The sequence below is a fragment of the Mchenga conophoros genome, linkage group LG8 (genome assembly GCF_057382185.1).
Source record: "Mchenga conophoros isolate Kocher_MC1m ecotype Shallow Benthic linkage group LG8, M_conophoros_male_GT1.1, whole genome shotgun sequence".
Classification (NCBI taxonomy): Eukaryota; Metazoa; Chordata; class Actinopteri; order Cichliformes; family Cichlidae; genus Mchenga; species Mchenga conophoros.
Window position 1 is genome coordinate 23166917 of NC_140533.1, and position 288358 is coordinate 23455274.

General features: G+C 40.0%; 5 protein-coding genes and 3 long non-coding RNA genes across 16 annotated transcripts; 1 reads left to right on the forward strand and 7 right to left on the reverse strand.

The window, feature by feature from the left end:
• Positions 1-2737: 2737 nt before the first annotated feature.
• LOC146568795 (rap1 GTPase-GDP dissociation stimulator 1-A) lies at positions 2738-8624 on the reverse strand. Of its 3 annotated transcripts, XM_085285094.1 has the most exons (6): positions 8220-8624; positions 5777-5884; positions 5431-5517; positions 5175-5297; positions 4836-4961; positions 2738-4528 (listed from the first exon to the last, which is right to left on the reverse strand). In XM_085285094.1, exons 1-6 carry the CDS (start codon positions 8329-8331, stop codon positions 4056-4058), a joined length of 1029 nt encoding a protein of 342 aa, XP_085141220.1. In that variant the 5' UTR covers positions 8332-8624; the 3' UTR covers positions 2738-4055. The 3 variants fall into 3 exon arrangements, with proteins under 3 accessions (XP_085141220.1, XP_085141222.1, XP_085141221.1); XM_085285095.1 differs by lacking the exon at positions 5431-5517 and having other exon boundaries at positions 2739-4528; positions 8220-8622; XM_085285096.1 differs by lacking the exons at positions 5431-5517; positions 5777-5884 and having other exon boundaries at positions 8220-8622.
• A 1012-nt stretch (positions 8625-9636) lies between these two features.
• On the reverse strand, positions 9637-17198 carry LOC146568796 (uncharacterized). Of its 4 annotated transcripts, XM_085285101.1 has the most exons (6): positions 17057-17198; positions 15521-15655; positions 14991-15411; positions 11567-11767; positions 11331-11460; positions 9637-11219 (listed from the first exon to the last, which is right to left on the reverse strand). In XM_085285101.1, exons 3-6 carry the CDS (start codon positions 15382-15384, stop codon positions 10748-10750), a joined length of 1197 nt encoding a protein of 398 aa, XP_085141227.1. In that variant the 5' UTR covers positions 15385-15411; positions 15521-15655; positions 17057-17198; the 3' UTR covers positions 9637-10747. The 4 variants fall into 4 exon arrangements, with proteins under 4 accessions (XP_085141227.1, XP_085141224.1, XP_085141226.1 ...); XM_085285098.1 differs by having other exon boundaries at positions 14991-15655; XM_085285100.1 differs by lacking the exon at positions 17057-17198 and adding an exon at positions 16472-17015 and having other exon boundaries at positions 14991-15655.
• Positions 17199-17363: 165 nt separating this feature from the next.
• kif19 (kinesin family member 19) lies at positions 17364-67383 on the reverse strand. 3 transcript variants are annotated; one of them, XM_085285103.1, is made up of 21 exons: positions 67291-67383; positions 66823-66951; positions 65105-65185; positions 40695-40805; positions 40498-40585; positions 39757-39893; positions 32776-32901; positions 32478-32672; positions 30733-30879; positions 30511-30633; positions 30187-30343; positions 29921-30095; positions 29302-29500; positions 28884-29154; positions 28521-28645; positions 28255-28418; positions 28043-28148; positions 27447-27570; positions 26646-27034; positions 26176-26344; positions 18689-25878 (listed from the first exon to the last, which is right to left on the reverse strand). In XM_085285103.1, the coding sequence occupies exons 2-21, from the start codon at positions 66859-66861 to the stop codon at positions 25751-25753; spliced, it is 3054 nt and encodes a 1017-aa protein (XP_085141229.1). In that variant the 5' UTR covers positions 66862-66951; positions 67291-67383; the 3' UTR covers positions 18689-25750. The 3 variants fall into 3 exon arrangements, with proteins under 3 accessions (XP_085141230.1, XP_085141229.1, XP_085141228.1); XM_085285104.1 differs by having other exon boundaries at positions 17364-25878; positions 29921-30092; positions 66823-67340; XM_085285102.1 differs by having other exon boundaries at positions 66823-67340.
• Positions 67384-70933: 3550 nt separating this feature from the next.
• Positions 70934-142908, reverse strand: ttyh2 (tweety family member 2). 2 transcript variants are annotated; one of them, XM_085285105.1, is made up of 15 exons: positions 142434-142908; positions 126452-126624; positions 112570-112681; positions 99378-99598; positions 96429-96524; positions 83803-83875; positions 79393-79462; positions 79187-79242; positions 75710-75802; positions 75527-75619; positions 74998-75140; positions 74592-74777; positions 74418-74496; positions 73387-73413; positions 70934-72167 (listed from the first exon to the last, which is right to left on the reverse strand). In XM_085285105.1, the coding sequence occupies exons 1-15, from the start codon at positions 142560-142562 to the stop codon at positions 72087-72089; spliced, it is 1632 nt and encodes a 543-aa protein (XP_085141231.1). In that variant the 5' UTR covers positions 142563-142908; the 3' UTR covers positions 70934-72086. The 2 variants fall into 2 exon arrangements, with proteins under 2 accessions (XP_085141231.1, XP_085141232.1); XM_085285106.1 differs by lacking the exon at positions 73387-73413 and having other exon boundaries at positions 142434-142906.
• Positions 142909-143710: 802 nt separating this feature from the next.
• rpl38 (ribosomal protein L38) lies at positions 143711-146898 on the reverse strand. Its single transcript, XM_085285108.1, has 5 exons — positions 146829-146898; positions 146610-146636; positions 145928-145988; positions 145194-145316; positions 143711-143784 (listed from the first exon to the last, which is right to left on the reverse strand). Exons 2-5 carry the CDS (start codon positions 146610-146612, stop codon positions 143759-143761), a joined length of 213 nt encoding a protein of 70 aa, XP_085141234.1. The 5' UTR covers positions 146613-146636; positions 146829-146898; the 3' UTR covers positions 143711-143758.
• An 813-nt stretch (positions 146899-147711) lies between these two features.
• LOC146568800 (uncharacterized) lies at positions 147712-160095 on the forward strand. The gene is made up of 3 exons (XR_014893649.1): positions 147712-156168; positions 156253-156345; positions 158002-160095. It is a non-coding gene; the product is annotated as an uncharacterized LOC146568800 (long non-coding RNA).
• A 40047-nt stretch (positions 160096-200142) lies between these two features.
• LOC146568801 (uncharacterized) lies at positions 200143-200572 on the reverse strand. Its single transcript, XR_014893651.1, has 2 exons — positions 200399-200572; positions 200143-200315 (listed from the first exon to the last, which is right to left on the reverse strand). It is a non-coding gene; the product is annotated as an uncharacterized LOC146568801 (long non-coding RNA).
• Positions 200573-267776: 67204 nt separating this feature from the next.
• LOC146568802 (uncharacterized) lies at positions 267777-271581 on the reverse strand. The gene is made up of 3 exons (XR_014893650.1): positions 271441-271581; positions 270153-270444; positions 267777-269843 (listed from the first exon to the last, which is right to left on the reverse strand). It is a non-coding gene; the product is annotated as an uncharacterized LOC146568802 (long non-coding RNA).
• Positions 271582-288358: the final 16777 nt, after the last annotated feature.

Below are 288358 nucleotides of genomic sequence, written 5' to 3' on the forward strand. Positions count from 1 at the left end.
TAAACGGCGAAAAGTGTACGGAAACACCCGGAATAATAATAATAATAAAGAATAAAGAGAAACAGGAACTCAATAGTGTGGATGCTTAAAGCATCCACACAATAATAAAGATTAGAAGAACAATACTGTGAATGCTTTTCAAGCATTCACACTAATTACATGGAGTTCTTTCTGCAGAAAACAACAGGATTAAAGTTTAAATGACTTATTTGCAAAGACAAGCAATATAACAGTCTTCAGCCATGTTAACGGGGTTTGAGGGCACAGAATGCAAAATTCATCATGCATTATTAATAAGTTTTATATTAAAAATAATATATGCACGCTTCTAGCATCTCCCATTACAGAGAGGAATTGGAGCTATTGATTAAACATTTCATGTGTGCAGCTCATCATATGTTTGTTCAAAGACAAAAACAAGAACTAGGAAAACAGATCTTGACAATAGTGTGGCAGATAGTCAGTTTTTACTGTTGTTATCCTGTGGCATATGGAAGACTAAAGTGCTAAAAATTACACAAATACAAACACCTTTTCAGAGATATTTTTTATCTTCTGCCACTTGCCTGGCAGAAGATGGATCTGGTCTCTCTGTGACCTGCAGGGACAGCAGTCTAAGCAGAGAAGCCCAAACCTCCCTCTACCCGGACTACCTCTTTGTCCTCTCCCGAGGAGACAACAAGGCATTTCTAGCCAGCTGAGACATATAATCATCTCTCCAGTGTGTCCTGGGTCTGCCCCATGGCCTCCTCCCAGTAGAACATGCTCAAAACACCTCAGTTAGGAGGTGTCCCAGGAGGCATCCTAGCCATACCTAAACCACCTCAACTGCCTGCCAGTTTTTTGTAAGCACACAGGTTTGTCTGCTAGACACTGACTGCAAAGCACCAGCTACGCATTTAAGGCGAACTTTAAACACACTCAAAAAAAGAACAAGAAGAATGAGCAGGCTCCTGCTGGTATCTGTTTCTTTCTTCGTTCACGTATAATCCAAAGAATTCAAAGGACCAGGGCTCTCTCTGACAACTGCCAGTATTCCCAGCTATAGCTTGTTACAGTTGGTCAAAAAGACCACAAAAAAAGGAAATGTGTCTCTTTCTGAGGCCATCTTTCTAAACTAGCTAATAAAGCATATGGAAACAGAGTAACTAACCACTAAAGACATACTGTATGCTAACTAAGCAGGGCTGTCCATGAACCTTTCACTGTAGCTAACAGCTAGAATTACCACAGATGTTTCACTGGGTCCTGCATTTTTCTTAGGAGATCTTTTTACAGAGATGAATTAACTTGCAATCCACAGCTTATGTTGGGCCCTTACTTTGATGCTGGTTGCTAATTAACCCCAAATCTTTACATCTAATCTAATTTTTAAAAAAATATATAGCCTGCTCAGCGAGCTTTAAAAAAAGCTAGAGGGTTGTTTACAAAACCTTCTACTGTTTGAAAGTTTTTACAAGTGTCCTCTAGCCAAAAATATTGCCATTATTATTATTTTTAACCAATTTGTTGTGTTGCAGTGTGCAGAATGCTTTTGGCTGAAAGCCACAAACAACACGCTGACAGATTTCACCAAGTAAAGAAGGTAGTCTGCTGCTTTAAATGAAATCCTTTTAACCTAGTTAAAACTTCTCAACCTTGAGGCCCTGATTCATCAGACATAACTTGACCAAGTGTCTTTAGATTTAGACAGGCAATCATGAGGTAATTATCCTAAGTAATGAGAATTCATAAATGGTAGCCTGTCTGTTATCCTGTGTTTTTACGTAAATATCCATTTCATTCCCCTAAACAAGACGTCAGCTAAGCGTTTTTCACCAGAGGGCGATCAAGACAGTCGTTAGTAACAGGTATGTGCAACTCTTGTCTACCTGTAAATAATTCCAAGGCTCATCTCATCTCACATCAAATATTTAAGTGGTTCCCAGAGTAATAAAGTTAGGATTGATTAGAGGACGTGCCCCTGCGTTAGAACGCCTCAGGCGGGATGAAACCAATAAGAGAGGTAATTATAAGAAGAGAAATGGGAGAAAGATCGAGAAGCAAGATACACTTGACTACACTTGTGTCTATCCTTGTGTTGGCATTTCTAGTTAACAAATGTGCAGGCAAGGGATAAGCATTTAGTTTAACTTAGGTACTGTCCCAAACTGCTTTCATATCTGCAAAGCAAGGCAGACTAATTGAATCTATGTAAATATCTTTGCATACCTGGTGAGGTGTGCAGTCAAGCGGCTTGTCATTATTAAATTCAATCCATGTGTGAAGGCTTATGTTCAAAGTCATAAACTGCCTTTAAATTTATTCTATATTTAGACTATATGAATACTATACAGGTAACTCCAAAGCACATGTCTGCCATCTAGTGTTAAGCTCTAGTAATCACACTGTTTCTGAGAGGCTGCTCATGGCTGTTTCAGTGTGGTAGTGGCTTTCCCAGACATTTCCCCTGAACTTTAAAAGCTGCTTAAAATATATTAATAGTCCAGGAGCAGATATAGTGTCCCTGTAGTTTGAGCTAAAAGGGTGAAAATACAGGGTAGGTGATATGGTTCAGGAAATCCTGAATAACGTTGAAACAATGAACACATGGCAGAGTGGGTGAGGGAAAAAGAAGAAAGCATAAATATGCAGGTGTTAGACATATCATCGTACTTACAAGAAACATGACCAGGACGCACGAATGGGGAAGAAAGTGTATTTAAGTGACTTTGAACATGGTGTGGTTGTTGGCACAAGACACACTCTCCCACATACTTCAGAAACTGCAGGTCTACTGGGATTTTCTGGCGCTAGGGTTTACAGAGAGTTTATAGTCTGAAAAGATGAAACATCAAGTGAGCACCAATTCTCTTGCTGATAAGAGGTCAGAAGAGTGCGAGATTGTGGCCAGCTTATAGAAGCTGATAGAAGGGCGATATTAACTCAAATAACCACTCATTGCAACCAATTTGTGCAGAAGAGTATGACTGAAAGCACAGCTCTGAAGCAGATGGGCTTGAGCAGCAGAAGACCAAATCAGGTGTCACAGCTAACATGAAACTGAGACTATAAACTCACCAAAATTAAAGAGTAGGAATGAGGACTCAATTTGTGCTACGACATTTAATCGTAAGGTCAGAATGTGTCAGTAACATAAAAGCACGGATCCATCTTACCCTGCTTTGGCAGTTCAGATGTTATAATGGTGTGGTAAATATTTTCACTGCATGTATTTGGAACCAACTGAGTATTGTTGTACACAATGGATGTGAAGCTGACAAATCTGCAGGAAGCGCATGATCGTGTTGATACGGACCCAGCACCTTGTTGAATCTGTGCCATGAAGAATTAAAGCATTTGTGAAGGCAACAAGAGGTCCAACCCAGTAATAGCAAGCTATAAATAATAAAAGGGCCAGTGAGTGTACATTTGTAAGAAAAAAAGAGAAAGAAACCCAGTTTATATATTTAAATAAAAAATGGTCTGTTATTATCTCAATTTGCACAATCTTAAAAATTTGCTAACAATGTTTCTGAACGTTCGTTATTCATGCTTGAAAATTACTTTAACAAAACTAATTGTGAAGTTTGACTTCAGTACAGACACTTACACACATAATTTGAAATTATTTTATTATTTAAAGCTTCCCAAAGATATCCAAACGTTCAAAGATTTAGCACAAAGTTGAATTAGCGATAACACATAGGAAAACAACATTCTCAGTATTGCTGCCTTTGAATAGGAATTCACAATTATTTCAAGCACTTGTGAAATGATTCAACATGAAGAGCATCACTATAGAAAGTTTTAGATGTAACGTGATTTATTTATTCTAATCCTTGATTCACTTATTGCCCAAATTTAAACAGCACAGTGTGACACTAAAACAGCAGAATTGCCTAATCCGTGTCGTGACGCATGTAGTTGCAAAAGTTAGCATTTCTGAAAATACACATAAATAAATAGTTCCTTGATTGAACCTTACAAAGTAGATGCAAACAAGAAGAAGAAATCAAAAAATTCTGATTAAAGTAAACGGGAAGAGCCCAGAGACATTTGTGTATTTCCAGATTTCAGAGGAAAGTGTGGAACACACGGGTTTTCAGACTTTTTGTCCGTGGAATATTCCTTGTAGAGAACTTGAGCAGCTTGTACAAATTTGAGCAGCTTCCAAAGCTGGAAAAGGGGGACCAGTGAGCAGTCCGTTTGTTCCCATGAAGGTTCCAGAAAGAGGACGAGCAGCGCTGGAAAACCTCGATGCTGACTGCGTACTGACCCGGCCCCCACTGAGACACACGCACCAGAGTCACAGAAGAGTCAAAACCACAGGTGTGAGGAGAAACGCCGTGAAACACAGACTCCCCCGGCCTCACAGACGCTCCTCTCTCCCACACCCTTCCGGCCTCCTCTGCTAATCCCATTCCACTGATGTTACAGAGGGCCTGAAGGCACACATCCCCCAGGGCCTCCTTATCAGGAAACTGGAGCAGGATGGCAACAAGACGAGGCACCGCACCTTGGCGTAGTAATAGTTGCTGCAGCTTAGCTGAAGGGGAAAGTGAGCACTGAATATTAAATCAATTTATTGAGCCAACTTTATTTATTTACTTTTACATGGGACTTGTTTTAAACAAATTTCCTCACATTGACAGATTTTTTGTAAGTCAAACATTTAGCAGAAACCCTGTTGGCTGCTTTCTATTTTCCATAAAGAGAATGAATAAGATTGTATTTTCTATTTCAGTACTGTTTAACTAAAAAATAAATAAATCCAGGACATTTGATATATAGCATAAAGCAAATGTAAAATGCAGTGTTGAATTTGATAGAAGCTTCAGACTGTGTTAACTTACCGCTATCATAAGACATGCGTGAGACGGCCCTCGCTGCGTGGAAAAGCAATTCTTGGTCTGAACTGGTCAGGACCGACAACAAAGCCGCAACCAAGCCCGTGTCACCAAAACCTTTACGAATCACAGCTGATGGGAAGAAGAAGAAACCTTGATAAAGTGTATTGATAAATAATGTACAGTAAAGAAAGAAGACTTTGTACTAGACTAATAACACTTGAAGCAACAGAGAGAGAAAGCTTTCGGGTTCACCAGCAAACCTATAGATTAACATTATACTTTATTTGTATTAAATAATAAACTGTACATAGATAAAGAACAATATAAGCATTGATTACTTACATTCCCTGGCAAGTTCAGCCACTAGTTTTGCAGTCAGCACACTCAGAGGCCCTCTGCTTCTCAGGCTCAGAGCAAGGATTGGCAAGATCCCACTGATCACCACCTGCTCAGCAGCACCTTTCTCTGGACACAAGTGGAATTGCATATTTAAAAATAATTAATATTTTTGACACTACCAACACTTGTTGGATTCCCTTTATATAGCCTTAGAAGAGTTTGTCTCTTAAGAGACTGCATAGACTATATGTCAAGTTACCTGAACTGAATCTTGTAATCTGTTTTTTTGCGTGACCTCTCTGACGCTTAATTCCCTCTGCCGCCTTCTTATCCTGCTGTTGACTTGCTGGGAGACACAAATATAGCTTAGCCTCTTCTTAGTGCTTACAACTGCCTTGCACATCTCGCTTCATGGGGCCATTTCTTATCAGTGTGGTTTTGCGGCCTATGATATAGGTGCTGTTAAATATTCCTACATGTTCGTATACATTGCATGCACCTGTGACATTAACCCCTCATTAGATTTACATCACACACAAAAAACAAACAAAAGGCATCAAATATTTTATATTGCTTTGCATAGTGTTATACCTAAAGGAACTTACTCTTCTCCTTAATGCTGGCCATCACTGTGTTCAAATGGGGTTTAAGCTCATCTTCAATGAGCTCCACACCAAGGACTCTGATAGCGCCTAAGGCATTGTTTAAGTTGTCTGCAGGGGCAATCAGGAAAATGGAAATATTAAGAATTATAAAAGGATGGCATAAGAAATATGAATGTTACAAAGAGCTGGGCAGGGCATGAAACAAAGCACGAGAGAAATAATGTTTTACTGCACTTTGAACAGTAAATATAAGAACATGAAAAAGGTGCTCCTCGTGTAAAACCTCCACACACGAAATCTAGATGTCAGCTTCTTTCTTGTTTACATTCAACTGATCAGCATTTTTTTAAGTACATGCTGAACCATGTCATCCTATGAGAAAAGCTCTTTGAAGCTAAACTTGTGCCCGGTGCTGCTTTGAGTCACATGTTTAGCAGTTATACTGTTTACTGTTTATTAGCATTCTGTTTGTTAATGCTGTTACACAGAAAGAGAAAGCCAAGGATTAGCTTAAAGCAGGAGCGTCAAACTCATTTTACATCAAGGGGCAGACCAGTGAAACCACTGCCTACAGTAATGACCTAAAGAATTCCTCCAATTGCTTCTGTCTTTCTTTACTTAGAAGTCTATAGACAAAAAAAGGACAATTTAACAATATGTCTCAGCTTTTCTGCGTTATAAAGAAATGCTGCTGTAGTAAATGTTTTTTAAATCCATCAACAAGACTCACTGGGCGAGTAGTAATAATAAAAAAGCTTTTATTTTTCTAAAGTAATGGTTTATCTGTTACTTACTCTTACTTACGGTCTTTGTCAGTTAGAAGACAAAATAAATGTAAAATAAAAAGTAAAATAAATGAAAATACAGTTTATGCTCTTCTTCTTTAAAATTTCTATATTTTTACAGAGTTATCCAATAGGCCAGACTGGACCATTTGGTGGGCCCTAAGTTTGATATCCCAGACTTAAATAAATCAAACACAATGATTAACTCTGAACAAGCAGTGTCTGCATGGTGATATTTGATAGCAAGCAATACACGTAGGTGAGATTTTGGATGCTAAACTACAAAGATGGACAATTTAAAAGTTAGAGCTAGATGGAAAGTTGTGGGACTGTGATTGGAGAAGGTTAGGGTCAGGTTTGTACCAGATGTACAGGATTCTAGTTAGACCAACAAAGACAGTGCAAAGTTAAAAAAGCATAAAACATTTTCCCTAGATACAAAAAAGACATAAAAATGATGTTTAAAAAAAAAGGTAAGCCAAGTATTAATAAGTAGGATGTATTATATATAAAATTCAGAGAATTAGGGTCAGTTTTGTAAGCTCTCATATATACAATGTCAAAAGTGTTACTGTGTTTTTGTAAAACTGTATGTAAAAGGATGTCTGGACAACTACTGAGGATCAGCATCAAAGCTTACTAATCACAAGAAGATATTCAATAATATAATATAAATCTTTCATAAGAAGAGGTCTGCCATCCTTACCGGTTATAGCCAAACAATTTGGATTTGAAGTTAGTTGAATTTACTAGACAACAGTCAAATTTGTAGAATACTAATATCCAACTGCACGACCTGCTGAACTTGCATTAAAGGTTTTGTTGTGTGTATATATACACTAGTATCGGTATATAGCCTGCATATACTTGTGCAAAGCAGAAAAAACAGAGTTAACGAAACAGTGCTGCAGTAGAAGCTTGGCACACCTCACTGCTAACTAATCAAATCTGATTTACACTCTCTTCTGCTGTGGCCATCAGTTCATGTTTGGATACAAAAAACATTGTTTGTACAGAAAAGATGATCATTCACCAAGTATAAAGCTTCGGTTAGAGTGTTGCTCTTGTAACATAACTGTGATCAGACACATTTCAGCTTTGTTCTCACCGTGAAATCCATTTAAGTGAAGACGTAATGGAGTGAAGTTATCATGCATATAAACTGTATTACCACACAGCAGTGATGTAAATGGAAACAAATCGATGCCATTGTTGTTCATGGTTGTGCACTATGAAGCTCAGACTTGAGGGTTGTGCAACTGTCACATTGCACAGGAATTAACAACAAAGACTGGTTGGACTGATGAAAACACATGTTGAAGAACAGGCTGAACATAGCATTGCCAGTTAAAAATTGTTTTATGAAAATTGGAATGGCCCTTTACAAATTCATAGAAACTACAGGAGAGCTTGTTGGTTTGAATCTTATCTTAGTTATAAATACAAAAAAATTTATTTCAAACAAGACAGCTAACATCTACCTAAGTGCAGACAGTTTTATGTGAAGCACAAAAACAACAACCACCACCATGCAGGTGCTATTCCCTATTGTTAGTGTTGCAATCACAACAACATCAAAAGCCAATATCTACGATCTGTGACTTCTAACAATTTTCTTTACAGTGTAACATATTCAGTCATGCCACTCTTCTACTCACCATTTGGTGTGTAAGGTTGCAGTCGACTGGATCTGTTTTTGTCCCTCTGGGAATGCATGTGTTTGTGTGAGAGGGGCACATTGGGGTGCCCCATTGTGCTCCGTGCTGCCATCTCTGGACCAGTCGTACCTATCTTAGATCGACATGTTTCAAAATGCACAGCACTTTTTAAAAGCTGTCGTCTTTTTTCTTTTAGTGCCGTATTTTCGAGTCATTAGCTGCTGCTTGGAGGACCCCCTATTTCAACTTACACATCCTTTTGACGACAGTGTATTTCATACCTCCCTGCACTGTTGCTTTTTTCCCTCTATTTTCCTACAGGTCTATCTACTCTGGCTTCCTTGTGCTCCAGCTGACTCTGTGTTCCCTGTCAGGGTTAATACAGAGCAAATCCTCACTAAAGCTGTTCTCTCTTCCACTCACCACTTGTGGATGTGTGTGCGTGTGCACTGTTAAGGTATTAGCACTTGGCTGACTCTGCTGAGTGTATTTCTATACTCCCGTAATGCCTTTCACCTTCTATAAAAATCCAAGTCAAAACAGCACAGACATATGGACATCTGTTCTTGTATACAACCTTATTATTAGGCGTAATTTTTCCCCATTGTGTCAGTTTGGATTAGAATTGAATCTGATGAGTTTATTACAACAACAGGTGAAACGCACTGAAAAGCAGTTATTCATCTGCTTATAAAACAAGATTCTTTTGAGAGGTTTGAGTATTTATGTGGGTTTGACTTTGGCTAGTACAGCTTTTCTAAATGTTGCTGCAGACAGTGCACTCTGCCAATTTGCAAAAACTGCTTTTCTAGATTTCAAGGAACAGGGTGAAGAGTACAACAAACTGCATCTATGCAGGGTGAACCCTCCCCTGCCCTCCGGTGCCAGACACCACTGGATGGGACACGAAATAGGTCAGAGTTGAAATAGCCTCAAAATGGGGACCTACAAAAATGTTAAGCTGGTGGTTATAATTTTGTTTTCAATCTTTAATCCAACTCTGGCACTCCAATTCTTCTCTATTAACTGATTATTTTAAACTAGATTTATATCCTCCCATGTACAACCAAATCAGCTCAAGCAGTGGGGTCTCCATTAGTGTCTGGCACCATTGGTTGCAGGTATTTTGGGATGTAGGGTGGTGCCACCCCAATCTGAGTTGGTTGCTTTGGCTCTTTGATATTTTCCTGAGCAGTTTTTTCAGCAGTGGTGGGCATTAACCCGCTTACCCATCATCAAATGCAACTGCCATAGCAGTGAGGGGGTGGGTTCAGACAGCAAGGCTGTTTAAACAGGTAGGGTGACAACACTCTAGGTTTCCCAGATGAACTTTAATATTGCAGCTGATAGGGGTATTTAAAGCCTCTGTCAGCTCCTGCTCCATTTATGAGATAACAAAAAGAACAACAGAAGACAATTCTTAAAACTAGATCATCCTGTTTTACTCAACTCAAGTAAAAACCTCTATTTCCAGTATTCTAGTACAGACGTGAAAATCTAAGGAATAAATACAACATTAAAACAGGAGACAATGTACCACAAGCCAAAAAAATATAATCTACATTTGATATTATCCATGTACCAGATGTTCTGTTGACTGAAAAAATAATGTATGATTGGATTCTAACTGATACCAAGAAACAAAACCTGTTACTGAAGCAGCAAATGATCAATTTAAAAAGATATCTGGAGATTTTGGAAAATGCACTTATTGGCTTTCTTGCAAAGGCTGAGATGACATGACTGACACCACAGCTGTATCAGGTACACAGTAAACATGCAGCAGTTTCACCAGATTGCCTAACTTAGCACAGAAAGTGGAAACTGTTTTTAAAAAGTCCATCCAAATGAAACAAAACATAAGGTTAAAGCCATATTTCATTTACTTTGCTTTAATAAAAAACAAAACAAAAAAAACAACAAAAACAAACTATTGCACAGAGTGCCATGAAAACTTTGTCTTGTCACACTTGTTTTTGTGCATGGATTGAACAAATAATAGAGGGGGTTGTTAAATCCTATTGTGCCCATTTTCAGCTACAGTATTTCTTATTTCATGACTACTACAACAGCCTTAAAGAATTCACAGCTATCCTACCTTTGTCTTGAGTTTCTGCTCTTTGCAAACAAGGTTTTAACAGAAGGTGGGCGCAAAATATTCAGTGCTTTAGAGTGGCTGAAGCCTGAGCTTTACTTGTAAATATGCTGACCTCTTTATTTTAAACTTTGGGCATGTTAAATATGCACCTTTGAAAAGAAATACATATTAAAAAAAGCCATCAAGCCTGTGTGTATTTCCAGCCTTACTGATAAGGTAGGTTAACCAGCTGTGGCTCTGACTACATATTACAACTTTCTAGAAGAAAGTGAATAGCTCCTTAAAGCTTGACACCAATATGTAACATGTTGTGATGATTTTGCGCTCATTACAGTGGGGAGCTTAATTTACCCCGACCTCTGTCCGATCGCTGAGAATCAGTTTGAACAGCACTATGACTGGGTCTTTATACTTATCATGTGAGCAAGTATCAAACGGGTCCAACTGAACCGAGGCCGCTGGATACAGTCTCGTAACCTACAGACACCAGAGTGAGGACATTACTCTCCACACCATCTGGCTTGCACGGCTCTGCCTGGGTCTCCACAGGTCCAGAAGCTACAGTTTCCTGTCTGATCTTCTTCTTGGCTCTGATTCGACCTTTGGCTTTTGAAATGAGCTTTCCTTGTTCTTTTTCCCCTCCAGACACCTTATGAAGCTTCTCATTGTCCATCGAGCGAGTTTTGCGGTGGCGTCTGCGGACACGGCGCATTTGTGGACCTGAGTCGGCCGGGTCAGATGCTGCGACACCAGACAGGATGCGAATCTGCTGTTCAATTACCATAATAATCATGTCCAGTGCAACATCAAGCATTCCAAGACCGAGGCCATGAGTGACGTTGTCGAATGCACCACTGTTGACTGGGTCCCTAAAACACTTTCTCATATCCTCAAGATGGTTCCTAGGAGAAAAAGGGAAAGTGTTAATGTAAACTGGTCGCTTAATTATGATGTTTTATTTTCACAAGCACAGTAACCATGTTATACAGGACCCACAGTAATGAAAGACATACTTTGTTTCAATAATTTTGGACCAGTGTTGAACTGTATTTGTCTCTGGGATAAGCTGCTTTGCCATGTTGCCATAGTCAATGTAGTCATGGGCAAAATCCTTCATATCGTCACACAGAGCTCTGGTGTCACCTAAAAAATAAATTAACCAAATAAGCAGCCGAGTCTTTCAAACTCATTATCAATTCCAAACATGGCTTTACACACACACGCCACCCCACACACACACACCTCTAACCTTCAGTGAGTTTGGAGAAGGACGAGGATACAGAGGTAGTTGTGCTTGGCGTGAGGCCGAGTACATTAAGTGACTCCAGGAGTGTTTTCTTGCTGGCTGGTCCTCTGCTGACCCGAGTGTACGCTGCCAAAGACCGCAGGGACATCTTTTCTGGAGCCTGCAGACGCCTTTTAATTTCATCATATGAGATGAGATATTTCCCTGAAATTAGAGCAAAACAGAGGGACATAAATCAGCACAGCAGGATTAGAATGAAACAGCATCTGATCAAATCTGAACAGGGAAATTGTTTTTTAAAATCTAACATTTTAAACTGTAAGGGCTAGAATCAAGGAAACATTATACATTTGCTGAATAAATGACTTCAGGGAGTTGTGGCAAATAGAAAGCACAGCCTCTTTGATCTCTAAAGTTTTACATATCAGGATATAGGAAAAATGCTCTGATCCTTAGAGTGTCTTAAAAAATAAGCAAACTCTTAGTTTTTTTCTGGGAATTAACAGTATAAATATTATTAAACCTGACCATTATTAAGTGTGAGCACCTGTATAAAAGCAGATGTTTTGGGAGTTTGATGGTCTGGAGCATTCAGGTGCACGGTAACACAATGCTAAGAAGGAAAGACCTCAGCAACGGTCTTAGAGAAGCAATTGTTAATGTCCATGGAAAGGGTTACAAGGCCATTTTTAAACTGAGCAATCACAGAGTCAACCATAAAGTCAGAGGCGAGGTTATCTGCAAAGCAGCCAAGGCCCAAGCACAGGGGCGAATCTATAGAATGGCCCAAAGTCCTTAGACCTTAACCAAACTAAAATGGTGTGAACCTTAAGAGAGCTGTGCATAAACAATGACCTGCAGACTTTAGTCAACTAAGCAAAGTTGTAAAGAAGGATAGGTCAGAAGTAGGGCTGGGCGATATGGCTTAAAATCCATATCGCGGTATAATTTGAAGCATGTGCGGTAACGATATATATCGTGATATATTCTTTTCTTCTGTATAACGTATTTTACACACTATAAGGCACACTTAAAATCCTTTAATTTTCTCAAAAATTGACATTGTGCCTTATGTATGAATTCTGGTTGTGCTTACTGACCTCGAACCAATTTTATGTTGTACGCGGCGTGCAGAAATCTGTCAAAAATGTTTTAGTACGACTTTGGTAAGCTATGAAGGCGTACCGCTTGATGGATTGCCAGAGCATTACGGCTGCCGAAGTCAGGAGCATTGCGGAGTAATCTGGGTCCAAAATAGGCAAACGAAAACTGCGGCATCACTGAGAGTTAAAAACTGTCTAAATTCTTTCATCTTTAATAAAATGATCAGCGTTGCTGCTTTATCAGGTGTAACAATTAAGTTTAACATCCAGGCATCCATGAAAACAGAATGTTTTAAATTCAACGGAGTGAGAAGTTAGCAGGAAGTTAGCTCGCTAGTTTCCACCTAAACATGATATAGCATGTTCTGACTGAGAGATTAATGAAAAAATTAAAACATATAGCTCTGCTATCACTTCCAACATAAATGAAGACAAAAAAGTAAACAGCAGTGACTTTTGTAGGGTTACTGAAATCAGACTAGCTGATATATAATGATGTCCTACGTGATCGCTAGCAAAACAGCTACGTTAGCATTAGGGCTGCCACAAACTATTATTTTGATAGTCGACTATTCAGATTATTTTTGCGATTAGTCGACTAATCAGATCATGCATCCATTGGACGTAGAGCGTACAGCTTATTGCACCAGCAGTATCTGCTTTTATATAACTATCATTAGCTTACAGCTTTAAGTGTTTAAGGTCTGTGCTAACTAAAAATAAAGACAAGATGATAGTTTATTAAATTTTAATGAAATTTACAGATTGTTTCAGTGAAGTTTAATAACTTCTTGCTATCTAAAATATAACAGGACACCGGAGTATATTCTCGAGCATCTCACACTTCTGATAATCAGCTGTCTGCTTGATGTTTATTCAGCTGTGTAAAAACTATAACTTTAATTTCAGCCAAACCGATTTACTCAGGAACAAATAAAATACTAAAAAAAGCCAAACAATAACATTTTTAAATTATCTAAGTGACTTATTCATGTTAAACCTGAGTAGCGAAAGACGGCGGTGGGTTTGAAAACGATTTGCCAGGAGTCCAGTGTTCTCACCGGCTCCAGTGAGCCTTGCCCCCAGCTAGCTATCGAGCTAGTGGGTAACAGACGTCTCCGAAAACGTCGGAGCGCTTTTGAAAATATGTGGTGTCTTGATAAACTGAGCAGATATTTGAGGTTTACGCAGTTACATTCTCACCTGAAAATGTTAAACGTTTATTTTGTGACCCAGAAAGAATAATAAGAGTAATATTAAAACTAGCTGCCGCCATTGTTGGAAACTGAGCGGGGCCGCGCTATGAATTCTGGGACAGAGCTACTTCTTCTTCGGGGTTTAACGGCAGCTGGCATCCTTGTACATGCAGTGCTGCCATCTTCTGTTTCAGTCCGTTATTGCACTCTTAAATCCTACTACCTGCGTCTTTTGGGATCTTACAAAGCTTCAAACGACGCGTCGACTATTAAATCAGTCGTCAACGATTTTAATAGTCGACGTAATCGTGACTAGTCGACTAATCGTGGCAGCCCTAGTTAACATAACATTAGCACAGTAAAGCTGAAGAATGAACGCTAACCTTTTTCCACTCGATAAAAGTTAACGTGAGGGTGGTTGGGGACAAATGCAATTGCATAGCAGGATGCTATAAACAGACCAAACTTCAGTCAGGAGAACAACTGAGATAATCCATCCACAATACGAGGTTAGTTATTAATATACTGCAACAACATGGGAATAGAGCAGCTGCGAGAGAATTCAGCATTAATGAATCAATGGTAGGGAAGTGGAGGAAGCGCAGTAATTTGCAGATGATGTTGTTTGCAGTCGCTGCAATGCTTTCGACCAAAACAGGCGCAGCTCAATGACACCATCAACATGCGCTATCACGGTAGAGGGGTATAGTCAAAATCTCTACCGTTGGCCAAATTTATATCGTTTCTACCTTTTCTGCTGCCCACCCCTAGTCAGAAGTCCTCCATAATGATACCAGAGGCTGAAAGTCACACAGTAAACAACTATTTCAAATTATTGCTGCTAAATGTAGCTCTATAAGCTACTGAATCATAGGGTATACTTAGTTTTTCACTGCTTCAGTATTTTGTTTTAGTTTTTGTTAACACTTAACACAATCTTTCATTTGTATTATTTACATTGTTTTAAGAACTGGTAAGGACTTAATGTTCTGATATGCAAAACCTAAAACTGACAGTGTACTTTCTTTTTACGTTACTTTGCAAAATTTTCACTTCATTGTATTTTACTTGGAGCCATAAGATTGAAAAACATTCAGATAGTGTGATTTCAAACAACTGGCTACTTACGAGCTTTTGATCCTTTCATGTTGGGATCCAGGAGTGATGAAACCTCAGCAAATGCGATCTGGCTAGCGGACTCTGTATTTTCGCTTGAGCTTTGTGGGAGATCCTGATTCGCAGGTAAATTCTCAGTCTGGACTGGGGCAGAAACCTGCATCAGAGGCTGAATATGAGGCTGTATGGTGTTCATTTCCATCTGGTTCTGGTCTAGTGGAGGCTGACCTTGTGCCTGAGGGAGGACTAATGTGCTTTCAGCTAAACCCTGTAGACCCATGCTCCCTTGTGGAGCACTGCCATTTTGCTCTGAAGACACCTGAAATATGCCCATAACTGGCTTTACAACTGTGAAAACCATGTTCCCCTGGTTATCCAGGCTCACCATTCGGGCAGATGGGTCCATGTCTTTGTTGAAATATTACCTTGCTAACTGCAGCAGAAGGAGAAGAGGCTTTAATTATCAGTTCAGATTGCCCTAGAGGCCCATGTAGTGTTACAGTATACTCTTATGGGCTTAAATGGTTATAGTTAAAGCTGACCTCACAAAACAGGAACATATGCCAGCTGACTCCCTTATCGTTCAGGTAAAACCTAAACTTTTACTTTTCCCTTGTTTTGTCCTGCTGTGTGACACTTTTATTCACTCATGGCAACAATACAGCAGAAATGCCATTCTGTAGACAAGAAGAAAAAGATAAATTAGGACATATTAGTCTGTCAGTAAATAGGATAACGTACATTTGCTGCAGTCCACAGAGTTAAATGTACAGGTGAGATGTATTCAAATGACATTTGAATTATTCAAAAAGCAGGAAATGTTCATAATAAACGAAGACTTCTATTGTCATAAAACAAACAAAAACCAACTCAATGAACTGCATTTTTACATGTTTCCAATTTTTTTCTGATTCACAGAAACAGTTTCATTTGTCAGTGTATTTTAGGAAAGTGTTGGAAATAACCTGGTTATATCAAAACTATCAAGCCAAATAATTGTTCAAGACATGTATTAGAAAATTGATTAATGATTGAAATATTCTGAGTGCGGGAGATACAAATGACCTCCAAATTTCCTGGTTTTAGTTTCTTACATGTGATACTGATTATGTTATTTTTGAATGTGATAAAAATATCAGATTTTTAGAGCCCCTGGAAAAATCACAATACCACTTCCAAAGTGCTATAGATGCACATACAGTCACCAGCCACTACATTAGGTACACCTGAGCAACTGCTTGAAGTATAAAGGCAGCTCTGAAGAGAAAAGGGGCTCCAACCCGGTACTAGACCTAATAATACAGAGGCTAATGAGTATATATGTCAATCTAGAGATCTGGGACACAAGGAGACGATTCAGAGAAAAAAGACAATAAGAGAAAAAACAATGCTCTCCTACGTCCAACCATCAACTTGAGTGTGGAAGATGTGGAAAATAAATTATTAAAGGATAAACAAAATGTAAAAAATCTCAGACCTGTGGCTTCACGTACAGTTTAGCAACTGAAAGGACTGCATCATCAGCACGTGCTACACCTTACAACGTCACCTTACAGCAGCCAAGTGATGGTGCAAGTTAGAGGTCACAGCTCGGCTGCTTTGTGAGAGGAGTCAAATTAAAACATCCGTATTTTAGCTCAAAGAGCTAATATGTTTCTGTCCAAGATTACGTAAAACAATTAAACTCATAAGAGCTTTGAAAGGCAGGAACAATCGAGATGAATAAGTTTGAGTCTCGCGCCCACTCGCACGGATGGCCAGCGTTGATGTGCAAACAAGTTTTTTTTTAAGTAACATAAAGTTTAGAAGAAGTTAAAAACAACTGATACTTGATGTAGCAACCGCGCCTGACTTTTAAAGCTACCAGCTAAAGACGCCAATTTCATCAACGCGTCCGCATTTAAAGTGTCTAACATTCATCATGGCTGCCTTGCTCCCACTGTGTTTCTCTGTGGGGCGAGCCTGAAACGTTACACAAAGCTGGCGAAACTGAGGCGGACCTTTGCGTTTCTGGACGGGACACACCAAATTCACAAGCCCTAACCTTGGGTGCAACTAGTGACGGCAGTCCCACTCACCGAAATGCCTTCTAGTTTTTCCTAAAAGGACACTGATCCTAGAACGGTCCGCGTCGAAGCCAGCGACATTTTCCCTTCTTCTCTGCAGTTTCTTCAGCGGGTTGCAAATCAGCTGTGTCCACTACCGCCCAGGAGCCGTAATCCCCTCTCTCATTGGTCAACTCACACATCAATCACACAACAAGCGAGTTATTATTGGGCAAGAATGTAGTCAGTAGCCCACAGGGGGCGGTATTTCCGACTCGCTTTTTTTCTTTGATCAAATACACATGTATGAAGATGTATTTGTTTTCTTCTTTTAACCCTCTGATGCATAGTGGTCACTGGAGTGGACAGCTACTAAAACGTACATATCTCTTTAATGCATTGGTTTCTATGGTGGAACTGCATATTAGCCTCTAGAGTGCTCTCTGCTGCCATGCTCCATTGAGGTCAATTCAGTGTTCAGTTAGTGCATCTGCAAGTAAATTTCCTCTGAATCAAAGATGGCAGGCAAACTGTCACCCCTGCCGACCACTGCTGGCATATCCTGTCAATCCTTCTATGCTAAAAGAGCCCAACAGGTAAAAAAAATATGATGATATGCAGTAACATCTAGGGAAGGATATTATCTGTTTGGAATAAGAAATTGTTATGTCTAATATGTAGAAAACTACGATTAACCATGTGTCCACTGTAGTGGACATCATGCATTACCCACTATATTTTTTTAACATAAGTCATAAATTGTCTCACTGTTTTTTGGGACTGTTTTGGTTATAAGTAAGCATATAATTGTTACATTTATAAGCTACTCATTTAAAATGTATATTTCTGTGCAGATCAGCTGTAGTTTGAGTTACTATAATAATTATTTTATCATATTTTGTAGACTTCAAATGCAGCAAAGAATAAGGCAGCGTACAGAATAGTCCAGGAAATTCCATCCAGCTCCAGTGATGATGATTTCATTGATGAGTGCAGTGATGATGAGTTCAGTGATAAGTCCAGTGATGATGAGAGTGGCTGCCAGAGCAGAACAGAGACATAGGAACTACGGACAGCCTAGGTGTGATGAACACAGAAGTGTTTGGAGATGCAGAGACTAAGATGTCAGTTTGTGTTTTCTTCCAGCATGCTACTAAGGGCTTGGTAATACTGTCCTGCATCGTTATAGAACTGTGTAGACTCAAAAATGTTGCTCTTGTTGGAGATAGTTTGCCATATTCAGGTGTAGGATTCACAGCTAGGACTGTTGATTGGTTTTGTTATTTACGTCTAAACATTGGGGCCTTATGAGTTGAAAGTTCCAAAAAAATTGCTGAGATGTTTTTCAAAGGATACAAGCAAACAAGTGTTTGTATATTTACAATAGAACACAAGGTAATTAATTTTTATAGTAAATTCACAGTATTTCATGCTAAGTGCTCAGGCGCATGTAGTCCACTGGAGTGGACAAGTTTATAACTTTATAAAAAAACATATTTTTGGGGAAAAAAGAGTTGAACATTTTTTTTCATGTCCTGAGAAGAATAAAAGCACTTAAGAAAAAAATCTTGACCAAGGCTTTCATAATTCATGCATCAGAGGGTTAAAATGTAATTCTACCACAAAACTATTTAGTAAAATATAGAAGACCAGGAGTTTTTATAATAATCTACTTTCTTTTAATCTGGACGATATATTCAGTTCTCTGCTTTTAGCTGGAAGCAGAAGTTTTGACAGTATAATAGGTTAGTTAGCGGATTTTCCCCCAGTTTTATTACAGGTTGAACCATAGATGAATATATGATGGTTAAATAATGTCCAAATATAGAGACACATCCTTCAGCATAGTGTTGGTTGGTCATGACTCAGTGAAAAACATATTCTCCAGTTGTTACACTGTGTGTGTGTGTGTGTGTGTGTGTGTGTGTGTGTGTAATGGCTACAGTTTTAGGGTATGGCGAAATTATAAGGTACACATAAGCATCTGAGAAAAAAAACAATAAAAAAAGTAAAGTATACATAATATTACCAATTTAAAAAGATTATAATACTTTTTTTAAAAAAAACGGAATTATAAATACAAAATCAATTAAAGTCGCCCGCATTTTCCAGGGGATACATGCAAAGACTGGATTAACACTGGAGTATAAAAATAAAACGTGATTACACAAGAAAAAAAATACCTTACTGCAATTTAAATGGTCAACCATGGCCTTCGCGCCCCCCCTACTGGATATATGTGAATATTACACAAGATAGACGAGTGTTACAGATGTTACAGACTTTGCAGGCAAAGTAAACGCACAACAAAAACACATGCTTTGTTTTTTGGATACTTCGGTTAAATTTATTTAGGTAGTTTGAAGAGCACAATGATCAAGAGGATTAAGTTTTCTTTTTTCTTAAATTTCAGTGTGTCAGGTTGAAACAAACTCACTACGAAAAACATTGATGTTGAAACCTTTTTACTGCAGGCCATTACTCTTTTTTTTGTTTTTAAACATCGGCATTGGTTTAATATTGTCTCCTAATCTTTTGTCCCATATCCATAATTTCCCTTGGATTCTTATGTATCTTCTGTGAGGCTCGTTAACACCAACCGTTCACTGTTCATAATAAGCACAGAACATTACAGAGCCATTGCACTGATAACAAAGCAATATAAGCACAGTCTTGCATTTATGAGCTTGATATGTTCCTGACACGACGATACCACAAGTGATTAAGCACAACAGCGAGCTAAAGAGGAAACACTTGACCCTCAGCACCATCACAGTGAGACCTCTTTAAATATTTTTATTGTGAAGCACAAATAACAATCACAAATTGTCCCATAGACTGACATTGCTTCCTTTTTACAGTTTTGGCATCAAAAAAAAAAAAAAGGAAAAACAAAGCGAACAACAACAATAGCAACAAAAAACAAAACAAACCCAAACAACAAAAACAGGAAAAAACAAAACGTACCGAAAAGGGTGGTCAAAAAAACAAAAAAAAAAACCCCAAACCCCTCCTCCCTACCCTTATCCCAGAGTGCTATCAGCTTATTTTAAGCAATGGTGAAGTCCACATAATAACTCTCATTTGTTCATAATTTCCAGGTGCTCAATGAGCGGCCTCCAAATCTGATCGAAGTCCTCCAGTTTGTCATTTATAATGTAGCGGATCCTTTCCAGATGAAGAGTATCTGTCAATACGGAAATCCAGGCTTTCAAGGAGGGCAATTCTTTTCCCTTCCATAGGAGGAGAATCAGTCTGTTTGCACACATCAGGCCATAGACCAGGAGGGGGATCTGTGTGCTCTTAAGTTTTTTAGATTGTCCCGATAGTCCAATAAGAATCAAAATGGGGTCAGGGTCTAACTGCACATCAAAAAGTTTGGGGGAAAAAAAGAAAAAAACTGAAGCCCAAAAACTGTGAAGCAGATCAGCTTCTGCACATTGACATTTATCACAGATGGGTGACGTTTCAGGAAATATTCGATGTAATCTGGTCTTCGAGTAGTGCAATCTGTGCAAAATTTTAAACTGAATTAACCTATGTCGGGCGTTGATAGAGCAGGAATTAACATTACCCTTTAGTCCAGATATCATTATGAATTTCTGACCCTAATTTCTTTTCCCAAGCTGATTTTATTTTACCTGTATCCTTCTGCCGGAGTGACTGTAATATCTCATATATAGAAGCAACCGCATGCTTTTCTGTTATACAATCCGCCAGGCATTGGTCAAGCTTACCTGGAGTTGCAAACTCAAATTGTTGTAGTTGGGACCTTACATAGCTCCTTATTTGAAGGTATCTAAAAAAAAAATCACAGGCTAGTAAATTGTACTTCTCCTTAAGCTGTTGAAATGAAGCAAAAGAGCCCTGAAAATACAGGTGTCCCACATTTCGCAACCCCATTTCCTTCCAGCGATCAAATGTCCCATCTAAAACTGAGGGTCTGAATGCAGGACTAGCTGTAATAGGTGTCAAAAGCGAGAAGGCTCTGAGTCTATACTCTTTCACGATCTGTCTCCAGATTTGAATTGTATTGTGAATAACTGGATTACAGTTGTAGTATGTATTTTTAAAACGAACAGGAGACAATGCAATTGCACCAAGAGAATGAGGCATACAGTCCTCTCGCTCCATGTCCAACCAACTTCCCATTATAACTGTATCATGTAGCCAATAAGCTATGTATTGCATATTAGCTGCGAAGTAGTAATTTTTAAAATCTGGTAAGGCTAGGCCACCATGTATTTTCTCTTTACAAAGGTGGGCCTTTTTTATCCTGTGGCTCTTGTAGTTCCAGATAAAAGGGAGAAGGACTGAATCCAATTTTTGAAAAAAATGTAGCATTTAGATACACAGGGATATTTTAAAACAGATATAGGAGTTGGGGGAGACAAATCATTTTGATCGCATTCACCCTACCTATCATGGAAAGTGGGAGTGATTTCCAAAATTCAACCTCGTTTTTAAATGTATCCAGAATTCTCACAAAATTGGCTTCATATAATGACTTGTATGACTTAGTAACTTCAATTCCAAGATATGAAAATTTCTCCGACGTTATTCTAAAGGGAAGACGATTTAGTAAATCAAGATTACTGCATTTAATTGGCATCAGTTGGCTCTTCCCCCAATTTACTTTGTAACCTGAAAAAGAGCTAAATAAATCTATTGTTACGAGCACCTTAGGGATTGAGTCTAATGGTCTGGTTACAAACAGCAGAATATCGTCAGCATACAGTGAGATCTTATTAGAGGTGTATCCTGTATTATAGCCATGTATTTCTTTATGTTTCCGAATTGTTTCTGCCAACGGCTCTAATGCGAGGTCAAACAATAAAGGGCTCAGCGCATATCCTTGTCTTGTGCCACGAAATAGCTTAATTGGTTCGGAAAGGGTATTGTTTGTGAGTATTCTGGCACACGGATTACTATATAACAATTGAATCCAGGAAACAAATTTAGGTCCAACTCCGAACTTACTTAATACTGCATATAGATATGACCATTCGACACAGTCAAAGGCCTTTTCTGCATCAAGGCTCAGTATCACTAGGTCTTTATCTGGATCCCTAGAGGAATAAATAATGTCAAAAAGACGCCTCAGGTTATAAGATGCATGTCTTGCTGGGATAAACCCTGTTTGATCTGGGTGAACCAGTTTACCTATGTGAGAACTAAGTCTCCTGGCTAAAGACTTGGCCAGTATTTTCTGATCTGTGTTCAATAAAGAGATTGGTCGGTAAGAACTCACCAATTCTGGGTCCTTTCCGTTCTTTGGAATGAGAGTCACAGTTGCTTCATTCAGAGTCTGCGGGAGTGCACCATCTTTCAAGGCCATATTAAACATTTTCAGCAAATATGGGGTTAGTAAACTGCTAAACTTTTTATAAAACTCATTACATAGACCATCAGGTCCTGGGCTCTTCCCGTTTTTCAGGGAGCGTATGATATTAATCAATTCTGGACATGTTAAATCTGCATCTAGAAGTGTCCTGTCCTTTTGTGCCAATGTGGGCAAGTTACATTTGCTTAGAAAATCCTGCATAATTTCAGGAAGTGCATTACACTGAGATGTATATAACTGTTCATAAAACTGTCTAAAAGCAGTGTTAATATCCTTACAAGAATTAATCAACAACCCTGAGTCTGACCTGATTGCATGAATAGCCCTATCACTTTCTCTCTTCCTTAGAAGCCTGGCCAGTAATTTATGTGGCTTATCGCCAAATTCAAAATAGGTCTGCTTAACATACATGAAAGCCCTGGAAATTTTAACTGAGAGTAAGTTATTGAGTTTATATTTCAGAGCTGATATTTTACTATGTAGCTGTACAGATGGTTGTCTGGCATTCACAGAGTCCAATTTTTGTATTTGAACCTCCAACTGTATGCGTTCCATGTTATTACGTTTTTTCTCAGACGACTGAAAAGAAATTACACAGCCTCTAGCATATGCTTTAAACGTCTCCCACAATAACAGAGGTGATACATCATCTTTGTCATTCATCTCAAAAAACAACTTGATCTGTTCTTCCAGATAATTGCAGAATGTTTTCCTCGTAAGAAGTTGAGGGTCTAATTGCCAGTGTTTATAATTACCACCTGATTCCAGTAAATTTAGTGAAATAGACACTAGGCTATGAGCTGATATAAGGATATTATGATATTTACTACTCTGGACTCCATGTAACAGTTTACTATCTAATAGAAAGTAGTCTATACGGGAGTACGTATTATGAACCCCAGAGTGAAAGGAATATTCCCTTCCGGTTGCATTCAACGTTCTCCAAACATCCACAAGACCCAAATTATCAATAAACGATTTCAGAAACCTAGAAGCATTCGATGGCGCAATTCTTTGAGCTGACGACCTGTCTAGATAGGTATCTAAAACTAAATTAAAGTCTCCCCCAAGTATCAAGTTTGTAGTTGAAATATCCGGGATCAAGCTAAACATTTTTCTAAAAAACTCTGGGTCATCCCTGTTCGGGCCATAGACATTTAGCAATGTGATTGGTATAGACTGAATTTCTCCTACCACCATGATATATCTCCCCTCCTTATCTGCCAGGGTCGATTTATGTATGAATGGCACATTTTTACGAATAATTATTGCTGTACACCTTGCCTTTGCGGAAAACCTTGAGTGATAAACCTGCCCTATCCACTTAGCTGTAATCCTGCAATGTGCATCATTTTTAAGATGGGTCTCCTGCAAGAAAATAACATCTGATCTCAATGACTTTCGGTATGCCAACACCTTACCACGTTTTATTGGTTCATTGATGCCATTCACATTCCAAGAGCAAAAGGTTACAAGCCCTCTCCTGTTCACCCCATCATTTCCATCACCATCTATTGAGGCCATATTGTTAGTGATTTATGTGTATTGTCCCATATTGACTAGAACATTTTCTACCATAGCACCTTCCTACCCAACAACCCCACCCACGAAAATACAAAATAAACACAGCAGAAATAATAAAAAAGAAAAACAAACAAACAAACAACAAAAAAACCCACATACACCTAGGTCATAGCAGGAAGGGGAGCCTGCCATCCTCCCAACAAGACCACGTGTACTTCCAACCATCCTCTGTCGCAACCACCGACATAACAAGTGCCCTGTGTAGCTCCATAAAGACATTAAGCATAGACCAGGTATCACAAAAAGAAGGATCAGAAGGTACATTATCGTCACTATTAAACAAAACAATACAGTTATTCAAAAACAAGTTAAAGGGTGTCTAACTAGCAGCCCTTAAAACCAAGTATGAGACCGCAACATGTAACATCATTAACAAGTATAACGTTACTAACATATGCCTTTAACCACAGGCTTCCCGGATTATTGACTCTTAGGTACACAAAGGAAAAAAGACCCAAAAAAACAACCTGTCTGTAGTAAAGTGCTAGATGTCACCTGCGTAGAGGTTCTTTGCATTCTGGGTGGTGTATTGTGGCATTATCTGCCCTTATCTCACGTGGGATAGGATCCAGTGATCCTCCGTTATCCACGTCTCCAATGAGGCGTTCTGCATACTGTCGTGCTTTTTCCGGGTCAGTAAAAAAATTCTCAACACCGTCGTGAGACACTCGTAGTTTGGCTGGGTAAAGAAGTCCGTATTTGACTCCCGGTTTGTCGCGTAGCATCACAGCGGTGAACGTAGCTCGGCGCTTTGCCACCTCAGGTGGCAGGTCCCGGAAAATCTGAAACCGCCAGCCACAAAATGTTATATCCCGGGTGCCCATGACTTTCTTCATGATGTCCTCATAGGTGTTACAATAAGATGTCGAGGTGGTTCGTTATCTCCGGGCTTCTTTCTCAAAGCTCTGTGGGCTCTGTCAATCACAGGTGTCTCGTCCAGTCCAAGCGCTTCTTTTAACAGCCTCCCTGCAAACTCCATGGCATTCTGCCCGTCCTCTTTGCCTTCTTTCACCCCTACCACTCTTAGGTTCTGACGCGTCGAGGCATTTTTCAGAAAGCGATGTCACTTGCCCACGGAGCGTCTCAACTTTGTTCTCCAACTCCCGTATTGCATCGGATGAGCCGCTAGCCGTGTTGGCTAGCTCTTGCAGCGTATGGCCATGTGACTCTATCTCGTTCCTTAGCGTTGTTATGGCTTTGTCATTCTCGGCTTTCAAGCTGGCTATCTCCCCTCTTAATACAGCTGTGACTTCTGAGATCTTATTTTCAATTTTGTCACAAATTTCAACCTTAACACCTGCCAGTTCAGAGCGGAGTGCCGCAATAGCCCCCAACACTATATTGTCTGTGCTCGTGACGGTTCCGCTGGCGTCTTTACTGTGGCCAGAGGCTTCACTCGGGCCTTCCCCGTCCGGCGTGTCCAACTTTGGCAAAACTTTTTTGGGCATTTTCAACTGGTGTGTAGACACCCAGCCACTTTATCAGACAGTAGTTTAAGTTACCTTCGGTTACTGCCTATAATTACGGTCTATTTGGAGTTTTAGGATCGAAATTAAGCGGAGCTACTGCCGTGTCAACCTCACCCACTCATCGCCAAAACCGCATCACAGTGAGACCTGTGTGAAATTATCCAGCTCAATGTTGTTACAAATTTTGCGTAGTGACAGTCACTGAAGGATTAATTCTTTTTTTTATTGAGGCTGCATGCTCTCAGATCTCTGATAACAAGATGGTTCGGCCTCCAGGCTCAGCTGGGTTTGGTGTTAATGCTGGTGTTGGGAGTCGCGGCCAGTGTAAGCTCAGTGTCTGCGTATACGCTGGGCGCCCGCGCCTGTGTTTGTTATGTAGAGGAGGGGCTGGGGCTGCCGTAGTTGGGGTGCTCGCTTCAGGTTATTCATATTGGTTGTAGAGGACTCAGCATTTGAGCCTATGGAAAGAGAGGGAATAACAGAATGAATGCTCAGTACAGTGATGACGAAAGGTGAAAGAGGAATGATACTTGAAGATTGGAGACACATGAACATGAGTTATTTAAAGGCTATGTGTATGTATAATGTCATGTATATACCTGAGGGGTGTAATCATGTGAAGCTGAGCAGTAGAAAATACACTTTACATGTTTTGCATATTATAAAATGTACATCAGGAGGTTTCTCAGATTGTGCTCGGCAGTGTAACAACTTTAAGGAAGACTATCTCCTCACAGGCAGTGAAATTGGTTTACCTGTTTGCTGGCTGCTGTGGGGAGGCCTGACTTTGGCGAGAGGAGGGACCCCTCGGTACTGGGGGCGTAGCATAGGGGCCTGGGGTTGAACATTAATGTGGAGATGAGGGTCTGATGTGCTGTCCAGAGGGCGAAACCTCTGAGCTGTGCTCGTCTTGGTTTGAGGTACCTGGAAGTTAGATGAAGAACACTAATAGACTCATCTTCCAAGACACACGGCATACGCCCATACCAGTGACATATATGTAGTGACATAGTACACAGAGGGAATAACTCTAATATACAGTCTATAGTACCAAGCGGCTGGCTTAAATCCTTATAAGACAAATGATTACCACAAAAGAAGCCACCCCAGACCAGTCATATTAGTCCTCTTGTTAACACAGACTACTGATAATCTACAGACATCAACATTATGTGACACCTTTCACGTGTCTTGTGGCAGTTTGAAAAGAAAGCCAAATACTAACCGCTTGACCTGTGACCTCGAAAGAGCGTGAGCGTCTCTTTTTGCGACGGCCTTCTAAGTCTGCCTCGCGAGGCGTTTGGTTCTTGTTGAGCACCTGTCTGTTACGTGGGCGTGTCCAGGTCACATGCAAACCAGGTCCCTCCCCGGTGCTGCTGGACAGGTTATCGTCTGAAGTGGCGTGTCTCAGCTCGGGGCTGGGCTGCCTGACGCGCCTCATTGGCAAACCTCTAGGGGGAGCTTCGCTTAAAGAAAGGCTGCTCTTCTGCTTCTTGGGGTCCAGGGGAGATGGTGCAGAAGGTAACCGCAAGACATCCACCTCGAGCGCTTTGGAGCGCCGACGTGCTGCTTTTACTGCAATGTTCTGGACCCCCTTTAAAATCTGCTGCCGTTCTGTGGAGACACAGGTAATTTCTTTTCACTGTCATTTTTAATCTCCATTCACACAACAGAAAGAAAGCTAGTTAACAGAGAAACACTACTTTTCCCCATTAGCACTGATTTAATTGTTATAACTGAAAATCAATCGCTCATATTAAACATGAAGAAGATCTGCAGAATATTTCTTGTGTCCTGCTTCAAAAAATACACTTCTAGGTCACCGTGAAATCTGAAGGCTTCATCCTGAGCACTGATGCAAAGTGCTTTAAAAAAATCTTACATCATGGAAACAAACAATCATCAAACTCAAGGGTTTATTGATTTTCTGTTACCTGCATTTAAATACTCCCCCTGTATTTAAACTGTAGATAAAAACTCTGTTAAAATTCCCCAAAGTTCATATGTCCTCATTTGAATATCGTACCATTTATTGAGAGGGGGATATCGGCCCCTGCCTCGCTGCTCTCAGGTGATGAGTCCAGGTGGCTGCTGACACTGTGGCTGAGATGGCTGTAACTCAGAAAGCTCTCAGGAGCCAGAGGCTGCAGCTGCAGACGTGAGATGCAGAGTGCCACATTACGATATGACATTCACTGTGGTACTTTGCTTTCAGTCGGTCTGTCTGAGTGTCAGTGAGGATTAATCAATTCTATGGCTCTCCAAAATGAAATTTTAATTCTGAATGGGGCTCTGGTGGACTCTGGTGAACATAACTTTATCTTGCCAATGAATCACATCTCTCAGATGCATTTACACAGGAAAAAATAATGAGCTGGAGGTGATGAAACAAAGATGTAATTCTTTGGTAAGCTTAGCAAAAAAAAAGCCTGAACACAGGAGTCAATAGTGAACATTTTATTATGGACAGGCGAATGTTGAAAAACAAAGGGATTAATAGAGTGAAGTATCTCTGAGAGTGAAATTCAAATATGAAGCCATGTGAAGAGAAGCTCTTCTGCATTTTCTCACAGCTAATAAAGCAAAATGAACAAAACCAGATGGTGTTATAGTTGTGCTTACCTCTCTGTTGCCCTTTCCATTTATGTGGATAGGAGGTGGGGTCATTACTGCTGAATTTTTCATTTGCCTGGCATGAGGGCTGCTCTTGAAAACTCTGTTATTGTCCCTAAAGCCGGGAATAAGAGAACAAAACTGAGAACCTACAGTATGTATCCAGACAGTGTAACGAGTTAAAAAGCTTTAAGGCACACATGAAAAAGATGTCCTCTTACAGATCAGGTTCAGGCAGAATGGGAGGCAGGGTATGTCTGCGTATTTTGGCTTGACCTCGCCTGTTATCTGAGCACATGTTACGTATGCTCTCCTGGTCTGAATCTATGTCCTGCATGTTGTCACGACCGCGAGAAGGCAAGGCGATTTTAGGAAGCGAGACCTCCTGGAAGTAAGCACATAGGAGTTAGTTGTACCTTGTGTTCTTCTAAGCTTAATACTACTATAGTATCACTTAGTTTAGACTTTACGTGTCAGCTGTGGTTACCTTGATGGTCTGCCTGATTGTCACCTTTTCTAGGCCAATTGCTTTCTCCAGTTTCCTATCATCTAGTTCCTTCATGTACATATCATACAGCTCCTGAAGGTGTGGAGGTACGGGCAGACTGTGGTCTGTAACACGGAGGATAATTCATGTCAGGAAATAATTTCATAAAAAAAACAAATCAAAAACAACTGATGAGCTCCTTCATGATTATTCAATTGTCTAACTGTCTGGTTCAAAGTAACCTCATTTCACTTCATTGATATTAAACTGTAAAGGGCCTAATAACCCAGTTAGCAGTGCTATATGTATTTAGATGATCTTTGTTTTTAACAAACTTCGGAGTCATAATGCTCACATACTCACCATCAATGAACTGTCTCTGCTGCTGAATAATTTCGTCACACAGGTGTCTGTGCTGTTCAAAACGCTGCACCACAAAGTTTTTCTGTCGGATCACGTTGTCTTTGAGCAGAGCGTGGGACTGCATCTCTGCGTTCTCAATCTCCAGCTCATGGACCTTACAGAGAAGTCCTAGGACCTCGCGTTGCTCCTCTGAGCTAACCCGCCGCGGCAGCAGCTCCTCCAAGCGCCGGGCCTGATCCCGAAGCTCCAGAAACCTACGCTCAAGCAACGCCTTTAAACAGAAGGTATAAAGGCACATTTTAAAAAGCAGACTGTATTTCAGACACTAAAAATATTATGTATGCACTACAGTCAAAGGTTTTATGAGAACGATTCTGTTTTCTGCTATTTTTTTCTAGTTGTAGACAGATATTCCCACCTTCTCCTTGTGAATCTTTTTCTGTTCAGCCATGAGTGCAACCAGATTTTCTCGAGCTATTGCCACCTCCTGAGTCTCCGTGGTGTCTGGAGGAGACTCTGAGGAATCAGAGTCCTTCTCGCTTTCATCCTTATTGACACTTTCCTTCCTCCTCTCCGCACGCCACTTTCTCCTGCGCCTGCTGCGCTCCTGTTCCCAGCTAAGAGAAGAAAATTACACATGGTCACTGACAGAGACAATAATATCTGGTTAATGAAGGCACATTTGAAAGTACATAGTTGAAAAAGTCTTCTGTTTAAAAAAAAAGAAAAAAAAAGAAATGCGGCCAATAAAATTCATTATTACATTTGATTTATGTTGTTTTTTTGTTTTTTTGATCAGACTTATTGTCAGGGGTTTGACATTAGTTCAAACACATCACTGGGTCATAACACTTACAATAATTTATATAATCCACAAACACTGACACTTTCAGGCAACTTTAAGCACGACAAAGACATGCTGTGAGTTTTCAACATATTATCAAATAGCTGGATTTAATAATGTTACAAAGAGAAATACAGGATAAATAGTGTTGGTTAAAGAAGGGAGAAACATGACAAAAAGGCTTGAAACTGACTCTGTAATAGTTAAAAGATTGTTAGAGGTGGCAATCTGGATCTCCATGTTGTTGTTTTCCAGCTCCATCAGGCTCTTCCTGATCTGCATCTGTTGGCGGAAGGCATCCAGAAGCTGCTCCCTCAACAGATCCATCTCCTCTCGACTCTGCTGGCTGGAGTGGGCCTGGACCTCTGCTACAAGGGAAGGGATGGAGATTAGACTCAAAGAGCTCAAAAAGCAGGTATTTTTCAAATATTAAAGTCAGCTGTGAGTGCGAGATCTTACCCTGAACATTGCGGATGTCAGCTCGGTCAGAATTGAGCTGTCGACTCGCCTGTTCGGCAATCTTCTTTTTCAACCTCTCGATCTCGCAGCGCAGGTCTGAGATGATATTGGTGTACTGAGCAATGTGGTATGACACATTTATCATGTTCTTCTTCACCTAAAGGACAAAGATGACAAAGAATACTTGAGATATACTTTGGATATATGAATTATACAATAGAAGTTGGATTTCTAACTGCAGAAAGTTGAGTTGAAGCTACATTAATTTATTTAACTTCTGCTAGAGTGAAGCAACACTGAGACATAAAATATTACTCAGCTCACCCGTGTTCGAATACTTTTGGCACGGTCTGCATATGTCAGCGTGTTACGAGACTCCTCAAAAGCTACAGAGGCAGGGCTAATATGGGCTATCATGACCGTTCGGCTGTTTCCGCCCAAGGAGTCCTTTTGTTTAAAAAAAGAATGATAAATATAAATACACACACAAAAAACATCTAAATCATCAACACAGATGGTCCCATATAAACCTTTAGAGGACTGTACCTTCAGGAGACGAGTCAACTTGCTGTCTCGATAGTTGACATACTTGTTACCATTTTTGTCACTCAGGGCGTTAATGCAGTTGCCCAAAGCCAGGAGGGAGCGGTTGATGTGGGCCCCTTCCTTCAAACGCTGACCTCTATTTTGAGTCTGATAAAATAAAATAAAAATGGATGAGTAATGAGAAAACTTCAAATATGCTTTTAAAAAAGGAAAATATTCCCCCGTTTCTTTTACTGCTCTGAAGGTGATTTAAGTAATATAATAATAATAATAATAATACTAATAATAATAATAATAATAATAATAATAATAATAATAATAATAATAATAATAATAATAATAATATAATAATAACAGTAATATTATGATAACACTTACTTTTGGGTGGCACTGACAAAAAAACTGAATAAGTATCAACAGATTAACACAGTTTAAACCTTTTAAATTAATAAGTTATACTAAATAGAGGATTCATTAATGATGGTGATATTTGAGCTATGTTTTCACAGGCTTTACAGCAGGGGAGTGTCAACATTAGTAAGCTATTGTTGGCTGTTTCTTTCGGTGGTGTAGTTGACATGTTTCCACTCCTGACCAATAGATGGCATTAGCTCCAATGCTTGGTCCATCTAGTACTAAAATAACACAACCTCACCTTTTGCTAACTACATGGATGCCTCTTGTTTACAGGGAGAGAAAATGTTCTTTGCAGCTTCATGTGACTAACACCTGTGAGGTATGCTCAGCCTTGTAATGCGCAACTCATCAATATTATGCCTTTGAATCATTCAAATAGTCTCCATGACAAATAAGTGCTCTCACAGCCTGACCGCATGATTATCTCATGGTGAAGAACAACAAGCCTGTGGTAAAATGAGCATCAGTGACAAGCTATTCAAATGAAGGAATAACGCAGTCTCAACCTGAACAACTGCCAAAAAGAAAAAAACAACTGAACAAATACTTGAGTTTTTCTCACTTAACCGCTTGCAAAGAAAAGGTCAAGGCGATAATAGAACCCAGAAAATGAACTGGCTCGCAGATTCTCTTCATCGCTGTACTGATAAATATCAGTGTGACAATACTAAAAAGAAATTCCATGTACTGCTCTTCGCTTTTATATCTGTCATTCTTATTTTCTCTGTGAAGAATGTGCTTTAATATGTCATCTTCCAAGTCTTTATTTTGTGTTAGTTTTCTGTAGAAATATCTAGAACACTTTTCATAAATTCCTGGAAAACAAAACAGTGTTGTCTAAAAAAAGAAAAAAAGTGCAGACATCAGATTTCATTTATGAAAAGAAATGAGTTGTGATACCATTAACACAGTTACGGGATTCATGTTTCTGACCACCTGTCAAATTTAAGTCCACTATGAACTGTTTTTGACTCTACTTAGGTAGAGGTTGCAGGTATCATGTCACAAATATATGTTAAAATGAAAAAACAAAAGCTGGTGGCCACTGGTGGACATATCCTACTGGATCAAGGGACTCTGATTATATAATATTTTTTATAAGTCTCCTAAGATTTATGATAACGTCTATCCTCTGAAGAAATCATTCATTGTTCCCCATGGAGACACGATTCATGGAGCAAACCCTTGTACTGTATACAGACACATCACATTAGCCACAGCCTTGAATCTTGACTTCGGTGGGTAAGCACTTGATAAAAGTAGCTTCACCCACACTCACTCCCTCTGAATAAATATATACATATATAAATATATATATGTACACACACCTGTGCTGCTCGTTCGGAGCCGGCGAGGTCAATCATGAAGAGGCGTGCAAAGCGGACCTCCTGCAGAACGTCACGACAGCGGCTCTGCTGTTTGACAGCTACTTGTAGCACAGCGTGGGAGCGAGATGACGTCTGATTGGCGGCTGTTGGCTCCTGGGTGCGCTGTTTGTTGCCCTTCATGAGGAGCTCCATGATCTAGAAAAACACAGGTGTGAGTTATTTCTGGTCTTTGTAATTTCTGAGTGTTTTGATTGAAATAAATGGGTCATGTAGTGCTTGGAAAGGTAAACTGACTCACCTCTTGAGCATTGATGGTGGACACCTCTGTAATTCCAGCAACCTGAATAACTCCCTTAGAATCTTCTCTTAGGTCTAAGAAGCCTGAGGATGGATTCAGCAGGTCACGGATCATCTCATTGTAGATCTAATAACAAACAGAATATATGTATAAATATATATGAACGGACCTGTAATAAAGATCAGAAAGCTAGGTTACAGACACACATTAACTGCGAAAATGCTTACATCCATGGAAAAGGCTTCATTCAGCCTTTCAGACCTCCTGCATAGACTGAAACCTGGTACAAAAACATCAAGTGCTACATTTTCAGCAACTTGTCATTAAATAACCTCTACTTGTTGGGTGGCAAGCTGTCATCAAATTAACGTCAGTGCGCTTTTTCATGAAAGCAGAATTGAAGTGACTTCTCTGAACTGACAGTAATGGCGTGAGCGTGAAGGCCCACAGCCACATAAAAACCCAGTGTAGGAAGTTACATCCTGGAAAGTGACCACTGGACGACAATCTGCCAGTGGGTTGGAAATGTTAAAGATGCTTTTTATTTGTCGAGCAGATAAACCCACAAACGCTAACAAGAGGATGCTTTTACTGCCACTGACAGCTGGGTGGTTGTTCCGTTATTTTTTCCATTGGTACACTATGATTGCTGGTGATGTTTAAACAAGCCCGAGTGTACAGCAGCTCTGAGAGGTTCTACTGAATCATAGTGGTACTTTGAGCTAAAGGTTAAAATACACTCATGGTAAACGTGCTAGAATCACTGTTAGCACAAGACACAGCTAAGATATACGTTCACAATACAAAGTGTTGAATAAATTTAACACTTGACAAGATGATGGCTTTAAAAGAAAATAATGGAATGATTAAAGATTGCTGGATAGTCAGAAATATTACAGTGTAACACATCAAAGCTAGCAAAGAGGATACAAAAACAACTGTCAGTGCAAACTATCGCAAAATCTACTTAAATAAATACCAACAATCAGCCTAATGCTGTCATGATATTAGAAATGTAATTGCTAGTGAGACTACCAGCTGAATTAATGATTCTTGATACGCAATTTAACACCAAAACAAAGTGATTATTACATGTACTTCAACACAAACGTCTTGATTAAAACGTTACGCTGTTGCCAGTTACTTTAGGATAACAGCACAAAGTACTTCCATGTCCAACAGTGTCCACCTGTCTTCATCAAAGGTATCCTAAATATTAGTTCTGGTGACCTCTGGTGATCTACAACAGCTTTCAATCCGAGTAAGTAACATGTCTGGAAAAGTCTAATACTAACATGGTGCCAAGTAAACTGAAAAGGCTTTTGGAAATCAGACATCATTCAGAAAGAAACCCATTTCGTAAGAGAACTGGCTTTATATTCTGAACCTTCAGATGGACAAAATAGTAGTTAGTTATTTGGACAAAAGCAGCTGCCAGAAACCAGCTTGCAGAGTTTGCCATCCTTAGAGGCTCACTAATGTAGCTAAAAAGGTTTCTCTTTCCATTAAGGTTTCTAAATCTGCCAAAACCCACAAACCAGAATAAACATGAACAAAAAAGGAGGACGGCTGTGTGCATGTGAATGGTACAGAATGGCTGAAGGTGTCCTTTTATCAGTACAGGCTATATTTATGTGCTCTGTGCACATGTTTAAGAGATTGCACATGTGAAAGAGATTGTGATCGGAACAAGGAAAGGAACAGATGTGTGCACTTCGCCCAGTAAGGCTATAAAATGGCGTTTAAACTCTTTGTGGTGAGGCAGCAGCGGTAACAGATTGCTCCCTGGAAACAGCAAACACACATGTCACGCACACACTTGTTTCAGGATTCATCCCGATGAGTTCAATACAGGTCAGAGAGCATCCAGACTCAGCGACTAGGCTTCCTAATAGGAACATTTTAACTTCCACCCACCCAGAGCGCTACTAAAAGCTAGGCTTCAATAACATTGTCAGTCACTGAACATAATGATAGAGTCTGGCACTGAAAACACAAAATGTCATTTTGATGTCAGATGCAAAGCCCACTCTGAGAGGTTAGATTTGTATCCAACAAGTACGTCTATTGTGCTCTTTTCATTTTTCATCTCTCTGTTTGTATTCCTCATTTTGTTTTCTTTTGCCTGGAGCTTTTCCTTTTTGTTTTCTTCTCCAAATTTCTTTTGTTTCCTGACAGCCTGAACATTTCTGAATAAATCTGACACATTTATTTGTATTTTTGTACTGCCATCTTTTGCAGATCTTGTTGCAAAACTATAACAGATAAATTGTTCACTTAAAATCATAAAAATAACCTGAATGACACAGTTACTTTACACAGTTACTTTCAAAGATTCTTTTCATGTTTAATTAAAACAGAAAAAACCCAAACCAACAAAAACATTCAAATATCTTGCTAAATGACGTGGTGAAAATTGTAATTAGATCTCTTGAATGATCACCTTGTTGTTGAATTGTGCTATACAAATAAACTTGCCTTGCCTTGCCTTGCCTTACTGTAAGGCTATATTGTTTTTGTATTTTCAAAGTGAGGAAAAGCCTAAACGACCTCTTGAAGCCTGTAGCTATACTAATTCACACCAGCCAGGATAAGTTTCTTCTGTCAGAGTCAAGTGAACCAGCTCTATTGTACCCAGGGCTATTAAGGCTTTTGTTGCTGAACACACAGAGTGAGCTGTACCTGCTTGTCAATAATGAGGTGTGGAACACAGCCAACAGTGAAACCGCCATCCTCAGCCTGTGGTTTTATCTGTGGTTCATCATCCACTGAGAAAAGCAAAGGTAAGAAACACCTAAAAGTACTGAACCTTTCTATATAAAGGCACATGTAAATCCAGTACCCAAGAATAGTTTCCAGTTACTGTTGTCAATTTATAGCAATGTGCTGAAGTAATGATGACAAGAGACAAGGATGGCATGGACTGAGCAATGGTCTCTTCAATCGACCCCCGCCTATTCGCAGTTCAGTATTCGCAGATTTTCTTCGTAGGGCATTTCTAAAATATTTGCTAATCATTTTAATTTTATTTTTGTGACTAAGTAAATTTTTATGATAGAAAAATGATTTACTAATTTTCAAATATTCATATTAATGTAAACACAGCAAAATATCAATAAAATGTCGAAATTCCAAACACAAAGCTCCCGGGAAAGAAAATGCAGCTTGGGAAGCTGAAATATATCAGCATTTTAAGAGGGGGTCCCAAGTATTTGAGCATTTCAGCTATTCACGGGAGCTTGTGGTCCCTACCCCCTGTAAATACCGGGGGTCGACTGTACTATAATTCCCTTGTAATGTATTCAAATCACAATTCAGTCTAACTTAAAAAACAAACTTGAACTAATAGCCCCAACACAGGAAAATCACTTAAAAAACTTCATTCCAAAGTTCAAATAAATTATTTAATTGTTTGCATCAGTACTTCACCTAAATGTAGTTAAACTCAAAAGCTAATTAGGAGGTAATCAGCATCACAAAAGCACATTTTGTATGTTTGGTATTGCCACAGGATAAATAATTAGTCAGACGTCGACACTGTTATTAAAATATAATCGCTCAGTAACTTTCGTTCACTCAGAAGCAAACGCATATTTGTTTTTTAATAACATTTAATTGAATTTTAATAGAATATCTACATAGGCATACCCAAGCCCATTTTCAGGAAACCATCAAACCTGCGCTCTAGTGCAAAACTGTTCAAAACTAATGCGAGTTTATGAGGTTAAAAAATAATTTTTTATGAATCAAATAAGTTAGCACAGCTGAAAACTAAACAACCTCTAAACATTGTACTAGTTGAGTGACTCAGGCTTCAGCATTTGTATGTTATTACAGTCTAAAATTGTCCCCCAAAAAACAGTAAAACTCAAACTTTTAAGAAATAGAGACAAATTTATGTGGAAAAACTGCCACAAAAACTAAATGCAATGGTGGGTATTACTCCAGTGAGATAACAACACAGACTAAATCTAACCAACACAGAAAGAGAGCTGGGAGTTTCCAGTTTTTAGTTTGACAAACAGGCGCCTCACAGGTCCTCAATCAGCAGATTCATTAAAAGATGCCCACAAAACACGCTAACAGTGAAGAGGCGACTCCTGGAAGAAATATCTGAGTCTTAAAAATGATGCTGCATATCTGAGACTAGGCAATATGAAAATAAAATAAAATGAAAAATAAAACCTAGACACTGAGCATAAGAAGATTAAAAAACCCTGCAGAGACAGGCTGATCAAAATGAGCTCTCTTTGGGTGAAAAAACAAACTAACCCCAAAACAATTTGTGAACAGAAGAATAAATAAAAAGACCCAAACTACAACTTCCTCTGCAAAAACTATTTAGAAAAGAAACAGTTTGCTTTTATTTTCTCTGCACGTTCGGTGAACAGAACAGCCACCACATCCCTTTTTAAGTGCCCATCAACCAAGTCAGTTCATGTGTCCAGATGACCTAAACTGAATGCCAATTATAATTTCTATTCACACTGCAAATCATGTGATTAAGTTTGAGTTTTCATGAACATTTTCTGGATGATCCTAAACTTTATAAATAAAGAAAGATAACACAGTAAATGGGAGAAAATAGTTTTTGAACATTTCAGAGATTTCTCAGCCCTTCAATGCATTTGATGTTGTTACAAAAAGCCACATTTCCAACAATAAGAATCATTTGAAGATGCAAAACATACAGGCCAGTAACATATACTAGTCGAAACCCCCCCAAACAAAACACAAAAACAAATAGGCAATGCAAGCTTTAAGTCATGACTGCATTTTCTGTTAGTACAACATTTTAATCTTTTAGATACCCAACTGCCAGGGTTCTGGGTCTCCTGACCCAGCATGTTTAGTTCTTTGCGATTTTTGTATTATTGTACTTGTGTGAGGTATTCTATGGTTTCTAAGTTCGATCCCTTGCCCTTCATGTTTCTCTGTGTCCCCTCTGTTCTGTGTAAGTCTGTGTCTGCATGTTTGAGTTTCCCTCTGTGTCTTTCGGGTCTTAAGAGTCCTCTGCCTTATGGTTTATGTCTCTGCGTTTCTTAGTTGCTGTCTCCACCGTGTCAAGTTCGCGTCTCTGTGTCATACTTCCTGTTTTACTTTGAAGGTCCATGTCTTATGTGAATGCATCCTGCTTTGCTTGTCTCGTCAGTCCTGATTATTCTCCCAGTTGTGCCCACCTTCTGTGTCTCATTCCCCTCGTTACTTCCCAGTGTATTTAAACCCTGTGTTTCTCGTTGCTGGACCGTTGCCGACCCTCGTCAGTGTAACCCCAGCGCAGTTACCTCGAGAGTGTTTTCTCAGCGATTTGCCTTTATAATCACTTCGTGTCTCTGTGTACAGATTCCCTGGACCAACCCCTGTGTTACCTGAGTGATTGGAGTGTGAAGAGGTATGTGAGGAGTGGACGGAGTGTGTGTGTGTGACTTTCAGCGTCTTTCCCGTTCGTGTGTGGACCCCCGGAGCCCGGCTTTCCCCTCACCTTTGTAAATAGATCACCTGGTGTATTGTAATAAAGACTCCTGTGCTTTCAAGACCTAGAGCCTGCGCGTGAGTCCGTTCAGTCCCGTTGTGACACAAACATATTCTGTCAGTAGTTTTCAGTTGTGATCAACTGGTTTCAGTCAGTGGCAGGATTGATGTGTTTACTGAACACAAATGAACTCTCTTGTACAGTCCAGAATCAATCAGTTTATTGTATTTTCAAGCCAATGCTCTCCAAACACAAAAGAACAGTGTACACACAACACTGTCATCAGTGCCACCATGCCGTGACTGACTGAAATTGGCTAAGGCTGAGCTACTGGCATGCTGGATGCTGACATGAGTGTCCAAAGCTGTTCCTGCAGCCTCGCATATCCATGAGAGTACTATCACAGATCTGATTCCTCTTGACGAAAATCGGAGTGGTGAGCGGTACCAAGCTGAGGTGTTAGATAGAGCTTGACCATTATAATGGTGGGACTCATATCCCTGGGGCTGATACGTTTACATTTACTGAAATATCAGAATCAGCTTTTATAACAACAGATAAATGAAAATGTTAAAAAGTCAAAACACTCTTCAATCCTGAGTGTTCACGCTGTATAATTTGTCGAGCAAAGGGTACTTTGAAACTTCCCTGTAGGCGACACCTTTCGCCAGAAACACAACAATTAATTGATCTGAAGAGAGTCGGCCAGAACTTAAATAAGTTATTCCCAAGCTGTTGTGACAAAAAAAACAAAAAAACAAGATAATATGACAATGCAGTTCACAAACTATCTTAGCAAGGATTCATAAATTTCTATGCACATCACAGGTTCAGGAAATTCATTTAAGTTTCATGTGTTTGACAGAAACAAAAAAATATCAGCTCATACATTGAAGTTTTAAATCTTCAAATATTGCTATCAGTCTTAAAAATCCTACATCAGGTGGATCTGGAAACTTGCTTAGTCCAGGTGCTGATGGGTGACTGCTTGTATCACTTCCAGAGGTCACCTCATTTGAAATGTTTTGTATATCTATACTGCATATATGTGCATATATTATAAGTTCCATTGCATAATATAAAAATGTATCTAACAATCTTATTCTCTCTCTCTCTCTCTCTCTACTGGGCTGCAGATAAGGATGCCCAGCTCACTTCAGATGTGACATGGATGCCAGAAAAAAGTAAAGCGATAGCTGTATCTGCCTACTACGGGCATTAATTAACAACATCAAATGTTACAAGAACAGTGTGAAGTCCCCCCCCTCCCCCAAATAAAAAAGACAAAACCAAAAAACAAAATCCCATTTGAACAGTAGACAGAACCAGCGATGGATATCTAATGTTCATACCTCAAGAAATTAGTGGTAATTACTGAGTGAGCAATCAGAGTAATGGATCTAACATTTAGGGTCTCACTGCAGAGCAATTAGATGTGTCATTACTTGAGAGTTCGTGATAAGAATACAGGTCTAGAGAGAAATTCTTTTAAAAATGAAAATCCTTACTTCCAGATAGGACATGGACACACTGTACAGCATGTCATCACTGGTCTCCTCAATGGCACGGAACAGGTCATTCAGAGTTCGAACATAGATGCCTGGCTCCTTGTCAGTTCCTAACATGGTGTATGTCTTTCCACAACCTGAAAACAAAATATAATGCCTCTCATAGACCCAGTCTTAACCACGTAGTGAGCACCCAGTGACGGACAAAATTAGCTACAGAGGTGAATTTGTGAAAAAACATTTTAAAGTATAAATAAATGCCAATCATTTGCTCCTAACCTGTTAACTTTGTAGTTTCAAGGAGGAAACAACATGCATACACATGAGTGGCTACAACCTCTGTGCTTACTTTCCACAAGAGGAGGCCAAGAGTAGAGCTTGTGTGCGAGAAATGGCCAGGCAGAAGGCAAAAAATGAAAGCAAGAGAAAGGTGGGAAACTTGATGGAGCAATGGCTCTCTACTAGTCTTTGACAGCCTGTGACTACCCGCTGGAAATGTGGGATGCAGAGCATGACTCATTTTCTAATCAGGCCTTTGCTAAAATCAAAAGTGAAACAGGTGTTAATAAGATGTCTACCTTTTCCCAAGAGCTTGCTGAATAGCTCTCTGGCTCAGGCTGACAACAGGTCAGGAGGGTTGCACATGTAATTAGTGTATGATACACCTATGAGCACTGAGACTGAGTACTAAGAAATATATTTGGTTCTTGTTCAATGCACATACACTCGCACAAAACAAACCTGTGGGTCCATAGGCAAACACAGTGGCATTGTAGCCTGATATAAGGCCCTCAATTAGGCCTTTTGTTGTTGCCCGGTACACTTCCTCCTGTATAGGGAGAAGAAAGGGTTCAGGCCATACATAAACAGCTACACATCAATATGAATACAGTGCGAGATTTGCATTATTTTCGTTTTTTCTTTAACTCCTGACAAACCTGACTAGCGGAGAAGTCAAATGCTACATCAAACATGTAAGTCTTCTCCCTCGAGCGATTGGCACGCAAGATGTCGTCTGGGTCCTCCATGGGGTCCATCAGAACCACCATCTAATGATGAAGAAAATGGTTAAGATACAGGAAAATAAGACAGGCCTTTGCAGGCAAGGGGCTAAACACTATTGACATCAGCGAGGCCATTGAACTTAGTAATGTGTTTGTTGTGTAGACAGTATGGTTTACTTTTAATAACAGTGGAAAGATGTGCTAATGAGCAAATGGGCTCTCTATTCAGTGACATTAGGTCCAGCTTGAAAGTGTGGCAAAGATAAATGACAAGAAGGTCAGCTGAAAGGCTACTGAAGCGTATTTCTGCTGGGATTAGATGGATGACTGTTCACTAATCATTACAATATCTCATAAGTGCAGGAAAACAAATATAAACGACCGCTCAGTTTCCAGGACTAGCTAACACAAAATAAAGATATGTCTCTTTGTGGCAGATCACTGCAGATGCAAGTTTCTGTTGAGCCCCTTACTGTGCTGTACATCTGGAAAAACGAGATAGCCATTTGCTTGATGTCCCCCTTCAGGCCAATGAGATGAGCTCCAGTACCTACTTAATGATCATAAAACACCATGCTCCAAGTGTGTCCATTTGGATTTATTTTACTACATTTATGTCTTCTAGTAGGTTTTAGCATTCAATTACCTTTTGTGACTATTTTAAAGGTTCCAGTTCACCATCTCGCCAACCTTTATAGTTTCCACATTTGCTAAAACAGCTGTTTGTGTTAAATGACTGAATTGACTGTTTGTGACAGTGAAGAGGAATGTTCTGTGTAGTAGTATCAACTTACACCAATTTGTAACAGCATTTCTGTATTTTCTTGAATTAAAGGTGCATGTAATTAGCACTAAATTATATGTGTATAGACATATAGGGGAGAGCGGGGTAAGTTGTCACACTTTTCACACTGACTAACTTTTACTGAGCACCATACATCACAACGTAATAAATGTTTCACCAAATGAAAGAAGGAAGTCTCGGGCACATATGATGTATTCATTACATTTTCATATCTTATCTCATTACGGAGTTGTAGACTGTTGAATGGAGAATGTGCACTTGTGACAATTTGCCCCATCGGCAGGTAAGTTGTCACACTAGATTATCTTAAAATAAGAACACAAATACTTAATTGTGATTATTGATTTTAATTGTTAAATTCAAACCAAAACTGGAAATTTAAACAATTATGCCAAGAGAATTTGGAAAAAAACAATTATTTCAATCCAATACACATTTTAATCAAAACATTAAGTAGAAAGAAAACTTTAGTTTGAACTTTAAACTCAAATGTTCTCTGGCTTGCACATAAATCCATCATAACTGAATGGAATGCTGCAAATAACTTGCTTTACTTAACATGTTAATCCTCTGAACAAAACAGATGCCCTATTTCTGATTAATCAGACTCAACTTCAGAGTCACAATTCTGGCACACATAAATTGCCTGGCCTGAGGTGCAAGCATCATGGGCCCATTAGTTGCATTTTACGCATTTTACCCAGGTCTCTTTTGGACGACTGTTTGAAAATGGCTCCACACAGACAAGGCAGAAGCACTCTTCATCATCTGATGATGACTCTTGAATTATTTTTCTTCTTTTAGCTGCGTTGTTCTTCATAGGTCCAGATGTTTTCCCCCCTCGCGTCCCTCTCTTTTGAAACAGCTTTTTGCTAGATTCAGCCTTATTCTTTTCTTTTTCTAGTTGCTGCTTCACTGGCGTGTCGGTTAGAATTGCTGATTTGCGTCGTTTTCTTCCTTTGCTGTTTGGTTTTCGGCGGCCAGCTTTTGGATATGGCCGGATGTTCTCTGGAGTTGGTAGTCTGCTGTCAGTAATTGCAGTGCTGGGTAAGGGTGAGCTCGTGATAGAGATGGTGCTGGAGCTTGGCAGTTCAGAGTTGGTGCTGGGGCCTAGCAGTGCAGAGTTGGTGCTGGGGCCTGGCAGTGCAGAGGTAGTGCTGGGGCCTGGCAGGGCAGGGTCCGGAATAGGGCGATCTGTGACGTAGGATGGTGCAAACTCTGCTTCCAGAAATACATTTCTGTTGTAAGGTTGAATCCCAGCCACCCTAAAACCAGCCTGAATGTTCAATGGGGTTGCAGCCAGAGGATATGCAATTGCCACAATCCCAGGAATGTCATAAATGGACATTGTCTTCCCAGGGTTGTTCCTCATCCAGGCATCACACGTGCTGTTGATGTGCCTCTTTAGTGGCCCGTAGACAGACCTGTCTAATGGTTGGAGCCGATGTGAGCAGTGGGGTGGGAATGACAGCATGATTATGCCATTTTCTTTGGCATAATTGAGTCCATCAATGGACAGATGAGACTCGTGGTTGTCCAAAAGGAGTAAACAGGGCTTCTCCTTTGAACACTTTGTATGTTCATTGAAATGTTGCAGGAAGTCAACAAAGTGTGTGTCTTTCATCCATCCAGAGGAATTTGCCCCTCCTTTGCTGCCGGGTGGCCCGTTGATCAGGAAATGGTTACGGAAGTGGACACGCGGGAAAATAAAGTATGGAGGTAAACTATTCCCTATGGCTGAGACAGCACAGGCCAGTGTGACAAGGGTTCCCCTTTCAGCAGAGGTCAATGACCCTACTTGTTTGAATCCACGTCTGGCCAACACTTTGTCTGGTTTATGTACAGTGGTGACCCCAGTTTCATCAACATTCCAAATGTCTCCTGGTCCAAACTCATATTTGCATAACACTTTCTCCAAGTTGTCAAAGAAAGCATTGACATTCTCTCTGTTGAAGCTACTTGCCCTGGCAAGGCTAGTTGCTTCTGGCTTTCTCAGTGACAATGTTGTATGCCGCTTTAAAAAGCCTGTAAACCACTCTTTGCTGGCCTTTTCTTTTTCTGCCCACAAAGGCACAAACTTCAGTTCGTGTGCCACAGCAAACTGGTAGGCAAGCTTTCTGACCTCACTTGGTGACAGACCAAAATAAATGTCAGCTGACCTAGTAATATACTCAACAAGCTGCTTTTCCAAATCAGGGGAAAAAATCTTCCTTGGCGTTGTATAACCAACCATTGTTGTTGGCATGGCTGTCTGACTTTCAATTTCTTCTCTGGTAATCTTTTGACAATACCGAGTTAGAGTACGGTAATTTATGTCAAAATCCTTTGCTGTACTTCTGATTGATTTGTTCTGCATCTTTACCTGCCTGACTGCCTTTAACATAATGTCAGGTGGTGTTCTGCCACGCTCTGTCTTTCGTTGATAATTTCGAACCATCTTACTTTCTTCCTTCCTTCCTTCATTCCTGCCTCTCCTTCCTTTCTTCAAAAACCTTATTGCAAATACAAATGAATTACAATATCACAATTTTTTGGAGCATTTATTTGTATTGGGGCAAGTTGTCACATGTGACGACTTGCCCCAAAGTTAATGAGACAACTTGCCCCAAACTGACATTTATGCTAATTTTGGCTAAATGTCAGGGTTAGCTCAACATAGCACATCAGCTGAAGTATCAAAAGACACGTTAATGTCTCCTCTATTTTGTGTAAAATAATAATTTGTAACATCTATACCTAACAAAGTTGTACTGAAGAAAATTTAAAGTGATTTATTTTTCCTTTTAGGTCAAAAAAATAAAAAAGATGTGCTCACCTCAGATTAGAGCAGTCTTGACCACATGTGAACAGGAGGTTGACTATAGAAGAAGAAGTCACACAAAGTGGCTATTTCATTTTTGAGATAGAGCCTCTAGTGTTGGAGTTATGAACAGTGTGACAACTTACCCGTGTGACAACTTACCCCGCTCTCCCCTACACATACATACGCACACACTAATTACTGGGGATTCTCCATAATCTGTTAATGTGGTCACAGGGGCAAACATACTACGGTTTTACCACAGATGGTATTTTAATATATTCAGATCCAAATTAAAGATGTACAAAAAAAGCAATTGTGCAACTTCACTTTTGTGCACCTTTGAGCCTAAATGTTAAAAGTAAAAACTTTAGTTAGTATAACTTCTTCCACCTATATATTATTAAAGTTAATGGTAAGAAATTGCATGTGAAAAATGACAATGCCGGCGGAAGCTATTTCCTCCAGGAAATGAAAGCCACTTCTTGTGACAAATACAGTCCCCTCTACACTCATTTCACAGCTTGTATGTAGAATATGCATTTATGGAAATGGGAATCCACTCAGGCCATCTGTCTGAATCATGGTCATAGAACAAAAAGCAGCTCACATGGCAAAGACAGTCATGCAGTAAAGAGACAAACTTCAGTTTTTTTAGGGAGAAAATTGGAAACATTGGTGTTAAAAATATGCTTTTGTACATGTGACAGCCACGGTGGCAGATATTACACTGAATGTGAATAAGCACTGAAATGTCACATTCTTCTAATTGTTCGGTTTCACAAAACTAGTCCATTATCACTAGTAAATCACATCTCTGAAAAAGAATATTTCAGAAACAATGCAGAAACAGAACATCACGACATCAGGAAAAATATATTACAATAAGGATGACAAATCTCGGGCTCAGAGTGGTTCCAACTGACTTGGTGTGATTGTACACAGCTGAAGGAAAATTAGTTTTCTCACAGTATTGTAGGTTTGAATCTCGTGCAACTGACCTGGGAGAAAAATTAATAAAAACAGAGAGCACTTAAGTTTATCTTAGATATGACTATGGGGGGGCTAGGGGTTTGTCAGCTGACCAGCTCCTTTCAGCAGTGGGCCTTGAGAGTCCTCTGAGGCCTGAAGCACCCGGCATGTTTGATGACCCCCCCCCACTCTTCCAACCCCACCAACCACTGAACCGCTCACTTTGAAGCCTCTCAATTGAAATTCAAGAGAGCGTGGGGGGGGGGTTTCCACTTTTAATAAACTGGGAACAACAGATGAAGGCGGGGAGCATGGCAGGCGTACGCAGGTTGCAATCAGAAAAGAGGGGGGACAAAGAGAAGAGTAAAGTATTAAGAAAAAGAGAGTAAACATCGAAGGCATACAACTATTTGTTCTTTGAATTTATATCGTTACTTTTTCAGTTAGTATTTTTTCTATGGCATACACGTGAATGCCCCAATGTCCTGTCGACACAAAGATAACATGTCCAACAACTGATGCCCATTCTTCCTCTTTCCCTAACTTCCTCCGTCTCCTGTAGCACCCAGATACCATGACGTACAAGCTCTGATCGCATTTCATAGAAAAGATACTGTGAACAACGTAGTACTTCTCTTGGGTGCTCTTAAGCCACTTAGTCTCAGTCAATGTGATGACCTTCACAGACAATGTGAGTGTAGTCAGAAGAATTATTCTGGCAAAGAGCAGCAAAGACACAAAAAGTGTGTAATTGAACATCTAATAATAAAATAAATGTATCAAAGTGGTCAGGAGCAAAAGAGGCCATGCCAGTTGTAGTTACACCCAAGTGAGGGAGTGTTTTTGCCCACCTCTTAAGAGAAACCGCTAGTCCCAGCGGTGACAAGAGGTGTAGGCAGGAAGGCCCGGGATAGACAGTCAGGCAAACAATAGTGACCCTTTCTGGCATTAACCTATTGTGACCATGGTAAAATGTAACTTTAACTCTAGATAGATGTTGTCAACCACAATTCCTCTTTCAGTCATCTTTCTATGATCTGAACTACACCTGCCACAACAGAGAAGGGAGTGAGGGAAAATAAAAAATTTAGTTCAATTCAGTTTTATTTATTTATCATCATCTGAAAACACTTATTCTTGTAAGAAAAAGAGCACAACATTAAACAGATTTGCAACAGTAAAGTGATCCTTTATGAGTGAGCATTTGGCAACACTGAGGAGAAAAACAATCTTTAAAAGAAGCAGCAGAAATGATCACTTTGCTATAAATAGTTTTTGTTGTTCTTGTACACAACAAATGCATAAAACGAGTGTTTTCACATTTTCTGCACCCCTGGAAAGACTTTTTGGAGGTGGGGGCTAAAAAGTACCAGTTCAAATGTAAACAAAAACTATAATGGAGTAAAATGTTTCCTTTTTGAAGTTAGTTGGTTTTATGTTGAAAAGCGACATAGCTTGTTTATATATGCAAGGCATATATTAACTTGTATATATGCTTGTGTAATTTTGTTGCTTGAAAAAGCTGATGAGCACACAGCAGTGCTGTTACATAATAGCAAGTATCAAATGCATGCTTTCATGCACAGTTCTGTTTCTGTGTATGCGCTTGGGAAATCATTAGGGACCAAGGGTGTTGATAACATATATAGTCCCATCTGTCATCTGTGTTTCTTGAGTTACAGTACAGGCTACCTTCCCACAGCTCCACCCATGAACATCCACACACGGCATCTGCTGCTTGGAAAGATTCTATACTATTAATTTTCTTAAGTCTCCTGATAAGACTTTAAGGTGCTGGCTCTAGTGTCAGTACACTGTGTGGCAACATAAGACAGGATGTCTGGACATGTGCCTAACCTTCCTGGGTTTAGAAGTTCTCGACACAGACGGCCTTTACCGTAGGTTGTTCTCTGTATTTAATTAAGAGGCTTCTGAGAAGTGTCTGAGGTTAGGTACAGGTCAGTATTAGCCCTTGAGCACTGACGTCTAGCGTACAGAACAGGTTAAGAAACGCTTAGAAACGTAGTGTTCTTGACATTAGCTTTATACACATCCTCCCTCTTTCCGGTTTTTGCTCACAGTTACATGGAAACGTACTCAAACACTCAAAGCGAAAGAAGCATGTTGATGTGTATAAGATGAAAAAGACAGAGTTTTAACGCACTTATGAAACACAGTATGTTTGAGCACAAAGAAATTCACCTATACAAAAGGTACGTAATTTATTTCCCCACAAGAACCGATTAATCACATTTTGCCACCATGAGCACATTTGGCAAATGTTAAGATGAATTGATGAAACTGTTAAAATGGCAAAATGAGCCTTAAAATAGTTAATCAAACTCATCTCTCTTGAGTTGAGCTTACTTGAGGCGAAGCTGTGAGTCAGTGAACAGCTGCACAGCAACCATTCTCCAAACACAACTGCTACAATACAGCGAGCACATAGATCATTATAAGGGCCTATGTGTTTGCTGTTAACGATCAAAGTAAAGGACAGGCCAAAACTGTGATAGTATAGTAACAGTCAATTTGCCATCACGTCCATTAATGGCTTAGCACTCTGATGATAACAACCAATTGCAGCAGCCAGTGTGTGATTTCTAAACCTCTACCAAAATGGTTAAACTTATGGGTAGTGGTCAAACCATGATCTTTCAAAGATCCGGAAAGACACAATTTTAGATGTTTGACGTCAAAACAAGACTTTCCACTCAGTTCTAAATTGGCTCTTGTTGTTATTTCTACCAGGACCAATCGCCCCTTTTCACTGGCTGCTGACTTATTCATGGGCACCTCTGAAGGAGACATCAATTTTGACACAAGTGGGCTAGAAGCCCGATGCGCCTGAGAAAAGCACAAAGTGAAAAGGAAAGCAATTTCCTGGTTGACAGCCTCTACAAGCATGGTGTCATTTTTAGCAGTTTTAATCATGGTGTCACAATGGAGATCGCATGCTACAGCCACTTTTCATTTGGATGCAGCGCGTGACTCATTTTAACTTGACCTCGGAGGCTGGCAAAAAGAAAATGGTCAGAGCGTGAATTTATACACGGTGGCTAAGAAAAAAAGAGGCTATAAAATATTTATAGTATCTCAAGGATCAGCCAAAGTCCGACAACAGCTTGCTTATGAGGCGACATGAACCCAATTAGCATGATGGCATTATCTATACACCTGCAATAAACAGTGTGGTGAGATGGAGCAGTGCTGCCTGGTGCTTTTCTTGGCTGATGTGATTGATGATCCACAAGACTTGCTGTTGGGGTCATTACACCAGCAGGATTGACTTGGTTGGCCATCCTGCTGACTATAGCACAGCTAGCCCCCACCGTAGATCTATAATTCAAAGCCTGGATGTGGTGCGGTTTCACTAGCGAGCCAGCCCTGGTTGCTTCTCCCTATCATGTGCCAAATGGAAAATGCTGCCAAGACGGGAAACAAAAGTCAGAAGTCTAGAGATCAACCAGTTTTCTAAGCACTATTTCATTACACCTAGATAATGGTTAGGGTCACTAAGAAAATAACAAAGCAAAATCTGAAAACACTACACTAGAAGCAAAACCCTTTTCCTGTCTTGTACTAATCGTATAATTATTTTCAGGCTTTGGTGTAGTGCATTGCTAGCAGGTAAAATTAAGGAAAACCTGATGAAATGTTGTGAGATATTTTAAGGTTAATTAACAAAAACCTTATACATCAATGAAGCAGCAACAACTGACGCAATAACCAAAGATAGCACAGATGAGAAATCTAAAGAACTGACACCAAAAATGTTAAGATGCTGTCTGAATTAGAGTGAATTGGCTTCAGTGTTGATGAGGTAACATCCCTTAATCAGAATCAGAATCTTTTATTAATCCCTAAGGAAATTATGTGAACAGTTCGTAATGCATGCTTTGAAAAGATGTATTTGTGATAAATTGTGGTCACCCTGAAAGAACTTTCCCACTATGACAAGAAGCACAGCACCGACAGAAGTTACAGTTACAGAATATTATATATATATATATATATATACACACACACACACACACACACACACACACACACATATACACACACATATATAAATACAGAGACAAATATAAATAAAATATACGAAGGGGATAAATAGAATAAATAGGAATAAAAATAAAAATACAAGTGAATTGCACATTTCAAGTATTGAGGTCTATTGCACCATTGACTATTTACAAAAAGTATTGCACAAGGTATTGTACGGTGAGGTGAAGAGGCACTACAGCTTAGTTGTTCCCCCCTCCTTTGTCCTTCAGTTTCCCCTCCCTCTCCCCTCCAGAGAGGAGACAGATAAATTAAAAGTGCAGTTGAAATGTCTGCTAAAATAGAGCTGCTAATATGTTTAAAGACTCTCCCTGCTGACTTCAACTGAGCCACTGGCAGAAAAAGGAAATGCCAGCCACATTAGGTCTACAATGCAGTCCTTTTATTGTCATGCAGGTATTCATCTCTTTATTTATTAAAGGACAGGTACCCGTCAGAATATGAAATAAATGTATTAATCTCTGTGTGACGACTCTGCTCTCTGTGTGTATTTCAGTAGTCCCTGCTAATATCTTCTGGCTGCACAATCACATAACAGTAGATTTGCTTAACAATGCCATCTACATGCTGTGTCAAGAATACTGAAGAAGAATAAAAGGACTGAGATCAGAAAAAGAATGCAAGCGGGTCTAAGCTGTGACCTTTACAAGGCAACCTTTCAAGCTGCTCTGTCAGCAACGCAACCAAAGCTTTGGAAAATCCAACGGGCACAATTGCAGCTGGTTATCTGATAGAAACCCTCGGCACTGCCCTCTGCACCCCAACAATGCTACTGTATATCCCGTTTCAGAGGCTCTCTATGATTGGAGGTGTGTGCTGGATCACAGTATACCTGATACAGTGTGCCTGATAGCAAGGTCTGCTCTTCTATTTGATGTTATGTAAGATGTCTGGCCGTGGCTAACGAAGGCCAAATCATTACAGTCAGATGTAATTCCGACTGAGATGTTCAATAATACACGCAATAGTACTTTCAGCCTCTTGCACAATGCAGCAAGACGTCTTTTAAGCTGAAGAATTGGGTGAGAGAAATTACTTCATTTTGTCCCTTTTAAACTTCCAATTTTCCTCGCTTCACTCATCACTCCCATCATTTCTTTTTTATATAGCACAGATGCATTATTAAACAGCACAGGCACGGATTGTTAAAAAGGACTGAAAGAACAATGCAGCAATCTGTCATCCAAAAAAGCAATTCACTAAACATCCAGATCACAATTCAGTGTGAAGATGTCAAGTATCTTCACACTGTCATAAATTATACTCTAAAATAAAACAATCAACCCATTAACCACTTTTATTTTGTTTCTTGTGTTAAAAATGTCATGTTTGGGAGATAACATGCAAGCCAACAGAAGACAATGACAAAAGAGTAAACTCAACGCCAAGAGGTAATTAGGCTGATTATTACATGACAACGTGGTACCATCACAAACAAACATCCAGGAGTACACCAGCTGGCAGAAACCCATAGTAGCGCTGTGCCAGAGGCTGGTGGCTTTTTAAAGGCCAGAAGTAAACTCAAGGCCAAGGGCCGGAGGTCTGGCATAACACACAAACTAGGGCAATCACCAGTTATCCAGGCAATAACACACAGACGCAGACTCAAACACATACTACACAGAAACAAGCTACAATTCCGAGGTTGATATGGGTTAACATCTAGCTTCACATTTATCATGTGTCGGAGAACTTAAAGAGTCAACTTTAAGATTATTTCTTTAGGATAAAAAGGAAACATTTGAATGAAAATCAATTCCAATTGAAATCAGAAAAATTAAACTGACCTGTACACAGATTTCTCCATTCCTTTCTTTATATATATATATATATATATATATATATATATATATATATATATATATATATATATATATAAAAAAACACCCAGCACGCCCCTGCGGGCGGTTTATCCTTCAAGCTCGGGTCCTCTACCAGAGGCCTGGGAGCTTGAGGGTCCTGCGCAGTATCTTAGCTGTTCCCAGGACTGCGCTCTTCTGGACAGAGATTTCCGATGTTGTTCCCGGGATCTGCTGGAGCCACTCGCCTAGCTTGGGAGTCACCGCACCTAGTGCTCCGATTACCACGGGGACCACCGTTACCTTCACCCTCCACATCCTCTCGAGCTCTTCTCTGAGCCCTTGGTATTTCTCCAGCTTCTCGTGTTCCTTCTTCCTGATATTGCTGTCATTCGGAACCGCTACATCGATCACTACGGCCGCCTTCTTCTGTTTGTCTACCACCACTATGTCCGGTTGGTTAGCCACCACCATTTTGTCCGTCTGTATCTGGAAGTCCCACAGGATCTTAGCTCGGTCATTCTCCACCACCCTTGGGGGCATCTCCCATTTTGACCTCGGGACTTCCAGGTTGTACTCAGCACAGATGTTCCTGTACACTATGCCGGCTACTTGGTTATGGCGTTCCATGTATGCCTTGCCTGCTAGCATCTTGCACCCTGCTGTTATGTGCTGGATTGTCTCTGGGGCATCTTTACACAGCCTGCACCTGGGGTCTTGCCTGGTGTGATAGACCCCAGCCTCTATGGATCTTGTGCTCAGAGCTTGTTCTTGTGCTGCCATGATTAGTGCCTCTGTGCTGTCTTTCAGTCCAGCTTTGTCCAGCCACTGGTAGGATTTCTGGATATCAGCCACCTCCTCTATCTGCCGGTGGTACATACCGTGCAGGGGCCTGTCCTTCCATGATGGTTCCTCGTCTCCATCCTCTTTCTTGGGTTTCTGCTGCCTGAGGTATTCACTGAGCACTCGGTCAGTTGGGGCCATCTTCCCAATGTATTCTTGGATGTTCCTTGTCTCATCCTGGACTGTGGTGCTGACACTCACCAGTCCCCGGCCCCCTTCCTTCCGCTTAGCGTACAGCCTCAGGGTGCTGGACTTGGGGTGAAACCCTCCATGCATGGTAAGGAGCTTTCTTGTCTTTATGTCAGTGGCTTCTATCTCCTCCTTTGGCCAGCCTATTACCCCAGCAGGGTACCTGATCACGGGCAGGGCGTATGTGTTGATGGCCCGGATCTTGTTCTTACCATTCAGCTGACTCCTCAGGACTTGCCTGACCCTCTGCAGGTACTTGGTGGTTGCAGCCTTTCTAGCGGCCTCTTCATGGTTCCCATTTGCCTGCGGGATCCCCAGGTACTTGTAACTGTCCTCTATGTCTGCAATGTTGCCTTCTGGTAGTTCAATCCCCTCAGTTCTGACTACCTTGCCTCTCTTTGATACCATCCGACTACACTTCTCCAGTCCGAACGACATTCCAATGTCATTGCTGTATAGCCTGGTAGTGTGGATCAGTGAATCGATGTCTCGTTCACTCTTGGCATACAGCTTGATGTCATCCATGTACAGGAGGTGGCTGACAACTGCTCCGTTCCGTAGTCGGTATCCGTAGCCAGTCTTGTTAATGATCTCACTGAGGGGGTTCAGGCCTATGCAGAACAGCAGTGGGGACAGAGCATCTCCTTGGTAGATCCCGCACTTGATGGTAACTTGTGCTATGGGCTTGGAGTTGGCCTCTAGTGTTGTACGCCACATCCCCATTGAGTTCCTGATGAAGGCTCTTAGGGTCCCATTGATCTTGTACAATTCTAGGCATTCCAGTATCCAGCTGTGGGGCATTGAGTCATAGGCCTTCTTGTAATCAATCCAGGCAGTGCACAGGTTGGTCAGTCTGGTCTTGCAGTCTCGGCTGACTGTTCTGTCTACCAGTAGCTGGTGTTTTGCACCTCTGGTATTCTTGCCAATTCCTTTCTGTGTCCCACTCATGTATTGACCCATGTGCCTGTTCATCTTAGCCGATATGATACCTGACAGGAGCTTCCATGTAGTACTGAGGCAGGTTATTGGTCGGTAGTTGGAGGGGACCGGTCCCTTCTTGGGGTCCTTGGGGATCAGGACCGTCCGGCCTTCAGTTAGCCATTCCGGGTGTCTTTCGTTAACTAGCAGCTGGTTCATTTGTGCTGCCAGACGCTCGTGGAGTGCAGTCAGCTTCTTCAGCCAGTAGGTGTGAACCATGTCGGGCCCTGGTGCTGTCCAACTCTCTTCATACTGGAGACCCTTTCTTGGATATCTGCCACTGTGATGGTTACTGGACCCTGTTCAGGGAGGTCGCTGTGGTCTGCCCTCAGATCCTCTAGCCACTGAGCATTGCCGTTATGGGTTGCATCCTTCTCCCATATGCTCTTCCAGTATTGCTCCGTCTCCAGCCTTGGTGGTGCTGTTCTCTTATTGTTCCCTTGCCACTGAGAGTACACCTTTGCTGGTTCTGTGGAGAACAGCTGGTTTATTCTCCTGCCTTCTATCTCTCTGGTGTACCTCCTCAAGCGGCTGGCCAAGGCTGTGAGTCTTTGCTTGGCAGTTTCCAAGGCCTCGGGTATGGACAGCTTGCTGTATTTCTTATGCACCTTCTTTGTCGCACCTTTCTGCAACTCCGTTAGTTGGCTAACCTCCCTCCGTGCTACTTTGATCTTGCCCTCTAGCCTCCTTCTCCATGGAGGGTACTGCCCCTTGTGGCTGTTCAACTTGTAGCCAAGCATCTCACTGATCACTGCTGCCGTATTGTAGATCAGCTTGTTAGTGTCGGTAACCGTGGTTGTAGGTATTGTCCGTAGTGCTGCATTAACATCATCTAGCAGACCTTCTGAGGGTACTTCACGTAATCTTGGTAACCGGCTACGGGGGATCCAGGTTTCAAGCTTGGCCATGATCCTATTTTTCAGGTCAGTTCCTCTCGCACTCAACGATCCTTCTCCTATCGCACTTGGGGCTATGTACCCAATCTCGGGTGGGGGTGATGATATCTCCCCCCTGACCTGGCGTCCTATATATATATATATATATATATATATATATATATATATACATATATATATATACATATATTATAAATGGTAAAAGTCTTCTGTGTGCCAGGATTTCAGATATAAATATGCCAGCATTTTTCCATTTACACCTTTGATGTTCTGCTTTTTGACAAAGATGATGTGGATCATCCATAGCAGATTAACCTCTAATAATAAACAGACCGGACAAACAAACAGTGTAAAATAACTTCATTTTTTTTAAGTGTGTATATTTGCTTTGTTATTTGTTCCTCATTTGTTTCATTGTAATGACTGTTACAATTATCAAAAGGAATTATCACAGGAGTAAGATGACTCTCCTTCTTTCTAGTATAATAGAATAAAAGCTGAAAAAACATGTTGGTGAGTAATGACCTTTGGAGGATCCTTCCAGATGAAGGCAGCAGCAAGCTGTGCAAGGGTCCATTTAGTACAGAGCTGAGTTAACTTCACACCCATGTTCACACATAATGACAGTAATAGCAAAATGGTGCTCGACAGCATGCTATTTTCAGCCTTTCAGTGAATTTTGCTACCATCATGACATGACAGAAGGAGATGTTGTCCGTGTAAAACACAAAAGAAACCATTACTTCTTCCAAGTCCTTTTTGGAGGCATGGCAGACAATCAACTTTCTCCAAGGTTTCAAAAATACACTCCACTCTCTTTTTTGAAGTTAACTGAAAGCTTGAATGTACTAAAGAGGTATAGGCAAAAGAAAAACTGTAAGCAGCCCCATGAAAGTGTTGAGTTCATTAAACAAACAAACAAAAAAAAAAACTAAAGTGGAGTTTGGAATTGACAAACTGTCTAAATTGAACATCCTTTAAAAATGTCAGTATGCAAATTAGATTGTTAAAAGCTTCTGGGTGAGCTCAGGAAGCACAACTGTACTAAATCAACCAGAGTTTTTTAGCTTACTCTATATTGGATTTTCAGTTGAGTTCCTAGGTAATACTTAATAATTTAACAATGCAAATGAAAGGGTTTTTAAAAAATCCATTGTATTTGAATTAAAAGGAAAAAATACCGGTCGTTATCAGTGGTCATCATCCACCCAGTAGATTCTATGGTATCAATTTGAAAATCCTACGTCAGCTCCCTCTCAATTAATCAAGTTCGCAAAGTTGGGTGACGACTATACCCCTTCAGGCTTTTATGGTTTAGGGGTGATAAAAATGATGTTTTCATCATATATAATTAGGGATGGGTACCAGCACCGGTCCAGACATAAACGGTAGTAACTAGGGGTGGGTTTTTATAATCGATTCATCGATTAAAATCGATTCTGGCTTGGATAACGTAAAATCGATTCATTTAAATCCTGAATCGATTTTTTTAATATAAATTTATTTTGCTTGAAATGCCAGAATCTTTGGTGACATCTCACAAAATTTCAAGAACCACCAAACAGTTAAGACAGTAAATGAGAGCAGGTACACGGATTCTGCACATAGACTTAAACACACAGTGCGACCCGCGGATCAGAATCAGTTAGATGTCGCCTTTCTCACGGTTGGGGCTGAAAGCCGACAGCTCGCTGATCCTGATGTTTCGGCGGGTCCGCGCTTTGTGTTTACGCCCTTTTTGCGCCGATTCTAAAGCTGTTAGTTTGATCTCTCTCCAAACAATATTGACCGAACCAGCAGCAAAAGAAGATCCAAACGATTCACATAAAATCGTCATGAATTCACTCTGACTTTTACTGTTTTGCTTCCACCGCGATGCACAGCTCTCTCTCTCTCTCTCTCTCTCTCCCTCCCCCCCCCCCCCCCCTCTCTCTCTCTGTACTTCAAGAACAGTTTCCCTTTCTTCATTATTCGCTTGCTTGTTACGCACCAGTCTACCGTAGTTTACAGCGCTGTCAGCCGCTGTTTTTTTCCCTTTTACATTCTTCCGAAAAGAAAACCTCATTTCTGCTGTTCAATACTGAACAAATTTAAACTTTTTAAAATTATTCAAAATGCAAAACGCTTAACCGTGTCTCTAATAAAACCGCTGTAACTTCAGAGGTAATGTTCATATGTTGATTAATGGTTTTCTTTCGTTTTTGATGTACTGCAGAATATTTTTATAAAATCCCAGGCCAGGAAAATCACCTTCATGTTTTTCTGTGTTTTATCTTCAGCTACTTTGACACAAAGGCATCTGCTGTGATGCTCACACCTTTGATAAAGTCTTGCGTGTGTCAGCTTCCTTTTTATTGATACAAAAATATGTAAATGTACTGATTTGAATTATAATATTTCTGACTGTCAAAATTTCCCAGATTTAAATCGAATCGAATCGAATTAAATCGAATCGTGGATCGAATCGATTCGGGACCTTGTGAATCGGAATTGAATCGATTCTAGAAATCAGTGACGATACCCAGCCCTAGTAGTAACCAGACCAAAAAGCAGTGCACATTTTGGTGCTTTTTGGTCTGGAATATTTTATTATATTAATAATAAAATATTATTAATATTTTTAAAATGATAGCGGCACACACGAAAAATTTTGAAGCACAAACCAGCACAAATGTAGCACAAACGTTTAACATCAATTTTGTTTGATTTGGGTAATGTGTGGGGGCTGGTTGACCTTAGACCTTTACATTTTCATTAATATATTTAAAACAGAAGCAGCACAAATTACAATTTTAGCAGCACAAACATAGCACAACTGATTGACACCAATTTTGTTTGATTCCATTAATATGGGGGGGCTGGTTGACCTCCGGTGACCTCTAGAAATTTTTATTAATATCTTTAAAATGATAGCGGCACAAAAGAACATTTTTGCAGCACAAACGTAGCACAAACGTTTGATACCACTTTTGTTGGATTTGAATAAGGTGGGGGGGGGGGGGCAACTCAACTTCACTCACATTGCAACAAGTGCTTTAAGGTGATACTGTGCAAAGGAGGTAACACCTCAAATCTGACGACGAACCTGGTGACGCATAGTGTTTTTTTAAAAGCCGAGAAATGCACCGTATTTGATAGCTTGCTGCGAGACCTCACACCGAGCACATCTTCTGCGGGTGTGGTGCCTGTTATCGGTCCCGGAGTTAGCAACATCCCCCAAGAACCCGAAGAGGAGACTCCTGGTCCCTAGCCCTGCCAGTGTAGCAGAAATGATGACGGATGATGATGATGGCAGCAGCAGCGGCCATTCTTCTCTGCGTGAGTAGCTTAATGTTGTTCGTGTGTAATTTACGTTAAGTAGGCTAACCACGTTATTACATTAATGCATGTAAGGTGAACTAGCAAACATCATCATAGCTACATGCAGCTGTCCTCTTGTTTGATGGCAGATACTCCCTTCACCCTGGCCAAAAAGGCTAAAATGACCAAAGAAAAAGTGGAAAACAGCTAAACATGAGAGGTTTTTGGACAAAGTTTGTGTTTTTTCCATTATTTAAAAAACACAAACACAAAAGAGTGATACCATATATGCCCCATAGCTGCAGAAAAGGCTAACATTGTTATCTTTTTACAAAAAAAAAAAACAGCTGAACATAAGAGGTTTTTGGACCAAGTTTGTGTTCTCCAGTCTTTAAGCACTGGTTCGAGCACCGTTTAAGCACCGGCACCATTTCAAAAGTACCGGTTTGGCACCGGTATTGGATAAAACCTAAACGATACCCATCCTTATATATAATACATTTATTGTGCAGCTCTTAAAGCTACACAATAAATGGAGACATGACTCACCTACATCACCTTTTCATAATTACCATCCTTGCAGAAAAGGTAAGTTTTCTATTCTCTGACTCAGTGCTATGATTGAACATTTTCCTCTGATTCTTGTTTTAATTGTCCAATGTAGGCAATTTTCGGGAAAGGCAGTCTCATGAATGAGCCCCACCAGAGAGACAACATGTTGTTATGACTGTAGTAATACGGTAAAAGCCCCCATAGAGACTGGTTCCCACTAGATCATTAATACCCAAGGCATGCAATTCTTTGTAAACACCCTGTAATGGTTAGCTGAAAATCTGTCCATCTCAAATACAATCTCTTTTCTTCCTATTTTTATTTCCCTCAGTCTTTTTTGGCATACTTGTTTCTCTTCCCACTCAAAAATTTGACTCTTCCACAACTGATATTTTAAATTTATTGCTTTTTCAGCTCTGGCTAGAGTTATCTCAGCCATTGTGTAAAAGCTTTTTTACCTAATAGTTTTGCTACAATGGACAAATTCTTGCCTGTCACCTATTAAAGCGAGCACATCTATGGCCCTGCCTTTAGAGAGCGCATGATGAGAGGGCACTGAGAGGGATCACTCACAGCACACGCAAACATGCACGATCCAAAGGAGGGTGTAGTGAGAAAGCTAACTCGAGGTCAGGTGTGAGAATAAGGAAAGCAAAGATTATCCACTTTTCTGGAACAGGCTGTCTATTTGGATTGACACATTAACCCACATTTGAAGAAAAACAAAAAAGTAGGTCTACTTTCCACGTCTGGCCCAAACTGCTTCCTCTGCTCTCTGTGGTGCCACTGTTGCCATTTTAAGTTCAGTTCCTGTGCCTAGCACTTTCGCTGTATGCTATTTGCAGCTGTGAAGCTATTCAAACAGTCTGCCTCATAAAAACACTCCACCTAGACAAAGTGTGCCATTTTTTCCCATTTTTGTTAGAAATAGGCTAGCAAATGTGCTGTTGGAGAGAACATTTCCATTAACAGAGGGTGGAGAAACAATAAGGGAGCAAGTTAATTAGGCATATTTATTGAGTATATCTTCTGCATGGCACTGAGACTTGTAAGCATGCTACATATAGAATGACATTTTCCACATTTTTAATTAATCCTGCAGTCTTACTAGTTTCCTATTGTGTGTTTGTGTTTTAAATACTGTTTGTTTTCAGCTAAGAGCTACTGCACAGAAGCTTGTTATGTGACTGCATAGTGACAATAAAGAATCTTGAATTAATGTCAGGATGGCTACCTGACCAATTTTATCAGTCACTGAGTGTCCTATGTAGCATTCTGTTTGCTGGCACTTTTGTATTCTGCAGTGCAAATCTTTTCTAATCTACACTACACTGTTTTCTTAGGGTGCTGCTTTTTTAAACCGGGCTAATTACAGTACAGTCTCTAATGCGAAGGCAATTTGAATCTTCTTTCACTGACAGGCCAGCGTAGAGGATGTCGGAAACTCTATACTGAGCACTTGAGGTTACGTGCTTCGTAGTTCACAAAGGCAGAAAATTTGCCAGTTAATGGGCATACTGTAATGACGTTGACCTGTGCTTGGACCAAGCTGAATGCTGCTGATTGTCTCAAAGGACGTGATCTTTACAAAGGAAGCAGGAGGTAAAAGGTTACATTTTTGTTTGCCTTCTGGCTGACATTCTCTCTCTTCAGGATAAAGATGAACATGAGAGACAAAACCTGTCCCTGAGAATTTTCTTTAGAACACCCGATATATAAGTACATGGGAATCCCTGCACATACCCATGAAATGCAGTGCAGAAAGCACAGACAAGCTAAGCTGTACAGATGTTCCACTAATGAATGCAAGAACGTATTTGATGCAGACAATTCACCTGCTGACTGAAAAGCAACAAGGAAAAATCCACAGTTTTTGTAAACTTCTTCCAAAACGTTTCCTTTATTCTCACAAATGTTGGACTGTAATTTTGAGGAACAGAAATGAAAAAAACAAAAACAGAAAACAAAAACAAACAATGGCCGTGACCTTGTCTACGTGTCTCTATGGAGATGAGGCCTCAACATAAAGCATTCCCCTCTGTGTGCTGACAGACCAGCCTGGCCAAAAACTTGCCTTACAACTCCAAAGGCTAAGACACATGGTGCGTGACGCAAACACTCAACTCTACTAAAAGATATTTTTACATACATGTACATGAATTTATGTACTAATGTTCCTGATATTCCTTTTCTGGCTCTGCCTTTGAAAATGGATTCAGTTTTTATATAAACTGCACATTTATAAGGGATCTGTGCAAAAGGTTTTTCTTAATTTACTCTGTAAAAATAATCAGCTTGTAAAGTGGAATTGCTGAAGAGAGCCACAGGGTGATGCCTCCTTTGCAGTGCTTGAATTCGGACACAGGCACAGAAATAAGGCTTTGACTGAGATTCCCATGTTCAATGAAATGTAGTGCTGAGGACACCTAGTATGGTATGGTCACTTTTAGGTTGTATTGAACAAAGCACCAGAGCGAATGTCTCCACTCCTGTGTCTGACAAATGTCTAAACTATTATAGGCAAGCTAGCTAAGTGCTACGTATTACTCTCTCTTCTCGGACAAGGACACATCATAGGTGGTGATCCCTGATCACTTAACAGCATGTGTTATCCCACCTGTTTATTTAGAGGCTGCAAGACACCCTTCATCTCAACTTCAACTGAAATGGGTTCCTCAGCTTGCTGATTTTCGTTGTTTCTTTTTTTTTTTGATGATGACGGATGATGATGGCAGCAGCAGCCGTTCTTCTCTGCGTGAGTAGCTTAATGTTGTTCGTGTGTAATTTACGCTGAGTAGGCTAACCACGTTATTAAATTAATGCATGTAAGGTGAACTAGCAAACACCGTCGTAGTTACATGCAGCTGTCTTCTTGTTTGATGGCAGATACTCCCTTCACCTTGGCCAAAAAGACTAAAATGACCAAAGAAAAAGTGGAAAACAGCTAAACATGAGAGGTTTTTGGACAAAGTTTGTGTTTTTTCCATTGTTTAAGCACTGCTTCCAGCCAAGAGTGATACCATATATGCCCTATAGCTGCAGAAAAGGCTAACATTGTTATCTTTTTACAAAAAAAAACAGCTGAACATGAGAGGTTTTAGGACCAATTTTGTGTTCTCCATTCTTTAAGCACTGGTTTGAGCACCGGTTTGAGCACCGTTTAAGCACCGGCACCGTTTCAAAAGTACCGGTTTGGCACCGATATCGGATAAAACCTAAACGATACCCATCCCTAATTAAATGTATTTTCAATGACTCTACCTACCACTTTAGTTTAACCATTAAAATGTCACATCAGACTTTGTTAAGTGAAAATGTCCTAAGTAATTATGTTCACAAGGCTGAGTGACCATCTTTAGACCTGATGGGGTAAACATGGCCTTAGTGCTAGCCTCTTAAGGACTGACCTCTCACCTCTGTTTGTATATTACATTAAGATGGTAATGGAAATACTGTCTGCTGCAGGTTCAGTTTCTTCTTAGTGATGTTCAGTATGTGAATGTCAATAACTATTGATTAGAAATCTGAAGCACAAATATTTTTTTAAAAATAGAGAGCACATGGCACTCTAAAAGCTGGTTTCCAACAGCATTTAAAAGTTGATGTGTTACATTATTTTTTGCTACTCACCAGAACCTGTCTGAAAAAACAAAATATTTGCAGACCATAGGAATTATATTATCATCTGTGGCAAGAGCTGTTATCTTTTTTGTGTTATATCATCATTAGCAAAGACGAATACACCTAGGCTTGTTTGTTAGGTTAGTTTTTTGAAATTGTTTCTCATTCTCTTTAGAAGTAACAATTATGTCCAATTGTCAGATATGCCGAATAGTCTCTTTAGAAGTAAAAATTATGCCAAATTATTGTTTTTAAGTTGAATTAGGCTATTTAGTTTTTCCCTCAACAGTTCAACGTTTCTTTGATTCTCAATGTCCATAGTGTTAGAGGCTACACCGGTTGCATTAGTTCAGTGGTCCCATAATGTAGTGGTTTACACATTTACCTAACAAACGAAAGCTATCTGGAACAGTCCCGGGAGCAGACATAAATCCTCCCAGAGGAGGCTGCATCAGGAAGGTAAAGTTAAAGTTCAAGATCAAATGTGTGGAGAAGCCTGCTATACTGATCCCTTGTGAAAGAGCTGAAAGTAGCCAGTCTTAATAATTCAAGGTTTCTTTGTTTCCCAATGACCATTGTGTCAGGCAGTGATGGTGTGATGGTACAGTACAGTCAGATAAATTACCACTACTTTTCTGAAGATCCATGAAGATCCCTACAGGCTGTCTCTGGGGGAAGAGTAAGCCTGAGAGAGAAAAAGAGCAGGTGGCACAAGGCTTAACCTGAGCTAAAACGCATCCAATGAGCTCATCTCCACAGGCTTAGCCAGCTTCCAAGTTGTCTGCTTTCTGCCAGGACAGCCAGATCTGGGTACTCTGGTCCAGTCCGTCGAGTCAGCCACCAGCCCTCTGCTAATCTGTCTGAGCACTACCGTTGGGCCATATGTTTACCATCTTACCAACAAAGTAACATATGCACTGTCTTGTTTGCTTGCAAAAATATGCTGTCTATAAAGGATTTAAGATGTAGTGTAGACATCACTCTTTATTTCTCTGTATGTGATGACTACCACAGGAGTGACAGCTACAGGTAAACAGATTCAGCCCTGTCGTGCAATATAATCCCACCACATCCACTGTGAGGATGTGACCTTATCTCACAATATCCCCTCCATTCATGTCAAGGCAGCCCAGGTAAGCCCACAGGTAAAAAAACAGATCCCAACAATCCCACTGTCTCGATAACAAGTGTGTAGCGTAAGCTCCACTAATCCTTTGTTGTGAACGTGTACAAGTGAACCTGACATAACCTCAAAGACGCCACACATCAGCACTTTCAGATATAATAAACTATGTACTGTGGTATTCAGGAGTGAAATCAACACACTGAGTCAAGCTGAAGAGGAAACATTTTTTTCTAGCTGAGGTTTGGTTGAGCCTTATTATAGTGGCTGTGTCAGCACCATATCTACCTTCCTGGTGTTATGCACTAATCCCCTGAGTCCAAGCCAATTTTAATGATGTCATGCCAGACTGGTGCTGATGTTGTCCTTAAGCTGTGATTAAATTACTTACGTTAAGAAAAACAAGTGATATACCAGCGTCGTGGATAATGAGTTTATAGCAAATTCCCTCAACAGCATGAAAAAACACTAATCATACCCTTTATTGAATATAACATTCTCCACAAACACTTCTCACTGTTTTACTGTGGTGAGTCATCTGTTGCTACTGTTAATTTCCTTGTCTTGGTTAAGAGAAGCTTCCCACCACCAGCAGGCCTACAAATGCCTCAATCAGCCTACACTACGTGAGGAGACACCTCAGCAGGTTCCCAGTCACGATGTTCATTATCGTTTGCACTACCGTCATCACCACTGCACAATCTACTAAATGATCTCGAAGAGGGACCTGCTCAAATGTGAGGCGTAATGGTGAAAATGGTCCTCAAGGGACTTGCACACGCAATGTGTCCTTCTCATATGAAAGGTCACATGGTAGCAACCTCATTAAATACTATGCTCATTGGGAAAAAGGCCACCTGGTCTATGACGGCAAACCAAGTCCAGTTTCTTTTTCTATTCCACTGCCAGAATAAATGAATAGAAAAATCAAGTTTTGGTTGTAGTTTATGAAATATGCCTAAAACTCATTGCTATGGGGAACAGCTATGGCCATGATAGCCAATCTACATTCTGTTCATTCTGAGTCATTCTCGTCATGGTTTACTCTAATGGAAAACACAATTAGTGTAATAGCTCCATTCAAAGCTGCTTATTTGTCAAATAAGTTGGAAAGTAATGTCAAACAAGTTGGTGGAAAACTGAAACAAGACCACAGTGGAAACAAATAGAACCAAGCATGAGGCTGCCGGTACTGGCTGTTTTCATATTAAAGCCAGATGTGTTGTTTTGTCAGACCAACAGTAAAAGCCAAAGAAATTCAAATTATAGAAACAGCAAAACAGAAAAAGACTTTCCAATTAAACTGTTTGTCAAATTGCATCATGGTTAATGTAGGCGCTAAGTTAGCAAGATAAAAGTATTAGTGGAATAAAAATAGGCATAAGCATTTGTCCATTGTCCATTTGTCTGACACTACAGAAGAAGTGCACTGCTAATTGGTGAACTACTCATTTCCAATGACTAGGTGGCTGAAAAATACTTCATAAGCATCAGACAGATTCAGAAATAGAAATAATTACTACTTGCTGCCCTAGGCGTCTCTCTGTTGCCATTCACGTCACAAAGTTCTTGCACCATTATGAAAATCAAAATCAATGCTTTTTATGACCTTTTCAAGACCTCAGTAATTGGAGCGGCACAGTCTTTATGTTACAACTGTGTGGGTACTACTGGACTTCAGAGATACTTTTTTCTGGACTTAAAAGATACCAGAGGGAAACTGCACCACACTTCTGTTAAAACATGTGTACCTGATTTAATTTGTACAACAAAAAGCAGAACAATACACCAACTATTTTTTTTTAAATCTACAAGACGACTTGGTGTGGTGCGTATACATGACTTAGTGCAAAGCACACACTCACAGTTACCATTAACCTTTGTATGCATTACTTTCTAAAACTAACCCGTTTCTCTTTCCGACAAGCATATGTCAGTATTTACAATGTATGACTTGATGAAGCTACTTTGAAGTTGCTGACAGACCAGTACAAGTTGATTTTAATTATGTTATTGGGTTAGTGCTTGTTAGTGTCACAGTCCTTATAACTACAGCAAGTGACATTAAAACCGCACGTGTAATGTTTTTTTTAAATAAATCTTAAAGGTGAAAATTTTAAAATATATGAAGCACATAGTCTAAGACCTTTAAGGAGCTTTTTATTACTTGAGTCTGAATCTTGCAGCATTCATATACATATGCATTATGATGTATGCTTTATAAATTAGGTTGTTTTTTTGTTTTTTTTAAAGAGATGCTGATGTTGCAAAGGTCCCTGTAGGCACCTTATTTGTGCAGTCTCATGACAAGCAGGAAGGAACACAGTATCCCTCTTTCACACAAAGCCACCCCATCACTCACTCACATGCAGAATGAAAAATTAAAAGACCAATGTCTCACCTGGTCGTCCACTCTGTGGGCCACGATTGTAGCCCCCTCCTCCTGCTCAGCATCGCTGAGGGGTCGGATTCTCAAGGCAACCTGCAGCAAACAGAGCAAACTCTGAATGTAATCAACTTGGATATGTTCGGTTTCATGACATCATATCTAAGAAAATGACACTGACAGCACATAAGACAACATGTCTAAGGTTTTATCTGTAGTTTCAACTGAATTTTTACAAATGCTTTAATGTCACTTGTTAGAGTGCTTCAACAGAAAAGCATTTTATAAGAAAAAACACTGGCTCATATATCAGATGCAGCGCACGCTGTGCTGATTTTGAACATTACAATGGTTTTGGGAATGAAGAAAGCAGGTGAGTAATGTTCAATACGGCTCAGGATTGGCTTTGTGCAGGATAAAAAAAAGAATCCCTCAAGATGAAATGTGACTTAGAATAATAAAGATGTGCGAATATAAGTAGGAAGGGGAACTATGATACACTGCTATATTGCATTAAGGGAGTTGTAAAAGATGTATCCTAGTAATAACCCAAATTCATGAAAATGAAACACATAAATTGCATGAGTAATCTTTCAAATGTCAAACACATTTTTTTCACCATTTAACTTAATAATTAGGAAAAATGCAGGATCTTCTAACTTTTAAGTCTTTTCTCTCTCACAACCCCAATTCAACCAGGGTAGGTAAACTGGAAACTCAAAATATCACTTTAAATGCAGAGCTGTCGTTTTAGAGTCTAAATTATGAATACTGGATGGCACTTGGCAGACACATAACAGCTTAATGAGTGGAGCATTGTAATACGACAGCATTATGCACATTCAGACTCCTACTGTTAGTCTAAATCTGTCTGCATGATTTAGAGATCAGCAGAAAAGCTCTGACTGAATTAAAACAGGATGAAAACAGAGTGTAGCAATACCAGCAGTGTGTTAGATCCACAGGGGTGGCACATGAGCTGCATTCATATGCATTCAAACAAATGTGCTATGACGTTCATGTATATAAGGGCTTTTATAGTGGATGTGGATCCACCTTGGATTCACCTAGGCAACAAATAGAAATAAGAAGGTCCTCTCTCTATCAGCACCATGTAGAAGGTGTATTACATGGGGGACAAGAGAGGCCGGGCAACTGAAACAGCCACTTCAATAATTCAGGTAAGGGCTGCAATGCAGGTGGTATAAAAGAAAATTGAACATTCACTATAAACGCCAGCAGCTTAAATGGTTAGGAATTCAAGAAGAAACCACTAGAAAGAAGAACAAGAACCTAAAAATAAACTATGCTTAGGCTAACTCCATGATGCCGCTAATATATTTTAGTTTAATTAAATTATATGTTTTAATGCCGAGCTCACTTAGGGGTGAATAGGATGGGTTTTTTTTTTTGTTTGTTTGTTTGCTTTTTTTATATATAAAAGGTGGTATTTGGTATCCAGTGTGAAGCCACCTTTTAGTGCATATGCCATTCAACAAAAAATACAGGCATTTTTTAGGCAAACTTCACAGAACTGCAGCCTACAGGTGTACTCTAATGAAGTGATCACCGAGTGTTCAGTTAACTGGCAGAAAATTTATGAGCTTGTTTGTATTAAATGGTGATGGTTTTCTACTACTCACCAACAGAGCGAACTCATTTGACAAAGTTAATAAAGGTGTTAGAGCTCAATAAAAAAAATATCATTAAAAAAAGCATAGGTTGAAACTCACAGTTAGCTGGTGGTCCTTTGACTCTCCGGTGTCCTTCATGTTCACTTTCGGTCAGCCTGAAGGATAGCGAGCATCAACAGAAAACGGGGCACTGGACCATCCCGCTCCCCGTCGCTACCTGCATGCCACCTACTCTTTAAGAAAAAAAAAGCACCTGCAGCACACCGCACACACCTAACATCTACTAATATACCCGGGTTCTGCCTTTAATGCTCACTGGCTGTAGCTTGTCCGTAGTAACAAGCGCGACTGGCGAGCTAACAATCTCTTCGAGTCGTTTTTACTCAACGACATTAGCTTTCCTACAACTACCGACCGACTCTACTCTCTCACTCGCTTCCTCTTTGTGTCCTCGAGAGCGCGTCGGTGGGTATCTTCCACGCAGCGGGTCGGGAAACACGGGAATAATTTAGCCAGACAAAGAGTTAAAGGTAGCGGCAGGTAACAGCAGCACCAGCAACAGCTCACCTGCTACTCGCACTTCTCTGTGTCTGTCCTCGCTCCTCTCCGCTCCGTGTCCTGTGTTTACGCGCGCGCGCGTCTGCGTTCGCGCGTGCTGTGTTGTCCCTGGAGATTCGCGGAACACCGGCAATATCAAATCAGCTACTGTAAACACCAGTACATCCGATTATAAAATAAAACCCTCTAGTCCGGGTTTTCATTGCTTTGGGTGAATAAATAAATAAATAAATAATATGGCATGGCATGTGTACTCCCAGTTTTCCTATCCTAGGCTACACAATGATTGTAAAGGAAATACAAACATAACCCTCTGTACCTTGTAAAAGTGCTTCATAGCAACCTGGGTCATATTAACATTTTATAACGCTTCTGAATTTCAAAAGGACAATAAAGTAGACAAAAAGTCACATTTAAACGAGCATTTATCAGTTATTGGACTGGATGTGCCTTTATTATTAAGTATTTTTAAAATAAATCTTTTGGAGAGTTTCTAAAACACCTTTAAAACAATGGTGAATATTTTTAAATGGCTGTATGCGTTTATCCAAACCAGTTATTGTGCATTCAGATAGATCTGTGATCCTAATATCACACATTTTACGGACGCGAATAGTTGGAAAATGGTAACCTTTTTTAAATGTCTTTTTCTGTATGAAATACCCTTTCTGTGTCACTTTGCTGACATCTGGTGGAAATGTTATGCAATTACCGTTTCAAGACATACCGTTTCACCTGTATGGAGAAAAAAAACAGAAGAGAAAGCAAACAACGAAGAGCAACATAATAAAAAAAAACCCAGCACCATCACAATAAACTAGCTAGTAGTAGATAACAGTAGATACTAAATAATAAACGATATTGTGCAGCACGCAAGATAGACAGCGCACAATGTGCTTTGAGGCAACAGCCAAGAAAGGTGTAGTCCGCGTCTGTGAACACCCGTGTGTACACCTGTGTGCATACCTGTGTGGATCAGCATGCTTGTATTCCAAAGGTTTCTCCATGTAACGATCTGCTAGGGAGTGTGGGGAGCCATAGCCCCGTCCACCAGGGTATGAAGCAGGTATGGAGGAGATCCAGGCCCCAGATATCCAGAGGCCCCAGAGTACAAGGACCCGAGGAGGACCACCAAAGGGGGGGAACCGTGCCACCCTCCTGGGAAGAGCTGAGTAGAGCCCCAAACGAGAGGTCACCCCGCAGCTACGGAGCAGAGGCCAGAGGGGGTTGCAGTGGCGTGCCCGCGGGCTCTGCCGGCAGCCAGCTGTGCCAGAGGACCGAGCTTCAGGCCCAGAGGCCAGAGGCCTGAGGGCATCCCACCCCCCGGAAGGAGCCCAGCCGGGCCACAGGCGCCCGGCCCTGCCAATCAGCCACCAGGAGTGAGCCGGTACATACATGAGCGCCCAGCCCCAGACAACAAGGACCACCAACACACCAACATCTGAGGGTATCAAACACTGGCAGGGAGTGTGGTGAGGGGAGATAGGCCTCCGTACTTTAGAGGGCCTGAGATGTACCCAGAGAGGTTGAGTCTAAGACCCCACCTGACATATAGACACAGACGAACAGGCACACGCGGACACAAACGTGCATTCCCACCCCATATGCACAACCAAATACTCGGCACTCACCCAACGTGTAGACAGACACAAATAGACACTGCACAGACAGTCGCACTCCCCAAACATACTCTATATCCCAGGTCCAGGTACCCCCGCCCTCAGAGGGGCAAGCCGCACCTAGGCCCAGGAGATGTAACCCTTCTCTCTGGGGTGGAGGCAAGCAGACCACCTCCTTATCTGCAGTAGCAGGGAGGCCCCGCATCCCAGACCCCAGTTTTTTTTTTGTTTGTTTTTTTCTTTCTTCCCCCCCTTCTCACCGTCTCTTCTCCCCTCTGTTTTTCTTTCTCTCCCTCTCTTTCTTTCATTCTTTCTCCCTGTCCTATCCCCCAGTCATGTCTGTCCCGTTTGTAGCAACCGAGAATAAAATTAATTCATAATTATAATAAAGATCAATCAAATGGACCAATATGGCAAGGCCATGATGATCCACTTGGTAAAATAAATCCGCTTGGCATCTTTCTTGGCCTTAAGACAACAATTCTGATGGCTAAAGATCCAAACGGGACACAAAAAAAACAACAACAAAAAAAACCCATACCGTTTCAAGACCGTTTCAAGACAACAAATACATAAAAGGGGGAAAGGGAAAAGGCAGTTTAAAAATATAATAACATAAGCTGTTTTTACGACCACAGAGCGTATTTAGAAAATGATCGGTAGTGAAAAAAACTTTAGATCTTTAAAACACTAAACTTCTATAATATTTACTGAGATACCGTGTCCGCTGCACTCTCCTGACATCTGCTGTAGAAATTGTGCAATTACTATTTTAGACAATCAATTTCAAGCGGCTTAATGCTGGGGGGGAAAAGCCGGAAAATGAGCAGAAAGGGGAACATAAAATAAGTTGTTTTTACTTTCATAATTTTTACTTTTCTAAACAACCTAAGTAACCTATAGTCTTTAAAAACAAACAAATAAACCAAACCAAAAGAAGGTAACAGGGATATTTTAAACTAGAATTACCCTTTAGATCCCATTGTATAGTTCCACCAAGCAGTTAGGACTTCTCTAGACCTGATCTTTGGGATATAAAATGTCATTGTTTCGTCATTTCCATCGTCATTTTATCCTCTCTGATATTTGTGTGATATTTCCTCCTAAATCTGAATTCTAGGTTATTGGGTAAAAATATCTTCAGTCTTGCAGTGCTGTGAAAAAGTATCCTGTCCCTTATGTTTCAAATCATAAAACTAATTTTAATATTGGATAAAGACAACATGAGTAAATACAAAATGTATTTTTAAATGATTATTTGATTCATTAACAGAAAAATGCTATCTAAACCTACCTGTGAGAAAAAGTGATTTCGCCCTGACCCTTATAACTGGTTGAGCCACCTTTGCCAACAAGAATCCGATTTGTTAAATGACAAATTAAGTGTGTTTTATCACACTTTTTCTAAAGCTGATTTCAATTTCATGAGCTACACTCAGCCCTGATTACTGCCAGACCTGCTAAACAACAGTAAAATAAAATAAAAAAGGACCTGTTTGACAGAATGAAGTAGGCTAAAAGATCTTAAAAAGCAACGAATCAGGCCGTGATCGAAAGAAACTCAAGAAAAGATGAGAAATAAAGTCACAGGGTTACAAAGACCTTTTTAAGGCTTTGGGGCTCAAGCGAACCCCGGCAACAGCCACAAACTGGTGTAAATCTAACAGGATTTCATAAATAAATTCATAATGTTGATGATATGAAACATTTAGATTTGTGACAAATATGTAAAACTAAATATATAGAGCTCACTAAAAATGGGATAGCCATGTGCTCATAGAAACCTTCACATCTGACCTCAAAAAACCAAAATCGAATAATTTCATCACTGAGTACAAATGAACCCTGGTCCCTGCCTCTTCATCCTTTACTTGGGAAGAATTGTACATATTTTCAGCAGTCTTTAAAAATACTCTAGGAATCACTAGTTCATGATACACTAATTGCATGTGGATATGTTTCAGTTAAATGCACAGGGAGATCTTAATGATCTCAGGCACGAACACTCAAAAACAAAATTAAGACTCATCGCGTTGTACTCAAAGCTGGTTTATTCAATTTACGATTAGACCCTGAAGTTTGCGTACACATACACATACACACACGCACGCACACACACACACACACACACAAACAAAATTAAGCACCACTCTCTGTGCCTGTACAGTGCAACATGCTGAAACAAACACACAAAACGTATTAATGACACGGCATATATCCAATCCACACAGAAAGTCATCGTTAGTCGGTACAAACATGTATTGTTTGGATTGTTTGCTATGGTGAAAGTAATTACCTGGATTCATTAATCAGAGAGCAGCACAGCTTCCCGAATCACAATAGGAATGACGACTTTATTGGATTAGTTGGATTAGATATACAGGGAGTATGAATTAATGGCCCATTAGAAAATACAAAAAAATAGTGGTCCTATGTATTGCTGGACAGAACTAGAAAAAGTATATAAAAATGGCGCACAGTTTAAACATAAAACAGAATAAGACAACAATCTGTTATTTTACAACTTATTTACAGAAGCCATGGTCTCAAGGTAGTCTCGTCTCTGTAGACTCCTAAAGCTTCACTAGCAGGCGTGTTTGTGTGTGTGTGTGAGACTGCAAATAAATTATACTGCTCCACAAACTCCTGCTGTGTGCTGCCAGTGCTGGCTCTGTGCTTCACGAATATCACGCATGGAGCACACTACATAGAAAATAACGATGCATGAGCTATCGCGTTCACATCTTTTATCTTTGGAGACTCAAATATAAGATGTCAAAATTAGTACACATCTCCATTTCAAAGGCAGAGAGAGAGATCTCAACTGAATTTAAACTTTCTTTTTTACATTATTGGGAAACAACTTTTTTTGTGTGGTTTTTTTATATGTTTAAAAGAGCGTGTGAGGGTATCAAAGGACAAAACAGATTAAGAGCTTGTTAAGTTTGACAGCACTTCTTGGAAACGTCTAGCACGTTCTCCAAGAAAGGATAGAAATGTCATGAATGAGCTAAAAGAACAGAGAGAAGATTACAGATATTGTTCCATTATCATTAGACTCCACACGCTGGAGTCCTGACTGACGTGAAGCCACACAGTTTCCTCTGTGAGTCTTCTATCAGCTGCATGTTGCTGTCTTGTAGATGGTATGCGATGCTGCTTCTCTCCTTGGGCAAACAGGGAAGTCTATGCTTGGAAGTCATTTCCAAAGTGTCTCCTCTGTTCTTCGGTCATGGACAGGTAGGTGGCCCTCATAGTGGGAGAGTACTATAGACAAAACACCAACACAGAGACATATATAGAGAATATTACAAGTCTGTTGTATTAGATTGTGGTGATGTAAACATGTAAAACTCATTTGTAATGGAAGAAAGTAGGGAAAATGGGCTTAAAGGAACAGTCCACTGAATATCTATCTTAATGTATCAAATTCACTCTACTGTGGCACTGACATGAGAAATGTTTGAGGCTCTCGACTCCCCTAGTGGGACTTAAAGCAGGGAAAGCATGGATGATCAGGTTAAAAAAACAGGTGAAGTGAAACTACAGAAGAATGAATATATAGTACATGTTTATAGTATAGCTACACGCTAGACAGTTTATTAGTTACACCTATCTAGTTCTGGGTTGGAGCACCTTTTGCTTTCAGACCGGCTGTAATTTTTGCTTTAATAGGAGGGTTCATAATTTTTTCAAATCACATTTAAAGTCAATTAAATCACCTTTCTTCCCCATTCTGATGGATGCTCAGTTTGAACTTCAGCAGGTCATCTTGACTATTTTTACATGCCTAAATATCTTGGGTTGCTGCCATGTGATTGGATGACTAGGTATTTGTGTTAGCAGTGGAATAGGTGAGCGTATGGCTGGCGAACGTATGCGTATATAAAGACTACTGGCTAGTATATCAACAAAAATTCTGTGTTGGAGAGTATGCAAACTTTTAAATGCCAGATTTCATTCCTACAGTGGTTGAATATTAGTTTCTAAGACAAAGTTTCAGTGGAGTATTCATTTAAATCATAACAGACCATGGCAGGGTAAAATATTTTAGATATCACCTATAGTTTGTTTTAAAAGGCCAATCCTTTATTCATTAAATACACACATAGCATAAAGTATGAAACACTTTCCAGGTAAAATCCATTTTATTGCAGTGCACAGAATCCCTACTGCTAACACTTTTGTGTCAGTGCTAGGTGTAAAACGAAATGACCGGAGAAAGACTGCATGCACATAGGAGCTGACTGTGAAAGTACCCAGAGACGCAACTACCGTACCACCCTGTGAACACCAGGGGCTGAAATACCCTTGCTAAGTGAACCTATCTGCGACGGGGACAATAGGTTGCAGATTAAAAGTCATGCTAAACAGGAGAACTGCACAGGAGACGAGATAATGTGAGGTGAAGGAGAAATGATAGGAGATGGAACAGAGGGACAAGTGAGGGACTTTATTCCTGACAGAGAGAGAAGAAAAGACTTACTCGATTTCTATACTGCTGAGAGTATATCTCCAAAAGTTGATTAAAAAAAGAGGGAATATAGAAATGAAAGATACAAACAAACATACACATGACAAACAAACAAACAAACAAAAAATATATAAAAGAAGCTGTTAGCCGAAGATGACTGCATGATTCTGTACAGTTATAGCCATGAGGAAGAAATTAACATGCATATTATTTGGTTGTATTAAAGAGTCAAAAGACAGAGCATATCACATGTTTAGTTGGTACTTTAGCTGGAATTAAAGGTTGAAGGTTAATGATAATGATGGCTAACTTAAAAAGAATTACATACATTAAAACTGCAGTAACACATGTATAAATTTGGTTCAATTTAGATTCTAAACATATAAGCAATCTTTAATAAAACATCTGAGCAGGAAAAAGGATAAAAACTTATTTCTTTCCTATAACTGTAAGCAAAATCCAGATTAGAGATCTGTAAAATGGTGTACAGCATGCTATTAGGAGCGTGTGCTGAATGAAAACTTCATTTAAAATGTTTCTATTTTTATCTCTGTGATATAACAGGAGACTAGAGGCCCAGCAGGGTGCTGAGTTAATTCAGTGAGGAAGAAAAACTTGTGTGTTGACAGTGAAAGAGTTTATGGGTTACGGCCTGTGTCACCTTATCCCGAGAGAGAGGCCTGAGAGAGGCTAAATGATGTTCTGTTCATATTAAATATTAACTAAATTACTTCTCCTCTCCTTGCTTTGGCACTGTAAGCCAGCCTCCTGTATGTTGTTCACAGCAGAAAATAAAAGCCACAGTGTAAAACACATGAGTATCTGGTTAAATACTATAAAGAACCTTTAAAAAGAGTGGATTTAATCGGAACTAAAATGTAAGTGACGTGAATGTAAAATGTAACAAAGGAGGTTAGCTGAGTCACCAAGTTAAAAAAATGAAAGAAATAATAAGCTGTTATTTCTAAGAAAACCACTTCCTGAGTTTAACTGAGAAAGAAATGACATCATAGGAAGGACTTGGCCTCTGGGACCCAACGCACCGATGGGGGTGGAGAGCCTCGTCCTATCAGAGGCACATTCTCATACCGTGGATTTCCCCCGAAAAGAGCTGTGTGGTTCCTGCAGAAAAAAATGAGACAAGTGACTCGGATATGGCTCAAATTTCTGATGTCACTTTCCGCCCCCCCCCCCAAGTTGTTTTTTTTTTGACTCACATGTACTCAGACATTGGGGCATTGGAGACAGCCGGGGCGGGCGGGTGCAGGCTGGTCTGGCTGCCCATGCTGCTGCTGTAGCTGCAGAAGCTGTGCATGTTGGTGTGGTCAGGGTTCTGAGACCCTAATCTCCTTGCCCGTGGGTTGAACGGGTCCTCCTCATCCATGTCATCGTAATCTTGTTCCCTTCAGTGAAAAATTAGGAAAGGAGCATCAGAGGAAAGGTTTACGATATTGCATTTCTTGGGTACGGTGTGAATGACGCCTGATGGAAACAAAACTTCAAATTACAGTATTCTTTGGTATGTGCTGGCTTAGACGGTACACCGGGATGTACATAGAGAATGGTGCAGAATGAGAAAATGAGGGCGCTCAAGCAGGCAGACAAGCCTGAAAATGTACTGACCTGCAGGCAATTTGTCTCCATGCCCTGGGAATGGCACACAGCATGACAGTGAAGGCACAGGCTGCCAGAATGGAGAACAGGCAGAGGTACAGTACACCCTCCACTCCATCATAGCACACCCCCACCATTGCATCCAGGTAGTCCTAAAGAGGTCAAATGCAGAACACAGATATGTGGCCAAACTGTTTGCTCATTATCTGTACTCTCGCTGCCATGTTTGACTACACAGCGGAACAAAATGAGCCAAAGATGAAAAAGCACTTAGTGCACCGGTGTGCGTCATCATTTTCTTCATTTATGTCTTGCACATTCGGTGGGACTTCAACATCATTCACGTAAACCGCATTGCAGTCATGAACCGCACTGTGCAAACAAACTTGCAAACAACACAAGAGGTTTTTAAAATTACTTTTATCTTCTCTGCTCTCAGTTCCACTTTCAGTTTTACTCTGAAATCCTGAATGGCCACTTACTCTCAAGTTGACCTAGTTGTGCTTCTCTAATGCCAATTAGGATGCAGTGAACAAACCTTGTTGAGCCCCCTGCAGTCCAGCAGGGCGGTCAGCTGGTGCAGACTGGCCTCCGAGGAGTTGAGCAAATGTTGTATACCCAGGAGATCTCTCTGTGGAGAGGTCAGCGTATCATTGAAAAACACTTCAGCCCTTATTTTTTTTCTCAAACTACAGCATAAAAGTGTTTCTGTGTGCCATACCTCAGCCGTAGGAAACAGTGGTACAGCAAACTGCAACAGACCCTGGATCTGGATCTGCATGGTGGTCAGAGACCTCTGGAAGATGGCCAGAGGCTGCAAACAAAAGTACAGAAGCAAATGAACAGCAAGCAAATAACACATATGAATGCAGCAAGCCTTGGGCTGAGTAATAGAGGTACTGTAATATGTACAGTAATTTAAAAAAAGCCTCAAAAACTATAGGTAAAAACATTAATGCCATAATAATTGGCTTTGATTTTATGTCACTGATCTGGTTTGGATTTATTGAAATGGAAAATCCAGGTTAATGGTCAAAAAGACTGGCCTAAGCTAAATCTAATTTTCATTGGAGGTATTGGGTGTTATCACAGTTTGTGTTTCCCCCTGTTTTATACAGCGATTTCAGATTTTACAACTTTATTAAAAACCCAACTTTTTCTTATGATAATATAAATACAAATAAAATTTTTATATGTCAAAACGTCAGATTCTTCACTTCATTTTAACATGCTTTGATTTTGGTTACTTGAGACACAATATCCCATCTCAACAACAGATCTATGTTCCCACCAGCAGGGGGCAAAATAAGCATCCAAATTCAGCCCAGAGTAATGGGATAGTCTGTTCTACCTGAAACACAATCGTTCCTGCCTTTTTTTTTTAATTAACATTCAAGTATGATCATATATCAATTAATCTGCCATATCTTCAAAGTAAATCTGTATCTTCACAGTCATCCAGCCTAACAAGACGAGCCTGGAAACCCCCACGCCTGGGGCACAGTGTTAAATTGAAACAAGATGTGGTCAATTACCTCAACTATACATAAATGTAATTGCTTTCCTCTGATCTGACATTTTTTCTCGATCTACACGATCGTCCATGGCCCAGTAGCTCTCTGCTACACAGTCGACTGGCTTCAATTGATTTTTTTCCCCCAACTTTAGCTTGAGTGAGTTTGTTCTAAGCCAAATAAAGTGAAAAAATAGGACAAAGACAGTGCATGGAGGAGGACAGTAAAAAAAAAAGAGAAGCGATGATAAAAATAGATAAAGAGTTGGCACAGGAGTGATGCCAAAGGCAGTGTTACGCTGGGGCAGGAAGGTAGACCCGCAGGGCACTGCGGAGAGACAAACACCTAAGAGAGTAAGATAAACAGGGGGGAGAAGCTTGTTTGCTTGCCAGTCAGTGTGAATTCCTGTATCTGCCAGCTTGCTTGTGAACTTTGCACCTGTTGGCTATCTGTGTGACAGTGAAAAGAGCGCTGACTTTGTTTACCAGGCAAGGTGACGCTTGTCTGCCCTCTGCCGCTGTGCTCTTGTGGTGTGCTCCTCGGGGCATGTCTACAAGAGCCAGATAATAAGATCTGAGGTCTGGTGAACCAGAACTTACAGAAATTGACTTAACTGCTGACTGATGTCAGCTGGGAAGTCAGTGAAGTGACCCACAAACTGCTTCCCTGAAGAGTAACTCCACAGATCCTCAGAAGAGTGGGAGGAGAAGAGATTCTCCAGGTTGTTTCATCTAACGTGCAATTTCATAGCCTTTGTCTCGGCAGTTTTGTAACACTAAGGTATGCTTTGTCATGCATCAAGGAAGCAAGAACAGAAAGAGAGAAAAAAAATGGCGACAGTCTTTGATCCTTGGTGGTTTTATAACTCCTCTGCTAGAAGTTAGGATGTAACTCAGACAGACAGGGCTGGACGAAGGGAAAGCCTGACAAAGATGAAGCCTGAGGGGCAAAGAAATGAGCAAAGACTGAGCATCGCAAATTACAGTTCAAAAGACATGAAGGCATTTTGCTGTTAAAACGGAGCGACATTTGTTTTTTGTAGCTATTAATATCGATTAGTATCGCCACAACAACAGCTGTCTTAAGTCTGTTTAAATGAGTCAGGAATGACCTTGCTCGTATTTAAATGGTCTTTTAAATGCTGTTTACACAATTCACATTTCTGAGATAAAAAAAAAAAAATTCAGATAAGTTTCTTTTTAATAAATAAAAAAAAGAATAAGTAACAGTTTCTTCTTTAAACTTCTAAGATGGAGTTTTGAGGAGAAATTTGGAGTCTTTTAAGGGCTGATTATAAAAAAGAATATAATATTAATCCTGCCATAATTAAACTAATATTAGGCTTAATCATGAATCTGTTTGATATTTCCTCATTAATACCTTTAAAAAAGTAAAAAAAAAAAAATCAGGACAAAGCGTCTATTTGAATGTTGATGCAGTGGGTAGTTTGAACAGATTTGTTAAATTCAAAATAAACATACACTCACGGGACACTTTATTAGGTACACCTTACTAGTCTTCGAACTTCTTTAATTCTTCATGGCACACATTCAGTAAGGTGCAGGAAACTGCTCAGAGGTTTTGCTCCATACTAACATGATAGCGTCACACAGTTGCTGCACATTTGTTGAGTGCACATCCATGATGCAAATCTCCTGTTCCACCAAGGTGCTCTACTGGATTGAGGTATGGTGTCTGGTGATGTTCAATCTCAGTTTGAGATTTTTTGAGCTCTGCGACACGATGTGTTATCTTGCTGGAAACAGTATCCACACTGCTACACCACCAGTAGGAACTTATGTAATGATATAAGGCAGGACAGATGCTTTCATGTCGCTTTTGTCAAATTCTGTTCTCGCCATTCAAATGTCACAGCAAAAATAGAGACTAAGCAACATTATAATCTTCTATACTCCAGTTTTGGTGAACCTGTGTGAACTGTACTCTTGTTATCAGCTGACAAGAGAGACAGCCTGTGTGGTCTTCTGCTGCTGTAGCCCATCTGCTTCAATATGTTGTACACTCAGAGACGCTCTTCTGCATACCTTCTGCTATGTTCCTGTCCTATAAGCTTGAAACAGTCTGGCCATTCTACTCTGACCTCTGGCATCAACAAGCCATTTTCACCCAGAGAGCTGCTGCTCACATGATATTTTTTCCTTTTTGGGCCATTCTCTGCAAACCCCTGAGATGACTGTCTGGGGAAATCCCAGAAGATCGGCAGTCTTTGAAACAATCAGAGCAGCCCATCTGGCACCAACAACCAACCACAACACAGTTCAAAGTCACTTAAATCGCCTTTTTTGTCCCATTCTGATGCTTGGTTTGAATTTCACCAGCCCATTTTGAGCATGTCTTCATGCCTAAAAGCAGTGAGTTGTCACCCTGTGACTCTTACATTTCTGTTAACTAGCAGCTGAACATGTGTACCTAATAATGTTGATGGCAAGTGCATAGCCACCAAAATAACAACATTTAACAACGTTAAATTGTATCTGTAAAATACCCAGCAAGTGTCCAGTTTTACCTGCACATCATAAATCCTCATTTATGGATAAAGATTTAATTTCAAATGTCTACAGAACATTTCTTTGTGTTAATCAAAACTCTTTTGGCTTAGATGTGTGGACATTTTATGACCTGCAATTTTTGCGAGGAGCTCTGCAACACATCCCGTTTCCTACCTGCTGGAAGGGGTTGGAGAGAGTCTGGTTGCAGTACAGATAGTAATGAACAATATCTGAGAAAACACAAACACAAAAGCAGGCAGAAAATGTTTTTTCATCATCATTGTCCTCACCTTGCTAAATATCAATTATCGCCATGGCCACAAATTTAATGTCACATAATGAATCCATTAAACGATCATTATTATTCACACCACACTTACCAGCACTGATGACATCCTTTGTTTTACTCATGATGTATTTGTCAGGGGAAATGCAGAAATCACTCGTGCCCTAAAATAAAACAGGAGATGTGAGAGGAGTGGAAAGAGAGTGGAAAACAAGGACATATCAGAAAAAAAGATTGAATGGTTCACATTTCATGACTCACAAAAAAATTCATGACTCACATTTCAAAGAAGGAATGATGTGGTGTGTCAAATGAAAGTAATCAGCTTGACAATTATTTATACATATTTTGTACTAAAACATTTTTCCAGAAACATGAATAGTGATTGCTATCATTTTTAGCGCCTTTTGACACAGAGGGAATACGGCTGTTTTTGTACCCCTTTAACACATCTTAACAGGAATGCTTTTCAATTCAATGCAAAGTGCTAACAAGAAACCTGCCTTGGCAAAAATAACAAAAGACAAGTGGCAGTCTCCGCTGAACTGTGCCGTCTGAATGCTAAATGTCCCCGGGGCTCAGGACAAACACTGCGTGTAGCTTAACCTTCTCTGGGGGGTACGCTAATGAGCCCCACACAGAAGAGATAAAGCAAACTGTGTTTCCCAGCAAACCTGAGCTAGTTTGTTAGAGACGAGCTCTGCAATTCAGGAGCAAGTCTGTTAGAATTCCTGAAGGGACGACAGTGAATCTCAGAAAATGCAAAGTTCTAATTACCCACTGTTGGTAATTAGGAGTTCTGCCAATGGGGTGTATTCATTATGCATTTATTTACTAAGGATTCAGCCATTAATTTAAGTGCAGTCTGCACACAGACAGGATGTGAAGATTATCTTGCAGGTCTGTCAGTCACACCTGTAAATGCAGTCACACATGAAGCTGATCAGAAACTCAGATAAATCCAGATTCTATGTACTAAACAGTTGTTAGTTCCTGTGGTTGTGGTGGGTGTTTTCGCGTCATTAGAGCAGGGCAATGAAATGCATTCTTATTTAAAGTGGGACACAGCTGCGCGACTGCAGTGGCAAATCGATTTTCACAAGTTCAGCTCTCAGTCGGGGTGGAGGAGGTCGAAGATTTTCAGACATTTTCAGATGGCAGTGGTACGTGGAAGTTAAAGAGGTCACCATGTGTGTGGCGTTCCTGCACATACGCACAAATTCTCCATAGGTGCTAGCTGGCTCGCTGAGCTGAAAAATTGTGTAGAACAATTACATCTAAACAGGAATGTTGGCCTGTCCTGTGTTCAGTCTGTAGTGCCTGAAAATGCTGTCAGTGATTTTATTATAAATGAGGTTTTTGCATAAATTCAATCGAATAGTAAATTCAAAAGAGACCTTTCAATTAATGAGTACTTTCACATCTTTCTCTATGTTAAATTTTGTTTTTTGGAATTAGGGCTGAAAAGATCAAAAAATGCAAACAAATAAACACATTCTAACTGCTTTTGCCGCTTTTCTCTATTTGATATAAATTCTAAAAGAATTTGTTTAAAGAAGACACCTGATTAAAGCATAAAGAATGAATCAACATTTATTAAAGATGAAATGCCTTCATACGATGATGTCTACAAGTCTGTTATTAGAAACTGAAAACTGTGAAGTCCACACTGACTCACAAGCACCAACTGTCTGCCTAACATTTATGCAAGCAGTTTGCATATAACCATCACATTTATATAAAGGAACACACACACATGAAATCTGGGCCTTTCACATAAACATCTCCTTTAAGAAGTAACACCTGCATCGACATAAGCACAAGCTCCTATTTACACATATAAATGATGTCTGAGGAGCCAGTGCAGATTCTTCATGTAATTGCTTTTACGAAGCCTTTATGATGTTTACTCCCAGGCAAAGAAAAGGCCCAGGTGGACTTTATCTATAAATTCTCAGAAACAGAGGTACAGTAAAAGCCAATTTCTATCCCGACTATCTACACAAATGTATCATCTAGGGTTATACACTGGATCCTTAATGAATTTATTAGACTACCTGTCATAAAAAAAGGAAAACATTTCAGAAATTTGTCAAAATAATATTTTTCATTGTTAGTTATTTTGTTATTTATTTTGGTATTAATTAATAGCAAACTGATTTCACATATTTACACCCAAATTTGAGCACATGGACTTCTCAGAAAAAAAACTCTGCAATGAATTGAGCATAAAATTAAACAGCTAAAAGTAATTTTTCTGTCAAGGACTGCAAGTAAATAACTAATTTGGCATTCTAATCAAAAAAACATGTTTTCTGATTTTTAAACATTTTTTTGCAAAACAGTACATCAGAAAATTCAGGGTTAACTATAATTATATACTGGTATTAAAAATATCATTTTTAAAGATCTTGCGTATAGCAGTTAATTAACCATTACAGAAACATAAAGAAATATTATCAGTCCTACTAATTTCATGTCAAACTCATTTTACAGTTTGATGTTAAGTGGAATAAATGAGTGGACCTCCACTGTCTGTCAATCTAAAGAAGTTTAACTACACATTTAAACCCTGAGATATTTAAATATCAGAAAAACCTGATCAGTAATGCTGTTCTAGAAAGTTTAAAGAAATCTGTCAGCATGGCCCCTAAATTATGACAAATTAATGTCTAAAATTACAGAAAACGTTACTGTAGCTCACTGAGTTTTTGTTAATTCACATAAAATGCCAATTTTTTTTATTGAATTTATGTATAAATCTTTTTAACTCTGGACCCCCACCCCCCACCCCCCCGAGAAAAGTTTCACTTTGTATCTGTCTTGTATACAGTGTACTGTCAGCACAGTGGTTCAGTAGTTAGTGCTGTTATCTACTAGCAAAATGTTTCGGGGTTCAAACCTGACCAAAATCATTTCCAAGTGTATGAATGAATAATAAAATATATTGATGGTTTTCTAATAGAGCTACTCTTACACTCTTTTAACAGATCTGTGTATGTGCTGTTTTAATAAAGTACAAAATTGTCACCAGAGTTTCAAGACTGGGCTCTACAAGGTTCGGCCCACAAGAATAAGAATAAGAACAAGCTGTTGTACCGCTAAAGACAGGTTCTTTATTTTTTAAGGGTGTACAAATCACTCATTCAGCCTCAGCCTCAGTGACACCCAGCAGACACGTTACATAAAAGTGAGACGTAATGATTTTGTAACACACACAAAATCATTACGTCTGAGAGGACAAGATGTACCCGTGACTCTTCTGAAGCAATTTATGAAAAGTTATATTATTCATTTATCAAGGGGAGATGTAGAACAAGAAGACCTTTTAGTTAGATTACCATGTAATTTACTGGATGCTTTCAAGTTCCTTAAAGGGAAAGTACTGTCTTTCCGTTGAGATAAGCCTTACACACCATAGATGGACCTGAACGCAGCATGTGTCATGGTGCAGGAGACTAAATGGACAGGATGAATCATCTACTGAGAAATTCTGTATTTGTCTGCATTTGCAATGTCTTGACCGGTGGATGCAGATGGGGGTTTTGGTGTTTTAGTCATACATGTGTGCCGTAGCATTGCTATAAAAGGAAACCATTAGTGTCATTGTGTCAGGAAATGAAGACCACACCGAGTGAAGCCTCGCAAAGAAGACTTGAACATGCAGATAAAAAGGAAGATAAACCCAGACACCACTGTGCAACAGATCAAACTTCTCGCTGTTACTTACTCCTGATTACTTGACGCTCATTATCTCCAAATTTAATTCAAACGTGTAAACAATCCTCTGCTGCCCTGAGTAAAAAAAAAAAAGCAACATCCAGCAACAAAACTGAGAAAAATAGCACAGACGCCCGAGGCAGCTTAGTCAAACACCAGTGCTCAGCCACCTGATATTCATCGTGTCTCATGTTTCTCTCTATTTTCACGGTGAGTTCTCACCTCCACATCGATCAAACACTTGCGCGGCTTTTTTAAGCCTTGGGACGATGAGAGAGGAAAAACACTGAAATTAATCACCTACTCAGTGTGAATACGGCAATTGGATTCGTGTTGTCATAATCCTTGAATTGGAATCGGGTTATTGAGCTCTGTATAATGCTGCTGAGAAGGTGTGGGTTTGCAATTTTGTTCTTTTGTCAGTCTATTTTTAGTGCCGTGTGTTTTGACAGCAGAGATCAAAAGCTCATGACGTGGTAGACGGATAGCTGTGATCAGAAGAATTTGAGATTGGGCAGTTTTAGAACCTGTTTAGATGACTCTGTGCATCTGTGAGGGATCTCTGTCACTTAGACTGATTTCATAAATATTTTTGTAACCTTAACATCCTGATAAAGCTTAAATACTTGGCTTTTAAGCTTAGAACCACTAATTAGCAGCTAATACCTTAAATAGATAGATAGTTTCTGCAAACTATCAAGTATCATAAGAGAGGTGACCAGTTTAGGGTATTTTATATCAAAGTAAGTCAGTCACTCAGGGGTAAGAAAGCGAGGGAGCTTACCACAGCGGTTGCCAGGTCAGCTCCCAGTGAAGTCCAGCTCAGGACTAGCGTCAGCACTCCAAACACCATCATCCTGCAGAAATACAAAGAAACAACAGGGTCAGGTTGAAACTCAGTGCAGTGATCTGTTTATTTGCTAAATTAAACTAAGATTAACTGAAGGCTCAGTGAACCAGGACACAATGGCTCATTAAAGCTTGGTATTTATCCAAGTGAATGAGTCAGTGATTTAAATACTTGACCCGGTTTGCATTAGGTTCATTCCAATTACTTGCAGTGATTACAGGTAAACACTATTGTAATCACACTGCTAGAAAACCAAGAAGTACTCTGGGTTTGTCATACGAATCTGCACTTATTATATCAGTGGTATATCAGCACCTTCAATTTGATATGGTTCCTACATCAACATTCTTTTGAAGCTGTGTTTTTGAGCCACTAATATTAAGTCTAATCACTCCATTTAATCTGTGTCTTTGCACTGATAGAAAAATCACAAAGATGAATGCCATGAATGCTAAGAGATGCTTCAAAGTAGAGTTGAGTCATTATCTTTGCAAGCAACTGCTTTTCCAAACTAGTAATAAAGCGACCCCTTTGGAATAGTTGCATGTTTTAAGCATGTCTTATAACTACTGTATATAACAAAATAACAATCAAAATGGAGAAACAAAAAGAGCTATTGTAGAGTCCGTGTCATAACAGCTTCTGCTACTCATAAGAAATGGCTCGCGACCCAAGAGGAAGAAATGCTGATGTCACTGGGCTGTCATCACCAGAAAAAGTCACAGCAGTCATGTTTACTTCCATGGAGTTGATTCTGCTGCTTCAACATACAGCTGCAGAAGAACAGCTAATCTTCAACAGTGCTCATCCGCTCTGTTTGCCGACATCTGATTATAGCGAACTCAGTGGATGGATGTTCCTGCACCCATGTGTTTGTTTTACAGTGAATCCATACCCTGATGATGTCAACTTATTAGATGATAAGATGATGACATCAAATGATTTACACGGAGGCTGAGAGATTGCAGGCCCTGGCTGTCCATTTTGGCATGCAGGAAAGTGTTGATGTACTAAAATAGGAGATCAATACCTATTAAAGACAATCATAGATCAGCTCTGGTTAAGTGAAAAGAATTTCCAGAAAATCCAATAAGCTCCTGATTCATGTCACCACAGTTTAAATCGGATTTTTTTTCTATGCATGTCCAGGCTCATCGCCAGCCTATTCATCTTTCAGCACCCCACAGATCCCAGGCTAATCCATTTCTCAATGCACTGAATTGATACTGAGCTCCCAATATTGAACTTACAATCCGCTACTTCTGTCCTTTTCTCTTTATCTCTACTTCTCTATATATTCCCTTTGCCCTCTCTACAGTGTATTTTCAACGCCCTCTGCCTTCAAATCAGATCCTCATACTTAAAGTCTGTCTCCTTCCTTCTGTCTGATACAGACCTCTCACTAGGCCCAGACAATTTGCGAGATAGGAAAGAGAGTGAGGCTTCACAGATTCCTTATCTTATTTTAGACTCGACAAGCAGAACTAATGCAAACGTTCTTCACCGTCTTACTCGTTCACTGCGATAACTTGCATTAATATGTGATTATATCTGCATATGGCTATATAAGGGGTACTGTATAGAACACTTTACACCAGTATCACATCTGGTTCTTGGTGGTAACTACAACAACTATAAAGGGATAAGAAGAAAATTCTGATTCCTTTTCTGACACTTTTGTAATTCCTCCTCGCAGACAAGAGCCTCACAGGGTTACATTTGCTGTGCCAATTGTCTCTCTTTCTGTCAGCAAAATTACACAAAAGCTACATGGCCAAATTTCATCAAACCTGCTGCAGAGATATAGCAGCAGAAAAGAATGAACCTTTTGTATTTTGGTGCAAATTCTCACTTTCTCTAAAATTGATAGCTAGGACACTGGCCTTAGAAGACTGTGCTCTTCCTGTATTTTTCCCATGAAATACTAATGCTGCATCTCAAATCACATATTTCCTCTTTTGTTTGCCTAGAGTAGCCACACTAAAAAGAACAGCTACACCCGGTACACTCCAAGTAACTTGGTGGTATGCTTAAAACAGACAAAACCCTGAGTGTAAAATTCTGTACACTTTTCATTTTCACTAGCCACCATCTTGGTGATGCACCAATAATTTGTTTGACAGTAACAGGAATACATTGTCAGCATAGATGGAAACGCTACCGTTAGCTATCTATATCTATATTGATATCTATATCTATAGTTATAACAACAAATTAGAAAATTCTTTCATAACAACTATAATTATATTTTAGCATTAAAAATGCTGTTTTGATAAAGAGCTTGTGCATACTGGTGGATTAACTATTATACATACATTAACATAGAAAATGATTTTGGCAATTTAGGCTAATTTAGGCTTGTTAGCCCTGCAATAGACCGGCAGCCTGTCCAGAGTGTACACCGGCTCTCACCCCATGGCTGCTGGGATGGGTACTGAATTGGATGGATGTTAATTTAGGGTCATAAGAGTTTGAACAATGAAGAAAACTGGACTTCTTTATGTTTTCATTGTTCACCTAAGATGCTTCTTCAGTTCACTTGTTTTCTCAAGCTCTTAAGACAACCATAAGTTGAATGATAACCTACACACTGCAGCTGTGTCTTGGCGTATATTTTATTTTCTTCGGTGTAAAAGAATTTAGCTTTGGATATGTGGACAAAGGTTTGACAAGTTGTAAATGTAAGAAAAGTTGGCAGCTTGTACAGCAATGGTCAAATGCTCCAACCGTTATTTCCAATGAGTGAATAGCTCTTTCTTCTTTTTTTTTTTGTCTTGGGTCAATTTGCTGGTCTGGAACATTCAGGTCTGTGTTATCACAATGCCAAAGAAGAAAGGCGAAAGGAACAGCCTGAGAGAAGCAACCGTTGCTGTCCACAGGGAAGCCTATCATACTACAGTGAGAAAGATTATTCACAACTGGAAAACAAGTCAGTTGCCAATCTTCCCAGCAAATTCACCCTAAAGCCAGACTTTGCAATGCTCAGAGAAACTGCACAAAAAAATATAAAAACAGTTAAGCTACATCTCAAACTCTACAGGACACAGTTAGCTGGTTAATGTTAAAGTTCATGACAGTAGAGTTAGAAAAATACTAAACAAGTATGGCTTGTTTGGAAGAGTTAACGGGAGAAAAGCAAACATCTGTAACAAAAAAGAAAAAGGCAGTACAGCTTAATTTTGCAAAGTTGCATCTGAACAAACCACAAGATCTCTGGAACAACGTTCTTTAGACATATGGGACCATGTTTGGCAAAAAAAAACGAAACCAAAAAACACAGCATGTCAGTATAAACACCTCATATTAACTGTCAAGCGCGGTGGTAGAAGGATGATAATTAGCAATTTGAAACAGTAATCCATGCCTTTGTAGCCGTTCGGCTGGATTACTGTAATTCTCTTTATTATGGGGTGAGTCAATCTTCTGTTTTTCAACTGCAGCTAGTTCAGAATGCTGCAGCACGTCTTTTGACTGGCACTCGTAGATGCAAGCATATCACCCCAGTTTTATATTCACTTCATTGGCTGCCCGTGCATTTTAGGATCCATTTTAAGCTACTTTTATTTGGTTTTTAAATGTTTGTCCAATGCTGCCACTCTGTACCTCTCTGAGCTTCTTCATCCATGCATACCTTCCCGGTCCCTCAGGTTGACAGACCAGTTCCTCCTAAGCGTGCCCAGGACTAATCGTAAACTCAGAGGGGATCGGGCGTTTGCTATGGCAGCACCAAAATTGTTGAATGAGTTGCCTTTACATGTTAGACAGGCGCCTTCCTTATCTGTTTTTAAATCACGTCTTAAAACATATCTATTCACCTTGGCTTTCAGCACAGCAGGACTTGTTGATGTTTCTTAATATGTTTCTTATTAATTATATTATTTTTAATTTTAAGATATTCTATATGTAAACTGTTTTCTCTTTGTTTTATATTTGTAGCACTTTGGCTAACATTGTCGGATGTAAAGTGCATTATAAATAAAGATGCTATGCTATGCTAATTAGGCTCGTTTCACAGTCACAGAACCTGGGTAGTCTGGAGACATCAAGTCAACCTCTCTGTATGCCAAAGTCAACCTGATTGAAATATTGTGGTGGGATCTAAAGAGACCAGTGCACAGATGAATACCTGCAAATCAGTGAACTGAAGCAAATTTGTAAAGAAGAGTGGGCCACATTGCTCCACAAGAATGCGATGATGATGTTGGTTTATGACAAAGTTATACAGCAAAAGAAATTGTGGAAAAAAATCATGGGTTCCAGTTGGTTTTTCACAGCACTGGATAGAGTCCTGTGAAAAATGTTCAGATGACTTAAGCGTGTGTAGTGGTATGTAGAATTTTTCATACTGAGACCCAATGTAAATGGGAAGCGGGGCACATGAACTGCAAACTGCTCTGTGTTGAAAGGAGTTTTCTCTTTCATTCACCGTGCATTTCTCTGTCTTTGTTTTTCCAGTCTTTCCTCGTTTTGGCTCTGTAGCTACATGTTTCTGATCTACGGTAACTGAGCCCATCAGTTGATGAGTGTTTATTGTTTGATGTCTTCTCAACACTACATAGAGAAAAGGTAATTACTCTTCTTTGTAAAGTGCCCTGTGATGACTGTTGTTGCAAACTAGAGCTTTATTCCTAAAACTAAAGTGAAATTAAAATAAATTATTCAGTTTTGTGCTCTGTGAGACGAATGGGAATCAATGGGATACAAGGAAAATAGGGTTTAAAGTTGAGTCAAGTGCAAAAGTTACAGAGTTCAATGAGCAGGTCAGATGATGCTAGTAAATGCATTCAAGGATGAGGTCAAGTGACTGAATTAAATCAGAGTGGGAAGGGGATTTTCTTCTCTACTAAAAAATATTTTGCTGTAAACTTCTGTTATAGCTAGTTTATACAGGGAGTGCAGCATTATTAGGCAAGTTGTATTTTTGAGGAATAATTTTATTATTGAACAACAACCATGTTCTCAATGAACCCAAAAAACTCATTAATATCAAAGCTGAATGTTTGTGGAAGTAGTTTTTAGTTTGTTTTTAGTTTTAGTTATTTTAGGGGGATATCTGTGTGTGCAGGTGACTATTACTGTGCATAATTATTAGGCAACTTAACAAAAAACAAATATATACTCATTTCAATTATTTATTTTTACCAGTGAAACCAATATAACATCTCCACATTCACAAATATACGTTTCTGACATTCAAAAACAAAACAAAAACAAATCAGCGACCAATATAGCCACCTTTCTTTGCAAGGACACTCAAAAGCCTGCCATCCATGGATTCTGTCAGTGTTTTGATCTGTTCACCATCAACATTGCGTGCGGCAGCAACCACAGCCTCCCAGACACTGTTCAGAGAGGTGTACTGTTTTCCCTCCTTGTAAATCTCACATTTGATGATGGACCACAGGTTCTCAATGGGGTCCAGATCATGTGAACAAGGAGGCCATGTCATTAGTTTTTCTTCTTTTATACCCTTTCTTGCCAGCCACGCTGTGGAGTACTTGGACGCGTGTGATGGAGCATTGTCCTGCATGAAAATCACGTTTTTCTTGAAGGATGCAGACTTCTTCCTGTACCACTGCTTGAAGAAGGTGTCTTCCAGAAACTGGCAGTAGGACTGGGAGTTGAGCTTGACTCCATCCTCAACCCGAAAAGGCCCCACAAGCTCATCTTTGATGATACCAGCCCAAACCAGTACTCCACCTCCACCTTGCTGGCGTCTGAGTCGGACTGGAGCTCTCTGCCCTTTACCAATCCAGCCACGGGCCCATCCATCTGGCCCATCAAGACTCACTCTCATTTCATCAGTCCATAAAACCTTAGAAAAACCAGTCTTGAGATATTTCTTGGCCCAGTCTTGACATTTCAGCTTGTGTGTCTTGTTCAGTGGTGGTCGTCTTTCAGCCTTTCTTACCTTGGCCATGTCTCTGAGTATTGCACACCTTGTGCTTTTGGGCACTCCAGTGATGTTGCAGCTCTGAAATATGGCCAAACTGGTGGCAAGTGGCATCTTGGCAGCTGCACGCTTGACTTTTCTCAGTTCATGGGCAGTTATTTTGCGCCTTGGTTTTTCCACACGCTTCTTGCGACCCTGTTGACTATTTTGAATGAAACGCTTGATTGTTCGATGATCACGCTTCAGAAGCTTTGCAATTTTGAGACTGCTGCATCCCTCTGCAAGATATCTCACTATTTTTGACTTTTCTGAGCCTGTCAAGTCCTTCTTTTGACCCATTTTGCCAAAGGAAAGGACGTTGCCTAATAATTATGCACACCCGATATAGGGTGTTGATGTCATTAGACCACACCCCTTCTCATTACAGAGATGCACATCACCTATAATATGCTTAATTGGTAGTAGGCTTTCGAGCCTATACAGCTTGGAGTAAGACAACATGCATGAAGAGGATGATGTGGACAAAATACTCATTTGCCTAATAATTCTGCACTCCCTGTATAAATGTATAGAAAGTGAAAGCTTTGTCATCCTTACACAAGCCCCCATTAAATGTTCTAATTAAAACTGAGCAAAATGATAGAGATGTGACCTCAGAGCAGATATGCATGGGTACTGAGACCTCACTGCCAGTGCTAATTAGCTTGACATAGTAATCACATATTTCTCTCAGTTTCTAATTTTGGCTTCCACCTTGTGATTGCCATCTTACAAACCATCACAGACTAACTTGGACTGCAACTCATTAAATTGTGTTTATTTCCTCCGAGCAAATTTAGGAGATTGACCTTATTGTCTAAAATGTCTTAATTATGAAGACAGTTGTGGTAATATGGATTTACTTAGTCAGTGTGTACAATTAAGGTAAAGTATAATTATGATGATTATACTTAGTATAGTATAATTATTATGTGAATATAAATTGTTTCTACAAAAAGTAACTAAATGTATCCCTGTCTTCCTTCCTTCGGGCAAGTGCCTTAAACTTTTAAGAAATTTATCTTAATAAACTCTATATTATCTTTGGAAAAACACAAAGGCTCCGGCACACTTCCTTATGGGACACCTTTGACACAAGGGGCTAGTTTGGACAGGGTAGTTTGAACCGAAAATGATGCGTCTTTCTTGAAGACTTCATTTGGTCCACCTTGCTTGTACTTGGTTGGACCCACTTTTTCTTTTAGAACTGCTTTAATTCTTCCTGGCATAGATTCAACAACATGTCAGAAACATTGCGTTGATTGAGGCTACGTCCACATTAGCCTGGATAAATTAGAAAACGGCGTTTTCATCGGAAAACACTCCGTGTCCACACTATCATTTTCAGTCGTTTTCACAGAGTTGTGCATCCACATTGAAACGGCAGAAAACGCCTAAGTTCCAGTATTGCGCATGCGTGAAACGCAAGACGTTTCGACCTGCGTCAATTCTGTCTGCCGTTTAGTTACTTTCTGGCTCTTTGAAACGTCGCAGCAAAATGTCGAGGAAAAGCACCGAGTTTTTTAAGTGGACTAACAATGAGGTGTAGTTGTCGCTGCGAGTAACACAAAAGTACGAAGTTGCAAAAGCGATTGAGTTAAAGAATTTGAAGAAAAGCTATCTGGTCATGTACAAACTGATATTAATGTCTAATAGGGCTGTCAAAATTGAGCGCAAACAAAAGAACTGCTGTATAATGCCCTCCGCTATCTTAGCTTAATTGGTCACATGACTGCATCACATGATGCATGTGTCATCGTTTTCGAAAAGGCTCCGGGTTTGCCGTACACACTGCCACGCGTATCCGCTTTGGAGAGCGTTTTCCTTGACCGTCTCAGTGTGGACGGAAGGCCAAAACGGAGACAAAAAGATGCGTTTTCAAACGAAAACACATTAGTGTGGACATGGCCTGAGATCTAGTGACTGTGGCGGCCATGTGAGTATAGTGCACTCACTGTCATGTTCAACAGTGAGTGCACTGTTGCCCATTTAATACTAGCTGAACATTAAGCAGTGTTCAGCTGGTATTAAATGGCCCAAAGTATCTCAAGAAAATATCCACATATGATTACACCACCATCAGCAGCCTGAGCCTGACCAGACCTTTCCAGTCTTCTATTGTCCAATTTTGGTGAGCTGTGAGAACTACAGCTTCAGTTTCTTGTTCTTAACTGACAAAAATGGCAACCTGACTTCTGGCATCAACAAGACATTTTTGCTGTTCACTGGACATTGACTTGTTTTCAAACCACTTTCTGGAAATCTCAGAGATGATCTACTGGGATTTGTTGGGAAAATCCCAGTACATCAGCAGTTTCTGGAATTGTCAGACTAGCCAGTCTGGCACCAACAACCTCAAAGTCGCTTAGGTCACCTTTTTCCCCCATTCTGATGCTCAGTTTGAACATCAGCAGTTTGTCTTGGCCATATCTATATGCCTAAATGCACTGAGTTGCTGCCATATGACTAGCTGATTAGATATTTGCATTAACGAGCAGTTGAACAGGTTTATCTGTGCAATTACCTCCTTCAATGTTTACCCCAGCACTAATGGGTAAACTGCCAACATATGCTAAAGGTTTTCCACTACAGCAGGAACATTATCTCTCCCTGGCTCATTTATTTTTCACTTCCTTGTTTATTTTTTCCAAATATGAAGTGAAGTGAGGGACCCTTCAGGATACCCAACTCAAGACCCTCACGGCCCCCCTTCTGGACCCCCTGCAGTTTGCATACAGAGCCAACAGGTCTGTAGACGACGCCATCAACATGGCCCTACACTTCATCCTGCAGCATCTGGACTCCCCAGGAACCTACGCCAGGATCCTGTTTGTGGACTTCAGCTCTGCCTTCAACACCATCCTTCCAGACCATCTCCGAGACAAGCTTTCCCAGATGAATGTGCCTGATCCCATCTGCCGGTGGATCACTGACTTCCTGACGGACAGGAAGCAGCATGTGAGGCTGGGAAGGAATGTCTCGGACTCCCGGACCATCAGCACCGGCTCCCCTCAGGGCTGTGTTCTTTCTCCTCTGCTCTTCTCCCTGTACACCAACTGCTGCACCTCCACCCACCAGTCTGTCAAGCTAATCAAGTTTGCAGATGACACCACCGTTATCGGACTCATCTCGGACGGGGATGAGTCTGCCTACAGGAGGGAGGTTGAACGTCTGGTGTCCTGGTGCAGCCACAACAACCTGGTGCTAAATGCCCAGAAGACAGTGGAGATTATTGTGGACTTCAGGAAGCACACAGCTCCACTCCCCCCCCATCATCCTGACTGACACCCCCATCACCTCTGTGGACTCGTTCCGCTTCCTGGGTACCACCATCACCCAGGACCTGAAGTGGGAGCCCACCATCACCTCCGTCATCAAGAAAGCCCAGCAGAGGATGTACTTCCTGAGGCAGCTGAAGAAATTCAACCTGCCAACACGGACGATGATGCAGTTCTACACTGCAATCATCGAGTCCATCCTCACCTCCTCCATCACCGTGTGGTACGCTGGAGCCACTATCAGGGACAAACAGAGACTGCAGCGTGTTGTGCGCTCTGCTGAGAAGGTGATTGGCTGCAGACTCCCATCTTTGCAGGACCTGTACACCTCCAGGACATTGCGGCGTGCAGCTCGGATCTCAGCTGACCCTTCTCACCCTGGACACAGTCTGTTTGACGTGCTCCCCTCAGGCAGGAGGCTCCGGTCCATTCGCACCAGAACCTCTCGCCATAAGAACAGTTTCTTCCCCTCTGCTGTTGGACACATGAACAATAACCGTATGACTGTCCCCGCCACTAACACATGACCCTACGCTGTGTTCACTGCATCATTCCATGTTTGCACTGATCACCACCTGCACTCATGTATATATCTTTCTACGTAGCACTTTTAATTCTTATTCTTATGTATATATCTCATGTATATCTCATGCACATATCTTTCTACATAGCACTTTTAATTCTTATTCCTACTTTTATTTTTTTTTCATGTCTATTTAATCGCAATTATGACAGTATGTTTGCACTGAAGCACCGCAGCAATTTCCTAATGTTGTAAACCTGCACAACATTTGGCAATAAACCCCTTTCTGATTCTGATTCTGATTCAAGCTTGCTGCTGCACTTACATGGCACCCCCCCAGTGACAGACTTACAATGCAAGCTTTTGATCACAGAGGTGTAGTTAGACCATCAATTCAACGCAGTGCAAACACACTAACCTGAGAGACATACCAACGCTTGTTTAGACTACTGCTGTCAGCATTTCAGAAGCCCCACGCCCACCACAGCACCTAACCGTGGGCTCTGAATCTAGATTTCCCTTGAGGGGAAAATTAGTATTGTCACTTCCCACTTCCTGCTGAGATGAGCTTGATGTTTTATGCTTGATGAGCAATTAGCTAAGAAGATAAAAGCCAAACATTAATGCTGCACATATTCTAAATTTATATAACTATTTAGTAAGAGATGGTTGACTGATATGTTTTTTAGGACAACATAATCGAACGCTCAATTATACTAACAGGCATTATATGGCAAAAAGCGCTGTATTTTTTCCCAACTCATAGTATTATTCTGTCATTTTTAGTGTCTTTCCAAGACTTTAAGAGATATTACTCATGCCATGTTATGTAAGATGAATGAAATATCTTGCCATTGAACATCTGTCAGATATGTTAATTAAAAGCACTTCTTTGTTGTGCCCGTGAAAGTGCAATTCAGATATTGCTTTACATTTCTCTAAATGCAAATCAGCAGTATACAAGCACAATAATGAGGCTTAATTACAGCTCCATGATTAAAAGGGTGAGCTGGAAATGTTCTACAGTGAGTCATGTGAGCGTTGAAGCAGACTCGGCTGCCTGAACTAAAGCCTGCTCTTTATTTGCTTCGGGCTTGTTAAGTGTTCTTGAGTTCGTAATCTGGATATTCAAGGTTACTTAAGAAATTCAGGCCTCCCCTGAAAAACCGTTTATTACTTTTAACGCAACTTGCGCTGCGAATCCTTGCTCATCACAGTCCTAATGATCTCCGCCATCCAGGGAAATTAAATTTCCTCTGTCCTTTACTTTAGGAATACACATGCACTTGAAGCTTTTTATACTTTACAGCACTTTCAGACCGAATATGCATAATAGTTTCTGTGTATCCTTGTTTGAGATGACAGTTTTTATTCACCAAACCGAAATGTCCTTGCCACGTTAAAGGCGTATAAAAAGAATCACGGCTGAAAAACTCGACCGCAACAAATGCCTCTTCACAAAAACAAGCAGTTGTAAAAGATCCATAAATAAACATCTCTCTGACAGTGAGCTTTATAAATCTCTAACGTGTAGGTGTAAGCTGTTACTGTATGTCACAGTAACACCCAGCCAGACGGCATGTACCAGAAAGAGTTGGTAGGCCTCCAGAGTGTAATTTGCCCCCAACCACTTCCACTCTAGTGGAAGACTGCATCTCTTGGGAAGGCAGACACTCTTCACACTGACTCATCTTATGTGTGTGTGTGTTTGTGCGTGTGTGTGTGTGTGTGTGTGTATAGGGTTAGTCTTCGAGTGCATTTGTGGTTAGTAGGGCAAGTTTAGCAGAACTCACACCCTGAAATGACTGATTGCAAGAGACAGGATGCCTCATGAAGGAATGAAGGCAGGACAGATTTCATGTTCTTTCTGTGAAAGCTCCGTTTCAGCAAAACATGCACTACAGTGTGTGGGAGAGTGATTGTTAGGTTCATTAACACCAACATGCTGCACATTCTGGCCGCCTGTTAAAAGGCAGACGAACCAACACCTGTTAATGTATTACTGTGTTTTTTTTCTTTTACTGCTTATGTTTTAGTATAGCTGGCATGTGCTGTCACATATTTATCTTTCATTCTGGATGTTTGTCACTCCTAAAGAGTAGCATTAGTGTGATACAACTAAAAACCACAACAAAAAAGGTATAAATTACATGCTATATAATCTGGAGATACAATAAAATTGTACCTACTGTTGTTTAATGTAATTCATGCCCAGCCTATTTAGAACAGGTCAAGTGTTAAAGAGGGAAAATAATCTTCAGGAAGTTGTATTGCTGATAACATCTCATCTCTCCCCTGCTTTCCAAACCTCTTTGCAAAGCAGAGCCACTGAGACAGTAACGCTGAACAAGTTCAACCCACTGCTGGCAATGCTAAAAAGAAAAGGGAATACGGAAATGGCTAGAAGAGGAGTGTTTGAGCAAGGATGTAATTCAGTGCTTTGCTGCTTTGTTCACAGACATTTACCACGCCTCAAGCTTCCTTCATCTACACCAACTCATACTAATTCGCTCAACTCATCTCTATTTTTTGTTTAAAAAAAATAGAAAAATTGAATATTTTCAGAAAAGAAAAATGAATATATTTTATTTCCATAATAGCACACAGTTAGTTAAGGCTTAGCCTACTAATCTCCCAACTGACTTTTTCTTTTATATATCCTGCCTTTGCTTTTCACCCACTGTCTCTCCCTCCTGCTGTGCAAGGAAAGAGAAGAAAAATATCACATATAAGAATTGGGGGGAAGGAACAGATTACCACTTTTCATGTGAACAAAAAGATAGCTTGTTGCTGTAAAATAGCCCAATGTTACAGGGTATATACTCACGTTGTGAGCAGCCAGCGGGACTGCTTGGCCAGTCCCAGACAGGCCAGCAGGCAGATGATCAGGTCCAGGATGAGGAGCAGCAGGTATGTGAGCCACCTGCAGACACAGAAAGACCACAAAATTAAACTGCTGCTGGTGAATGCCTTTTATTTATGGGAGGTGATGGAACATGGGAGGTTAAAAAGAAATTCAGTTTCTGAAATGTAGCTTTTATTTTTGTAGTTTTGCCTTTATTTCTACCCGTAGTAATACCTTTGTTGTCAATAGCTGGAGATGGGTTTCTCTTGAAAGCAACCAACAACATTCTTTCACAGCAGGCATCACTACCAATTTATTTTAAATTACACATACAGAAATATGAATTCTGAGAGGTAAATCTGCCACATAATTGTTTAAAATTGCACCTCACTCCTCTGTGCTAGCTAGTGGTTTAGCAACTGTTAAAAAACAGGGTTTACAAGCATTTATTCTGCAGAGAATCATTCTTATTATAATTAATCAAAACATACAGAAAAATTCGATCGATGTTGGAACCTAGTGAAATAAAAAATGACTCGTAAAGACAAGCAGGAAAAGAAAGAAAGGGTAAAGTATTGCACCTCATTTCACATCATCGGATACGTGCATTAGAGGCGTGTGTGAAAGTGTGTTCGTGCTCGCGGGTATAACGTGGTAGAGTTGTCCACCTCACTGTAACCATCTGTTATTCGAACAGTTTGTGGCTGGACATAGTAAACCTGTCCAGATGGCTTATAATGAATGGATTCAAATCCATGTGGCTGAATGTTTCATGGTATGAAAAATACAAACTGTGGGGAATCGTTTCAGTTTAATTTCCTGTCTATTTCCATCGTTGTTCATCTTCCACCCTGCATACATAACTCTGACATCACTTTGTATATTCTTATTGTGTATTTAATCATTTCTTTCTACTTCTCACCAGCCAGAGTTTCTACCCCTCTGAGAGAATCCATCTCACATCTTTTCTCCATCTTTTTCCTTTTCCTCCCCCTCTTCGTCAGTCTCTTTAATCTCTCTCCCCTCTCTCTCTTTCCCTTTTAGCCCCTTTTCTCTCCCTCGCCGCCATCTCCTTCCTCGTTTTATCTTCCCCCCCTCGGCAGGGGACAGTACAAAAAGCTGGGGCATCAGCATGGGAGGTACTTCAGTAACGCTGCCACCTTGTTGTCTATGTTATCCTAATCTAATTAGAGTCTGAGCAAAGCATGAATACATGCAGGAGGTTGAACGGGCGGCATGTATGTATAATAAAAAGCAAGACCTCTTTTCCTCAAGAAACAAAATACACACTGAGATTTGTCAGTCTTTCCTGATGTTTTGCTCAAGTTCTACCTGTTTACCCTCACAGACAGGTCAAAGGTGACTGGATCCTGCATCTAAGCGTCAGGTCATTTCATGAGAAAAAAATCTGGCTTTTGAAAGTGTTTATGTACACAAATATTTAACTGTCTGCAATGTATCTGACTTCAAAACACAGGAATAACAATGAAAAATCGCTCTTCCATTTTTAATCGCTTATCCTTGTGAAGGGCACGTTGCCAGTCCATCACAGGGATAACACCCAGAGACAGACAGTCATTCACACTCAGATTAATACCTACGGCCAATTTAGAATCACCAGTTAATCATTAATTAATCTAAGAGGCATGTCTGTGGACCGTGGGAGGAAGCTGCAGCCCCTGGTGAGGACCCACACAAGCACAGAGAGAACAGGTAAACTCTGCTGGGCAGTTCTTTCCACTTAGAAACCATGTAGATAAAGAAAAAAGGTACTGATGTTGTCAATATCTTAACCTGATGTGGTAAAAACAGATCAATAGAGAGAGAATAAAACTGCATGGTAAACTAAGAATGGTTAGGAACAGTAGTTTTGCATTGGGCCACAGTTAAAAGAAATACTGAGCAATTCCTGGAAGTAATAATGTTACTTTTTGTGACTAAGTAAGAAAACAACACTGGAAGAGTGAACAACACACAGGCTTTTATAAGTTCAACATGAAAAAGAAAAGAAGAAAAAAGAAAAACAGGAAGCACACACAGCCAACCGCACAGAAACTATTTGTTGGAGTGCAGCAGTGATAATGAGTCCATTAACAGCTTACAATGTCTGGCTGTCTGCTTGCAGTCTGCCTACACTTCTAGCATGGAGCTATGCGGGGCATTTTTTTCCTCTAAGACGATGAGAGTAACAACAGTGAGACAAAGCCTCGGAAAATAGTTCCGCTAACACGTTGCAGTAGTTTTTGCAGTAATAGCTGCTGTTTTCATTTATGCAATGATTGCTAATTATTCAATAGGATGCTTTTTTTGAACATCCTAAAGAACTGTCTGGAAGATAATTCACATGCAGTATGTAGGTACACACACAAACACAGCTGCATTATTATTTAAACCCACCCAATAAATATTATGTGAGATATTCAGGTCATAGCATGTAGAAAGTAATCTATTCTACCGTGTTTAAATTGCTCATTGCAGCTATAAAATGAATGTGAATGACTATATGCAAGTTTGTTTTATTTGGATTATTTTTTTTAACATAACACTGATGAATTAGCTTTTTAGGTGCACCGATGCTTAGATGTCTTCTAGATAAACTTTTGCCATATAAACTGATTAAAGACTGCATGTATGTATGAAAAGTAAACTTGTTCCAAAGTTATTAATAATTATATTCCTTAAACACTTTTCTACTGATTTTCATTGTATAAATAAATTTGAAAATTTCACCTCCCACGTGTCTGGGAAGCTTTAAACCGTTAAAAATGTTCAGGGCAACGGAAACGTGCACCAACAGAAATAACCTTCCTGAATCCTGTCCTCGAGCTCTGGGTGTTTTTCTCCTCCTGTTTAACTAGACACTTTTATAGCATCGAGTAAACAGATTCGCACACAGTACAACCTTGACACATGTACTCTTCTGTTCCCCACCTGTAGTACTCTATGGTTGCTGACTGATCGGCAATGGATGCCAGGTCCACTTTAGCTTTTTCCCAGTCAGACAGTCCGAGCAGCTGTTTGATCACATTGTCAGCCATCTGCTGCATGAACTGCAGGGTCTGCACGTAGTCGCCCCGTGTTGCAAAGATCTCATCAAGCCTCGCAAGGTGCTGGTGCAGCCCACTCCTCATGTTGCCCATGGTGCCTGAAACCTGGAGCGCACAAGAAGAAAGAGTGGGGTAAGATTAACTGACACAGCAAATACAGTTAGAGGGTATGAGTCAATGGTATTATAATACATTAATAGATCTATCTAAAGTACTGCATAGAAGTCCTGAGAAACTAAATTTCTTTCTGTGTTTTTTAGGAAAATTAGGTGGTGATTTATTGAAAAACATGCAAATGTACACAGAAATAAAAAATACAACCTGTAAGGCAAAAAAGAGCGTTTGTTCACTTTCAAAAAGCTTAAAAGTCAGTATTTGGTATGACCACCTTTATTCTTCAACACAGCCTGAACTCTCTTAGGCAAGTGTTCTTCTAACTTTTATAAGTAGTCTTCAGGAATAGTTTTCTAAACTTCTTGAAGGACATTCCACAGCTCCTTTGGCAGTCTTTTATCCCCTTCTCTGTCAAGATGAACCGCTTTAATAATGTGTGCTTGCTTTTTTATTCATTTATGTTTTTACTGTTGTTGTTGAAGCAATCAGACAGTTTCCAGACGGTACAGCATGGTTGATCAAAAGCTGATGGCTCAAACACAGCCTAAAACAATCACAGAGCCTCCACTGTGTTTTACAAAGGGCTAAAAACAGACAGTTTTAACCCGTTTCTGACCTCTTCTGACTCTCAGATAGTATTCGTCTGCAACCTTGACAGTTCTTTTGCACTTAACATGCCAAAGTCCATGTTTTTTGTTTTTTTTTTAAGGACACATTGCAAAGATATGCCAATAGCTCTATCAGAATCACCTTGCTGGTGCAAAAATACTATTTCATGCCTGACAAGTTCACAAATTATGTGTTTTTGCAAAAGCAGCTAGTAACAAAGTCCTTAAAGCTATCTTATCAGGTACAAGGACTGGATTGCAGAAGGATGTAAAAACAGTTCATCTATCTATCTGTCTGAAACAATGTACTTAACAGCAGTGAATTGTAGCAATGGACTACATATACTAAGTATAATATGCTTCTAATAATATTCTAAATATAGAAATTTTCTGTTGCTTAAAGTGAGGCACTCAACCGGTCAGTCAACAGCTGCTCTTATTCAGCTTTTCACTGAACAATGAACAGAAAAGTCCATATGAAACAGCTGTGTGTGTGTGTGTGTGTGTGTGTGTGTGTGTGTGTGTGTGTGTGTGTGTGTGTGTGTGTGTGTGTGTGTGTAGGAAATCAACATTGAAGTAATTCATCTTCATGTGTTAAATGCTTAGGCAGTGAGAAGTCTTCTTCAACATGTATGAACTTCCATTAGTTTACAACATCTCCAACAAAAGCAGACGAAGCAGGAAACGCAATCAATCTGAGGCCACTCCCTGACCTTTAGCCATGCGCTTAGCGTGGTTAAAGGTCAGGGAATAGCCTGACCTTTATGGGGATGGCAACATCTCTCTGTTGGTCAGTAAGTCTCTCCACCGCTTTGTTAAAACATCTTTAAAATTATCTAAAAAAAATCAACTGTTAAAAAAAATGGTTTTCATAGTTTCCACATCGTAGATTATGAATCAAAGCACTCAAATCCTTGGAAGAGAAATGACTTGAAAGTCAAATGACTACTTAGTGTGTTCTCATCCAGTTTTGCACTATAGATTTTTTTTTTTAACATGCAGGTTAGATTTAAGCACCTGGAAAGATACTAACACAGACCTTTACAACAGTAACCCCACATCATGCAAAAGCTGATGCCATAACTCAGTGTTGCACACCACTGCTGAAGACAACTTGTACTTGTTAGTGTAAGATGACGAACATGTCAAGACTTGCACACTCATTAGCATTTAGCTTATAGCCCTGAGTAATAAAGCGTTTTCATAAACCTGTCAGACAACTAGCATTAACCACAACATTTTTGCTTTTCTTCATGGCAATAAGAAACCGAAGCTCCTGGAGAAAACTCAAGCAAGCACAGGAACAACATGCAGGCTCCACACACAAGGACTCTGTCTGGGTTCAAATCAAGTATCCTATGAGGCACTGACCCACCGTGCTGCCATAGAGTCAACCCACCAGCCTTTAACGCTTGAAGTCTTATTCACAGAAAACTCATCAATACAACTGATGCTTTAATGAGTTGTCAGCAAAACATACAAGTTTGAACACAGCATAATGTTTTCTATGCCAGACTTTTCTGCTAAAATAATAATGTACTGACAGTGTTTTTTTTATTACTGAGGTCATGTGTTTGCCTGAAAGAAGTTCCCAGAATTATGGACAAAGGTGAGATTTTTCGTAAACATGGAGGTTGGTCTGTGCTGCCACTCAGCAGCAGAGCTCAGACAGAGGACCGTGTGGGAGAGCTGGGCTACTGTGCATGTTGATGCAGTTTTAGTTTAAGTAAACAGATCCGCTTGGAAAACAGCCAAAACTAGAAATCGCAGAGGCAAAACAGCAGGTTTGCTAGTGCTGCTGTTGGTGGTTAGATATTTTTTTCAAACCAACACCTCACTATGAGACTTATAGTTTATTTACCTGTTTAAGCCCGAAAGGAAGAGTGATCCCCTAAGCCAAACAACAAACAGATAAACAGCAAACAGACACATTTATTGTGACAAATCACATTTTTATTTATGGCCAAGACAACATTATACAGTATTTATGTAACAAATATCGAACCATCTTCTTGGGTTTAATTACTGTGTACTTTGCTTGAAGGGAGAAGTTGTTTACAGGGAAATGGTGTTCGTGGAGACAACCTGCTATAAGATAATTAAAAAGGGAAATAAGCGCTCTTATTCAGCTCTGGGTACTTGGCATTCACAAGCAAGACTACTCATATTGTTGATGGCTTTGTCAGGGACAAGGCTTGCTGAAGCTAAAAGGAAAGTTTGGATAGCAGTAATTAGTTGGTTTTGCATGTAATGTGTGGGCCACATTATACAGCTTACGGAAGAGCTGAGAATAAATACATAATGAGAAAAAAGGAAGAGAAAGGTTAAGTGCAGCTGATTGAGAATTGTTTGCTAAACTTTCATAAATATGTCTTCATAAACGAATCATTGGACTGCCCACAATTAAAACTATATTTTTCTTTCAAAAAGTGAACGATATTAGACATAATGCGTTATAACATGAATAATGTTTACTAGAATGTCTCAAATCGAGTTTTTTTGCTATTAATGCAGATTCATTTCCTTTTCGTGTGATCTGACTACCCAGGTCAAAATTCCAAACATAAGAGAAACCAGATGAAGTTTGATTTAGTTTATCTTCCTTTGTATTTAACTTTGATAAAGTTGTGCATGTTGTTAATCCTTTTGATGAACGATGCTATTCCATAAGGTCGCTCCTTACAAAATTAGTCATTAGATGTCGATTACCTTAATGAAAAAATCTAACCTGACATACTTGTATAAAAGCAGAGCAACTACTGAAAATCACAGGTTTAAAGAACTCGTCCATTCTTATAGTGAGACAGAAAAGGGAGTTAGATGTGATGTGATTAAAGTAGAGTTAGGTGGATCCAAGTGTAGACACTTGTAAGCCATCTGGGCATTGGGGGGAAAATCCAATGCACAGCAGCAGATCTACAACAGAAAGGCTGAAAAAGAAAAGAATTACAATGTTGCAATGAGCCAGTAAAATTCAACTTGGTTGAAATGCTGTGTTGGGACCTTAAGAGAGCTGTGGATAAAACAAATTCCCACAAAATCCAATTAACTAAAGCAATGTTTTAGAGAAGGATCATTCTGTGGATCAGAATTCCTCCTCAACGATGTGAGAGACTGATAAAGCCATACAGAAAATAATCACTACAAGTTATTGCTGCTGAAAGTGCTCCTATGAGCTGCTGAATAATGGGGTGCACACAGTGCTGTGAAAACATCACATTTCCTTACATCATTCATACTGGTGCGCCTCCTGATTTATGGGTGAATGTTTTCAGAGGACGTTAATATAGTATTCTCAAAGAAATTGATCACTTTAATCGCAGCAAACCTTTTTAATTTTCATTTAAAGTTATCACTTTGATTGATTGCCATAAGAATAATCAGACAGAAATCCAGCACACAGTGGCTTCTGGGTTTTACAAAAAGAAACAGATCGCATGCACAGGCATGTAGCACTCTGTACTTTGTTATCTGATCACTCATCAATACATCTTCTTCTTCAAACTGAGAAGATGAAATTGCAGATGAAAAATGAAAGCACATATCTGATCCTCGCCTCCTGTGTAAAAATCTTATCTAAAATGCCCAGGGAGACAGACAATCCAGCTAATCTCTCCTTCATCTTGGTCTGATACTCACTGTGTGGGTTGATCCGCACCGATCAAGAAGATATAATTCCCCTTTTCCAGTCATCTCAGCCTTTATCTCAGACTGATGTTTTAAGGGCACGGAGAAGTACTTTCCGCCTCACATCTTTTCTAAACAAACAATTTACAGTAGATTGTACTCAGTGCCTAGCTATTTTCTTGTGGGATATTCATTTCTACATGCCAGAGGGTAAACAACAAACAATGAAAAAAGTCTAAAGAACCATTATACGTGACATTATTCGGATAAAATATGCGTAACCTTAAGCAGAGAAAAATGACAATGGGGTGTGACGTTTCAAATGTAGATTCTCGCTTCAGGAAATGGAAAAAAATACAGATCAATGGGAATCATGTTCAGACTCTTGTTTACACATTTTAAAGCCCCTGAGCATCATTTGAAGGGGAGAAACAGTTATGTAGTCTCAGATCCTACTTACAGAAAACCTTGCCATTTGCCATGTCCATCTTTCAAAACGCCATCATTTTTTCCAATGACGTATTGTAATGCCCACGGGTAACTTAATCCATCCTGTCTCCTAAGGCCTGTACACATTTCAGGCAAGAAATGTTTCCTTTGTTTAGCCCTCAGGGAGACCTACGGCCATTTTTTCGTCCTCAGCGTTTTTTAATATTAGGCCATTTTCACTGTGTTGAATAGAATATAGCCAAACCTTCCAACCCTTTTTTTTTTCCTTTTTTCTTTAGAATTGCAGTCTCCGTTTATTCGATTAGCTTAAAGTGGCTAAGCTACAAACCGCCATCCACTTGAGGTCCTAGAGCCATAAATCGCCCCATTGACTTCCATTATAAACGCTATTTTTCACTGCAGAATTATTACCGTTAACATCTGGGTGATGGCTTAGGTTTCATTTTTGTTTTGGACAAGAGGCCTTAGAATTGTAATTTTTTTATTTGTCCACCGGGTGGCGCCCTTGCTCCACATTTGACCCGGGGCTGGAAAACAGCGGGCTGCTTGGACAGACCTGCGGGGAATGAAGCCTCATTTCCGGCGTGCAGCAGCGGCTTCGCTCGCTGATCGGACGGGACCATTTTCGGCCCCTAGGACCGTATGAGGGTGCTTTTTTTTTGTAGTCAACAGGAAATGACGTATTTGTTGTCACGTGGTATCGGATGTGTGTGCTGCAAAAATGAGTCCCCGGTGATCGTGCCCCGGTAATCGTCGCGACTTACCCCGGCAAGAATGCACTTATTTCGGCCTAGAGGAGGAGCATTTGCCGCCTGGAGACCATTTTCTGGTCCTGAAAAAAAAAATAAAAGGCGATCGAAATGACTGTTGGTGCCAATCTTTAGTCCATCTAAAGGCCTAATTATAATAACAATTGAATATTACCTCAAATGTTTTTTTTGGAAAATATTCAAGTTTTATGTTTTTGGGGCAAAAAAAGCAGTGCGCTCATGTGACGAAACCGGGATATAAAGGGTTAAAATCCGCGAAATGTAATTAAAACTTGACATGAATATTTCAAGGAGAAGTAGGTCTAAAAGATTGGCTAATTTAAAGTGGAATAAAATATTAATGTATAAATTTTTTATAGCACTTTTTTGGGCGTGGTCGATTGGGACCGATAGTGTGTGCATTTTATGAAATGCGCTCCTGCAAAAAAAATAAAAGGCGATCGAAATGACTGTTGGTGCCAATCTTTGGTCCATCCAAAGGCCTAATTAAAAGTACAATAAAATATAACTTTCAAATGTATTTTATGGAAAATTTTTCATTTTTTCATTTTTTTCGCCAAAAACGGCCGTGCGCTCATGTGACAAAACCGGGATATAAAGGGTTAAAATCCGCGAAATATAATTAAAACTTTATATGAATATTTCAAGGAGAAGTAGGTCTAAAATATTGGCTAATTTAAAGTGGAAAAAAATATTAATGTATAATCTTTTTATAGCACTTTTTATGGCAAGGTCGATTTTTGGCTCTAGGACCTCATAAGGGGTACTTTTTTTAGGACCCCCCCCCCAAGGGTTAAGCCCTGGTCTGAGATTCTACAGAATATAAATGCCACTTCCTTCACTAGAATTCGATCTCTATCTTTAAGCCTGTTCGGGCTGGTATGTCTCTGTGGAAGTGATGCCTCAGAGAGATGAGGGATCACAAAACAGAGAGTGAATGTAAAAGAACAGTTCTAATTTGAGGCACAAACCTCCCAGAAAGTGTTCGTCTCTGAGATGAACCATGTAAAAAGAAAAGAAAAAAAAGGAGTAATTTCTAATTCTTTGTAGTGTTTTCCTTTTTAAAAATTCAGTGCTGCTGAGCAGGCATCACAGAATCACTTACAATCGTCTCGTAATTGCTTGATAAATGAGAACCGTTTGACTGTATTTTTGAAATTTAAAAAAAGGATAAGATATGGAATCAGATCTTTTTTCTGCAATCCATTGTGTCTGTATGATAGAAGAAGAGAAAAGTTTCTTCAATTAAAATTGAATGTGGGAGCTAGAGCGTGAAATGGAACATGGGTCTGAAGTGCCTTGGCAGCTCGGTCACAGTTAAAGATAGAGACCATCTTCACCACTGGGTACCGAAGCTCTGAAAACATCTCTTTAAAAATAAATTCCTTTTTTAAGTTTGATACTGAATGATCACGAAGCTTCTAGGAGGTCATCCTTCAGAGTGGATTAGTGGTGTTTATGAGTTTGTTGATGAAAGACTGAACAAGTTTTCAAAGATGATGTTTCTCCTTAAGTTTTTGCAAAACTGTTACTTCTTCTACACATTTTGAGGTAAAGCATCAGTTGCTCTGATAAAGATAAGTCTCACATCGCTGGTTTTCTCCAATTTAGATATTTACACACAGAGTGATGCAGTCCACTGCCTCAGCAAACACCTTGGTTGTCTCCTTACTGTGGAAGAGCAGTTTTGCTTTCAGGCTCTTTCCTGTTATCCAAAATCCTCTCCCATTCCCTATACATGAGCAAAACCATCCACAGTCCAACTGTTTGTTCTAAATTAACTTGTAAATTTTGGTGCTGGACTTTCAATTCCCCTTTGACTGCAACAGTTTATTACAATCCTTTTTGCTTGAGAAAATTTATGCTAAACACATGCGCATAGGCCTATAAAAACAAGCCATGCTTCTATTCTACTCATTTCCAGTTACACTGAATGAAACAACTACATTTGCAGAAAACCAACGAATAGTCGTAAATTTAGCAAAACTGGCATGTACCACAGACTCCATGAAAATCTGTAGTTTGTGGCACAGTTTAGTCAACTGGTGTTGTGGTAGTCACATCAATGGCAGTAATATGCTGTCATGTTGAACTACAAACTTCTAGGTAAAAGAACTACAGCAGTGAACACAAATTCACCTTTTCCTATAAACCTGTATGTAAGTAGAGATGGATGTGATCACCACGAAATTGCCAAAAGCTGTAGTTCTTCCAATAACAATGTGAAGCTGTTTAGATATTTTGCATGGGACAAAAACAGTCTGGTGCCTTTAGACATGTTCATGTGGACTGACTTGATTTTTGAACCAGCTTTACATCGTTATTAGAAGAACTACATCTTTTGGTGATGTCATGGTGATTACATCTGTACAGACTGTTTTTGCCCCATATAAATATGCATTTACATATTTTACATGGGACAAAAACAGTCTGAGGGCTTACCGACATGGGTTTTGGAACCATCGTCAAGTTGCTGTCAGTTGAGGAACATTTGACACTTGTTCATCAATTTAAATTTTAATCCCCAGATGTTGATGCTTATGTCTAGGCCACACACATGTCAATCGCCAGCTCTACTTTACCCCTAACAATACCTCAAGATACTTAAATTTCTTTGAGAAATGTCATTTCTAAGAGACAGAAGAAAAACCATGGTCAGGCTGTAAATATGGGCATACAAGGTGCTCATAAAATACCAGAAGCTTGGCCGGAAACACTCTTTCCCTACAACCATAATAAATTCACCTGGACAGAATAGGGCTCTATGTGACCTTGAATATGTTCTTTATGTTCCGTTGAGGTTTTTTGACACTTAATATAAGCGAGTTAAACATCAGGTTCTTACACTAGGAGTATTTACAAAAATAACTATAATAAATAAATAATTGTGTTTCAATATTAGCTTGTATAACGAAAAGCTTACCGTTTTGTGTTATTACAGAAGCTTCTAGTGAGAATGGTGTAAAATGGTGTCAGGCCAGCATCCAAACCTTAGTTGAGCTCCGGCCAATTGTTCAGTTACTGACCCAGACACTGACCTAGTCCACTGGATGATTGCTTTCCAAAAGCTCTAATAACATCCTTCACCCGCAGAGTTATTATTGGTGAAACACTCCAAATATGAGATCAGTCCCATTACCACTAAAAGGCATCCAAGCAGGCCAGTTTCCAGAGCTAACATTACTGTTCGAAAGCAATGCTGCTGAAATGCAAGTGTTTTTTTTTTAAACTCACTTTCCCAATAGGTTTATTTCGTGGTCTGCCTCAGAGGGAATTGAGTTTGTTAAATTTTTATAACAAACTGAACTAAACTTGTAAAGTAGGGCTGAACGATATATCGCATTTGCGATAATATCGCGACATGATCAAGTGCAATTTTCTAACCGCAAAGGCTGCGATTATACTCTGGACATGTCCAAATTCATGGGCTGCATCCTCCTGAGGCCGCATTTGTAGACCGATTACGTCACAGCGACGCGCCGAAGGCTGTCCAAATTACTACCATATCCCAGAATTCATAGCGCGGCCCAGCCAAACTCCAGTTTCCAACAATGGCGGCCGCTACTAAGTTTTAAAATTACTCATACTAATCTTTCTGGGTCACAAAATAAACTTTTAAAATATTTTCAGGCGAGAAAGTAGTTGTGTAAACATCAAATATCTGCTCGGTTTATCAAGATATCCCATATTTGCAAAAGTGCTTCGACGTTTTCAGAGGCGTCTGCTACCCACCAGCTCGACAGCTAGCCGGGAGCTCGAGGGTTACTGATGCGGCCGAGAACGGCACAACTCCCGGCACATCATTTTCAGATCACCGCGGAGTTTCGCTGCTCAGGTTAAACGTGATATATAAGTCACTTAGACAACCTAAAAATGTTATTGTTGGGCTTTTTTCAGTGTTTTGTTTGTTCGTGAGTAAATCGGTTTGGCTGAGATTAAAGTTATTAGATTAGATAAAATAAAACTTTATTAATCCCCCGGGTGGGTTCCTCCTTGGTTTTCACACAGCTGACTAAACGTCAAACAGAAAAATTATTAAACAGAAGTATGAGACAGTCGAGAATTTACACCAGTGTCTGGTTATATTTTAGATAGCAAGAAGCAGACGGCCGAGTTTATTAAACTCCACCGAGACAGCGGTGACGCTAATCAGAACTAGACCGTCCAATTTCACGCCTTTAAATTTTAAAGGCGTGTTTGTGTGTGTGTTTATACAATTGCTATTATGTTTGCACTTTATGTGTAATGTTACTGACTGCAGAGATCAGTAAGATGTGTGTATTTTTTATTTATTAGTTTTATTTATTTAATATTATTTTTTAATTGAATGACTGTCTAGTAGTTCACAGATGTCGAAAAACTGAGTGTGGTAAAGCCACTGATTTTGTTTATGTATATTTCTGCAATCTGCACATTGTACTGACTTTCATTTTAATGTTTACACCAGGGTTCCTTGTCAGCACTTTATGCTCAGATGTTTGTAAGCTAAAAATAAACTATTGTGTATGTTCAAATATACTGTTGTGATTGAAGAAGTTAAATAAAAATGTCAGTCATCAATTCATGCATCACCTCATGTCATCATAACAGAGGTCTGTCTTCCAGGAAAGAACAGTTTAAAATTAATGTAATATAGTATTGGCCATACTATATGATGTATTGCTTGTCTTTGTTTAATAATACAGAAGACAAAGACCTTAAAAAATAATCGCATATCGCATCGCAATCGCAATATTGGGGCAAAAAATCGCAATTAGATTATTTTCCATAATCGTTCAGCCCTATTGTAAAGTGTGCATCTTTTTTTATTGTTTTGAGCTTAAGAGTGGAGAGTTGTTCACAGATTCTCACTATGTATGACTAGTGTATATAGTATGTTGCATGGTTGATGTTATGTACTGTAGACCAAAGCACCACTTAGGAAGTCTGCATAAAAATGATTGGTCCTAGCTAACAAGTTGTGTGCATGCAAGGCAGGTAAGCTGTGTGTATCAACTGCAATTGTTATAGTTTCAGCATCACCACCAGTTGTAATTGGCTATGCAGCATTAATTGTTTAATAACCTGTTTGTTATTTAGACGCTGTGGTGCATCCTTCATCTGCGTATTTGGCTCTCTATTTTTTTCCAATTTAAAACCAGAGTAATATTCTATATTCTCGCTATTCCTCCGTATTCATTTGCTCGAGCCACCTTCTTCATCTTTTTCCAGGTTTCCGTGTGAGTCTGTGTCCATAACACATCATAAGCATATATTCCAGACCGTTACTAATGAAACTCTCAATAGCAGCAGAGGAAAAAAAGCATCTGATGACAAAGAACCTAACTTTCCTCCTTTTCTCACTTATATTCTGAGCTTACCCCTTTTCTAAACTTTCTAGGAGCTGGGCTAAAAGGCATTTGCGTGGTCAAAAGGGCAGAGAGGCCTTCATTGTCAATGATTTCAATGCCGATTTTAACCCCGACTCTGCCAATCAGACGGGCTTGCACTGCTCCTTGTTCTACCCATCAAAGGGCTTTGTCTCCTGGGCTCATGGTTGATTAGGTGGGGGGAGACTAGGAACTGTGTGTGGCACACTGGGCTCTTTGTCCAACTCAAGAATTAGACTCCTTAAGAGTCTATAGCAGCGTGCAATGAACTCACTCATGCACATGCACACACAGGCATGCACATTCACACACATAAGATGCCCAAATAAAGGCCACTATGTCCAATTAAGTGCTTGCACAAGTTCACACACCCTAGAGGAACATACTGATAAGTGCTCCAATATGCAATATATTATTGATTTCTCTCCACTTATTATTAGGATTCTGATAAACTAATGTGTTTGTCCACTTTCCAAAATTATTGGCAGAGAATCAGAGAACAATAAATAAAATCTAGAAATGCCAAGAGATGCATCTTTGCCTCTTTATTATAGTAATACAAGCTTAATATGCGATTATATTGATCAAATGGAATAAATCAAAAATGCTAACTTGTGTGTTGTACAGTATGGTAATCCCAGATGACCAAATAGAGTAGCCCAAGTGATATCTCAACCTCAGCAGTCACAGAGATCTTACATGCTTCCAGTTTAAAATATTGATGAAGTCCCACAGCTTAGAACCACTCTCCTTTTAAATCTGTGATTATTTTCCCTAATCATCAGCATCAGATGTCCTAACATGCCACAGAACACTGCTGCAGAAAGCGCGCTGCAGGCTCTCTCGAGACGTGTTTATTACCGAGGCCAAGTCGAGTCGCCACGCTGAGTGTCTCACACACCACTACATTAATCTCCATTAATACAAATGGAGACTTAATCCCTACTCTTTGACAGCGAGTTATCCTGGGTCTGCTCCTGCATCGACACTGGTCAAACGCCTGATGAGAACACACAGTGAAGGCTTTAAAACCTCAACAATTAATAGCTACACGATGTTCTATTACTGCTGGCAAATATAACTAGAAGATAACAGTTTTAAGAATGGGTTAAGTGCAGATACCAGTGTTAAAAAGAAGTCTGACAAGTGATGCCAGTACTAATATTATTTTGTTTGTTTGTTTTTGCTATATAGTGTGTATATAGTGTGTTACTATTTAAATTTTATTCCTGCACAGTTAGCGTGGAGCACCTATAATTTTATTCTACATCTACAATGACAATAAAAGGCTGTTCTAGTCTATATTTATGCCCTCTTTAGTGCCAAGAATACACAAAAAATCATTAAAAAAGTCTTTCCAGTTTGAATCATGCTCACGTTCACACCTATGGGCAATTTAGAATCACCAGTTAATCTAACACCATGCATTTCTTTGGACTGGGGGAGAAGCAATAAAGCAAACTCCACTGAGACAATGCCCCAGACTGGAAGGCTAACCACCACACCACTTTTAAATATCAGTAGATATCAGTGTAAAATTCCACATTTTGGAATTTAGTCTTAGTCTTTACTGGAGTCCTAATCAAGTGTCAAATGATGGCGTTTCTTATGGAAAACTGCATCTGGACAAAATTAAAGAATCCTCAAAAAACACAGTGAACTTAACTGAGCATAAAAGACAGGACGGCTCTGTGTTTGCTGAAGCCACAGAGGCTAGGAGAAGGCGGAGCAGGCAGAGGGAGTGTGTGTCTCTCTCAGAGGACGAGGTTTGTGTGTGGAGAGGCTGTCAATTTGTGTGTAGCCGTAAATAGCTATAAAAAAAACCCATAAAAACATTTAAAGGCATACTAAATTGAGTCCTGTGGGCTTTCCTTCTCTTTGGAGCCTGTGTGGTTGTGCGCCTGTGTGTGGGAATACATCACATCCAGCCTTTCCGAAGTCTTCACCCAGAGTTGTTTGAGTCGTGCTTCATTGGTCACTCATTTATAAACCATGCATGTTATGAAATGGCGGGAATTTAATCAAATGCTTTCAATTTATTTTTGCAAACTAATACATGATGTAATCTCATCCGTCCAGAGATATGTGAAGCGTTAATTGTGTGACACTAATATGTTTGTAAATGATGCTTTACATACCAGACTGTCCACTCCACCCAGCGTGTGATTGGCGTTGTACAAGGAGTAGGTCATCTGGTATACACCGTCATTGGTCTCGCTGTTGCCATAGAAACCCACACCCACTGCGACGCTGCAGAGAAAAGATGCATAAAGGCGCAGGTGAACCTTTGATAAAGAAGGAGCAGAATATAAAAGCAGTCTCTTGGATTTTAAATCATCTACATCCAAAGTGCTGCCATTTTCGGTCCTTAAATTAAAAGTTTGCCAGCTTCAAAGCCATTATCACAACCTGGCTGAGATTAAACATTAATGCGAAACGACCCGTAAACAACAATTTTCTGTCTACTTGAAAACATCTTTGCCAACCTGCAGTGGAAATATGCAACTTACAAGGTAGTATAGCATGGCACACTGGAAAAGAGCACAACGTTTTATGAATATTTGATGCCTTTTTTTTTAAAGATAAAAAAAAAAAGAATTTGGCTATTATCATAAAGCAGTATCATCAATTTCTGCATCAGGCTTGAGTTTTGGAAAAATTTTAAATGTATGAGGTTAATGAGGCACTTTGGGACAGAAATTTTGTTTTAGCTATTCAGTAATTATTTCCCACTGTAAACAGCTGTGAAGCAGTATGAATGGTATTACAGTGCGAAGGCTGAGTTGCTGAGTGTGTCGGTGAATTCAGGGAGTAAAAGCCAGCTCGCCCAAAGGGTCTGATCTAGCTTACAGAATGATTTTAGAAAGGTGTGAAAAATGAAGAAAAGTAGGGTATTGTATTTCTGGAGCTTTTAATGTATTTTACATCAGGAAGCGCTGCTGTTGTTAAGGCGTTAAGAATTGATCTCTCCATCGCTCCATCCATTTGTTAGACTGCTCATTTTATCCTAACCAGTGGTCTGAGTTGTCAGTTTAACAGCCTTGTCACTAACAGACATTAGCTGTCTGTCTCATCACACCGTAGTGTGTCCGATGTGTTATTTTTTGATAAATATCGCCAACTTTTTATGTAAATACAACAAACAGGATGAGGAAAAACTAAGACGCCTTAATGAATAACAATAAATTGCTGATTTATAGAAAATAAATACCTGTAATTTGTGTATGTGGGTGTTTGATGCACATATATCTCACAGCGCAATGAAGCAGCAAATGAAGCAGCAAAAGCTTTTTGGATTTCTGCGTTAATTTTTGTAAACAACATTCTTTGAATCAGAAATTATACAATACAGGCCTCTGGAATGCGTGTGCATAAATTGAAACCACTTTTGCATATTCAGCCATCCAAGGATTTAATTTGTTGAGCTGGAGCATCAGCACAAACAGAATAATAACCGGCGCATTCTAAACACACACACTTAAGTAGTCTCTCTGAGCTCCACTTTTTCCCTAAGTGCCGTCATATTGTGCTGCCATATGATGGGATTTCAAAGTAGCCGCACAGTTGTTAACTACAAGAAGATTTAATGCTGCAACACAATGTCTCACAATATACTCCAAAGACCCTGCACAAGAATCCTCTGCAAAGACAAGGATGTCCAAGTCTTGCACTACAGACACTGAAGGCCGTAGATCAGAGCAGTGAGCAAGTGTTTTATACCCTTTCTTTTCAATAACTACGCAGGACAAAAAAGGAATACAGATCCCGTATATGACCATGATCTGTGAGAAACAGGACATGACAGAGCTTAGTACACCTCCCAAGGGAAACTTTATATACACTGCTTGCACTCAAATACAACAGTGCAACAGTAACTTCAAAGATTATGGGCATCTGAGAAGCTTACATAGTTTCAATTCTCCTTGGATCAGGAGAACTGAACTCAACTGAAAACAAGGATGTAAGAATCTGAAAGTCAACTCTCACATTACAAATTGCACTCATATCTCTCCTCTCCAAAGTGTGATAAAAATAGACACTTTTTTATGCCTTTTTATGCCTGTTTTCTTTTTTTATTCAAGTTCATATTGTCATTGCAATGCTAAAATTACCTGCAGACCACTTTAATAGGTAGACCTGTTCTAATGCTGTCAGGCATACAGAGTAGGTCAGAACGACCTGCTGAAGTTCAAACTGAGCTTCAGAAAGGAGAACAGAAGAAGGACTTCAAACCTTGATGCAGATGTGTTACAGCTGCAGGAGAACACATTGGGTTCACCAGCTCACTAAAACAGCAGAAAATTCTACAGCAGAAAACTTGAAGAACAGTGCCAGGTCTGCTGATTTCCGCTACACCATTGGACACCAGGGTCAGAATTTAGCCTAAACAACATGCAAGCATTGTCACGATCCTGGGTCATTTTGTTGTTTATGGTTTATGTTTAAGTTCATTAGCTTATCTAATTTCATTTCTATTTTGCCTATGTTGCCCTGTTATAGTTCATTGTTTATTAGATTCCACTTGTGTCTTCACCCCTGTGTTTAAGTCTCCCTTGTCCTTCATGTGTGTCAGGTCTGCGTGTGTTATGTTGTCAAGCTCGTGTTGTCATGTTTCCTGTTCTGTTTTGAAGAGGTCTGGTGTCCCACGTTCATTGTGTTTAGTTTCACTTCCCCTGTGGCGTCATTATGTTATTTCTAATCAGCTCCTTTCCCATGCGTTTCCACTTTCCCTGTTCACCTCCCGTGTGATTTAGTCTGTGTGTTTTCATTCATTCCTTGTCAGGTTGTCTGTTGAGTTTTCATCATGTTTCCATGCCTCCATGTTTCCAGGTTCTTCCATGTTCAGGTATTTTTGACACACTTTGGGATCCTTAGTACCAGCTGAGGTTAGTTTAAACAGCTACATGAGCATTGTTACTGTAGCATAGCCATCCCTTTCTGATCACAGTGTACCCATCTTTTGATGGCTGCTTCCAGCAGGATAATGTGCCATGTCACAAAGCTTAGATCATCTCAAACTGATTTCGTGAACATGTCATTGAGTTCACTGTCCTCAAATGGCCTCCACAGTCACCAGATCTCAATCCAGTGGAGCACTTTAGGAATGTGGTGAAACAGTAAATTTGCATCATGGATAAGCAGCTGACAAATCCGCAGCCACTCTGTGATGTTATCATGTCGTTATGGAGCAAAAACTGATCTAAGCCATGAAGAACTAAGGCAGTTCTCAAAGCAAAAGCGGGTCCAAATCAATACTAACAAGGTGCACCTATAGCGCTCTGCCCACTAATAAATAAATACTGACCATCATTTACTGAACAAGGTTAAATGTTTAGAAGGTCTTTTGTGTGTGATTTTTTTATTGCACACAATAGTAATGCAACACACTGAAGACACTATTTGTAGGTCAGCACTACTTCGCGTGGCAGGTCAGGACTAAAAGAAAACTAAGCAGGACTCAACCTGACTGAGCTTTAGATTAAGGCTGTGGTTCCTACAGACTTATCCCTGATGTTCCGGATAAATTTTAAGCTGAAAACAGAGACTATAAGTCTGCAGCCATCAGCGCTTCCTCTAACATTCACTTGGAATGGCTAAAATCCTGCAGAGCTGTTATGATCGTTGTGGTCGAAGCAAAGTACAGGTGGAGCTAAACAACAGGGGCAATTTTCCTAATTAGTACAGCAGAGATGGCCTCATTAAATGACCCCCTGCAGATAAACATCCCACTTGGCAGGTTACAGACTTACCCTCAGGGAGAGCAGTTAAGAAAGTGGGGACAGGCATTACAGACAAGAATAAAATCATCATTTTAGAGGAAGACAGGAAGCGATATAGACAGTCAGCACTAAAAAAAAAAAGACAAATACAGGTGACGAAAGAAGTCACAAAAGCAGAGAGCAAGACCCTGGGATACAAAAAGCAAGACTGGGCGGGGGCGGGTTGGGTTCCTCACCAAAAATACATAACATCTTATTTGTTCTTTGTATATCTGTGTTTGTGTGCTATTAGCCCCTTTAACAGCACAGATGCAGGGAATGTATTAAAGCAGTCACAGCTTGGAGAAACACAGACTTACTTCTAAAAAAGGCAACTATTTTAGGCAGAATTCAGATTAAAAGAACTGAGAGGACAAATAGAAAGTCTCTTCTTTGCCTTCTCTATGTACTCCCTCGGTCCTGCCAGTTCTCTTAGTGCTGCTACTTGAAATATCCATCGTCTAATTCAAAGAGAAAGAACACCATAGATTTGAGTAGGCATGTACTGAGCAAGAGTCCAAACTGTCACATTGATAAATGAATAAGTACATAACAGACAGTGATGGGAATTAATAATAAAATAAAATAAAATAACCTAAAAAAAAAATTCAGCCTGAAGCAAAAAAAAAAGCTATGCTAAATTGACTCTGACAGGTCTGAATATTGGAAATTTTGCCCCAGAATGGCAGCAATGAATCTCTTGGGATGATAAGTATAGACGGGTGAGCTTATATTTTTTACGCTGCCCTACTGAACCCTCAGCAGGGGAAAATCCCCTTTGATATAAACTACGAAACACAAATAGTTACTTTTCATCTTTTTTTTTAGAGCTACAAAAAGTCCAGCATAGCTCATTTAAGTTCGGAGAAGCAGTAAAAACAAACGTACATGCTGCCAATTACTTGGTTGGTACATTTATATTGCTGATAGATTTTGTGTTACGGCTGCTCGTTCCAAAAGCTTTCCTCGAATGGATTCAGTGGATACACAGACATCCTCTCTCACTTGTGCCCTCTGTTATAATTTCTACTTTGTGACTGTCAAGAGAGATGTTCCACAAAAAGAAATTTAAAAAATGTATATTTAAAATCGACAGGAAAAGAGAATAATTTTTAATGATCTTTTACTTTTTTTATAGGCAGTAGAAGCAAAAAAAAAAAAAATCCCCTTTATTCAGTTTCTAAAGTCGGACTGATCATTTCAATGGTAACCACTGTCCCTGGAATCCACTGGATTGCTGTGTGCAGTTTGCATGTTCTCATTGTGCCCATGTGAATGCTCTCCATGTACTCTGGCTCTCTACCACAATCCAAAGACAGGCATGTTAAGTCTGTTTGTGTTAGCCGTGTGATAGACTGGCGACCTGTCAGTGTTGCACCCCACGTTTCCATACAGCAACTTAAATGAGCAGCCGTCCAACACCCCAGATCTGGAAATGAACGGGTATCTTCAGTGTTGCTGTGCTTGGGCATGACTGTCAACCTTTGCCTGTTATTCTCTCTTTTATGCAATACGCACTCTTCAACAGCACTTTTGCGGAGCATAGTGAGGGTCAAGATTTTACACATTGTGTGGCTTAAATAGGGTATTTTCTGGAATGGCTGATTTACTTTCTTCTCACATGCCCTGTATTTGTTATTTACATAATGCGTGTTCTCACGAGGTATCACTGAGGAACTGGAGATCCATGCTCTTGCACGGACAGTGGTCACAGTCCATGAATGCCGTGCTTAAATCCAACTGATTGCTCAGGTGCATTTGTTTAAGTGTGCCGGCGTATGGTTCTCCTAACCCTGCCAGTGCACAGCACACAGTGATCAGACAGAATTGAACAGTTTACCTTTTGCATACACCGATAGTTAATAAACTCACCCTCTTTGGCATAATGTGCCTTGTTGGCATTCAAATAACCCCTCTGTAATTCACCTTGCAGTGACTGTGTGGGAATGAACTGTTTGGTTTTTGTAAATCACACCCTTCTTTAATCAAACTGTTCTTCTGGGAAGACTAAAGCAATATCAAATTAATTGAAATTCTTTTTAAAAACCCAAATGCTCATTGTGTGCCAAACTATCACGGTAATATACCTCAAGTAATATTCTAAACTGCAAACTATCATAGTTATAGTAAAAAAAAATCAGTCCAGATGTCCTCAGCATGAGCAGCCTGATCAGTTATGATACACCATAATTACAGAGTTAATGTGCTACACCATGGGCAGGGCTGCAGCTACAGCTGAGTGACATCTGCTCTGGCTTCACCAGTGTTAATTATAACGGACATCACAGCATATCAGACCTAGCCACTGTCAAACATAATTAGAGTGGAGGAAGTCAAGAGAAAAGGGGGAGACCGATCAGGATTATAGAGGGAAGGGAGGCAAAATCAGGGCAAAAAATAGAATTAGGGTGTAGGGAAAGGGTGAAAAGGACGGATGGGATTAATATGAAGCCAGTTTTCAACTTCAGTACAAATCCGGTGTGAAATCCACTAGGCAAACACATCCATGTTCTATTTCATCCAGTAGATGGACAAAATCAAAGTCAGGAATCAGATGAAAGAGAGTCTGTTTCCCACAGGATGTTTCCTCCAACTTCACTGATCTCATATTTTATCCTGTCTTAGCTTACCAAGTCAGGCAACATAAACCTTTTAAGTGCAGTCCTCCCCATTAGAGGGAGCTTTTTTGTTATGGACTGCAAATGATAATGAACTGGTCTGAACAACAATGCAACACACTTTATAATACTTTAAAGTAGCTAACGCTGATGGAGAGCTTAACTTAAAGCTTGTGGTATAATTTACAGCAGCACAGAAGTGTAGACCAGACAGATGGACATGATTTTGTTTAAAGGGTATAAATATAATCAGAGGAGGAAGGACTTAGACTTTATTCCACTATACTCTAAACATGTGTAAAATAAAAGGTCAAACTTTATCACAAAATGCAATAAAATAAAGCACTCTTATATTCACCAAAGTGATTTCTGTCCAAAAGAGAACCCAGTTCACTAGAACAAAAACAAGAATGTAAATTAAACAAGGTTTAAACCAAAGTTCACAATCGAAACTGAGCAAATACAGAGAAGAGTGAAGCAGAAGCAGATGACGGGTGAGAAACTCAGGCTGAGAATTCAGACAAACTGACAACTAGAGGGTGAGACAAGACTATAAATACACAGGAACTAATTGGGAAACAGGACACAAGGGAAACCGATGAGGTTTGGGCTGACACCCAACAAGCCAATAACACACACAGGAAGGGTGAACGAACACTGAGCACACAAAGTAAACAACTTAACAAAGAAACAAACAAAAAACACACAGAAAAAAAAGAAGAAGGAGATCTTAAACGATACCAGGTCACATGAACCAAGACTCACTGATCCTGGTTCATTTGTCCTTTGAAGGCTCAAGAATATTTGATTAGAACAGCAAGATTCACTCATAACTGAACCCTGGTCAGTGACAATGAAAGATCCGAGCTTTGTGACATGACATGTTATCAGGGAACCTCTTCTCCATGCCTTGGTTCTAACAAGTGGTTATTTGAGGCACTGTTGCCTTCTTTTTACCTCAGCTAGTCTGGCCATTCTGCTTTGACCTCAGAGAACTGCTACTAGATATTTTTTCTTTTTTAAGGCAATCTCTATAAACCATGGGGATGGCTGTGTGGTGCAATCTTTGTAGATGAGTAGTTTCTTGAATTGTCAGACCAGCCAGTCCGCCGTCAGCAACCATGCCCATTCTGATGCTCGATGTGAACCTTAACAGCCCAAACATGTCTATATGCCTAAATGCCCTGATTTGCAGCGATGTGATTGGTTGATTATATATTGTGTTAATGAGAAGTTGAACAAAATGCACGGGCTTAATAAAGTCACATAACAAAATAGCATCATATTACATATCCTAACCTACAAATACGATCAATGAGTAAGATCTTTATTTATTATTTATCAGGATTCTAATCTAAGCCCGACAACAACAAAAAAAAGTAAAACACCACGATATCTTTTCAAACCGAAACACCCAATTTTCTCTGTCTCTTTTAAAGTTAATAGGTAGGAAGCAGAAAAAAGGTGTGAGAGGACCAGCTGAGCCCAGCTTGACCTCTGTTCAAGAGCTGGCTATCATCAATCAAATTCAGATGATACAGGAGAGGGGCTCTTCCTCTAAGGACTGGCAGGATGCAGCAGCGCTGACTTCAATTTGGTAAAGCAATCTTATTGTTTGTGTCATATCATCGCTCACTGATCTCCATTTCCTTTATGTCACTTTTTCTTTTAATATGGTGTGCATTATTTTTTTCCATCCAGATTGAAGTGATGGGGCTCTAAAATTATGGACTCAGTGTACACTAAAGGACTGAGCTGGTGATTATTTTTATCAGTGCAATGAACACAGCTAGTTTCTTCCATTGGAATAAATTACGCATGGTAAAGTTTCCCTCCATCATCTACTTAATAATCCTGCTCCTGAGTTGGTTTGACCTTACGGATATGTTGCTGTGACAACAAATCCTGCAGATGCTTTTAAGAACTAAGAAATCCAGGATCAAGGCAAATGGTCACCAATTTAATCCAGCTAAAACGGTAATCCACGTATGGCGATCCAGCCCAGGGAAACAAAGGAGACATGGGACAGCAGAAGGGAGGAGAAACAAAAACTTCATTAAATGCAGTATGTCTCCTTGTCCCTGTGGGAGTGGAAGAGTTCCACTCCCTAATCACGCATAATCTGATTTATAAATTAGAGAGCAACACCCTTAAATCAGATAAATGAGTCATTACACTCTAATGCTATTAAGTCTGTTTTAAAACCATCAACTTCAATTCTACCAAATTGGATTTAATAAAAATGAAGCACAACAGTGCTACATCTAGTTTAAACATATTGCTAATAAGCTTTCTCGCTGTTTTAGCAATTTGGAGAGCTATTGAATTCAAAGATAAGCACAGCTCACCAAAAAACACGATGATAAACTTTGCATATGTCAGATCAACCTATTAATCTGGACTAAAAAATAAAAAGACACAAAAAAAAACACTAATTATACAACAATTAGCCGATGTCGCCCATTTTTTTCAGCGGTTTCTTTATGTCATCAGTAGAAAATGACTTCTGTTCCCATCAAGTGAAACAGTGCTCATTAAAGTTTCTTAAAATATAGAGCGTCTCAAATGAGCAGTACTCTCTACATTAAAAATGTATGATGCAAAAGAGTGAAAATACAGTGGAGAGCACTAACTAGCAGAGGACCAGGACTATAGGAACTCTAGGCTATTCCATCTAATGACATACTGAACATGCCGCTATGTTTTTTTGGCATCGTGACGACAGATTGGCTCATGTTGTCAGATGTTCTTGAGAGCCCTTTAAAACTGACGTCCTAGATACCAGACAAAGTTTCAAACCATGTGTCATGACCTTGGGGCTTCTGGGTTTGTAAGCACCAGATATTTTTTTGTGAATAGGAGGGAAAAAAAATCAATTTTCTGAATCTATTGCTCTTCATACTTCACTGCTTATCGGCTGTGTCCCCTTTATTTGCTGTTCTACCTGTTAAACTTTCTCTCGCACTCAGCACATGAGGGGTTTATATTAACAAAGTTACCATATGAACTGAAGGTGAAAAATTTTCATCACTACCAATAACTTTCTTATATTTTGTATAAAGGTTCACTACATATTTAATCTTTGCACAGTTGTTAAAACAATTGCTAATCTATTTCACTAAATCCACTGTGGGTTTAAGACTTAATAATTTTTTTCCCCACTTGTGCTCCTTTTCAGATTTTACAATGCCACTCACTGACTGTTAATCATTAATCTTAGGGCTGCCCAGTAAGTCATATCATAAGCTTAACCATGATTCTGGCTTCCCACAGTTAAATTAATATGATCAGGCGATCGTGAAAATGAATTCTTCACCGATAAAACACAAGGTAAATCAAGCACTCCCTACACATGCCAGCTGTTTCTGCACCATGCAGCTTTAAGTTTCCTTGACTATTCTGGGTGACATTGTAACACAGTGACATTACATTTAAAGATATGATATGATAAAATCCAAGTGTCTGGCACAGCAGCAGACACTTGGATTCCCAGAAATGAATCATCATCCTTTCCCTGGAAATAATTCCAATTTAAGGCAAGTGTTAACCAAGAAAAGATCTTAGTCAAAGAGTGCTGTGGAGTTGTGTCTGCTCAACACAACACAACTTAACTTATTCAGCCATCTGAAAACATAACCACAAACTGTAGTTTGTTTGTTTGTTTGTTTTTGTTTTTCATATCCATCCTTCCATCTCTCCATCTTTTTCCACTTATCCGGGGCCGGGTTGCGGGTGTAGCATCCTAAGCAAGGACGCTCAGACCTCTGTCTCCCCAGCCAGCTTCTCCAGCTTATCCATCCAGCTCATAAAAACACAGTGAAATCACCAACATAGTTCCATTCTGCTCGACCAAAGATGCACATTCTTTGCTACAGAGCTGCTGAGCACATGCAGGTATTACGAGCAGTGAAATACTTTATATTTGTCTTCTGGGAGATGCATTTAGGTAAGCTAAATAAACACTAAATTGTCGGCAAAGATGTTCTAATTAACTGGAACGTAAGAGCAAAATAAGTAGACTGTTTATTGAATTTTGTTTTACATTTTGGGCCACTTTTTATTTTTCTTCTAAGACGTCCACTGAAATTAGGTGAATAAAGAGAACCAATTAAAATTTACTGTAACACAGGAATTTAACATAATATGAATGTGAGTGAAAGTGCATTAACAAAAGATTTCATCACTAAAATCAACAAATAATCAGGACAAATAATCACGGTTGCAATATTAATCAAAATGATCATAATAATCGTTTTGGACATAGTCGTGCAGCAGTAATTAATCACATGACACTGGCAGTAGATAACCAACCAGGCGAGTGAGTTGTCACCTTATTCAGTACTGCTGGTTGGAGCCACCATAATTTGTGTTGATCTCTGTTTATTAGAATGATTATAATGGTTAATAACAAACTACTGGGCCACACTGAAAGTAGAGGACTCCACTCATTGGGGATCTGTGTGTGAGACTGATAAAAGCTGATGGGTTGGTAACATCTGAATCAGGTAGTTACTAAGCATGGTTGTCACATGGTTGACTGTCCCCTCCTTTGTGGATAGTCGAGTAATTCAATTATCCACTTTGCGAGGACAGCGGAGCTCATTGAGGGATTTGATGGGTTCTATGTGGCGATGTAAGTGCTGACTGTGTTACCTAAGTTCACGTGTTCGAGTCTGTCGCAAAAGCCGAAACTTTAATGAATGAAAAGTTGGATCTTGCCAAAAATAATTAGCTGCTTTAGGCTTCCTATACCAGCTAAAGGCTATAACACTAATGCCATTAATCTATTGTATATATCACAGCTAATGTCACTTCACATCAGGGAAGTTTTCAGTTCACCACAGACTTGATGAGATGCAGCAGCCTCCAGCCAAAACAAATCACATTAACTGCAACGCTGCTCCATTATAAAATCTGAGGGGAAATACTGCGTCTGATATCATCTTAACGATAACAAAAAAGAAAACATTTATCCTTAAAATAGTATCGTTTTCACATTTTAAGTGGTTTATTTAATACGTGATTTTTGCATAAAATGCCATACTTAGGGTTGGCGCTCACACAATGTGAGGGTGACACAAAATTTGTGCTAATGAAAAATACAAATTCATTGCACTGGGTTGCATTATTCTTCCAGTGACATAAACAAAAAGTTTTTAAACAAGCAAAACAAGTAGGCTACGTCTGCAGCAGTACAGTTTGATACTTGGGCCTGTACAAGCGAGAGGAAACGCTGTTCAGTCATTCAGCAAGCCAGGAAAACTAGGAAGTCATTAAAACTGCACTGACTGGTGTAATTTTCAAGGCCTCTACAGTATGATATTCCTGCCATATTCCCAGTGAGACACAGAAGGGATTTTGATAGGTAGAATGACCTTCATGTGCGTCATTTTTTTTCCAATAAATAATTTAACAATACAACTGAAATAAAATTTTAAAATACTATAGTCATCTTTTGTCCCTCTATATTTCTACATTCTTTTGGCCTGCATGTGCAGTGTATATCATGAAGTATTGTGTCTTGATCCTCCCTCATTTCTTTATATTTTGCTTCCACGCTGGTCTCGAGCTGTAGTTCTCTGGGCTTTCTCTGAGTTTTTCTTTGGGCATTGGCTGCTTTTGCGTTCATTTTAATTCCACTGCTTGTACCTGTTTTTTTGTTTGTTTTTAAAGCCTAAAACTTGGCATTTCTCAGTATGGAAATTGGGCAAGTGAAAAACACAAATAAGAATTAGCAGCTCTAAAAAAAATTATCCACAGCAGAGGATCTGTATGTGAAACTCTAAGATGACCTTTCTGACCTCAGGAAATGGGAAAATATCCACCAAAGACCTGACAGAGGAAGTGACAGATGCATGTAGGCCTACAGTTGATCCAACTACTTGTTTGCTAGAGGATCAGTAATGGTCTCAGTGGAAGAATGGCTGCCAAGAAGCCATCCTTACGGGAAACGGGGAGAAAGGGCTGTGGTATGCCAAAAGAATTGCACTGAAAATCAGTTGCAAAAAGTCTTAGGGAAAGATGAATCCAAAATCACCAGTATGGCCAGGACAGATGTACAACACTGACTGTGTGCAGCAATCTGTAAAGGATGGTGGAAGCTCTCTCATAGTTTGGAGTTGCATTTGAGACAGTGGTGTTGAGGATTTTGTCAAAATTGATTAAATTAAGAAAACAGAAAAGTACGGTCAGATTTTGATCCACCATGCAATACGATCTGGAAAGTCTCAACGTCATTTTTTCCACATGACAATGATCCCAAACACACTACTTGGACAGAAAATCCTAGAGTTGAATACTATCAGTCATAGATTGGCCTCAGCAGAACGTGGATGTCAACATTACTGAAGCATCATCTTGAGAGAGAATATAACAAAAGACAGGCTGCATTCAAAGAAGATCTTTGAAAGGTCTGAAACATGGAGAACTATTCCTGAAGACTGCTTAAAGAAAGCTTCCCTAACAGAGTTCAGGCTGTGCTGAAGAATAAATGGTAAATGGCCTGTATTTATATAGCACTTTACTAGTCCCTAAGGACCCCAAAGCGCTTTACACACCCAGTCATCCACCCATTCACACACAGGTGATGGCAGCTACATAGTAGCCACAGCCACCCTGGGGCGCACTGACAGAGGCGAGGCTGCCGGACACTGACGCCACCGGGCCCTCTGACCACCACCAGTAGGCAACAGGTGAAGTGTCTTGCCCAAGGACACAACGACCGAGACTGTCCAAGCCGGGGCTCGAACCGGCAACCTTCCAATTACAAGGCGAACTACCAACTCTTGAGCCACGATCGCCCCAATCGCCCCGAAGGCAGACATACAAACTATTATAGACTTTATTTCCATGTTTGCATACATTTCAGTGAATCAATGCACCTATCCCCTATTTTCCTACCAAAATATAAATGAAAGATGTGCAGCTCATTGTTCTGCTTATTGTACAGTAACCGATCCACCTACATTTTGATTTTTGGTTGGGGTTTTTTTGCTTTTTAATTATAATTTGCATAATAGAAAAGCTCTGTCTCCCAGCTGGCTGCCCTAGCCAGCAATGCACAATTGCACTTCCACATTGTTAGCAGAACATTGACAATACGCCCACATCAGGATAGCTTCCATCAACCACTGGTATAGTGCTTGAGAGCCACAAATGCCAGTGGGATATTTTGTTAATACCAGAGTGAACTCAGCGTTGGATGAATTTTTATTGTGCCTCAAAATATAGTGACCATAGTTTCCTAAAGAGCCATTTTCAACAAAACAAATTCAAATCCTGTGGAACATTTTCAAAACTAGAAATCACTAGAAATGAACAAATGGTAGAGACGCATGAACCTACAGTGTTTACGAAGACCAAAAGGAGAGGCTCCGAACACACGGAGAATACAAATGGGAAGACAAAAAGACAAACAGAGTGGACAAATACACAGAGAGTCTACGTGCTACAGACTAATAAGTTAGTGTGGGAATAGAGAATGTGCAGTGAAAACATCACAGCACTTACAGCTCTGTATGAGGAATACAGAACAACAAATAAAGAAAATGGGAAAACACAGAACTGCAGACAGCAGTGGAGAGCGTGTGCGAACTGTAATCACGGTTATGCATAACACGCTGTCTGAGTCGTGATTCTCTCACCATGTGATGAGGCCGGCGGCGACTGCCGACCAGGTGACGCAGCAGGAATTAGGTTTCTTGCTTTCCTCCTCCTCCTCTTTACGGCAGCAGCACAAGCAGCTCAGGTAGATGGCCAGACACAGAAGGTTGAGGCCAAGCCCCGCCGCCGCCACACAGCCCAGGAATATGAGTGACTGCAGAGGGTGAGAACAGGAGGAAATAAATCAAACGCCTTGGGTCATTGCAAGGAAACTTATTATTTTATAAGCACCGTGCTGTAACATCCACACGGCAGTAAGAAAAACCAGAGGTCTATACCATTTTACTACAAAGTACTAAAATGCAAAGTAATTTACAGTCTGTATATTAAACTGCATACAAGTGACATTGAGTATAATTACATTTTCACATGTTTCACCACATTTTTTTCCTCTAAAAGTTCTTGTGATTTAAAATGTTTCTCAAGCATCAAATGCAAAATGTTGGCACACTGACTTATTAATTAATATTACTGGATAATTACTAGTGAGGAAGACGTTAACACTTAAGTTGTGAAGTAGTGGAAAAAGTAACTTGAACTGCTTTAAGTGCCCACTGTCATTAAACTATTGCTTTTTAAGTATCAGTAAAATTTAAATAACGAAGAAATATTCTGTATACAGAGCAACCCTTATATCAGTACAGCTCGCTGGGTTTAACTGGCTTCTAAATTGTGCTAACTTCCCATACAAATAACCAGTTTCCAGCTTTGCTGTCAGCCCTTATTGTGATTTGTGTGGTAATAACACACATAAACAATAATAAATATGCCTGCATCAGCCATGGTAACAAGGCCAGCTGCATTCTGGGATCCCGAATCCAACTGGAAAGCAGACAAGACACCTCCTCATACATCTCTGGGTACACTCCTCTCCCTCTCAACCCCTCCTTTTTGCCCCCATCCCACCTTCTGCGAAAGATGGAGAGCGGTGACAAAAATAGCAACAAGACTGTCATAACAGGCCCAAATGAAATCTGCATCCATCTGTGAGCAGATGGGTTTATTCGAGCTCGGTCCCCTCCTTTCCGCCCCCTTTAGTCTTCCTTTTTAGTTTTCCTGAAATCTTTTCAGTGCTGAGCCATCTGTTCTCTCGCCTGTGATGTCATGTGTCCTGCAAGTGAAGTGGTGGGATTAAAATTCAGCGACGGAAGAGTTTGCGGGACTATATCGTTTACTGCTATAAACAGCCAGTTGAACCGCAAATCTAAAAATTCTCTGAAATCAGAAAACTAGCAACACTTTATTTGGAAGTCTTCATAACTGCAAGGTATGTTTGGATAAAAGCATTTATATGTTTGCTCTTTTTGCACAACAAATCTTTTATAACTTTTACTCTCTTCCCACTAAAAAAACACTATTTGTTTCTACTGGTCCTGTTGAGGTGCTTTACATTTTTTTTCATTATTCATCTCTATAAAAAAACCCAAAAAACTCCAAACTGTGTCCCATTAATGAAGCCTTGAGCAGAGCATTTTCACACTCAACATCTTGGCGTTTTGAAATCTGATGTGAGGCCGAGGAGACTGGATGCTCATTGGCTAATGACTTGTAACTCCCAAATCCTTAGCCAGTGCCCATATCCTGGAGAATCCTCCTTCCCAGCTCTAACAGTGACCATAATTCACAAAACAAACTTCACTTCATGTTAGACCTCAAAGGAACTCAGCACAGGAAGTCATGATAATCATGTTTACAGAGGTCACCGAAGAAGACAGCAAACAGCTCGTTTTCCATGAACTTCTGTTCAGGTTTTGCTGTCACATCACGTGAATAAGGCCCGAGTTACACAGGCCTAGAAACCAGTTGGCAAACATTTAGAAACCACCGGCTGCAAGGGAAAAATACATATTCCCCAACTGATCAGAGAGTGGTTGCTGGAGTTTGATGGCAGCAGCTGTGAAATTAATGGCCAAAGATTCAGTTACATAGGCATAGAGTCCAGTTAATGACCCTTCTTGAATGTTTGCTGGCAGTTGCTGCAACTTGCAAGTTGAAATTGGCCACAAATAGGTATATCGTGCTGAAGCAATAACCTGCTAGCAACTGCTTTGGGCACTAACAGATTGGCGCAGTCACTTATAGTTGCATGTAATGTGTGGATGATGTTACACAAGAAACATCATTAAACAGCTTGCATTGCCGTCATTATTCCACCATTTATACAGTTGTTGAGAATTAGAAGCACCAGTCTTGACTAAAAGGTGACTTGAACATGGTAAAGATAGTACTGCAGATACCTATTGTATGTGTGTAGAAAGCCTAAGCATGAATATAGCTTCTAAATTATGCCAACACTGAAGTGACTTAAACCTGCCACCCGATGGCAATAGCTGTGGTTCCAGATTTTTCCCATAGACTACAGACGTAGTGGTGTTGGGTGCCATCTCCAACAACGATGAGACGGCCTACATCGACGAAGTGAAGAATCTGGCATCATGGTGCCAGGACAACCACCTCCAGCTGAACGTTGGCAAGACCAAGGAGCTGGTGGTGGACTTCAGAAGGAGTCAGCACAGAGACTACAAGCCCATTATCATCAATGGAGCTCCAGTGGAGAGGGTGCAGTCCTTCAAGTATCTTGGTGTCCACATCTCCTCAGACCTGACATGGTCTGCCCACATTCAGGTCCAGACCAAAAAGGCTAGGCAGTGCCTGTACCACCTACGACAACTGAGGAAGTTCAGGGTCTCTCCAAAGATCCGCAGGATTTTCTATACATCCGCTGTGGAGAGCATCCTTACACAGAACATGACATCGTGGTTTGGGAACAGCTGTGTTAAGGACCAAAAAGCTCTGCAGAGAGTGATCCGTACAGCAGAACGCTGCTGCAGGATTGCTCTCCCCCCGCTTCAGGACACCTACACCAGGAGATGCCGGACTAGAGGAGCGCAGATACTGAAGGACCCGTCCCATCCTGGCAACAAACTGTTCCAACTTCTGCAATCCGGTAGAAGGTTCCGCATCATCCGGGCAAGGACAGAGAGACTCAAGAGGAGCTTCTATCCCCAAGCCATCCGGGCCCTAAACACACACACCCGCCCTCTCACATCATCTATAATTGACTGAGACAGGACTCTCTTCCAGACACTCTAAACCCAGGCACAATGTACATTTCAAATTCCTTTAATTTTAAATATGTTTATATTGTCTATTCTGTAAAATAGTCAGATTGTCTATTCTTATTTAATTCACGTAATGTACAGAATTCACCTGCTTGCTGCTACTACTGCACATACACCTAATGTTCTTCCTCTACTAACCCCCCCCCCCCCATTTTAGCGTGTCAGGTTACATTTTACTGTGTGTTATACTTGTATAACTATGCATGTGACAAATAAAGAACCTTGAACGTTGAACGTCTATGGGAAAATGGCTTTCTATCTGAACCTCTGTAAAAACATCCCTACTAAATTTATGGGCTCAGTCTCTAAATTTGGGCAATGTTGACCAAAAAATGGTTATATCACATTTCAAAATGGTTTTACTGCACACAGCCAATTACAAGTTGTTTTGTTTTTGTTTTTTCCTAAAGCATATAGTTCCTTCTCTCACCCCAACCGGACGCAGCAGATGGCCGTCCCTCCCTGAGCCTGGTTCTGCCGGAGGTTTCTTCCTGTTAAAAGGGAGTTTTTCCTTCCCACTGTCACCAAAGTGCTTGCTCATAGAGGGTCATATGATTGTTGGGTTTTTTCTCTGTATGTATTATTGTAGGGTCTATCTTACAATATAAAGCGCCTTGAGGCGACTGTTGTTGTGTTTTGGCGCTATATAAATAAAATTGAATTGAACTCAAGTTTTTAGCTAATACCAAAGTCAGACCAGCCCTTCCTTGTCACATCTGTTTTTTGAAACCAAGATTGTGACAGCAGAAACACTCATCAGGCTTCAAAATGGGACTTCAGAAACCTGTGGGTGACATCATTATAGCTATGTCGATTTTTACACTGTCTGTAGTTGCATGGCTTGTAGAATACATGACATTAAGACGGAAATATGGGTAACAGTGAAGATGCAAAGAGCAGAGGCAGTGAAGGTGGACAAATTTAAATACCCTGGGTAAATCATTTGAAGCAATGGACAGTGCACAAGACAGGTAAGAAAAGGGTGCAGGCAGTGGGTCAGGATGAGTGTCAGGGGTGATTGTAACAAGCATAGCAGCAGGAGTGAAAAGGAAGGTTTACAAGATGGTAGAGAGACCTGCAATTATATGTTATTTGAAGACAGGAGGTCGAGCTGGAGGTGGCAGAATTAAATATGTTAATATTGTCAGTGGGAGTGATCCAGAGGGACAGGATTATAAATTAGTATACCAGAGGGACAGGGTGAGCAGTTTGGGAATAGTGGATATACAGGACAAAAAAAAATTTTGAATATAGATCTGCCAGGCAGGATGGAAAGAGACCACAAAATGGATTCATGGGTGTAGTGAAGGAGGGTTTGGTGTAAATGAGGAGGAGGCAAGAGATAGGTTCAGACTGAAGCAAATGATCTACTGTAGTGAACCCTAAGGGAACCAGATGAAAGAAGAGGAAAATGGTTGCATGGCTTACAGCAAGCTGGCTCACAACCCCTCTCATGATTAGTACTGTAAAAAGTGCATTTACTTTCTAGCAGTAAATGTTACTGAGTGTTACCTGCTTACCTGTCAGAAAAATTCTAGCTAGCAGACGTGGCTGCCAGCTGTTTGCTAGCTAACATCTGCTAGCCTCCTTGAAAAAAAAGTTCTCACTAGCAAAAATTATTTATATTTATGGAAAAAAAACTTTTTTTCCTATGATACATCAAGTTTGTGATGGTGTGGGAGCCAGTGAGTCGGTTAACGTTGGCTCGAGCAGAAGAGCAGCACTGAGACAAGACACCCGGGAGCTAGCATAAATGTTAAATACTTTGCATTTTCACTGCAAATGAGTGAATCCTTCACATAAAATATAGTGCACATGGCATTAAAGGGAACCAAGAGAGTAAGGTGAGTCTTCCTATTTTAGGCTTTGCCACAATGCTTTCACACTTTGACCAAAAATAAAAGGCAATAGAAGAAAATGCTACATATAAAGAAGTTCTTTAAATGAAAATTTAGCACTTTGCAATTTCGCAGTGCTCAGACAGATGGATGGGAGCGCTCACCAAGGTGAGACAAAGAGAGCTGGAGCGAGAGCGACATCTTAAAGCAGGGTGGAGTTTTTGAATGATGAGAGCTGGCATAAACTGGGTGTAATTGAGGTGAACACAGTAAATGAGATGGAGATGTGGGGGCGCAGGTGGAAAATATGAACAGAGGGGGATGGGTGGGAGACAGCTTTGGATTTTTCAACAGAGGAGAGAAAAGGGGGAAACTCCCGCTGAACGAACAAACACTAGGCCACCGGGCCCCTCTTATCGCCATGGTAACATGCATGTTAGTTGTTGCCCTTGCAGCAGGGAAGGAAGACGAGTGAACGGGTGAATTATCAGCCTATTTGAATTAAGCAGCATGTGACAGGCTTGGTTAAATTGCCATGCCTCTGTCTTGTGATTCCTATGCAGGCAGGCAATGCAGAAGAAGCAGAGAAAGTGACAGAATGAGAGGAGCACAAGCGATTATGTTTTTGTTGACAACAAAGTCAAAGAATATATAGGACTTAAAACAGAACTCATAAATGTATTGCTTTTAAAGCAGTTATAGCTGAGACAACACTGTCTGTCATTTCCTCTACTGTTCTTTCTTCTCAGTAGTAGGGTGCAAAAATAATAGCTTCTAAATTATGTAGCATCCATTCAGGAGCAGGACGCACAAAGACACACATAACCACGCCGCAAACCCCATCCCGGAACCATCATCCCCAAGTACTCCAACCTTCCATTAAGTTTAAAAACACCATTTATCTTTTACTGACCAGAGTGTGCACACATTCATTCAAATTGGCAGCTCCGACCACTTAACTGCTACCTAAATTAGGTTTGAGTAGTTCGCCATAAAAGCAGACTCAATATGTTAACACCCTTCTCCTTACTTGCTCACTGTAAACTCAAGAGGCCGTGCTGTCCGCTCTCTTTTGTTTCCTCCCAATTGTCCCTATAGACACGGGGGTGGGGTGAGCACGAGGCTGGAGGCAACGGCACAGGAAAGAAAGGAAGATCTAGCTGAGCGTAAAGGCAGTCCCGGAGAGCTGCATAGCATGGGTGAGGGGGTGGGTGAGGGGGTTGGGGGGGGGGGGTTGCATAAAAAGAGGATGACAGAATGACGGAGGAATTGTTGTGGTAATGAAAACAGTGAGGGTGCAGATGAGAAAAAGAGCAAAATAGAGACAAAGAGAGGTGGTGCAGGCAAAGAGTGGCTGCCTGACAAAGTGTGTGTTTCCATGTGCGTGAATTCATAACATGGGAGACAGCCGACAGAGATACCTCATCCTCACGGCTACCTCAAACACACTCTGTTACTCACTGCTCGGCCCAGTTTCTCTCCCATTACAATCCCATTGTAGATGGCCTTGCCTTGAGGCAGGAATGTTGCATAATAATGTGATTTTGCCAAAATCCAGTACAAGATATCATTGTTGAATGCCAAAAAAAGAATCTGCCCCAAAGAACGAAGCCCCCTGCCCCAAACTGCAGGGTAATACACTTAACACACAGTTAAAATGGGCAGATTGTTTTTAATTGAACTTTTGAACTATTTGTTACTCAGAAATTCTGAGGTGGCCCCTGTATGAACTTTAAACTGCCTGTAGCATATCCAATGCAAATTAGACGGCAAGTAAAGCCTATTAGATCTGTCTTTGAACATCTATATACTGAATTTGTAAGCAGTAATTCATTCGTTAATCAGACTCTAAAAAATGCAGAGTTCATCATTATTCTTTTATAAAAACCCACTAAAAAAAACTAGAACATGGCCGAACAGAATATTGAGAACAACTTTAAAAAGAATGGTTTGCAATTTAACCACACTACAATTACAATCAACAAAATGGCCCATAACAGAGAATAAATAATAAACAAAGGCTCAGACACACGTTCTTGTTCAAATGGAGGACAAAGGGAGAAGCATAATGAAGCAGTAATAACCCGGGGGTAGAAATGACCCAAAGGGCACTGGCTGAGTCATTTATTCTCCCCCGAGCACCATCAAAGGTATGATGAAAGCCAGCACAGATGGGACGGTGAGATAAACGGACAGTGATGCTGTAATGACCTATCTATGTGAGAAATATAACAAACAGACTTAAAGACAGCTGGCCAAGGCAGAATGATGTTATTGCTTTCTAACGTCAGATAATATGAAATACTGAAAATAACCCTCTGAATGCACTTACGACTCGAAGGATGCAAAAATCAATACTGAGTGGAGTCTATGCCGCTCCGGAGCATGTTCACGGTGCTTCGGTCTCAATCCAAGAGAGGGACTGTGGGAGGTTTAATGCAGGGATGTGGAAGTTTGCTTTTACAGCTTCACAGTCAGTTCAACTTAATTTCACTGGAAAGACTCTGATTTACTAGAGAACATCTTTCCAAATATTCAGTGTCCTTGATGAGCACTCTCTGCCGCTTTGCTGGAGCATAACAAAGACAGACAAGAAACAGAGCACATAGAGGTCGTGCTATGTCAACACAGATGTAAACTCACAACTCCCTAAGTGTTATATGTGCCTTTTACTGAGCTTCCATTAAAAATCAATTTTTAATACACATAATTAATACATAGAAATGGAAAGCACCTCCATCTGTTAAAGTGCATCTGCTAAGCAGCCCTGAGTCATTTAACAGAGGAATTCCACAAACTTAGAGGAGCTCTAAATGCAACGCTAAGCGATGTGAACTGTCTTCTGCAAGCATTGGAGCTCCACAGCAGGTGGCAGACAGCTGTGCGTAGGTTGGGAAGGCCTCCAGGCGTTGTGCACATTGCTTTGCAATACACCGAATTCGACAGTGGCCTGAATGGGCAGTGACATTACTTCAGCGTGATAGGGGTTAAATAGGTGTCAGGTCAGTTAGTGAAAAAAGAAGACATTTAAAAAGAAAAAGCTCCACTTTGAAATTCAAAGCTTGGTGGGAAACAGTAGCTGCTGGTGAATGTCACCAGAAAAGAGCTTTCTCTTTCACTTATTCTTTTAATGTTTCACTACCTTTCCCTTCTACACCCCAAAACTCCACAGGGACTGGATCCTTCTCTCCTACAAAACAACACAACAGCAACTTTGTAAAAAGCTTAAATCCCACATCTTTAGATTCATGTCATCAAGTTTTTTTTAATTGAACTTAATACTTAACAAACGTACTTTTAGTACTCCTCACAATTAGTAAACTTTAGTTTTTAAAATGAGAGCCCCATGGCAAATTTTCCCCCATCATTTCTTTCTTTATTACATTAACCATTCTGCATGACATAGCACAGCACTTTTTCTATGACTCAAGACCACCATACCAGATTGAACTGAGGCAGCCAAGCGCCTTAAGAAATGCAAGCTGATATGGCAAAGAAGCAAAGTCCCCCACCCAAAGATCAATGAATGGTCCAACTCACTATCTTCCTCCTTGCTTCTGCCTGTTCCACTCCGATACGTACTTGGATGCCTGGGGACGAGGGCCCTTTCCAGCTCAGTGCATTCAGCTGAGCCTGCCCATGTTCACAGCTGGGATGCTATTAAGTCCCAGCAAGGTGACCCATGAGATATGGATGAGAAGCAGGGGGGGGGGGGGTTCTGTTGTTAAACCATTGTTTCAAATCTATTACACTATGTTAGGGAAGTATTAATACCAGTATGGCTAACACAAGCAATTAAAAAAGCATCCAAAGACCAACTGCAGTTCTACATTCAACCAGTTTCCTAATGCCTGCAGTGAGAGGAAGCAAGAAGCAACTTTGAAGCAAATACTGGAGATGGAAGAAAAAAAAAAAGTTTTTATCCGCTCCACTGCTCTTGATAACTTGATTATAAGCTGTCGCTACTTGGGTGGTATTTTGCACCATTGTTATTGTGAAACTAATATCAATGGTAGGTCTACTATATTGCAATAAAGTACCCCACAGAAGCCTATTATTAAAAAAAAAAGCTGTATTGATGTATATCTACATTGTGTTGTCTTACTACCATAAACTGATGGTGTCTAAAGTTTCTTCCAATCCGTTGAATTTCACCCTTTCTGTTTTATCTTTAAAAAGAAAGCGTTGTGAATATTTTTTTAGTAAATGCTTCTTTAATAAACACGGCCATCCTGACCGGGACATCTCTGGAGTGAAGCAAAGCGCGTTATGTTTATTTCCTCTCTGAACCCAAAGCCAACCTGTTTCCTCGGGGAAGTCAGGGGTCATGATTTTGATTCCACACCGTCACAACAAAGGAAACCCAACCCCCCCAGCAGCTTACATGAGAGACATGAGAGGAATGTGGCTAAGTGAATCCACGTCTCCCAATTCATACAGCTTTGGTGTATGGCCAAAGCTGTACGGCCTTTCATGCGACCTGCTGAAGGTTTCCTGTGTTGTATATCACTAACTAAAATTATAACACTAAGGAAATACAAAGAAAACCAAGTTTACAGCAGCACGGTTGGTCATCCGCTGCTGTCATATCCTGTTTAATCGTGGTTAGATCAGCATGAGGGCTTGAATATTGCCTTATTAGTGCAGACCTAAGCCATACCATATAGTCAATCAGGTGATACTAATCACTAGCTTCAAGCAGCATGGAGACAGATTGGGGTTAATGACCTTCTGGAAACCCAGAGGGGACAGTGTAAGTTCTTTTCTCTTTGTCTATGCATGTCACTAACGAGCAATACATACATAGATGGCTGTGTAGCAAAAAAAGACAACCTACCAGAGAGACTGAACTGAGGTGAATCACTGCTTTAACAATAAGGTTACACAATCATTCAGGCAAACGGGGAGAGGCTGAGATAAGACAAGGAGCATGGGAATTAAGAACGACAGATTTAAGATTGATTTTCTTGAGGAGGCGGCAAAAGGAGTTGGTAAATTTCCAGTGCAATCAGAGTGACTGCGATAGCTGAACAGATAATGGATTTTCAGCTCTTGAAACGCATAATTTTTCATTTTCGATCACACGCACTAAACGCAGTTAACACAACAGTGCCATATAAGCGTTTAGCTGTAAATCAGGAAAGTAGCTGCTTGAAACAACATCGTGTGAAGAGGGCTCAAAAATGCCATCAAATCATTTTTTAACCATAAATTAGAAATAGTCATAAATCTAGCAGTATTAATGAGAATGTAATGGCTGTACTTTAATGGGAAATGGAGCTGCAGCGCTTTCAAACTGAAGTATACGACTTGGAGAAAATCATAAAAAATACATATTTTATCCACAAAGACTGCACATAAGTTTTCCGGTCTTTATGATTAGCGACTCTGACACACAGTGCATTTATTTAAACTGGGAGGTTTTATGTCAATGAATAAAGATGGTGAGGTGAAGGGAATGCTGATGAATGACTACAGAAATAGCAAAGGTGACAAAAAACACCTGGAAAGTCTGAAAAACCAAGCATCACGGTGGAACTCATTTTTCAGACGCGATCTGTGACGCAGAGAGATGGGATGTATTAAAAGTTCTTGTTTGTGACCATAAATGAACGCTGTGTATGTGCCCAGGTCTTTATCCCATATCACTCTGAGCAATATGATAAAAGCCTTCAACAGGAGACTGTCTGAGGTGGTTATTACAGGATGTGTCAATTTGTCTCAGACAAAAAGAGAAAAAAAGTCTATTTTCCTGTGCAGGAAACAGACAAAAGTTTTTTTTTTAACCATCCTTAATTGTGTAAATGTTTAGAACAAGAGCAAAGAAGACAAACATCTACCCTAAAATACAAAAGCTTCCCTGAACTCTTTGTACCGTAACAGGCAGAACACCACATGAGACTAGTAGCTAACTGTCAACAGTAAAGAACATGGCAGATTTCCTGCAGCGGCTGCATACATTTTTCAACACATTTCTGTGCTTGACTGAGCGTACACGAGCATAAATCCACATTCTTCCCAGTAATTACTGTTACTGAACAGCTGATAAGAGGAAAATATTTAATTTTCACAAAAAAAACACGAACATGCTGCCTGTGTCTTCCCAGAGTCTCATGACCAACTCAAAATTGGTTCAAGTAATGCCTGAGTTAATTACTTTGGTAATCAGCCTGCTTTTCTTTTGATGTACAGTACTTCGCCAACACCTTGAACCACCCCTCATTTCTTTATATTTTTCTTCCAAGGAGTCTAAATGTCTTGTAATGTTTTAAAGTCATCTTGAGCAATAGCTCTCCAGGTTTTGTGAAGGTCTTTCAAAGTTTTTCTTTGGATGTTGGCTGGTTTTTCACAGATTTTCAGACCACTCCTTGTACCTGACCATCTTCAGAGGAATTATTATTATTATTGTTGTTTATTTGTGTGCTAACACTGATCTTAACTCAGATCTATGAATCACTTAAGCATAAAAACACACCTAACTCCGGGGAAGAACCAATGCTGTGTCTAAATATAACAGGCAACTTAGCAACCAACCAACAAATGTCAAAGATAATAGTTGGACTGGCATGAAAAGTATATTTGCACCAACAACACCAACAATGAGCTGAATTAGCTGAAGATGAACAGCACCTGAAAGTCATGGAATGCGAGTACTACAATCCTGATCACATTTTGATCCACCATGCAACAGCATCTGGAAAGTATCTGAATGCTAACAGCTTCATTCTTCACCATTACAAACACACTGCCAGAGCAGTAAAAGCATATCTGGGCAGAAAATCACACATTACAACTCTATCAGTCATGGATTGGCCTCCTCAGAGCCCAGACTTCAACATTATCGAAGCAGTGTGGGATCATCTTGACAGAGAACCAAACAAGAGGCGGCCAAAAACCCAAGAAGAGCTTTAAACATCTTTAACAAATCCTTGAGAACTATGAAGGCTAATTAAAGCTTGTAAGATTGTCAGATTGTGCTGAAGAATAAATGTGATCCTACGAAATATCCACTGTCATAGAATTGTACAAACTCGATTTTTGTCTTATATTCTGTATTTCCACACATTGGCATATGTTTCAACAAATCACTGCACCTATTCCCCATTCTACTCGCAAAATATAAAGAAATTACGGATGGCTCAAGACTTTTGCGCAGAGCTGTAAACTGTACAGTAACCAATCTGCCTACATTTTATTTGTTTGTTGTTTTATTTTAATTTGCATAATAAGAGAGTTCTGTCTCCCAGTCGGCTGCACTAGCCAGTAATGCACAATTACACTCCCACATTGTCAGCAGAACATTAAAAATACACCCACAACAGAATGGCTTCCACCTTGGCTCAAGATTTTTGCACAGTACAGTAAGTGCCAGTGCAAATGTAGGACTACCTAAACATATATATTAAAAACTTCAAGTAAACAGAAGCACAAATGACTATTGCTCTGAAAACTCTGATTTTAGTATTTAGTATTACATTCTATCATCACACTATATGGGTTTTAGTGACTCTGGCTGCTTAAAAGGGAGGAGAGTACATTGGTGGGATGACTGGAGCATGTGATCCAGTGATCCATGTGATCTGTACCAGTAATTTATTTGGCATAAATATGTTTATGTTTGATTCACAAAGCAGGAAATGAAGAAAAGAAAGGAGAAGTCAGATAGACTAGGACCTTCTGACCTACACATAACGTCTGGCTCAACACACACACATACATTCAAAAATACAGGAACAAAAAAAATTAGGCCTCCAACTCTGTCCTACTTTTGGGTAAGCCTTTCCAGTTTTTTGCCCTCTTTATATCCCACAGGCCTTGGGACAGGAAGAGCAGAGAAATCCATTTTCTACATCAGACACTGGCTGAGAAAGACTGAGCAAATTGCTGAGCAGATCAGCAGTTTGTCTCTCAAGCCTGTGCGTGCCCAAAACAAACATAAGTGATGGATGTCAGTTGCTCACGAGGTCAGCATGCTTAAAATGAATGCTAGCTGGACTGACGAGAAGAAAAAAAAAAACAGTTCAACAATCACGCCCACTCCATGCAGTAATTGACCAATTGAGTGCAGGTCTGAAAGTAGGCCCTGGGAGCAAGGTTTAAACACTTTTGCCTTTAAAGCAGTCACTCAACGGATCCTCTGCATAGTTTTCAAGCCTACTCAACCCTCAACTCTGCAGCACTAGATGAGATTTTCCAAAATATCTCAGTAAAATAAAAAAGAATAGCTTGATTAAGGTCAGAAGACAGAAATTAGAGGCACTCCAGGCAGATGATTCAGCTTACAGACATTCCTTTACTGACAACAGCAGTAGTAGATTCCTACCACACACACACACACACACATACACACACACACACACACACACACACACAGATAAAGAACAATGAAATATAGCATCGCCTCACATCCCTTCACATTCCCTGGCCCGAAGCCAGGGCGGGACTTCACCAGGATTGCCCACGGTACAACTAACCAATTACAAATCCTCTGACAAAGCATGTGGTCTGCTTTAAGAAGCATGGCTCAGCTGCTCAATGCTACCCCATCTACAACAGAAAATGTCAACTCAGCAACTCGTTAACAAAAGAATCAACTCACCACCACATAACTCAATTAAAGTGTAATTTTTATCCCATTAAACTACGTATTAAATGCTGTAAAAGTATCAACTGCAACGCACTAAATCACCCCAGATATCACAGTGTACTGTAGTTTTATAAAACAGGACAGTATAAGTTAATTCACAGTTTTTACTGTGTCGCAGTGCTGACCACGTTAATACATTATACTTCACTAGCAACCTTAACACTCTTCCTAAATACTATAAGCATAATTCACAGCTTGGCGACTATTCAGGACACCCAAGATCCATGTTATCAGTGTTATTCTCAGTAACTCATTAATTGATTACATGCACAGCACATGAGCATGGCTTCTAATTCAGGCAAAACAGGGGGTGGTGGTGTGAATTAAGCTCAACAGCTCATAAAGGAAAAGGAATATAATGCCCTAAGTAGCCTGGCATATGCCTGAAATTGCATCATTTGCTGTGGTGCTTTACAGTACATTGTTTTACATGTTGAGACCATTAAAGCCTCGACAATAGAAAGCAGGAGCATGGTTTAGTCAGATAGAGTGTGGTGGGAGAAAGAAGATTCGCAAAGAACAAGTAAGGTTGGTGGATGCAGTGGTGGGGATTTCCTACCCCAGACTGACTGACTGCCTGTGGCTGACAGTATTCTCAATAGGAATTGCTTTTCACCTGCTGAGACTCACCACCTTCTCTTCCTGCACCCCGTGGCTCCGGCTGTATTTCCACAATGCAATCGAGGGCAGCACAGGGCAGCATGAGGAAAAAAGGCAATCTGCCTCTCTTTGCCTCATTTGGAGTCTTCCTCAACATGAGTGAAAAAATAGATTCTATATCTTGCAAAGACAGAATGCATCAAAACCAAAATGAATGCAATGGTATCAGTGAATATGTTGTCCAGTATTTCCTGGGGTCTCTCCTTTTCTATTGTTAAAGTCCTGAAAGGCTTAAGCACAGGGACTCAACACATCATGAAGAGTTTTTTTTAGGCTTGATTCTTCTATAGATACTTTTCCAACAGAAAAGGAGAGGCCCTAAGTTGCTTCCTATCTGTGCTGATAGGTAACTGTTGACAATATCAGCGTTATAGTTATAGTACAGAGGGGGTCCCCCTTGGGTCTGAGGGATGGGAATGTCATCAAGTGAATGAAACACCCACCAAAAACATCACAAGGTGGAAAAATAGCCTTGCTCTTATTGTCCCCACTTAGTTAGAATAAGTAAGGCTCCCCCCCCCCCCCCCCCCCTTTCTATCTCTGTTTTTGATCACCCCCAACTGAAGAGGTGCTATGACTAAAATCCTCCTTTAAATTCCAGGAAACTTGTGATCATGTGTTAACACAGAAATAAGAAGGAAATATGAATCATAGCCACATTAAATCTGGCGTGACTAGTATTGGCTTATGAAAGAATGCACCCATTTGCGATTCACTAATGCTGACTATGTGATAATGACTCCCACTTGCCTTATTTCACTGCTGAAATTAAACGCTTGAAAATCATTATAAGGCTCTGACTGTCTCAGACACCTGAACTCACTCTGGAGACCAGTGTGCTAGGATGCTGCGGCGATGAACTTAAATGCCATCACTTCTCAGGATGACTACTTGCACTGACAGAGGCAGAACTGTAACCTTGAAAAATTCAACAGTTAAATAATGAAACATTCATGGAACATGACATGTGTTCACAAGCAGGTCATTAGTCATCCAAAAGTTGATCCCAACCCTCTTCAGTGCTGTGTGAAATGGTCCTGTCACCACCTCTGGAGTTGGATGGGAATCACTTTGACTCCCACGGGTGATCTATGCCAGCATTATCCCACAAGGGTGCTTCCTCTCTGTCTCTCCAGCACACACAGATAAAAGATTAGCTCATTTTAAAAGCTGCAACAGTCGACCCAAGCAGTGTTTGGGAGATGTCCTGTGCTGCGTTTTCTCTTTCTAAGGTTTTCTGAAGTAATGATGATGATGATGCTTTGTTAGTGTGTTTGCTGAAGAGCAATCGCTGCTTTCAGAACGATGACTGCAATTACAATACATAAACAGCATTTTGAGTTGGTTCTCATGTCAATGGCAAAGTAAAGATGCTTCAGTGTGATTTCAGTGGTTACGTGCAGGGACATTATGGCCCACTTTTGTCATCAATAATACAATGCAGTGTGACTCTTCAGGGTAGCAGAGGGAATAGTGATAGCAAACAGCCCACAACTGATTCTAGTGAAACAACAGCAATATCAGAAAAAATGATCATACTGTGGGTTGGTTTTGGGACAATGTGTTAAAATAGTATTATAAACTCTTTATTAAGTGTCATTGAAGAAACCTACAGACATATTATGCCCCAGTTTTTAAGCGTCTATAACTAGGCTTCTGGTAAAGAGCCATATGTCCCATATCCCTCTCCACTGACCTGCTGGTAGTTCTCATCTTCAGGCTGGAAGGTCTTATCAATGGGCTGAAACCTCAGATTGATATGAGGAAAATTGTGAAGCCAGTAAGTCCACCACGGCGCAATGTAATCCACACGATCCGAAGACATCACTGCCCGGAGAAAAAGTTAGGCTTCAGCCTAAATTAGCCTCTCAGTAGTAAAGCAGGCAGTTTTTTCCGCTGCCGGATATTTTAATCAAGTCGCACATTAAACAAAGGCAACGATAAAAGCATGCTCGGTTGTGGAAACGCGCTCGACCACACATGAGAGGTGGGGAAAGTCCTGCAAAGGTAAAAGTGTGTTTGCAAAGTGAGCTCCGGTTAAGATTTTTCCCGAGAAAGACCAATAATCACTCTGCGTCCATGTTTCCGTTCCTGTGGACCCACAGATACTATCCGACCGACAGCTGCTCCACACAAACAGCAGACAACACAGTCAGCAGCGTGAACGCGCACTTATAGTAGGCGCAGGACACCAGGGGGTGAGGGGGCGTGCACATTCGCTTTCGTAAATGGTTTCGGAACATTAGTCTGGCAGCATACATCATAAGTACAACTAATTAATTTAATACACAAAGTCAGTTTATTGTAACATCAGCTACATCGATTTTTTTTTAATTATTAACGGCCCCTTTATTCTCTGGTAAATAAGCAACAGCGGTGCCACCTAGTGTTCAATTAAGCCAATTACACAACATGCAGCCCGTGAGAACAGCTGGTGGGTCATTTTTAAAGTGGCTTATATTAACATTTTGTATACTTGTATTTTCTGGTGTACTTCAGCTACAGATGCAGCAAATTTAGATGCTAAAATAATATTTGCTGTATTCATGAGCAGGTTACTTATATTTATTTATGAAACTTTGATGTAATTAAACTAAGTGGAATTGAGCCAGATTCAGCCCAGCTGTCAAATAGCTAACTGTGCTGGTTATATGACTTTATCACTTTAAATGTTTCCAAAATTAATTTTATAGCCATTAAAATTTACAAGTTTACATTTTCTGGGTAAAAATCTTGTATATAGATGTAGTGTGGCTATATGTTGATGCAGACATTGTAACCAAGCAGTCAGTGAAAACCTCTACAAAGATGAAGCTGAAGAAAACAATCAACATCTACAAAGGATGCATTTTATTATTTCGCCCCAAATTGTGCTATAAAGTCATTGCCGCTCATTTCAGATCAAATGCTCCAATGTCCATGTCACACTTGTGGATTATGGTATAACAACACAACAAATCACAGAAGCCAAAGTGATTTTTCCCCCCAGTTTTTTATTACAATTATCTGTACATCACGGATTTACTTCAGCTCCTTCACAGCCAGACCTGTAGAGAAAGAAAGACAAAAGATTAGAAATATTCAGATACACACTTTCTAAAACACAACTGGGAAAATACATTTGAGGCATCACATGATTAAAGTAGTAAGGAGTATTTATATTTTCATCAAAATTTCTCCACTTGCACCAGGTATCACATCTGACCTTTACAGGGAAAGTTATTAACAATTATCATACCGGCAGTATTAAGAAGACGGCAGACTGCCATCAACACGAGTGACAGCAAACTGCAAAGAACCAGTTAATGTGGATCTGCTCTTTGAAGAGCATGAATGTCTCTGTGGCGATTAGAATTTAATTCAGGGTTGTTGGGGTTTTTTTTTTTTAATACAAAGAGCTTGCGATTCAATGCCAGTTTCAGTCCTACCAGCTACAGCATGACGTGTTACAGAAAATCAGAGGATAAAATGATAGCTCATTATAATTTAAAGTATCACAATTTTTAAAGAAATAATTCTTCAAAAAAAAAAACTAATCTAAACCCTGATATGCAGCAGAAAATTGATGATATTATTAATTTTAAAATGAATTAATTTGTCTAAAAATGGCTCCTCTGCCATTATGAGGCAAACTTCTTAGCTTACACTATGGTGCAATTCCACCATACACAGACTTTTAGGCACTAACTGCAATGTCTAGACAGGCTGCAATCAAATATGAAAACATTTGAAAACCAACCAGATATCAGAGCAAAGGAACACAACATAAACTGGGAAAGCTCTGCTGTAGCAATCAATTTCTTTGGTTCTTTTTATTATGAGACTTTTTTTTTTCCCCCAGTATTGCACTATTAACCCTCGCAATTCGGGGCACTTAAGTATCAGGACCTTCTGTTCTACACATTGTAAACAGAGAATCTGCAGCTGTGCTTTACACACTGAAAAGTCCAGGTCATTTTCCACGAGAACCAGATATCATTAATACATGTGCACACAGACTTTTTAAACGCTAAAGATTCCAGACATTTGTTTATGAAATTAACTACGTTTTATACGTTTCCTTGCAAATATGATAAAGCAGACAACTACTGTGGGCCAATAAAAGCACTAAAGTCCCAGAATATCAAAAAACTTAACTGTATTTTTATGAATGTTCTTCAAAAAGGGTTTATTTTTTAACACTGCAGCCAAGAGAAACAAACCATTAACAATCACTGAACCATGTCTCAATAAGTAAGTTAACTTAAAGGGATGCACCAGCATTAAAAATCTTCAACCCAAAGGTGGCCCAAAACTGTACAGAGTAGTATATGTGCACATATCTTTAAATCAGTGCGATAAAAAGTTTCGTCTGAGTCATTTTAATTCAAAGCCCTTAAATCTACTTGATAAAAATCAAGAGCACATTTTCCAGAAAGCTGTGTTCACTTTACATGCCACCTCTCTTATTACTCACCTGGGGGCAGGGACTGTTTGAGCTTCTCAGCCTTCTCCTTGTCTGTGATGACCAGGGTGTACAGGTACCTGCTGCAGCGCACCTTGAACTTAACATTGTCCTTGTTCTTCTTGATCTTTACGGCTAAAGGAGGAAAGACAAAGCTGTGTTAGCGCCGAGTCTCTTCAAAAGTAAACTCAAACATAATTATTTCTCAAGTCAAACAAACACTAATAGGTGAGAGCTTTAGTTTAATACTTTCCTCTACTGGATCTGCTAATAAAAACAGCATTCTGAACACGTGTTTTTTCATGCCTCAAAAATAGGCTTGTGGGAGGTGACTACATATGTAAGTATGAATGGTCTGTATATTAAATAGCCTAAGACAACACAGAATAACTGCCACAAGCCTGCCAATTACTAAATACTTTTAGTAAGTTTCACCACAATTTATTATTTATCAAAGCCATGGTGATTTTGCTTTGGGGGAAGACCAAAATCTCGCTGAAGAGCACTTTAATTTAGAGGTAACTACATGATAGATGCCGCCCCCCCCCCCCAAAAAAAAATATTTCTAGAGGTTCAAATTTCTTTTTCAACACATTCACTGGACTTTAAAAGGTGCATTTCAATTTACAATGTTAGCATAGAGCTGTCTGTGGCAAGCTGTCACCCACATATCTACCTATTCTTTGGCAAGAAGATTAAATTTCTAGTTGTTAAACATCAAAATGTGATGCCTGTGTGCCTCTTACACTTAGCATCCTTCCTCCTGGCTGTCAGCAGGAAATCTTTGATTTCTTCTATCTTGCGAGGCTACAAATAAACAGAAAAAATGATCAGTCAGGCAGAGCATCAAACTTCACATGCTGATAATGAATCGCTAACGAGTGTTAGTGGACCGGTGGAACTGAGGTTCCCGTTATAAAGTCGAAACCTAGCACTTGGTCCATCATTATTCTCGCAAGAGTGTAAATGCATCACGGGCACATCAGCCTGAGATGTTTGGACTTCTTGCTGTTAGCAAAAAACTCTTTTGGTAGGATGTTGCTAATTGTCAGGCACCCTGTGGCTAACGCAGACCAAGTCTAAGCTGTAGTACTGTAGAAAAGACGCAACTATGATTTTAGTGCCTTAAGCTACTTTCAAGACATTCACTTCTAATTAAAGTAACAAAAACAACAACAACAAAACAATTTCTTATAGGTATTGACTCATGTGTCATTCCTCAACAAACTGCAGCCGGGTGGCCCAGCTTAGCCCCTGAGCGGCATTTTGCTAATGCTAATAGCCAGTGCTAACTACTTTTACAACAACTACCGACTATTAACTGAACTGTAAACACACTCTAAGTAACAACATACACGTATACATGACATACAACCTTATTAAGCACAAATAAGCAACTAACAGATTAAAATGAGATGCAATCCTTACCATGCTGCCGTGTCAGCGGACTGGAGGCTGCGGAAGAGAAAGATCGAGTCAGCTATACAGACGATAATCAATGTACTAAAAATAAAATTTCAATCTAATCTTCTACCAACGGAATGAAATAATTATATTTTAGCAAAAGTTGGGTTCGAAATGTTGCTGACAAAGAGGATGGATGATGATTAAAATAGTCATTATGTTTGTGGTGCAACATGAACTCACTCAGTCGGCCAGAGAGGGGATGAAAAAGGGGCGGGACTTCCGGTTGAAAACGCATTTATATGTCACTACGGCAACTACCGAGGGCCAAGACGAAAAGCGAATCGAATATTGATACAGGAGCCCAGTTTTGCCGAAATTTAAACGCGTTTGTGTGCCGCATAAATCCCCAAATCGTGTTTTATAGACTTTATTACCATATATTGAATAGTAAACTTAATATAACCCAGCCAAGCATATACTGGTGAATGACAAAAAAAAAATGTATGTATATGTCTTTATTTCCCAATAACAAAACAATTGCCAATTTCTTTTTCCAGCAGGACTTTGCATCTGCCCACAATGACAAAGCTGCTACTAAATACTGGCCATGATATTACTCGGCTTGATTGGCCAGGTAACTCGCCTGAATTAAAACTCATAGAGGCTCTATGGGTTATTGTCAAGAAAGCTGAAGGTCGCAAAGTAACTGTTGGTTTTATTAGCCAGGAAAGGGAATTGAATGTACCAAAAATGAAAAAAAAAATGGCAAAAAACCACCATACCTCAAACAGGTTTCCAATGCAAGAGTATAAATAAGCTTATAAAACTGCATGTACATAAAATTTAATATATCCTCTAATAATTCACTGTTGTAGTGTGCACAATTCATTTAAGCCTGGTGAATGTCAGTGATTTGTTGCCTATGACACAGAACCACAATATGAATTTATTAATTTGCTGCTCAACTGCACACAGATTATACACATTAGACCTTTTCATGAATACAACATGCATCACACAGGACATAATGTGCTGAGAATTCCTCACAGGCCAGTAAAGCGGATTATGTATGAAGGTTATTTCTCACCCTCTGTGTGACCCTTTTGTTATCTTGCAGATCACACACTGTGTTTCACTGCGCACTTTCAGCCAAGTATGAATAAGCTTTGATGGATGCACTACAGCGTGCCTCTGAATAGAAACACTGGCTAGGACCAGTGTGTGGAAGAAATTATGTTTGCGCTGCTGTCATCCAGGGAAGGACGGACGTTGTTTTGCTGTGCTGTATTTTAATGTGAAGTGTACATATTTATTTTTTATATTGCATGCATTGGTTATATTTTTGTGCAGTGTTTTATTTAGTTTGCATGTTTTAGTTGCCGGCAAATTGTCCTGGAGAGACTCCGCCTTTTCCCCGTTTTGACTAATTGGACACACCTGAAGAGGAAAGGAAAGGTAATTCACAGAGTGCTCAATGACACATAAAAGGGTTGGAGCCGGTGTTCAACGGGGGATGCAACACGAAGAATGCGCGACAGACAGAGGAAAGACACAGACGATCAGGGGGGAGAGCGAGAGATGATCAGAGAGTAGAGATGATCAGATGAAGCAGATGACCAGCGACTGGAGAGTGAGAGATGACCAGCGACTGGGGAGGAAAAGAGATTACCAGTGACTAGGGACGCGTAGCGGCAGTCAAGTGGCAATAACGACAAGAGCCAGCTCGTGCACTGCGGGAGAACAGAAGCAGTGAGACCGCGGTGCCGATTGCAGTTTAAGGAAGCGGCGGGCGGAGTTGAGAGCTCTGCCCTCCCAGGTAAGTCTTTGACTTATCCTTTTTTATAAAGTAAACTGCCAAAGGAATAGTGACTGCCGCTCCCTCCCTTTCTTCAGTGCACCAGGACGTGGAATGCGAGGAGGAAGGCGAGGACTCTGCTGGGTTTCCCTCTTTTATTACTACGCTTGATTTCTTAGTTTTTCTGTGACTTTTAGGCCGTGGTGGATTCCACTGGACTTTTAATGTTGTGTGTTATTGATTTTTATTGTGTCTTCCCTTGGCCAAGGTTGTTTTAATCCATTTTACCTTTTTAACTATTTAAATATAATAAATTATATTTTTAATTCTACAGTTTTTGTATCGTGTGCTTTCCCTCGGCGGCTCCACTGCTCTGCCCGCTTTGAGGAAGGTTTCCTTCCTTTTAAAAAACACAAACCATCTTGGAAACATAATCAGCCTTTCCGCTCCGTTACACTACCAGAAAAAAGCCATATCTCCAAGATGTGGACATGATCACACTAGGTCTCCTCTGCAGACCTGAGACTGACCTAGAACATGCATTGTGTTTATCACTTCAGGAGCAGAATCATGTTGTAATGGTCATGCATTCATTTCTACTAATTATGTAAAGTGAACCTGAAATTAATTCAGTTAAATGCTGTGGATATATTTCCACATAATTAGCATAAAGGTAAAGTGTTAGTAAAGCAGGAAAGACACTGGGCTGCAAACAGGATTTTGAAATTGAGTTCTAAAATGAAAAATCCCAAAATAAAAATACAGAATCGATGTTTATTTAAGTTTAATCTCCCTAGAAGTTGCCAGGGATTTTTTCTGTACCTAAAAATGTATTTTCCACCTGTAATAGTGGTCAACCCTTTATTCAATACATTTGAGATTAGAGAAAAATTGTGAACACAGTGATCCAGTCAAGTGTCAAGAAAAATCTTTCTTGTGTATCAGTTAAAAAAGCCCCAAAACAACCCCTTTCCTTTTCTACTGAGCAGCTCGAAGCCCCTCAGTCACACCAAAGAAAGCTGCAATCCACTACCCTGCATAAATGTTAAATGTTCAATAACTTCTCAACGCTGCTAGGAATATAACTTACAAACATTCATGGGAAAATAAATCGAATCAAACTCAGTATTTTTTTCTTCTTTTGTCCAAAATGACATACAAATAGAAACTTCAATGGTCTGAATTTACCTTGTTTACTATATGGACAAATATCAAGCAGAAAAGGACAGAATTTCCCGGCCATATACCGTATCACTGAGCTGATTCAAAAGTCAGCCATCACTTCATAACTTCCATTCAGAGTCTTTACTGTATAGACATATGTTTTCATAAGTGACACTTCCATAAACTGGATTTTACCAAGCAAAAGAAATAATTGTATAACTCAAAATGCAAGGGTGGAAAAAAAACTTCATACGTTTTTTTTTCTCTCTGTTTTTTTTTTTTCAATAAAGATGCATTCACACATGCAGCAAGTCGCGTCAGAGCCCCAGATTTATCTAACAGTTCAAGGTCAGGCAGACTGTGGGTGAGGAAATATTGCTGTCTATAACGGGAGATGATAAGGAACCAAATAAGACTGTATTTAATCCAATTAGAGATTTTCTTTCACTACTGAAATAGTTTGCGCGCTTCAAATTGAGTTGTGAACTGTGAATGTTCTGCCTCTGTCTATCTGTTCATCTGTTCTAATACGTCTTTCTAGCCCTTTCTCTCATTCTCATCTTAAACCGTAGATACAGAGAAGCCGTTAACCCGGAGGTCATTTTTAAAGCAAGTAGGCAACAGGCATTATATCCTCTTGTATGGCTGAGTTTTTCAAACTCAGTTCAGGGCCAAGCATTGCGAGGGAACTGAATGTTTCTTTTGAGAAGGGTGGGAAGAATTACATGTATAATACAATTTGTTTCCTGAAAAACTGCTGTGTTGGGCTTTTGTATTATACGCTCTGGCAGGTATTTCTTTGGTTTCAGACTTACACTAAATTTAAAAAAAAAAAAAAAAAAAAGAGGGAGAGAGAGCAAAAAAGTAAAAGATTTGCTTGAGACATCTTTGAAACTGCACACATTACAACCAACCTGCTGACTTATGAGTTCAATTATCTTTTGCACTCAAGACAGATAAACCCAATGGGTACCAGAATAATAAGCCTTTAAGTATATAAATGGTTCACAGTGAAGAAATTCCCATCTATTATCCTTACAACCTGACAAAAATGATTCCATGTATTTCTACAGCAGTAGAGCATAGTTAATGAGCCAATCCTGCGATGGTGAGGTGTGAAACACATTTCTGCTCAGTGGGTGTCAATTTACTTTACCTTCTTGTGTTCAAGGCAGTGTTTGGCTTTGTAATTTATTATGCATGTACTTTGTTTCAGAGGAAATGGTAGTGGCAACATACTCCAGCAGTACATATTTCCCATAGTTGTCTTACCTGGAGGTGAGTTCATAAGTGGGCTGAACTGTATTCAAGTTTAAAATGTGCACAAGCCAAGGATATTTGGTCAGTGATGCTTGAGTGACACCTCAGTCTGTTTCCATTGCTCTGACTTGGCGTTAATTCATAAAGACAGGAAACACCTCATCGGCCGTTTTTAATTAACCTACTATATACCTGTCTGCCCGTGTTCACAGGCCATATCCACCCAGATACTCGATCAGCGCTTGCACTATTGGAGACGTTTCACTCAGGGTTTAAAATTTTCACGAGTCTCTTGTCAGTCAAAGTTGGAGATGAAGTGCAGTTTGTTTTAGCAAGTGTTTTTAGTGAGGGGGCTCAGTGACTCTGCAGCAGATACTGGTTAGAGAACTACACGGACACTACACAGTACAAGCTTTGTCCCACATCTGTGTTGTTTTGTGTACTTGTTTGTAGTCCCAAACCATTTTTCCACAGTGAAAAAGGAACTAAAAACAGTTTATCTCAGCAAGGATTTCTACTCCTTGCTGCTGACAAGATAATACACCATATTTTTTTTTTCAACTGACAGCCAGTCACTCTGCTCCTTGGGAAGCTGAGGAGATGTAAGAGTACAAGACTCATTCTGTAGCTTCAGTAAAATGATGTCCGTGCCATTCACAGGAAAGATCATAAAAAAGGTGTCCTTGTTGAGGAACTGGTGTATAGAAAATATGAAAGGTGATACACAGATGGACAAAGTGTAGTTTGTCTTGTTATACATTGTACCGTTAATGCTTTAGTTTAAATAGCATTACACTTTAGTGGACAAGACTCAGAAAAGACCAAAAAAACTTAGTGATCAGGAAACATTTCATGCTTTACGTGTGCTGCATAAAAATGTGTTCGCAGATAAACAAATTCTTAATTAGACCTGATATGAACCTGATTATTATATTTATCTGTTATTATGCGGACACATTTGTTTCATCTTTGTTAAATATTATTTCAATTTCTTTCTTCTCTCTCGACTTGCTCATGAACAATGAAAATCAATAGACTTATCTGGGATTTGTATGCTCTAAAAAGCACCGACAGCATCAATTACGCATTATTTCTCAGCTGCCATCTCTGATGTAACACGCACGTCATGCATCATCATTTCAAAATAATAATAAGTTCTTTATAAAAGAGAATAAAGTTGATGAAATAAAGTTTGAGGCGCCTAAACTGAATATTAACGCCGTACGTTTATAATATTTCTTTATATTGTGACTGCATTTTATCAAAGCCTATGTGCCAGTGTGCATGTCCTATTTGGTATTTATTTAATTTTCATCACAACCTCTGTTGTTATTTCTTTTTTTTTCCCCATCCCTGTTGAATGTCCGCTTGTGTAAGGGGTGGATGTAATAGTGTAAGGTTACGTAGGGAGGATCAGCTCATCCACAGAGATTACAACAAATGACCATGCCTGGTTTAGCTAAAGCTCTTTTGCACCGGTATGATCTTTATTCCATTTGCTTGCACAGCAACAAACATGATCCCCTGTGCCAAGCCGCTTGTAGAAACTCAGCTTGACTCTAAATGCTGATTTTTTTCCATTCCCCAGTTGCAGTTCTGGGTTTCTTACAATAGGGGGCAGCCAGTAGTTGATAATGTCGAGTTGATCAGCATCTCATCCTCAACATTAGGAGACGCTGTGTATTAAGGTATTGCCTCCAATGGTCTTCAGTTCTCTGTATAAGGGAGAGATTGCAAAGGTTAATGTTAATTCTTTTCATTTTCTCCTTTTATTATGCATGAATACAAATTCATTTAATTATATAAGACGTCAAATGAATCAAAGTTACCTTTAGACATCCTTACAATCTTCTGCAACATAAGACAATCGTCAAGCACAGCTGAGGGCACTGCTTATTAACACATCACGCTTTAATTGTGCCTCATGATATGATATCCTTATACCTTCCCCCAAATCTTTGGCAATGTGAATTTTTATTTGCCTTTTTCATAACTTGTGCTCGCACAAATTACTATCTCACCTTAGAAAGATGGATTCAGATATTCTGCTTGGGGCAAGTGTTAATTTATTTACACAGCAGTGTGAATTTCGGAATTCATTCTGCACTGAAAACCCATTTGAAGTCTTTTTTTTTCCCTTTTTGGACACACCTTGGTATTAAAATAGTTCCCCGAAACTATAATCCCCTTTTTGTGTAAAGGCAGTTATTGGAATAAAAATGTGTACCCTCAGGCTGACGGATAATCATACTTTGTAACTATGCGCTGGCTTATTAAAAAGGCAAAGTGGGGTTACAAGAAAAAGAAATGATCTTAGCTCAGAGATCCTTTTTAACTGTAACAGACACGTAAAGGGTAGATGATGGAATTTCAGGAGCTTCACCGCAGACATTGTAGGTAATGAAACACATCATTTCTGCCCGCAGGCCTGTAAGCGCGACAGCAGAAGGAGCTCTACCTGAGAGCTAATGAGTAATGCAGCAGTGGATTCTGTTATTAATCACATTTTGATCTACTGTATGGATGAGAGGCAACGAAAGATTACCTGAAATAGTTTACTGAACCATTATTATTGAATTTACTTTGATCATCAAGTCAGCAGAAGGTTTTAAATGCACATTTCTCATGGATGCACTGGGAAATAGTACAAAAGTGGCAGCATACCAGCAGACCTTTATTTTTTAAATTTGATTTAAGACATAGACAAAGATGTTACTCAATGTAGGAAACCAACCACAGTGATAATATGCAATAAAATACAAAGGCTGAGAACTTAATGTGATATTAAACTTGGTGTTGCTGTCATTCAAGTTATATTTAAATACTTCTGACATTATAGATGCAAGAACAGACTACTTTAAAATCCTCTCTACCACCCTGGTTTCTCTAATCTCCCTGATTATTGATCGATATTGATCCCTTTTCCGGTAGCCTTATCACAGGCAAACTCAAAGTACGTCTGCAGATGAAGTAAGATTATTAGAGAGTCTGAAGGTTTACCTTGACAGAATTGCTATGTGGATGTGCTTAGACTTGTCAGAGTAGCCAGAAACTGTTGAGAAAGTTTACCGCAAAGTTCTCATTTATCATGTTGAAAGACCAATGTGTCAGTGCTAAATGGCAGTCCAAGAAATCAGTGTGGCTTTTTGTCATGACTCCCTGCCATTCGGGTCTGCTCAATCAGAAAACCAGGACACAGGAAAGAATAGTGAGGAAGAGGAAGAAGAAAAACTCACTGTGCATGTCACAGAATTGGCCTGCAAGTAAGCGTATTTAGCAGATTAAAACGATGTCCAACTCAATCATAAGAATAACCTTGACATTGAAGGTTGCAGTGGATATTTTGCAGGGAGAAAAACAACAAGAAATATTTGTTAGAAAGCACATATACTCTATACAGATAGAGATGCTTCATCTATGCAACACGGTCCATGAAGTCATCAATCCCACTCGATACCATAGGGCCTCTCTTCCACTTCTTCCGTTGTGCAAGGCCTCGGGCAAGGCAAACAAACATGACCACCATCCATGTGAATTATGCTGAGAGAAATCGTGACTGTGAATGATGTTAGGCTGAGCATTTACAGAAGACCTGAGAGCAGAAAAAACTGATTTCCTTGGAAGCAAGGAGTAAAAGTGGAGTGAAAGCAAGGTCAGAAAGGAAGAGAAAGAGTATAGACTGTGCTTAAGTGGCGATTTATAACCTTAAAGCCATCATCAGGGGTTTTTCTTAGGGGGACTTTTGACATCTAAATATTCTGCTGACATATGTTTTTGAAAGTAAAAAAATGTGTGTGTGTGTCTTGCTTTAAGCTCATCTGTCTTTTGATACCATACCTCATGCAGTCTCTAGAACTCTGAAACTGCACACATAGCGGTCCTCACTTTAGTGCAAACATCCATATACACTCAAAAAACAGATTCAGGTCCTCCTTTCAAAGAACACATACAAATTTTGTTAGTTGTTCATAAATGTAATAAAAAAATACCAAATTAATTTGATTTTCTTTGTGTAAACCTAAAATTATTCTAAACCAGCAGAGGCTGATTCTGAACACAAAATGAATGAGTTTGTTGGGGCACTGGGGGTAGGAGGAGTACATTTTTGCAATTAAGTATTTGTAAACTCAAAGAAATAAATTCAAGCCCCTCTTTAAGCTTAAACATTTTTTTTAATCTCATTCAACGCAAATGTAGCACTCCAGCATTACTGCAATTATTATTCGTGTGGTGAACCTAAATTATTTTCTCTCAAAGCAGTCTTTGTTACAAGAACACAAAGTTATTGAGTTACACAACGGTCCGCCTTCTTTGAAAATTTTGCGCTCTTTCAGGATCACCTAAATGAATGCAGCTGCTCTTGGCCTTTCTGTACTTTTTGGATAAAACTACACCTTCAGGTAAGGTAACATATTATTTTTTCATATATCCAATTGTGTATTTCTTTATCAGCTAAATCTATGGCAATGCTATTTATCATAGAAGCTTGTAACAGTTGTTTTTTGAACTTTTGGTGGTGCTACCATTCTCTTCTCTGCTTGAATACTATTTTTTTGACAATATAGCCAGGTCTTTTCAAAAGTGCCTTGTTTTAGAGGAGAAATTGTGTAGCTGCCAACTTTTAAGTCGGAACGTGTGCTAGCTTATTAGCAGCTAGCCATTGTGCTCAATGAAAGATGATGTCCTATAGCTAACTTCTTTCTTACTGTTTTCTTTTTATAATCTAAAAATTATGTATTCTGTGTTTATTATTATATAATGCCATTTTCTAGTAGAAAGTATCGTTTTGAGGTGTCTTTAAAAGCACTACATAGTTTACTGAGGGTGCTACCAAAAGCGAACCATGTGGCCGGAAGAGTAACTGCAGGCAGCACAATGCGCACTCCCATGACGTTCAAACCTATTTATTATTATAAAAGATTTCGGCTACGTCCACACTTACACAGGTATTTTTGAAAACGGAGATTTTCCGTTTTCGTTTTAAAAAATAATCCCGTCCACAGGTAAACGCAAAAATGAAGGAAAACGCTGCTAGGAACATGCCAAAGCAACAGGTGGCGATATATTCCTAAACTCAGCTAAAAACAGTTTAGGTCTTGACAAACTTCACTGATGGTTCAAATGTTTAGCAACTTTCAGTGTGTTGATTCAGCAGTCTGTATTTAAACTTCTAGTTTACTATATTTATGTATGTTTTATTTCCAGGTGAATGCAGACTTCCTGCAGATCACTACAAAACCCCTGCAGGCGAAGTTCTTGGCTCAGCTGGACAACTTAACAGACAAGCTGATGCAAATTTTTGAGGGGAGCAAAGGAGCAAAGGGCCAAAAGATCAAGGATATCATGGCGATCAGTAGTTTGGTCAGTACTAATGATAAACCCATCAATTAAATGCAATCAATCAATTCCATTTTTTTCACCCTTTTTTTCCCACCCTTGCATTAGTGTGATGACATCGACATAAAGAGGGAGCATACTCTTAAAAGCCTGGTGATCTACTTTAATGAAGATCCAGACCTACTGTTCAAGGAGTATCTGGTACGCTTATCACACTTTCTTTTCTAGATTCAATTTGAGTTAGGTTCATCGCACGCAAAATGCTCATATATTCAAATAAGACAATATAATTGTGAAATATGTATTACTCTTAATAGTCATTGTTGAAACTTGTACTGGAGAGCACCTTTTAAGGGGACAGATTCAGTAAAAATTCAATTGTTCATTTTTTTGGGGCTGCCATGTAGGTATCTACTGCCTCTATAAACACGGTAAATATGAAGAAAACATTCATCCACTTTCTGTCAGTGTTTAAATTCAGTTTATTTATATAGCGGTATATCACAACAACAGTCATCTCAAGGCACTTCATAAAGTAAACACTCCAATGAAATTCAGTTAATTATGCCAATTAGTAAAAAGTCTTCTATATAAGGAACCCAGCAGATTGCATCGAGACACTGACTAGTGTCACTGGCGTTACAGCGATCCTCTGGTTTCCGGAATAATGTGCCTAAAACAAGCTGTTTCAAAAGGTCCCCAATTGTCATGAAATAAGGGAAATTGACCCAGCCCCCCCCCCCCCCACACACACACACACACCTACACCTATCCGGTTGTTCAGTGATGACGCGACGAATCCTACTTCCGGGTCTAAAGTAGTCTGCGTTTAATATGGCATTTGTGTTGTTAACATGTTTAATGTTATGTATTTTCTTCTATTTGATCTCAAAAAGCTCCTAAAACAGTCAGTGATCACTGACCTCCCTCGGCTTTTATTACCGCTAATCATTTATTTAAGCTCAGTTTTTAAAACCTTAGGATGTAACTACAGCCCAGCCCATGCAGCAGTATATGAATGACTAACCTCGTATTGTGGATGGATTATCTCAGTTGTTCTCCTGGCTGAAGTTTGGTCCGTTTACAGCATCCTGCCATGCGATTACATTTGTTCCTGACCACCGAGAACACTCACGGTAACTTTTATCAAGTGGAAAAAAAGTTAGCTTGTTTATATTATGCTAACATAGCTGTGTCGCTAGCGGTCACGTAGCACATCATTATATACCAGCTAGCCAAACTTCAGTAACCCTACAAACGTCACTGCTGTTTAGCTTTCTGTCTTCATTTATGTTGGAAGTGATAACAGAGCTGTACATTTTAATTTGTTTCCAAAACCCCGCAGTCAGGACATGCTATATTGTATTTAGATAGAAGCTAGCGAGCTAACTCCCTGCTAACTTCTAACTCCGTTAAATGTCATAAATTCTGTTTTCATGGATGCCTGGATGTTAAACTCAATTGTTACACCTGGTAGAGCAGAACGCTGATCATTTTATTAAAGATGAAAGACTTTAGACAGTTTTTCAACTCACAGTAATGCCATAGTGATCGTTTGATATATGGACCTGCAGCGGAGTTTAGACCCAGACACGGCTAGTGACGTCAGACTGAACAACCGGATAGACACTTGAGGAGCTGCTCCTCTATTTCAAGCCCCTCCCAAAGGGAGGTACATAATACCTTAGCCCAAACTATTGATAGAGAACAGATTGATGGGTTTTATTCATGTTTGGAGTGTTTATAGAGGCAGTAGAGACCCATGTTTCAGCACAAAAGGATACAAAGCTGAGTTTTGCATAATATTTCCCCTTCCAAGTGACAGAGCCCTTAAACCTGAAACATCCTGTTTTTCAGACCTCCTCCACTGAGGATGAACAGTTGAGATCCACTGCAGCAACTGTCATGGGTATTTACACCATCAGAAGAGAAGGCATTCAGGAGCCAGAGGATGTTGCAGTTGTCATTGAAGGTACTACAGTTATGAACAACCTCGGTAGTGTCATCATGTCATTCATCGTTCTCTTTGGACTGATTTATTCACTTGATCTGAGCTATCCAAATGACCTCAAGTACACTTTCGAGTTATGTCAGAAGAATTTAATGAATCTGGATGGACAAAGGCTCAGTACAAATGCAACAAATGAAATTGAAGATGTTTGCTTAGGCAAACAAGACCCCAGCACAAAATTTGATTTTGGCCTTTTTATCTCTTTTGTTCAAACTGTGACCTTTTTTTTCCCCTTTTTTTGAAAAATAGAAGTTGTCTATTTTTGTCTGCTGTTCTGTTGTGAGTGATGTAACCTTTAATCTATACTACTATAGATGGATAAAAGGACTGTGAGAATTTAGCTCAAAAAAAATTCAATGGTTGTAACCAGCATCTTCCTTTTAATTGCGTTTGGGATTTTCGAAGAGACAAAACAAATGTTGACAAGTTTGGTGTCTTCCAGTGTTTTAAAGTTGGTGTTCCCATTCTTATAAGCTTGTAAAAGTTTGAATTAGAGAAATAAAGGTTTTTTTTATTAAAATACCTCCCCTTTGGTAACACAAAATGTTCTTAATGAAAATCTTTTATATATATATATACATTATATATTTGTATTTAAGTATTTTTGGGTTGTTTAAAATGTTCAGTGACTGGCATAATATGGTGTGAATTGCAATGTTTAGTAGGTTATCATTGTGAATTTGCTGAAAACCTACCTGCAAGTGTCACTATAAATATATATACAATGATTCTTACGTGAAATCGGATTTTACAAATTCCAGTTTGTTTTCAGTCTTGCCTAGTAATACAAAGGTGTGTGCTTTTCAGATTTGATATTCATTTCAAATGTAAGGCACTTTTTTGTGAGCACTTTGATTTTGTTAAGGTTAATTTGACCATGTGAAATGTATGTTTATTCACAAAATATTCTGTTTCTGCTTTTAATTCAAGTGAATAAAACTGAGTTGAAAAAACAAATTTATTTTGTCATTATTTTAACAATTAAATTAGTTTTCTGGTAATTAAAATTATGATTTAGTTGAACTTAAAATAATCATTTCAATTCGAAAGAAAATCTAGCTCAAATGAATGACATTGTATTGAGTTGAACCAACCAAAACCTTTCACATCTTATTAATGTAATTTTTTTCCTTTTAAATTGTGTTCTACTGACTCAATTTAATTAAATTGTCATGATGTATGTAGATTTGGTTGAACCAAAATAAATGTATTACGTGGAAAACCTGCCATCAGTCAAACTGAGTTCATCCAATGACTAATTTTTATGAGTGTACAGATAACATGCGAACTAGTTTGGAGCACTATTCTGATTGGCAATTATTCTGGACTTGGTGATTTGGACAAAACAAAGAAATACTTGGTGATTAAACAAACTTGTCAAACAGAATACCAAAGTTGGGTAAATGTCACAAGTCTGAGATAACTAGAAAAAAAAAGAAAAACAGAAACATGGATCAGAAACCTGACTCCATGGAGTAAAAAGATGACTTGGCAAACAACAAAAGGAAGCAGTATATACACTCACTATTCATTTGGTACACATTTCTGGCAGGTTATCCTGCAGGACGCAACCATCAGAAGATGGGTACACTGTGGTCATAAAAGGAGGTGGTTTGCAACATTGTGTGTGTCTAAATGATGCTCAGTTTGTGTTAAAGTGTGCCCACAATCTTACATACGAGCATTGGTGTTTTTATGATTCTGACCCTTTTATTTAAATATCTGTGATGGTAAAATTTTAAGATTCTGTTACTTCTCTGTGCCAAACTGACCTTACTGAACAAACAGTTTTGATACTCTGTCTCTGTATAATCCTTCATATTAGATCTATCCAAATGTACATGTTATCTTTTATTACACAGTGTTCTAAGATAGATAGCCTATCTTTATAAATACTTTATCTCTCAATCCCTCTTTGTCAAAAAACATGTAGAGTGCTGTCATGCTGTCTGTACTTTTGTTTGACCCCTTTGCAAAAGTAAATAAAACCCAGAAAGACAACCTGGTTACCTCCAACTCAATTTATTTCATTTTTACACAACATATTGCAGCAGAAATTGAGACTCCTCAGACCAGCCAATGTTTTTCCAATCGTCTACTGCCCAAAGTTGCAACAAACTGTAGCCTCAGTTTTCTTTTCTTAGCTGACAGGAGTGGCTCCCACTGCGGTCTTCTTCTCCCATAGCCCATCTGCTTCAAAGTTTGACATGTTGTGTATTTAGAGATGCTCTTCTGCATACATTGGTTTTAAAAAGTGGTTATTTGAGGTACTGTTGCCCTACTAGGTCGAGGTTAGGCCATTCTTCTCTGACCACTGGCATCAAGAAGGCATTTTCGCCCACAGAGCTGCTGCTCACCAGATATTTTTCGTCTTTTTTTGACCATCCTCTGTAAACCCTAGAAACGATTATGTGGGAAAATCCCAGCAGATCAGCAGTTTCTAAAATACTCACACCAGCCCATCTGGCACCAACAGCAATGCTACGTTCAAAGTCACTTAATCAACTTTTTTCTCCCATTCTGATTCTGCTCAGTTTGAACTTTAGCAAGTTGTCTTGACTATACTACACTGATTTGCTGTCACATGGCTGGTTAATTATTTGAACTAACAAGCAAATTAGCATAAATCTCAAGAGTTGGGAGTTTGCCGGTTCGAGCCCCGGCTTGGACGGTCTCAGTCGTTGTGTCCTTGGGCAAGACACTTCACCCGTTACCTACTGTTGGTGGTCAGAGGGCCCGGGGGCGCCAGTGTCCGGCAGCCTTGCCTATGTCAGTGTGCCCCAGGGTGGCTGTGGCTACAATGTAGCTTGCCATCACCAGTGTGTGAATGTGTGTGTGAATGGGTGGATGACTGGTTGTGTAAAGCGCTTTGGGGTCCTTAGGGACTAGAAAAGCGCTATACAAATACAGGCCATTTACCATTTACCATAAATGTCCAGTAAATTTAAACATTGTTAGAAGACTAAATACACTGACTGCAATAAGTTTAAAGAATTAAACCAAGAGGAATTTTTAAAAAAGTGAAGAAAGAAAAAGAAAAAACAGGTTGAGCAATTTCAAAGCCAAACAGGAAATGACAGAAACCCAGAATCATGACAAAAAATAAAGCAAATAGGAGCTTGGACCCTTCTCATCCAGGGGACAGTTTGGCAAGAATATCTTTTATATTTTAGAAGGAAAATACAGAAAATAGAATGAATGAATACTTTTACACATAAAGAATTAATAAAAATACCAGAAGAATAACAAAAGGACTAAAGCTGCCTTTCATCTCTCCACATTCTTTTGGAGATTATGAATTTTCTAGCATTGTTCGATCTTTTTAAAGTTCAAGTTTCAAAATTCAAGACTGTTTTTTTAACCTTTGGTTAACTTTCTGTACTTTTGATCATTAAAGCCAAAAAGTACAGAATTTTAGTTAAATAGGCATTTAAATAGACCATTTAAATAGGTTAAATAGACCTTTTGACTATTGAAAAACTAGAATATTTACAGGACCATTAAAGAAAGATGCTGCATTTGGTCTATGTAGTGGATGTAGAAGAAGAGAGAAAGTTTTAGGGAAGTAAACTCTTACTTCATTTTGATCAGATCAGTGTCAAATTATCTGTTTATTTCAGTTATGAAAGTGGCCATAGTTTGTCACCCTATTAGTGCAGCACAGTAAAAATATTTTAGTGCGTCTCTTCTTCATGGTAACATTTTCGTCTGGGAGTCGGCTACATCATGAATGAATAGTTCTCTCTGACTGTCCTTTGGACCGTGTCTGAGAGACCTCCCCACCTGCCATTTGGGGGCTGTACAGCCATCAATTTCCACTTGCTCCCCTCCAGCCAACACAGACACACACACACACACATATATACATACACACACCTGCCAGCCTGCGGTGCCTGTGCCAGGATGTCTGTCGTCCCTCATGCCCTCAGTCACATTGCCCTTGCCTGCACCACTCAGCACCCACAGTGTCAGTCTTGGCTGACAGCAGGTCTGTATCAGCCAGCTAACATTTCCTGGCCTCTGTTTGCTCAGCATGGGCCAAGCTGTTGGTTGTAGGCTGCACTGATACTCACCTCTTAGCATCAGGGCAGCTTACAAATTCAGTCATTAAGATTACAAATTTCACTGGGTTGCGAGTATGCATTTGAGCCAGAAATCCTGCTTGGTTACACAAACACACAAGCTAAGGATAAGTCAAGGATAAGGTTATGTGAGTGGGTTCAGTAGTTTTTGACACTAGTGTTAGTAGAGTTATTAACTGAATACACAATAAAAAGCAAGTTTAAGACAGAGTACTCTGTTACTTTTTAGCAACACACAAAATAAACTTCAAGAAGAAAAAAAACAACACACAAGGCAGAAGTCTTCAAAGGGGACAAGGGAAAAGTATGCAATGTGGATTTAACCCTAATTCTCAGTGGTCACCTGTGGTACACTTGGCTGGGTGAAATAATTGAAGCATAATTGACCCATATCCACCCATCCACATTAAGGGGACGGCTGTGGAGCGTGTGAGCAGCTTCAAGTTCCTGGGAGTCCACATCTACGAGGATCTCATCTGGACGACCAACTGCTCCAAGCTGGTCAAGAAGGCTCACCAGCGCCTCTTCTTCTTGAGGACTCTGAGGAAGAACCACCTGTCCTCAGACATCCTGGTGAACTTCTATCGTTGCACCATCGAGAGCATCCTGACCAACTGTATAACAGTCTGGTACGGGAACTGCTCTACCTCGGACCGGAAGGCGTTGCAGAGGGTCGTGAAAACTGCCCAGCGCATCGCCGGAGCACCACTTCCTGCCATAAAAGACATCTACAGGAAGCGGTGTCTGAAAAGGGCTGGGAAAATCATCAAAGACCCCAGTCACCCATCACATGGACTCTTCACCCTCCTGCCCTCTGGGAGGCGCTACAGGAGCCTCCGGACTAAGACCACCAGGTACCGGAATAGCTTCTTCCCCACAGCTGTCAGACTCCTGAACTCTGCCTCCTGACATCTGACCCACGTTAACACATGGACTGAACATACACACACCCACAATGGACAACTGTACCCTCAAACACACAATAATAACATGGACTGAACCACCACTCACAACCACCAGCACTTTATATAGCCTCTGTAGAATTATCCACATATCTCACTTATCTTAACTGCACTACTGTATAGCTCTGTGTAAATAATCATTCTGTACATTTGATAATTTTTAACCCTACAACTGTTTACAACTTGCATAGTTCCCATTTCTGTATAACAGTATATCTCAGATTTCTGTAAAGTTATTTATTTCATATTCTGTATAGTTTTTCATATTTATATCCTGTTCATAGCCTGTACATAGCTTGTACTCACTACAGCCTGTACATACTTATAGTTATAGAATATTCACAACATACTTCATACCGTGTACATTATAACATACCATAATAGACCCATTTCTGTAATATACTTACATATCTATATTATTGCTAATATATATTGTAATATATCTATATCACTAAAGCACTTCTGGATGGATGCAAACTGCATTTCGTTGCCCTGTACCTGTGCATGTGCAATGACAATAAAGTTGAATTCTATTCTATTCTAATTCTATAATGCATTGTAAGCATGAAGATGATAATAATAACTCTTATCATCATCATCATCATTAGTAGTAGTAGTAGTAGTAGTAGTAGTAGTAGTAGTAGTAGTAGTAGTAGTAGTAGTAGTAGTAGTATGGGAAATAAATAATTTCCCCTAGGGATCAATAAAGTATTCTGATTCTGATGATCATACCCACTATGATGTCACCTACTTTTTAAATTTGTGAATGAAAAACACCACTGAGAATTAATGATCATTGTGGCTTTTCTCTCAAGGGTTAAATATAGTTTAACATCCACGTATTAATGAAAATTCACAAATTTAGTGTAGTTTTTGGTTAGCAAGCAAGTTTATGACTAAAATACTTCTAAACAAAAAACAAAAATACACTGCTGTGCTATAACTTAGCAGCAAAATAGCATCAACTTTTGGAGGGTTAATGAAGTTGGCCCAGCTAACATGCTAGACTGACCAGGAAAGAATAACTTAACAGGCAAACAGACATCCATGGGAAATAGATTTGTGACTTTATCTGTGTAAACACTTTGCTCATTGGATACGAACCTGTGATTAACAAATGGTTCCAGGTGACTTCAGGAACCAGTGGATGACATCACAGTTGCTAAATCTACTTTATAAACTTTATATACTGTGTGTGTTTTCCTAATAATTTATAACTCCAAACCCTCTAGAGTGCTAGATGATGATCTTTGTTATAACTCATAACAAAGATCAAATGCACATGTCATCTATTCATTTCAGACACCTCATTTTTGCTCAGTCTTGTTATTTTGGACATTTTGGAGCTAGCACCAGCTAACTTGGCAAGGTGGATTCATAAACTGTACTAATGTAATGCGCAAACAAATATTTCAGCTAATTTGTTTTAAGAAAGAAACTGCAGAATTTCACTAAAACTGAAGCACAAACTGCCTCCATGATGCAGGCTTAGATACGAAAATGAATGCGTGGGTAGATGGTTGTCGCACAAACTTCTTGGATAGAATGTACCACTCAGCAAGCCGTGGCATTATCAGATCATTCCAATAAAAATCCTCCAAAAGCATTATCAACACAAAAACAGTTGAGAGAAGCAGGTCAGTAACTCAAACTGGCATTGACAAGCCCAACCAGACTGGCTAGAACTCTGTTTCAGCACACCTATCAATATAAACAGCCACGGCTCTAAACTTCAACCTTACCAGTATCCATACGGATGAATTAAAAAACAGTGAGTTCCTACAAAACTGTCTGCACAGGCCAAAACTGTTTTTTTTTGTGCCAGGCTGTGAACATGCAGTTTATTTGGAGATTTTAACATGAGAGTATATGTGGAATCACTTATTTTAGAGCCAAACTCAAGTGGTCACAAGTGGAACTGCAGTTTTTGGCTCTTGCATGTTGGTTTTGTTTTCCAGACCCAAGAAGTTGCTGCTTGGAAAGCAAATAAAATGTTAGCAGTTTCAAGAGTGTGTTGTACTGAGTTGCTTTTGTAGCCAAGGAAATGCAGTGATGTCATTTCCAGGCTGGCTCAATTTTTCAGCCTTGGAGTTTGCCACTTTGATGCCAACTCCTGCGAAACTCTGGCTGCAGTGTGGTAGACTAGCAACATATTGACATTTACTGAGATTTTTTTTTAAAATCACAATTTATTCAAAAAAGAGGTTGATTTATTGTCTTCCATGAAACCAAGAAAATTATACAAGGACTATACACAGTTTTAGCAGACGGATTAGTATTCATTGTGCCCTTTTAACCAGAATTTGCATTTATTAGACAAACAATCTATCATAAGGGTACAAGACATATGGAAACAAGTGCCTGTGAAGAGCAAATGTGATAATGGAAATTAATAGTAAATAGAAAGTAGTCTATATGAGGCAGTTGCCATAACTACTGTGTACAAAATGTATACGTTTGCAGAACACAATGTTGATGCACAGGCGTCTTTTCCAATTTGGTGTTTGTTCATCGATACATAAAACTTGTACAGCTATAATATTGATTCCATTAGGTAAATCAGTATATTCAGTGTCTAAAAAATTCTATATCTTACTTGCTGTTCTCATTACAGTTGGCTCATTACTCCCTCTAATACCATGTACCTTCCAGCTGCTCTTTGTCAGTGGTAATTAGGTGATGATCTGTACCAAAAGATATTAAGATGAATTCTAAGGGCAATGGGTGGTATTAAAGAGGGAGATAAGTCCTTCTTCAAATGCCCCTATTAAGCTGTAAAATTGCCATGGGGCACTTAGGGAAGATAGAGCTCAGAATCTATTTTCAAATGCCAAAAACAGTTCACAAGCACTTGCCATTTTCTGCATAGAGAATATTGCTGGTGCAGTCTATTGCTTTATGGAGGTATATTGAAATCTCTCACTTTCCACCTACTCCCATCGCGTCATTGAATATTTATCCAATCTCTCCACCACCATACAGTTATAGTTAGATGAGATATTTATGATCTCCAAAACAAAATGGGTCTATTTATCCTTTCTGAAACTCTGCTCTCACTGACTGCCGATGCAGACATGTAACCACATTTCTTTCTTGGTGAATGTTACAGAGACAATACTTGAACAGCAGCTTGAAAAATGAGAAATGTGCCACTTCAGTCACTTTTGAGTCCCCTTTTTTTCACATTAACATATTTGCAGCATTTATAATCGCAGATGTCTTTAGAACCAGATATGGAGAATGCATTTAGAGACAATGTATCACCTTGACAGCCTGTTACAGTGTCTATGAAGGGTGATAAAAAATTCTTTTTTATTCCTGACCTTGTTGTGACCTTGGAAAACTGAGCTATTTTACTCCAGATGAGGATAGCCCCCCAGACACTTCTCTACATCCACATGTGTTAATAGTGCCAAGTGGATGTCATTTCAAAAATAATGATGATAACAAAAAAGCTCCCAAATATGCTCACAGTCTAGAAAGTTGTAATCTTCTCTGTTTTGTCGTGCACTGCTGGTCTGCAGGGCTTCTTCCGTTCACTTGTTAAAATGTCTTTTGGGAAGTTTTTGTTGAAGGATGAAGGCTAGAGATTCATTAAATGCTGTTGAAAGCAAATTCAGTAACTTTTTTCTTTATCAGCTTCTTCGCTGTTTTCTAATCTATAAAGAAATCATTGTCAGATCACCTATACACTCACAGACCACTTTATTAGGCACATTTGATCAGCTGCTTGTTAATGTAAAAGTATAATCAGCCAATCACGTGGCAATAACTCACTGCATGTAAACATGATTGAGATGACCTGCTGAAATTCAAAGTGAACATCAGATGAACATGGCTGTTGGTGCACGATGGGCTGAGCAGAGTATTTTAGAAACTGCTGATTTATTGCAATTTTCCCCACACAAAAATCTCAAGGGTTTACAGAGAAGAGGCTAAAAAAGGGAAAATATCCTGTGAACAGCGGTTCTCTGGGAGAAAATGCCTTGCTAATGTCAGAGGTCAGAGAAGAAAGGCCAGACTTATTCAAGCTGATAGGAAGACAGCAGTTACTCAAATAACCACTCTTTAAAACCAAGGTATGAAGATGTTGTACGATAAAAGGTTGACCCCCCCGCAAAAAGAACTTGCTTGGTCGATCAAGTCTCAATTTCTGCTATGACAATCAGACACAAACAACATAAAAGCGTGGCATTATCATGCCCTTTTATCCACTGCTCAGACTGCTCAGGCTGCTGCTGGTGGTATAATAGTGATGGGGATATTTTCTTACACTTAGCATCAACTGAGCATCTTCTAAACGCCTGCATGAGCAAGATTACTGAGCATGACCATCCCTTTACGACCACAGTGTACCCATCCTTATGGCTGCTTCCAGCGGGATAACTCGCCAAGTCATTAAGATTGAATGATCTCAAACTGATTTCTTGAGCACAATGAGTTTAGTGTATTCGAATGGTCTCCCAAGTCATCAGATCAATCTAATACAGCACACTTAGAATGTGGTAGAACAGGAGATTTGCATCATGTATATGCAACAGACAAATCTGCAGCAACCGTGTGATTCTATCATGTCAATATGATATTGATATGATATATTTTTCAATTTCAATTTCAATTTTATTTCTATAGCACATTTAAAAGTCACAGGTACAACAAAGTGCTTCACAGACGAGCCATACTTGCAGGTTTACAGCAAAAGAAAACAATCAACAACAAAAAATACAGTTATAGGATGGTACTATTGCAACAAGCACGAACCGGGAAGAAATTAAGCTAAGTAGTTTGAAAGGCAAGCTTAAACAAATGGGTTTTTAACCGTGATTTGAAAGATTGAATAGTTTCCGACGCACGGACATCAACCGGCAGGCTGTTCCACAGTTTTGGTGCAGCAAAAGCAAAGGCACGATCCCCCTTCGTCTTTAGTCGAGACATATATCATACCTCTTTTTACTCATTTTTGTACAATACAAATCATGAAGACAAATTGTTTTGTTACAGATCATGAAATGAATCTCATTGGAATACAGTGTAGCTACATATTTTAAAATTTTGCAGGACCCCCTTTAAAGTGCAAGAGAGGAGAAAGTATTACTTATCATGGAGAGCAGTATTGTTTGAAAACAGCAACTCTAGCAAGACAGATGAAAGAGAATATTATTCCAAAGTAATTTTAGAGGTCTCTGTGGGAAAATTAGGTCATCCTACCAACACGTTAAATTGGTTCCAGAGGGGGAAAGGCAGTTACAAAGTGTGAACCTAAAAGCAAGTGACTCAATTACATACCATGAAAAAACCAAAAACACAAAAAATGAAATGATGATTGTACACTTAGATAGTTATGCAACTGTTTTCACTGCATATAAGAAGCAGTTTCACTCAGAGCTACCACACAAAATGATGTTTTTCTCACTTAGTCTACATTAATCATTTCTCTTTAGTAATTGAGCATTAATGCCAAAGAGTTTAACACGGCAGAAGAAGGCTTTGCTTGTCTCTCTGAGAATCTCAGCAGCAGCGAGAATTTCGATATAAGAACTGGGCTGCTTTTAACAAACAAACACATGAATATTTTATCCCGATTTTTCAAAAGTTTGGCATGTAATTTGAAGTTTGGGGACAGGGAGGGCGGGGGCTGCAGCAGAAAACGCTGTTGCATCAGATGACTAACAAACCTATATGACTATTATTAGATGTCACTGGTAGCTCAAGCAGCCAGTGAATGAGTCACTGATATTCTTTCAGTACAATAAAGTAGGCTTGGCTTTGTCTGACGAGAGGCTTTGTCCATCTGTTGGACAGAACAGTATTATCACATGATAAATCTGATGATTAACAGACTATATTCTATCCAAGCATGCCTGCAAACTGCCTTTTTATGCACAAGTCTTATTTTGCTTTAAATTACAGAAGGGCTGAACTATATGCACTAGGCAAAGAGTGGATGAAACCTGTGCAAACTACTCATGGGCTGCATCATGCTGTATCAAAACTAGTTAGCTCTAACTGTTCCCTGACCAAATGTGGTCATGGTTGTCTCAGATGGCTGATCTAAAAAAACGGAAGGAAAACCAGTCATCACCATGGAGGGCACTTGTGCATGTATTATTTTCCTGCCTTGCATTGGTTATTGCATTGCATTTCATGACAGCATTGGTCAGAGCTCACTTCATGCACTCTATCTGATACAGAACACTGCTGCCCAGATCTTAAGAGATATCAATATATTGCCATTACTTCCAGCATTACACTGACTGCCTGTAATTTTCTGCATTGATTTTCTAATTCAACTTCTCACTTTTAAAGCATGGCTATGCTCCAAATTATATCAAAGACGTATTAACCACTTATGGGCTGGTGCATTCACAGGGATCGATTAATTGGACTGCTCGATGTTCCTTAGTTTCCGCCAGTCAACAAATGCAATGCAAAATGAGTCTTTGCCTTTGGAACCGTCTGCCTGCTAAAATCAGAGCAGTCACTTCTTTAGTGTCTCTTTTTTAAAAAGTGTTTCACTGGGAGGGTTTAATGAATGTTTTAATGTGTCGATGTTTTATTATCCCCATCTTCTTTCCTCTTGATCTGTTTGTTTCTTTCATGATCTCAGTTTTAATCATTACCGTTTTTCTTTTGTTTCTATTTTGAGTGGTTTTTAAGTCTTTTTAATTGGGTGGTTTTTTTATTTCTTTTTTTTTTTTTTTTTAAAAACATTTGCTTTTGTGCAGCAGTTTGTCACTTTGTTAATAGAGGTACTATATAAAGGATGCCTATTCTTAAAGTTTATTATAAGGGGAGACATGACGGTGTTAAAATATGCAGACATGAGAGAGCTCACTTTCCAATAGGAGAGACTTACTAAAAGTCTTGCCTTGAAGGCGTTTATAGCATTGTCCCTGGTTATTCACAAAAAAGTGACAGAAATCGTTTTGTCAAGAGTGACAAGAAATTGAGAGATTTAAAAAAAACAAAAAAAAACAGGTTTTTTCCTGACTTCCACACAGCGGGCTAATCGTGCCTTGAAAAGGATATGAATGTCGGACTGTCTAGTTTTGGAAAGTTACAGAAATGGTCAGACACAGATGCATTATAATTGTGTTTGCCATTCACTCACACCATTCCCCTTTGTGGTAGTTACTCTAAAGAGCCGCTGTGACAAGTGCATGACTCCCACATGAATTATGGATGATCCCACAGGGCAAGCACTGGGCCCAAAAGCTGTTAGGGGCTATGGCCCTCTATGTGTGACAGCCCTCACTCCATACAAATTCACTTCCAGTCAAAACTGACATTCGGTTGTCCTTTCCAATCCACAGTTAACACTGAAGTCTTCATGGTATGTTACAGCTTGGATGTGTGCAACTTTGAGAGTCTTGATCTTCTCATTTAATGACATGCATGTCCATTACAAAGGAACCACGACATCAACTTGTTGTTCAATATTGGAAGCTGGGAAGCTGTTGTTTTAACTAAAAAAAAAAAGAAGTTTCACTTGACTTCATTTTGTCTTAGATTGTCTGCACTATCAGGTGCTTTTGGTGTATTATCCTCACTTTAGTTCCTTTAAGCTTCTTAAAATTGGATTGACAGTCATCAATTGCAGCTTCTCTGCTCTGTTAATATTGCACCGCTACAGTAGTCTTCTGTTAAATGATCGCATTTCCTTGCTACTGCCTTTAGTCGGTGCCTAGATAGTCCCTTTTATTTGCTGAGAATGTAATAAAAGATAGAATTGAAGCAGTTTAATGTTTTCAGCTTGCTGATATGACACTGTGGACTGAGGCTTCTGGCCTTTTCCCAAAACTATTACGCTTTCACTTTAATGGTTGTGAGGAATTGGCAAATACTCAGAGCAAATGTGACTCGCTTTCAGCTGCCCCCTCATATACGATGCCAAGTTTCTGCAAGCTGCGTTTTTAGATACACACTTTTTTTCACTAACAGGAATTGACACCTAAACTAGTGGCATTTTCATGCTTTTGCTTTTACTCTATTTTATCCAGAATAACGCGAGTGAATGAGCGTAGCATTTGTTTGTAAGAGGGGGAAATGATAGATTAGGAAAGCGGGACGAGCTAGGGGCAGCTTCTGAGCCGTAGCGGTAGGATTAATTCCCTTATTAGTTAGTCGCCGCACTGATGCTACACCATGAAAGTCTAATGCCATCTTTTTATGGATTTGACTCAATTTAGATTACCTCTCTCTATATTCAGAAAAACAATCACAATGACTCTTTCTGTTTATTCATTCCTTTTTTTTAAATTCGGCTGCCTTCTCGTTTTCGTTGTCAGAGATGATGCAGGAGAACCCGTGAATAAATCTGAGATTGGCAAAGGAAGATGCTATTAGGAAGAAGCCATCCTCATCCCAAACACAAACCACCATAAAACAATAACACCCTGTGCTCTGAAAGATCATTAAGGCAAAGGAAGAAGTTTCTTTACAAGTAAAGGAGAGCAGGATATTCAAGGTGGTTAAAAAGCCATTAGTGGAATGACTCTCGCAGGTAATTCACAAGGTAGTCATTCACTATCCAGTTAGAAACCAGGAAGGGCTCAGACTGAAGAAATGACTGTTATTAGATGAAGATATTATATCAAATTGCCCAAGTGAGAAAGCTCCCCCACAATCTCCTGTCTATGAGCTAAATCGCTGTCATTTGGAAAGATAGGCTTTCATTTCTTCTGGCATTTTCTCATCAAATAGGAGGATCCTGAGAAAAGCTCAAATGTATTTGCCAGGGACTTTGAAGAAAGATTGAATAAAAAAATAATTAAGTCATATGTCGTCTCTCGATATCTCGAAATCATTTCTCTCACAAAAACAAATACAGTGCCATCTTATTTTGAAAAAACAAACAAAAACAAAACAGCAACAACAAAACATGTACGAATAAAACTCTTACACACACAAAAAAAAATATTACCAAACTCTAGGAAGCCATTATTTTGATGTGTTATTGAGTTGTACACAGCATGACTTTCTAATGTATATTTGTACTCTACATTGACCACACACTCTGCTTCTATTTCAGATTATAATCATGATGTAAATCTATTTCTATTCATGGCTTATTACTTCCCATCTTTCACTCCAAGCTTCATTATTTTTTGAAGATTGCTTCTTAGTATTCGAGTTCAGCAGCTGATTTGTTCAACAAATTCAACAAAGGGACGGAAGGTTGGTCTGCAAAATTGACGTAAAGCTCGCTATTGCAGATGTGGCACCAGTTCTGTCTGTATTTCCATTTCCCACCAGTGTTTTCTCTGTGCTGACTTAGAAAGTCTCACTTTCCTCTTTTAGCAGGTCCTGTTGTTTTCCACGTGTAATCATCATTCTTTCGGGCTAATTGTTGAGAAAGGTGAAAATATACATGCTGAGAGCCAAGAAGTCTTAACTGCAGGCCTAATTTAAAACAGCATTTCCATCAGGAAGCTTCATTGGGCTCTCTTGGCCTAATTGGATGGATTCACAAAGCAACTGGCAAAGATTATTTTGATATCTCTGTCAAACCTCCAAGGCAGAGCGCTGCACTTCTCTATTTTCTTTTACCCAAGCGAATTGGAGGTGGGATCTGTTAAAATTCATAAGATGTGCTTTTGTAAGACGTTTCCAGACATCTATATTGCTGTGTTTCGGGGGTTTGGAGGTTTACTCTGCCAAGCTTTAACTTTGCTGGCATCTTTCAGGTTTGCTTATCCTTGTATGTTAGCCAGGTATGCACTCCAGGCACAGATCACATGTGAACCTGGGCACAGAGATAGGAAATATGCTGCGCTGTAGAAACTACAGATAATATTCTTCTTTAGTTTTTTGTAAAACTGCCAGATCCTCCTCAAAATGTTCTCAGATATGTTGAGTCGTAGTTAGAAGTCATCCAAGGGCATCTGGCTCATGTACTGTAAATGATATAACAAAAAAAATGTAATAATAAAATAATAAATGAACTAAGAGGGAAAATGTTTAACTCCATAGCATCCATTGGAGCCTTCAACACACTTGTTGTGAAGTTCTAGAAGGAAACTTTCTTGATAATCCTCTCAAGGCTACAAGTCATTTCTGCTGCTTGTACACACTTTTCCCTTCCAGTCAATTTTCCATTAATATCCTTTGATACAAAACTCTGAGAATAGCTAGCGTTTTCAGCAATGACCTTCCGTGACTTACTTTCCTTTTGTAAGTTGTTGGCGATTGTCGTCTGGACACCTGTCAGGTCAGCAGTAGGTCCCTAGACTCTACTGAACTAGATAGAGAGACGGTATTTATACTGTCTAAATGGTAACTTGAAATTAAATATTCTAAGAATTTAAGATGTTGGATTTTTGATTTAGAAGCCATAATCAAAATTTTAACCACAAGGACTTAGATTATACCAGTAGAATACCTGTAGCACACATTTATTCCATCAGGCTTGCGGCCTTGACAAAAGAAGTGTCTATATGTTCACACAGAAAGTACAACAGCACAGGAGGAACAAACAGCCGAAAGGATTATTTAGTTGAAGAGCATCCTTTTTCCTCCGAATAACTAAAGAGGTGGCTTTCATTGTCTTGACTTACTGGCATAACGCCACCATCGTAGAGGTCAAGCAAAACTTGACTACTTCTGTTCCAAACTGACTTTGTCTATTTCTTTATTATGTGGATGGCTGTGTCTCTCTATTGTTTGTGTTTGCATAACAAAAAGGTTGTAGCAAAGGAGAGAAGGATGGTTTATGTTATGTTTGCGTGTTTGAAAGGACAATGAAAAAATCTAAAAAGTTGTTTTCCACAGACCTGGCTTTCCTTTTTACTGTCTCTGCAAATGACACATGCAGTAGTCATAATAGACCCGCTTTGTAGAAGGCAACCCAGTTATGTCTTCATGAATAAAACACATAATTCATACGTTTGTAGTGTGTATCCCAGCGTTACTTGTGCCTTCATGTTTTACAGTCAGTGATTTCTGTTTCGTAAGCTCTGGATTGAATGCATGACCTAGTTAAAATTGAAATTGCTTCTTTATTTTGATGATAGTGACACATTAAGTAATATTTTGCATTTTCTTTCCTTTTAGATGGCATCTTTGCTGGGAGCCTCTTTGGTCTTTCGGGGCAGGCGTGCACATATGATACTATATTGTAAAATGCAAGCAGCCAAGCGTGACTGCTTCACTGTTAAACTATAACATATTATGTCATTCCCAAGGGGATTTGTAGACTTAACCCCTCTCTGGTTTGACGATACAATGCCCTTGTTTGAGTCAGTAGTTGGTGTAGATGGAGGTTCGGGGAAATGGAAAAGACACAAGTGGAAGCCGCAGCTTATGTGAATAGCACTCTGAGAAATGATTCGCTTTGGCTGTGGGAGATAGGGCCAAAGTGATTCCCTTCAGACTTCAGGGCTTTATTAATGTCCCACTGCAGGTTTTCTCTAAGGGACGCATGACCGAAGACAAGCTCCCACTTTCATCTCCCAGTTAATGAGAAAAGGCCAGATAACCATTGAGCCCCTTCAGGCTGGAGCCGAGATATGAAGGCCAAGTTCTTGTTGTAATCTCCTAACATAAAGCTTCATGCTTCATTGCCTTAGGATCCAGCAGCACTTCAATAAGTCAATATATACACATTTAAACATCATGTACAAGATATGTATTTTCTCTTGTAGAGGATGTCACGATATTACTCTAAGAGTATAACTCTCTTTCTAAGGATGATCATGAACTCCTCCACATTCTCAGATTTTGTCACGATCCTGGGTCTTATGACCCAGTGTTTTGAGTTTTAGTTTATTTTGATGTTTATAGTATATGGTTAAGCTCATTAGTTTTTCTATTTCATTTGTTATTAGATTCCCCTTGTGTCTTCCAACCCCTGCTAAGTCTCCCTTGCCCTTCATGTGTTTCATGTCTGTGTCTTATGTTGTCAAGTTCAGGTTGTCATGTCTGCGTCTCATCCTGTTTTATTTTGAAGGGGTCCGGTGTTCCTATGTTCAATGTTTTTAGTTTTATTCTCTTGTGACGTCGTTATGTTCATGTGTGTCAGCTGTTTCCCCATGTGTTTCTATTTCCCTCATTATCCTCCTGTGTGTATTTAGTCGGTGTGTTCTGGTTAGTGATGGCCAAATGAAGCTTTCCGAAGCACTGAAGCTTGTATCGAAAAATGGTTCATTACTCGAAGCTTTTCAACACAGTCCTCTCCGGTGACATCTGGTGGCGAATATTTTGAAGAGCAGCTTGAATCTGCAAAATAAAACGGACTGCTCAATCATCACTGCTCACTCAAGAGTGGAGTTCTCTCTGATATTGGGCCACCGTTCCGTTGCTTTGAACATGTAATTGGTTTTGTTGTCTCGATTGGGGGGCTGAAAAAATGTAATGCGTATTTGCGTAATACATTTTGATCAATAAACTTTCCCTATTTAAACATGCACTATGGTGGCCTTTCTTTGCTCATAACTCCTTGATGTTGGTAAATACAATAAGTGAGCAATATATATAATATACATATGATAATGCACAGCACATTATGGAGTATGCCCCTGCTGTGGAGTCCTTCCACCATCTACTTGTCGTTTAATCACTGGACAGCTGGACAGGTTCATACAAAATATTAGATTAGGCCAATTCCTATACATATTTTTGACCTAGGGGTGGGATTGATTGTGAACTGGAAAGGGAAAATGCTTAGGGGGCTGAGTACGGCTGCATCGTTACTGATTTGTAGAACCATTTTGATTCGATACAGGATCCGATTCAATATGATTGGAATCTGGAAAGTTTTGCCCCAGTCAGAAATATTACAATTCTGGTCATGTATCAGTATATATCCATAATTTTGTATCTATTAAAAGAAAGCTGACACATGTGAGACTTAATTAGAGATGTAAACAGAGAGTTATGAAACCTGCAGCTGCAGAAGCCAGCGAAGAAAAAAGAGGCAAACACAGCGCGGACCTGACGACACATCAAAATCTGACTCTGACGCGTCGGGTCCGCGCTCTGTGTTCACGTTTGTATGCAGAATCCGTAAACCTGCTCCCAGTTACTGTTTTAGCTGTATGGTGTTTGACGACATGTTGTGAGGTTTAACCTGAGATGCTGGCGTTTCAGGCATAATAACGTTAATTTACAAATCGACACGGGATTGTAATGAATCAATATCACTTTATTCAATTTAGCATGGATTGTAATCAGAAAGGCGATAATCAAAACCCACCCCTAATCAAGAACTTGCAAAGTAAAAACATGATCAATGTAAGGTAGCCCTTTTGTTAGTTACATTTAAAAAGAGGATTAGTGTTACTGTGCGCTGGCTGAGTCTGTTCCTTTTCTTAGAAATAGTTTCTCCTGCCCTGGAGAAAATCCACTTGCATGGAACAGAAGAGGCTGTGGAGTGCAGGAACCACACTGCAAGCTGGTAGATATGCAGGTATTCCTGGGTCCTGCAGACTATCACCTAAAAACAATAAACAAAATGATTGTCTAAACTGTAGCAATGTCATGTACGTATAGTGTCAAATACATTGTTGTAGTCTTCATCAGCTTTAATTCACATAGAAGTGTTCCTAAAGTCATATGCTGTAATGGCATTTCCATTATGAAAACATGATTTTGGACATGTCAGGTTTTTCACTTCGGCAGATAAAATGAATTGAGCAAAATCAACTCAAAATATTCCCACACGCCAGAACGTCCTCTCTTCCTTGCTGGTTCCATATCTGTCAGTGGAATGGTCACCTCTTCGCTCTCTGTCACCATCAACACACTCCACGAATCCCGTGGATGATTCACTTCCTTATATCCGTTTGAATCAGGTACCGAAGCAGTTACGTGCGTAATGAAGCTTCGGACGTCACTGGTCACGTGACTTTTGCCAAACGAAGCAAGCCTCGACACAGTGCTTCTGAACCAGTGTGTTGTTTTTTTCGACACACGCTCCGGAGCGCCAGCTTCAAGCGGGCCATCACTAGTTCTGGTCATTCTTTGTCAGGTCGTCTGTTGTTCACGCCATGTTCTTTACACCAGGTTTCATGTCCAGGTCCCCCTCCCCTCTCTATTGTTTGTTTGTTTAGGCTTGTGTTAATTTTGCTTCAGTTTGCCTTGCCTTTTGTTTGTACCTTTTACCAGCCTCATTAAACGGCTCGCTTTTTGTTGACATTCAAGTTTTGTTCCCTGTTCCTTGGAGTTTGCATTTTGGGTCCTTCTCGTCAATTCATACAGCCTGCCCTTGCCAGATACATTTTTAAGGTGCAATGAAGTTAAGAATAAGAATGTGTACCTGTGACTTGTTTGAACAGTCATAAAAGTACATCGGAATATAATGGACAAGGTCAGACAGATTCAGATTTTGCACATTTATTTTTTTTTTATTTTTATTTTTTGCCTGTCCCATTTGGTTCTTTAGCCATCAGAATTGTTGTCTGAAGACCAACAAGGATACCCAATGGATTTACTTTGCCAAATGGATCATCGTGGCATTGCCGTATTGGTCCATTTGGTCGATCTTTGTTTTTATTATTTATTATATTTTATTTTCAGATGTTACAGACGGGACAGACATGAGTGAGGGATAGGAAAGGGAGAAAGAAAGAGGAGGGAAAGGAAAAACAGAAGGGGAGAGGGACAGTGAGAAAGGGGGGGAGAAAAAAAATAAAAATCTCCTGGATCACCTGTTGAGAGAAGAATAGAAAACAAGCAGAAAAAAAACAAAGCAACATACTAAACACAACACCATCGCATTAATCTAGCTAAGTGTAAACAGCAGTAAATACTAAATATTCAATGTTGTTGTGCAGCACGCAGGACAGATGTGCTTCGAAGTAGCAGCCAAGAAAGGTGTAATTTGGGTCTACGAGCAGTGAACACCCGTGTGCATACCTGTGTGGATCAGCGCGCTTGTATTCCAAAGGTTTCTCCATGTAATGATCTGCTAGGGAGTGTGTGGGGGGGCCACAGCCCCGTCCTCCGGGGTGTGAAGCGGGTATGGAGGAGATCAAAACACAAATTTGTGTAAAGTTGCGAATAAAAATTTCCAGTTAACTCTGTCAAATGCTTTTTCTGCATCTAGAGATAATATTATGGTTTCGATGTTTTTATCGTATGAGTAGTCTATTAAATTAAGTAATCTACGAGTGTTTGTTGAGGAGTGCCGACCTTTTATGAAACCAGTTTGGTCAGGATGAATTAAGAGGGGGGTCATTTTCTCTAATCTCTTTGAAAGAGCTTTGCAGATTATTTTAAGGTCTACATTTAAAAGAGAAATTGGACGATAGCTTGAGGGAAATAAAGGGTCTTTGCCTGGTTTTAGCAGGAGACTAATGTTGGCAGATTTTGCACATTTATACCAACGAGGACATTTCTGCCTGGGTAAAGCTATGCCTAGGCTGAATGCTGCATTTAGCTCTAACTTGTAAAGTAAATTATTGACCAATGAGAATGCTAGAACACCTAAGGAACGTGTGATCTCAGTGGAGTAATTTCGAAGGGAATCTAGGGAGCCAATAAGTGAAAACCCAGCTTGAAAAACGCACAAAATCAAGGTAGTAAATCTACTATCGACAAAGCTACCAAAATAGCACAAACAGAACCCCCCCCAATAATCAGATGTATAAAGAGCTTTAATTGAACTGCTGAGAGCAACTAACAAAGAGGTTGCGGTGTTCAGCCATGATATAATGGAGACACACCAACCAAGAAAAATCTAATATTCACATTATCTTGATGCATGCTCAATCATCCAGGTAAGTAAATCCCAAAACAATAATGATCAAGGAACTGACCTCACAGCCCATTGGTCATCCAGTGGGCTAGTTTCAGTCATTGTGCAAAGGTGCTGTTTATACGATTGGGGAAACCCACAGCCAGCTGAGACTGAAGAAGTAACTTAGATGAGTGACCACACGTTTCTCCCACTTAAAACGCTACATCCAGATCAACCGAATCAACCTTTTGGGACTAATATTCACATTGTCCATTGTTACTCCGGAAAACAAACAAAAGGCATCACACACACACACACACACACACACACACACACACACACACACACACACACACACACACACACACTACCTGCTACTTTACTTTCTTCTTGTTCTGTAAAATGACCTGAAATGCATTTGTCTCGTAATTACCTGTTAGCAATACTTTGGCTACAGTTCTAAACACCGGCACAAATCCCTATGCTCATGGGCATACACACATGCAATTTTTCTGTCCTTTCTACTTTAGAAACAGGTACAGGTGGAAATGGAAACTACAAGCCTGACTTCTCATGACTGCCTTTATTACCTAATGAAGTTCGGGGTCTGGCTGCCTGGCTAGCTTCTTGGCTAGCTTTGTGTTAGCATGCTATCTGTGCAGATGGAAGGATTAGGCTTTGCCACAAAACATCTAAAAGAGCAGGCACAGTATGGGGAAAAAAAATCCAATGGATAGATGAAACCAACATTAACATGCACCAGAAAGATGGGAAGAGAAAAGTATGGAGGAGAGGAACAGCTCATGATCTGAAGAAGCATCCCACATCATCAGTCAAAAATGGTAGTGGCAGTGTTATGGCATGGGCATGAGTGGCTGTCAGTGGAATCAAGCCATTAGCGTATATTGATGATGTGACTAGTGATAGTCAAGAACTATTCGTTCAGTCGTGCAGCCAAATGCTGCACGACTGAACGAATAGTTCTTGACACTGCACGTTTTTCACCTGACCTCAACCAAGTAGAGCATGCTTTTAAGTTGTTAGATGCCAAACTGAGGGCAGAAATACACACAAGTAAGCAGCAACTGAAATAAGCTGCAGTAAAGACCTGGCAGAGGATCTAATTCATGGTTTCTAGACTTCAGGCATCCATTGAAAGAGCAGAATTTTAAGGTAGTTATTAAAAATAATCCAAATATTTAAAATTATGTTATGTTAGCTGTAGTCTGTCAAATTACTTACTCACAATTACATGATCAGTGGTTGAATTCAACTACCTATGGACCTAACTGCATGAGTAATAGTGGGAAAGAGTTTAAACACAGGGATGTCTGTACAGCTGTGAAATTTGTCTTCCCTTTGTTTACTAAAGATCCCAGTTGTAGTGCCGACTTGATATATTAAAAAAAACCTCCCTTTTTTCCTTTTTCATTATCTCCCTCTCAGTGAGTCTCCTCTCCGTTGTCAGTGATTTATTGAAGAGCCCTTTGGAAACTTGGTATAAAATTCTAAAATAAGCACTTTGCTTGTAAATTCCCCAGGAGAATTCATGAAAGCTCAAGCTATGATACATTTTTCACTAAATCAAGCTGGAAGAGAGAAATTTCCCAAAAACTTTTAACAATTTAAATCATGTGAAAATGTCACATCACAGAACCGTCATTTCTTCAGGCACCAAAAGGTATGTGTGGGATTATCATTCAGCTGCAGACATCAATATCAATTATCAGTCTTCTAACTTATGTCTTCTCACCCGTCCCTTCCCTCTCTAAACTGCTCTATCTCCAATCCTCAGTCCTATTAATGCATTTCTGTAATTGCATTAGAAGCAACAAAGAGGAAATAGTGCAAAATGTATGCTCCAGAAAGAAAGTTATTCCTCTGCATCTGCAGGTAATTGAATTTTAATTGTTAATCAGAAAGGGCATTTTCAATTGACTGAGTATCTGGCAGAAGAAGAAGCGACAGAACACAGTGAGAAAAGACATTCTTATTGTTATACTGGTCATGAAATAAACCATTCTGTATGGTAACCAGTTTAGAAGTATATTTAGGCTGCACAGTCAAACACAATACCACTTTTGTGCCCTTGCATACATATTACCTAAATCTATAGCAAACCCAGGCCTGCACCCAGCATGCTTTCTTTTAAAAATTACTTCGAGCTAATTTTGTGTTTGCAATTTGTCCTGAAGGGCAAGATGATGCAAAACAGATCACACCCCTAGCTTATTTAGTGACAGCAGACCCATCAGGAGGACTGAAGAACATATGCATTCCCTAGAGCTGACACACATGCCATTAGTTTGAATACTTTTCATACAGTAGGAAAGTGTAGTGCATTTGTGGTATTGTTATGTTCAAATGTGGAACAACTGCAGACTTAAAAGTTTTTTTCTTTCTTTATTCGGTTGGGATGGGACATCCTTTTGAAACCCCCGTTATCACTCATTTGGCAAAGAAGTTTGGGTGTATTGTTATGGTGGAACATCATTTTTTTTGCACACTTATGCATGCGCGCTCTCTTGCATTCTCTTCATTCTGCATTTTATAGAGCAAACATTTAAGTTAGACATGTAATGGTCCTGGGTTTTTGACCCTTGAATCAATCATTTTCATGAACCTTTGTATTTTAATGTTTAGTTTTTTGTTTCTGTTTTTTCTGATTGAGATTTATTTAGTTGAAGCTCGTGTTGTTTTCACAGGCTTCCTCTTTGTATCTTTCTGTGTCAAGTTTAAGTCTATTGGTGCTTGTTTTTGTGTCCACCAGCTTTCTGTATTATTTGTTGGTCATTTGTCTCGTTGTGTCTCAGTTTAATTCCCTGACATTTTCTTAATTTGTTTCACCTGTGCCTTTCTTCGCCGCAGCTGTGTCTAATTCCCTGTTTATCCCAGAGTGTGTCTCTGTGTGTATATATAGCCCCAATTTCCCCTTTTCCCTTGTGTGAGTGTCTGTTTCAGTTATTCCTGCCATTGAGTATATTGACGTTTGATTGTGTTTTGTTCCCTCCTGACCACCACTGTGAAGATATTATTGTAAATAAAAGTGTCACTTTCCATTTTGGTTTGCAGGGTCATGAAACACATGATTGTAATTTGCTCATTTATGTTAACTGACTTATTTCTTGGTGAGCTTGAAGACACAAATTGATTTGAGTTTGATGTGAGATTCAGCATTTAAGCATTTGGCTTATGGTGAGTTACTTAATCAGCATTTAAAAGCATTTTATTGGCAATAAAGCTAACAGTAAAATGGGCAAAACAAATATTTAACAATAAGGTAATTTAGGCTGTAAACTGTTGTTTAAAACAACTGGCTTCTGTCCTGTCGACATTTACCAGTAAGTGCTAATGCAGCTTATTTTCTTTACTGTGAGTACTACTCACTGCACTCAAACTGGGAAAAAAGGAAGCAAAGGTTTGTTGTATTTTATTTAGTTTGACCATCTGTTTTATGTATTTCTTATGAAGCTGTTAGAGCACATAGCTGCTGCCATTCACTGACTTCACTGAATTGTTGACTTCATTTTCTCCAGTGAACTGTCATATGATAGCTTTACAAATCAAAGCAGAGATTTTCAGGTTGGTTCTATAGTTTGCAGTTATAAAATTCATAATAAATTAACTCTCATATAAACTCTAACTCAGGCTCGCTTAAAAAAATGTAAATGTGAAAGAAGATTACTATTAATAGCATTAATCTGTAGTTTGTGCAATTGTTTTCTTGACATGACCAGCTGCTGTCTTCTAAATGATGCATGCCAGAAAGGGTTTGGTTTGCGCCTCAGACCAAAAATTCTGGAGAGCTGCAGCTTATGAGAGAACTTCTCTCCGAAGAAAAGACTTGCAATATTTAACTGATCAATTGTCTCCTGTGGTGATGGATCTGTTTGTGAACGTTTTTTTGCACCGGGCAAAAGTCTCATACACTACAAGTTTTATTACCCACTCCACTCTGGATCTTTCAGAGTTTTCAAAGCTCCATTAACGTTTTTCATTACAACTCATTATTGATGCCAAATCCATATCCAAACAAGCCATTTTATGTGAAAAAGACTCAGTCATTATGCTTCTGGTTGGCTGAAGACAACTAAAAACAGCTGTAATTACTGAAGATGTCGAATCCCGTGTTGTGCTCATTATCACTGAATTGATAAAATAAACATTTGATTTTGCTAAAAACAAAGTCAGCAAGAGATGACTTTTCCTTCACGATGATGGTTTTCTTATTGTCAGTGAATTAACCTGACGTTTATCCCTGCTTGGTTTTAGCTGTGACTACGGATATCTCACAGCTGCAATTGGATTAGAGACATTGAACTATTGGAATTGAAATAGCTGGAATAGAGCTGCTATAAAATGGGCTGTATTCCTCAGAATGTGTTAGCCCAGCCCACTGGGAGATGGAGTGTGCTGCTGGCATGCGAAAGAGATCAGAGAGAGGGGATCCTCCTCTGCAGCACCATTGTGGTCCAGGTAGCATAGATCAAACAGAGCAATCCCCACAGAGCTCCCCAGAAAGTGCTTACTGGGAGGCAATCTTAGGCAGCCCCAGAAGAGAGCCATGGCATATGGCCTTTTGAAGATAGTGGTCTGAGATTAGAGCATATCCTGAATCTGGAAGTATTAAGAGGGGATGTACTGTGAGTATGTTGGTAAGAGACAAAATGACAGATAAGGGAAAAGCAAAAACCTTAATGCAGCGGTTTCAAAGTACACAGCAGAAAATGTGCATAGACCTGTTAAGATATCGATCGCTATCGTCTTCGGGGGCTTAAAGCAAGAATGTTTTCAAGAACTGACTGGAATTCAATAAAGATGATGCTTAAAAGTGTAACATGTCTCTCTCCTTCTACACTCTGTGAAATTAGATGTATTTTCTGACAGGATTATCACTTGTTTTTCACTTTGTGTGGACACTAATTTTCCGTCTAGACCAATTTCCTGCTCTATTTTCATATCTGCTCTGCCCTCCTCAATTGGAGAGAACAAAAGCCAATCCAATACAGTGTATAATAGCATAATTTATGACAGACTGTAGTAGCTTTGTGCGCGTGTGTGTGCGTGTGCACGCTCTCTCATCGAGCACTCTTTCTGACAGCTGTTCCCTGCAGCCTGGAGAGTTGGCCACTGCTGCGATGCCATTTTATCTTCCAAACATCTGAGTAATAGAAAAACTGCTTCATTGTACGCTAAGGGGGCTGATGTAAAAGCCACCTCACTTGACCGAGACTTATTACCACTCTATTTGTGAAGCGATGTCATGGTGATATTTTCTCTGATAAGATGGCAATTTCAATAAGAGGCTTCACTGGCTTTTGGCCCCTGGGGGCTTTGGCTTGAGTAGGAGGGATATATTTCACAGGGGAGAGCTTGATGAAATGAGGGGCGAGCATTTGCAAAAGTGAGATAAAACTCTCTTTCTTTCCACAGACATTTTCACAGGGAGCCATAAGAAGTTTGCTCTGAGTTGATTGGGAGATAGAAGCATATTCATGAAGGAGTGGAACAGTCTGTGGTCCAGTGTCCCATCCATTTTCCACTCTGATAAAGATGGTACAGGGAAGTTTTTGGTGGTGCTGGGTGGTGGAGGGCTGCGATTTGGGGATGTGCCAGGCCGAAAATTAAGATGACAGCAATGACAAGGCTCGATGCCGAACAGATCTATCCCACTGATGCAAGCCACAAGCTTAACAACCCATGTAGGCTCTATCAGTGTGTGTTGTGCGCGCGTGTGTGTCTGCATGCATCTGAGTTTGTGCATCCGTGTGTGTTTGATGTACCGTACCATATACGAGTGTGCTGACAGGATCATGGAGACTCAGTGTCAAACTAGACAGTTGATTGCAGGCTGGAGTAAACACCTGGCATCACAGCTGTCTACAGCTAAGGTGAATCATTGCACATGTACGTCAAACTGAAGGCATGGAAACAATATCTGTGTAGTAGATGGAGATGCATGATGGCATCAAGGCATTTTTTTTTTCTACTGGCTGTTTGATGTTTCCAAAACTTTTTATTTTATGTTGTTCTTTAACAGATCTATATGAAATTTGGAACATAGTAGATATACTTACACTCACTGGTTTTGTCATGACTTCTCTTAACTTCAAGGGTTTATCCACTACATACATTCCACATTAAAAGTCCACATATTACTGTTTTAATTTCTTTTCTTATATTATTATATTAACAATTCCAAAATTAGCCAACTTAAAAAATGAAAATGTGGTGTTACAGTAGTTAATGTAGTTACTGACTACAGTCTAGATTAGCTGAACTCTATGTGCAGATTTACTACTGCCTAGGAACTTACTACTGCAAAGAATGAGCAATGGAGGATTTTTTTTTGAGAACAAACAATCCCAATAATTGATAGCCTGTAGTTTTAGACATTTTTAGAAAGAAAGGGTTCCTACAGTGACTTGGTCTTTGTTAAAGCTTCACCACTTCTAAGTCTCCTTCTCCCCAGAAGAGTAATTGGCACTCACCAAGTTCTCTTCCAATTTGGCTGAAATTTTAAGGGTAAATGCATGCTGTTTTTCTATTTTTCAGTTGGAAAGACGTTTTGTGTTATTTCTGAAATTATTTTACTGAGAGGCTAGATTAAAGTGAAAGCCATACTCCCGCGCTGACCTTGCTCTGCCTTTAAAACATGTTTTTTTGAGGTTGTTCCGGTTCTTCTTCGGTGGTTATAATGCTGTCTCCCCTTTGCTAATGGACATTAATTATAGGAAGTTATAATAGAGGAAGAGCTATTGCAAACTGACTAACCCACTCATACAATACAGCTATCTTTTTAGTGATAAGAAAAAAATGCACTTATCTTCACTGGGAGCAAAGCTTGGTCTCGAGCATGTTCAAAACGGATGTGGATCTCTCCTAATCACAAGCTTTTCTCTGACTGTGAGCCACTAGCACAGTGCCTTAAAATAGCTCAGCCAGAGAGTATGGTCAACAGTTCTGCCCTACAGTAAGTGGAATGTGGAAACTCAGACATGACTTTGTGGAACTGCTAATTAAAAGTCTGTTTTCTGTTCAATATATACAACAAAGCAATTGAAAATGTGATAATGACCGTTATTTTATATAAAGAAGAGCAGTGTGAGACCGGAAGTTCTGGAGATGTCAGGGGACAAAATAAAAAAGTCTTCAGAAGTGTGGATATCCTAATTAGTGGTGATATTCAAGTGAATGACTGTTTACTTATCATAGCTAACACTATAACTGACTCTTTTGGAGACAATTCAAGTGTTAAATTCAGAAATTAGGCCTCAAACCTACATTGCAAATAGATTGCATAGATTTTAGGTTTTTGGGCTCATCAGAATTAGTCAGCATTTACATTTTTTCTTTTTAAGCTATTCTTTTAAATTTTTAACATTTTAACATCTGTGATCATAGACTTGCTTTAGAGACAAGGACTCATTTGCCAGTTCACCTTTGAGTCTATTTGGGTAATGTACTTAGGTGCATTAACATGTAAGTGTGCTTGCACTCCAAAGTCCAGTTGACTCAGTTGTTGTGAATGCTGGCCGTGCCCTGCACTGCTTGTGTATCCTATGCATCCTGTGTGAAAACTGCTGAACAATTTACAGTCATGCTTGAATATGTTACAACATCTCTTCTCTCTTTAACAGAATTTTAAAAACTCCAAGTGGGCAGTATTTCTTTTACTAAACAGTCTTCTGCTTATATATATATAAAGATATCCATAAAGGCCCGGACTGCTGGCAGTTCTCCAGTTTCGTCATAGGAACTATGGAGGTTGACCCTTTTAGCTTGACCCAGTGGTTATGAGGCCTTGGGTGTCTAGGCCCTTCCAAAAAAAGGTTACAGTGCCCACTGAGCTTAAGTCCATTAATATAGTTTTCTAACTATAATTAAATTTAAGTCATGCAGTTTGGTAATGAAGCAGGTAAATACTAAAATGGCAGTAAGTCATTGCACTAACAAATAAGCTAATTAGCTAATAGATTTGCCGCAATAGAGATAAAGAGCTTGTCAGAGAAGAAGACTGACCCAACAGAAGACAAACGACTGATTTTTTTGAAAAGGACAGGATTATGTTTTCTGGAAATAAAAATAGGTCATTCATTGACTTGTGCAACTATATTGAAAGCATGATTGATTTTAATAGAGGAGATGCTTCTGCACTTTTGTAATTGACGCCACAATGCTAACTAGCGAACGAACTAACTCCGATGCAAGCTACAGGTGATCGTGGCCATTTTCTGGCAACAAAAGCAATTGCAAGTTTTTGGTTCACCATCCTATATGTTTTTGCGACCAGTTTCCCCTAGTAACTTCCAGTAATGTCCCACAACCACTTCTACTAGTTGGGGAATACTCGTGTTTTTTTTACCAACTGGTGATTGCCAGGTGGTCTCCAAGCAGTCTCTAGGCCCTGTGACTGGTGCCTAAACTCATCAGCCCAGTTTATATATACACTTTAGGACATTGTAGTCATTGTATGCTACATTGACATTGAAAGGTCCTCATTCTTTTTTTTTTTTGGTAGTAACTTTTCACACCTATAAAATGATTTGGCACATCCATGATTCTCAGGATGGTTGCTCTAATGACCTAAGAGATTCCCTACTCTTCATTAGGTCCACATTTTAATCTGTGCAAAACTTTGGTTAATGACCAAATAAATGCAAAGTTAATGACATTCCCAACAGCCTCGGCTCTACTTTGATTTCACTGCTAATTAGGAAATGAAGCTTATCCGTACATTCAATTGGGAAGGGCTCTTTCCCCCAAGTTCTGTCTCTATTCTTAGATTAAATATTGGCTATTCTCATTGCTGTGTTCTCTGCATTACTTTTTCACACTGCCTTACTTTACTTTCAATTTCAAAATCAATTCTCTTTTCAAGTTATCTGTTCTTTCATTTCGCTTCAGCTAGTCGGTTTGCATAGCCCCCAATATTTAAAGTTAGCATTTTTTTGTTATTCTGACCTCATCCTGCCTGTCTAGAAGGAGGTCTCCATCAGCTGTAGTCATGATCACTGCCCCAAAGGCTGAAAGAAAATGATCAGGAGACAAAGGGCACCGTCTTTGGTTGCTGTAAATATACTTGGTAAAGCACCAAATCAAAGATTTTTGCTTGCAATTTCAGCAGACAACAGAAGAAGCTGCTGTGACACCTTTTTAGAGCTAATTATTCCCTGGTTCTATGACAGCAGCTTTAATGGTGGGGTGAGGTTTTACTTGGCTTAGCAGCAATTATTTGCTAAAATACCAGTAGTGAAATGCTTGGTTTATTGTGCTGGTTGGACTTTTTAAATAAAGGCTTTTGCTTGGAAAAATTAATAAGAAATTTATGGATGGTGGTTCGAATTCTCTGACATGTTTCAGACCAGTGCACATCTTAAACAGAATGATGCCTTTGAACACACATTGGGAGCTTGTCTAATTGCCCTGCTTTTGCTTGCCTTGCAGTTTGACAACAAGAGCATTTACGTGGCTCATTTTACATGTCTTACATTTATATCTTTAATATTTGCACGCAAGTGTTGACTTAAACATACTGACACACAGATTTAATTAAAAATAAAAGTAAAGAATGGAAAGAATTCAAGCAGAGCAAAAACTTGCGATATAAGTGAGGAGAAGGTCATAGCTGAGGGCAGGCGGTGCCTCAGAGGAGATTGGGAGTTCAGAGACAATGAAAATAAACCCAATAGATCTTATCGCCTATGCATTGTCTTGTCTTCCATTGTGATAGGGCAAAATCACGTCAGGGATAAACACAGTATGAATTTTTAAGAAGTGCCTCTTCTTATTTTTATTCCGTCTTATTTTGCCTCTGCTCAAATGACCTCCGGTAATCTTCAGAGGTGAATATTGCCATTTTCCTGAAACCTGAATATGAAAGAAGATTGTGAGTCCTACCGGGGGACTTGAAACGCAGGTGTTGAATATTACAGTATATGTATTTCATTAGAGTTTGGCAGTTTGAATAATGTGGTCGGAAATATTAAAAGCAGCATAGATTTCTGTGCACTGATCTGAATAGTTAAGGCCACCTTGGCGCTGAACACAATTCAACAAAGGAATATGGACATAACACATCCAAAACATTGATAAGTTTCTGAGTGTATATTTGCATATTCCTATGAAAGATTTTAGCTGAGTTCAGCCATTTCTTTCAAAATGAAGAAGCAGCTTTTGCATCAGGCAAAAATACATGCACTATGAATGAAATGTGTGAAAGTGTATTATATACATGCTATATGTACAATGAGCACAATATAAAGAAGCTTTTCTTGGGATATATGCATCACAATTTTATCATGCAAATGTAAATGTAAATTTCTCTCAAAACACTCAACATATCGCATTTAGATATACTCAAATAGGGCCTAGATCAGGTTACATACATTCATATGGCCATTGAGCTGCATTTAGACATCCAGCTTACAAGTGAACAGTTCCATTGTGTGTGAAGCTTACTAGAATTTTTCAGAAGTTAAAAGCTGATACTGCTTTCTTATCTACTCATTCATTTTCCTAACCACTTATTCAATTAAGTGTCAAGGCTGAAACCTTTTCTAACTGTGATAGAGCGAGATGTGCGGGCACCATGGACAGAGGGCAGGTCACGGGGCTAATACAGAGAGGTGGGAGGAACCTGGAGTTCCCAGAGGAAACTGACAAAGGGCAGGGAAAACATGCAAGCTCCACAGAAAGGCTCCAGCTTTGTAGCACTATAAAAAGCCATCAGTACAATGATAACCAATCAAGTGAAAAACAACACTACAAGGCAACTCCAAGGCCATCATAGAAGTCATACACTTTTAATCTGTATTCAAGTGTTTTCAGTTCCATTGCCACAGCTATATAAGCTAACAGTAAGCTAGTATTAGGCGAAAATAGATGCCAATGTTGTGAAGACACAAACATCCCACAGTAAATGGCTTAAGACTCTGTGAACAGCAGAAGAGAATGGGACTGAAGTGTGTCAAAGACAACTGTGTCAGTGCCACTGTGTCAGTTATTCCCATCTCCATAGCCTCTAAAAAGCATCAGGGGGTAGATCAATGAGTAAGTGTAACGAAAGAAGCTGTTCAATAAGAGGCTGTACGGACTAATTAAGATGACAGCTTGATTCTGTATTGGCTTGCTGTCTTCAGGTAAAGCACGGAAGAGATGACCCCTCTTCGTAGAGTGGAAAAGTAATTTCATGGCCTGTTAGATCCTGAATTTTCAGAGTAAACACAGAGGTGTTAAAGCTCATGTCTGACGGGGCATGCTTTTACCACAACGGCACTCCAGTGGTGGCCCTTCCAAGTCCTTCATAGCGAATCCTCTTTGGCTCAGTGGCTTCTTGCCTGAGCTTCATGAGTGTAAACACTGACAGAGTGGATTGAACTTCTCATGATAAGTACTCCTACAAATAATTATACTCATCAAGCGTGTGCAAGTAGTTTTGGAGCTTAGGGTAGGGGGCCATTGAAGACCACGAGCAATTAATGGCCATGTTTACTGCAACGCCAATGAAAGAAGCAACCAACAAATATATATTACACCCCCCCCCTCCCGCCCACACACACACACACACCAAAAAACCCCAACCTTTTGGAAAATATCAGATAAAGAAGGCAGCTTGACACACGAGAACAATTCAGCATAGTTCTACGCATAATCTAACACTACAGTGCATTCACAATACTGCAGCATATTGCAGATGTCATTCCGAGTCTCACTCTATTCATTATGTATAGATATAGCAGAGATACAGAGCAATGCATACTCAGTGGATTTAAAGATAGTGGTACCACCTGAAGGTCTGCCGGCCTTGTAAAAAATTCAGTAAGGCTGTGAAAGTAGAATGAAGCAGGCAGAAATTCAGAGACTATAATGAGTCTCTGAAGACATAAAGAGGGAGATAAAACACTGAAAAACATATATAACAATTGATTCAAGTTTCATCACACAGGCTTTCCATCAAAATTGGCAAATTAGGCATCAAGTCTCTCAAATAATAGACAATGTTACCAAGTCGAGATAAAATATTTAATAATTTACCAAGTTGACTTTTGTTGAACCTTTTACTTGTTCTCTAAGGTAAGCCCCACTTTATTCCATCTATCCATCCGAGAGTTCAAGACAATATCTGTCTGAGCAAAAAGACAAGCCTGTCACAATCAAATAGTTCTGGCAATCAAACTCTGAATGTGACTTGCTATCTCTGAACTCTGATGGGAAAATCATACAGATATAGACTATTGCATTGATTCCTTTTCTCTTTTTAAAATAGAAAACAAGGAAGGAAGATTAAAATTGATTTAATAAAAAAAGATAAGTCACTGCTCTTGTGAAACCCACTTTCTTCTGATGTACCTCTAATACTTAAAAATGAAAGGAGAAACACAGGCGTGGTGCAGCATACACACGCTCCCTTTGTTTTTGTTTTTTAAAATTGAAATAATATAAAATAAAAATGAAATAAAACAGCCTGAGCACACTTGAGTAAACAAGGGCAAGAAAGAATGAGGTAGTGTCACCGAGTCTATACAGGTAGCCTCTTTTTGTTTGGGGAACTACTGTTGACACTTACAATACATACTTTATTAATTTAAGCATCATTACTTGGCACGCTTTCATTTTCAATAGCAATATTCTCACACCATGTATCATCTTTATTTGCAACTTCTAATTTTAGAGTCAGCTACGGGTGGATTCTTAGCAAAAATAGCTTCTAGTTTCTGACTTTGAGAGAAATAACAATATTAATATTACAGGCCCAAAGTAGACCTATTGTGTTTTTCTTCAGCTTCATGCATAATTATAGTTTTTGTCACATTAATCTGTCTTGGGAGTGCAATGCTGGTTTGAGACAGACTGTTCATTAGCTCATTTTAACAAGTATAAACTCATTCATTGACCAGTTTAACATATTGACGATTATTTGGTTAACTTCTTCTTCCTTCAGCTGCTTCCACAGAAGATCATCTACAAAACCAACAACAACACCCAACTGAAGCCTTTTTACATGCCATATTAAAAATTTAACTTTTTAGAGAAAACATTTTCTTAAATGCAAAAATAGATAAATAATCTCAAGTAGAGTCAAAGGTTAAAGTCAAATAAAATAACTTATACATGCAATCTAAATTAAGGCATACAATAAAATTACCTTTATTCTGTCTTCTTGGAACCTTTTTGACATTGATAGGAGGTAATATATTTTATATAGGTATATACTTTAATACAACATTTGGAGGCTTACTGGAGAGTTTTCACTGTGTAAAATAAACAACAGTGGGCAGGAGCAGCTATAAAGTTTACTTTTCTTCTTTTCATCTGAACTTGTTGAGCAGATGGTTTAATGAAGAAATCCTGCCATCTTTTTCAAAGGGTTTAACAGTGATTACAAGAACAAGCTAGACGCTAGAAATGTTTTTTCTTTCACTCCACCTGATCTCAGCGTCTCGGTAACGCCTCCAACTCTTTGCTCTTTGCGGTGTGTGTAGCCAGACTCCTGATCAGTGTTAAACTAAGACATCTTCTTCACTGCTGCTGTGGTTTTATAAGCCTTTTGGTTTAAAAACTGGGGGCTGCATGGTCTTAATTGTCTAATATTTGGTATTGACACACATGCACATTTTTCTATTGCAAGTCTGTTTTTAATGTGGATAAAACGCTCTCGTTTACATAGTGACAACTGAGAGCTACAGAGCTGCATGTTAAATGAAGCAACGAAGCAAAAAATTAGCACTGAGGAGTTTTGATAATCAGTTATTCCAATTACTCGATGAATTGTTGCAGCCCTAGTCTCTGTACATCTAGCCTCCACACAGTCCTGTCTATTTTCATCATGTGTCCGACTATCCCATTTTTTCCAACGCCATCTTTTGAAAAGTATCCTGTACTTTATCATTCCTGCATCAGGTATCCTTGTCCTCTTTCCTCTGTCCATACTAGAAACCTTCTTGGGAGTTTGTCTCAGCAGTACAGCTTTACCTTCCCAGTCATCTAATAAGTCATACCTACCACCTAGTGCCTGTCTCAACTCCTTCCAGACCTCTGAGCAACATTCTTCCTTCTTCAACTTCCACTTAATCTTTGCCTCTGGCTTTAGTTGCTTCCTCTTCTGGATGCATAACTTTATCCCACAAACTGACATCTGATGCTGCCTAGCTACATTTGACCACCTTGTAGTCTCCTATCTCTTTCAGATTGCACCTTCTAAATAACATGCTGTCCACTTGTGTGCACCTTTCTTTCTGACTCTTATACTTTACCTTATGTTGCTACCTCTTTTGAAATGTTCACTACAGTCATTTCCATCCTTTTCACAACCAACTTCTGTCCTTGTGCATTTTCTCCATAACACTCACCTACCCAACACCCTCTCATCACCTCTACTGCTTCATCCAACTTACTCCAGAATTTCTCTGTATCTTCTGACATTCAGCCTGTGGGTTATACACACTGACAACATTAAACATCACCCCTTTCATTTCTAGCTTCAAACTCACGATTCTGTCTGACACTCTTCACCTACAACACTGATCACGTACTCTTCCTTCAAGATTACGCCTGGCCTTGCTACCATCCTTCTCTCCATCATATCATATCAGGCAATTATCCCCCTTTTCTGGGCACAGTGTTTACATTTAGAGTCTCTACTCTCATTGCCATACTCATGCCTTTCCTTCTCTCTGGCTGACATGTCCTAACATGTCTCCTCCTGTTCCTTTATCCTTGGCCAACAGTTTCCACTGGGACCCTTTTTGCTAACAGCACCAGACGAAGTTGCTGTTAACCCAGGCCCTGACTGATCTGGTGTGGAAATCTCATTATTTATGATCTTCATGTCTGATTTGACTAAGATTAAGATAAAGATGCCCTTCCTGGCACAATCCGCCCCATTTATCAGGGCATGGGACCAGCCCTAGGAGTATATTGGATCTAAAATAGGCAATTAACCTGTATTGACCAGCTGTCACTGCTCAGTAGGGCTTTTCTTGTTTTGTTAGACAAACAAAATTGCGGCATTTTATATTTGTATTTTAATGCACAAATTATCAGTCACTGAAATGGGGTCAACACTTTACAAAATCTTATTTTAAAAGGATTTTTTTAAAAACAGTTGCAGCTTTGAGTTCCCTGTTGACTCTCAGTTAAATTGGCAGTCCTAGCAACTCATTTTTAACAATCATTAAGTTTTGAAAGGGAGGATTTACTTATTTTACATTTAACCACAAATAAAAAGAAAGAGGAGTCTGAGGCTCCTTTCTTCTGCTGAAAACCGCCTCCACCATCCATGAATGGAAACCTCAGATCTAGAAAGATTTATGGATCTGAATTAGCATCTAATAAACCAGTGAGCTACTATTATCGCCAATAATAACTATTGCCAGTCTACCAATATCTGCATTTATAATGTCCAAAGATTGCAATTAAAAAGAGACGAAAAGAAAAAAAAAAAAACACCCTTCAACCGTGTTGTGTTGACATTGCATAGTTTGTCCTCCAGAGGGCACTCTGTCACTTCTGTTTTAGCAACATGTGTTTTCAACATCACAAACACAAATTGAACAGAGCGTAGAGTACATGATAGGTACCCAGAACAAATGTTAGAGAAATCTGCTTCTTTTGTTTTGTGCTCATATTTATTGATGATATGAGGACATACGATATGAGACTGTATGGACTGAATCAAAAAGTTAACCACTTCTAGGTAAAAACATGCTCTACGTTTGGTAAAAGGAAAATTCATGCCACATATACAAATTAAAAACAATACCATAACTTCCCAGACAGAACCATGAGACATGTCATGATGAAAAACCTTCAGACTTACCAACATGTGGAGCTGCTGTATGTTCAACTACAATATTTATGTTACACAATGTAAACAGAGGGGTAATGGAATTACTTGACCTTAAAAAAAAACTGTTCATACTGTATCTTTGCTTGTATTTCACCATTCTCCTGCTCTTACCACTCTTTCTGCCTTTGTCTTCATATCGCTCCTCTGGACACTCGTGCACCTATGACCCCTTGTGTGGGTAGAGATCGGAGAAATCGGGGAGCACAAAAGGACTAGCTGCTATTAATTTTGCCCAGGCAACCTTCACAATAATCCAATGAGACAGCCATTTAATTGCACTAACCCTGAGCCTGCAGCACGCTTGCCTGTCCCAGCGATCGCCTTTCTCAGTGAATACCAAGGAGCCATCTTGCTTCAGGTTCATTACAGGAGCAGAAAGAAAGTGTTGGAGGTTCAGCGTGAGTGTTGTTCTTTATTGTTCTTTTTTTCTACTATTTCCATCCCAGTCCTCCACAGATGAATCAAATGACGTGTCAAGGAAGGTTAGCAACAGTCATTTGTGGTTTTTGAAAAGAAACTCTGGAGTATTGTCCACTTTCAATTGTGAGTTATGGCTTGCTGAAGGTCAAAATTTTTAGAATAAACACCGAGAATTGTATATGCTCCAAAGGAAATCCATGAAGTTTACTGGGTCAAAGTGTCATCCCTCTTTTTTTTAAATACAGAAAACAAACAACCTTGCTCCTACACGCATAAAATACAGGCTGGCTTCTTTCCACTCATACAGATCATGATCAATTCAATAACACATTCACACAAGTCTTTTTATATTAAAAGTTTAGATGGACACTGAAAGTCTGGGCACAAAGTTAAACTTGAACAATTTTGATAACTTTGTTCATCGAACTGATGTAAGTTAAAACCATGGAAGCCAGCACACTGTTGTCTTTTGTCTATATTCCACCTTTTTTCATTTAAGCACAGGCTGCAACTGGCCCGGGGGCAGATATTCCTTTTGGGCTCTAATCACCACACAGTACTGAGCAAACACACTCACATCTTCTTCAACTAGCCTACCACAAGCCCAAAACAGATTAAGCTTTGCTAAAGTAACACAGTGACAACTGTTCACGCACTGACCGATTCAACAATAATTTCCAGTGGACCATGTTAGAGACGAGTGTATATGTTCAACATATACATGGTAACTGTGCTGGTTCTGGGTTTATTTTTGTTCTTGTGTTGTTCACTATTTAATATTCTGTTTAGTTATAGATTGTGAGTTCAGTTTTTTTTCTTTTCTGTAATAATAGTAATGCCTCTATGCTCAGTCCTTACTTCTTACCACTGCTACTCTTGTTTTCTGGTTTCTGTTAGTTTATAAAAGTTGTAGTGTGTGTTTGAGGTCATCCCTGTCTTCCCTTGTGGCTTGCTGTCAAATCTCAGTCTCTGTGTCAAGTATTCTTTTTTTGTAAGTTCCTGTTTTACTTTGTCTCTGGTGCCTTAATTTAAGCTTTACTTCCTATCTCTGATTTTTGGATTCTGTTCACCTGCGTCTCCATCATTCCCCAATTATTCCATTCTCTCTCCTGCTCATCCTTTTCAGGGTCACAGGGGCTGGAGCCTATCCCAGCTGTCTTTTCTTATAAGAGGCAGGGCACACCCTAGTCAGGTCGCCAGTCTGTTGCAGGGCTAACACATAGACACAGACAACCATTCGCACTCACATTCACACCTCTGGGCAATTTAGCGCAGGGGCGTCCAACTCCAGGCCTCAAGGGCCAGTGTCCTGCAGGTTTTAGACCTCACCCTGGGTCAACACACTAATCAAATGATTAGTTCATTACCAGGCCTCTGGAGAACTTCAAGACATTGTTGAGGAGGTAATTTAGCCATTTAAATCAGCTGTGTTGGTTCAAGGACACATCTAAAACCTGCAGGACAGCAGCCATTGAGGCCTGGAGTAGGACACCCCTGACCTAACCCCCCACATCTTTGGACTGTGGGAAGAAGCCAGAGTACCCAGAAAGAACATTCAACTCCACACCTAATGATGGAATTGAACTCAGGACCTTCTTGCGCTGAGGCAACAGCTCTAAACACTATGCCACCACATCCCCAATTGTTATTATGCTTTGCATACCTATAGTGGTAGGGTTCATGGATGTAAGAATGGGAACGCATACGTTTAATAATTCAGTATTAGACATTAGAGGAGAGATCAGCTTCGTGTGTGAATGTTTTTTCGTTGCCTTTCAGGATTTTAGTGAATAAGACCTGCTAATTTAACATGACACACAAACAATGACACCCATGTGACACAGTGGCCTATATTTACTTCAGCTGGTGGCAGATTTTTTTTAGAATAATTTATTAGAGGCATTCTTTATTTCTAATTTCCCGATGGATATCATATGTAGGAAACCTGCACTCGACTCAAAACAATTCCCTATTAAAATTACTTTTAGACATTCTTGACACAAAACTTGAAATTGTGCTTTTTTTTTTTTTTCAAATAAAAAAAAAAATCTCAAGTTTTCATTGCACAGAAAGTGTTTTTCCTCTTAACAATGCTTTTCATTGTGAACGATTTGAAGGAATGCAGAAATCCATATGGTAAATGTTTGCAGTAGATGCTGTGACAGTCACTGGTTGCAGTCATTTATACGGCAGGTTTGTTCAGTCATTAAACAGTTTTTAAATGCGTTGTGTAATAGCCTGACTCATTTGTTAGGCTGGTGCCGAGGATGTGCTTCAGTCAGTGGAAACCATCTTTAAGTGCATTTTGTGCCATTTTAAAATGTTTCAGCTAGTAGTTAAGAGGGTGCCCAGCGTTAAACTTTGTCACTGAATAAAGTGTAGAGTGAACAAAATGAACAAAATACCAGAACAATTAACAAAATGCCAAAAAAGGAGAGAAGATGGCAGAAATTTTTAAGCAATGCACTATTTCAGATTATATAACGAGACTCATGGAGCCAGTGTTAGTCTGTTACGGTTGCTTTCTTTTCACTTTGTGTTACCCCCCCACCCCAGATAATACTTCCTTTTTAAGTGGGGTGTAACATAAGTGGGGGCTCGTCTGGGATTAATTTTGAACATGGCAGAGTTTAGTCTGGTAGATTTTTAAAGCTTATCCTACCATATAACGGCTTGATGTGTGTAGGAAAGATGATTTATATGCAGTTGCCTCCCATTACGAAATATCTGTATTTAAATCTAGGAAGAAGAGCGAATTAGTCACATAAAAGGGGCCGTTTGGCTTCTCCCTTTACTCTTCTTCCACACAAAATCAGTCTGAACATTACCCATTTTACAGACATTAACAGAGAAACAGGTGGAAAGACCATAAATAATAAAACTGCAACACTGCTGTTGTAAATAGCATGTCAGGAATGCTGCAGAAATCTGCCAATCATATGATTTAATTATCACAACTAAATAGGAAAACATATGTCAAATTAATATATTTCTTTTACTGCTTGCTTTGCTCTCTGTTTCAATTTTCTTCTGTAGCTGCACACTGGGGTCTGAAACTTCAGGCTACTCGGTGTATTCAGTTCTGGCATCCTCTCATCTAATAAAAGAGAGACTTGGATGCTAGAAAGTGAAATTAATTTTATTGATTGATTATTCCAGGTGATAAATAGCCTCTAATGTGATTCATTTTCACGAGTGTGTTGTATTAGCTGCAATTCCAGCAGTTTAAAAGAGACGTTGTAGCAGATCAAGAACAAACATCCATTTATACATTTTCTGTATCACTGACTGAACGTATGCATTCTTACTTTAATGTAGCACAACAAAATGTTTCTGCAGCAGATAATCTATACATCACTTAAAGCAAACTGTAAACAAAAGAATGACTGGAAATGTGGTCGTTCCAGACTCAACATACCACTCTAACCAATTAACCTTGCTTTGAGGATTTGTCCATCTATTATATACTGTCTTTGTATTCTTTATCTGCAGATAGAGTTCAGGTACAGAAGTTCAGATTTTCTTTTGGCTTGTTTAATAAATTTAACAGTTTCCAGAGGTGGAGCATAACAAAATACAAATACTTGTTACTGTACTTCTGGTGGCTGTAGACTTCCATCAGGAGAAGCAAGACAAGGAGTGCTTGCCCGGTCAAATGAGATATCAGTCATTACATACCAGAGTGAAAGAGATTTCTCTTTCCTTTCATTCTCCATAAAGCTTCTTTCTTGTTTGCATTCATTCTTTAGATTGTTTCCACTGGATATTATTGCTGGAAGCACACTTGCCTTGGATCCCATTGAAAATTGTAGCGTGTCTACATTTTACAGGCATGTCTGTGTCCCATTAACAATGGCTGAAGCTTATCAAGCTGAGAGGCCAGCAGTATTTCCTGGTTGTTTGCACATGTGTATTGTGGGAAAACCTCTGATGGTAAACTGATGGGGGCGTGATAGACAATTTGCCACAGGCTCTGCTTTCACTGCTCTTAAATCAATTACAAGTCACACTTTGTGTGGAAACAGAGCTACCATTCACAAACGTTCAAGCTTCTGTGATTTACCATCTTAAAAGATACATTTTCTCTTACTGACCACCTTTTCCAGCATGTGTTGCATAGAGAAGATGGAGTCCAGTGTGGAAAAACCCTTTAACACTAGCATCCCCAGGCTTCTACCTTTCTACCTATAAAACCCGAGAGCAGTCAAATGGTGGAAGTGGAAGCTAAATTGGCTAGTCATTCATATGTATATTAGGTCGTTACCTAGGAATTCTGGAGGGAGGGGAGTGGGGGTGAGTGATTGAGGGGGTGGGGGAGTGGAGTGTTTCAGTTTGCCATCTTAGGGAGAAATCAACACATGTCCTTTGTATGTCCTTTGTTGCTGACATTTATTGATGAAAACAGTACAAAAAACCAACCATTTGTACACATATTTACAAATAATGATAAAAAGTGAGTGAGTACATTTCAACATTTTCAGCAATCACTCACAATCCTGGCACTGCCACGGTATCTGTCGTCTGCATTTACCACATGTGTACCTGTAGCAGTGAACACATCGCACAGTGGCCTGATTTTTTTTGCATCTGTGTACTTGGATTTTAGGTCGCAAGCCACCCAAAACTTGCTCCATGCACCACTCAGCAGGCCATTTGTAAATATGTGTACAAATGGTTGGTTTTTTGTACTGTTTTTATCAATAAATGTCAGCAACAAAGGACATACAACCATTTGTACACATATTTACAAATGGCCTGCTGAGTGGTGCATGGAGCATGTTCATTGGTTCATGGACCTCCCTGAACTAACTCCATGTGTGAATGTTAGCAAGGAAAGCCTTGATCATAGAGAGGAGTTTAATAAAACAGGCAGGTGGAACAGGTGCAGGCTGAACCTGGGACTTTCATTATAGCATCTCTGAGAAATCACTATTATTGTCACGGTATGGCATGGCACACCGTGGAAGGAGTGGGGAAGGAGGACCCAGGCGCGGTGCTCTATGTATAGGCAGTGTTTATTTACAAAGTGAAAAACAACGTAGCAATAAATCCCCGTGTTCTCCCAGACTCCCGTGTCGTGTCTCCCCGTGAATAGTCCGTGTTTCTGTGCTCTCCGCTCCCGTGTCAGCACCCCCCGGTGCTCGCTGCTCCCGTGTCTTCCACGCTCCTCCTGCGGGAAACAAAAGACGCAGCCGTCAGGACACATACAACTTGCGGGCATACACACACTAACTCGGTAACAGGACGACTAACGTGGAGTCTCATGCAATGATCCCGCGTCGGTGGGAGCTCCAAGACTCTCCTAAGTAGCTCCCCCGACGAGCCCTGATCAGCGGCAGGTGTGTGGCTTCGGGTGTGGCCAGTCCTTCCGCAGGGCCACACCCCTCAGGCCTGCAGGTGGCTGAGCTCCATCCTCCAAGCATCCCCGCAGACCTAAACACACACACTCACATCTACAATCATGGAGGAGAGCAGCAGCAATACCAAAATACATATAATAATAATAATAATAATAATAATAATAATAATAATAATAATAATAATAATAATAATAATAATAATAATACATAACTGCTCAGGGATCCTGGGTCGCCCAGTCCCAGGACCCTGACAATTATGTTTAACCAGCTGTTTGGCCAACACACCACCTTCATTTTTCAATATTTCACCCCTTCTCCCAAAATATATAATTTTATAAAATATGATGTCAGTTAAAAGTAAATAATTTCTGATACAGTGGTTCCTCGTTTATCGCGGTAGTTACGTTCCAAAAATAACCCACGATAGGTGAAATCCGCGAAGTAGCTAACTTTATTATTATTTTTTTTTACAGCTGTAAAACCCCTCACTACACACTTTATACACTTTTCTCCGACAGGCATGAACATTTTCACACTTTTCTCTCTTGTTTAAACACACTAAAAGTTCAAACCTTCGTAGAAAAATAAGTCTAGTATTATAGATTAAAACGGTGCAAAACATTTCATCGACATTTTTGTGTTTGTTGGAGAAAACTTACAAACATACAGTACAGCACTTCAGAGTCACACTGCTAGCGATTTAGATAAATTTGACAAGCTGAACGCATTCTGTACTGTAGAGGAGACACGGCACGAGATTGATTGACAATGGTCTACAGCCAATCAGAACGCAGAACACAATGTGCTGTAAAAAAAACAAAAACATGCAAAATTGGACAAAAAAAAAAATCCGCAAAACAGCAAGACCACGAAAGGTGAACCGCGGGAATACATTTGATATTTATTTAATTATACAATTAATATTACAGTACTTCGGGAATGGGTGTAGGAAAGTGAAAACATCCATGAAGGGTACAGTGAGGATTTAAGTTTAAGGCATTTGAGATTTTCTTTATTTTCCAGCACTGTTTGTCATCAAACATCAAACCAATTTCAGTTTAAATAGAGGGGACAATAACACATAAAAGGCAATCTTTTTGGTGTATCTGTCACTGGTAGGTTTTTTTTTCATACAATGAGATAAAAGAGGCAAAAACATTTAGTTTAGGCATCATTTGTAACACTATACTCCCGGGTTAAATTGGGCTGAAAAGATCTCCAACAGCATTTTTTCTGCAGATTATAATAAGCTGTGGTGGTGGTACTTTAGCATCTAGCTAGTGCTACACTCGATGAGTGACCTCCCAAAAAAAATATCTGACCATTTTTAATGTAGGTAATTTCAAATGCGTTTCTTTTCAACAAATATCAGCAAACAAATTAATTAATTGTGTGCACTTGTCACACAGTGCGTTTGCTAGCTAAAGGTACAGCTGCTGTATTTAACAGCTAACATGCTAACTATCCGTTATTCAAAGGCTCGCCACACGCCATTCCCCACAGCACACTACAGCAGAACATCCCGTTAATACATTGTTTTACACAAAATTAATAAACAAATGAGAACTACATACAACTGGTGTCAGGCACGTGCCCACTAAGCACTTATTACCCTCTGTGTCCATCAGTTGAGCAAACAAGTTTTATGTATCTGTAATACTTAACGTATGGCTACGGCAGACTTGCAGTGATTACTGCAGCCAGCCTCACCTAACCGGCCACACCGAGAGGGAGGCAGTGTGTCCCCATTGCACTAACATTTGTGGCACGTGGAATAATACTACATAAATACTGTTACATTAGCTTGCTGCGCTGTGGTAAATTTACAGTAAAGCACTATTTTGGACTGATGCAAAGTGGCTGTGGTATGCATGATCAGTGTTAGGTTACATCAAAATGTAAAAAAACAAAAACAAACTTGTATTTACATGTGCTAATAGCACACGGTTTACTTAGCTTTGCAGCAAAATAGCTGGTAGATATGTCTGTACTTCAAAGAGCTACTTTTTACCATCACACATTTCAGAGCCTGACCTTTCTCACTTTTACTTGGGTAAAGTAGCTGTACTTCAACTTTTATTAGAGTATTATTTAACACAAGTATCTGTACTTCTACACAGGTTACAGATGTTTATATTTTTGCCACATCTGACTAGTTCTCATTTCATGATGGCTGCAAAAATACTAGCAGGGTTAGAGAGGTGTTCTTAAAAGGATTTGGGAAGTAAAAACAAATTACTCTGTCACTAATCAGAAATCCTAAATATCTTAAACTGACGTCAGATGAATCAGGCACTTTAGGAACTTCTCTTTTGACATCGTATTGGTCCTTCATTCTGTTAGTCTTGATTCACTTCCTCTTTATCTACTCTTTTTCTGGCCCCTCTTTCAGCAGCTATCCCTTCACTGCAGGTAATTACAGAGCAGCAGCACCATGGTCAGTAAAAAAAAAAAAAGGCGAGGCCAACCACTCCAGGGAAAGGCACATGATCCATTAGCTGAGCACTGGGCTCGACGGCCCATTCCTCATTCCCATTTGTCTTTCCCTGAAATCCCTCCACTCTTCTTATTCCACTTTGCTCCAGACATCATCTTCTACTCCTCCATCAAAAGACACACATTTCAGCAAATTAAAAAGAAAAAAAAATGCTTCAGAGCTACCCAGAGCTTTTTTTACATACCTGAATATAACAGTACACCCTCCTTAATAGCCAGGCAGTCAGTCGGCAAGCCAGCATGTGCTTTTAACTGAATCACTCACCATGGGAATTTTGACAAAACAGACCTCAGCTGCTTTGAATTCAATAAAAGGAAATGGAATATATTTCAAATATGCTGGTACTGCTTCTAAAGAATATAACTGGCCTACTGAGAGGTCCAGCCTAAATAGATTCAAAGAGTTTTTCATTTTCATATTTTTTTTTCATTTCGTTGCAACTGTGTGATGACGGAAACACAGACAGAGGATCAACAACCTGCACAAAACCTCCTCAGCTATAGATTTTCTCACTATTAATTGACATTAAAAAAAATCTTGTGTCAACAATAATCACACACGAGACAACGTGGGCATTCTAACAGTGCAAGGAAGGCAAGATTTCCCATTATACATCCGTTAAAATATACCAAAAAGTCTCTCACCATACAAAGCAAACAGCTTTCTGTCTACATGATTTCTGTTAGAATCCATCCTGTAAATTGCTTCCGTCTCTTCAACATTGCTGGAATCTGTCATTTTCATGGGAGTACCTATGTCCGTTCAATAAAGGCTGTGATTTTTCAATCTGAGAAATCAGATTGTTTGCAAGTTGTGGAAAACCTGAGGCTTTTGAAGGGAGACTGATAGGAGACTAGTGTGATAGCCAAGCTGCCGCTGGCTCTGCTTTCACTGCTCTGAGATCAGCTATGATAGACATGTTATTACACATGGAAACAGAGACAACATTAGCAAGTAAATAACCAAACTGCTAAGTTCCGTTTTTTTTAATATAGTTAACTTCTTCAACATGTTAGCAATGAAAAGCTTCAGAGAAGTAATTCTGGTGCTGAAGAAGGGTCAGCAGCTTTCTCACATTTCAGAGATACCTTGTGCAAACATGAGGGCATTACTGTAGATGAAACGTAACGTAAAGTATTAAAAAAAGAGTAAAATTAAAGTAAAATCTGGACAGTTTTATTTGTATGATGTTGCACCTTTTAATAAAGGGCAGCTCTTAAAAAACAAAAAAAGCACCATTGTTAATTGTTAGCTAATGCTAAAACATTTTGATTATCACTACAGATATAATAATGCAATTGCACAGCAAAGAAGGAGTGTAGCAAGATGTAGGTTGTCAAAGGAGCTTGCAAAGAAAAGCGTCTGGACTTCTTTAAGTTACTTGAAGACGTTTCACCTCTCATCCGAGAAGCTTCTTCAGTTCTAAGGTCAAATGGTGGAGAGTCCCAGATATAAACCTAGTGGGAGTATCCCCCCACAGAGGGACAAAAGGACCCCCTGATGATCCTCTAATCCACTGAGCCAAGGTGTGAAACTGGGTGTGGGTCCCAATCAGCCAGAGTTTCGGGTGAGTTCATTGTGAAACCTGGCCCCACCTTATCATGCGAATTCGTGAGATCAGATGGCCCAGGATGTGAGTGGGCGTTAAGGCGTCTGGGAAGGGATCTCAAAACTGGATTATAGATGGCAGAGAGTTGGTGTCGTAAACCACCACCTCTGTTCAAAGATGGAGCAAGTTATGAAGTGGCTTTTATGCAGACATCTGCACCTTGGGATTTCTAACTACAATATCAATCACTGCAATCCAAAAGAAAATCAAATGTCATCTCTCATGCATGAAACACTTTTTTATGAATTTTAGACAAACGCAAAGGAAAAGCAATCTTATTCTTATTCTCTTTTATCCAGTGGAGAAAGAATATATTTTGAAAAACATGGGGAAAAATGAGAACTCACCCTGACTCGGCCCCCTGCTTTTATTTTTTTTGAAATCTGTAGATTTATCTCGCTTAGTTCAGAACAGCAAAAGAGCCAATAATTGTTTCATGTAATGAGTCATGACCTCATAATACATATATTTTTATATCACATGCATAAATGTATGTGCATGAATACGTGTATGAGTTTCTCTGATGACTATGAAAAATTACAGCTGTTGTGCTTTCATCTTTTCTGCTGGCTTTCCTGTTTCTCTGTTTCTTGTTATTCTTGCTAACCTCCACAGAAGAAATCAATTCTGCTGACCCTAATCTAAAAACATGACACAAGGATTAATGACTAGCCTGATATGGAATATGCACAACTTTCTGTCTCCCAGACGAATAGTCTACATTCCAATTGAAATAACATACAAAGAGCTTTTTAATCAGTAGGTCAAGGGGGGGGGGGGGGGGAATCCTTGCTCCACACAGGTAACAAAATGGCCAGGATTATATTTAGGAGAGGATGCAACATTTGTATAACTCAGCATTTCTATTCTCCTTACTTAAGATAATGTATAGATGCATATATTACTACTTTTTGTCTGCCAACTCCTCCAACATAATGAGTTTAGAACCAAACTTGGCACACAGTTACATCTTAAGCTGCATCCACGCTACAAATGATTTGCTCATCATTCCAGTCTTTGAAGCTCACAGCTGGTCATTTGCCGACATTCCACGTGCCAGTAGTAGCCTAGGCAACCGTAATGTGCTAATGTATTAATCAACTGTATCCTCCGTGCTCATTGGTAGTTGCTTCAGTTGCTCAGCTGGAAGATGAGAAAAATTAATCATAGGTCCCGCCCAATTCTCACACCAGTAAAAATGGACTTTGTTGCTTGAAGTCACAGCATGTATTTCCTTTCATATAATCTTTGGTCAGCACAAAGCTTTAGCACCCCATGATTATTATCTATGTAATTTTGGCATCATGGTGTTGCCTAGCAGCTACCTAGCAATGGGCTAAAATGACCCATTTGTTTATTTACACGCCTGTAACATCTTATAAAAGTATTGTCATTTCATGACTAGTAACTAATTTATGCCCACAAAACTTCAGTTATACATTACAAATTATCATAACTTGAGGTTGCCTTGCAACCGCTTAGCAACGGGCTAAAATTACATCCAGCTTAAAAGAATGACATTGAGATTAAATTTCAAAGATGAGAGCAGAGATTGCAACAAATATAAAATGAGTAAAGGAAATAATAAAGGAGAAATTCATGACAGGTGAGTCAAGAACAAATATCTGAATCATACACATATCATAAATGACCTGGTTTTTTCCTTTAGCTGTTGTAGAACTGACTGAACAGAAAGTTCAACACACGTTGAACAGGTAGCTTTGAAAGCAGAGAAAACACTGATTGAGATGTTATGGAACTGAAGGCAAGTCTGTGGGCACACACACTGTTACAAATACTTGCTTGTATCCAAAGGCTGGAGAGGTCTGCACAGAGACAAGGAATAGAAAGGAATAAGCAAACAGGACAGAGGCCAGAGCACAATACCTCCTGCGGACACAATGATCTGGTGACGGCTGGGGGGTTTCTTCAGCTTTAAACAGTCAGCATTAATGACCACACGAGGAGCAGATGAGTTAATCAGCAAACTCTCAACAGGTGGGTGGCAAGGCCCAGAGGAACTGCCCCTAAAACAGGTAAACAACACACAACCACAGACGCACATACAAACACAGGCAGGGAAGGAACAGAGAGAGAGAAACAGAACGCCAGCGCAGAAGGACACACGGACTGTGACATTAGCCACCTACAATACTTTATCAAAGCATCCTGTCACTTTAATTTTACAAAGTGGCACCTTATTTATATCCACAAAAAGAATTAAACGTGATCTATTACAACATCATCATGTTGCGTACCAATCATCTAAAACTATTTTTGTATTTATGAAAGCAATGTGTCATAATTTCATGTGTACTGCATGTTGGGAATATACACGTTTCTCCTCCTTTCTCCTGCTCCTGTTAGGGATGGCCACAGTAGAACATCTGCCACCATGTCAGCCTTGCCTCTCCAACTTTATTTCCAAATTGCTCAACCTGGGCTGGCCCTCTAATGAAAATATTAACACCTTCAGCTCAGCCTCCTGTCTTTCTGTTAGTGCCACCATCTTCAAACCATACATCATAGCAGGTCTTACTACCATCTCATAACCCTTCTCTTTCAATCTTGCTGCTATCCTTCTGTTACAAATCATTCCTGACACTTGCCTCCACCCACCCCCACTCCCCACCCACCTCCATTCTTCTTCACTGCTCTAGTGCACTGCACATTTGAGCTCATCACCCTTCACTACCTTTACTTGTTTCATCTTCAGCTGTTTCCTTCTTCTTTACACAAATATATTCTATCTTGTTTCTAATGATTTTCATTCCTCTTATCTCCAAAGCATACCTCCATATCTCCAGGCTCTCTTCCACCTGCTCCTTACTCTCACTACAGATCACAATTTCATCTGCAAACACCGTAATACACTCCTTTCTTACCTCATCTATCACCATTGCAAACAATAGGATTACATGAGCGCTGAGGCCTCATGTAATCCCACACCCACCCTCAAATACTTCTCCGACACTCGTGGCTTATTCACGCACTCTCATAATTTTTCTCACCCTATCCCTTGAGTTCATATGGGCGTACTAGTTTACAGAAATACATTTGACACTATTTCTGACTTTAAAGAACAAAGGAACTAAATAAATAATTAAAAAGCATTTTCCCACTAATGGATTTGAAGCGACTGTAACACTCAGGTGAAAACAGTCTGTGGCCTACCTACAGCTGCAGTTCAGCACCACATCTAGTGAACAGTTCCTTTTAAGCCCAAATGACTGGTTTTAGGCTCAGTTTGTAGACGTGGGATAATTTTCACACCCAACTGGTTTTTACATGCAAATAGCTAGCAAAATATTTCTTTTCAAAACAAGCACTCAAGGTAACACATTCAAAAGTGTCCATGGTATTATTTTTATGCTTTGGTAAACTACATTTTCATTCATTCTCTTAAGCTTTTATCCATTTTAGGATATACAGAGAGCCAGACAGGCATTTGCACCTATGGCCAATTTAGAATGGGAGCAGCTGGGGGTAAGCATGGTCAACATGCAGACCCCACAGAGAAAGACCCCACCCAGCCAGTGGATTCAAGCCCAGGTCCTTCTAACTTTGAGGCACCTTCTTTCCACCCCTTCTGCCTCCTGACATATATTTACATTGCCATTCTACATAACAGTAATTGCATTTATCTCTAAATAGAGTCATTAGAAATGCAACATTTATATTAGAAGGCAGAGCAATGTAATTTTGAGAACAAACTGCCTAAATATTAAAAGATCTATTAGATTCTTTAATAATTAATGACTTTTAAACTAGCATTCATGCAGATGCATAATATACACACAGTGCAAAACTCTCCCACCATCATAATGTTATGTTTGCAAACAAACATTTGCTCTGTAAAGGCTAGCTCTGGTTATTAATTGCTATTTTTAGGCAACTGAAACAGTTTTTTTCCTTTAAAAATGAAAAATATCATAGAAATGCAAGAGATAAGAGCACAATGAACTCTTTATAAGTACCTTATAAAGTACTTACTTCTATTTCAAGGCAGCATGCAGGTTCATGAAATCTTGGTTTCAATTAGTTATCTGCATTTTTTATTGCTTTACTGCAATCCTTTACATTTATTTCAAATTATTCCCAGATGGATATACAGTCCCATTTTACACTGACGTTTAAGATAATTGGGAGCAAGCATTTTCTCCCTCATTGCCATTCAAGGAAATGTCAGTCAGCATTAGCATACTCATTTATAGAGTTCTACAGCTGTCCCTGGCTGCTACCTCGCCGACCCTCGCTCTCTGTGCACCCAGCCACCCCTTTCAAGGAGGGTTATCGCAGTGATTATGAAAAATGACTCCTAAAAAAACCTGATGTGACACATTATCTCAATATTAAGGGAGTTTGAGCGAATAATAAGTTTGGCTTATTAATAAAGGTATGAAAGGGTGAGAAGCTGCCAAGTGAAGTTAAATGCCACTGTCAATCTCAGCATGAGTCACTTTTGACTTCAAAGGACATTTCAAATGAGTCAAGTCAAAGTATTTATGGAGACACCAGCGTCCCAGTGGGACTCATAACCATCATGTGACAGGCAGAGATTTTCTTCTGAAATTTGTTAGATAATGTATGGAAGCTTCAACATTTGTCAAGCATAGTCAGCCCATATAGTCTGAGTTTAGATGCATACAGTATGTGAGTTTTACTGTGTTTGTGTAAGCACTTTCTAATTTCACCATTAGTCCATGCAAAAAATGTAACAGGGGATACATAAACCATGATCGCCCCACGAGATACACATCATTCTTTATAAGGCATAGAAAAAAAGCTGTGAACTCCCATCTCACTTTTCATGAATAAATGATGAGTCGTGCGTTTGAATGAATCCATGTCCTTTCTTGCTGTCCTTTCTAAAGTTCGCTAAATGGCAGACATGGTGGTACACTTCCTTCCATGAGCTAGGTGCTGCTAATCTGATGCTGGGACGTTATCTAGCTGAGCTATTCACTGCATCCTCTTGTCAGAAAGGCTTCTTCGGTAGAAGCTGTCGATAGCCTTAAGATCTGGGCACATAGAGCTGTAAGTATAAACTTTAGTGCAAAAAAGTATTCACTGCTTTCTTCTTCTTTCTTTTCTTGGCTGACCTTGATGTGTGGCTGTCTTTCTCCTCCTTTGTTGCTATTAGAAAAACACAGCAATGCCACCATACATAAGCAGTCCCAGACATCATACAGTCATCTGAAAGCAAAGGTCACTCTCACATATGTCCCACCAAGTGGTAAATTAGATCATGTTTTTGTGTATAGGCTTCTATATTTACTTTTCTTGCGCTAATTCCGAGTGCACGACTGCCACGCACTTCACACATCTAATTGAATCGGTATTAAACTGTCATTTAATATTTAAGCAGCTAAGGGGGCAAATTAGCTTGTAGAAGACTTACAGAAAAGGAAATGAGGACGTGAGGGACATGTCTCAGATCTCCGTGCAATAGACCCAAGGGGAAGACTACCAAATGATAGTTCCAGTCACAGCTCACACTCAAGCTTAACAAAGTCAGAGTCACGAGCGAGAGAGAAACAGGGCAGAGGAGAGAAAGGCAACTCACTCAATGAGAGTCTGGGGCAAAGATAAGAGACGAATTAGCAGTTAATTTGTGGAGAAATTAATCCGTTTTCAGCATGAATCAGAGCCTAACTCTGTGGCATTGTTCAAGGCAGTGAGCACTCCTATCTCATGTCCCCAGATATTTGCAGGTCAGTACAGAGGAGAGGATTTCAATTTGGTCACTGATGTTGGATCAAGAACGGGAAGACACAAAAGAAGCCTTTGTTCCGGCAAGGGTTGCACTGCAAATGGCACATATCATCTCGGGAGTGTTGCTAACGTGCGCCATCTCGATGTGTCTTGTAAGTTGCTTTTCATGGAGGGAAACTGAAGGCCACGCCGTAGTAAAACTGAACAAACTGTAATTGGAGCAGCCTCTATTTGATATTGAGCATTTAATCTCACATCATTAATGCAGTGCCATTTAAAAAGCCTCAGCATCTCCTGAATATAGAGAAGGTGACATTTAAAAAGCCCCCAGATCTCTGCCGACACCAAATATTTCGCCAGTTACTCAAATTAATTCACTGATGACTTGCCTTTGGATACAAGCTGCACAACATAGGAATACAAGTGAATTTTATGAAATTATTATACACCAGGCAAGGTTATCCAAAATCACCTTTGGCTTCTGTTTTCCTTTGCTGAAACTAAAGACTTTAAAATGAGATCGCAGTAGCATGAGTTATACCGGAGCATGTGTGTCTGTGTATATGTCCTTGTGGAATGGCTCTAAAACTTGATTGGCGTTCTCCATACAGTGACACATAATAAGCTCAGACCTCTCACCTACATTAAACAACATTCAATCAATCAATCAATCAATCAAAATTTATTTATATAGCACATTTTTAAGACCGAAGTACACCAAAGTGCTTTCCATTAAAATCGCAATACAAATAAAATCACAATAAAATATAAATTACAAATATATAAAATATAAGATAATTACATAATCTAAATACAGAGCCAGATGTAAATTACCCTAATTTGCCTTAAATGCCAGATCAAACAAATACGTTTTTAAACGTGATTTAAAAGACTGAATGGAATCTGACGCGCGAATATGAAGAGGGAGAGTATTCCATAGCCTGGGTGCAGCAACGGCAAAGGCACGGTCTCCTCTGGTCTTCAGCCGAGACCTAGGTTGCACCAAGAGCAGTTGGCCCGATGATCTTAGTGCTCTCTGAGGGCTGTACAGACAGAGGAGATCAGCTAAGTAGTCAGGTGCCATATTGTTCAAAATTTTATAAATAAACAATAGAATTTTAAAATCAATTCGATATTTGATAGGAAGCCAGTGTAAATTTTTCAGAACAGGGGTGATAGAGTCAAACTTTCTAGTGCCGGTCAAGAGACGTGCTGCGGCATTCTGGACCAGCTGCAGACGCTGCAGAAGAGAAGATTGTAGACCCAAGTAGAGAGAATTACAATAGTCCAGTCTTGACATAATGAAAGCATGAATGAGTTTCTCCATATCTTTGTGTGGTATGTAGGGTTTAGCCTTAGAGATTAGGCGTAGTTGATGAAAGCTAGTTTTTACCACAGTAGAGACCTGTTTGTCAAGTTTGAAGGAACTATCCATGAAAACTCCAAGATTCCTGGCAGTATCAGTAAGGTAGTTAGCAACAGGCCCAAATGTGTCAGTCAATTGTCCCAGAGGCATATTTTGGTCAAAAACAATAATTTCTGTCTTCTTTCCATTTAAAGTAAGAAAGTTACGTGATAACCAGTCCTTGACATCACTCAGACAATCAAACAGAGGATGTGGTGAGGATAAAGCATCCCCAGTCAGGTGAAGGTAGATTTGAATATCATCAGCGTAACAGTGAAAAGAGACATTGTGTTTTTCAAAAATGGAGCTCAAGGGCAACATATACAGAGAAAACAACATAGGACCCAGTACCGAGCCCTGGGGCACACCACAGCGGAAACGGGCAGAAGAAGAGGAATATTTTCCCATCGAGACGGAGAACGACCTCTCAGAAAAATATGATTTAAACCAAGATAAAACATTTCCTTTGAGGCCTACTACATGTTCCAGTCTTGCCAAAAGGATATCATGATCAACCGTATCAAAGGCTGAGGTCAAATCCAATAGTACTAAGACCGCAGAGTGCCCAGAGTCAGCAATTAAGAGAAGGTCATTAAAGACTCTTAGTAGGGCAGTTTCGGTGCTGTGACGCGGTCTAAATCCAGACTGAAATTTATCACTTATACCGTTGCTCTCTAAATAGGTCTGTAGTTGCCGAAGCACTATTTTCTCTAAGACTTTTGACATAAAAGGAAGTTTAGAAATCGGCCTGTAATTAGCTAGAATGTTACGATCAAGGGAACTTTTCTTGATGACAGGTTGCACGACTGCATGTTTAAAGACAGTCGGAACATAGCCAGATGACAGTGAGAAGTTCATTAGAAATAAAATACAAGACCCGATTGTATTCAATGCATCCTTAATGATACGAGAGGGAATAATGTCGTGCAAAGAATTTGAGCTTCTCAGATTATTAATTATTTCCTTTAAAGTCAAAAATGACACAGGTTCGAACTGTTGGAAAACCGTTGAACATTCAGAAGCTGGGGCTTGATTTACTACCAAAGAATGTGTGGCCCTTAACAATGAGATTTTATCTATAAAATAATTTAGAAATTTTTCGCAGAGGGCCGGGGAGGCACCCATTGAAACATCCGAACAGGGATTAACCACTGAATTAAAAATTTTAAACAGGACTCGAGGATTATGGCTGTTATTCGCAATAATGTTAGATAAAAAAGAAGTTTTTGCCATTTTGGCAGCCTTCTGGAATTTAGACTGGCTCATATGCAGGATGTCAAGGGACACCTGAAGTTGATCTTTTTTCCATCTTCTCTCAGCTCGACGACATTCACGTCTAAGAGCGAGGATGGATTCATTTAGCCAAGGTTGGCGTGAGGTTTTACGGCGTCGAATCTTTACTGGAGCCACAGTATCCAAAATAGAAGTACATATAGAGATGAAAGAGTTAACTATGCCATCAACTGGGAGAGGTGCATTACTGATATCTTCATAACAAAAAGAATTGGCAAAGGCCGCAGAAAAAAGAGCAACAGCCTCAGAATTAATCGGACGTGATAGGCTCGGTGGACCCTCAGAGTTCAGTTCCATATTGCATGACTGAACATCAAACATAACTGGGAAATGATCCGAAATCCCAGCATCATTGATGTCTGTGATGCAAATGTCCAGTCCATACGACAATACCAAGTCCAGCATATGCCCTTTAATGTGGGTTGATTTCCTCACCCACTGAGTAATATTAAAAGAGTCAATAAGGGCAAGAAAGTCCTTAGCCAATAGGTCCTCCTCGCAGCATATATGAATATTAAAATCACCACAAATAAGTACACGATCATAACTTAAGAAAATAATTCCTAGAAGATCAGCAAATTCACGGATAAAATCCTTGTTGCGCTTCGGCGGTCGATACACCACCGCACAGAGGGTCCGGGGGGAACCGGACAACTCCAGTAGTTGTACTTCAAAGCTGGAGTGCAAGGCGGGAGGCAGCTGCCGCACTCGGAATTTACTTCTAAAAACCGAGGCTAGCCCTCCACCCCTGCCCACGGTCCTAGGAGAATTAAAGAAAGCACAGTCCAGTGGAAGAAGTTCCGAAAAGGAAGAGGACTCACCAGGGCGAATCCAGGTCTCTGTTAGAAACAGGACATCCAGCCTTGATGCAAGAAAAAAGTCATTTACAACGAAGGACTTGTTCACCAGTGACCTAGTGTTTAGCAGTGCCATACGGAGCGTAGCCTCGTTGACGCTACTGGGAGCACGTCCCAGCCGGCGAAGATTACTGTAATCCACACCTCCTCCAGAGGCCCGCTTCCAGCTCCATACAGGTGGACACTCAGCTGGTAGAACCGGATGGGCTTGCTGGCCAGCATAGCGAATCCATCGATGACGACCCAGTCTGAAGGTATGCTGGGAGGGCCGCAGGTTGTCAATAATGGAGCGGTAGCCAATCACTCCATGTGCTTTTAGGTAAGCTTTAATACGAACGCGAAAACCACTCCGCTTACCCCGTTTCCTATATCGTTTCTTGTGCGGTGTAAAAAGAGGCAGGTAATCCGTGCAGGCGGAAGTATGTGGTCGAGGCTGGGAAAAATTCCCTAAGTTCCAATATAGCTCCGGCTTTTGGTGATTCAAGGGTCGAAGATTTAAAAGAGTTTGTCGATCATAGGCAATCAGGGCAGTAACATCTGGAAAGCATATAGAAAGTAATAAAACAAAGAGAAAACAACACTCAGGAAGACGGACCCAAAGACGGCTTGCCGTGCACACTGGCGCCATCTTGGATGTAATTCCGTGATATTCAGTGATATTACATACGTTAGGCATTCATTATGTCTTCGTATGAGTATATATATATATATATATATATATATATATATATATAAAAGAAGGCAGTTTCATTTCGAGACATGCACTCAGTTGAACTGCTGACCTCGTCTTCTCAATGTTAAAGCGTAGAGCGTCTCTTGTTCTGACTTATACTGACTGAATCAAGAAGACATCTACCCTTTGTGCAGCAGTATCAGTGCGAGAAAGCTTAACAAAATAGCACGAGCTGTTGTTGTGCATTTTTGTGCTGTTTATCTTTCCGGTGACTATTTCATTTCACAGTGGTGACAGCTGCTTGCAGTGCGAGGCATCAGAAAAGAGGGCAGGCAAGGTAAGCTGAATCTTTCATCATTCTCACATAAGTGAGGGGAGATGAGAGACAACGTATTTCTCACTGTCTGACTTATGGTTGTGAGACTGCATTTCATTAGGGCATCCGCAGGTCATGGATTTTGGGCATAAGTAAGTTGTGGCTTTATACCCAAAGCACATTTGTTTCAGCAGTGACCAGCATTTTTAAGAAATAGGGCAACCATTTTTAAAGAAAATTATAAAATGCTCAGAAAACCATTCACTGTATTTGCTTTCAGCAGTGGTGCCAGTTTTTAGTTTGGTAGTTTAATGTTCAAGGCCAGACAGCCCACTTTTCCTTTTTGGAGGAAACAGATTAACTAACGTGTCAGTTTACTGTCAGTATTTTTTATTACTATTGAGCTGTTTTTAATCAGTCTCTTCAGTGATACTGACATAACACAAACCGATCATCTAGGTTTTCACACAGAAGTTCTTGATCACTTGATCATTTCAGGTACGTATTTTGGCGTTGTACTTTATCCTTTCTCTCAGGAGTCATAATTTCCTTGTTATCGTCATTTGGGATCTGGTCACCTGCTGTACAAGAAGTGAAAAAAACTATTTGGAGGAGGCGGGAATTTATTACATACACAAGCATTTTTCAAATTCATCCATCCATCCATCCATTTTCCACAAACCACTTTTTCATCTCAGTGATGTGGGGGAACTGGACTCCATTCCAGCTGGGGTCAACATACACATCTGAAATATTTTTAAATGCCATCTTTTCAGCTCCTCTGCCTCATTTTTCCCTCAGTCCATTCTTTGTTTTCCAAAACTTCAAATAAAACAATGAAATGAGCAAACAATTGTATGGGCCCACCACCTTCAGTAATCTAAAAGCATGTGTGTGTTGGGGGGGGGATTCGTGGTAGCATTCATCCAATTTATTACCATCACGAGGCTGCAGTGTCACAGCTGTGGAAAGTGGAGGGTGTAGCCTAGTTTTAGAGCTGATTAACTAACGTGAATAATTTTACAGTCATATTTTGTTTATGACTGGAACATTGGTCCAACAGTAAGCAGTCCAATGGGAATGCTCCAGACACACCTGATCGACCTCTCCAACATTGGCTTAAGTAAACTTCACTCAAATAAATGCACTTGGGACTATTTTCAGCCTGGGATAAATACTGGCTCAGGCGAGGCAGCAGGTGAACAAAAGATTAAAATAACCTGAAAATGTTTTTTTAAAGTTGTGTTTACAGCAGGGCTCTGTGATAGAGAAGCATTGCTATTAAGCTAATAAGAGAGTAAGTAAGCTACTGACTGTATACGCAGTCGGTAACCCACAATTCACACACACATATTCAGCACGTTATTCCTCATGCTTTTAAGCACTTTCATCATGTAACTATCACACACAAGTTCACACTGATGGATAAATTGGGGGAGAGTTGGGGTTCAATAGCATGCCAGATGACACTTCAACATATGGACTGGAGGAGCTGGGGATCAACCCACTCATCTGCCAGTTAATAGAAAAGCTTGTAGTAGTCCAAGGTATAGAGGGTTTTTTTGTGATTGAAAATCTGGCAAAAATGGTAATGACTTATCCTGTTTTTAAATACATTTATACTATGGCAAAGTCATAGAACAACAACATTGATTACTGCTCATAATAGTTAACACACACACACACACACACACACCAGTGATGTTGGATGAAAATGGGTAAGCGTCTTCCTGTTACCTTCTCCTCATTATGACACCAAACAAATAGAAAACAAGGAAAGCACTGAAATCAATTCATGACACATACTTTCAAAAGCCCGATTAGTTTGCTGCAGAGGATTAAGTGGAATTTATGGCAATACACAGAAAAAACCCCTTGAAACAACATACTGTATATACATACACACAGTGCACACAACCCATTTGCTTGATTTACTGGGGCCTTGCAGAAAATCTTTTGACAAGGTTTAATTAGCGTGCTTTTACACCGTTTTTCATGTTTAAAAGGTGATGAATTGTATAATTAAAGGCCTCACACTGTAAATCAATGGGGCAGAAAGAGAGAAGGTAATTAAATAGCGAGCTGGCTGGCATCATAATGTTCCAACTTTCATGGGAGACAAGCCACCCCCCACTGTGCCCAAACACTTGTTGACTGCAATAATGAAAGAATGTTGACACACAAAGACATCTCCTGAAAGGGACACCTAATTAGCAGCTTTTTAATCAGGTTAATACAAAGAACTATAAAGAAAAATACAAAGCTATTCTGTTAGGAGGAAAAGGGATTTATGGACACAGTCGCTCTTGGCATAAAAGGGTCTAAATTAGTGTAACAACATGGCATCTTCATTTGTGTCTCAGGCTATAAATTTTCCAGTGACAGTCCTGCATGGTTGCGTTCTGCAAAGCCCATTGAGAGGCCGGGCATTTCTGTAAAACAAGTCAGTGTTATATGCAGTAGTACTTTATCATTCTCCTACAGGGTGGGAGAACGTTCTGCAATGTCCTGCTGGGCTCATGTTTCCATCTCTGAACTGAATCTCCCTTTCAAATCAAGCCTTCTTTTCCCCCATTCTCTCTGGATTTAGGCCATTTTAGACCTATGAAAAGCTGCAAATGCCGATCTCACAGACCTCATTTGTTTCAGTCTCAGTCCCAGCGCTTAGACTCCAACCCTTAGGTGTTCTGCTACTTGAGCAGCCAAAGATAAAGCTGCTTTTTTTTTTTTTTGGACAACCATTCCAGCATTTCCTAGGATTGCCAGGGCTGGCAGCGGGGGTGCAGATGTGTGGTAATTGAGTCTGGAATGGGCTGTTTGAGGTGGAGCTGCCACTATGCCACTCAGTCATAGCTATTCCTCCAATTTTCTCTCTCTAAGGAGTTCTGTCCCTAGGGAACATACAACTGAGTGGACTATCGCTGACTGTTACTGGTGCTTGGAGCTAAAGATAATACAGCTCCCACTGTCAACGAAACCCTCTGACACCTCGCCCACATGCTGTTCTCACATACTGTATTGTAGCCTACTCTGGCAACACGATTAACCATTGACTTTCAGACATTCCCATTAGTGCCCTCTTTTGGCTCTTTAATTTACACCATATTATGAATGAAAAGGTCTTCTTTTGCTTTTTACTCAAAAAGCTTAATGGATAAGTGGTTTCTCTATTTAGAACTTAAACTGGCCTTTTAAGCTGTTTTTTGTGTGTGTGTGTGTTTTACAGTTTTGACCTGATTTTTACACTTTTGCTTTGCCTTGATTTGAGTGGAATTGTTTTTACAAAAAAATGTGGAAGGCAAAACAAAACTGAGCCAGTGCAAGATATTAAAAGTCATAAATAATGTCTGCTAGCGATTAAGAATATTTTAGGCCTCACAGGCCTGGAGACTAGCACAAACTCTGATGCATGGCACCGCTATTGAAAAATGTGTATTCCACCGAATGGTTTGCTTTTACCAGGTGAAATCATTTGCACAGAAGGCACTACATCAAAATTCTCCTTGTTTTGTATTCTAATAACCCCGATTGCCCATAGTGTGCATGGAAAATGCTGACTCGATTTACTCTCCCAGCTGTACTGAAACTGTTAAAAGAAACAGAAACCAGAAATGCTGCCACCAACAAATTTTGAAAGCACAGCTTTCAGTTTGAATGCAATCAGTCTCCATTTCCAGTTTAAATCATACTTTTCACAGTTTCACTAGTGTTTGCAGACAGGTCGGCATTTTCCATGCAAATTAAAGGTGACCATGGCAACCTGCCAGTGACCAAACCAATTGCAAGGGCACTTTATATCTGTTTTAGATCAACTTTATTGTAATAGCTGCCATCATCCTATAGCAACCACTCACCAACCAGTCGGGGAATACACGTGTCAGTCGTGACAAACGGTTACCATGGTCACAGGTGACAAATCTCTAGGACTGTGTCACTGATGCCCCAGCTGGTTAAGTACTTCGTAACTAGCAAAGCTGCCCATTCTCGACCAAGTCATCAAGTCTTGTGTTAACTGACTCGTTAAATGTGCTAGTTTCATACTCTTTTGTTCGAACATGATTGTAATAGACTATCAGTTCAATAAACTTCTTGAGCTTCACAGCTCAAAATGAAAAAGAAGTTAAAAATGACACCTCAGAGACTGATTTGCATCTTCCTTCATCCCTTTTTGTCATATTACTTCCACTTGCTGGCTGTAAGAACAAGTGCTGACATGTTCTTAAATGCGTTTACTTTATATATTTATATTTCCGTTGGATGACGATGGATCTGCTATAGTGTACATTTCACTGGGAGGCAAATGTAATTCCCTCTATTGTGTGTGTTCAAGCCCATGGCTGCTGTGTGGGTGGCTGTCACCCGGTGTCAACAAACAGCAGGTGGGGCCCACATGACCACCTGGCACATGAAACACAAATCCATGCATTAATCCAGTCCAAGACACAAGCAAAAATCCAAAAGAAGATAAATACCTATACCTGCAATCCGCATAGAAGGGATGACAGCCTACAAATTAATTAATTGGCTCTTCTACAGTGTGTAGCATCAGCTGCCATTTCCTACTGATTCATCCTTTTGTAATATAAGCATCTCTCCTTATCTAGTGCTCATTTTCATTTCACAAAAGCTGAGCTTTGGAGTTGTGTAATGCAGGCAGCAAAAGGCCAGTCCCATTACCGTACAATATAAAGACTACACACAGGTGTCATGGTCCTGGGCCGTGTTGGCCCAGTATTCTTAGTTCTCTTGTATTTTTGTATTCAGTTCCCTGTTTAGGTTCTGTTTACTGAGTTGCCCTGTTATGTTGTTCCCGGTGTGCTTTCCCTTTGTGACTCTCACCCCCTGTGTGCCCCTCTATGTATTCATGAGCCCTTGTCCCCTTTCGTGTTTTATTCCATGTTTTCCCCAGCCTGTTATGTCTGTGTTCTCCCCGTGCTCTCTCCTCCTGTCTGAACCTCTGTACTTCCTGTTTTACTTTGACAGTCTCTCGTCAGTATGCGTCATGTTGTGTTCACTCCTGCCCTGTCTTGTTATGATTATCTGTGTCAGCTGTGTTCCCCGTGTGCTCCCACTTCCCTCGTTAACCCTCTGTGTATTTATGTCTGCGTCTCCCTCAGTTCTGTGTCGTAGTCTCCCTCATGTTGTGTGGATCTTCCTGTGTCTACCTGCGAGTGTTAGTTTACTTTTCCCCAGTTTAGTTTTGTATTTCCTGTGTTCTGCCGTGCCAGCATTAAAGCTGTGTTTCTCGAGTTCATCCCCGTGTCTGTGAGTTTTGCATTTGGGTCCTCCTCCTGCCTGCCACACAGCCGACCTTGACAACAGGAAAACAAAAATTGAAGCTATTAGCTAGGAAGAAGCTCACAGCAGGTCACATTTTACCTGCTTTTAAAAGATCTGTCTGTGTGCATGAAGAAAAGTCCATGATAATTACTAGGAAGCTGATTACATGAAAAGACAAAACCATTTTCGAGAACAAACAATAATGGGTGTTGGGTTACTTGTTCATATCCACAGGACGACATGAAAAACATACAATTGTTTTAATGCGCATACTGTTTGATATACAATAACACAGAGCTTATTCTCTATGTATTCTTCTCACAGCCACATACTGTACAACATTGTAGAGGCAAACGGTATACAGAAAACAAATTAATGCCCATGTTGAAACTATCCACAACTACCAACTTTGAGAACTCAAAGGAAATTGTATTTTCAACATTAGCTGTTCTGCAGCGACTCACGAGTGCAAAAACAGTTGGTTCCAGATTATTATCAAAAAGGAAACAATTTGAACCATATTTAAAATCAAAGAAGGCAAAGCAGAACTGTGTGCAATTTTTATTTCACGAGCTTCAAGGGAACAATGAAGAATGGCACAGAAGGAAATGGGGTTGTGAGTGTAACCAGTCACCATGTTTTTTTTCTTTGTTTTTAGAGGAGTTGCAATTTAGGGGGGCGGAGCAGGTGGATGGCCGAGCGTTAAACAGCTGCTGTACTTAATTCAGCTTGATAGGTTGTTATGAGTCTTTCTGAAGGAAAATGTGAAAGGAAAACACAGCAACAAAGAACAAAATTTGTCCCGCATCACAGAAATTAAGTTGTTTTTTTGCAGAATACTAAAATGCACTAAACAAAAGGCCTGTCCATCGTAGTCTTTTACAATTTGGTGCATGTTTGAGAGATTAAATCCTTTCCAAATTACTATAAGACAAATAAGACATGTTGGAAGTAGTTCAGAGGGCCTAGAGAGTATAAATCAGTAAGACACACAATCAATAATATTCTCCTGGTGTCTTTGCTTTTCATGTAAAAACAAACAACCAAAAAAAACCCACTTTTTTTTTTTTTAAAGAATTTTAGTAGTGGTGAACAAATGAAATCCACTGAACTGTTTGTAACAACTGGTCAACAATTAATCAAAGGCATTGTTTATTAAGTTTAAGTTCATGAAAATATATATATCAAAAATATCAACAAACATGTTTTAAGGAACATAATTTGATATCTGGGTAATAATTAGTGCTTCATGTTGAACTCCTTGATGATGGGACACTTCAGGAAAAACTTTTGTGCAGAAATAGGACTCCGGTTACCCAATAGGCGGGATCATTTATGGAATGAAAAATAAGACAGTTTATTTAATTTTTAATAACTCGTTTTTAATAGTTTTTTTTCTATTACATATACAGTGGCTTGCAAAAGTATTCGGCCCCCTTGAGCTTTTCCACATTTTGTCACATTACAGCCACAAACATGAATCAATTTTATTGGAATTCCACGTGAAAGACCAATACAAAGTGGAACGAAAATCATACATGATTCCAAACATTTTTTACAAATAAATAACTGCAAAGTGGGGTGTGCATTACCTTATGAGTGCTAATGACTAAATAGAGTGCACCTGTGTGTAATCTAATGTCAGTACAAATACAGCTGCTCTGTGACGGCCTCAGAGGTTGTCTAAGGGAATATTGGGAGCAATAACACAATGAAGTCCAAAGAACAGACCAGACAGGTCAGGGATAAAGTTATTCAGAAATTTAAAGCAGGCTTAGGCTACAAAAAGATTCCCCAAGCCTTGAAATCCCACGGAGCACTGTTCAAGTGATCATTCAGAAATGGAAGGAGTATGGCACAACTGTAGACCTACCAAGACAAGGCCGTCCACCTAAACTCACAGGCTGAACAAGGAGAGTGCTGATCAGAAATGCAGCCAAGAGGCCCATGGTGACTCTGAGCGAGCTGCAGAATCTGTCCATAGGACAGCTATTAGTCGTGCACTGCACAAAGTTGGCCTTTACGGAAGAGTGGCAAGAAGAAAGCCATTGTTAACAGAAAACCATAAGAAGTCCCGTTTGCAGTTTGCCACAAGCCATGTGGGGGACACAGCACACATGTGGAAGAAGGTGCTCTGGTCAGATGAGACCAAAATGGAACTTTTTGGCCAAAATGCAAAACGCTATGTGTGGTGGAAAACTAACACTGCACATCACTCTGAACACACCATCCCCACTGTCAAATATGGTGGCGGCAGCATCATGCTCTGCGGGTGCTTCTCTTCAGCAGGGACAGGGAAGCTGGTCAGAGTTGATGGGAAGATGGATGGAGCCAAATACAGGGCAATCTTGGAAGAAAACCTCTTGGAGTCTGCAAAAGACTTGAGACTGGGGCGGAGGTTCACCTTCCAGCAGGACAATGACCCTAAACATAAAGCCAGGGCAACAATGGGATGATTTAAAACAAAACATATCCATGTGTTAGAATGGCCCAGTCAAAGTCCAGATCTAAATCCAATCGAGAATCTGTGGCAAGATCTGAAAACTGCTGTTCACAAGCGCTGTCCCTCTAATCTGACTGAGCTGGAGCTGTTTTGCACAGAAGAATGGGCAAAGATTTCAGTCTCTAGATGTGCAAAGCTGGTAGAGACAAACCCTAAAAGACTGGCAGCTGTAATTGCAGCAAAAGGTGGTTCTACAAAGTTTTGACTCAGGGGGCTGAATAATTACACACACCCCAGTTATTTATTTGTAAAAAATGTTTGGAATCATGTATGATTTTTGTTCCACTTCTCACGTGGACACCAGTTTGTATTGGTCTTTCACGTGGAATTCCAATAAAATTGATTCATGTTTGTGGCTGTAATGTGGAAAAGTTCAAGGGGGCCGAATACTTTTGCAAGCCACTGTAAGTTATGAAACCATGAAATGGTACCCTGTGGTGTTTTTGTTTACATTTCCATAGTGACGAATCTTTTTCTTTATCAGAGCATGAACATCTCCTCTGAAATATTTTAAATAGCATCTATTAATCCATCCTAGAAAAGAGATCTGCAAGACTAATACAGATCTTACAGTGAAGCACTGAACCCTTATCACTGTTTTGCACACAGTTCTGACATTGTGAAACAAAGCACAGCATATCCTGCTGGATGTCTGCAGCCTCAGCAAACATTTTTGTTTGGATAGATATAAAAAGAGTACACAGAAGTCCCAAATGAGTTTGCCTAAGTAGATCACTTGATTAAATAGGCACAGAATCATCTCTGCAGTTTAACTTGCCCACTTACTAATTCTGGCATCACTACCTGTTATTTGCATTATGCAAATCTTTTTATAATAATTTAAACTATAAGCTTGATGAGAAATAAAATTGCTGTTATGTTTAGCTAATCCCTCTTTGCTCAGGCTTTATGTGCTTACGCTTTATGCTTTTTCTGTGTATTCCACTGGCTATGTACTTGAACATTTTTATCCACAAGCTAATGTTCTGCATTTCAAACTGGAATGATTTCTATGGACCTCTGATTACAGACTTGTAGAGTGCACAGGAAAAAACCCACCAAAGCTGAATGACTGCTGATGATTTTCTTTAATCGCTTACGGTGTCAGTGACTACATCGGTTGCCAAGTTTGGAATGCTACATATGGACTGTCGCCACAGTCTTCTGAGCCCTAGTGACCTTTTAGAGTTACAGACTAACACAATAACTTCATTATACTGATTAATTAATCTTGAATCCTTTCAGGGAATTGTTCAAATGGATAAATGGGGCTCTATGTTGATGAAAAGCACTCAGATGATTGGAGTTAAAGCTAAGACATGCAAGGTTTCTAGTAAACTGAAATAAATCCATAGAAGGATTCCTGGAAAGCTAAATATTTATGTTTCTGTTTTAAGCCTATGTACTATTGCAATCCAACTCCAGTCCCCCTGCTTCACCTGTATCTCTGTAACAGCAACACATATCCACACTCTCAGTCGTGTCAGTGTAGTTAAGCTGTCAGTATTCTGCTCATTGTTCCGCAGCATGCTCACCCAAAAGCTGTCCCGTTGCTTGTTGCCACTGCTCCCATTAGCATTTCAAAAGCTACATTAACCCAATAGTAGCTTTTCAAGAGCAACTTCCTGCCACATCAGCCTGATTATGCCATTTCAAAGAGTTTGAGGAGTCAAATACAGTTTGGTGCTGGTAGCGACATCATTAACACCACAGTGCAAATATTGTGTTTGCATTTGCAGGTGCAAAATCAATGTGTAATCAGAATCATTATTAGGGTGCATCGTGTAGCTCATGAAATAAAACTCTAGTGCATATCATGCCAACAAAACTGTGAATTTTGATTCAAACTAGGATCAGAAAAGATAAATCTATCAAAAACAAACAAAAGCCCCACCCTCTAAAGTTTGCTTCTACCCATGAAAATATGCATGCACCATAATGTGCTGTATGCACCTCCTATTGCTTCTTTCATGCACTTGTTTATGGATATTTCCATTTGTTTGTGCTCTTAGATATCTTCTGAGTTTGACTGTGAATAATGATCTCAATGCTTGTGTTGGCTGAGTTAATTACTGGTAACTGAGATTGCATGTTTTTATTATTTCTCATATACACAGCCAGACTCATTGCCTACCAAGCTTATAGCCATACATTGCTGTTAGGCTCCAATCAAACAAGTGCCACATAAGAACACATTATCTGAAGCCATTAATTTCCGTAATTAGGGTTTCTCAGACTGCTGCTGCACTTCAGCTTAATTGCTGGGTTCTAATTAATACTCATTTTACTACACAGCATGTCACCTGCATGGTTCGAGTTGCCTTAAGAGGAGTTTACCACAGGACATTCGGTGCACCTGGTAACAATGGACACGCTCCCAGCTGTTTTGTATTCTTGGTTAATATGCTCAAGTTGAGTTTTGGTTCTAGTGCTTAAAGTTTTAGATTGCTGTTTTAATTTGCTTCTAATACCTTTGAGTCTCTGTGTACGTTATTTCTAACGATGGGTTTGTCACGGTTCAAAAAGGACTCAACTGCAGGTCACACTGAGCAGTTTCACAAGGTTTTAATGAGCTACTCAATGTTGTTTCTAAACAACAGAAATGAACCAAGTATCTTCGTTAAAGCTGAATGTTCACAGGCTCAAAGACTTTAATTACCAAAGCAGACAAAACTTAAGATATTTCATCAGAAGCAAAATGTTAAACTCAGGAAAGATTTTTGTTCTAAAATCAGGTAAATGTAAAATTATCTCAAAGTCAGAATGTTCATTTAGGTAAGTAGCTTGTTACTCAGTTGGAGGAGTCTCTTTTCTTGCACAGGTTTCCGTCCTCCTTCTTTGATACAGGGTCAACTTCAAGTCCATGTTTATTTCCAGAGAGTGTGTGGGAGAGTGGGTCAGGCAGGTACACCAGACAGAATCCTCTAAGAGGAGGAAGAGGAGGAGGAGACAAGCAGGTAAATACAAATCTAGGTTTACAAGGCAAGCAGGTAACTAGATCATATCTGAATTGCAAACAGGCTGAGCAACACTATCATATAAAGTAGGTTAACAATCTGGCACCAAGTGAAGATAAAAGGCAGGTTTAAATACTGTCAGTCACTGGGGATGTAAAACATATCTGGCTGCCTGAGTCCTCCCTAGATCACGCCCACTCCTGGAAGCTACTGGTTAGTAATAGAAAGCAGTTCTGGACTAAAGCTCTTTGCTACGACGCGAGTAAAACAAACCTAGGCTGTTTCCCTTATCAGCATAAACAGTCACATGAAGCGGGTTAGCAACTCAGTATGTCAGTCGAAGGTTTTGCATGTGCATTCAAATGAAATGGGTGGAACTGGCAGTATTCAACCAATCAGAATTATGTATCATGATGTTGCAAACAAAGATCAAACTGTAACTTTAGAAAAATATGAAGAGGTTAAATGTGCAACACAGCTTCTACAAACAAAGCAGTAACAAAGTGTGTGGAAGAGGAAAAGCACTGTGCAGTGTTAAAGTTAATAGGGCTGTTTGACTGTATGTGCATTTAATCTCTTTGGTCAGTAAGGCTAGAAAAGACCTTTTGTATTAAAAAAGTCTAGCATATTTGAAAAAAGAGCCGGCGTAAATGCTGACTGGGCAAGTTAACAGACTTACCGATATCACAGCTCTGTCACTGACACAAGGGAGAATCTGATTATTGTATTTCATCAAATTCATTCATTCCAAAGACAGTTTTAGTCTGTATTCTTTCAGCTGCAGCTTCAGAGAGGAAAGAATCAATATACAAACATAAATGATATTTTTTAGTCTATCTGCAGATTTGATATAAGGTCAGTAATTATAATAGGTGCCTTCTAGGACTATGGTTGTGTCATGACTGTGTGCGGACGGGCAGGGAGATAGGACCCAAAATGCAGGACTCGGAGGCAGACATGAACTCAGAATACACAGCTTTTATCGCTGGAAAAACGGAACAGAAACTAAACTGAGGATACAAAAATAAACTAAGCAGACGGACCACACAGATAACGCGACACTGACACGAAGAAAGACTGGGCTTAAATACACTGAGGAAGTCATCAAGGAATTAGAGACAGAAGGGGAACACAGCTGGGAGGAATAAGACCTAATGAGACAGGGAGAACAAAGCTAGAAACACTGACATTAGACAGGAACATGAACCTTCAAAGTAAAACAGAAAACAAGACACACTTTACTAGGACACTGACTCGACCGATTGAGACAGACTAGACACTGAACTAAACCGGCAATAATAACAAAATACAAAATTAAATCAAGACACGAGAAACTCAAAATACTGGGTCAAAACTGACCCAGAACCGTGACAGGTTGCATGTTTATAGAACAATAAAACTGTTGTAAAGCTGCAACCAACAGTAAAAAAACTCCATCAAGGAATGAACTTGCTTCTACTGATCTGCATTCATTACTCATGTTCATTATTAACAAATAAACTTTAGTGCCTCCTACCATCAATGCTTGCAGGTCTCATGGATTTTCCAGGAATAATAATGCTATTTTACAAAGAGCCGATTGGTCAGCAAGCACTGATTTCATACTTATTCACATTTCCACTATAAATGACCAAGGAACAGGTAAGAAGTGAAGCATCTTCATAGTACAGAAACACCAAAGTTAACCCTGTAACATACTTAAAGTACCTTTATATAATATTTTGTGAGTTTTTGAGACCTCAAAATCATCAGCATGTTTTCCCCTAAAATAAATTGTACCAAATACAAGATATAGAAAATATGATACAAATTCATGTAATCATTTAAAAGTTAAGTAAACACCACAGTTTCCAAAAGTTAGAATTTTTTGGCAATTATTTTATGATTCAAGCTAAACCCAAAGATGCCTGGATGAGACTAAATCTCTCTTAATAGTACAGGTCTATGGAGGACAAGGGGGAGCAGACAGTTCTAGTCTGGTGTTATCTTGTATTTTGACTGAGATATTTTGTTAGCAGTTGTAGTAGTACTCTCCACAGTATGTGTGTTCCTGTTTTCATGATTATGCATCAGTTCCTCTGTGCTCCCTTGTTAAGTGTTTATATTTGTATCTCTTGGTCTCTTGAGCTTCTTCCTGAGTATACCATGCTAGTTTTGCTTTGTGCTTATCCTGCTGTGTCTGGATTCTGTTCCTTCTCTCATCAGACCTGCTACCAGCAATAAATATTGCTTTCCATTTGCAGTGTCAGTCTCCTGCATTCTGCACAAATCTGCAATCCGCACAGCAACAGATTGTGAAACAAATACTGGCATGTTTGCTACCAAGCAGACCAAACTGATATAAAATGGGCCAATCACAATTGTTTCAATTTGCATTTGTTTAACATGTAGTTCCCGGCGGGGTGGATTCTGGGCAAAGGTGTAAGCTATGGGGTAGGGTAAATTTCTAAAAGCGGATTAAACAAAACAAAAACAAAAAAATCCAAATGAAACTTCAGGATAAGTTAGCTGGCTGGGTAAAGACAGGCAAAGGAGCTATTATTTTCATTCATTGGGAATCTAAGGTGAAAAACAGCCTCATCATATTTAAGGTTTTTTCTTTTTTACAGCGTCAGCATGAGGGCTGGCACTGTGGCCAGATGCTATAATTATGGTATGACAATGGTGATGAGTCATACTGTGCAAATGGACTGCCATTTGCACAGCAGCTCAAAAACACAAGTGATTGACTGAAGATGCAGCAGTTTCAGAACTACACTGACTGGCATTCGAGCTCTGAGTATCTCGTGCTGGGCTGACAGACTTTACCGTCATATAAGAACATTTTTTCAGAGGATACTCAAATGTAGAAGGAGACATAGATCTTTCTGATGTGTGTTTGTACAGTGTGAATAATTAAAAAAAAAGAAGAAGCAGCCATTGCTTTGCAGCAGCCTGATAGACTTTTAAATTTAAATATACTACCTTTGCTTAATTGATCCAATCACCACATCTGTCCTCCATCGGAAGAACTCTAGAGACACTCCAGACGGTTTAGATTTGATTGAGCCAGCCTCTTTCTTCTTACATGAGTAGCCTCACTGGACCCACAGCTGCAGTCAGGCCTCTTCTGCAAACATGAGATCGTCATATGCTGTCAGTCAACTAAGAACTGATGTGCCTCAATGCCATGCACATATCAAACAGCACAGGGGCTCACAGACAAATACTTTTCCTCTCTCCGTCTTTGCATTAAACAGCTTGACATGATTGATTTTAAACTCCACCATACCCCACATGACTACATGACTCATAGCAATTATTATTCACTACAGCTTTTGCATATTCCTCAAGGTTAAACCCCCAAGTCACAACACATCATTTTCACACTCAAAACAGCACAGTATATGCAGAATACATCAGTTTTCCAGGAGCAGCTGTTGAATGGTTTGTTTCAGCTGTTAGTGTTTAGATATCCATGTGGTTAAGTTTGATTGTGATTGTGATATTCAGTTTCTTCCTCCCTCATAATCTGCCACTTACAATACTGTCATACAGCCTGATGATATGAAAAAAGAACAAAAAAGTGGATTTTGATATGATCAGCATATTTGACCTGTTATAGCTGGAAACATGGGCACATTCAAACATGTATTTGCTGGCCAGCCATTTCTTAAGGTAGTAATGGGTAATACTTTGCACATATAGACCTGCAGGCAGAATTGTGGATGTTAAAAGATACTGAATATTGTTGTATTATTCACAGTTTTTGTGTTGATTTCTAATAAAGGTGTACAGAAACCCACATTGGCTGCGATCAGAAAAAAAAAAAACCCTCTGGGAACAACAACCTTCACAACAGGCAACATAAATTTAGTTTCAAAATTATATTCAGGCTTGAAATGCACACAGACTGGAGCTGAAAGAGACACAATCATAAAATGTCATGGAGATCATGCACATCTTAAATCCTCGCCATACAACTAGTTCTAACCTGAACCCTAAAGCCTGAAAGAATCCCTGAAAGAAGCCACGACCAACATGTGGAAATACTGCTACTCAATATACTCTTATATTGATATGCAACAGCTAGAGAAAATATTTTGATTTTTGATATACCTTTATTAGTCCCACAAGGGGAAATTTTAGATATTTACCGTATTTCACAAATTGTGTTTTCAGGGGATCTCATGTCTTACGTAACAAGGACCCTGACTTATTTTGCATTTTCCTCTAACACTGAAACCACTTCTCACCCTGCAGACCCTCTGTACACTTTTTTTTTCAAGATGAAGGGACAACTTGTAATTGTTTTTTAAGTAGCTGTGCAACTGCAAATGAATATAGGAATGTGTGTATGTGTGTCCTGGACTCCATAGTTTTCAGTAACAATCCTGTGTCACTCCCAAAAGTTGATTCTGTTCATCTGGACGTAGCGTTTTCAGTGCGAGAAATGTTTTATCACTCATCCAAGTGACTTCTTCAGTCTCAGCTGCAGGTTTCCCTGCAGTCATTCTCTGTCACCATTTTTGTGTGTGCGGTGTAGGTGTTTGAGAGGGAAAAGAGTGTTATGTCCATGCAATCTGCATGTTAAGGACACTACACTACACTCCTTTACCCACTATCCTCTGTGAGGCCTCTGGCATGGCCACACACCTACGGCAGCTGGTTGAAAATCCCAAACAGGAGTATGTTTCTCTCTGCTGCTGTTAGAGATTCTGCTTTAACAGAACTCCTCCTATTCACCCTGCACTCCTCATCGCCTCAGGCCACAAGAAGGTCAACATGTTTATCAATAAATGAACTTTCAATCATTGTAAAAATTTTGAAAACTGTGCATTTAACTGTAATGTAGTCGGAATAAATTAATTCGCACAGATTGCTGCCTTCAATCTTGTCTCTTCTACCTAATAAAAGGTTTAAGGAGCTGACAAGTGATTTAATGAGGTGAAAGCTCAATAATAAAGTAAGTAATTCTAGGAACCATCTGGGAGTGATGGTATTTAAACTGTTTAACACCTGCTATTAAGGGGTACAGTGAGACCTATTAAGCTATATGAAAGGATTTAAAATAAACAGTTAGGGTAAACTTAAACAGCGTAGGCTCAGGCAGAAAAGCTGGTGGATCTTACTCATATCAGTGAGATGCCAAAATTTCATAACTAGCATGGCTATAAAACCAAAGCTCAGATACGGACGCTACGACTTTTACTCTTCAGTCTCCTTGGTCGTCAAAACCCAGCAGCCTGGAGTAACTGGTTTGCAATTGTGGACTACAAGCATGATTTAAATGCATCATCTTTTCCTAATCTGAGGATAAGATTAAATTTTTACCTGCAGTTTAAAATCTTAGCAGAAAATCTGACAGAGCTGAAGGAGGTTACAGAGCAAACCAGCACAGAAGCAGCAACTCAAGGAGAGCTTGGAGCATGTGTATATGACTCTGCCATAAAACCAAGAAAACTGCTCAAAAAACAAAGAATGTAAGAAAAGCTTGTTCCTAAAAAAAAAACAAACCCCCCCCCCAAAAAAAGACCTAAAAACTAAAAAAACAACAAACAAAAAAGCCCTTTGTAACAACAGTCACAGTTCCAGTCGACCTGTCTTGTTTAACCAGCTTGAAAAACTCTCCTTTTTCATATGTTGTCTCACTGTGGAGACACCCACATCTACCTATTTCAGCAAATACAGTGGGTGGAAAGGTGATGTTAGAGGTCCTCAATCCAGGACTACTGACAAGACAGTGAGTAGACCTACAATATGAACAGACTAGGATGCAAGGTTTTATGGTGAGCTAAGTAAGTTAAGAATTGCTCTATCGCCCTGAAGAGGGTTATGTTTTAAGACACAGGGAACAAAGGAAAAATCTTTGCCTTTGCTGTGCACTATTCCAGCTTTCCTTTCTCTCCTCCCATTCTCTCTGTTAATATATGTCTAACTATTCCACTAAATATCAAATATGTACACTGAAAAAAACCCCCAATTCTAAAAACATTTAATACGTGCGCGCGTGTGTGCGCGCGTGTGTGTGTGCATGGGATGGCAAATTGTAATATGATTTTTTTTCTCTTTAGAATAGCAGAGCCATGGCAGCAGCTCTCATCAAAGGGTTGTATATGTGGCAGTGTAATGGGGTCACAGTGATGTGCAGGACAGGCAGGGTCCCTATTTCACAGGCTGAGAGATGGAATGTGCAAAGCAGTAGCAGGAGCAGGCAGCAGAAGGGCCTGAATAATGAATTCTATCTTTTCGGCCTGTCTGCTTTGTCCTCCCCTCTCCACAAAACTCTACTTGGATATTAAAAGGTGTCATAGGCCCTGCAGTGTCACAGCAGAGCCGGTGGTAATGATAAAGGCAGAGAATATAGGAGGGCTTTGCAGAAGTGAAGCGGGACAAGCAAACGACTGCTGACAAAATGATATGATAAGTGTTTCACCATTCATTTGCCAAATGCAACATGTTCTGATTTGTGCAGTTATGGTAGGTTTTTAAGGTTGACAAGATAAGCCTTGTTTGCAGTAGACAATGTGTACAGAGAAACATCTGAGATCTGGTTGGACTTGTAACTGAGAGAGATGAAAAGCTGACTTTTCTGTCCATCACCCAAGTGCATATACGATTTCAAATTTTGATCCTTTTTTTTCTCCAGGTGACTGCTGAAAAATATGACTAATCGGATTAGATGAGCCTATTCTCGTCCCTAGGACATCAAGTGTTGCAATTATGACAAAGCCGCCAACCTCTCAAAATAATGCACAAGCTCTCCTTTGGTGTCTGTCTCCCGATGCAGCAGGCTTAGGCAGCAGTGAAACACATCTTTCACTTATAACTAGTGGATGGCTGTAAAAGTCCCTTTTGAGTCACATTTTTAACATGTAAGTATGGACATTATTGCAGCAAAACTAATTGTGATTCTGAAGTTGCATATTTGAACCAAAGCTGTGTTTTGCTAATCCACACAAAGTAGTGTTTAGTGCCCAAATCAAACCATGAAGCGGAGTCTTACAAACAATCCTCAATCCCCTTACCAAAATTGTTTTAAGGAAATATACTGTTCAACAGAGAAATTGCAGAAAAGCATTGCATCGATCTCAGATTGCTCTTATGTCTGATGTCAGTTTCTCTTCTTACATAGACTCCCTTTACAGCTATTTCCATCAATGGGTTACCTGTAGATTTCTAAACCTCCTCTGGTCTGAGTGGCACCAGCTTGCATGCTGCACATTCCGCTAATTCCTTTTCTTTTATTCAACAACATTGTGCTGCCACTGCTAGCATTGGGTTGCTGTATTCTCTAGCTATTTGTACGCTATATATGGACAAAAAGTACTTGCATCAATAATCCAGCCTTTTAGCATAGTAGTGCATGTTTCAGTTGACTGCTACAGTGACTTACAAGCTGGATGTTCAGTAGCTAGAGTGGATTGTCTGCCATTTCAAATTTCAGTGGTTTGATCTCTGGCCTCTCCAGTGGACATGGTAGTGAACCCCAAACAGTCATTCTGTGGGTGTGTGTGATAGTTAGAAATGACTTAAAAGCACAGAATAAAGCACTATGCAAATGTGGCTTGTAGTAAAACGTGCCTTGAGTGCACTTTACATTATATTCCCCTTATAGAAGTATCATCTATTTACCGGCCACGAAAAATTCTCATTTTCTCAGCACATCAGCCATTTACCAAGCATCATCCAGTTAATGACGAGGAGACTCAAAGTGGATCCCCATCCATAATCACAAAAGGCCATATGTCTATTTTCCCCAATGAATCAATTTTAGGCTTCTTCCCTGCTGGCATTCCAAGTTTTCTTCTTGCCCTTTCCTGCATAAAATAACAAGTACTCCCACTTTTGGCACACCTCTGTACTACTCCATATGTTCTCCCTCATGTCATCCATTCCATCGCTTTTTAACACAGTTAGCCATCACATCTTGTTTAAATCAAAACCACATGGTGATCAGTTCTACATAGATCCTGCTCCTTCTGACAGTTTTAAGGCAAAAGGTGGTTTTCCACCAAATTGCACCAAAATGCTTTCATAACAATTTCCAGAACTACCCAGTAGTCATCGTGGCCCTTTTCTGGAGGCACAAATGATCAAAGAGGTCCATTGTCTGTCATTTTGACAACCTTGCCATAATTTACATAATCAACAAAGTCCAAAGGAACTCCCCTGCCATCATGCCCCTTCAAGTGCCATCTACCATGGTTACATCCAGAGCCTTGGTTTATTTTCCAGTTTCAACCTATTCTTCCCATTTTTTTTGCCTCCGATTTCCACTAGTTAATTAAAATACCCATTGTAAAGATTTATCTTCGTCACATTAGTTTTAACACTGGTGGTAGACTTTCTCACTTTTAACCAAAGCCCTGTTATATGTTTGCGACTAATAATGAGCCAAGGCATGAGAATGTCAACAATATTTTTTTATCTAATTCAATACATTGTGTTTTATCTGATGGAGATCTGCTGAACAATTCCTTACATGTAAGAACAGGACGTTTCTTAGAATGTGACATAACCATGGTTAAATATTTGTTGAGTAAGTATGAATTAGTAATTCCACTCAAGCTTCAGTGCATAAAAAACAAAATAGGTCTTCAACAGTGATAAGATGCAGGGTGCATAGCCTAAGATGTGACTGTCTGTTGACGGTAGTGTTTTGTTTTCCCTGTTAACTATTTAAGTGCTAAATGTTGAATGAATGTAAAGTAAGGTTTATTTATGAAAATAAGGAATAACGGACATAAACAGAAAAGTGGACAGGAAATATTCCTCCAGCTGAAACACTGTGCTGCACAGGACAAACATGACATTGCTTCCTTTCACTGTAGTACGAAGTGAAAAGAGGGAGCGCAGTGTGATTACTTATTCAAAAGCATTACTAACTAAGCTGGAATATCAAGATGCAGCAAAACATGGAACACGGCGGCTTGTAAGTACACAGAGGTTTTCGGTTCGGCTACTTGTCGTGTTTGGCCTTCCATTCTTCGCTCTCTTATTTGGATACCATGAGTCCCTGCAGATAGTGCATGCCCCTGGTATGAGTGCTCCTCTTCTCTGACAGAACAAATTAAGCAGAAACGACAGACGAAAGGCCAAATGGTTCCAGAAAGACACAAAGGAAAGTGCTGTTCATGAAAGTCCCTTGTTGTGAAAATGAGGTTTCACAGGATCCTTGGTGGCAGTGAAACATCCCATGAATATGCAATACCTCAGTCAGCTGAGCTTATTTAGCATACTAACAGGAGGACAGCTTTTTGGAGCTGTTCACTGCTGAGCTTGATAAGGGCAACTGTTTTGTAAAAGTTGTAAACTGTACAAATGTTCTGGAGTTTCTGAACCATATAAATTTTAGAGTCAGGGCGTAAAGGATTTATTGCTTCACCCGTGAACTAATGAGAGGTGAGAGTAGAGTTTTCTATTGAGTATATTAACCAGCTACTTAAAATGAGAACTGTAATTAAAAAGATGACAGCTTTATTAACAAATACAGAGGAGTGGAGTACTTGATTAGCAGGGAGAAGCTGATTTACATTCTTGTGTGTGTGTGTAACCCACCCTGCTGTTTTAAATGTGATGCACTGGAACTCCATTCCCCGGGAACATTGTCAAAAGCTGTCAGCAGCTGTTATTGTGTTATCTACCTGTCCTCGGAAAACTATTCATTGTTCATAGAGTTGACAGTTGCAGTGCAGTGAGTAGATGGTCAGGAGTATGATTATTACACTGGCACTTGAAAAAAGTGTTATGGCGTGGAAGAGACCATTTATAAGACCTTGTTTACTCTTTCCTACATTTTTCCCGTGGAGCTTTCTCCCAACAGAGCTACATTTTTTTTTCTTTCAGCATCCTATAACAAGGCAGACAGCATCTGGCAAACAGCAAAACTAGTTTTTCCTTCAACGGCTGCTGGCCTAATCCATATAATTCACTGTGAAATCTGATTTGTGGTGACAAAACCAAACTGAGATAAAATAGTATCGTAATTGTCTTCTGCTGCCACTCTGGGAGGATCAAGGCTGAATCACGCATACATGAAAGCGCACACACATACAACTGGTGAAATAATTATGATTTTTTTGTGGTTTTTCTTGCAAGCGAACAAAACAGTAGATTTCATGCACTGGTCACTTCACTGAAAGAGTGAGACTGTCATTTTGGGGGCACAGAAAGCAGCATTGGGTTACAAAGTAACGTGTTACTGTAATTGCATTACATTTTTCAGTAACACAGCCATGGATAGCATTGCTGGACTATAAACAGTAATTACATCCACCATCCATCCATCCATCTTCTTCCGCTTATCTGGGGCCGGGTCGCGGGGGCAGCAGCCTAAGCAGAGAAGCCCAGACCTCCCTCTCCCCAGCCACCTCCTCTAGCTTGTCCGGGGGAACACCAAGGTTCCCCGGCTGGGACATGTCCAGAACACCTCACCCAGGAGGCGCCCAGGGGACATCCTTGTCAGATGCCTGAACCACCTCAACTGGCTCCTTTCGATGTGGAGGAGCAGCAGCTCTACTCTGAGCCCCTCCCGCATGGCCGAACTTCTGACCCTATCTCTAAGGGAGAGGACGGCCACCCTTTGAAGGAAGCTCGTTTCTCCTGCTTGTATCCGCGATCTCGTTCTTTTGGTCACTACCCACAGCTCACGACCATAGGTGAGGGTAGGGATGTAGATGGACTGGTAGATTGAGAGCTTCGCTTTTACAATCAGCTCTCTCTTCACCACGACCTCAATTACATTAAGGTTACAATTATGTCATTAGTTATGTTACAAAGGTTCTTCAGTTACTTGCGCACCGGGCAGATAGCAAGGAAAAAAAACACCGAACATGTTTTTTTTTTTTCTTGCTGTAAAATCAGTTGATTTCAGCTCATGTGCGAGAGGAAGAAAATGGCGGCGGTGATGCAGCTTTTATTTTTATAGGAGGAAAGTACAAGAGTGAAATGGTGAAGTGCAAACTTCATCCAGAACAGGAACAAGACTGAACTTCTAACACAACTTTAGCTCTTTGCAAGCATCTGCACACAGCATGCTAACACAAAGCTAGCCAAGAACCCAAAGTGATGTTAAAGCTGAGTGTTTGGCATCCCCGATGCAGCAGCCAGACCATGATCTTTAACAGGTAACAAAAGCAGTGATGAGCAGTCAGGCGTGCAGCTTCTGTTTCTACCTTTTGTTATGTTTCTAAAGTAAAATCACTGACTGTCTTCGGGCTGATTTTCATCTTTGCTTTGTGTTGCTGGTCTTGTGCTTGTACCTAAAAACGAAAAGAAAGATCGTACCCGTGTCCTCGTTAGAAAATGGATTGGTGTTTGTGTGTGGGACTTCGCGAACCTGTAGGTTTACATTGTAATTAGGAGTTTCAGGTCATTTTTACAAAGAAACTAGAAAGTAATGTAACGATTAGTGATACAAATTATTTTCTGTGGCAAATAACTGAGTTGCATTACTTTTAAGAAAAGCAACAGGGGATGTGTACTACATTACTTTTCTTGAGTAACAACCCCATGCACTGACAAGAAGTAAAGAGGAACAGTGTACAGTTTTAATAAATATAGTAGCTGGAAAAAAGTACTTAAAAGCATTTAATCATTAATAGTGTTAGTCCCAGTCAACACATATTTGTTGGATGTGCGACACACAATGGAACACACAAAGGAGTCCAACAGCTACTTTGAGGTTCCTTCACTCATTAATGTCTAAATTGTATGGCTGATGGGCTTGCTTGGCAGGGCCCTGTACTCTGAGAATAAGCAGCGTCACTTGGACAGATGGCAGGAGAAAGCAGCTGTGACTAAGGGATATACAACAGGGCCAGAGTGCTGTGCCAATAACACAACCTTAGGATGGAGGTTGAGAGCAAAATATTTAAAATGGAAAACAATGGAGTACGCCCTTAAACTCAGCTGTGTTATGAATGCCAGTGGGCAACAAGCTGCAGTCTACATTCCTCATATCAAGGGAAACTCATCATCTCTCACAGCCCACACAGACACAGGGCTGCGCTTCAATCACTCACCTTCCCTTTCTTCCCATTTTATTTGGGTCCTCAGAGCTCCAATCCCATAACTTTTTAACAAAACCTACCTTGACAAGCTTCCTCTGATTTCTCCAAGTGCAGAAAAAAAATATAGTCCAGGAAAACTTCAAGCTATTTCCTCATCCCAGTTGATGTGCTGCTTGGCAGAAGGGATGCATAAGAATGAGCAGTTAGCAGCGTTTGGAGTCCAACTGGGGGGCCTAGCTTGAGAGATGAGCTGGCATTTGGAGATAGGCAGGCACAGACTAATGGAGTCACTCTGAGGGGTTCTGAGTGAAATTTTCATTTCTTTTCTTGGGGGGTAAATCATGGTGTATGGTAAAGGGGTGGAAGCACTGAGGCGCTGTGGGCTGAGGCATGCACAAGACAGCCTGAGTCTAGGACTTCTGCTGAGCACGATATTAACATGAGCCAAGATGTCTGCTCTGGCATGTGATTTTGTTATCTGTTCCCTTCACTTGACTTTGTATCATATTAAAGTTAGATGATTTTTTCCCCCCCTGTCAATCTTGGGGATTTTCAGTTTGTCAACAAGGGAAAAGCATTCCGCACATGTCTATTTATCTTCCGGTATCCGGTTTGATTCAAAGAGAACACACATGTGCAGCTATTACGTCTAAACATAAGGCACAAGAGAATTAAGCCACATGTGTTTAACCACGACGACGACAACAACAACAAAAATCTCGCCTTTTATATTATTTCCTTTTCTTTCTTTAGGGGCCACAGCAGATGTTCCCCACCAAAATATTTGAATTTCTTTGGGGGGCTTTTAGCAACAACAGCCCGAGTTGTTCTGCTTGAAAAGCAACCATTTCTAATTAAGTGTGGTTTCCAAATGAAGGGGTAAACAGAAAAAGCTCCAAATGGTTGTCATCAAGGGCTCACAGGTTAGACCCCTGCTCTCATTAGAAAGGGCCTGTTTTACACACACACACACACACACACACACACACACACACACACACACACACACACACACACACACACACACACACACAAAACCCAATGTGAAACAAAACAAAACAAATAAATCCAAAGCTTGGCTACACATGCCTGCATATGTGTAATCATTTTTGTACGTATTGATGTGCGAGTCTGTGTTCACGTGCTTACGTTTGTTTGTGCCTGCCTGAAAGAGCAGGCTGAATCTCATTTACAGTCCAAGGGGTCACTTATTGACTGAACCAAACCCCCTGACAGGGCCCAGACAGAATGGAAGCTTAACAAGATTACTGTTATATATAGCAGCGGTAATGGGAACCTCTCTGGAGATTCTGCTGCTGCTGATTTGTGCCTTGCTACCCAGATTTGAGCATTTTGCACACTGCCTGTCTCCACCGGGAAACTCATGATGCATTACAGCTGCAATGGATCAATCAATCTGCTTACTCCCAGCTCTCCCATCGCTCCACCTGCTGCCTGCCAGGGCAGTGATTCCTCAGAAGACCGTGCCAAGGGCTGCACTATGAGCTTGTGCTGCTCACGCATGCCTGTTCACCTGCACCACTAGTTAGAGAAATCACAAAATAAATGGGCATCTTGTTGCTCTCTACCCTACTGTTAGTCATGTCAGGTTAAAGTGGAGGAGCTAAGGATTAGAGAAGGTGGGAGAAAGGAGGTGCGTATTAGAAAATACAGCACTGACATGCTTGTTTTGATTAATGGAGCCCTCTCTGCTGGTGAGTGACAAATTATCAGAAGGCCGAATGGCTCGTTCATCACTGTCATCCTAGGCTTACTAGTGTGGCACATCCAGTCCGGCAGCCAGTCGTGCTACCATCTCACCCTTATCGCTCCCACCTGGTGCAGAAGATTTTCAAGCAAAGGAAAGAAAAGAGTGGAGGAGGATGCAAAAGACATGAAGGAGCACAGCTGAGACGTTGACATTTGGCAGCGACCGTGCTCAGCCATTACTGAAATAGACTTATCCTGGGATTTACTGTATGTTTACTCAGATAACCTGACTGGTAAATGCCTACAAGCAGGCGTGATCATCCACCAAACTATTACCACATGACTGAAGTTAATTTGGGGAAGGGAAAATAGACAGAGTGATAAGCGTCTTTGTGTTTTACAATTGAACGGCAGATAGAGGATTTTTGTTTGTATCTAAGCCCAAGGCTCTGCCTGGCCTCTAATTAAGCAGGAAGACAGAGCTTGAGCAACGGGAATCTTATCTTTGCTTTTGCCAGGCGACAGAGATAGTGTCCAGAAGCATAAACACTAATTAACTACCAAGAGTGTGCTTTACTGTTAGAAGGCTTCTCTGCTGGTGCCTCTTCTGATGGGTATTACAGAGATACAGATGGAGGCAGCAGCCGCACACGCACACGCCCTAAAATAAGCAAAACTTTCATTTTGATTTCGACCGTCCGTCTCATTTTTCATGTAATTTTTTTTGTCTTTCTTTGCTTCTGAACCCGCTCACCTGTACTTTTGTAGGGAAGGTAAGAATGGTCGTTGTTTTGCAAGTAAGGCACTATCCTTTGACGTAGACAGCAAACCAAGCTGAGCGGGTGATGGATGGGAAGTGGACAGCTGTCGACAGGCAGGAGGACAGCGGGGCAGTGAGCACCCGACGGAGACACACCTAATTCCCAGGTCTTATTTTGTCAATAAACAGCAGCCAGTGGCACTCAATTAGAGGACTTTATTGACTATGCTGCCTGGCCTGTGTCAGATGTCAGCTTGTGACACAGCGTGATGTCCTGCACTGACACTTTCTGTGAGATTACAGAAAATAGAAAAATCAAAAGAAGATTGCAAAAGCAGAGGAAATAAAGGGAGGAAAGAAGACAGAGGATTTGCTGAGAAATAGAAGGAAGAGACATTGCAAGATTAAGGGACACATAAAAAGTGGGCAAGTGAGGACTATAGTAGTCCTCAAGGCATTTTTCTCAAGAGTTCAGGTTATTATTTCTTGCTGGGTTCACTGCATGTCAACTTAAAATGCAAAATATCAGACATGACAAATGCTGTCAGAAATTGGCAGGTTTCACTCGCTTGTCTTCTGGTTATTCTTGCCACTAAACGTGTCTGGATAAGAAAAACAAATATACTCCTCCCCACCCCTTTTTTGAGAGTGAACAAATCTCCTAACTAATGTTTGTTTTCAGTTTCTTCTGCTGCAGTACGTTGTCTTTTGTCTCACTTCAAACACCATTGCATCGTGTTTTTTTTGGGTTTTTTTCTCTCCTGGAGAGGCAGAAACAAACAGACACCCCAGCTTAGCCAGCTTTCCAGAGTAATTGGTTTAGAGTCATTTCTTGAAGTTGTTGCAATTTTAGACACAGTTATGCCTAATTTTATTTCGGTTTTTTTAGTTATCCGCTTACTGTTTCATCTGAAAGAAAAAGAGAATTTATTTGTTTGGAGATAATAAAAATATTGCTGATGGTAAAAATGCAAAGAACACAAACCCTATTAATAAGCCAAAGATATTGTATGCTCTGAGTACAATGTTCCTGATGAACAAAATGCACATAGTTTATACTTATACACTGTAAATTCAGTGCGTTTCTTGTGTTTGTTTTTTCCTCTTTTTGTGTGGCGGGTTGGTGGCGGTGGGTGGGGTGGACTTGAAATGTCAACCTCATTATCATCAAACCTGTTATCTCTTCTGAAATAACAGGCTTGTTATAAAGAAAAAATCAGGTTGACTTTCTTTCGGTTATGATATTCATTCATATTCAGTATTTAGTATTTCAAATCAAGCTCATTCAGAAGTCCTGTTAGGTCAGCTGATACCAGCTGATTTTAATACTAGTCCACTTCAGTGGATACTCTTGTGTAAAGCTAAATGTCACTTCCCACGCAACCTGTTTAAATTGCATTAGCCTGCTTGCTGTCACTGCTTCCTTTCCAAGTGAATGTTTGTATACCCATTTTTCTGTTTGGTCTAAATGTTACAGTCATGGTCCGGAGTCTGTGACTCCGTGTTTAAGTTTATTATTATTATGGGTTTTTGTGCTCCTTTTTCACATTACATGTTCCTATGTTCTGTGTCCCCCAGTCTGTGTTAAGTTTGTGTGGGTTGTGTTCCCTCTGTTGGTGTTATCCCTGCCTGTGGTGTCCCCTTTTGTGTATTAAGGTCTCTGTGTTTAGTTTGCATTCTCAGTCTGTCTCTTTGCATGTATGTGTTCCTGTTTTACTTTGAAGGTCCCTGTCTGATGTCAGTGCGTTCTGTTAATGTTTCCCCTGCCTCGTCAGCTGGGATGTCTTCCAGGTGTGTTCCCATCCTGTTTCCCATCCCTTGATTCCTGGTGTGTGCATTTATTGTGTGTGTTACCTCGTCCTCGTTGCTGGTTCGTCTGCTTCTCTCCGTCCGTCTTCCCGTGTATTTTCCTGTGCCTCCCTGCATCTTCGTTTCTGGTTTGTTTTGTTAGTTTTGCCCAATTTAGGTTTTCCTGTTTCATGTTCACCTGCGCCATTGCTGTTTGTATTTTCCTTTGTTATTAAACTCACTTGCACCAGAGCTGCCGCTTCCTGGTCCTAAATAATTCCCACACGGCTTGCCCCGGCAACCCGTGACAGTTATCTCTTTTATTCATGAACAAATATTGCTGGTAAAATATATGCCATGTTTAAATAAAACACTCAAAAAATGCATAAAAAGATGTCCTTCCATCCATCCATTGACTTCCATTTATCCCATTCAGGGTCACAGGGGCCTTAAGCCAAGAGGCAGAGTACAACCTGAACATGTCACCAGTCTATTCCAGGGCAAACCCACAGAGACAGCCATTCATACTCCCTAATTAACCAAATCCCATGGATGTCTTTGGACTATGGGAGGATGCCAGAGTACCTGGAGAGACCCCACAGAGATACGAGGACAACTTTTAAATGCCACACAGAAAGGCCCAGTATAAAGTATCCATCCGTCTATCTCGTGGGTGTTATCTGTGCCACCTCCTTCAGTTCTCCCGGGGGAAGACTGAGGCTTTCCTGATCCAGCTGAGAGATATAATCTCTGTATTACATCATGGATCTGTCATTGGGTCTTCTCCAGTCAGGACATGCCTGAAACACCTCTCTAAGAGGCGTACAGAAGGCATCCTGGCCAGATATCTAAACTACCTCAGCTAGCTCCAAGTCTACTCTGAGCCCCTTCCCAAATGACTGAGCTCCTCACCCCATCTCTGACACTGAGTCAAGTAAATTAAGTATAATCTCATTCTTTTGGCTCCCACCCGCAGCTTGTAAACATAGGTTGACCAGTAAATGGACAGCCTGGTCTTCACTCTCAGCTCCTGCTTCACTACATTAGACTGTCAGTTTACCTCTCTACTCTCCTCTCACTTGTAAACAAGACCCTGAAATGCTTCAACTCCTCCATTTTGAGCAACAGCTCACCCCTGACTCGGAGCAGATATTCTACCCTTTTCTGGCTGAGCAGACTTGGAGGTGTTAATTCTAATCTCAATCACTTAAACTCTCCCAGTGCGAGCTGGAGGTCACCACACATCTGTAAAAAGCAGAGTTGGTCACATGGCCACCAAAACTAAAACTACAAAGTTTTATTCTGAATACCTGTCTCTGACCAGGGAATTTCCACTAGGACACTCAACAGGACTGTACAACTATACAGAGATGTCCATGATCTAATTATGATCATTAGTACACAGCAAAGCTGCAAATATCTTGACACCCAGCAGATGGTAATGCTCAAGATACCAAAGATGGAGAATGAGTCTTTGACCCCACAGATGGCATCAGAACCTCAGCAAACAGCCTCTGACTCGACTTATACATGAAAATAAAGCTACAATAACATGTTCCGACCTTATTTTGTAATGTTAAATGTGCCTTTTTTTCAGCAATAGGTTCATACCACAACACCTGCAAGAAGCCATATAATCTGCTGTTTATATAAAAATAAATGCTAGTGCAACTCACAAGGATTTTTCCCCCCCAGTGGTCTCAAATTAGAATTGTTTGCTACACAAGAGCATGTCATCGTAATGATGCTGAAAAAAAGAAAAAGAAGTTTGTAATGATCCATGCAGGCATGTCTCAGAGCATTGAGTTCTGATCTGAACTGTGTCTCACATTAGCTAAAGAAGATATGTAAACGGTGCTAGAATTTTATAGCTGGGACTATTTTGGAACATTTATTTTACTGGGAGTGAAATTAATGGTCTGGCAGAGGTATTAAAAGCACAGTTATAGGTCTTTTTCTGCAAACAGTGTTGCTCAGAGACGGTGTAATAGCCAAGATTTCATTCCTAAACATTGTCACAGCATCTGAATTAAGGTGGGAAAACGTTCTGTGTTTAAAACTGTGTTTCAAACTGGGAGCGGTCCAGACATGCAGGTTGGATTTACATGGGGAGTAATTCTTTGAGAGTATTAGACAAACAATTTAACTGCAAGCCATGTGCCAAAGTCACAAATGAGCATCCCCTGCAGCCAAGTGGACATTTCCCTGCCAAGCACAAATAATTATTGGTTTAGTTTTGCCAACATGTTCAAATGATTTATGATAATGAGAATGACAATAAAACTGCTACTGTCAAATGTTGGGTCTAACCATGGCATGCCATTTTCATCTGCCTTTTGTGTAATACGGATGAAGAGAAAGTAATAGACATGAGTAGGGATGGGATACTTTGTTTCATATCTCCAGCACCCACTTGAAACTTTCTCTTGGGAGTTTTTCTCTTGAGAGTTCTTAATAATGATACTACGAAATATGACTCTCATGTCAACCTGATGGTTTCACATATTTTCTTGTCTGCTTGTGTTTTATTCACAAAATTTAACTTATCTCATGGTTGCTTTGTCAGGCTCATTTCCATTGCATTTGCATTATACTCGAATGCACTGATCGCATAGTTCAGCATGTGGGATTAACATCTTCCCCAATCCTAATCTAACCGATCAGTAAATGAAACTGGAACTAGGCTGTAAGTGAAAACACAATTCAAATGGTGTCTTATAATAACTTGTGAGTCTTATCAGATGTGAGCAAGTTCAAAAAATATGCGGTACAACCACTTTGTGGGCTACTCTTAAACAGGTCTAACATATAAAGTGCTGAAGTGAAACTGATGTTAAAAACTGTGAAAAGTCTCCACGGAGGCCCCTTTCTGTACTTTTTGTACTATACTTTTTTTAATTTTGATGTTTCCTTCATTCCCAGTGAACACCACTGTTGCACCCTTCCCTGTTCTGGCACACTTCTCAACCAGTCGGTATTCAACTGATACGCAGCGTCATCCACATTATGCGACACACAAGTGGGATTTTAGAGGACTGCATAGGGCATGTTTGCAGTGGTTGAAACCTTTAATGTTTAAGTGCATGTACTTTAAATGTACAGCTGTCATGTCAGATATAAAGAACAGCACTGAGAATGGACTGGGAGGTAATACAAACATTTTAATATAATAAGTCCTCTTTCACTCATTGCCCTGATAGTGTTTCTGATAGCAGCTGGCAGTGCTCAGTTGATTCATTTTGCTTAGAAGACTTGATGACCTGTCAAATGGCCTCCTTTGTGTGAAAGTACACAGAGCTTGAAGCAGACACTTTGGTTAACAGAAAAAACTGTTAAACACTGTCTTGATACTTGTTATCTTTGACCCAGGTGTTCAGTTTTGTCAAGCCAGCTAACACAAAGAGAGCTTGGCTATGCTGAATTTGCTTCGAATTCACATGAGGATGAATGAATCATTTTTAGCAAATGTCTAATATTACAAGAACAACTGTCTTATCGGATAGTTGGAGTAAAACAAAAAAGAAATAGCATGTAGTGGAGGTTTTGTCATAATTCCTATGCCTGCCTTGCTGGCCTGCCTTGCCTCTTGGGTTCTGTCTGTGTTTGTGTACACTCTTGGGCATTGTTCTCTGGATAGCACACTTGACTGCCTGATTGGTCTCAATCGACTAATCACCCCCAACTCAATCATCTAACTACTCTATATCAACCCAAGTCCTGCCACTCACGCCATTGCAGGTTGTTTCATCACTAGTGCAGTCAGGACTAATTCCTAGCACTTGGTTCTTGTGTAAAGATGTCACCAAGTTGTAACTCCACCTTCTCCTTGTGCAAGACCCTCCTCATGTTCCAATCTCCCCGTGTCTGCTCCATTCACTCCAAACTAACAGTTTCATTGTCTTTGTATCACCTGCTAGTTTTCTTCCGCAAGAACTTACCATCATTCACACAAACAAACCCATTTGCATTAAAACATTTAAGTCTGAGTCCTAAGGTGTGCTTCTCATCACACAGCCTTGACACTCCAGTTCAATGATAATATTCCTATAGTTGTTGGAAAATAGAGTGAATCGCTACCATTTGTCACTGCAAAGTCATTCCAATAACACGGATAATAGTACAAGCTAATCATGTTTGCTGCTACTTAGATACATTCCATATATTCATTTTGAATACAAGACATTGCATGCATGGTGACAATAAAAGTAAAAGTAAAAAAAAAAATGATTGCAACTCAGTGAAGGCATGTTGACTATGCAAGGCCTTTCTCCAAAGCTTTTACAAAACTGGATGTCTATAGCTCTGTGGCACCAGGAGATGAACACTAAATCATTAAATTCTTATATTATAACTGTGAGGCACCTCTAGTGAGTGACTCTGTCAAGTGATCTCTACCAGACCCTTAGTAAGCCCACCTAAGGAAAAATTTCCCTTACAGAAGCTTACAGAAGTATTTTTCATTTTATTACCACAGCTGAAAAAAGCTACCCTTCTCTGACGAGCAAAAAAAAAAAATCAAATAAAAACTCCAGAGTCTTATTCAGTTTGAATGTTGTTTTCAGTGTCCTCTCCAGTGTGGCTTCAGGTGGACCAAACTAGAAGAATGAAAACCCACAAAAGAAACAGAGCTTTTGTGTTTAGATGTAACAGCTCAGGGTTACTAGAGCTAGTGATTAGATATTTATGGATCAATCTTCATCCAAACATTACAAACCTTCTTTAATTTTTATAAACTAACCTATACAGAATAAATATCTAAATACTGATTTTTCTTTCTTAGTGTTTTGTGTTGCTGTCTACAGGCCTGCGAGCATTTTGGTTGGCTAACCTTTTGACATGGATGCTATCGCTAACGTAGAACAATTGAAACACAATTGCCATGCTTTTCATTCAGCTATTGCAGCTCGTTTCCACTTCATTGTTTGGACAATAGGTCAAAGCTGCACTGCAGATTAGCTGTGCAAATACATACGAAAAGGAGAATGAGCGGGATAAATCAATAGGGTCAAATGAGGATGGAAACCAATGAGAGTGAGAGAGAGTGCAGGACAACAACAAGACGGAAGTGGAAAGAGCTGCAGGTAATCAAGGGAGTCATCAGCTGCATGTTAAGCCTACAGGAACTGTTTCCCTCGAGGAAATGAATGTTCAAGAACACAGTGTGGGTTCATCTCCTCTGACTGCAGGCTGAATTAAGTGTCCCCACTGGCCCAGCGCACAAGACCTGATGGAGAGAAGAGAAAGTTGGAAGTTTGCCTGCTCTAATTATGTTGACTGTTCCTCTTTTGGTCATTTTCTCTAGCTATAAAGCAAAACAAACCATAAATAAAAAAAAGACCGTTATCACATATAAGGACCTAAGTTTAATCCTTTTGGTTCCACCATTTGTCAATAACAGCTAAGGTCTGAGCTCCAACCCTGTCATAAACAGTTACACTGAAATTGTTATTGGAATCCATGTAAATGTCATATTACAGAAATGAAATTTAAAAACATCATTTCTCATCATTTTTTTTCTCCAAAATCTCATTTTATCATCTTCAATTCTTCAAATTCTATGTGCCTATTTGCAGCGTCTGACAAACGACACTTTGCAAAAAGTGGTAAAGCAAGAAAGATGTTGTTTCTGCAAAACCCAGAGCAGTAGCATGAATTAAATTGAATTGAAATTCTGTTTACGGCCCAAAAACAATGAGACAGGGTTTATTAAGTAAAAATGGGGAAACAGTGAAAGTGGAAAAGCTTTTGCAATTGCATTAGGACCGGATCTGGGAGAGCTGGTGCAATAATGGCATGGAAGGCTGGGTCAGATTACAACAGAATGGTATAGCATTTAGTGAACAAGGGAGGCCCTGAGAAAGCAAGCCAGACTGACTGAGAGGCTAAATGACAATTATGAAAGATATTGGATGTGTAGAAAATGGAGTGAATGGGAAATCGGGGAGAAGAAAAAACAAAGGAAAGTTAGAAAAGTTGTGGACATGTTGGGAGCAAAGTCCTGGAAAAAACAGTAAAACCCTGCAGGATTTGATGCTGGCTTTGCAGTTCATGTTGGTTACTGTATTATTGCAATGACTCTGTTTTGACTGATCTCACCTGAATGACTTTAGTTGCAAACAATTCTTCCTTACTCTTTTATATTTCCTGCTCCTTTTAAAAAATTTAGCTCAGCTAGGGATATTACTACAAGTAACCTTTGTTGATTGTGCACAAAGACTGCTGCAAAAGATGCTTTGTCAGCAGCACGGTGTCGTGGGTGTCTTTAACCTCTCCACGCTGTCATAGGGTGAGAACAGAATAAACACTGGACAGTTCTGTTGCACAGATAACACAGACACATGACGAAAAGACTTTAACGCAGGAATAGCCGGGAGCATCATTTCTCCTCTTTTTGCTGGAGGCTATCCTCCTGCTAACCTGTGCTGGACCACTATGTGCTGAATGCAGAGACCCAAGCTGGTCGAAACTCTCATCTACTCCTAATGGGAAAGCAAACAAGTTGACAAAATGTCAGTTTTTAGAATGGAAAAGGAAGTTGCTGTGAAGGGCACAGGGACCAGAACTGTTGCAATGAGTCACCATCGCAGTGCCTTTAAAACACCCAAAAGGTAAAAGATAAAATTAGAGCCTCCATTTAATGGAAGCACATGTAGTAATTGTGGTTGGAACAGGCTCGGGATATAACATGGTGAAAGATGAAACAAAAGGCTGTCAGTTAAGTGGAGCATGGCAGTGTAGAGGGACAGACAAAAACGAGCGATTACCATCCAACGTTTATGACTTGGTAGACATTTGTATTACAATAAATGTCTATTTTTGAGTGATATATGATTGTTGTATTTATCATCACACAGAGAGTCATTTATGGGTGGAACTGGGTGTGAGCCGAAGTGTGCTTTGTTGCACTCTACCTGTCATCTGTATTTATGACAACCATACCGACACACCTTGAAGTAAATGTTTTCATCATTACAGGATTACAGCTTTTAAGGTGCCGCCAAGTTTAAAGAGCGATTCAGCACCAGCCAAATTATTGCTTTTGCTGATTAGCAGTTTTCACTTCTCATTTTGTGGTAGCCATGTAGACTGGCATGTGTCACAACTTGGAACGTGATTACTCGGCTAGATGATTAAAAGCTCCTGCCCTCACTATTTGGCACTAGAAATTATAGTCAGTTAAGCTCATATTCTATTATTGTCCAACATCAGTTAATGACTGTTTTCTAAAATATTCCACAGCAAGATGCCACTGAAACATGGCAAAATCTCTCAGACTCATTAACTATTACCCACAGAATCTAGTTATTTGTTTTAAGTGGTTCTTAAATACATCTGCTTATTTGCCAAATTCTGACACTTTCCCATTTTCTCACTTATAGACTGGAAAATGTGTCTGTTTATTTTTTTTCCTGTTTTTTTCCCGATAGTTGCCAAGATGGTGACAAACAGACAGGAGAAGACGGGAGGTGGAGTTGTAGGTAGCAAAGTTGAAGAGCTAAAGATTCTTGAAGGGACAGGATTAGAAGGGAGTATAGTAAAGTGTTGGTTTGAACAATTTGGTGATTAAGTTAGACAGGCAAGGCTGAGATGGTTTGGACATCAGCAGACAAGGGATAGTGGGTATAATGGACAAATGATGTTGAAGATGGACTCCACTTATATCTACACATAACTGTGCCTCAGGCATTTTCACTAAGGACATTTTGCTGGGATTAGAAGTACATCAGACCTAATACTGAGCCTATCTTAAATGTTCCTTTTAACCCGTAAAAGCTGACGGGGTGTTCCTCCCGGCTGTAGTAGGTCTCGACCGCCCGTTAGCTTCGAGCTAGTGGGTGTCAGATCTCCAAAAACGTCGGAGCACTTTTGCAAATATGTGATGTCTTGTAAACCGAGCAGGTATCTGACGTTTACACAACTACATTCACGCCTCAAAATATCTTAAAAGTGTATTTTGTGACCCAGAAAGAGTAATATTACAACTAAGTAGCTGCCGCCATTGTTGGAGTTTCTCCCTAATTTTTTTTTTCTCCCATGTCCCCTGCGGGGCTCCGTACTTTTTAGCAATTTATGTAGTTACTATGAATTTAATACATACATATTATTAAAATTTGGAATATAATCATTGTATTGTTGCATGATAAAAATGTCACTAGAGCATGTAAAAATGTAAAGATAAACTCTGTACTTGTTCTATGTTACATTTAAATCAGAATCAGAATACTTTATTGATCCCTGGGGGAAATTATTTTTTGTTACAGTGCAGTAAATAGGTCTTGGAGGCAAAAGGTAATATATTATTAATTGCAATGTGAAATGTGAAAGCAAAAAGTCCAAAGAATTCATCATTTCAGGGTTGATATAATTAAAGAAAATGTATTTATTACATTTTCAGGCTATTGACAGACAAAGTTAGAGGTGGCTAGTTGGTTTTCCAAGTAGACAATATCATTTATCTATACTGTAAAGAGGACCTTGAGCAGACAGATAGTTTCAACACTGAGGTGAATCAGCCTCAACGATGCATTGCTCTAGGATGACTCTGGTTTCTCAATAGCATCCTGATGTCTGGCCTTGCTGCCTTGCTGTCTGCTCTCTGACAATCTGTGACAGCGGAGGTGTGAGTGCCACTCACTCAGTGTCCTTGCGTCTGCCAGGGCATGACACACACCCATCGATATGTGGAAAGATACACTCTCTAACGACGGGATAAAATTGAACTGATTTAATCAAGGCGTTCAATACGTACCTCACCTTCTGCCAGCTGACAATGTGACTGAGGACATTAAGAGAGTGGCACCGCTTTTAAGAATAACTTCTTCAGTCACGTTGTAGTTTTCCTCTGTTAGTATTGTGGAGATGGACAAAAAACTGCTTCTTCATTGTTGCTGAGCTGGGGAATTAAAATATTTCCATAGCTTTAAGTACAAATAGAAAAGAATAATTATGTGTTTGAATGCTTTAGCTCCTGTCCTTGCAGTTGTTGCTTAGACAGTTGGTTGTTTATCCAGATGTGATAAATTCACTTGTCCTTCAGGAAGGCAATCTTCAGAATTTAACTGTCACGGCAATTAATGACAACGTTTACCACCAGAAGAGTTGTTTGTGTGTTTGTTGCTGATGACAGGGCACATTCAGAAACTTTATCTTTCCAAAAATATATTTGACCATCTTTCTTCAACCTACATAGCTCTTTATCCATCTTAAAGATCTAAATTTACACTCCTCTCTCAAGCCCCTTTCCTGTTTAGCAACAACTTCCTCTTATGCAGGATGTTGTTTTCTGGGTGTCGGCTATTATAGGTTGTATGGTGGCGACCCTTGGGGTTATGTGGTTTCTCATACTCCCAGCTCTTATCCAAAGTGATTCCGACAGGCACATTAAAATGCAAATTCTTGTCTCTGCACTCCTTGCCATTTTGTCACTTCCTTTCTCCTTGTGTGGCATGTTGAGTGGAAAGGAATTAGAGCGCTGGCCCTGGGGTTGAATATTCAAATGGCCACCTGATTTCCCAACAGAGCACCACCAGCCAGGTTTCCATTTACATAGTTCCTTTTCCCCATTTACTGCCCCTCAAAGCTGACTCAACCACAACTATACACTGGGCCATTTATAGAACGTTCAACTCTGACTGTGTGGCGAATACTCAAACAGTGAACTACCAACCATATTGCGCTTCTCAAAAAAGACCTAGTCACAAAACTTCAGACCCCTAAAAGGGCATAGAGAAATCATTATTAGAACAATGCTGTGGAAAATGGCTACCCATTACCACTACAGGTTCTTAATGCTTGTTTGTAGAGGTCAATGGTTTCATGTAGCACTGGAGGGGTTACTGGGGTTTGACTGGCCAATTAGATATAATTAGTATATGATGCTAAATATGAGCACAATAGCATAATAAGTAATCAAGCTTATAATGAACTGGAGTTGGCTGTTACCCTTGTACTACGAGGAGAAAGATGCCCATCAGCTGAGCATTGAGAAGTGTTTTCTCCTTGAAAGTACAGAATAAAATACTTACCAAATTCAGCCTGATAGTTGTTCCATAATCTTGCTGAAAGACAAACAGGGGAAAATACAGTTAGCAGTGACAGAAAGGGTGTACAGTATGTTGCAATTTTTAAAACTGTTACAAATCTTCATATTCTGTGTGTTGCCATAAATGTAAGTTAAAGCATATATTTTTGCTTGATGTCTCTTTTTGTGAATTGCACGTCGTGCTTGGCCAGAAACTCAATACTGTGCACGAATGCCTCCTGTATAGGCACAGACAGAGCCCAGGAGCAGCTGGAGCTCTACTAGCATACTGCTGTCACTACAGTTCCTGTGGAGGCAGTGTCAGGTATTATTACAACTCTGTTACACTGATCATGTTGTTTTGCATAGTATGCCAAAAGTGTAATTATTTACAATTTTGAATTCTATTATTGAATCCAATTGTAGAAACAGATAGTTCAGCCATCCATCTGCTTTTCCAGTTCCTCTGGAGAAGCACCAAGGCATTCCCAAGCCAGCTGAAAGATCTAATTTCTCCTCTTGACAGCACTTCACTCAGGAGGTATTAGAATCAGTTTCCTGAACCACCTTAACTGGTTCCTTTCATTGAGGAGTTGTGGCTCCACTCTGAGTTCCTTCCCAAATGACTGAAGGCCCAACCACGCCAGCTACAGAGGAAGCCCATTGCCACTGCTTGCATCCATGATCAATGGCCACCTTTCCACCAGTCACCACCTTACTGTGGTAGAAGAATTTACCACAGTAAGGGTAAATTCCATAATTCCCATAATTCCATAATTATAAGGGGCTTTTGGCCCTAGTAGGGTGTCCTATTGGTCTTAAATGAGGGGTGAAATAATGAGTGAGTCACAAAACCCCCATGAAGATATGACTAAGAGACCAGTTTACCCTGCCTGACTCAGGGTTACTGCCACCCAACCCTGAAGGCAGGCCCAAGGAGGAAGCTTGAGAGAGACCTAGTCAGCCCGAATAGGCATCATGGGCTCACAACCTGCAGGAGGTGCTGTAGGGCAACGTGCATTGGGCATCAGTCAAGGCTGGATGACCTGCCATTGCACTCCCCAGCTGTTAAAACTAGCTCTTGGGACATGGAAAGTCAGGGGTATTATGGAATTTACCTGCAACATGCAACTGGTTTCTGACAGTAAAAGATGGTGTTGTATGAAGTAAAATCCAGAGGCTGCTAGTCGAACAGGAGGCAGCATGCACAAATATGAAGTGTACAAAAATAATGTCTCCACAGTAACCCCGTCTTCATTATACCTGTCTCTGTCAATGACTGCCCTCTTCTCCTGCGTTCCTGAGCTGAATGGCTAATTACCTGGATGAGGTGCATGGGGAGCAGTCGACCACAGCAGCCACCTGTCGGCTGGAGTCCCTCCAAATGACAAACGCCCGCAGGGTTGCTCTGCCCAGGTTGAGTCTGTGTTTTCCACTCTGTCGCCTTGCACCACACCTCAGCGTGGCAGCATCAACCTGGGGAACAACTGTTGTCTTTACTAATTTACCCAAAATAGCTGCCTGCCTCGGGATCTTTCATGCTGCCAGTGCTGGTGAAGAGCATCTGTTTTGAACTGCAGGGGCAAGCATAATCACACTGCGTTGTGGCTCTGGGCGTTAGCCTGTCTCTCAGCTAATAATAATAATGCACGTCTGGATGTTACTGACATGTAAAACTTGATGAAAACACTCCTTATTCAACACACACACACAAAAATAAAATCAAAGAGAGATCTAAGATGCACAAAATATGTTTTGCTGTAGCTGTTAGCCTTTTAACAGTTAAAGTTAGAGGTTATTTTTGGTAATCCATAAACAGTGATATGATCATGTGGTTATGGTATTGATGGACCTGAGGTCAAAATATATGAAAAATAAAGCGGTAAATTAAACTTCATATGGAACACCACTGCTCTAAAGGTGAAAGGAAAAAAAAAACCTTTAAAGTTTGTTTGCCTGCAACAGTTACTTTTGCTTGTGTGCAAGTGCAGAGGAAACTATGCAAAGGTTGGGAAGAGCATCTGAGACACTGAAGAGATAGTAAATAAAAACTTCTGGAATAACTGTGTCGGTTGATGTGTGACTTGCTGGCAAGCCAGAGAAAATCAATATCATTCCTCTGCTTTTGTGTGGTCTTCTCTCGTCTATTGCTGTATGTTTCAAAGTAATTAGTATCCACAGAGATTTTTTTTCTTCAGTTTTCAACAGCTTTTGTAATCCTTGCACTTCTAAAGAAAGACGGAGTGGTCTGAAGATATTCCTACTGCCATCTTTACAGGTTCAGCTCTAAAGCTTGCTATGGGCTTCGTGGCAGATGTTTCTCAGAATATTTGGTCAAGTGTCACAAGCTGCAGGACATTTCATCTTTGACTTAAATAACATAATGGATACAAAAATGAGGTTTGACTGAAAAGAAAAATAATTTTTGAGGATATTGCACTGAAAATGTATTTTGGTCAGCCAAGAGAAAAGTGGTTTTTAAATCTGTCTCTCCGAGGTCTCTGTGGTTTTAGCAAAGCATAGCTTTATTGTTTTGTAATAAAACCTAATTGTATAATGTGTAGTAGCTCTCAGATGAAACATAACAGCACTGAAACAAAATTACCCCGCCATTATGTCCAAAAGCATGCACGGATCATTTCAGTCTGGATGGGATGAAAGAAAATATCAGCACTTCAGAGAGATACTTTAGAGAGCCCTTGTGTGTGTTTAAGTGTAAACATGTGCACACGTCCAATATGACTCTGATGGCCTAAGCCTCGGAGACCCTTGCCTAACTGGTTAATGCTCACGCACAGATCTACAGATACAGCCCAGTACGTGTCCAGTGGAAAGGCCATTGCAAAGTGACAGTGGCAGGATTTTGGAAGCAGGCTGATGGCATGTGGATGTGTTGCTTAATGTGACATCTGTCGCACCACAGCATGTTCCAGCCGGAGTAGAGGGCTGAAGGCCACTAGAGCTTTCTGTAAAATATATTGCAGAGGTCACTGCAGCACGACCTGGCTCTCCATAATGGACACACAAATAACATCCTGTGAGAGTGAAGTATACAAGAGACGTGCTGCATTTGACAGATGCTAATGAAGACTGAAAACGAGTCAGACAGCATGAACGTTTTGAGGTGTGTTGTGCTTGGAAAAACATAGGTGGCATGCAAAACAAGCAGGCCTGGCATGGAGGGATAGTCACTGCTGTAATAAATGACGTTAATTGATGGGTTCATTCTATTTGTATATTACTTAATGCGTCAATGTGTTGTACATGTTAACTTACTTGAACATCTTATTTGTATTGGTGATGTCACTGTGAATAGTTCTACCTGTACCTGTGATAGTTACCCCTTGTCCTCCAGGTGTGGATTTGCCTTCTCTCTTTCTTTCCCTGTGTGAATGTGGGTGTGACTAACTGCTTCTCTGGTGATGCCTAGTAGTTGTCTTGGAAGTCTCTTGCTGGTGATCCTGTAATCCATCCAAACTGCTCTCACATCCAGTCTTTGCCAGGTTGTGTGGTAGCATAGTTCAGGCCTCTTGTGCAATTACTTGCTTGTTTGAGTTCTGTCTGCCTTGTGTTCACCTGTCTCCTCCCTCCTCTTCAGAAACTTGTTGGAAAACCTGCTTTACATTAACCTGAATACCTGGCTAACCACTCTCTTTTCACAATGCAGGAACTCCAGCAACACTTGAGGGAAGATGAACAACTTTAATAATTGACCAACGCGTTTCGGCTTGTGGCCTTCATCAGGGTCATCCCTTCCTTCTTTACAACTGCAAAGAAAGAAGGTGATTCCCAATAGGAAAAAGGTCAGTCAGTCAAGGCTAATCAAAATATTTTTTCAATATTTATTTAGTCAAGTCAAGAAAACCTTTATTTGTCACATACAAGTTGCCCTGCAGTGAAATGGGACCCCCCCAGCCTCACAGGATGTAACAACAGCACAAGCAAAACATATGAAGACAAAGTCGGAGACTGTTAGTAGTATGAACATTGGACCAATTTAGGGAGGAGACCCTTAAGGAAGCAAAAAAAAAAAAAAAAGGAAAACTGAGGGGCTACAAAGCCCACTATAAGATAAATAATGATTTTTTTCCCCCTAATAGTCTGCAAATTGAGTCCAAGAATAAAAATGTGGCTTTGGCCTACTTTAAAGTACTGACATATGTCCAAAAGGTGGATTTAAAATAGAAAACTCCATCAGGAAGATTGTGACTAAGCTTCAAGAAGAGTTTTCCAGTGGTTTCAAAGTTCTTATACTTTTATCACGAACAACTAACATAGTTTCTCAATTGTTCGCAACAATAAAAAAATGACGGATGTAAGACTGTTCTCGTAATTGCTGAAAATATTTTAGTGTGTCACAGCATACGACTTAATGGCATAGGATAGCTCCACTTATTTGGTGATATCTTTATTTTTAGCTTCACAGTTACATAATGTCATTATATTGCCATACGAAAACTCTCACAAAATACAGTAACAAATGATGTTCTGAAGAAGCAATAACCTTGGCTGCAGTTATAACTATTCCCAATTGATGTGATTCTTTCAACAAGCTGGGACAGGAGTGTTTACAAGATTCTTTTATCCTTTTCCAAAATCTTTTTAGAATATTTTTTTAAAAAGATTCCCCATTAAATTTTAGAACTTTTCATAAAGAATAAACTACACAAGATACAAAATGAGACACTTAAACATTTATTAGTCTACTTAGACCAGGGGTCAGCAACCTTTAACATCGAAAGAGCCATTTGGACCTGGTTTCCACGCAAAAGAAAACACTGGGAGCCGCAAATACTTTTTGACATCTAAAATGAAGATAACACTGTATATATTGTTTTTTACCTTTATACTTTGTGTGAACAACTAAGGTGTGTTGCTTATGAAATCCATGAAGTGCTACAGAGAAAGTTACATTTTATTTATGTAATTAACACATTTTGAACTCTTAAAGAAATATAACAAAAGGAAAGACACCCAGCTGAACTAAAATGATCCAGCAAACAAAAACTGTTGTGAGCCGCCACCCTTATATCGCCTTTGGGCTTTTGGAGCCTTGACCTGACTTTTAAAAAATAATTGGAAAAAAAGCACTATGCTGCTGAAAAATGAAAAATAGATATTTGCAAAATTCTGTCTAAATGTGTATTTTACCAGGTTAATGTGTGTGGCGGGGCGTGGTCTGCAGTGCCGCTGTATGGGAGTCGGACACACCTGAGCGGCACCCACAATCATGCCTCGCCGCCTTAACGTCTGTGCTATCTATGCTGTTGTGTTGGTGTGTGTCCGGCTGTGAGCTGAAAAGCTACAGCCGGCTATGCGTACAGCAACCGTGTGTGAAAAGTGGTCAATAAAGAGATGCTGAAAAGCATGTTCATGCAAACATTGTCGGGTCTGCCGTGATATGTTTACAATGGGACTTCTGTTCCTGAACCGCTGCGCATATCCCATATGCGCACAGTGTCTGCAAATCGGGGCTGTACAAAGTCACTTTCATCTTTACGCAGGACTATAAGCTGTCATCTGTGAGGCGTGAGCGGTGTTTGTTTTTAACATAGTTCACAGTGGAGAATAGCCGCTGACATAATGTGGATCCGAAGATCCATAATTGGCCTACCTGGGGTTGAAAGTCTCGATAAATGCACGGCGTTTTGGCGGGTACACGGGCTTCCGCGAGTGTGACGCTTATTTTGAGCGATGAGAAAATAATATAATATAATCTAATTTTATTTTTATATTTCAATATCACAATAATCTTCCAATTTAGAAGTACAAGTTTAAAAAAAAGAACAACTAACATAAATAAAATACACTTCAGCTAAATACTTCTAATTTATTTTCCCAAACCACGGGGAGCCGCACTATAAGGACTAAAGAGCCGCAGGTTGCCGACCCCTGACTTAGACTAAAAAAACGAAAGAGGCTAAATCTCTAGAGTGAGTAAAATACTCTGTTCGTCTGTTTTCGAATAAAAGCACCCAATAATTCTGAGCACTACCGACCAGTGTTGGTCAAGTTACTTGAAAAAAGTAATCAGTAATTAATTACTGATTACTTTTTTCAAGTAACTTTTCCCAAAAAGTAATCCCGTTACTTTACTGATTACTTATTTTCAAAAGTAATTAATTACTTAGTTACTTTTTAAAAACACGATTTACAACCTGAATAGGTGATAAAGAGATATCATTTAAGAATCATCATGCAGTTTTATACCTGAAGTTACAGGTGTAAAATGTCATCTTTGGAGCTGACTAAAACTTTCTTTCTGTGACTGACAGACTCAGAAAAAGCAGCAATCTACCACCATCAATGACAGCCATCTATTTTTGAGAACAAAGAGTGAAAACAAGAAAGGAGGTAAGTTGGTTTTTTTTTATTTTATCCTACACTTTAAAATGTCTACAGTGTATTGCTACAGCCCCGAATGCTCTTTGGGACGTCATTGCTGTCTTTTTTCCTCCTTAGGTATAAGTGAAAGCATTTTTTTTCTAGAGTTAAACTCGGAAGGACTGTTACGTTACCAGTTCTAATGGCCATAAATTATGCTGACAAAGTAAGTGCTGTGAAGGCTGCAAGCCAAAAGACTTGAACTTCTGCAAAATCTCAGAAAAACAGGTGAGAGCATATTGAATTCTACTTCCACATCCTTTGGGTGAGGAACAAAGTTCAGTACTAAGTTGGTCTTGGCGGTAAAACTGCAATGAAAGCAGCCCAGCTAATCCTGCGCAGAGCCTGAGAGACACTAATGATACACCAAATGTATTTCTTCTGTTTTGTCCTACTGACCCTGACTCCCTCTTATCAGGCTTTAAGGAAGCTGAGGATTACATCAGCTTTGTTTGTTTGCTGGAAGGGAGAATGCAAGGCACAGAGACCTTGTTCTTGAGAAACAGACAAGGGCATCTACCAGTAGTATCTGCCAAGCAGAAAACCATCTGTGTTTCCTATAGAATATAGATTTTTCATCACATGTCCATTTTGTTGGTGTGTATATCCCACTGCAGTATATTACATTAAAGTCTATCACTCAAGAACAGTAATATAGACTTACTTTTTTTAGACTTACAGCTCTGTTTCCTACTCAAGTATAATAATTAAAAATCTACATAATTGTATGGTTTAAATTGACTCTTGAAATAAAATAAAGACCCAACTGCAGATGAACAATTGCTTATATGGCAGTACACACAGTTACCTACATGAAATAGAGAAATCCTAAACTTTATTATTATTTAACCTCATTTAAACTCCTGCCTCGTTAAAGGATAACAGATTCATATCTGTCCTGCACCTACAGACCTTACTGCATTAACTGATTCTTTACAATTAACTCGTACTCAGTCTAAATCCATTAAAGAGACATAATGGGAAATATGCACATTCCCAAAAGTTAGAGCAGAAAATTGATGCTGCTGTACAAATCCCAATAATATTAACCCAGCTTAGCTTAGCATAAAGACACAAAAGTTCCAAATTGCAAAAGTATTTAAAAAAAAAAGAAAGAAAAAGAAAGAAAGAAAAATACAGCAAAGATCTCTGTTTCGAGGGTTTCCATTTAAATATATTAATGCTCATACTTCCCTGAAGCTGTGCATGCTTTCTGGATAAGTGGTATGGTCTAAGCATATTAATTGATTTCAGCAGCATTTTACCATTAGTTGAATAATAATGTGCTAATAGTAAGAAATTAAGATGGAAACAATGAGGGAATTATATAAACAACAACAAGATATTACCACTTAATTACAAAGAAATTTCAACTAAAAATCACTGTGGTTATACATGAGCAATATTACATTGGCATTCATGTAGCCGAATGTGAGAGTACTGGGGTACTAATCTATGTATGTATCTGCCAGAAATAAAATATTAATATCTTAACATTTAGTATTTTTTATTTTAATTTGACAGTGCCAGTAAGCTCATACTAATACCATAATATTGGCTAATCCTTTAAAATAATAATTAATTCCACTGTATTTCTCAAGCAATCCTCTTTGTTTGAAGGTAACAATATACATAACATGTTTAAGACTGTCTTATTATCTGAAAAAAATAGTTTATGTGGAATAACCATGAACCATGGCTGTGACATTTAAAACTGTTTCTTTCTAAGTCAAAGTCCATGCTAATACTCTATTAAAGAAAACTTCATGTAATGTGATGACTACCCAGCAACACATGCAGTAATTTATGTGTAATCACTAGGAATTTCTCCTCTCTGTACTCATTATTTTATCCAAGCTGGCAGATTTCTACCTGTTTATGTGAACTGCAGGTATAAGAAAAGGAAAAAACACTCATGTATATTCTTGGCAGTTGTTATTGTTGTCAGTGACCTGTAATACTACTGCACTTTAACTAGAGGCCCAACTCTTTCTATTGCTTGGGGGTGTAATCAAGCCCAACGCAAGGTGAGTGGCTTCCATCCACATTCTCTCCAACGTGTATCACAGCCATGTTTGAAATGCATCAAAGCCTCCCATCCATCAGACTTTTAAGATGTCTCCATGGAGATGATTGACGACAGTAAAAGGCTGCTCTGGAGAGAGGCCCCGGGTGAACAGATGAGATCACAAATCTCATCTCTTTCTCTGTCTCATTCTCTTTCCCTGTCCTGGTCTCTCTCATCTCCCCCACTTTCTACAACGTACACAAACAGTAGTGCAACACACACACACACAAACATTTTTATCACTTTTCCCCCTTTCATCTTCTTGGTGTCAGTAAAAGGGGAAGAGAAAAAAAAGTTCAGGGTAAAAAAAGACATGCCCAGAGTCTTATTGTTCAAGGTATCTGGGAATATATGAATTGTTCCCCTGTGGATGAATAAGGTGACCGGACATCTCTCAGTGGGTCTGAGAGATGTCTAATCATCAGAAGATCTTTTATAATATGATATAATCAGTATTCATTCAGTGAGAGATGGCCCTTGTCAGTAAGTGCCAAGTGAGCAGGTATTTCTTGTCTGTGAAAACATATTCATGTAGGCTTTCAATTGCAAGGTGAGCTAGAAATAAAATAGATGCGTTTTGGGGGCTTTTTTGCAAGAATTTCAGAGATTTTGCATTTCGGAATCATTTTAGAATCTTGGCATCTCTCCATGACCATAAGCTGTGAAGAACCTTGACTCTACTATCATGTAACACTGCCGTGTCATTCTATTGGTGTAAGGACCCATCGATTTAGCATTTATGCAACAAATTGCATTTAGCTGACTGTGGGCCAAGTCAATCAAAGGCTGGGCCTGCTGTGCATTTTGGCAAAAGGTGGTGATTAAACTAACTTGGAAAAGCGAGGAGGATTTCTGTTTCCTCAACCTGACAAACACAATGTAGCCCTCTAGCAGTACACAGGACTGGTTTTCCACCATTCCTCTCTTGGGTGGGAGGAGACAGGTGGGTGCGTTTCACCCAGGTTTGGCACATTTAGCCCTATGAGATATGTAACAGAGAGACATCCATGGCTTAGAGCAGAATCAACAGATGGACTTGGTGTGCTCATAATGAATCACTATCCAACAGGAACAGCTTGAAATCCTGATCAGCCCCGACGTGGGTTGGCTCTCATTGTAGTAGATTTGATTCTCCTTCAGCGTAGTCCACTCTCCTCCACAAAGGGTCATCTGTGGACAACATTACAGTGCTATGCTCCCAAAAACAATGTATTTTTTTCTCTTTTTTATACCTATTCTGAATTTATTTTTAACAAATTGGCAAGGCTTACTCATGTGTATATCAGTAAGGTTTTCTATGTCTGTGTTTGCCTGTAACACAGTGGTGAGTATTTGACCTGCAGTATTGAGGGAATAAGTCTAACCAAAACATATTGGGCAGTATTATATTAAAAAATATTGTCCTGTAGGGTTTATACGCTGTTGTTCAGAATATAAACTGTCAATCTAATATTCAAGTAATACTCCAGTCTCTAAGTTGTACACCTATCTGAGAGGGAAAGTACAGACAGTTTTCTGAAGAAGTATCTTAGGCTGCATGAAATCCTCTTAGAAAGCCTTTTAAATCCCAAGTTTTATGTTCATGCCACTTTCAAAAATGATGAATTAGAGGAAAGAGTTAGGCAGTAATAAACAACCATTATCACTGACTACTAGCTAACGTGATTAGCAAGGAACATCTGAGTGCCATTGTACGATAGCACTGTGTTGCCTAGCTACTACTACTACCACTAATAATAATAATCCTGTTTGAGCAGTTAGTAAAGTAAACTGTACAAAAATGCAATTTAAAGCTTTAATAACTTTCATAATAATTTGGATAATAATAATAATTTGGTATTCAGCTATTTTATTTTCGTTTTCTGAATCGCCATGCATCGAGTTCCCTCTCTTCAACCAGCAGTCCTTCATTTAATTCTACAAATAATTTGGATTAATAAAGATATTAGTGGCTATGTAACATATAATCGGATAAAAACTTTGAGGAACATTTGACCTTTGCATCTACATGTTGTCTGTCACTAGATCAGATAACATTGGCAGCGCTGACATGCCTGTTTTAGTGATGTTGGAACAACAAGGCATCTCAAAGATTGCCGTTTGTCCCCATTCATCTCACACACTGCTCCCACTTTAACATATTGGCATTTCTGAGGTGCTTGGCGGTAATTGTCAGCCACATGGCGGCACCTCGTTTGTTTCACTGACATTTTGCCTTTGCTTGATTGTGTATTTAACAGGCAAAGGAAAGCAAAATTAATTGGAGAGCGGCCCTAATCTGTCGGCTTGAAATGTCACCCCTGTATTGTGATGCCTACGCTGACACAGTGGCACTCGGCACAGACGAGATGCGGCAAAAGAAGGATGCAAGAGTTTGTTGAGGAGTAAAAAGATGAAATGGCAACAGAACTACAGTAAAGAATGATAATAGAGGAGGGTAGAGGATCTGTAGACTATTTCTAGCAGTCAGTGGTGGTCAAAGACCTTTTCCTAAATTGGTTGCAAGTTGCCAAATATGAATGTTTTGGGTTCTCTGTAGTGTTTCTGTTCATAAAAGATATTAAGTACTCACTGACACTTCATACAAAGCAGAAAGAAAGATGATTTATTGTCAGTATTCAAGCTTCCATGTGAGGCATAACTGAAGAAGTATGAGCTGATCTTAGTGGGCTTCATCCAGGGTTCTGGAGTTCATAGTCAGGCTCAGTCAGCTGTGGTGTTTGAAATGACACTGCTACAAGGATGAGCTCTTTGGAGCGCTGACAGTGATAGTCTAGAAAACCACCCACTAATGTCACACACATAATGACAAAATATCTTTTTGTTTTTATATTTTCACAGTTACTTTCCTGGTGGCTTATCCATTATTACTCTATATAGTTCAGTCTAATTCAGCTTTCAACTGGAAAGGAAAAGCAGAGCTTCCCAATAAGGGCAGAATGCTATATATATATATATACATACACACATAAATATCCATACACATATTTTATCATGCATAACAAAATATGTTCTGCCTTTTTATTGATTAGCATTGCTATAATGTACATGTGATGCATTTGGAATCTGCAGCTGACCTACAGGGCTGCAAGTAATAAATACAGCTCACATGGTCACTGAAATGATTGACAGGAGCAGATTGTGTTTGTCTTATTGGTCATGACACCTGATAATAAAGGTAAATTTTGCTTTCATCACATATTGTGTCCTTTTCTGGCTCATTTCATCTCCCTTAAATCACAATCAAACTTTAAAAAACTAATAAAAATGCATACTCATTTCTGTCACAGCAGATTGCACATTGCTCATTTGTCCAGTACTCAAAAAATAGAGTGATTTGCCAACCACCTGATCTACTAGATACAGTAAGTGCTTACCCAGCTGCTACCTCTTAGCCTGTTGCTGAACTCTTGCTGTCTTGATATGCAGCCAGATAATTTGCGTTCTCCACTTGTTTTTCCATTTCTTGTTTGCTCTTGTTCATGAAGATCTTCTGCCGGTTTTCAGGTGCACCATCTGCCTGTTGACTCCTTTGAGTTTACTGAATTTGACTGCCTTCACTTTTCTGACTGTAAGCTCGACTTTCATTTTTGTATTAAATTTGGTACATTTTTGGATACAATACTTGTGTTATTTATTTTTTTTATTTTTGTTGGGGTTTTTTCAAATATTTTGTGGTATGAGAATAATAGTAATTTGTGAAAAAAAAAAAGAGTCAAACAAAATGATCATTCCTCAATGATTGTAGGTTAGCAGCAGAAATAGTGCTATTGTGGAGGTATGTAAAGACGACAGAAGAGGTCTCAGTGTCTCACTCCAACTTTATTAACTGACTCAGCAGAACTCCACATACAAAAAGCGCCAAAATCTCCACCCCAGCGCTTCCCTTCAACTTGGGTGTGAGAATGACTTTATTTTATGTTCTGAGAAAATTATTAATAAACTCCATTTACTGTACAATGTATTCTCAGTTTAAAAAAAGAAAACAATATCCATTACCAACCCTCCTCACTACCATGCATTTCAGTATAAGGCTCTAACATCTTTTACCCTCTGCTATTGCTGATATGTAGGGTAGCCACATATCCTCTTTAAAGTAGATCTATCATACTTTTAATGCACTTTTTTCAAATAGATACTTTTACAATGGTGGAGGCTCAAAGTTTGAAATAAAGAGGTATGAAAATGTAGATAAAGGGGTATAAAGGTAAACACTGTCTCATTGGATTTGGCTAAACAAACAAATAATGTTCCTTACAGTATTTTCTACTCTTGGATTTGTTGGAAAGTGTCACAGGCTGGGTCTCCGACCCAGCACTTTGAGCTTTCTTTGTATTGTTCTCATTTTTTGAGATGTTGTTAGTTTTGTGGTATTTCCTATTTGCCTTTAGTTTAGGCAGTTATTGTTCCTGGGTTTTCTGTTTGAGTTCTTGCATTATTCATCACGTATTTGGTATGTTAAGTTTGTATTGTCATGTCTAGTTTTAGTGTTTCCTGTTTTATTCTGACAGTGTCATGTGTTCTTTGGTCATTGTATTTAGTTTCACTCCTCCTGGTCCTGTCATTAGATTCATGTCAGTCAGCTGTTTCCTCATGTGTCGCCACTTCCCCTGATCACCTCATGTCTGTATTTAAGCCTTTTGTTTTCTTCATGCCATTGTCAGTTCGTCTGTTTATTCTCACCAGAGTCATAGTCATAGCCTGTTTATTTTTCCACCTCGGTCATAGTTATAGTTTTTGGTCTTAGTACCTTTAGTGTTTTGTTTCTTAGTGTTTTGTCAGTTCAGTGTTTTGTTTCTTAGTGTTTTGCCTGTTTGCTTTGGTCTCTTGGTTCATTTCCTGCCGTCATCGCAATAAAGGTTCACTTTTCTGTTAATCATTACTATTGGAGGAGACTGCTCGAATCCAAGCGATCCTCGACCGCTTCTTTACAGCGCCCGATTTGAAGAGCAAGCTAGTAATGATCAACGCTGCTGAAGCTATTATGGAGAGGGATCCCCGCCTTCTCCAGCTCCCGGACTCACCTGCCATCGTTGATGCCTTTACGAGGATAAAGGAGATGCTGCAGGCCCAGGGACTGTCGAGTCAGGAAATGGCTTCCAGCACCCACCAGTCACAACAACCCCACAATCAGTCATCTCCATTGCTGCCTCCGGAACCTGAGTGTGTTCGTGTCGGTTCGCTGAGATTCGCCGCAGCGTCACCACCTCTCAGCTCACCAGTTTCCACGCCCTCATCACAGTCTCGCCATACTCCTGTCACAGTTCAGCGCGAGGAAGCGCCGCACACCATAGACTTGGACGACGACGAGCGCCAGTCTATATTCTGCGCTCTCTTGGAGGAGGAGCTCCGGTGGAAGCCGTGGCTCATTCCGGAGCACGAGCACTCTTTCCGGGGAACTCGACTGGCTCTCGGGGGACCTCGGAGTTACCAGGGACTTCCACCCATCGCTCCGCCGTCTTCCACTCCTAAGAAAAAGCGGCGTGCGCGCCACCGACGCTCCGTATCACAAACGCAAGTGAGTGATTACATTTTGGCTCCTCATGTTTTCTCTCAGGAAGTTGTTGAAATTGACACTACTTTTCCGGTTAATGAGCCCGGCTATACAGAGACTGTTTGCCCTGGAAAAGCTAGCCATCAGGCTCAGCTAAGCTGCTGTGGTACTGCTATCCAGGCCGGTCTGGAGCCAGAGACGGAGGTACAGCTGGTGCGGCCAATTTCAGTGTCAGCCGGAGGGCCCGGGGAGCCCGTCCGGCCTCATGTTTCGTCTGCTGGAGGTTCAGGAGAACCCAGCCAGCTTCATGCTTCATTTGCTGGAGGTTCAGGAGAACCCAGCCAGCTTCATGTTCTGTCGCTGGAGGTTCAGGAGAACCCAGCCAGCTTCATGCTCTGTCTGCTGGAGGTTCAGGAGAACCCAGCCAGCTTCATGTCTCGTCTGCTGGAGGTTCGGGAGAACCCAGCCAGCTTCATGTTTCGTCTGCTGAAGGTTCAGGAGAACCACATCAGCCTCGCCATGTCCAGCCTCACGCCACGTCTGCTGGCGGGCCCGAGGAGCCCGTCCAGCCTCACGCCACGTCTGCTGGCGGGCCCGAGGAGCCCGTCCAGCCTCACGCCACGTCTGCTGGCGGGCCCGAGGAGCCCGTCCAGCCTCACGCCACGTCTGCTGGCGGGCCCGAGGAGCCCGTTCAGCCTCATGCTTTGTCAGCTGGTGGGCCTGAGGAGCCCGTCTGGCCACCTTCTGCTTCACCACCTGTGGCTGCCTCACTGTCACCTGGTTCTGCCTCTGCTACGCCAGGACCAGCTCCAGCCTGTGCTTCGTCAGCCGCAGCTCCAGCCTGTGCTTCGTCAGCCGCAGCTCCAGCCTGTGCTTCGTCAGCCGCAGCCTCAGAGCCTTCGTCCTCGCCTGGTCCGGCTTCAGCCTCAGAGTCTTCGTCCTCGCCTGGTCCGGCTTCTGCATCAGCTGCTCCTGCTCCACCTGGTCCGGCTCCGGCTTCAGCCTCAGAGTCTTCGTCCTCGCCTGGTCCGGCCTCGTCAGAGTCTTCAGCCTCAGAGTCTTCGTCCTCGCCTGGTCCGGCCTCGTCAGAGTCTTCAGCCTCGCCTGGTCCGTCCTCGTCAGAGTCTTCAGCCTCGCCTGGTCCGGCCTCTGCCTGTGCTTCTGCTACGCCTGGTCCGGCCTCTGCCTGTGCTTCAGCTACGCCTGGTCCGGCCTCTGCCTGTGCTTCAGCTACGCCTGGTCCGGCCTCTGCCTGTGCTTTAGCGTCACCTGGTCCGGCCTCAGCCTCTGCTTTAGCGTCACCTGGTCCTGTGCCCTCCAAGCCTCGGCCGGTACGCCTGACACTTGGGCGCCGCCGCCGCCTTCCGCACGGCCGGCCGCCTGAACTGTTTCTACGCCGTTGCCGTCCGCACGGTCGGCCGCCTGAACTGTTTCTACGCCGTTGCCGTCCGCACGGTCGGCCCCCTGAACGGTTTCCATGTCGCCACCTTTGCCGTCCGCACGGTCGGCCCCCTGAACGGTTTCCATGTCACCACCATTGCCGTCCGCACGGACGGCCCCCGGAACTGTTCGACCATGGACTTCTGTGCCGTCGGCCTCCGGGTCGGCCCCCTGAGGAGTCATGAACTGTTCCCTGCGCTCCTGTGATTTTGATGGACGTTTTGTTTTTGGTTTTTTTTGGCCTTGTTTCTGGCCCTCCGTCCTGGACCCCCACCGCCCGCCCTTGGTGGGTTGTTTTTGGTTTTGTTTTTCGAGGTTTTAGGGCGTCTGGAATCCGCCCTTGAGGGGGGGGCTCTGTCACAGGCTGGGTCTCCGACCCAGCACTTTGAGCTTTCTTTGTATTGTTCTCATTTTTTGAGATGTTGTTAGTTTTGTGGTATTTCCTATTTGCCTTTAGTTTAGGCAGTTATTGTTCCTGGGTTTTCTGTTTGAGTTCTTGCATTATTCATCACGTATTTGGTATGTTAAGTTTGTATTGTCATGTCTAGTTTTAGTGTTTCCTGTTTTATTCTGACAGTGTCATGTGTTCTTTGGTCATTGTATTTAGTTTCACTCCTCCTGGTCCTGTCATTAGATTCATGTCAGTCAGCTGTTTCCTCATGTGTCGCCACTTCCCCTGATCACCTCATGTCTGTATTTAAGCCTTTTGTTTTCTTCATGCCATTGTCAGTTCGTCTGTTTATTCTCACCAGAGTCATAGTCATAGCCTGTTTATTTTTCCACCTCGGTCATAGTTATAGTTTTTGGTCTTAGTACCTTTAGTGTTTTGTTTCTTAGTGTTTTGTCAGTTCAGTGTTTTGTTTCTTAGTGTTTTGCCTGTTTGCTTTGGTCTCTTGGTTCATTTCCTGCCGTCATCGCAATAAAGGTTCACTTTTCTGTTAATCATTACTATTCCTCGTCATCATCTGCTTTTGGGTCCTGTTTCCGCACACATCGGCGCACCCCGCCGTGACAGAAAGACGGCATTTTCTTACTGTGGTCTGGTTGTGAGCACAACAGCTCAACCTGTATGCCATTTTAGACTCAGAAAATCAGCTAGCTATTTAGGCAAACTTTATTGAAGGTGATTTTTTTTTTTGGATATCGAACAAATCCATTTCAATTTATTTGGCTTTCCTGGGGAAGGGAGTGCAAAACAACTGCCTTTTTTGTAACCAACAATAATAGGACCAACATGTTCTTTCGCCCTACGTCAAAGAGGAGTCTTTTGTCAACAATCCAGGATAAATTAGGATTTTTTTTAGCTTGCCTAATAATAAAAGAAAGATGTTCCATCTATAAAAGGCAACATTGAGGAGAACTACATTCCCCAAATATTTGCAGTTAGACTGAACAGCTTGTTTCAGTAAGAACAATGAGCCTGCAAGGTAGCTAAGCTGCTTTGTATATTTCTACAACCCATTGCATGTAGATGCAACCAACATTTTGCAGCTACATCAAGCCAAGTAAGCCACAGCAAGCAATTTAACCCTATCAAACGTGCACACACAGGTACATGAGCAGTTGAGTCAAAAGTAAAGCAACAGAGAGCAAAGGGGGTGTGTGTTTCACTTGCCCTATTTGACAAGAAAGGTCATTCTCTTTTTCTTTTAATGGTGGCCAATTTTTATTTTTAACCGTGTCACAGAATCTCCCACTAGGTTTTTCACAACAAGGTCAACTAAACCTTGCAGTGATCAGGTGAGCCTGAAACCTTGTTGAAAAGGAAGAGGCCAGGAAGAGGCTAGTTTTGTGCAACCAGCAACCTGGATTTTTTTCCTTCCCAAAAAGTGCTGGAATTGGCTCGTGATACTTTTGTAAAAATGCTATTTATAAAACTCTCCACCATCTAGTTGCCAATGTTATTGACATAAAATCTTCAGTGGCTTTTCCATGACGTCAATAATGCGCCATGAAAGGGTCTGACTCACAAGCATGAGTAATGGCATAGCTGTCTTTTGTTAATATGTGAAGATACCTCCTTAGTCTGGTTATTTCCCAACAGGCTTCAAGTGAGGGCGTTGACAGTATAAAGTATTTAAATAATTAAATGCTTTTATTATTAGCACTGGTACAGGTGACACACTTGTGCTGTCATTACAGGGATGTTACTAAAAGCTTTAGTTAACATTTTTCATCAGCAGAAACCTAGATAAGATACTACTTAGATGTGCAAGTTTATTTACTATAATTATTTTTTACATTAATGAAATTTTTTCAAAAATAAATATACAACAACTGCTTTGACTAAATACTGTAGCATTCTGATTAAGCAAACATGATTTTATTACAAGAGGCTTCAGTGTTAAACCTTTTAGAAAAAAGTTTAACTTTATAATAAGGTAACATTCACTTTACCTCAGTGTTTCCACTGATTGACTACTAATAATTAGTGTTGGTCTTATTTACATGTTTTCTCATATGTTGCTTCATTTTTATCTTCTTTGAGTAATGGCATGATTTTCATGCAAAGTGCTGGAGGAGATTTAATAATAATAATATATTCCAGGTTGGTCGTGTCGTCCAAGGTTCATCTCTGCAATTTCAAAATAAAAAAAGAAAGAAAGAAAATAATAATGAAAAATTAGGAAAAAGAAGACAATTTTCCATAAATAATCATTTTGTTTTCTGTGGATTTTTTTCCACTTGGCTTGTATTTCAATTGCAATGTGCAGAAAAAGACAAATGAAATGTATTCACCCTCTAAATGTCAGGGTTATATATTTGTGTTAGCAATGATTATACTCATCTAAGCAGGAAATTATTTTCCCATTCAAGCATCAGCGCACCCAACCAGTTATACGCTGTATCATAGCTGCTTGCTGTTTCTGAAGTTTGGACTTACAATAAACATGCGGAGACACATTCCACACATAGCAACAACACTGGAGATCTGAAGTGCCCTGCCACACTCTGGGCTCATCAGGCAGTTCCTTGTCTTCAAGCAGCACGCGGGACAGCTACTCCCCGATTTCTCTGTGCTTTTACTCTTTGTGGGTGTGTGTTTTTTGGGTTGAGTTTGCTTAACATCGTCAGGGTTTTCCTCCCACACTTCACTTTCACCTCTTCCCATTGTGAGTGTTTGTTCTGACAAAAGTTGAGCTTAGTCCAATGACTTGAGAGCTGATGGTTCAGATCTGTGAAGGAAATGGCAGAAAGTAAATACGCCGTGTGTGTAGCTTCATTATAGCAGAATTTCCACAGGGAATTATATGGGCCGCATTATGTGGCGACTCCCACGCTCTCAGGCTTTACAATACGAGCTTTGTTTACAATAACAACATCCAGCGTCCAGCGTCATAATGCTGTTATTACACTTTGTCGTGTTTGTTAAGATTTCACTGCTTCACTGTGTGCCATGACTCAAATGTGTTTCTTTGCCAGTGCTGGGTTTCATTTCTTTATCATCTGCGTCTTACATTGTTTTGCAGGAATGCTTTCAATTATGCAGATAATATTGCTTCTTCCTTGGAACTGCACAAGACATTATATGCTCTAAAAGAAAATCCAGTAACGTACAAAGAAACATTTTGGTTCAGTGTAAATGTGACATCAATGTCTACAGACAGGACACTGCCTGAATCGGTGTAATGATATATGTCTAGTCAGTAAACAACAGAGAGCTGAACATATTATGCATAGAAGTGTCCCATTTCATTAAAGAGAGATCATTTTTCACAAATGTGAATCATTAACACTACAGTCTAAACTTAAGTCTCTTTACAAACACTTTATTGAGCGAAGTCACATTGATTTGACAGATTAACAATCTTTCCACACTGATGATCATCTCTCCTGCCAGGAGTTGAGGCCCCCTGTTTCAACTGTCGGATACAATTGCTCCCCAAAGACATTATCAGATATTAAGTGATAACCCTGATGGTGAAGTAACAACTTATCTGTGCCATCCAGTGGCTACCCATTTATTAACACTGACAGTAAATTAGATTGCTGGCATCTGGAGGGTATACTGGCATTTTGAATGCACCTTTCCATCTCACCCGGCTTTCAAAACTCCTTTGGATTTCAGTCATAAGTAATGAAATTCCATCACCCTCCTCACCCATGAAAGCAACTTGGAAAGGAAGTGAGAGGAGGCCATTAAGAGTAGAGAAAAAGAGTAATGGTCTTACCCTTTGCTTTCAGAGTCACCTCGCTGTCGGTTCTAATCTCTCTTTGTAGAGTAGACTTTCCTTAAAGGACTGCTGATGATAGGCACCTTCACCCTTACAGATACTCACACCATCTTATGAAAAGCTGAGTTGCTGGTGTTATTGTCTACCTCAGTGAAATGAACAAGAAGGGTGTGTCTTCAGGTTTAACAGGTTTGACAAAGATCACTGCCTGAATAGTTTAACTTAAAAAGAGCAAGCTATGTGAGGACTTAAAATGTCTTAAAGGTGCAGGCAGTATTAATAAATGTAAAGAGTTGTAAAACCATTGCTATATATGCAAATACTGACTGAAGTCTCTGAAGTACTTATGCAAATTAAAAGTTCATTATTCAGATCCATTCACAATCATAATTTCTTTTAGTCGCCAATAACAAATATGTTTCTTCTCGTCTCCGTGGCAGCATATGCTGCTTAGGGATGTTGTGAAAATTCCATCAAATTTTAATAAATAATTAGACAGAGTGACTTGACTAGACTGCACAGTTCATTACATGATGATCAATGATGAACCGAGAAGAACAATTTCAGGAAACAATTAAACAAAAAACAATTTGAATATACTCAAATAGCTGCATTTCATTAGGAGACTGAATTACTTACTAAACTATTCATCATCTGTAAATGCATCAACGCAAAAAGCACAGTAAATCACTCATTTTCTCTCGAGAAAACATGAATAATTTTAGCTTGCATGCTTATTTATCTAAGTATATAGACTTATTTTATCTTTGTATTTGGCCTGTGTGCTCTGAAGTGATATAATTATGTGTGTCTCAGGGGGTTATGGGTGACAAGAAGGAATTTTATATTTTTATATTCTCCACTTTCATCAATAAATGATGAAAGAAAAAAGGGAAGTATTTTCAGGCACTTCTTTTTTGGAAGTGCATCAATAATTTTATCTCTCATGTACAGATCAATATTATGCACATTTCACTATTTAACTGCTTATGTAAAAAAACAGACAATACAAGGTAACAAGATTGAAATAAAAAATACGCTTATTAAATGAAAAGCATATACAACGACAACATTTGGAAAGTAAACAGTATTAATTAAGTAATAACATGAAACCATCAAATAATAAAGATCTGATAGTATGTTAGGCTACTGAACCATTACTACAACCACTACTACAATGATATAATAGAATTGCATATAGTAACAAGATAAAAAGTGATTAGACACAAACTTCTTTGTCAACTTAACTCTTTATGGAGCATTTATGATCATTGTTAGGATTATGATTTGCATCATAAAAGCGAATGTAGAGTCTTGTTAAATCCTTCAAAAGCCCTCTTCGATTGAAACTTTTAGTTTGTGTCCTCTAAAAGTCTAAGCCTTGGTAAACTACGTGTTCCTATGCAGCTGGATATAATCAGGACTGTGTGTGGCAGTAAGACGTGATGAGGCATTTGCGTTTCACTTCATCATTTTTTTTTTATTTCTCTTCTGTCTGTTCAGTTGCTCTATTACCCAAGCAGGCAATTTCTTTCAATATCTGGCAGAAACATGACAAGCAGTCCATCTCATCAGATCACAAACCCATGCATCCACTAGAGTCCCCTGATACAGCATGACAGTTATTCCTTGGCACAAGTACTCATATTGTCTTGGAATGCCTCACACTTCTAAAACCAACCATTTACGGGACTCTAAAATGCTATAGCTAACTTAAGGAGAAGAAGAAAATACCTGTGATGTTAAAGATGTAAATGAAGAAAGAATTGTCAGGGTTCCTGGGTCGGTGACCCAGTGTTTTCAGTTCACACTCACTGTTTATCTACTGCCTGTTCCACTTCCTGTTTTATTGTGTTAGCCTTGGTCTGTGTGTATTATGTTCAATCCTCTTCCCATTATCATTAGTTCATTATGTTCAGCTGTGTACTCACCGGTCCCTCATTATCATCAGTCTGTGTATTTAAGCCCTCTGTTCTACCCATTCAGTGTCGGGTCATTGATGATGTTGTTTCTGTCGTGTGTTCCGTCCAGTCAGTCAGTTAGCCAGCCAGTCTACCAGTCCGCTAAGTCCAGCCAGCCAGCCATCCATCCATCCTATCATCTGTTGTCTACATATTCAATAAACCTCGTTCTGCACCACGAGTCCTGCATGTGGGTCATCCCTTCCTCGCCTCCGCACACAAGCCCTGACAGAATGACCCGACCCGTGCCAAGAAGACACGCTTTTGACCCAGCGGACTCGGACCTCTACGAGCGGCAGGAGGTAGCGCTCTCCTTGTGGGCTGAAAAACTCAAGGAGAGACAGCGGCTCTTCGCGGAGCGAGAGCACGTCTTCGAGGGCACTCGCTTGGCTCTGGGCGGGCCTCGGAGACGCCGCGTTCCCCCACCTGCTGCCTCACCTGTGTTTCATCTTGTTCTCTCTATAAACGTCACAAGATGCTCGGTTGAACTTTCCCTCCAACTGGGGTAAACTTTTATTAAACTCTTAATAAACAGTCATGAGTCTCCGGTTCTCACCTTCCGGTGTTACACTCTCAAGACCCCGGGTGGAACACACAGGTAAATGCAATTCCCATTGCTACAACCTGCACCGGAGCATCTGCCGCGGAGAGTGGACGTTTCACGTTGCGCTTCGGCCGCTCCCTCTCTCGCCACTCCGCTCCACGCTCACACATCACCTGCCTCATTCACCGGACCTTCAACCTCGCCACGGCACAGCGGCTCCGTCTTCCACCTCGGCTCAACAGAGGCTCCCGTGCCAGAGGCTCGGACGTGTACCCCGCCCGCTTCCTCCTCCCGGAGAAATCGGCGCACACGCCGCCATAAAACGGACCACTTTCAGCCACTCCCAATGGTGAGCTCCAGTGACTGTTTTTCGCACTCACCATCTGATTATTCACTCAAAACGCACAATAACCCCATCTCTGATTCGTGGGATGTTTCCCTCCTGGAAGATTCTGTGGACTGGGAAGATTTGTTCTGCTCTGCTCTCCCAAAGACTGTAAATAGTGGTGGCAGGAAAACCAGTCACCCGTAGCTCAGTCGCCTCCTGTCCAGTCACCAGTAGCCCAGTCGCCTCCTGTCCAGTCACCAGTAGTCCAGTCGCCCGTCCACCAACCTGTTCAGTACCCAGAGCCTGCTGTGAGCTACCCTGCTGCCCAGCCAGGGGTTTCCGCACCCGCTGGCCCGGCCGCTCCTCAGCCAGGGGTTTCCGCACCCGCTGGCCCTGTCCTGTGTGTGCCAGGGGCTCCAGTGCCCACTGGTTCTGAGACCGTTTTCGCTGGAGGGCCCGAGGAGCCCGTCCGGCAACCTTCCTCGTCAGCTGGGGGTTCAGGAGAACCGCACCAGCCTCATGCCTCGTCAGCTGGAGGGCCCGAGGAGCCCGTCCGGCAACCTTCCTCGTCAGCTGGGGGTTCAGGAGAACCGCACCAGCCTCATGCCTCGTCAGCTGGGGGTTCAGGAGAACCGCACCAGCCTCATGCCTCGTCAGCTGGAGGGCCCGAGGAGCCCGTCCGGCAACCTTCGTCAGCTGGGGGTTCAGGAGAACCGCACCAGCCTCATGCCTCGTCAGCTGGGGGTTCAGGAGAACCACACCAGCCTCATGCCTCGTCAGCTGGAGGGCCCGAGGAGCCCGTCCGGCAACCTTCTTCGTCAACTGGGGGTTCAGGGGAACCGCACCAGCCTCATGCCTCGCTGTCACCTAGCTCTGCTTCTGCCTCGCCTGGTCCGGCCTCAGACCCTGCCTCTGCCTCGCCTGGCCCGGCCTCGGACCCTGCCTCTGCCTCACCTGGCCCGGCCTCGGACCCTGCCTCTGCCTCGTCTGGCCCGGCCTCGGAGCCTTCGTCCTCGTCTGGCCCAGCCTCGACTTTGGCTTTTATTTCGCCTGCTGCAGCTCCGGCCTGTGCTTCGCCTGATCCTGCCTCGTCTGGTCCTGTGCCCACCGGGCCATGGCCAGCACGCCTAAAACTGGAGAGCCGCCGCTGCCTTCCGCGCGGCCGGCCCCCGGACCGCCTTCGCCTGAGTGGCCGCCGTTGCCTTCCGCACGGCCGGCCCCCGGACCGCCTTCACCTGAGTGGCCGCCGTTGCCTTCCGCACGGCCGGCCTCCGGACCGCCTTCGCCTGGGTGGCCGCCGTTGCCTTCCGCACGGCCGGCCTCCGGACCGCCTTCGCCTGACTGGCCGCCGTTGCCTTCCGCACTGCCGGCCTCCCGAACTGTGTCCACGTCACCGCCGTTGCCTTCCGCACGGTCGGTCCACCGGAACAGTCTCGCCTCGGGCCACGTGGCCGCCCACCCGAACTGTCTCTGTGTGGCCTCCGTCCCTCCGTCCTGGGCCCCCTCCGCCCGCCCTGTTCTGGTTCTTTTTCGTTTGGCCGTCGGGTGCCGGCCTTTGAAGGGGGGGGGGTCCTGTCAGGGTTCCTGGGTCGGTGACCCAGTGTTTTCAGTTCACACTCACTGTTTATCTACTGCCTGTTCCACTTCCTGTTTTATTGTGTTAGCCTTGGTCTGTGTGTATTATGTTCAATCCTCTTCCCATTATCATTAGTTCATTATGTTCAGCTGTGTACTCACCGGTCCCTCATTATCATCATTATCACCAGTCTGTGTATTTAAGCCCTCTGTTCTACCCATTCAGTGTCGGGTCATTGATGATGTTGTTTCTGTCGTGTGTTCCGTCCAGTCAGTCAGTTAGCCAGCCAGTCTACCAGTCCGCTAAGTCCAGCCAGCCAGCCATCCATCCTATCATCTGTTGTCTACATATTCAATAAACCTCGTTCTGCACCACGAGTCCTGCATGTGGGTCATCCCTTCCTCGCCTCCGCACACGAGCCCTGACAAGAATAACCCTTTCAGCATTGCATATTGTGGGCCAGTGCTAGCTGATAGGCTTAAGTGAAACAGTATTTCACTGACAGCAATAGCGTAACTTGTTTGTAGTGAATGTGCTTCCTTTTTCTTAGCTATTAACTCTAGTTAGTGGTTACTCAACTGTAGTTACTCAGGTCTTTTATCTAATAGAAAAAAATCTGCCATACCTACCATTTTTTGTGTGCTTGTTTGTTTATTATTTTCCCAATTTGTCATAGAACAATAAATACTTTCAATAGTAAAAACTTTAAAAAGACTGGAAAACTTCTGTGAGTAAAAGTAATGTAATGAGATAATATTTTTAGATAAGAACAACTGAACAATGTTCCTTAAACATTTAAATGGTATTTAAACAAACACATGAACTATAGTTAGCTTGTAATGCAATTATTACATTTTTAATTTTTATCTCTCTAAATTTTCTTTTCAACAGACTTTAAGTCAATCACCCACTGAGCTATAAATTCCTTGCAAGATGATCATCATGTGTGGAGTTTAACTCTGTGATAGCAAACGTATGCACCAAAATAGTCTCTGATCTTGTCATTCCCCTAAAGGACGCCCTAAATTAAGCCTAGCAGGCAGTGGGAATTTATGATAATAAATTCCCCTCAGGAGGAATCTATACATAGTTCTTGGGTAGAGGTAAACCTTTTTTATGTGTTTACAGATAAAAGAGAACATAGAGACAGTCACAGCAGTATATGACCAAAAAAAAAAGTGTTGCGAAAGCAAACATAATGCCAAAAGTGTAAGCAGAGTGCTGACGCCTAAGTGAACAGGTATGTATGCAATCACAGGGAAAAATCCACAGGCGTATCTTCCTTTAGTTGAAACTGCCTGTGGCTGTCAATACAGTTGAAATCTTAGTACTTTATTCTAACACTTTGGTACTTTTGTGAGTGAGTGTCAGTGAGTCTTAATCTTCCACATAATGTTCAAAAAAAATAAATATTTGACAGCTCATTTTCTAATATTTATACATCCATATAAAACTCATTATTTGGTTCTTTAAATAAAGCTTTGAAATAAATGGAAACAAAGTCTTGACACCTGTAAGTCACAGATTACACTGTTTGTACACATACAATGCATAGCAATTAAGTGTGATTTGCAATAGTTGAATGCAGTCTCAAGTGTTTGGCAGATAATTGTCATGCTTGAAACAATTGAGGAGAACACCATCATAAATCCTTTGTTTCTTCAGAACCCTAGCTTAATTGAAAATGGTTATTTTCTCAGGTTATTGCCTTTTCTAAGTGGAAATGTATTTTCTTCCATCCCACTGCAGTTCTTTGTGTTTTATTAAACTGAAAAGTATTGAGAAATTAAACAGAGGAAAAATTCATAGCTATTAACTTTTCATGTTGGGAATATGGCCTTGAGAGCCTTGAGACAGCTTATTTTGCTTATATTCATTTAATCTATCCGCGAGTATTTTTCTCTTCTCTAATGGTATCATTCTGTCTAGTCTCTGTTTATTTGCTCGTTATTTCTGTCCTAAAATATTTTCTTCTGCTACTTAAATAGCTTTTTGTCAAGACATAATAGCCTACCTATGTTCTCCATATGTACTTGAATCACATTGTTGTTTGCACACATATTTTTCTGTCTGTGTCATAGGGCCTGTGCTGAAGTGAACAGAGACAGATCGAACACACTGATGGTTGTCAGACATGCAGATGTGACCTTGATCATCACTGAGGGGAAGAGGTAGTCATAAATCCAGCGATTATGCCATGGAAGCTCTATTAATTCTGCTCCAACACAGATGTGAATTACAACCAAGATTTTTTTTTTTCATGGGCACTTAAATCATTTTCGATCACTTTTGCACAACATATATGTACTACATGCTAGAAATACTACTGGCTTGTTCGAGTAAAGCCGTTTTAAACCATTCAGATAAAAATAAGTGGTTAAGAAAAATATCTGTGGGCATCAGACAAAACGTGGAAAAAAAGAGAAAAAAGACACTCGTGATTTATAAGTGTGGGAGCATTTTTCAGAAAACCTTTAAAATACATACACCTATTCTTACAGACTAAAACGACTGCAGTCTTTTCTCTGCCCTTGTGTGTAAAAAAGTAACAACCCAACTCAGGCTCAGCCTGAGGTTAGAAGTGGGTTTGACCACATATGAAATGCACCATTTAGCTCATGTTTGCCATTCCTCCCTCCACTCAGCATGAAGATAATTGGATATAAAACATCAGTGAAAAGTCATAGCTACCCCTGCATGGCCTCACAGGCCCAATTCATACAATAAAACTCCATTAAATCTCATCAATGCTGCTTTAGATGTGGTCGACAGGGTGAGATGGCTCAGTGGTCCATCTAATATTTCATGTAGATATGGTTCTGATTGACCTCCAACCCTAGTTGAATGACCCATTTCTTTATGTTTCCTGCTGCTGAGGTGAATCGTCTGTCTTGCATTTTTCTACTAAATTTTCTTTTTTCATTGTAGAGCTGAGTTACACCTTCGGGGCCCTTCAACAACTATTCTAATATAAGAAATATAAAGTACTAGACCAGTGCAAATACATGTAGTGCAACACTTGTGTCTTTAACTAATTTGAACTTGTTTTGGTTAGATTGACTTGCCTTAGAGCTTAAGTCTTTTGTTTGTTTTGAAATCCTTTATCTGTAACTTTATGTGGTCTACCACTGCATGGCTGCGTTTCTCTGGTTCCTAAATTCCACTTTTCAGTAATACCACTTACAGTTGATGGTTAAATACCTTTGAGGGAAGAATGTCACCAACTGGCTTATAGTAATGGTGGTATCCTATTACAAAACCATTTTCATTGAGCTCTTTAGAATAGTCCATTCATTCTCCAATATTTTTAACAGCAGGAATAGTGTAGTTTAAAAATCATGTAACTCTGTTAACTCCATTAAAACCCCGTGATCTCATATTTTAAGACTTTTCCTAAAACTGACTTATTTGTCAAATGCCGAATTGTAGAATGTGTGGTATAAAAAGAAAACAAAATGATACAGAATAATTGTTTACAGCCATTTTGAGATGCTGCTATAACGTGAGCCAGAGGTAACTAGCTGTAAGTGATAAATAAATATATATGGAACTGTAGTTACACAAAAGATAAATAATTACTCCTGAGATTTTGAGTTGGAGTAGTGGTCAGAGTGTGTGACCAAACATCGAAAATTGCTGACTGTACAGACCAGGGGAGTAACAGCAGCTGAACTCAGCAAAAAGTTCAGAGTGTGGAGAACTAATCGGAGCAAAAGAGCGAAATCCACAGAAGAATAGCCAAATGGGTTTTAGGCCTGAGTAGAACAGCTGAGGAGGTAAAGGGCTGCATACTGAGGTGGACCAGAGTGGACGCTGGATGTAAAGATGCAGGTTTGGTGATCAGAGGTAGATGTGGGTGAAATGATAAACTTTGACTGATCTTATTTTACAATAATTATTTAAAACATGTTTCTTTTTTTTGTGGCTAGCTAAGAGGTTAGTTTTAAAATGTAGGCAATCAGCCTTTAAATCTATTTCACAGTAAGAGTTCATGTCATCTTTATTTAGGACAACTAATCACACAAGTTATCAAAAATAAAGTTTTCATAATGTTCTTTGTTATAATAAAAATCTTGTATTTGTATATGTATTTTAACTTTGCAATTTGTAATGAAACAATCGAACTCATTGATTAAAAAAAAAAACAACTAAAAATTAATGTTAGGGTACGTCCACACATACACGGATATTTTTGAAAATGCAGCTTTTTCTATGATTTTAGGCCAAACGTAAATGCTGTTTTGGATCACTGAAAACAGATTTTTTTAAAACTCCTGCCAGGGTGGAGATTTAAAGATTAAAAGGTGTAACCCTATATTTTTGTCTATATAGTATATGTCCGATAATCCCAAAAGTATTCAGTCACCCAGTTATATCACTGTATTCAGGTATTCCAAACACTTTCATAGCAACAGGTGTATAAGGAAAAGGGTAGACCAACATTATATTAAATCTTATTGATTTAGGAATAGGATATCTATCACTTTCATATGTGTCAAAGTGTATGTCAAAAGAGCACTCAGAATGTGAAATAATCATCAAAACTTTGCTTTTGTTAATATTTACTAAACATTTACTAAAACTTATTCAACTCCTTTATAAAATAATCTTTAAAAAACAAACAAAAAAAAAAAAAACACAACAACAACAACAACAACAACAACAACCACTGTATTACCAAAGTTCATCTTTCATGTGGGACATTCACAAATCACAAATATGTTATTTGTGGGCTTTTAAATTTTATTTTAGGGCAAAATTTACATTAACAAACACTGTTTTATGTGTGTGTTCAACTCTTCTTTCTTTCTGCACTACTGTAACATGAAAAGCACAATAATACATCTGCAGGACTGCGTCTAGCTAGCCATTCTACTGTCCCATTAATGCCATGCGTGGTTTTTTTTACCTTTTAACACTTGCTTGGTGTCTGATCATGATGCCATGCAAGCTTTTAATTTTCTCCACCACATTTCTCCTCTTAAATAGATTTTTGAGGAGAGTTTATTGAATTAGCAAGGTTCTTAAGACTTGAGTCTCTGGTCCCCCCATTAGTCATTGTCAATAATGAATGCTACTACAGTACTTCTAATTGATTCTAGTCAAGGTGATAAAAATAATTGCCTCTTGCATCAGCCAACTGTGGTTGAGTTTACATGACAGTAATAACTCAGCAGTTGGCTATACTATTGCACTGACTGATCTATCTATCTATTGATATATCGATAGATAAATAGATATAATGTTGACTTGCATGCCGTTAAGAAAGATCTATGTTTTTTGTCTGCCTGTATTTTAGCGTGATTTTATGCCATTCCTACTGCTCTGTTCTTTTCACCACTTCTGTTTTCCAATGCTATCCAACTGAAATTTATCATCCCTCTGATTTAATATTCTTTTTGCCTGATCCTCTATTCCCCGCTCTTTCAAACACACTGCTTTTCTCTCTTTCCCCTTTTAGACTGATGTGACCCAATACCAGACAGCCTCATCCTTGTCTCCATCTGCCATCTGCTCAAGCATCACCACAACCAGCATGTAGACTCTGGATACTACCCTGTCTGCTAGCATTGCTGGGGCTTCGTTAACTGAACATCACAACATGGTTGGGATGATGTTGCTTCTTTAAAAAAAAAAAAGTAATATGCTATATAGTTTAGATTGTAAACATTGTAAAAATGGTGACTGACACAATCAAATGATAAAACCCACCACCCCCTCTAGGATTTCCATAGAATAATCACAGATCAAAGACATTAAAACAGATCAGTTTGCTAAGTTATAAGGCTTATTGACCATCTGACCACCACTTACTGTTTTATAGTGAAGCTGGTTCTTAAACTGGATTGATCTCTTTGGATCAGCAGCTTTAAAATAAGGCCTGTTGGGTGAATGTCAGTGTTGGATGTTTGGCTGGATATATGTACGGATGTCAAGCCTTGCTGTTGTTGATGGAGTTCTGCAGACTGTTTGTTTGTTTTTAAGTGTCAAAGAACTATAGGCTGGCTTAACTCAAACGCATTATCTGGGGGTATGAATTCTTAATAATATATTGGATTTTTGGCTTCTATTTGGGTTTTGCTGTTATTCCAGTGTTCAAAGTTTTGTTGTATGGATTAATTGTTTTGATTCCTTTATTCTAGAAGACTGAGAGATTCACTTATTGTGACATCAGCTATTCTTATTTTTCCTTCATCATTTTTGCAATGATGAGTTTCAGGTTTGCAGTCCTGTGTTTGGGTGATGTCTTGTTTTCAGTTAATAGTTTATTTTTTCACTCAGTGTTTCCCTCTCTGTTCCTTCCTATAGTCTTTTATCATGTGTATCATGTTTTCTTTCGTTGCTGGTGTGTGTTTCACTTTGTCTTCTCTGATTTTCTTGATTGTCTTTACCCATATCTCACTCCCAAGCAACCCTTGCTGGACAAATAATCCTGTCTTCTCTGTAGTTTCAGTTATATTGCCTTCAGTCTTTCCTATCCTGCTTTCCTCTTTTGTATTTTGTGTCTCCATTTTATTTGGATGCTTTTGGTTGGACTTTTTTATATTTCTTTTTGGACTTTTGTTAAGCCACAATATATGATTAGCTTTTGTTTTTTATTCAGTGTGGATCCTTCATGCTCTTGACATAGGGAGTTTGAGTATGCATACCTGTGACTGCTACATTGTACACATACTATGTTTTCAGTCCAACCTGGCAACTCAAATGTGATGTCAGGATAGTTGTGTGTTCACCATGGCCTTTCAAATACTATTAGCACAGCAAGGACCTCAGTTAATAGAAAAAAAACGGGGGGAAAAAACTATTCAAAATGCGCACGTGAATTAGGAGTCAATGCCAAGTCAAATGATCTAGATCCAGTCTTCCAAACAGCATTTTGGCACTGAAAAGAACAAACATACAGCATATTAAATGTTTATTACATTTACAAGTGTCGTGTAACATGTGAGTAGGATCTTTTATTTCAAAAGCCCTCTGTTCAAAACTATAACGTGGGTCTAACATGGGTATAACATTTATCTCACAAAAAGAGGTAGTTTACAACTGTAGAGTTAATTATTTATTTCTAATTTAATGGTAATCTGAAGGACCAGGATTCAGTTCATCATTAGGTTATTGAGCCACATATACTTTACTGGAAAGGAAGAAGTCAGTACATTTGTGTAAGTTTGTGGGTATTTGAGTGTGAAATATAGCCCCAATGAAGAGTACAACATAAACCTGGCCTCTACTAACTTTTTAAATTTGGATTGGCAAGTCATTCAGTGGAATGGCGATATTTTATCTTCGAGTCATTTCCAGAGTATCCTGCTCTGGAGCAGAGTCGCTTTCCATCATGTTTGTCAGAGGAGACTTTATTGAGGAACACTGAGACATGATTAGATTCCACACACTGGTATGTGTGGAAGTGAATGTATATGGTGTGTGGAACACAGACCCACATATATATGACCATGGATAATCAAAGATATATATAGATATAGATCTATCGATCTGATTATTTATATAATAGATAGACAAGGGGGGGGGGGGGGGGGTCTTAGAAGAAAAAGAGGTACAACAAGTTTTCTATAACAGAGAATCCAAAAATTCCAAACAAAGACCCACACAACTCACAACTCCAAAAGGCTGAAGGGATCAGTGAATCATAGACCAGTAGAATAAATAGCCTGCTCTTCAAAGATCCATCCATCTAAGATACAAGGGAATAATGCAAGTACTACTAGACTAACTAAACAACACTGGGAGAAGTGGCTGGTGAACCTAGAAAGAGACAACAGCATAGTCAATATCACAAAGACAGCCATCCAATGAGTCTCAGGAATGAAGATATCCCACAGACGATGGTCAGCAACTGCCTTCAGAAGGTAAGACAGGTGCTGAGGAGCTAGCTGAACACTACAAATAAGATCCAAGCTATCAAGACATAAGCCCCATTAGTGATACCATGGAACAATGAGCTGGCAGATGCCAGGAGACAGATGCCACTGATGAGAAGATACAAAACTCCTCACAACGCAAAGTGGTCTTGTTGGAATGTGCATGCACAGTTAGGGTCAGCTTGCTCTGGAAAAGTACTGGCCATAAATTCAGGTGTGTATGCGTAGGTAGGGAGGCATTGTCTTCTTTCTCATCATATGGAGATGTCCACTCCAGGAGATGAAACATGAGCCAGACACCAGATTTAGGACCCATGGCGAGAATATATTCTGCAGCACTTGCCTCTCAGGGGCGTCACGTTCCTCCTGAGCAGCATGTGCCAACTTATGGCATCTTTAAGTAACCCATGGGATGGTACATGAAAAGTAAAGTGAATTGATCACAGAACCCTTAGAGACATAATAACAAAAGAAAAAAAAACTATATTCCCCTATATACTATATACTTTTAACTGTATACTTTTAACAAATTGTCTTTTTAACCCATACTGCATCTTACCTTTTTATCTATCACTTCATTGTTATGTCTTAAATGAACATTTTGAACCCTTACCACCACTACTCTGAGGCTCTATGAGCAATGAAAAGAGGAAAGATGAGGTCTGAGCCACAATCCAGGATGAAACATGGGGCATCTGTGAATACATCAGGTAGATGAGCCCCAGAGTTGAGGCCTCAAGCAGCTGAAGACAGATCCTACTGAGGAACAGGAAGAGTAACTATCATGGATGACCAAGCCCTGAATGGGACACACCACTGATAGATAGAGAAAGTGGGTGACATCGAGATATCCTGCCAATGGGTAGAAAAGACCTACTTAAAAGTCAGCATAGAGACTAAAATGGCAACGCAAAAGCAGGTCCTCAGAGCAAGATCCACAGAAGTATCTTGATGCATGCACAATCATCCAGGTAAGTAAATCCCACAAGGTTGATTCTGTGAGTCTGGACAATTTTCAGCTGACTAAGTCACTTGGATGAGTGAAAAAACTTTCTCCCACTGAAAATGTTAAGTCCACATGAACAGAATCCACCTTTTGTAGCAGACTGCAGGACCCAATTTGCATACTATTCACAAGATAGCAGCAGGATGTAAGATGTAAGCTAGGACTACATACCTATAGGAGGCACATACTAGTGAATGGGATCGTGTACAGAAAGATCTGTGTCGTATATGTCACGGGGTGGAAAGGGACAAGTTATTTAAGTTTTGCATGTTTTGTTGTGCTTTCCCTTGGCGGCTCCACTGCTCTGTCCGTTTGGAGGAAGGTTTCCTTCCTTTAAAAAACGACACTGTGGAAATAAAATCAGCCTTTCCGCTCCGTTACATAATTGGCGTTGTCGACAGGATACGGAGCCAAGAGCAGTTGGGTTAGCCAGGGGAATAGCAAATATATGATGCATGTGTATATTAGTGCCCCAATAATGTGTGTTTTAGGTCGTATGTCCCCTGAGCAAATGAGTATGGACAGTGTGCACAAGTATAAGTGTTGGCCACACCAAGAATGAATGAAGAACGTCCAACCGAGGTTGTCATGGGAGGCCAGCTGCAGGCTTGCGGGAGGTGGGGCAGCAGTGCTTGGGATTAAGCACGAGATCCAGGTTAGGCCTGGAAGTATCCCCACGGTAGCAGCCGGGTGCAGTGTAGGACCTTATGGCTTCTGGGTAGCTATGCTACGAGGACGTGAGAGTGATTGCTCGTTTGTGGCCTTGGACTGAATGGTGCACTTTGTTATATTTTTGCTTGGGGATCGAAGACGGAACCGGACTCAAAGAAAGCTTCATGACTGGAAGCTGGGTTTTTAGCAGGGACTGCTAATCTTTCAGTGTGGGGGGATGTCACGGGGTGGAAAGGGACAAGTTATTTAAGTTTTGCATGTTTTGTTGTGCTTTCCCTTGGCGGCTCCACTGCTCTGTCCGTTTGGAGGAAGGTTTCCTTCCTTTAAAAAACGACACTGTGGAAATAAAATCAGCCTTTCCGCTCCGTTACATATATGGACCAGAAGTCCCCAAGTCTCGGGCAATGGCGATGATGGGAGACATCACCAAAGGTGGTTGAGAAAAACAGGACTAAAGTCTTAAGGGACTTCAAGTTCCAGAAAAAACAATCAGCTGCTGGCCAAACAAGACATACCGGTAGCTCACAAGAAATAGAAGAAGTTGTGATAGATTTGGAATTCCTAGCAGACAACAACATTAGGAAGAAGGAGCAAACAGAGAAATATCAGGACTGAGCAATTGGAAACAATGTGAAACATAAAGTGGTCTTAGTAGTTTATAATAGGGGCATTAGAAGCTGTAAACTGTAACAGTGGCTCCAGTAGATTCCAGGCACAACATCAGAGGTTTCTGTCCAGAAGAGCGCTGCCCTCAGAACAGCTAAGATAATGCAAAGAAGCACGAAACTCCCAGGTATCTGGTAGAGGACCCGAACAAGACCATACCACTCCACCAAGGGGTGAGTGTTAGGGTCTTGCCTCCTGGACATTTGTCCTTACTTTCACAACAAAATATTTCCTACATTGTAGCAGATGGAAAAACATTCACTACACAATTTATTGGCATCCAACAGTATTTCTTTATATGTGTTTCAACCTGTCTCTTTCATTGTCATTCTTACAATGGTGCCAATGCTTTATTAAAGTAGGGTTAATGTCTGCCACTAGAGGTAATGTCTACTACTACTACAAAAACTGACATTTTGTGAAATTAAAAAGTACAGCTTGTACACTATGCATCTATTTTCCCCAGTCATCCCTGTAATTTATTAATGCATAGAGAAAGTTGTGTTTTTATTCTTTAGCACACAGATAGCGCTGCAGAAGGGAAGTGACAATATCTACCACTCTGGAAGTGGCAGGTAAATGCAATTTCTAAAATGTCACAAAACACAAACTTACTTGCTGAGTAAGTATGAACACATCATAGGAACCTCTAGATACTTCACTTGTTAGAGAGAGAGATAGAAAAAATTGGCAGTTGTGCTCATAGACATGGAGAAAGATGTAAGACAGGACAGGACATAAATGCCTCTGAAAGATAATGATTTCTCATCAATATTAAATGAACTTTGGAATTTAAAGTTTATTGTTTTTAATTAAACAGTGGAGTTGTATGGAATTAGTCGCTTAGTTTACTTTAGTGGACATCCATGCTCTTCTGCTTATCTTTATCAGGGTCTCTGGAATGCTGGAGCCTATCCCAGCTACCATAGGACAAAAGCTGAGAACACCCTACACAAGGTCACCAGCAGGGCTAACACAGAGAGACTTTCACCTCTTTGTGCAATTTAGAATAACCAATTAAGCTAACTCTACAAGCTGTATGTCTTTGGATTGTGGGAGAAACCTAGACAGAACCCACATAAACACAGGAAGAACACGCAAACTCCACACAGAAAGGCCGTGGTCAGATGGTGGAGATGAACTCTGTTAGGCAACAGTGCTAACCCCCAGAAATGCCACCAACCTGCACTTACTAGGTAATAACTGCAGGGAAAAATGTATAGTAATGAATCATGTCCAACTCCAAGCCAGTCAAACAAGTTATCATCAGCTGTGACTCCACTGATGCAAAGTAGTCTCCAGTGTTTATGGTTCACTGTTAGGTTAAGTAAAGAGTAGAAGTCATGCATTTGGATTTAAGCTAATGTTTTTTAATACTGCCTGTCAAATTCACCTTTATTCTTGCTGGTGGTGTTAGCTCATGTAACTTCTGTTTAGAAGTTGCATGAGCTTCTTTGATATTTTAGAATGTGGTTGGATAAAAGCATGAAGAGCTGTTATTCTTAAATCCTGCAGCTGCTCAGGTCAGCTTATAGAAAACTCTACTGTGACTCACAATATGGTATCATTTGGCAGGTATTCCCCTTTCCTCATAGTGCAGCGGTCCCCAACCTTTTTTGCGCCATGGATCTGTTTAATGTCAGACAATATTTTCACGGACCGTCAAAACAACCAAATGAAACGATACGACCAAGACAAAAACTGTGGTATTTTGTAAACATAATAATAAACACAAATTAACTGTGTAATTGTGTAACTTTATTAGCGGCGTCCTCCTGAAATGCACCAACAACATTGAGAGTAACATCCTCCTTTTTGCCCCTTAACCTCCTAGGACCTGGCGTCCACATATGTGGACATCACATTTTGGGTTATTTAGACCTAAATACTCAATTTTGCTCTACAAGGGCCTGATATCCACTTTCGAGGACATTATACTGCTACTGTTCTATCGAAATTTTAAACAAATATCCTCATATGTGGCTCTTATTTTTCTTAGAAACAATAATTAGGTTAAAAAAAATCTGGTAATTCTTTGTTTTTACATTCATCAGGTCCCAATCAGCCCAAATATCAAAGAGAAATTACAAATGCATGCCGTGGAAGAGTTCGGGTCTTAGGAGGTTAATGCTCTCTGGTCGCTATGGTAACACGTAAATATTTCTTTCAAAATAAGACATACAACTACAACAAGGGAAAAGACCCAGGGACACCGAGTTAACGATAAAATCCTTGAAAAAATTTCACACCCGAGCCCCAGGGGTTGGGGACCGCTGCCCTAG

What these genes read in the sequence shown, in the direction of transcription:
- LOC146568795 (XM_085285094.1), bottom strand. Translation starts at nt 8,331, where the DNA reads ATGGCAGCACGGAGCACAATGGGGCACCCCAATGTGCCCCTCTCACAC. An exon ending in GGCCAGCATTAAGGAGAAGA is followed by an intron (nt 5,518 to 5,776) that starts GTAAGTTCCTTT and finishes TGTGTCTCCCAG; the next exon opens with CAAGTCAACAGCAGGATAAG. An exon ending in GATTACAAGATTCAGTTCAG is followed by an intron (nt 5,298 to 5,430) that starts GTAACTTGACAT and finishes ACTTGTGTCCAG; the next exon opens with AGAAAGGTGCTGCTGAGCAG.
- LOC146568796 (XM_085285101.1), bottom strand. Translation starts at nt 15,384, where the DNA reads ATGGACCCATCTGCCCGAATGGTGAGCCTGGATAACCAGGGGAACATG. An exon ending in CATGAAAGGATCAAAAGCTC is followed by an intron (nt 11,768 to 14,990) that starts GTAAGTAGCCAG and finishes CTCTAATTTCAG; the next exon opens with GGAAATATCTCATCTCATAT. An exon ending in TCCAAAATTATTGAAACAAA is followed by an intron (nt 11,220 to 11,330) that starts GTATGTCTTTCA and finishes TTTTTCTCCTAG; the next exon opens with GAACCATCTTGAGGATATGA.
- kif19 (XM_085285103.1), bottom strand. Translation starts at nt 66,861, where the DNA reads ATGAAGGACACCGGAGAGTCAAAGGACCACCAGCTAACT. An exon ending in GCTCCGAACGAGCAGCACAG is followed by an intron (nt 30,880 to 32,477) that starts GTGTGTGTACAT and finishes TTATTTTATCAG; the next exon opens with ACTCAAAATAGAGGTCAGCG. An exon ending in TCGAGGTCACAGGTCAAGCG is followed by an intron (nt 26,345 to 26,645) that starts GTTAGTATTTGG and finishes TCTAACTTCCAG; the next exon opens with GTACCTCAAACCAAGACGAG.
- ttyh2 (XM_085285105.1), bottom strand. Translation starts at nt 142,562, where the DNA reads ATGTCTTCGGATCGTGTGGATTACATTGCGCCGTGGTGGACTTACTGG. An exon ending in TCCCGCTGGCTGCTCACAAC is followed by an intron (nt 83,876 to 96,428) that starts GTGAGTATATAC and finishes GTATTTCTGCAG; the next exon opens with GATGATGGTGTTTGGAGTGC. An exon ending in TCTCCAACCCCTTCCAGCAG is followed by an intron (nt 75,803 to 79,186) that starts GTAGGAAACGGG and finishes TTTTGTTTGCAG; the next exon opens with CCTCTGGCCATCTTCCAGAG.
- rpl38 (XM_085285108.1), bottom strand. An exon ending in CAGGAGGAAGGATGCTAAGT is followed by an intron (nt 145,317 to 145,927) that starts GTAAGAGGCACA and finishes TTCCTCCTTTAG; the next exon opens with CCGTAAAGATCAAGAAGAAC. An exon ending in CAAACAGTCCCTGCCCCCAG is followed by an intron (nt 143,785 to 145,193) that starts GTGAGTAATAAG and finishes CTTTCTCTACAG; the next exon opens with GTCTGGCTGTGAAGGAGCTG.